The sequence below is a fragment of the Dreissena polymorpha genome, chromosome 10 (genome assembly GCF_020536995.1).
Source record: "Dreissena polymorpha isolate Duluth1 chromosome 10, UMN_Dpol_1.0, whole genome shotgun sequence".
Lineage (NCBI taxonomy): Eukaryota > Metazoa > Mollusca > Bivalvia > Myida > Dreissenidae > Dreissena > Dreissena polymorpha.
Genome location: NC_068364.1, coordinates 55,852,909 through 56,141,266, shown reverse-complemented (window position 1 = coordinate 56,141,266; position 288,358 = coordinate 55,852,909). Strand labels below are relative to the sequence as shown.

General features: G+C 35.7%; 4 protein-coding genes, 2 long non-coding RNA genes and 17 other non-coding genes across 25 annotated transcripts; 16 read left to right on the top strand and 7 right to left on the bottom strand.

Annotated features, from left to right (window-relative positions):
* Positions 1-15,794: 15,794 nt before the first annotated feature.
* Positions 15,795-17,488, bottom strand: LOC127847663 (uncharacterized). The gene is made up of 3 exons (XR_008034106.1): positions 17,226-17,488; positions 16,770-16,837; positions 15,795-15,942 (listed from the first exon to the last, which is right to left on the bottom strand). It is a non-coding gene; the product is annotated as an uncharacterized LOC127847663 (long non-coding RNA).
* Positions 17,489-47,756: 30,268 nt separating this feature from the next.
* Positions 47,757-51,139, top strand: LOC127847662 (uncharacterized). Its single transcript, XR_008034105.1, has 3 exons — positions 47,757-48,736; positions 49,991-50,173; positions 50,551-51,139. It is a non-coding gene; the product is annotated as an uncharacterized LOC127847662 (long non-coding RNA).
* A 32,641-nt stretch (positions 51,140-83,780) lies between these two features.
* On the bottom strand, positions 83,781-87,958 carry LOC127849140 (zinc finger BED domain-containing protein 4-like). The gene is made up of 5 exons (XM_052381860.1): positions 87,453-87,958; positions 86,950-87,061; positions 86,543-86,720; positions 86,127-86,263; positions 83,781-85,539 (listed from the first exon to the last, which is right to left on the bottom strand). The coding sequence occupies exons 1-5, from the start codon at positions 87,695-87,697 to the stop codon at positions 85,222-85,224; spliced, it is 990 nt and encodes a 329-aa protein (XP_052237820.1). The 5' UTR covers positions 87,698-87,958; the 3' UTR covers positions 83,781-85,221.
* A 26,909-nt stretch (positions 87,959-114,867) lies between these two features.
* LOC127847658 (uncharacterized) lies at positions 114,868-253,827 on the bottom strand. Its single transcript, XM_052379713.1, is given in 45 exon segments — positions 114,868-116,235; positions 117,861-118,484; positions 119,704-119,859; positions 120,255-120,449; positions 121,984-123,345; positions 125,067-125,087; positions 126,029-126,149; positions 126,721-126,868; positions 127,465-127,638; positions 127,908-128,162; positions 129,563-129,590; positions 129,592-129,850; positions 133,082-133,202; positions 134,180-134,278; positions 134,522-134,693; positions 135,764-135,951; positions 138,241-138,357; positions 138,916-139,091; positions 141,981-142,422; positions 142,424-142,661; positions 143,561-143,651; positions 144,203-144,329; positions 145,035-145,214; positions 146,699-146,912; positions 147,515-147,775; positions 148,296-148,478; positions 149,719-149,877; positions 151,175-151,306; positions 152,531-152,793; positions 166,919-167,100; positions 188,093-188,222; positions 188,832-188,947; positions 189,698-189,862; positions 190,912-191,038; positions 192,022-192,639; positions 196,214-196,855; positions 197,256-197,423; positions 199,166-199,404; positions 199,669-199,903; positions 200,961-201,587; positions 206,565-206,710; positions 209,298-209,351; positions 209,681-209,969; positions 210,389-210,604; positions 252,739-253,827. Coding segments are annotated over 45 exon segments (11,433 nt in total). The 5' UTR covers positions 253,463-253,827; the 3' UTR covers positions 114,868-115,986.
* Trnas-gcu (transfer RNA serine (anticodon GCU)) lies at positions 145,557-145,638 on the bottom strand. The gene has a single exon. It is a non-coding gene; the product is annotated as a tRNA-Ser (tRNA).
* On the bottom strand, positions 145,862-145,943 carry Trnas-gcu (transfer RNA serine (anticodon GCU)). The gene has a single exon. It is a non-coding gene; the product is annotated as a tRNA-Ser (tRNA).
* Trnas-gcu (transfer RNA serine (anticodon GCU)) lies at positions 168,433-168,514 on the top strand. The gene has a single exon. It is a non-coding gene; the product is annotated as a tRNA-Ser (tRNA).
* Trnas-gcu (transfer RNA serine (anticodon GCU)) lies at positions 168,593-168,674 on the top strand. The gene has a single exon. It is a non-coding gene; the product is annotated as a tRNA-Ser (tRNA).
* On the top strand, positions 169,118-169,199 carry Trnas-gcu (transfer RNA serine (anticodon GCU)). Its single transcript has one exon. It is a non-coding gene; the product is annotated as a tRNA-Ser (tRNA).
* Positions 170,321-170,402, top strand: Trnas-gcu (transfer RNA serine (anticodon GCU)). The gene has a single exon. It is a non-coding gene; the product is annotated as a tRNA-Ser (tRNA).
* Positions 173,412-173,493, top strand: Trnas-gcu (transfer RNA serine (anticodon GCU)). Its single transcript has one exon. It is a non-coding gene; the product is annotated as a tRNA-Ser (tRNA).
* Trnas-gcu (transfer RNA serine (anticodon GCU)) lies at positions 173,937-174,018 on the top strand. Its single transcript has one exon. It is a non-coding gene; the product is annotated as a tRNA-Ser (tRNA).
* Positions 175,166-175,247, top strand: Trnas-gcu (transfer RNA serine (anticodon GCU)). Its single transcript has one exon. It is a non-coding gene; the product is annotated as a tRNA-Ser (tRNA).
* Trnas-gcu (transfer RNA serine (anticodon GCU)) lies at positions 178,257-178,338 on the top strand. The gene has a single exon. It is a non-coding gene; the product is annotated as a tRNA-Ser (tRNA).
* Trnas-gcu (transfer RNA serine (anticodon GCU)) lies at positions 178,781-178,862 on the top strand. The gene has a single exon. It is a non-coding gene; the product is annotated as a tRNA-Ser (tRNA).
* Positions 180,905-180,986, top strand: Trnas-gcu (transfer RNA serine (anticodon GCU)). Its single transcript has one exon. It is a non-coding gene; the product is annotated as a tRNA-Ser (tRNA).
* On the top strand, positions 182,403-182,484 carry Trnas-gcu (transfer RNA serine (anticodon GCU)). The gene has a single exon. It is a non-coding gene; the product is annotated as a tRNA-Ser (tRNA).
* Positions 183,067-183,148, top strand: Trnas-gcu (transfer RNA serine (anticodon GCU)). The gene has a single exon. It is a non-coding gene; the product is annotated as a tRNA-Ser (tRNA).
* Trnas-gcu (transfer RNA serine (anticodon GCU)) lies at positions 184,679-184,760 on the top strand. Its single transcript has one exon. It is a non-coding gene; the product is annotated as a tRNA-Ser (tRNA).
* Trnas-gcu (transfer RNA serine (anticodon GCU)) lies at positions 186,176-186,257 on the top strand. Its single transcript has one exon. It is a non-coding gene; the product is annotated as a tRNA-Ser (tRNA).
* Positions 187,036-187,117, top strand: Trnas-gcu (transfer RNA serine (anticodon GCU)). The gene has a single exon. It is a non-coding gene; the product is annotated as a tRNA-Ser (tRNA).
* Positions 253,828-265,469: 11,642 nt separating the features above from the next.
* On the bottom strand, positions 265,470-270,846 carry LOC127847651 (semaphorin-5B-like). The gene is made up of 8 exons (XM_052379701.1): positions 270,152-270,846; positions 269,365-269,700; positions 269,093-269,260; positions 268,517-268,696; positions 268,077-268,268; positions 267,376-267,525; positions 267,116-267,149; positions 265,470-266,592 (listed from the first exon to the last, which is right to left on the bottom strand). Exons 1-8 carry the CDS (start codon positions 270,201-270,203, stop codon positions 266,202-266,204), a joined length of 1,503 nt encoding a protein of 500 aa, XP_052235661.1. The 5' UTR covers positions 270,204-270,846; the 3' UTR covers positions 265,470-266,201.
* Positions 270,847-278,675: 7,829 nt separating this feature from the next.
* Positions 278,676-288,124, bottom strand: LOC127847652 (A disintegrin and metalloproteinase with thrombospondin motifs adt-1-like). Of its 3 annotated transcripts, none has more exons than XM_052379703.1 (10): positions 288,043-288,124; positions 287,647-287,691; positions 286,970-287,049; positions 286,024-286,092; positions 285,616-285,745; positions 285,314-285,436; positions 284,812-284,982; positions 281,405-281,581; positions 281,030-281,191; positions 278,676-279,477 (listed from the first exon to the last, which is right to left on the bottom strand). In XM_052379703.1, the coding sequence occupies exons 1-10, from the start codon at positions 288,056-288,058 to the stop codon at positions 279,068-279,070; spliced, it is 1,383 nt and encodes a 460-aa protein (XP_052235663.1). In that variant the 5' UTR covers positions 288,059-288,124; the 3' UTR covers positions 278,676-279,067. The 3 variants fall into 3 exon arrangements, with proteins under 3 accessions (XP_052235663.1, XP_052235662.1, XP_052235664.1); XM_052379702.1 differs by having other exon boundaries at positions 287,647-287,706; positions 288,043-288,083; XM_052379704.1 differs by lacking the exon at positions 288,043-288,124 and having other exon boundaries at positions 286,024-286,219.
* Positions 288,125-288,358: the final 234 nt, after the last annotated feature.

Here is a 288,358-nt window from a genome sequence, read left to right as displayed (position 1 = left end):
GGTTAAAAAGTTGTATGATTAATATATTTAGATGGCCAATTCCAGACACTTAGCTGCTAACAAAGCGAACAAGTAATTGCACAATTGTATCCGTCTTTTTAAAGTACCGGTACGTCATATTTTGTGCTATTTTTTCAAACTAATATTGCCGCCCTTTGTGTACCATCAAACAACATGATGAACTTCAGAAGTTTGCATACATTCTCTAAATTTCATTATATCTTTGAAGTTGTTTAACTCGCAGGTGGGTAGCGTGTGGCTATGATATTAATTAGTGAAAATATCATTTTGAATGATAAATAATCATATTATAACGGAAAATTAACTTTTCTGAAAAAAATTTATTTAACTATCAAATATATATATAACAAGGTATGCAACTCAAAATCAGCCCAAAACGGGGTGCATCGCTTTGAACAGCCATATCTTCATCAATTGTGCAGCGATTTTCACGATCTTGGTCTTATTCAACGCAGAAATGAATTTCCTTTCTGGAAATGTATATGTCTTGCAATATTTTTATAAATGCTGGGTCAATTTTTAAGAAATAACACGATACACAACTCGCATGACCCAGTTGACAGTGATCATGCTGTCTTTAAGACTGAAATCTTCACGGAGTAAAGGGCAACTTCCCTACAAAGTTCATGTAGTTCGATACCATAATTCAATAAAACGTATGAAAAAACATTATTACCGATTTTGTCGTTACATTCTGCGTCAAGACTAACTGTCCAGCGCCGTTTGAAACCTTTGTTTACAAACATTTTAATTAACTGACATTTTAAACATACGAGTGATTTCATTGGTCGAATGCGGAGGTGTGTCTTTACAACTGGAGATTTCATTCATAAAGAATGCATGATCACTGTCAACTGGGTCATGCGTGTTGTGTATCGTGTTATTTCTTAAAAGTTGACCCAGCATTTGTAAAAATATTGCAAGACATATACATTTCCGGAAAGGAAATTCATTTCTGCGTTTAATAAGACCAAGATCGTGAAAATCGCTGCACAATTGATGAAGATATGGCTGTTCAAAGCGATGTACCCCGTTTTGGGCTGATTTTGAGTTGCATACCTTGTTATATATATATTTGATAGTGAAATATTTTTTTTTCAGAAAAGTTAATTTTTCGTTATAATATGATTATTTATCATTCAAAATGATGTTTTCACTAAATAATATCATAGCCACACGCTAACCACCTGTGGTTTAACTTAGTGTAATACATGTACACCTTTCTTGAAGGCAATCGCGAGCAAATGGCCTGTTTTTAGATTTAAAGTAGCAACAATCGATGATCGATATCGTTTCGTACGAAACTTGCACAGTGTTATCGTCAGTGTAGCGTTTTTTTTTTTTTCACAAATAGTTTAATTGTAAAAATAGACATGCGTCGCATACGCCGATTCCCCATGCAGCAAATATTTTGATAAATACAAATCCACTATATATTCTTCAGTGGACAAAACGACAAAAAGCCATAACTTAGCAGAAACTGGTCGCAGTCAAAACTGTTCTCTTTACGATCACAGTCGGTCATTATAATCTTTAATTGTAAAAGTTTGAGCGAGATTCATCCATTATTAAATTTGGAGTTGCCGTGTTTGTTTTTTTTAAAACATACGAAGGGCCATAATTCTTGCCGATTTTGTTTTCTTAACGATCGTCTCCTCATTAAGGTTATTTAAAATTGAAATTTTTAGCAAACTCAAAAATATTGTAAAACTGAAGTTGAAAACACACAATTTTGAGACTATGCATTTGGAAATGAATGTTTTGTAGAAAATCCTTCCTTTATGACCATCTACACACAAAGGTCATGTGATCGTGAAAGTTAAACCAGGATCCATTCAATAGTTTTACCCATTTATGCGTCGTGGACTCTCACATCCTTCAAAATTGGATCAATTTATTTCCAAAATAAGGGATATCTAGCATAATTTCTATATTTAGAACATTTGTTACAGAAATTCCTTTAAGCAAACAGCGCAGACCCAGATGAGACGCCGCATCATGCGGCGTCTTACCTGGGTCTACGCTGTTTGCCAAGGCCTTTTTTTCTAGACGCTAGGCATAAATGGGTTATAATGCATTGAAAACACAATCGTCAGGGGACTATATATTCTACAGTGGAAAATGGGCCCTAAATCTGCCAAAACACAATGATAGCTAAAATAGTTTTATTTGCGATGATCTACAGATTTATGTAATCCAGCTCTTTACTTATAAAATGAACCTGTCGTTGAAAACTCTAAATGTTGGCACTAACGGGTACATATTCTAGGGGAAAACAGACACAGCGCTAAACTTATTGCGATCATTTCAACATTCAGGTAATTTATCTGTGAACGTTTCAGCAAGATCCTTTCAGAATTTAAAGAGGAATTGCAAACACGAAATTTAGGACTATGTTAGAGTTGAAAACAAAAATGGAAAAAGAGCCATAGTTCTGCCAACACTTTTCGCAGCACAAATTCGTATTTAAATGATATTCTAAACATTAAGGTCATTAAACTGTAGACGTTTTAACCAGATCCATCCGGTAGACAAAGGGGAGTTTAAAAGTCCATAGCTGAAAAGCAAAGAGCCATAATTCAATAAAACATTTTTTTAAATTTTGTTTTGCCCTACGATAAACAAAAGCCACATCTCTTAGACTAACTACCAAATGTTCTGACATCACCGTTAATCATTTCTTGGAAGAAAACTTCATTCAGCGATCATGTAAATGGAAACAAATGACATCACTTCATTCTTGTCAAGCCTATCACGATCAGAGAATGGCTACCAGTTTTCTACCGTTTTTGTGCACAGTTAATACACGTTCAGAAAGGGCTACCGGTTGTGTGCACAGTTTATACACGTTCATAGGTGGCTACCTGTTTTGTTCAACGGTTACACACGTTCAGAGGTGTCTACCGGTTTTGTGCACCTGTAATACGCATTATAAGTGGTTACTGGTCTAGTGTTCCGATAATAAACGTTTTTTATTAATTGGCTTCTGGTTCAGTGCACCGGCGACACCACGGGATAGACATAGCAGTTACTATTGAACATGTTTACAGCATGTTTTTTCTCTCGCATTTGTGCTTTAGCCAACAGAATCAAATCAATATACCTTTAACGCCGCAAGTGGTAAGAAATTTGTTTCAGCTTTAACGACAAATAAAAAAAGCACAGTTTAATAGAAATAATCGTACATCCTTAAATGTAATGACTATCGTACATTATTAAATGAAATATATGAAGTGTGGAAAATATCATCTTAGGTAGAGATGTACATCCTTGTTCAAACGAAGTGATAAAATTATATGTTAAGGAAACTTACGACTCCACAGGCTGTTGCTGTGATAATAGATATTTGTAACTCGAGTGTTATGTCGGTGAAAACCCATTTCTCTGACAATGGCACCTATCCGTGTATATTATGATACTGCACAGTCTTAATGAGAATCAAATTCATATATTCGTATTAAGTATACAACCGTAATACCTTCATGACTTCCTAGTGTTTGATATGCCGTCATCTTTTTTTGAAACCACTTTGGGGTGGATCCCAGTTATATTTTGGATAGCCTGACCGGGATATGTATTCGAATTCTGCATTACCAAACGAACGCACGAAATAATCAGGGCATTTGAGGTATTGAGTGTTTGAATACACTTAGGCAATTATGTATCCGTCAGTGGCACTGTCACTCACTGTTTGCATATTTATCGCATGCACATCAGCGTGCTCGACATCTCGTGTATGCAGCAAAGATAAGGCGAACTGTAGAACTCGAGACCCAAATGGAATAGTTCTTAGTGAAAATATAAGCGAAGTTGTTTTGCACGATCTTAGTGCATCGTTACCTACAGAGAACACATTTTCTGGAAACAAACAATGGTCAAAGATAGAAACTCTGGAGATATGGGCGGTTGACGGTGAATCTCTAGGCAGTCGTGTTTTCACGGGACTGTCCGGTCTTACCTACCTTGGCTATCACAATGAGTACATGGTCAATATGGTAAATGATGCATTTTATGGCTTGGACAATCTTAAAGAATTGAACTTTCCAATGAACATTCGTCTTCGGATAAGCACCTTCTCGAGCAGCATGAAGTCTGCGTACCTTCCGAAATTGAATAAATTAAGCATTACTGTCATGGCTTCGTATTACTTCACCAGTGCCGAAGATGCGCAATATGTTTTTTTGAAAGCATAGCTGGTCGCGACAAGAGGAATATAACGCATCTGGACATGTCTAACGTAAGCTTTTGAGTGTTTCATTTTAAAGATATCATGCGTAACGGACTGATTCCGTCCGTGAGATTTATTTGAGAAATACTTCATTTCAAAACATTCGCGGATTTGAGGACGTCAGAGAGCCCTGTAGCAGTTCGAAGATAATTGACTTCAGTGATGCGAAACTTCCGAACGATGTGCGCGTTATGAATATTGGTAAATTAATGTCACTATTTTCCTGCGATTTCTCAGCGTTTTTCTTAAACGTGGAAGAGCTGTATATGAACGGCTTAGGCCAAAACCTGAGGACTCCGCCAATGCAAGATGAACACGATTGTAACTTGATGTCATGTCAGTATAGAATAACAAAAAATCAGCCTAGAAAATAATTTGATCAAACGGTTGAACTACACAGTAAAACTTCACAATGACACCCAGAAAACGATAGAATGGATAAGTCTAGCTGGAAACATTCTCGATTTCATATCCCCTCATTTTCTATCGCCATCTACGAATCTTAAATATTTGGATATGTCTAGTAACCAGCATCACAAGATGCAAGAACATTACGAGGATCTGTTTGAACTACTAATTCAGAACAATACCATGCTTAAAGTTTTGAAATTGAACAAAAACGGTATTGCTTGCATCCCCTTAAACATGTTTTAAAATAATACTGAACTAGAAGTACTGGATCTTTCTCACAATAATCTGTCTTCGCCAGACTTCAACATCGGTCGGTTGACAAATCTTACAATGTTGAATTTAGCCTACAACGCGATATCTTCCATAGATGCAAAAACAAAGGATACGATGGAGCAACTAGCAGCAGGTACCGACGCGCACATGCTTCGAATAGACCTGTCCAATATGCCGTACATTTCCTCGTGTGATGATAAGCACATGGAAACGATCAAATGGATTCACAGAAATCTCGACACGTTTATTACGAGCCCCCGAGAAGAAAATATGTGTACATTACAAGATGAACGGTTGTACATTTTCCAAAATGCTTTGGAAAAGACAAAATCTTACTGTCGTGTACAAAAAGTAAAGCGCGATCTCGCAATTTCTCTTCCAATAGTGTGCGTTTTTCTGCTTATTGGACTAGTAGTATTCTTAAAGATCCAAGGTATTAGGCGAAGGAAACAGGAGAGACAGAATCTTCTGTCTCAAATTGAAGTTGGCGACTTTTCAAAGAAGTTTGTTGCGTTTCTGTCATTTAGCTCCGATTGCCGAGTTGGTCGTGAACACAATCTTACCGAGACTGAATTCAGAGCTACAGCTGAAGACGGGAACGAGTCGTGTTTTGGTGTGCTTCGGCGATCGCAATTTTAGGCCCGGATATGCTCTTGGTGAGGAGATAATACGTTGTATTGAAGACTCCGCAGTTACCATTAGAGCAGTGTCTAAAAACTTCTGCCAAAAAGAATGGTGCAGGAAAGAAGTGCAGGAAACTGACGATCAAAATAAACCAACAGTATTGCTGTTTTTGGAAAGGGTTGAGCCTGATGAGATGGGACAAGTTCTCCGGAAGTTGTTTAGCAGGTACGCGCATGCGTCGTGGATTTCAGATTCAAATGGCGGTCATATTGAGCCTGACTGGTCTATATTATGCGACGCGCTGTTGGATTTGACAGCGGAGAAAACAACGTTAAAACTGAAATGGCTAAATTGGTTTTGAATGGATAAGTCTATCTGAAAACTTTCTCGAATTTATATCCCCTCAGTTTCTTTCGCCCTCAATAAATCTTCAATATTTAGATTTATATAGTAACCACCTTCACAAGATGCAAGAACATAACGAAGATCAGTTTGAAGTCCTTAAAAAGGAAAATACTAAGCGCAAAGTTTTAAAATTTGGGAAAAACGGTATTACTCGAATCTCATTCAACATGTTTGTAGCAAATTCAACATAAGAAGTACTGGATCTTTCTCACAATAATATACGTTCGCTAGATATCGACATTGGAAAGTTGGCAAATCTTAAAGTGTTGAACTTATCTAACAACGAGATATCATCAGTGGTCGCACAAACAAAGGATACGATAGAAAAAATAGCAGCCGCGACAAAGCCACAAACATTTCGAATAGACCTGTCCAATATGCCGTACATTTGCTCGTGTGATGATGACCACATGGAAACGATCCAGTGGATTCACAGAAATATTGACACGTTTATTGCGAGTCCCCGAGAAGAATATGTGTACATTACAAGGGGAACGGTTGTACATTTTCTAAAATGCGTAAGAAAAGACCAATGATTATTGTCGATTGCAAAACTTAGAGCGCAATCTCGCCATTTCTCTTCCAATAGTGTGCGATTGTTTGCTTATTGGACTCGTTATATTTGTCAAAATCCAAGGTTTTAGACAAAAGCAACGGGAGAGAAAAAATATTCGGTCTCAGAATTATCTGGGGGAGTTTCCAGAGAAATTTGTAGCGTTCTTGCTATTTAGCTCCGAAGATGCCGAGTTGGTCGTGGACACCATCTTACCGAGACTGAATTCAGAGCTACAGCAGCAGACGAAGACAGGAACTAGTCGTGTTTTAGTGAGCTCCGGGGATCGCCATTTCAGGCCCGAATATGCGCTTGGTGAGGAGATAATACGGTGTATTGAAGACTCGTCGGTTATTATTCTAGCGGTGTCTAAACACTTCTGCCAAAAGGAATGGTGCAGGAAAGAAGTGCAGGACAATTACGATCAAAATAAACCAATAGTACTGCTGTTTTTGGAAAAAGTTGAGCCTGACGAGATGGGCAAAGTTCTCTTGAAGTTGTTTAGCAGGTACGCGCATGCGTCGTGGATTTCAGATTCAAATGGCGGTCATATTGACCCTGACTGGTCTATATTATGTGATGCTCTTTTGGATTTGACTGTAAATAAATCGGACAACAAAACATTGAAATGGCTCGAACTTCATTGGTGTAGTATCTAAAATAATAATTGTTAGAGCTCTAAATAAAAAAGGCAGGAAACAATAAAAAAATACAAAGCTTTATTTGTTTCCTTCATTTAAGTACATGATTCGATCATGAATATATTTCAAAATTTTATTTGATTTGTTGATTATTCTGGAAAAATACACTGTAATGTGTTTAACAATACTGTACTGATTTTGCATGTTATATTAAGGATCGTTAATAACCGATTTGGACTTTCCTTTCCATATGTTATAGAAGACAGGTTAATACAAACGATTTGATATTGTATGCTTATTCGTACACGCACAAACAGAGTCTTAATAAGTTAACGAAAATATACATTTAGGTAAAATATTTACTTTCTTCTACTAACCTCTCCAAAACTATAAAGACATATATGCTGGTCGGCCAAATCATTTTTTTCTGCTCAGTGTGTTTTACTTAACAGTAAGTTATTTCTAACTTTAATAAATATGTTTAATTGTATCGGGTTCGTTTGCAAACAAGTTCTCCCACTAATATACTATGCGTATAGTGATAATACACGTTAAAAGATCATAATAATATGTTCAATTTATTTGTATATTCACTATTGTAGACAAGAAGCTTTGTTGTAGCCGTTATTGCTGAAATAAATTTTGTTGTTGTATATAAGTTTGATGTTTAAAATAAGGGTGTTGATATTGTGCAAAGTATCGCTTTTTTGTTGAAATCTTATATGAATGAATTTAATGAATTAATTTGTTCCTAAATTGTTCCGTAAACAATTCATATTATATGTTTAAAACAAATTATTTGATTAGTTAATAGTTCTCATAATTTGATGAGAAATAATTAATATCCGTGTTAAAGTGACACTTATCATATAGCACCGTGGATTATTTGTTTCATTATTTTATTAACAGCAGTCAGTATCAGTATTAAAGTGATATTCAACATATACTACAATGTATTATTTGTCTCTGTATTTTATTGACAAAAGTCATTATGAATGTTAAAGGGAAATATCTTATGTGATAAATCAGTAAAATTTCTGTTAACCACTTCACTTAAATTATTGTCATAACTATTATCATTCATGTTATTACCCGTGTGTATTTTGTTTTTGCATTTGACTAAAACGCAATTGAATGCTTAAGAGCTAATAAATGTGTTGTTGTCGTTGTTCTAATATACGCTTTTAGACTGATGTTGATTGTTTTTTTTCACACTTTTGCCAAATGTAATACATTTTCAATAACTATTTTCATGTAGAGCAAGTAGGAGTGATTTCTAACATTTTATAAAATGCACAATTACAGGTTACAGAGCGCTGTTTTGGTAGCGCGACGTACTTAATAATTTGTATGTATGTAAACTGTAAATAATCAGGTCATGCCAGATATGGAGTTAAGGCCGCGGATTTCAATATTCCGAGACATTATAACCGGTGCATTTTCTCTTAAGTGTTATAATACAATCAGGACAGCAGACCCAAGGCGAAAGGGTTATGGGGCGAACTGATATTTTGTTTACTGTTAAACGTAAACTTTTGCTAATCTGATCGATGAACAATATTTCTACCTTGGGGTCAATGTAAACTCTGTGGTCAAGGGTAAACTTATAGCACTTTTTTGTCAAAATAAGTTTTATCCTTGCTACTTTTTACCTTAATCATACATAAGGATTTTTTTACAAATCATTTGGCACTAATTTCCACATTTATGAATCGTGATGTCGCTCGCGAGAAGCAGTTGACAACCATCAATGGTAATACCAAACTTAGAGGCCAAATGTTAGAATACTACAGCTGTTTTATTCACAAATAAAGCTTGCTTGCCCGATAATTTCAACATAATTGGTATGATTTTGAAATAACGTGTCATATGACAGTTTTTTGTCGCCCAAGAACCACATCGCCAACTTAAAGGTAATATTTTGAGATAAGTTGAAATGCTTTATTGATTGTCAATGCTCTATATTTGTATCAGAGCACAGGTGGTAAGCGTGTGGCTATGATATTAATATATGAAAACATCATTTTGAATGATAAATAATCATATTATAACGAACAAGAAATATCTTTAAAAAAGATATACGGCGTAAATAGTTTAATGAATGAGATCAAGGATAGCGAATGTCTTTTTCTGTGCAGTTCTTAGCTGCATCACACGCAGTACGGGATGTTACGGGGAGTTTTCGCGGCTTATTTTACATTATAACATATTGCTGGTCATAAACCTATAGATACAAAACAGAAAACCAAAAGAAGAATGGAAGTGAAATTTAAACATATGAGTCAACCGGCCACACGAGAACAAACCTGTTTTAGTGGTATGTGGGGCTTTGCTATTTGATTCGATTATTAACAGTATCGAGAATCATCGTGCTCATGCTTAAAGTGATATTATGGGCATTTTGCACTGTTGAATTGAGCTGAAAAGAATTAACAGGTCAAAATAGTTAGTTAAAATGTGGTTACTGATCAATTATCTGCAACTCACCTTGCTACCAGTTGTTTATAAAAATATATTTTATATTCGATATTCTTACGTGACCCACCCAGTCCTGTAAGCCGAAATAATCCGTAAAACAATATTGTGTCTTTGTGTCGTATGAACAAATCTGCACTAAAACTAAATTTAGGTTCAACTCGTAAACGCATGATCAGTTGTCAAACGAAAGTACGGTTAATATTCAAATGCATTATTTTTCTCTTTCTGGTATATTGTTTTAGTATGTTGATGCTGCATTAATTACTATAAGTGTATATGAAGTAGAAACATCAAAAATAATCAACAATTGCGATAGACACCTATAAACTGTTACATGCTCATAATATCACTTTAGTACATTAGGCAATATGGTGGAATAATTATTGTTAAATTTATTAAAAATAATATTTATCATTGTATTGTTGAAAACACATTAAGAATCTATTATTGACATACCATAATTATATTGCTGAATATCTTCTTTTAACATATTTCTGGTCTAAAGAAAATTCCAGGTAACCTAGTTCACGGATAGCGTCTTTATTATATAACGATTATTTTACTGACCGCGAACTCCGGTGATGACCTGTATATAAACTCTGAATGTCCGCGACTTGACCCGAAACCTCGCGGGTTGAAATGCAATTCTTTAAAGTGAGGCCTCGCTTCCACTGCTCTTTATACTTTTACATGTTAACATGTTGACAGGAATATGGAAGTAAGTACTAAATATGAGAACATAGCCTTTTAAATATAAAGGCTTTTGCGCTGGTATTACTCTGAAAATAAAAGGTGTACGCACAAACTGTATTGATGTCGAGAATTGAGTGTAAAACTGTTCTATCTATTAAGCCTTTTCATTAGAGATAAAAGTGTTTCATACAGTAAAACAGTGGTACAAAGACGCGGATATGTTTCCAATGTTCTGGTGGTATACTCAAATCAGCCAATGGAATAAATGAAGTGTATTCATTCGTACCTAGCCGCGGGAAATTTTATTTAAATTTTATTGGACACTTACAAAGGTCAAGTCAGGGTGAAAAGCTGGCTTGTGCAGCTTACGCCGAAAAATAAACTTTTCTGAAAAAAATAATTCACTATCAAATATATATATATAACAAGGTATCCAACTCAAAATCACCCGAAAACAGGGTGCATCGCTTTGAACAGCCATAACTTCATCAATTGTGCAACGATTGTCATAAACCCGGTCTAATTCAACGCAGAAATGAATTTCCTTTCTGGAAATGTACATATCTTGTAATATATTTCACAAATGCTGGGTCAAATTTTATGAAATAACACGATACACAACTCGCGTGACCTACTTGTATACTGACCTGGCAATAAGAGCGGAAACTGGTTATTTATCACCGTGATAGGTCGTGTATTTAGTTTTGTGATACATTATGCCATTTTCCCAAATCTGTGAGCACACAAGTTTAATAGATCTGAATCACGTTTTATGTTCATGCTTATGGTATAAGCTCGAAAAAAATTTGATGTGAAAATTTGCTCCCAAACATTTATTTAAAAAAAAAATTTAATAAAATAACACGGCCCTAAATGCCAAGGCATTTATATTTGCTGTGTTTGTATAATATATTATCATTTATTTTATTTGAAATTCCTTTAAAGATTTCACATATATGTTTTAGCTTAACCTTACGTCGCCATTTCAGGCAATATTTAAATAGGACTACATCGTTGCATGATATTGAAAAAAATGTGATCGTCATTCAAAACCGGACGTTAAATTAACTCGTGTACAATAAAAGGTACGTATATAATGTCTATAAGTTTTATTCGTTTTGAGCGCTGCTGGTTTCTCCTTTCATATTCATCACGTTGTAAGGTGTGCACTTGGTAAATAGATGGATAGGGTTGCATTCAATACAAGTCTGCGTCTAACAGTTTTTTCCTTAGTCTAACGTCAACCACACCATTGTCGAATGCTTGTGGGCAATTTCAAATATGGCGGACAAATAGCTTCTTTAATATTGAAACACATTATAAAATTATCCCGCGATACTTAGTAGGCATGTCTGTAAATTATTTTAAATATATATAAATAAACAATATATATTGTTATATTGCAAGAATCTAATATTTAAAAATAATTAAAATAATTGTTATAGCAAGCGACAACATAAACTCAATTTAATGTGTAGGCCCTGGAGTCATGTAGTTTAAACGCTATGATTACTTCGATGAAAAGCGATGCACACACTCTATTATTGTACCAATTGCATTGATAATTTATATCAATAAATGAATGTACATTTTTAAATACATTGTACATAATGGAGTGTTATTTTTCATATAAGCATTCGCTCATTTTTCCTTATGACGATGTCGCTGTGATTTTGCTAAACTGTGAAGAAACCTTTGTAGCCGTTTTATGTCACTATACAAACGCCTTTGTGAGCGATATTAAACACAACTAAACCATAAAGAAGAAACCAATACACCCAGACAGTAAAGCCTGTATCTTAAGGCCCGGTCACACCGAGGTAACGGACGAGAAACGGACATAAAATCATTTTATCCGTTCGTGTCCGTTCTTATCGGTTTAATGTCCGTTTTATATCCGGCGAATCCGCTCATTGCTCGGCGATGTCCGGTGACATCCGTTCCGTCCGTTGGGAAGTTTTGAGCATGTTCAAAATTTTCCACCGGATAAAACGGACAGACATCTCCGTTTGATGTGCGGTCTTCATACGTTAGTTTACGGTTTGTTCGGAACTCGTGCGTTACACCTCCTGAACGTATCCGGTTTATGTCCGTTAATGTCCGGTTGTCCTGGTCCTAACGCATGTTCAACAGATAATAACGGACAGCTAACGTATACAAAAGTGCGAAAACTGTGGCGGAACAAAACTGTTGACATTCATTTAACCGTAATTAACATGTGGGTTGAAGTATCATTTCATTTTGGTACGCCTTGTGAGAAGGACATGTTCAATGGAGTATCGTGCTCGCATTCAATTAAAGTGTCAAGCCACCCTCGTGCAGGCCCAGATTGGCCTTTTGGATGCTAATCTGGCTATGCATCGTCTTGCTCAAAAGAGAGCAAGGAGACGGAGGCAGCGCAGATGGTGAATCAGGGCTAGGCTGGGTTCCAAGCGGAGGCGTCAGTTCGGTCTGTATGACCAACTTATGGTCGAACTACGACGAGAGGACCAACGTGCATTCATCAACATCATGAGAATGCCACCCGAGATGTTCGATGAGATTCTCGCACGAGTGGGCCCAAGGATAACGAAACAGCGCAACAACTACAGACGTCCAATTTAACTGAGGATGAAGCTAACAATTGCGCTGCGGCATCTTGTTTGTGGTTCAAAGTACCGTGATATGCGATTCGGCTGGAGGGTACCCCACAACACTGTTTCTCTTCTTGTGCCAGAAGTAAGTACTGCTTAATTTACTATAGTGCTAAAATTAATTTTAAAAGGCTTCTGTTAGTCATTTTAATATATTTATATATTTTAATGTCGACTTATATCATTATTTTATATGAATTGCATTGTGTTTAGTTATTGGTATAGGATAAAGGGCAAATAGATGAGTGCGCGCACTACAACTCTAATATCCTAAATTGTATAATACCATTAGTACTGTCGTGTGCGCATATATTGAAATGCGCACAGTTATATGCACCGTTTACAAGTAGTATATTTTTAACGAATCATCCACTCGCTAAAAGTCATGGATTATCTACTGTGTCATACACTTATAATTCACGCTAGCTCATCATACTGTTACCTTTTACACGTCATGTTTGTAGAGCAGTCATAGATGAGTATGCTGACGTGGTGATGCCGTTGCCACCAACAGCTGCCGATTGGACGCGAATAGCTGACGGCTTGTTGCTATTGATGGCAAACATATTGCCTGCAAATGTCTACCAAGATCCGGGTCAACGTATTTTAACTACAAGAAGTACTTCTCCGTTGTCCTGCTACCTCTGGTGGATTCTGACTACAAGTTCGCCTGGGCTGACCGTGGTGCTGCATCCGATGCACAGTTGTGGAACTAGTCAGACCTGAAGGCAACAGCTGATAACGGAGACATTGACCTGCACGAACCTGAAGCTTTGCCACATGATACTGAGGATGTACCCTACGTTTTCATCGGAAAGAAAATATAAAAGTGTTCGACCGGCCAAGATTGATTGATTGATTTATTTTAATTTTGGCTTAAGTGTACATAAACATTCATGATAAAGAAACAAACAAGCATATGCATTAAAACAAAGCAAGTAAATTGTTGACACTTTAAAATATAAATAAAGCATGACATAAAATGACCGTTTTGTGTACGTTGGTGTTCGGTACTTTTCCGCTTCTCTCACGTTGGGAGAACGTTTTTTCCGGTACTAATGCGTTACACTGCCGTTTTATACGGTAGAAGTTCGCTACTTGCACGGTAATATCCGTAAGCCGACCGTTAATTATCCGGTACATATCCGTTAAACGTACGTTTTTTTCCTTTAGATCACCGATTCTTGTGCGGTCATTGTGTGTTTCCTACGCTTCACACACCGATTGCGAGCGTCTTGAGCGGCAGAGCAGGTAAATTTTATCACCGGATAACCAAAATCTGCATATTTTGTCCGTTTTCTCCCCGTTACATATTCGTCAGTCGGTCTGACCCGGTCTTTATACACTGCAGCATACAAATGGTCTTCACAGAACGTCAATTGTTAACTTGTTGAAATTATCCCTAGATAACATTACATTATGACTTGGTTAATCACAGACCGTTTTTTACTGTATATTAAACTAAAGAACGGGTATCAACGAAGATTTTTTACATGTGCTTGCAATTTAGTGCAATCGTGACTCGTGAGCGTTGATAGTATTGAACGCAGTGTTCGGTAAGCTCGATTGGCGTATATGAGTATTTAAATATGTTTCGGTCCCGGGAAGACTACAACAAGAGGTCAACGCTTATTTCGAATATTTATTAAGCAGTTAGCAGTTTGCAACAGTTTGCATAATAAATGTAAACAATATGCATGTATATAGATAAATAAAATGTAACCAAGACATAGAGTCGAAATTTTCTTTCTATAATAATCGATATTCATTTATAAGTATTAATAAGAAGACAGTTTTAAAACCACATCGGATATTATAAATGTACAGAAAATAACTGATGTTAATATTTAAGTTTACCACGTACAAATAAACACCATTTAAAATCTCATGGTCAAAATAGACGTTGAATTCGATAATTAGCTTATTTTTTAGAGGTATCATCAATTCATGTAACGGCTTACTATCGCTAATGGATACAAAAGAAACCAACTGGGATATATTATGAATAAATTAACAGAAAGCGTGAAGCGTCTATTAACACAATATTGAGAACAAAATCAGTGTATCACTATAATTACAACACGTTACAAAAACACTTAAACAATACTCCATAATCTTAATATTACTGGGAATTCATTCAAAACTAATCTAAGTCGCATGTACCGAAAACATGTTTAATTTTGGGAGTTTTTAAAGCATACAGAGAATTTCAGTTAAATTTAAAAATAACACTGTGTTTTACATATTGAACAACAGTTTTAATAGAACTCAACTCAAATTAAGGAAAGCATGAAATCAAAATCAGTATGGACTGAAATATAGCAAAGTGTTCTGTTTCATTTATACAACTGTTAAGACATGAAACCCTGAATTGGAAAATACTGCTGCAAATAACATAAATCAAGCTTTTGTATAGCATTTTAATTTGCATTACATAACACATGTTAAATTTTGAGGGACGAACATATTCTGGTTTTTTTTTATATCAAAGTGGTAAAAGGTGCGTCATGGTTACAACAAATGTTGTATTATTAAACATTTTTGAAAATACAACAACACGTTACTTTTAAAGTGTCATTGTGCTGAATACTTCAATTTGATGTTCACCTAAAATTGTACATTTTTACCCATTTGAGGTCTAAGAATGAAGGATTCAAACGACAATTAATTTGGAAACCGACGCGAGCAAATATAATTATGATTTAATTCAACTGTCCTTGAATATACGTTCACTTTGAGAGCTGACGATCTTCTTTATCTTTGTGCGCACCACCTGCAACATGATCAACTTCTGGGCGAGGAACTTGTCGCCAAGGGCAACGATGGTGCCTTGTCACGTGACATGGTGACGTACAAGATGTCCACGCCGCAGTTGAACACGCTTATCTCCGTGCCGTTCTTCACGCGCCAGAGGCGGATCATGCCCTCAGCGTAACCGGAAACCACGATCTCGTTGTCGCTTGAGATGGCCGTGCACCAAACCTGCGGATGTATTAAATGATCCCAGATTAAATATGATAGTGTCTCCATTGTGGCATACCTACACAGTCATATTGCTCAACTTGTCAATGCATATCTACGAACAAGATCTAGTTAACAATGCAAGCTTGAAAACCAGTATTCCATAAGGTTCTTCTTTAAATAATACCCGTGGTTTAAAATTGTTTCTTTGGTGTCAGTTGTGTTCGTCAAGAAGCTGTGTTTATGAATCATAAATCTTAAATAGTTTCACGTTCAGTAACACAAGCGGCAGGTTTTCTTATGAATTGTCAATTAATAATACATATTGAAATGAAAAAGGCGCCACTTTAAATAATTAAAAGCATTGGCGGTGATTAACCGAAAATGTAAAACGGCGAAAGATATATTGAGCAATTTCGTAGAAGGAAAGAAGTTTTTCTACAGTATTTATTTACTGGTGCAAAGAAATTCAACAGTACGCAATTTCTTTACTGATTTTCATGACATTGTGTCTGATATTAACTTTGATTCATTTGTACATGATTCAAATGCTGTTTACATCTAAACGTGATATAAATATGTATCAAACTATTTTGCAATGTGTTAAGGTGATGCAAAACAATTCCCTGGGTTGCAAATTAAGCAAGAAAACAACAGACTTTAAACGGTATACCTGACCCAAAAATATTGGAACTTTGTTCATAAAGAAATCCACATTAAGTATATTATATAATGATAAAATATTTGAAAACAACAACACTTAAAATCTAAAACCAGTCCAACAAATTAGAGTACAGAGCAAGAAACGGATATCCACTTGTGAGCTAAATCAACTGTGCTATACATACTTGTATCATAGTACAGGAAAACAATAGGTAGACATCATGCTCGCAATGAAGTTGCAGAAAATGTTAATCTGAAAACGACCAAACGAACACAATCCATATTAAAATTAATTGTATTCTATGTTAAAATATGCATGTCCGTCAATTACAAATTATGTGCAATGTATCTTATGGAGCTTGTTTAAAATTGCATAATAAGAGTACGAATTGAATCTTCTAAAAACAAACCTATTTAACCAATGATGGGTAATACTAAAAATACTTATCCAAGTAACATGTATCATATTATAAAACCATATGTTACTGATTTATTCATGCACTTGTAGACTTATTAAAAATGTATAAACATAATTTATTGACATGAACATCAATCACGAAATGTTTATTTTGTGTGTTTTAATAGGCATTTCTAAATCAGTCGTCTTAACCTTAAACTGATAAATTTTGCAAACATCTTACTTTTACCGTGTTCACCATACATGGAGCTTTCTGAAAATATAAATAAGTCAATGCTGTCCTACACCCCGTTTTGACCAAAAATCTCAGAACAGTCCACATATAAAAAAAATGCATGTAAAGCAAAGCCATAACGTGTCCTTTCTATTTCAGCGAAGAACGAAGAACATCTGTAACGGTTATATCCGCCAATATCCCACCTTTAGTACTATAGACAGCCACCTGCTTTGTGAGAGGTTCTGCAGATGTGAGCATTTCTACAAACACAGAATCAAACAGAAGTAACAATGAAAGCATTATTTAGTTGGGTGTGTCTTTCAGTTTCAGTTTAAATTGTCATTATGTATAGACATGCCCGCCTAAAATCTTCCTGGTTATGGAGATCACTGATTGTTAATAACTAGTGGTTAAAGTCTGCATTCTCGACTTTGTATTGAACCTAAAAAACAATGTACAATACATCCAACTCCAGACTGAATGTTAAATATCAAAAGTGATTTCTTAAAGAGGCCATAACAAAATTTCCAACTAAAAGTGGACAATTTCAAGCTTAAATGTTGTTAAATAAATGTTGGTCTTCAGACTGAAATCTGCAAATGAAATTAAAAATGCCTTCACAAAAAAGAGAAAACTAGTGTGTCGATAATAAACGACTTTGTGACGATGCTGAAACAGCATCGTCTAAGGTATGATAACCATCAAAAAATTCTTCACGATGGCGACCTATGTAAAAGACCGAGCCAGTCCGATTGAGATAACTCGATTTTTCTAATCGAAATACCTCGACCTCGTTGATTTTTATTGATAACATTCTCCTAGCAGAGTTGTCGTTCGTGTTTCAACATTCAACAATGGCCGCCCCCATGAGAGTCTCGAGTCAAAACTTTCTTACTGCATAAATTGGCTTGTTTCGCTATTTAGAAGCTGTCATATAATATATGAATTATTTATTCACTAAATCTCCGCTAATGACAACAATGGATGGAATTCGAAGGATATATTCGATGTGAATGGATCACTTTCTACAACAATGGCTTCGCCCATGAGAGACTTGATAACACTCGTGGCAAAACTTTCTTACAGCTTAAATCGGCTTGTTTCGCTATTTAGTAATGCAACAATAAATGGAATTCGAAGGATATATTCAATGTGAATGAAGCACTTTCTGGATCTCGACAGCTTGACAAGGCAAAACTGGCATACTGATGATACTGGTATTTTTAGTTATCAATTTAAGTCACATTTTGCTTTATAAATTTTGTTCGAGCATTTTGCGACTTATTGAATGGCTATGATACCCGATATCAACATGTCATATGGGATTTGCATATCACCAAGCTGTCCTGAAATACAACATTGATTACAAACTCTTTACTCAAATTACTGGTTTATATGAATTCCTTCTTCTTTCTTTAAGTAGTTGGTATCATTATAGTCCAAATAATTAGACGTAATTTACCGTTTAGTTCATGTATATCGACCTCATATTTATAGGACTAGATATTATGTTAAAGGGGCCTTTTCACAGATTTTGACATGTTTAGAAGTTAGTCATTAAATGCTTTATATTGATAAATGTAAACATTGGATCTTAAAAGCTCCAGTTAAAAATCCAGAATAAAATTCTTTTAAAAAAAGTAGTCCGCAGCACGGCACGAACCAGTGACCCCCTTAGTCCTGGAGTAAAAACGCATTAGCCTGCTCGACTATTCTGCCAAGTATAAATGGTTGACGTATTTTATACCTAATATAAGCAATCTTCGTAGTTTCACACAATTAAACAATAACAACATAACTCTCCAAATTATTCAATCGTTTCGCGTTGCAACGCTTTATAGTTTTTAAATCGTTAAAAGATGCATATAATGGCTATATTAGACCATGGTAAATGTTCAGTAATACTGTTTCCTAAAAATAGCATAACTAAAACGAAAATTTGCGAATCCGATACAACTTTTTTCAATTTTTGTCAATTTACCAAAACGTGAAAAGATCCCTTTAAAGTTAAATGAACTGTACCCCAGTAAAAGAGACATTAAGGCGATTGTGGCCAGTTTAGATCCAGTTCAGCCTGCAGTTGCTTAAAAGCTGTTTGCTTAAGAGCGGTACAATGACAAATAGTTTAATTGGATACTGATTTGACTGCCCTTTTCCTGTGACCTGGCTAATTAATTTCAGAAGCCTGGTAACAGTTTAACGTTGATGTTACCAATGTGTCAGACCAGGGCTATGGATTTTGAAATCTAGGGCATGCATGGTCAGAAGATGTCATTTAAGATTATACATTTTTTCAAACACATACAAATGCATACAAATATAAATAGTAAAATGCACTAAGTCAGAAGGCATTTGACTTCGGCTGGTGCCTTGGTACACCAGGTGTTTCGGTTGCAATAGTTTGATGGACTCATTAGTTGGATGTGTAGTTACATTATTTACAGTATATCAAACAGTATTATTATGCCCCCTTCGAAGAAGAGAGGGTATATTGTTTTGCACATGTCGGTCCGTATGTCCGTATGTCAGTCCACCAGATGGTTTCCGGACAATAATATCTCAGGTGAACGACTTTGGGCCTTTCAGGCCCTCTTGTTTGATCATCTTACCATTTGAAGAAAAGATATCATTGCACAGATGTCTTTTACTTTTAGAATGTGTTTTGCTGCATTTCTTATGTGGCTTGTTCGGGGTATATTGTTTAGCACATGTCGGTCAGTCCGTCAGTCGGTCCGTCCACCAGATGGTTTCCGGATGATAACTCAAGAACGCTTAGGCCTAGGATCATGAAACTTCATAGGTACATTGATCAAGACTGGCATATGAACCCTATTGATTTTCAGGTCACTAGATAAAAGGGTAAGGTCACAGTGACTAAAATGCTTAGGCCTAGGATCATGAAACTTCATAGGTACATTGATCATGACTGGCATATGATCTCTATTGATGTTCAGGTCATTAGGTCAAAGGTCAAGGTCACAGTGAGTCAAAACAGATTAATGATTTCCTGATGATAACTCAAGAATGCTTTCGTCTAGGATCATGAATTTCATAGGTACATTGATCATGACTTGCAGATTACCCCTATTGATGTTTAGGTCACTCTGTCAAAGGTCAAGGTCAAAGTGACTCAAAACAGTAAAATAGTATCCGGATGATAACTCAACAATGCTTACGCCTAGGACCATTAAACTTCATAGGTACATTGATCATGACTGGTATATAACCCTTATTGATTTTCAGGTCACTTGGTCAAAGGTCAAGGTCACAGTGACTCATAACAGTAAAATGGTTTCCTGATGATAACTCACGAATAGTAAGGCCTAGGATCATGAAACTTCATAGGGAAATTGATCATGACTGGCAGATGATCCCTATTGATTTTCAGGTCACTAGGTCAAAGGTCAAGGTCACAGTGACAAAAATGTATTCACACAATGGCTACCACTACAACTGACAGCCCATATGGGGGGCATGCATGTTTTACAAACAGCCCTTGTTTGTCTTATGTTGGTAAATGTTCATCTCGGTCAATTCTAGGTTAAGTTTGAAAGTAGGTCATATGTGGTCCAAACTAGGTCAACAAACCAAATCACAGAAAAGTTTAGTGAACACTCCAGAGGTCACATTTTCTTCCAGATCTTCATGAAAATTGGACAGAATGTTATCTCGATGAAATAAAGTTTCAGTTTGAAAGTTGGTAGTTTGTCAAAAACTAGGTCATTAGGTCAAAATAAAGAAAACTTCCTTTACCTTTCTACAGGTCACATTATCTTCCTGATTTTAATGAAAATTGCTTACAATGTCCATCTTAATCAAATCAAAAGCTGAATTTGCAAGTTGGTCATGTGCAGGCTAAAGCTAGGTTACAACTTAGTCAAATCATACACAAGTTTTTGACACTATATAGAAGGAGTTTTGGGTGAGCAATACAGGGCTATCTTGTTTTAGAACAGCCTGTAGTAAGAAAGGGAAGGTATTGTATTTGTTTCAAAAGTAATATTTTATTGTTATTTGAAGTAACTGAGCAATTATATGATGTGAAAGTTGTGGTTATTTTGCTCACTTGTTATGATGTGACAAGGTGAGCTTTTGTTATCACTCTTTGTCTGTTGTATTTTATCCAAAGTTTATTGTGAACACATAAGATATCATTTTACAATGTATAAACTTGGGTGTCACATTTTTGCCAGATTCTAATGAAACTAGTCACCTCTATGTCATTTTGGGTTTCATATTCTATCAAAAATTAGGGCACTATGTCAAATATAAGAAAAGGTCTGTTAATACTTTAGTGGGCACATTCTCTCTCTGATCCACTTGTTAATTGGTTAGAACATTATTTTAAATGATTTCAAAGTCAAGCTTGAAAGTAGCATACTAGTATTCAACATTTAGGTCACAAGGTCTAGTCTCAGTGATTAACAGGTCACGTTCCAAAGTGGGTCATGTGCTTCCAAGCATTTGATCAATAACTAAAATCATTAAAATCTATGTTAACACTTACATTTTTTACCTGATCTTTATGGCAGTTGATCAGAATGTTCAAATAAATAAAAGTAGGAACTCGGTAACAAGGCTCAACTAGATCGGATAGACGCAAATAGTTTATTCATACTCACAATGCCTTTTTTTTCTAGATCTTCATGAAAAATTAGTTAACACCACTAGGAAACAATCAGTTTCAGGTGAGCCACATTGTGCTGTTAAAGCTATCTATGTAAAGTATAGATTGTTACAAAACCTTGTTTATCAATAAAAATAAATGAAAAAAATGGCTTTCTAAAAGTTGTAGTCTTGGATGATATATTCCTCAACTTATAATCTACGACAATCTTTTCAGAAGAAAAACAAAATTTGACTATTATTATACTCCAACATACTGTGATTGGGGGCTAGCACAGGAATTCTCAATTATGTTCCTCGAAAAATAATGGGTTAGCATATTGTTGCTGTTTTATCCAGTTGTCAGGACCATTACTCCCAAAAGAATTGTAAGTTCAAATATGAGATATTTTGTTAATAAATCTCGTTGAAAGGAGTGCAGTGTCCAAGAACGAAAACGATTGCATAACATTCATTAACTATTGACCTGCGGATAAATGACAAGCAATAAAAATTACACATTTGCGGTGATGTAGATTAACTTAAATGGATGCATATTTATTTTATGCTTTCCGGTGAAATACACTGAAATATTAGTGAAATAAACTGGTATTTCACTGTTTTAAAAAGTGAAAAATAACAGTGAAAATATCGATATTTTTCGCTGTTTTTCTGGGAAAATCGATATTCCACCGAATCCAACAAATATCCTCTATATATCCATCCTCTTCAAAAGCATCGTCAAACCAGGACTTTCAGTACTTTGATTTTATTAAGTGCACCGGTGACACCACGGGATTGGCAGAGTAGTTACTATTGAAAATGTTAACAGCATGTTCGTTCTCTCGCATGTGTGCTTTCGCCAACAGCATCAAATCAGTATACCTTTAACGCCGCAAGTGATAAGAAGTTTGTTTCAGCTTTAACGACAAATAAATAAAGCACAGTTTAGTTGAAATGAGTGTACATCATTAAATGGAATGACTATCGTACATTATTGAATGAAAGATATAAGTTGTGGAAAATATCATCTTAGGTAGAGAGGTTCATCCTTGCTCAAACGAAATGATCAAATTATATGCTAAGGATGCAAAAGGAAACTTACGACTCCACAGGCAGTTGCTGTGATTTTTGAAATCACTTTAGGGTGGATCCCAGTTATATTCTTGATAGCGTTACCGGGATTTATATTCGAATTCTGCATTACCAAACGAACGCACGGAATAATCAGGGCATTGGAGGTATTTAGTGTTTGAATACACTTAAGCAATTATGTATCCGTCAGTGGCACTGTTACTCACTGTTTGTATGTTTATCGCATGCTCATTAGAGTGCTCGACATCTTGTGTATGCATCAAAGATAAGGCGACCTGTAGAACACCAGACCCAAATGGAATAGTTCTTAGTGAAAATATTAGCGAAGTGGTTTTGAACGATCTTAGTGCATCGTTACTTACCGAGAACACATTTTCTGGAAACAAACAATGGTCAAAGATAGAAACTCTGGAAATATGGGCGGTTGACGGCGAATCTCTCGGAAGTCGTGTTTTCACGGGACTGTCCGGTCTTACCTACCTTGGCTATCACAATGAGTACATGGTCAATATGGTAAATGATACATTTTATGGCTTGGAAAATCTTGAAGTATTGAACTTTTCCATGAACATTCGTCTTCGGATACGCATCTTTTCGAGCACCATGAATTTCGCTTACCTTCCGAAATTGAATAAATTAAGCCTTACTGGCATGGCTTCGTTTTACTTCACCAGTGCCGAAGATGCGTATGACTATTTTTTTCAAAGCATAGCTGGTCGCGAAAAGAGAAATATAACGCATCTGGACATTTCTAACGTAAGCTTTGGAGTGTTTCATTTTTATAAATTCATGGTTAACGGACTCTGTGATTCTGTCCGTGAGATTTATTTGAGAACTGCTACACTACAAAACATTCGAGGATTTGAGAACGTCAAAAAGCCCTGTAGCAGTTTGAAGGTACTTGACTTCAGTGATGCGAAACTTCCGAATGATGTACGCAATTTAAATATTGCTAAATTAATGTCACTTTTTCCCTGCCAATTCACAGCTTTTTTCTTTAACGTGGAAGAGCTGTATATGAACGGCTTAGGCAAGTACCTGATGACTCCGCCATTGCAAGGTGACGGCGATGTTAACTTGACGTCATGCCCGTATAGAATAAAAAAAGTCAGCCTAGAAAATAATTTGATTAAACGGTTGACCTACACAGTAAGACTTCACAATGACACCCAGAAAACGGTGGAATGGATAAGTCTAGCTGGAAACATTCTCGAATTCATATCCCCTCAGTTTCTATCGCCATCGATAAATCTTCAATATTTAGATTTATCTAGTAACCACCTTCACAAGATGCAAGAACATTACGAAGATCAGTTCGAACTCCTTATAAAAGAAAATACGAAGCTTAAAGTTTTAAAATTGGGGAAAAACGGTATTACACGAATCCCATTCAACATGTTTCTAACAAATTCAAAATTACAAGTACTGGATCTTTCTCACAATAATATTTCTTTGCTAGATTTCGACATGGGAAAGTTGGCAAATCTTAAAGTGTTCAATTTATCTTACAACGCGATATCATCAATAGACGCACAAACAAGGGATACGATAGAAAAAATAAGAACAGCGACAAAGCCGCAAACGCTTCGAGTAGATCTGTCCAATATGCCGTACATTTGCTCGTGTGATGATAACCACATGGAAACGATCCAGTGGATTCACAGAAATCTCGACACGTTTATAACAAGTCCCCGAGAAGACTATATGTGTACATTACAAGGTGAACGGTTGAACATTTTCCAAAATGCGTTGGAAAAGACCAATGATTACTGTCGATTGCAAAACTTAAAGCGCAATCTCGCCATTTCTCTTCCAATAGTGTGCGTTTTTGTGCTTATTGGACTCATTATATTTGTCAAAATCCAAGGTTTTAGACAAAGGCAACGGGAGAGAAAAAATATTCGGTCTCAGATTGAACTGGGAGAGTTTCCAAAGAAATTTGTTGCGTTCCTGTCATTTAGCTCGGAAGATGCCGAGTTGGTCGTTGACACGATCTTACCGAGACTGAATTCAGAGCTACAGCGGAAGACAAAGACAGGAACTAGTCGTGTTTTAGTGAGCTCAGGTGATCGCCATTTTAGGCCCGGATATGCGCTTGGTGAGGAGATAATACGGTGTATTGAAGACTCAGCAGTTATTATTCTAGCGGTGTCTAAACAATTCTGCCGAAAGCAATGGTGCAGGAAAGAAGTGCAGGAAACTTACGATCAAAATAAACCAATAGTACTGCTGTTTTTGGAAAAAGTTGAGCCGGACGAGATGGGCAAAGTTCTCTTGAAGTTGTTTAGCAGGTATGCGCATGCGTCGTGGATTTCAGATTCAAATGGCGGTCATATTGAGCCTGACTGGTCTATATTATGTGATGCTCTTTTGGATTTGACTGTAAATAAATCGGACAACAAAACATTGAAATGTCTTGAACTTAATTGGTGTAGTAGCTAAAATAATAATTGTTAGCGCTCTAAATAAAGAAAGACAGGAAACAATAAGAAAATACAAAGCTTTATTTGTTTCCTTCAATACAGGATTCGATCATGAATATATTTCAAAATTGTATTTGATTTGTTGATTATTCTGGATAAATACACTGTAATGTGTTTAACAATACTGTACTGATTTTGCATGTTATATTAAGGATCGTTAATAACCGATTTGAACTTTACTGTCCATATGTTATAGAGGACATGTTAATACAAACGTTTTGATATTGTATGCTTATTCGTACACGCACACACACAGTTTTAATTATTAAACGAACAAATACCTTTAGGTAAAATATTTACTTGATTCTACTAACATCTCCAAAAGTACAAAGGCATATATGTTGGTCGGCCAAACCATTTGTTTTCTGTTCAATGTGTATTACTTAACATCGGTTATTTCTAACTTTAATAAATATGTTTAATTGTATCGGGTTCGTTTGCAAACATATTCTCCCACTAATATACTTTGCGTATAGAGATAATAAACGTTAAACGATCATAATAATATGTTCAATTCATTTGTATATTCACTATTGTAGACAAGAAGCTTTGTTGTAGCCGTAATTGCTGAAATAAATTGTGTTGTTGTTGTTGTTGTATATAAGTGTGATGTTTAAAATAAGGGTGTTGATATTGTGCAAAGTATCGGTCGTTGTGTTAAAATCTTATATGAATGAATTTAATGAATTAATTTATTCCTAAATTGTTCCGTAAACAATTAACATTTTATGTATAGAAACAAATTATTTAATTAGTTATTAGTTTTTTCCCCCATAATTTGATGAGAAATAATTAATATCCATGTTAAAGTGACACTTCATATATAGCACAGTTGATTATTTGTTTCATTATTACGCCCCCCTTCGAAGAAGAGGGGGTATATTGTTTTGTACATGTCGGTCGGTCGGTCGGTCCGTCCGCCCGTCCGTCCGTCGGTCCGTCCACCAGATGGTTTCCAGATGATTACTCAAGAACGCTTACGCCTAGGATCATGAAACTTAAAAGTTACATTGATCATGACTGGCAGATGACCCCTATTAATTTTCAGGTCACTAGGTCAAAGGTCAAGGTCACAGTGACTCGAAACAATAAAATGGTTTCCGGATGATAACTCAAGAACGCTTACGCCTAGGATCATGAAACTTCATAGGTACATTTATCATAACTGGCAGATGATCGCTATTGATTTTCAGGTCACTAGGTCAAAGGTCAAGGTCACATTGACTCGAAATAGTAAAATGGTTACCGGATAATAACTCAAGAATGCTTACGCCTAGGATCATAAAACTTCATAGGTACATTGATCATGACTGACAGATGACCCCTATTAATTTTCAGGTCACTATGTCAAAGGTCAAGGTCACAGTGACTTAAAACCGTAAAATGGTGTCTTGATGATAACTCAAGAATAATTAGGCCTAGGATCATGAAACTTCATAGGTACATTGATCATGACTGGCAGATGACCCCTATTGATTTTCAGGTCACTCGGTCAAGGTCACAGTGACAAAAAACGTATTCACACAACGGCTGCCACTACAACTGACAGCCCATATGGGAGGCATGCATGTTTTACAAACAGCCCTTATTTTATTAACAGCAGTCAGTATCTATATTAAAGTGATATTCAATATATACTACAGTGTATTATTTGACTCTGTATTTTAATGACAAAAGTTTATGAATGTTAAAGGGAAATATCTTATGTGATAAATCAGTAAAATCTCTGTTAACCACTTCACTTACATTATTGTCATAACTACTATCATTCAGGTCATTACCCATGTGTATTTTGTTTTTGCATTTGACTAAAAAAGCAATTGAATGCTTAAGAGCTAATATATTTGTGATTTTCATGTAGAGCAAGTAGGAGTGATTACTAACATTTCATAACATGCACGCTTACAGGTTACATAGCGCTTTTTTATTTTTGGTAGCGCGACGTTCTTAATATTTTGTAAATGTATAAAACTGTAAATAATCAGGTCATGCCAGATGGAGTTAAGGCCGCGGATTTTAATATTCGGAGACATTATAACCGGTGCATTTTTTATTAAATGGTATAATACCATCAGGGCAGCGGACCCAAGGCGAAAGGGATATGGGGCGAACTGATTTTTTGTTTACAGTTAAACGTAAACTTTTGCTAATCTGATCGATGAACAATATTTCTACCTTGGGGTCAATGTGAAACGCAATGGTCAAAGGTAAACATAAAGCACTTTTTTGTCAAAATACGGCATAAGCTCGAATAATACTTGATGTGAACATTTTCTCCCAAACAGCCATTTAGAAAAAAGAAAATATAATAAAATAACACGGCCCTTAATGTTAAGGCATTTATATTTGCTGTGTTTGTATAATATATTATCATATATTGAAATACCTTTAAAGATTTCACAGATATGCTTTAAGCTAAGCCTAACGTCGACATTTCAGGCATTTTTTTAAGAACGACTACATCGTTTGATGATATTGAAAAATTGTGATCGTCATTTAAAACCGGACCTTAAATTAACTCGTGTACAATAAAAGGTACGTATATAATGTCTATAAGTTGTATTCGTTTAAAGCGCTGCTGGTTTCTCCTTGCATATTCAACACGTTGTAATGTGTGCACTTTGTAAATAGATAGATAGGGTTGCATTCAATACAAGTCTGCGTCTAACAGTTGTTTTCCTTAATCTGACGTCAACCACACCATTGCCGAATGTTTGTGGGCAATTTCAAATATGGCGGACAAAAGTTTCTTTAATATTGAAACCCATTTTAGAATGAACCCGCGATACAAAGAAGGCAGACCTGTAAATATTTTATATATATATATATATATATATAGATATAGAGAGAGAGAGAGATATAGAGATATAGAGAGAGAGATAGAGAGAGAGAGAGATTTAGATTTAGGGACTAGAGATAGAGTGGTTAGAGAGAGAGATATAGAGAGAGAGAGATAGAGATATATATATATATATATATATAGGTATATATATATATATATATATATATATCTATATATATATAGATATATAGATATATATATATATATATATATATATATATATATGTATATATATATATATATATTGTTATATTGCAATACTCTAACATTTAAAAATGTTTTAAATAATTGTGATAGCAAGCGAAAACATAAACTCAATTAAATGTGTAGGCCCTGGAGTCATGTAGTTTAAACGCTATGATAATTTTTTAAAGCATCGATGAAAAGCGATACACACACTCTATTATTGTACCAATTGCAATGATAATTTATATCAATAAATGAATGTACATATTTTAATAAATTTTACATAATGGAGTGTTATTTTTCATATTTTAAGCATTCGCTCATTTTTCCTTATGACGCTGTCGCTGTGATTTTGCTAAATTATGAAAAATCCTTTGTAGCCGTTTTATGTCACTATACAAACGCCTATGTGAGCGATATTAAACTCAACTAAACCATAAAGAAGAAACCAATACACCCATACAGTAAAGCCTGTATCTTATACACAGCAGCATACTAATGGTCTTCACAGAACGTCAATTGCTAACTTGCTGAAATTATCCATAGATAACATTACGTTATGACTCGGTTAATCACAGGCCTTTGTTTACTTATATTAAACTAAAGAACGGGTATCAACGAAGCTTTTGTACATGTGCTTGCAATTAAGTGCAATCGTGATCGTGGATAGTATCGAACGCAGTGTTCGGTAAGCTCGATTGGCGAACATGAGTTGTTTTAAGTATTTTTTGGTGCCGGGTACACTACAGCAAGAGGGCAACGCTTTTTTCGAATATTTGTTAAGCAGTTAGCAGTTTACAACAGTTTGCATAATAATTGCGAACAATACATATATATAGTTAAATAAAATGTAAACCAAGACATGGAGTCTAATATTTTTTTCTATAAAGATAATGGATATTCATTTATAAGTATTAATAAGAAGACAGTTTTAAAACCACATCGGATATTATAAATGTACAGAAAATAACTGATGTTAATATAAAAGTTTACCACGAGCAAATAAACACCATTTAAAATCGAATGGTCAAAATAGACGTTGAATTCGATTATTAGCTTATTTTTTGGAGGTATCATCAATTCATGTAACGGCTATCTATCGCTAATGGATACAAAAGAAATCAACTGGGATATATGATGAATACATTAACAGAAAGCGTGAATTGCCTATTGACACAATATTGAGAATTAAACCCGTCTATCATTACAATAACAACACGTTACCAAAAAACTTTAACAGTTCCCCATTATCTTAATATTACTGGGAATTCATCGAATTCGAATCTATGTTCAAAGTCACGAAAACATCTTTAATTGTTTTGTGTTTCTCAAGCATTCAAAGAATTTAAGTTGCACAAAAAATAACGCTGCGTTTTAAATAATTAACATAACTTCATAAGTTTTAATTGTACTGACCTCAATTTACGGAAAGCATACACTCAAGATCAGTATGGACCGAGAATTAACAACGTGTTTTGTTTCATCTATACAACTGTTAAGACATGAAATCCTGAATTGGAAAATACTGCTGCAAATAACATAAATCAAGCTTTTGTTTAGATTTTCTAAATTACAGTTTGCATTACATAACAGATGTACTAAAGATCACACAAACACGCATATTGCTAAATGAGAAGCGTTTGTATTTTATTTTGAGGGACGAACATTTTGTGTGTTTTTTATCAAAATGGTAAACTATTACCTCATGGTTACAAAAAAATGATGTATTTTTTAACATTAAAACCGTAAATGAATACATGTATGCCCATTTTAGTTCCAAGATTCAAGATTCAAACAACAATTTGTTTGAAAACCGACGCGATTAAATATAATTATGATTTAATTTAACTGTCCCTTGAATATTCGTGCACTTAAAAAGCTGACGATCTTCTGTATCTTCGTGCGCACCATCTGCAACATGATCAACTTCCGGGCGAGGAACTTGTCGCCAAGAGCAACGATGGTGCCCTTGTCACGTGACATGGTGACGTAAAGATGTCCACGCCGCAGTTGAACACGCACATCTCCGTGCCAGAAGCGGATCGTGCCGTCAGCGGAACCGGAAACCACGATCTCGTTGTCGCTTGAGATGGCCGTGCACTAAACCTGTGGATGTATTAAATGATCCCAGATTAAATATGATATGTTCTCCATTTTGGCATACCTACACAGTCATATTGCTTAAATTGTCAACACATATCTACGAACAAGATCCAGTTTACAACTCGAGCTTGAAAACCAGTATTTAAAAAGGTTCTTTTTTAAATAATACCCGTGGTTCAGATATGTTTCTTTGGTGTAAGGTTTCTGCGTTAAGAAGCTTTATTTATGAATAAAAAATATATAATAAATGTCACGTTCAGTAACAAAAGCGGTAGGTTTTCTTATGAATTGTCAATTAATAAAACATATTGAAATGAAGAAGGCGCCACTTTAAATAATAAAAAGCTGTGGCGGTGAATAACCGAATATGTAAAACGGCGAAAGATTTATTGCGCAATTTCGTAGAAGGAAGGAAGTTTTTCTACAAAATGTATTTACTGGTGCAAAGAAAATTAACAGTACGCAATATCTTTATTTATTTTCATGACATTGTGTATGATATTAACTTTGATTTATTTGTGCATTATTGAAAGGTTGTTAACATCTAGACGTGATATAAATAATGATAACACTATTTTGGAATGTGTTAAGTTGATGCAAAACAAATCCCTGGGTTGCAAATTAAACAAGAAAACAGCAGACTTAACAAGGCAACAAGGTTACCCAAAAAAGGCTTTCCAACTCTAAGCATTAAACAAATCTTGGAACGTTGCTTATAAAGAAATCCACATTAAGTTTATAATATAATAAGCAATAAAATATTTTAAAACAACAACAACAACAACACTTAAAAGCAAAAACCAGTCCAACAAAGTAGAGCACAGATAAAAAAAACTGATATCAACTTGGGAGCTAAATAAACTGCGCTATACAAGCTTCAATCATAGTACAGGAAAACAATAGGTACGCACTATGCTCGCAATGGAGTTGTAGAACATGTTAATATGAAAACGACCTAACGAACATAATCCACATTGAAATTAATTGCTTCAGAATGCATGTCATTTTGACCCGTTCATCTCGTCGAAGACTTGACCCACATTCAATATTGGTCTTGATATTGCCTCAACACACGTTCTAACTAAGATTTATTAAGGTTGAGTAATAAATTTTGATTTTGGACTCGCGTGACCCAATTAAAAATGTAAGAAAATGTCCTTCAATATTGATACATGTATTTCGCTCCAACGATGTAAAAGTTTGTCTAAGATTTGATTGCATGACCTTGTTCTGGATTCAATTGACACAGATTCAAAAATGACGAAGTGCTCTTGGTTATTTGTTGTGGTCAGTCAATGTCCAGCCTTCGTCGTGCGCAGGTGAAGAAATTAACGCCACCGAACCCATCCATACACACAAACAAATCTAACAAGAAAAGGCTCTCAACGGAAAAAGAAATACCTTACATAAATCCATAAAAAATTGCAAAAACACATTTAAACCCCATTGCCTGTAACTCAATCGCATAGAAAGCATAATGTTTACTGAGATATGTCCGTTTCCAAAATTTGAACCCAAACTTTCGCTGATTGAGTTCGATCGCAACCGGACACCATATTTAAAACCCCTGTGCGATCTTGAATGTAACAAATTAAGTACATGTGTACAACAAATGCAAAATATCTCATCCGTATGGCCATGCAGGGTCTGTACGGGTCGCTCCGTGTGCATGTCCCACACTTTCAGTGTGCCGTCAGCAGAACCGAAAACCAGGTAGCGGCCGTCTTCCGATAGCGCGGGCATAACGAAGGCCCCAAATGACTAGGTCACCATTACGCAGGCCCGTCACGGCTTCGGCTTTTGGTAATACGGCGGTGACTTCCGGATTTGCGTCTAATTTCAACATGGCGGGTTCACTAATGTTGTAGATGGTTAGAGTCATGCTAAAGGTCATGAACTCGGCGTTACTGTCAAATGAATTGGGGAAAACAGCAACGATGTACCGTTTTTAGATTTGTTAAGATGTGAACTATAATTATTATTGTCAACCGGTTAGCCGTATCGCATCTCCTTGATCATTTGGTTACACATCAAGTCCCACGCGATAATTGACGCGGCGTCACCGAATTTGTCCGTACGTCCGAATTACACTTTTTATCCTGTCACTTTGTTGTAAATGTAACGTAACGTTATTTGCCGCGCCGCGCTTAAGTGTATTACGTTCCTGACGTCACGCCATATTTGTTGTTGTTTATATACGTCATTGTTTATATTTGAATCTGAAGTAAAAGGAAGAACCTGAACACACAACGCTTTGTACCTTTATTATCCCACACGATCGCGATATTGGTGCCGTTACAAAAAATGAATCTACAGAGAATACAGATACAGAGAGAGGGTCACCGCCGTTTCATTGAGAAATATTTGGAGAAAATCGAACAATCTAAGGAGAACGATTCATTGACCGATTTTTACGCTATTCTCAACGCTATTGAAGCGAAAGTCACGATTCTAGAGACACTGAATGAGAAAATACTTTCACAGACGGAGATAGAGGGATTGGAAGAAGAAATCTTTCAAACAGACACGTATTTAGCGGAACTGGATATCCAGCTGTATCGCTAACAAGCTTTCCGAGATCAACAGGAGAAGAGAGCAGCCCCGCATACTACCGATCTACCACGAGATGACCAGAGAAATTCAAGTAATCAGCAGCGCAACAGCAATGGTTTGAACCCAGACGCTTCTTCTTTCTTTCCCGACAGAACTGTGACGCCAGGAAGTGTGGCGGCGAACTCTAACAGCCTGGCTCCCGGCGATGTTGTACTGAAGATAGGAAACGTGAACGCCACGAACATCCGCCACAACGAAGCCCAGGAGGTGGTCTGCGGGTCCACAAACATCCTGCAACTCACAATCAAGAAAGGTCCCGGAAAAAGCGCCTCTATGTCACCCACGCCCATCGGGTCCGGTCAGTTTTCGACCCCTCTGGAGCAACGTGATAAATACTCTACACTTCCAGATTATCGTATCGAAACTGGGTACCAAGCACTTAATAATGTATCTAGTGGATATAATAACGGCCAAGAAAGTAGTGCCTATGACATGCGTCAGTTGGAACAAACTCCGCCAATGTCTGGGCAACAATCACAACAGAATAAGTACCCTTATAAGTTGACATCTGGTATTCAGTTACAGTTGAATCCACCAACTCAAATTGATATACGAAATGACAACAGCTACAACCAAAGAGGAGATTATAACGATGGTGGTAGTTACAGTCAGCCAATGTCGCATGTGCAATATACGAACGGAAATAGGACTGAGTCTCCGTATCAAAGGCAAACATGGGTAGGTTCTAATCGTCAATTTCCTTATTCAGGTCACCCTCAAAGTTATTTTAAAAAACCTACTCCATTTTCTCCCAGTTGTGCAGATAACTTCACCGACAACAGCCCACAGCATCAACGTGCTCAAAGGCAGACGTCGTCCGGAAGACAGCCAGTTGGTAATGTGTACGACGCGACAATTAGCCCTGGCTTTCAGTCCTGCTCTTACATGTCGGACGAACCTCCGCCTACCCCACCCCCACCTGACCTATCAACCGACTCGTTCCTTCAAGCGTTCCGCAGATTTGCCAGCCGGAAGTCGTTGCCCACGGTGATGGTATTACACAATGCTACGACTTATATTGCTGCTTCCAATCACCTTAAGAGGCTATTCAACTACCAAGTCGTGCAAGAAGAACTCAGCAGAAATGGAACAGAGTCGCGATTTATTCCCAAACGTACAACGTGCAAACTCTAACCATTAGAGACAGTCAATGATATTGAATAGAAACCATTTAAGTATTGAAAGTTAAACGCGCAATTGTGATTGAAATACTGAAATAAACAGCTGAGTGTAAATGTAATTGAAATACGAGAGACAGTTAAGAAATTGTTATTTAGAAACTGAGTGATAAACATATGATATTCATTTCAAATTAACGTGTATACTCGTGATCAAATTAGTGTTTCTGCAATCTTACGATTGTCACGAATGATTCAGGATTTCATAAGTAATGATACATATTCTCCTCTGATTGTTAATAATTGTCACTTCGCGGCCCACAGAATGTTGTAAATGTAACGTAACGTTATTTGCCGCGCCGCGCTTTAGTGTATTACGTCCCTGACGTCACGCCATATTTGTTGTTGTTTATATACGTCATTGTTTATATTTAAATCTGAAGTAAAAGGAAGAACCTGAACACACAACGCTTTGTACCTTTATTATCCCACACGATCGCGATACACTTGCCTTTAAATCAGCCCGATAACCAGGTAACCTTATATTCCAAAAGATATTAGGCTAGATGACCACGTGACCTCGAATATTCGTCAGTTGCTATCCGCGCATGCGCATGCATTTACTATTTTCTATAAATAAAATATACTTTTTTCTAATAATAAAATACCAAATACATGTCAAAAACATTATTATTTAAAACAGCATTATTTCGTCTTTGTGTATTGAATTTATTACGAGTAGCTCGATTTCTGTGTGTTTTAACAAGATGGAAGCTAGCCTAAGCGCTTTGCCTGACGTGACGTCACAATGTTTTTTTCGCGCGTGATGTTTACCATATTACATATTTAAACACAAAATACTCGAAAACTAGATATTTAAGAAACACTTCAACGAATGTTGTAAATGTGACAGGATAAATAGAATAATAGGTTGGTGACGTAGATGGAGAATGGTTATCTGGCTCGTCGGAGGATCTTATCGGGTTCGCCTTCGGCTCACCCGATAAATTCCTCCGACTTGCCAGATAACCATTCTCCATCTACGTCACCAACCTATTATTCGCTATGTCGCTTCCGCTCATGGGACATATCGCCGAGCAGTATTCTCCTTCCGCCATGGATAACGTTCTCCCGGTAATGAAGTCCCAGATCTGGATGTTAAAAATTACAAATGAACAAATGATAAATGAATAATCGTTATATTTCATGGATAACGCCATGGATAACGTTATATTATTTACACAAACATCATCCCAGATATAGCACAATTGCATAAACGTATTATAAAGCCTACTATACAAACAATTACCACACCCACCACCTCATGTTGCCTATGTACCCTCTTGCATAACCCAAAGTTCTGCCAAATCTTATCGCAGCACAAATTCGTATTTACATGATCATCTGCACATCAAAGTCATAAAACTGTGGACGTTTTCACTAGATCATTACAGTAGACAAAAAGGAGTTTAAACATGAGCAATAGAAGATTATATATTTTGTGGCGTCAAAAACAAAGAGCCATAATTCAATAAAAACTATTTTTATTTTGTTTTGTCATAAAACAAACAAAAGCCAAATCACTTAGACTTACTACCTAATATTCTGACATAACTGTAAAACATTTCTTGAAAGAAAACGCCATTTTGTGATCATGTAAATAAAAACATTTTACATCGCAAACTTCTTGCCAAGACAATCACGTTCATAGGTGGCTACCGCTTGTGTGCACCATTAATACACGTTCAGTAAGGGCTACCGGTTGTATGCACAGATTATACACGTTCAGAAGGGACTACCGGATGTGTGAACAGTTAATACACGTTCAGAAGGGGCTACCGGTTGTGTGCACAGTTAATACACGTTCGGAAGGGGCTACCGTTTGTATGCAGCGTCAATACACGTTCAGAAGGGGCAACCGGTTGTGTGCACATTTAATACACGTTCAGAAGAGGCTACCGGTTGTATGCACAGTAAATACACGTTCAGAATGGGCTACCGGTTGTATGCACAGTTAATACACGTTCAGAAGGGGCTACCGGTTGTGTGCACAGTTAATACATGTTCAGAAGGGGCTACCAGTTGTGGGCCCAGTTAATACACGTTCAGAAGTCGTTACCGGTTGTTTGCACACTTAATACACGTTCAGAAGGGGCTACCGGTTGTATGCACAGTTAATAGACGTTCGCAAGGGGCAACCGGTTGTGTGCACAGTTAATACACGTTCAGCAGGGGCTACCGGTTGTGTTCACAGTTAATACACGTTCAGAAGGGGCTACCGGTTGTGTGCACAGTTAATCTACCGGTTGTGTGCACAGTTAATACACGTTCAGAAGGGGCTACCGGTTGTGTTCACAGTTAATACACGTTTAGAAGGGGCTACCGGTTGTGTGCACAGTTAATCTACCGGTGGTGTGCACAGTTAATACACGTTCAGTAGGGGCTTCTAGTTGTGTGCACAGTTAATGCACGTTCAGAAGGGGTTACCGGTTGTGTTCACAGTTAATACACGTTCAGAAGGGGCTACCGGTTGTGTGCACAGTTAACACACGTTTAGAAGGGGCTACCGGTTGTATGCACATTTATACACGGTAAGGAGGGGCTTACGGTTGTGTGCACAGTTAATACACGTTCAGAAGTGGCTACCGGTTGTGTGCACAGTTAATACACGTTCAGAAGAGGCTACCGGTTGTGTGCCCAGTTTATACACGTTCAGAAGGGGCTACCGGTTGTGTGCACAGTTAACACACGCGCAGAAGGTGCTACCGGTTGTGTTCACAGTTAATACACGTTCAGAAGGGGCTACCGGTTTTGTGCACAGTTAATACACGTTAAAAAGGGGCTACCGATTTGTACACAGTTAATACACGTTCAGATGGGGCTACCGGTTGTGTGCACAGTTAATACACGTTTAGAAGGGGCTACCGGTTGTGTGCACATTTAACGCACGTTCAGAAGGGGCTACCTGTTTTGTGCACAGTTAATACACGTTCAGAAGGCTACCGGTTGTGTGCACAGTTAATACACGTTGAGAAGGGGCTACCGGTTGTGTGCACAGTTGATACACGTTCAGAGGTGACTACCGGTTGTGTGCACAGTCAATACACGTTCAGAAGGGGCTACCGGTTGTGTTCACAATTAATAAACGTTCAGAAGGGGATACCGGTTGTGTGCAAAGTTGATACACGTTCAGAAGGGGCTACCGGTTGTGTGCACAGTTAATACACGTTCAAAAGGGGCTACCGTTGTGTGCACAGTTGATACACGTTCAAAAGGGGCTACCAGTTGTGTGCACAGTTAACACACGTTTAGAAGGGGTTACCGGTTTTGTGCACATTTATACACGTTCAGAAGGGGCTACCGGTTGTGTGCACAGTTAATACACGTTCAGAAGGGGCTACCGGTTTTGTGCACAGTTAATACACGTTAAAAAGTGGCTACCGATTACGTACACAGTTAATACACGTTCAGATGGGGCTATCGGTTGTGTGCACAGTTAAAACACGTTCAGAAGGGGCTACCGGTTGTATGCACAGTTAATACACGTTCAGAAGGGGCTATCGGTTGTGTACACAGTTTATACAAGTTCATATGTGGCTTCCTGTTTTGTGCAACGTTAACACACGTTCAGACGTGGCTACCTGTTTTGTGCACAGTGTATACACGTTCAGAAGGGGCTACCGGTTTTGTGCACAGTTTATACACGTTCATATATGGCTTCCTGTTTTGTGCAACGGTAACACAAGTTCAGACGTGGCTACCTGTTATGTGCACCGGAAATAATCACTATATAAAGTGGTTAATGGTCTAGTGTTCCGATAATAAACGTTATTTATTAAGTGGCTACTGGTTCAGTGCACCGATGACACCACGTGATAGGCAGAGTAGTTAATATTAAACATGTCTACAGCATGTTCGTTCTCTCGTATGTGTGCTTTCAACAGCCCAAATCAGTATTTATCCTACAGCTAAATGATTTTATAGAACAAATACGACTCATTAAGAAAAGATAATTTTTTCTCCACGGATATTTTTAGATAAGGTTTATCCCACATATATTTTTAGAACATGTACAAAGGGGCTACTTTTTTGGCATATCACCCCTGATTGCGTCATTCAGGTCATTGGGTACGCAGTCGTTTAACGAGTTAATGGGTGTGTGTGTTTACGATGGATTATTATAATCTGAAATATGATGAATTTGAATAACAGTGTTGGGATATAAAACTGGAATGAAACTGATGAGACTGCATTTTCGATTTCGTTAAAATGTCGAATGTACTCGAATAACGCGATTTTTTTGTTGAACAATTGATGGATTAAATTTAAAAAAAGTGTCAGTGAATTGTTCTTTTAACTTTTCGAATTAAATCGATGTTGAATTCAAAGGGTAATTTCTTTTATGAATAGGTCGTTCCTTTGTCAGTCAATCAAAGAATGTCGATCCACAAAGAATTGCCGCTTACATCCAGTGCATTAAAATGGAAAACATGGATGGCGATGAAGAAATGTGTCCAGAATTTAAACTCGTCCTGGAAGCAAATTAAACTTCACGAAAATAAACATTGTTATTACACAACTTTGTGTTCGGTAAGTAGAACAGTAACCAGTAGATATTTTACTTTTTTATGTCAGTAAGTAAAAAAGTGTGTAAAAATAAGAGTTGTTTATATACTAAAATAACAATATCGGCTGCTATAAATGCTGAATCATGCTTCACGTAGTGTCTACACATTTGGTAAATTTCAAAATGGCAGCCATTTGTGTTTATGGTATTTTACAGTGGTGAAACAAGGATCGTAGTTTGAACACAACCGTCTGTGTTCTACTTGAGTGTGTAACATTTGGAACGCTGACTAAATTAGAATCGAGGCGTACAGCGATATTTTGTCGCGTTACTCTTCTTTTGCGTGGAATTTTCACGGACTATTCTCTATAACTTCAACGCCGCAAGTGATATGAAGTTTGTTTCAGCTTAAACGACAAATAAATAAAGCACAGTAAAGTGGAAACGATCTATAAACGATTGTATATCTTTACATTATTGGGAGATTGGAGGACAACCGATTGCCGGACAACGACTACCCGGTGAAATCCTGTAAGACCAAACAAGAAATCTTACATGCTTATTTCTAAGCTAAATTTTACTATTTTGTATATCCAGATTTCACCAAGCAGTTTCGTTGTTCGACATCCAATTGACCTAAAAAGAACATAAAACATTATACCATTGCAAAAACATTTATTCACTGAATATTTAACATTTAATTTTGACTAGCTTTCTTGTTCCCCGGTTTGAACTTGTGACCATGGTTCCCGTACTCATCGTGTTGATCACAACTTCGATTCAACAGGTCGTCGAGCAAATTGTGCCTTTTAGGACAACCTAACAGCAAACAGTTAAAGCCACAAAGGCTTACTTTAAAATAATATGCCCAACTGAGGCTAACTTAAAAAAATATTCCCCACTGAGGCTTACTTGAAATAATATTCCCAACTAAGGCTAACTTAAAATGATATGCCCAACTGAGGCTAACTTCAAATTCAAATATATCACAAAAAGGCTAACTTCAAATATACGGCAACTGAATTTCAATTATTCAAATTAGACCAAAATTAGCTAAATTGCATAGTTTAATCCGTGGCTGACCCTGGAGAGCAGGCATCGATGCCAATTAAAACTTTAATAATATCAACTTAAGCATAAAAAAGTAATGTTGTAAGGTCGCTGTCTGATCCGTGTATATTATGATGCCGCCCTGCCTTTGTCATTTTATCAATGTACCTGTTAGTGGTGAATCCCAGTTATATTCTAAATAGCCTCATACCATTCTGTACATTGGAGCTTGACTGCGGTATATATTTGAATTCTGCATTACCAAACGAACGCACGGAATAATCAGGGAATATGATGTATTTAGTGTTTAAATAGTAAGTTAGTATGTATTATACAGTGGCACTGACAGTTACTGTTTGCATGTTTAGTGCATGCTCATCAGCTTGTTCAACATCTTGTGTATGCATCAAAGATCGGGCGACGTGTAGAACACCGGACCCCAGTGGACTAGTTCTCAGTGAACATATTCGCGAAGTGGTCTTGCACGATGTAATTGCATCGCTTCTTACCAACACCACATTTTCATCCAACCCACAATGGTCGCAGATAAAAAGTCTGGAAATATGGGCGGTTGAAGGCCAAACTCTCGGCAGTCGTGTTTTCACAGGACTTTCTGATCTTAACTACCTTGGATATCACAATGAGTACATGCGATACATGGGGAAAGATACATTTTATGGTTTGGAAAGTGATAAAGAACTGGACTTTTCCAGGAACATTCGTGTTATAATAGAGGACTTCTCAAGCAGCTTGAAATCGGATCACCTTCCGCGATTGAAAACATTAACACTTACTGGCATAAGTTTTACTACAGCTTCGATGCGAAAGGCGATTTTTTTCGAAGCATCGCTGGTCACGACAAAAAGAGGAATACAACGTACCTGGTTATTTTAAACGTAAGCTTTTGGGAGTTTAATGTCCAAGCTTTCGTGCAGAGCGGACTTTGTGATTCCGTCTATGAGCTTTATTTGAGGCATGCTACACTGCAAAACATTCCCGGATTGCTGATCACTGAGCCTTGTATCAGTTTGAAGATAATTGATGTCAGTTATTTAATTCACTACTATAGTAGTGGGGCCATATTGTGTTTGCCCTGTCTGTTGGTTGGTCTGTTGGTTGGTCTGTTGGTTGGTTGGTTTGCGCCAACTTTAACATTTTGCAATAACTTTTGCTATATTGAATATAGCAACTTGATATTTGGCATGCATGTGTATCTCATGGAGCTGCACATTTTGAGTGGTGAAAGGTCAAGGTCATCTTTCAAGGTCATTCTTCAAGGTCAGAGGTCAAATATATGTGGCCAAAATCGCTCATTTTATAATTTCTTTTGCAATATTGAAGATAGCAACTTGATATTTGGCATGCATGTGTATCTTATAGAGCTGCACATTTTGAGTGGTGAAACGTCAAGGTCAAGGTCATCCTTCAAGGTCAGAGGTCAAATATATGTGGCCCAAATCGCTTATTTTATTATTACTTTTGAAATATTGAAGATAGCAACTTGATATTTGGCATGCATGTGTATCTCATGGAGTTGCACAATTTGAGTGGTGAAAGGTCAAGGTCATGGTCATTCTTCAAGGTCAGAGGTCCAATATATGTGGCCCAAATCGCTTATTTTATGAATACTTTTGCAATATTGAAGATAGCAACTTGATATTTGGCATGCTTGTGTATCTCATGGAGCTGCACATGTTGAGTGGTTAAAGGTCATGTTATACTTCAAGGTCAAATATATGGGTCAAAACTGCTCATGTAATGTCACTTCTGCAATATTGAAGCTAGCAATTTTATATTTGAAATGCATGTGTTTCTCATGGAGCTGCACATTTTGAGTGGTGAAGGGTCAATGTCAAGGTCATCCTTCAAGGCCAAACGTCATATAGGGGGACATTGTGTTTCACAAACGCATCTTGTTTTATAATGCTATCTGCATATTAGAAAATTATTTCGTCAATACGCAGGAGCTGTATATGAAGGGCTTATCCAAGTACATGATTACTCCATCATTACCAGATATCATAGATTATCTTAGTCATGTGTGAACAGAATGAGGAAATTGAGCCTAGAAAATAATTTGATCATACTGTTGAATAACTCTGTAAATCTTCACCAATACACCAAGAAAACGGTGGAATGGCTGAGTCTATCTGGAAACGTTATCAAATACATATCCCCACGATTCCTTTCGCGATCTGTGAATCTTCAATATTTAGATTTATCGGGTGATCATCTTCACAAGATGCAAGAAAATTACGAAGATCAGTTTGAACTACTTATACAGAACAATACTAAGCTGAAAGTTTTGAAATTGAACAAAAACGGTATTTCTCGCATACACGTTAACATGTTTTTAAGTAACTCAGAATTAGAAGTACTGGATCTTTCTAACAATAATCTGTCTTCGCTAAACTTCAACATCGGCCGGTTGACAAATATTAAAGAGTTAAATTTATCCTTCAACGCGATATCTTCCATAGATTTACAAACAATGGATACGATTGATCAACTAGCAGCAGCTACGAACTCGCACAAGCTTCGAATAGACCTGTCCAATATGCCGTACATTTGCTCGTGTGATGATGACCACATGGAAACGATCCAGTGGATTCACAAAAATCGCGACACGTTTATTGCGAGTCCCCGAGAAGACTATATGTGTAAATTACAAGATGAATGGTTGTACATTTTCCAAAATGCGTTGGAAAAGACAAATGATACTGTCGATTGCAAAACTTAAAGCGCAATCTCGCCATTTCTCGTCCAATAGTGTGCATTTTTCTGCTTATTGGACTCGTTATATTTTACAAAATCCAAGGATTTAGACAAAAGCAACGGGAGAGAAAAAATATTCGGTCTCAGATTGAACTGGGAGAGTTTCCAAAGAAATTTGTAGCGTGCCTGTCATTAAGCTCGAAAGATGCCGAGTTGGTCGTGGACACCATCTTACCGAGACTAAATTCAGAGCTACAGCGGAAGACAAAGACAGAAACTAATAGTATTTTAGTGAGCTCAGGCGATCGCCATTTTAGGCACGGATATGCGCTCGGTGAGGAGATAATACGGTGTATTGAAGACTCGGCAGTTATTATTCTAGCGGTGTCTAAACACTTCTGCCAAAAGGAATGGTGCAGGAAAGAAGTGCAGGGAACTTACGATCAAAATAAAGCAATAGTACTGCTGTTTTTGGAAAAAGTTGAGCCAGACGAGATGGGCAAAGTTCTCCGGAAGTTGTTTAGCAGGTACGCGCATGCGTCGTGGATTTCAGATTCAAATGGCGGTCATATTGAGCCTGACTGGTCTATATTATGTGATGTCCTTTTTGATTTGACTGTAAATAAATCGGACAACAAAAAATTGAAATGGCTCGAACTTAATTGGTGTGGTATCTAAAATAATAATTGTTAGAGTTCTAAATTAAGAAAGGCAGGAAACAAGAACAAAATACAGAGCTTTATTTGTTTCCTTCATTTACAGGATTCGATCATGAATATATTTCAAAATTGTATTTGAGTTGATGATTATTCTGGATAAATATACTGTAATGTGTTAAAAAATACTGCACTGATTGTGCATGTTATATTAAGGATCGTTAATAACCGATTTGGACTTTCCTTTCCATATGTAATCGAGGACAGGTTAATACAAACGTTTTGATATTGTATGCTTATTCGTACACGCACATACAGGGTTTTAATGAGTTAACGAAAATATAATTTTAGGTAAAATATTTACTTGCTTCTACTAACATCTCTGCAAGTACAAAGGCATATTTGTAAGTCGACCAAACCATTTGTTTCTGTTCAGTGTGTTTTACTTAACATCAGCTATTTCTAACTTTCATAAATATCTTTAATTGTATCGGGTTCGTTTGCAAACATGTTCTCCCACTAATACACTATGCGTATAGTATAGCAAACGCATCGATCCTAATATTATGATACCGCCCCTACCTTTATGAGAAACAAGTTCATATATCGTATTACATATACAACCGTCATACCTTCATGACTTCCTGGTGTTTGATATGTCTTCATTTTTTTCAATGTACCACTTTGTGGTGAATCCCAGTTATATTCTGAATAGCCTCATACCATTCTGTACATTGGAGCTTGACTGCGGTATATATTTGAATTCTGCATTACCAAACGAACGCACGGAATAATCAGGGAATATTAGGTATTTAGTGTTTAAATACACTTAAGTATGTATTATACAGTGGCTCTGACAGTTACTGTTTGCATGTTTAGTGCATGCTCATCAGCGTGTTCAACATATTGTGTATGCATCAAAGATCGGGCGACGTGTAGAACACCGGACCCCAGTGGACTAGTTCTCAGTGAACATATTCGCGAAGTGGTCTTGCACGATGTAAATGCATGGCTTCTTACCAACACCACATTTTCATCCAACCCACAATGGTCGCAGATAAAAAGTCTGGAAATATGGGTGGTTAAAGGCCAACATCTCGGCAGTCGTATTTTCACAGGACTTTCTGATCTTAACTATCTTGGATATCACAATGAGTACATGCGAGACATGGGGAACGATGCATTTTATGGTTTGGAAAATGTTAAAGAACTGGACTTTTCCAGGAACATTGGTGTTTGGATAGAGGACTTCTCAAGCAGCTTGAAATCGGATCACCTTCCGCGATTGAAAACATTAACACTTACTGGCATAAATTCGTGTCAGTACAGCTGCGTTGCGAAAGACGATGTTTTTCGAAGCATCGTTGGTCACGACATAAAGAGGAATATAACGTACCTGGATATTTCAAACGTTAGCTTTTGGGAGTTTGATGTCGAAGCTTTCGTGCAGAGCGGACTTTGTGATTCCGTCCATGAGCTTTATTTGAGGCATGCTACACTGAAAATGAATCCCGATGCCATGATCTTTAAGTCTTGTCGCAGTTTGAAGATACTTGACCTCAGTTATTCAAAACTTCCGAATTTTCGGCTCTCGGGCACGCACAGGCATACATTTTGGTGGTTATTACGTTCGTATTTCATCAATACGCAGGAGCTGTATATGAACGGCGTCTTCAAGTACATGCTGACTCCAACATTGCCAGAATACTTAAAAGGTGACTTCTTTTTATTTCTGGGCACAAATAGGAAGATCAGCATAGAAAATAATTTGAATATACTGTTGAATAACTCTGAATCACACGCGTACCCGGAAACGGTGGAATGGATTAGTCTATCTGGAAACGTTATCGAACACATATCTCAACGATTCCTATCGCGATTCGTGAATCTTGAATATTTAGATTTATCTAGTAACTATCTTCACAAGATGTAAGTACATTACGAAGATCAGTTTGAACTCCTTATAGAGGAAAATACTAAACTTAAAGTTTTAAAATTGGAGAAAAACGGTATTACTAGAATCCCGTTCAATATGTTTGCAACAAATTCAAAATTAGAAGTGCTGGATCTTTCTCACAATAATATTACTTCGCTAGACTTCAACATCGGCCGGTTGACAAATCTTAAAGTGTTGAATTTGTCCTACAACGCGCTATCTTACATAGATGCACAAGCCAGGGATACGATGGAGCAACTAGCAGCAGCTACGAACTCACACAAGCTTCAAATACACTTGTCCAATATGCCGTTCATTTGCTCGTGTGATGATGACCACATGAAAACGATCCAATGGATTCACAAAAATCGCGACACGTTTATTACGAGTCCCCGAGAAGACTATATGTGTACATTTCAAGGTGAACGGTTGTACATTTTCCAAAATGCGTTGGAAAAGACCAATGATTACTGTCGATTGCAAAACTTAAAGCGCAATCTCGCTATTTCCGTTCCAATAGTGTGCGTATTTGTGCTTATTGGACTCGTTATATTTTTCAAAATCCAAGGTTTTAGACAAAGGCAACGGGAGAGAAAAAATATTCGGTCTCAGATTGAACTGGGGGAGTTTCCAAAGAAATTTGTAGCGTTCCTGTCATTTAGCTCCGAAGATGCCGAGTTGGTCGTGGACACCATCTTACCGAGACTGAATGCAGAACTACAGCGGCAGACGAAGACAGGAACTAGTCGTGTTTTAGTGTGCTCAGGCGATCGCCATTTTAGGCCGGGACATGCGCTTGGTGAGGAGATAATACGGTGCATTGAAGACTCGGCAGTTATTATTCTAGCGGTGTCTAAACACTTCTGCCAAAAGGAATGGTGCAGGAAAGAAATGCAGGAAACTTACGATCAAAATAAACCAATTGTACTGCTATTTTTGGAAAAAGTTGAGCCAGACGAGATGGGCAAAGTTCTCCGGATGTTGTTTAGCAGGTTCGCGCATGCGTCGTGGATTTCAGATTCAAATGGCGGTCATATTGAGCCTGACTGGTCTATATTATGTTATGCTCTTTTAGATTTGACTGTAAATAAATCGGACAACAAAACATTGAAATGGCTCGAACTTAATTGGTGTAGAAGCTAAAATAATAATTGCTAGAGCTCTTAATAAAGAACGGCAGGAAGCAATAAAAAACACTTTTTTTGTTTCCTTCATTTAAATACAGGATTCGACTTCGATAAATGCACTGTATTGTGTTTAACAATATTGTGCTGAGTGTGCCTGTTATATTAAGGATCGTTAATAAACGATTTGGACTTTCCTTTCCATATGTTATAGAGGAAAGGTTAATACAAACGTTTTGATATTGTATGTTTATTCGTACACGCACATACAGAGTTGTAATTATTAAATGAAAATATACTTTAAGGTAAAATATTAACTTGCTTCTACTAACATCTAAAAAAAAGACATATATGTTGGTCGGCCAAATCATTTGTTTCTGTTCAGTGTGTTTAACTTGCATCAGATATTTCTAACCTTAATAAATATGTTTAATTGAATCGGGTTCGTTTTCGAACATATTCTACCACTAATATACTTTGCGTATAGATATAATACACGTTAAACGATCATAATAATATGTTCAATTCATTTGTATATTCACTATTGTAGACAAGAAGCTTTGTTGTAATCTTTATTGCTGAAATAAATTGTGTTGTTGTTGTTGTTTGTGTATATAAGTGTTTAAAATAAGAGTGTTGATATTGTGCAAAGTATCGCTCGTTTTGTTTAAATCTTATATAAATAAAATTAATGAATTAATTTGTTCCTAAATTGTTCCATTAACAATTCACATTATATGCATAAAAACAAATTATTTTATTAGGTAAACAAATCCCCCATTATTTGATGAGAAAAAATTAATATCTATGGTAAAGTGACACATCTTACGTAGCACGTAATTTTATTAACAGCAGTCAGTATCAATATTAAAGTGAGATTATTTAGATAGTTCTGTGTATTATTTGTCTCTGTATTTTATTGACAAAAGTCATTATGAATGTTAAAGGGAAATATCTTATGTGATAAATCAGTAAATTCTTTGTTAACTTCTTCTCTAACAATATTGTCATAACTATTATCATTCATGACATTACCCGTGTGTATTTTGTTTTTTCATTTGACTAAATAGCAATTGAATGCTTAAGAGCTAATAAATGTGTTGTTTTCGTTGTTCTAATATAATCTTTTAGACTGATGTTGATTGTTTTGTTTTCACACTATTACCAAATTTAATACATTTTCAATAGCTATTTTCATGTAGAGCAAATAGAAGTGAATACTTACATTTTATAACATGCGAGCTTACAGGTTACAGAGCGCTTGGTTATTTTTGGTAGCGCGACGTTCTTAATATTTTGTATACATGTGTATAGGTAAACTGTAAATAATCAGGTCATGCCAGATGGAGTTAAGGCCGCGGATTTCAATATTACGAGACTTTATAACCGGTGCATTTTTTCTTACATGTTATATAGAGAATATATGGTTGGTGACTTTTGATATCATGTGATATAAGACGAGTCTGATATGGCGTAGGAAAAGGCGAGGCTTGCCGAGCCTTTTCACACGCCATATCGGACGAGTCTTATATCACATGATATCAAAAGTCACCAACCATATATTCTATTTATTATGCCACATTTTAAAGTAAATAAGAAAATATTCACAAAACAAACAAAAACAAACAACCGCTAAATTCATTGATAAATATGCAAATTAGTAGCAACCTGATTACATCCGCTAGCGTCTATGCATATATATTTACACATAAAAAAATAGTTCGAAAGTAAGCAACAATCAATCAAATTTAAACGCACATAATACAAAAACTAAAGCGAGAAATCGAAACTTAAAAGAACAATTTCTGCACTAAAAACACAATACCAATATTTTTTTACAATAACACATTCGACATGTACTTCCAAGAGTACACACCAACCGCTATTTTCAAAGCGAATGTGTAGAGTGAAAATTTCAAACAATAAATACAATAATCAAATGGAACGGGATTTTAACGTAGTGTGCAATTTGGAAGTAATAAGAGTGATTTATTTTTCAACTTGTCCATCTCCGTAATATACGTTTAGTTGTGAGATGTTCACAGTTTTCCCCAAAAAACAGGCCTTCACGTGCGAAATCAAAGTGGGTGGAGAACGTGTATTTCGAGTCGCTGGAACTTCATAATGAAGCTGCTTTTGTGCAATATTCAGCGACGTTACCAGCTGTGTGTTAGACGAAACGAAAATGCTTTGGTTTTGCACCGTGTTTTGAGACTGTCAGGGTGACATGATGGATTAATTGCTGTTTGACTGACAATAAATGAACATGTTTGTGTTTGGAGATAGCCAAGGTTAATATCTTCACAATTGGGAAATCCCAACATAAGTTGACTGCCAGTTTGACCACTGATCTACATAATATCAGTGGGAGAGCATGCTGAATCCCGCAGCTTCTGCACCATATGTTTCCTGTCCGAATAGTTGGTAAGTTTCATTGTTATGTATGCATGCTTAAACACACATGTTTCATTATTTGTGCCATTTTTTTACACCCATTCTCATGCTGATGAACCAATGATCAGTGCCAGTTGTTCTACTGTCGCGAACTGTTTATTCAAAATTGTGGAAAAATGAGTTGCGCACTGTTCGAAATTGTGAAAAAATGAGACACGCACTGTACCAAAATTTGAAAAAATGAGTCGCGCACTGTTCAAAATTGTGGGAAACATTAGTTGCCCACTGCCACTGTTCATTATGATTTCAAAATTGTGGAAAAATGAGTCGCACACTTTTCATAAATTAAATTTTGAAAAAATGAGGCACACGCTGTACAAAATTTGTAAAATGAGTTGCTCACTGTTCAAATTTTTGCAAAAAAATAAGCATGCACTGTTCATTCAAAATTGTGGAAAAATGAGTTGCGCACTGTTCAAAATTGTGAAAAAATCATGTCACGCGCTGTACAAAATTTGGAATAATCATTTGCGCACTGTTCAAAAATGGGGGACAATTTTGTGGGGCACTGTTCATTCAAGATTACAAAAAAATAAGTCACAAACTCTTCAAATTGTGAAAACACATGAGTTGCGCATTGTTCAAAATTTGTAAAAATGAGTCGCGCACTGTTCAAAATTTGGAAAAAAAAGGAGTCGCGCACTGTTTATTCAACATGGTGGAAAAATGAGTCGCGCACTGTTCACAATTTTAAAAAATGAGTTGCACACTGTTCAAAATTGTGAAAAAATTGAGTCACGCACTGTTCATAAAAAAATTCACTGTTGAAAACTGTGAACAAATGAGTTGCGTGCTGTGCAACTTTTTTGAAAACATGTGTCGAAAACTGTTCAAAATTGTGTCGCCCACAGATCAACATTGTGACAAAATGAGTTGCAAACTTTTTTTAAATTGTGAAAATTTGAGTCCCGAACTTCTTTAAATTGTGAAAATTTTAGTCGCAAATTTCTCAAATAAGAAAACAAACACATATTCCCTTAATAAGCAAAAATAGCCCCGAGTCCATAATAAAAATATTTTAAGTTAAAAGAAATTCTTAATTATTTTAATATAAAGTGGAGTTTATACATTTTCATTTTGTATTAATAATATTGTGTCTATTAAAGTTGTAATTTGTTCAAGTTGTGCCATAAAAATGTTATTAAAACACTATTTTGAAATGTTATCTCCTGTTGGATTTGTTTTATTTTATTATAATATGAAATGTTTTTCTTTTAATGGCAGAAAGTTGCGACCACACATTCCATGGGTGATGATATCTACCAAAATTCTTGGCGGCACAGTTCTACCCTCGTCAGTTGCACTTGTCCGAGTCTTTCTCTGCCTCTCAACCAACTCGAGATATTCCCCCCCAACTGCATCCCGGCACAGCTTCACATCAACCCATCTAATTAATTTGTCGGAAAGGTAATACTTTTTTGTCGACAAATTTATTTTTGAGAGTATTTATGTAATTGTTTTATCTGAACATGTTATAAATCTATATGTCACTATATTTATAAAGTTTCAATTTTAATACAAATTATATATCTGGATTTTTATTTTTAACCCTTTGCATGCTGGAAAATTTGTCGTCTGCTAAAATGTCGTCTGCTGAATTTGTAAAATAAGCATTTTCTTCATTTTTTTCAAAGATAACTATCAGAATAGCAAAGTTTGGATCATCTGGATCCAAACTGTTTGCAAAGGACTTCAAAATTCGGTTCCAGCACTTAAAGGGTTAAAGCAGTTATGCAATGAATGTTTGATGATGTTTTTTCTTCTAAAGGAATCTTTATTTTCAGGTTGACCACACAAATTTCCTGTTTGGTTGTGGAGATAGAATCTTTTTTTTTTGTGAAAGTTTGATTTCAGACACTTAAAAATTGAAATTGTCATGTATTATTAGGCATGGCAGGCATTAGCAAAACATCTCAATCAAGTATTAATTATTTTACTTTGTCAATGTTAATTCATTGTGTATGCTATTCACCTGTTTGCCTTGCTTTTTATAAGAATGACACAAAAAAGGAAAGCATTTGTAAAGTATTAGTTAATTTTTTTTATATAATCTTAGACGAGATGTTTAGTGAATATTTGTCATAAATTCTTCTTTAACTTGATCAAATCTGTCATATTTTATTTAAAACGTGTTAAGTATATTTGTGTTACGTTTTAAATGTTTATCATTACTGTTTTAAATTGTGTTCATCTGCAGCCAATGAATGGTAGGCTAGCGGTGCACATTTGTATTTGTTTAATTTTTTTCCATTGATTAATGCTCATTTAATTTATATTTCCCTATAGATATATACTTAATAAAGTGTTAGTTTTGTTTAAAAAACAACTTATTGTTTATTAATGTTCTAACTTCTGAATAAAATATGAATCGCTGTTTGTTTCCATTTAAATCAAAGAAGCGACATACCACGCCTACAAAAAAGTAGTTCTCAGAATGGGCGGGGCTAAAACATGGAACGCTAAAAAAAATCATTGAGTAAACCAAATATGGGCGGAGTTTTAAAACGGATATTGATAGGCGGAGCTTAAAACTGTTATCGGATGGGTATCCGATAACACTTTAAAATATCATGTCAGCGTCTCCAACGTAAATGCGCTGTCGTGGCATAATAAAATACAATCAGGGCAGCGGACCCATTGCGAAAGGGATATGGGGCGAACTGTTTTTTGTTTACATTTAACGTAAACGTTTGCTAATCTGATCGATGAACAATATTTCTACCGTGGGGTCAATGTAAAACGCTATTGTCAAAGATAAACATAAAGCACTTTTTTGTCAAAATACGGTTTATCCTTGCTACCTTTTACCTTGATCATGCATTAGTATTTTTTACAAATCATTTTACACTAATTTCCACATCTATGAATCGTTATGTCGCGCGCGAGAAGCATTTGACAACCATCAATGTCAAGGACAAACTTAGAAGCCAAATATCAGAATACAGTAGTTGTTTTATTCACAAATAAAGCTTGCCCGCCCGATAATCTTGACATTATTGGTATGATTTTGAAATAACGTGTCATATGCCAGTTTTTGTTGCACAAAAACCATAACGCCAACTTTAAGATCATATTTGGAGATAATAAGTTGAAATGCTTTATTGCTTGTAAATGCTCTATTTTTCTATCAAAGCGTAAAGTGGTTATTTATCCCTGTGATAGGTCGTGCATTTAGTTTTGTGATACATCATGTCATTTTCCCAAATGTGTGAGCACACAAGTGAAATAGATCTGAATCACGTTTTATGGTCATACTCATGGTATAAGCTCGAACAATACTTGATGTGAAAATTTGCTCCCAAACAGCTATTAAGGAAAAGAAAATAGAACAAAATAACACGACCCTTTATGTTAAGACATTTATATGTGGTGTGTTTGTATTATATAATATAATTTGTTTTATTTGAAATTCCTTAAAGATTTCACATATATATTTTACCGGACTTAAAATTAACTCGTGTACAATAAAAGTTACGCATATAATGTCTATAGGTTTTATTCGTTTTGAGCGCTGCTGGTTTCTCCTTTCATCTTCATCACGTTGTAATGTGTGCTTTATGTTAATAGATGAATAGGGTTGCATTCAATACAAGTCTGCGTCTAACAGTTTTTTCCTTATTCTGACGTCAACCACACCATTGTTGAAAACGTGTGGGCGATTTCAAATATGGCGGACAAATAGTTTCTTTAATATTGAAACACATATAAAATTAGCCCGCGATACTAAGAATGCAGACCTGTTAAATATTTTAAATACATATAAATAAACAAGATATATTGTTCTATTGCAAGAATCTAACATTTTAACATGTTTCAAATAATTTGTATAGCACGCGAAAACATAAACTCAATTAAATGTGCGTGCCCTAGAGTTCAAACCCTGGACATGTAGTTTAAACGCTATATATAATAACGTTTTTTTTAAATCATCGATGAAAAGTGTTACACACAATGTATTATTGTACCAAGTGCATTGGTAATTATATCAATAAATGAATGTATATTTTTTAATAAATTTTGCATTATTGAGTTTTATTTGATATATTTAAATATAAGCATTCGCTCCTTTTTCCCTTATGAAGATGCCGTTGTGACTTTGCTAAACTGTGAACTGGCACTATACACATGGGTTTGTGAGCGATTTAAAACAAAAATAAACCATAAAGAAGATACCAAGAAACTCAGACAGTGAAGCCTGTATCTTATATCCAACTGCATCCTAATGGCCTTCCTAGAAGAACGTGAATTGCTAACTTGTTGAAATTATCCCTATATTAAGTTACGTTATAACACAATACAGTGTTAAAGCGGTGCTACCGTAGATTTGGTTAATTACAGGCCTTTTTACTGTATATTAAACTAAAGAACGGGTATCAACGAAGCTTTTTTACATGTGCTTGCAATTAAGTGCCATCGTGAGCGTTGATAGTATTTAACGCAGTGTTTGATACGCTCGATTGGCGAATATGAGTATTTTTAAAATATTTAACGGCCCCGGGCACACTACAGCAAGAGGGCAACGTTTATTTCGAAGTTTTATTAAGCAGTTATCAGTTTGCAACAGTTGGAATAATAAATGTGAACAATACACATGTATATAGATCAATAAAATGTAAACGCAAGACATAGAGTCTAACATTTTTTTCTTAACAAAATGGATATTCACTTATAAGTATATATAAGACGACAGTTTTACAACCACATAGGATATTATAAATGTACAGAAAAAACTGATGTACATATCAAAGGTTACCATGTGCCAATATAAAACACCAATGAAAATCGAATGGTAAATATTGACGTTGAATTTTATCATAAGCGTATTTTTAAGGGTATCATTCATTCATGTTATTAAGAGACAGTACATTTAACGGCTTTCCATCACTTATACATGCAAAATAAAGCAGCTGGAATATATATAATGAATAAATTATCAGAAAGCGTGACGAGACTATAAACACAATATTGAAAACTAAACCAGAATATCACTATAATTACAACACGTTACCAAAAGACTTTAACAACTCCCCATTTATTAATATTACTAGGCTTCCATAGAATACGAATCTCAGACGCAATTAACGAAAACATCTTTAATGTTTGGAGTTTTTATAAAGCATACAGAGAATTAGAGTTACATGTGAAATTAACACTGTGTTTTATATATTAAACAAAAGTTATAATAGTACTCAACTCAAATTAAGGAAAGCATAAATCAGTATGGACAGAGTTCTGTTTCATTTATACAACTGTTAAGAAATGAAACGCTGAATTGGAAGATACTGGTGCAAATAACATAAATCAAGCTTTTGTATAGCATTTGTAAATTTCAGTTTGCATTACATAATACAAGTACTAAATATCACACACACAAGTGAATTGCTAAATGAGAAGCGTTTGTACGTAAAGCTATATATTTTGAGGGACGAACCTTTTGGATTTTTTTTTTATCAAAATGGTAAAAAAATACCTCATGGTAACAACAAATGTTGTATTTAAACAACAACGTTTCTATAAAGGTTTCATCGTTTTGAATACTACAATTTGATATTCACCTAAAATTGTTCATTTATGTCCAATTTAGGTCCAAGATTCAAGATTCAAACGACAATTTGTTTGGAAACCGACGCGAGCAACTATAATTTTCATTTCATTCAACCGTCCCTTGAATATACGTGCACTTTAAGAGCTGACGTTCTTCTTTATCTTTGTGCGCACCACCTGCAACATGATCAACTTCCGGGCGAGGAACTGGTCGCCAATGGCAACGATGGTGTCCTTGTCAAGTGACATGGTGACGTAGAAGATGTCCACGCCGCAATTGAATACGCACATCTCCGTGCCGTTCTTCGCGAGCCAGAGGCGAATCGTTCCGTCACACGGTGCCTATAAAGCTCGACCCAGTTAACATTTTTAATGAGGTATTTTTAAATATGTCACCATTTTTAATGTGATCAAGTGGAGAGCCCGCTCATTCATGAGAGTTTTCTATAGTTATCATGGTCTTTTTAAACAAATAGGTATTTTTTCAGTAAAGTGCAACCGCGCATTTGTGATATAAGTCCCCACACTTATTTGTTTAAAAAGATCATGATACTTATAGACAACTCTTACTTATGAGCGGGCTCTCCACTTTATCCCATTAAAATGGTGAAATATTAAACAAGAGATTCTAAAAATGTTAACTGGGTCGCGCGTTATTCTCCCAACACAGATTCGAAAAAGTCACGTGGTATAGGCATCGTGGTCAGCGGAACCGGAAACCACGATATCGTTGTCGCTTGAGATGGCCATGCACCAAACCTTTATTAAACGATCCCATAGTAAATATGATAGTGTTTCTATTATGGCATACCCGGACATTCATATTGCTTAAATTGTCAATGCACATCTACGAACAAGATCTTGTTCTATTAAATTGCCTAGGTCAATGCAAGCTTGAAAACCAATATTTGAATAAGGTTCTTTTTTAATAATACCCGTGGTTAGATATGTTTGTTTGGTGTAATGTGTCTGCACCAGGAAGCTGTGGTAATGAATCATAAATCTTAAATAGTGTCACGTTCAGTAACAAAAGTGGCAGGTGTTTTAAGGAATTGCCAATGAATAATACATAGTAAAGTGAAGGAAGAGACACTTTAAAAAATTAAAAGCATTGGCGGTGAATAACAGCAAATGTGAAACGGCGAAAGATGTATTACGCAATTTCGTTGTAGGAAGGTCGTTTTTCAACAACGTTTATTTACTGGCTAAAGAAAATTGACAGTTCGCATTTTTTCATGATATTAAACTTGATTCATTTATACATTATTGAAAGCCTGTTTACATCAATACGTGATATAAATAATTATTAAACTATTTTGCAATGTGTTAAGTTGATGAAAAAAACAAATTCCTGGGTTGCACATTAAGCAAGAAAACAGCAGTATTCAAAAGGCATACGTGACCCAAAAATGGATTTCCAACTCTCAGCATTTTATAACATCTTGGAACTTTGTATTATATAGGAACCCACACAACGTTAATAATATAATAAACTTAAAAAAAACAACAACAAACAAACTTAAAAGAAATACCAGTCCAACAAATAAAAGCACAGAGCAAAGAACGGATATTCCCTTGGGATTTAAATCAACTGCGCTATACACGCTTGCATCATAGTACAGGAAAACAATAGGTAGGCACAATGCTCACTATGAAGTTGTAGAAAATGTTAATATGAAAACGACCAAACGAACACAACACATATTGAAATTAATTGTTTCACAATGCATGTCCTTTCGGCCCGCTAATCTCGTTGAAGACTTGGCACGGATTCAAATTGGTCTTGATATTGTATTCAAACCATGTTTTGGTTAGGTTGAGTAATAAATGTGAAATTCAGAGTGTACTATGTGTTTTTTATTAGTTAGATTTTGGACACGCGTGACCCAATTAGAAAAGTAAGAAAGTGTCCTTCAAGATTGATATATATATTGCGCTTCCATCATTGTTATAAGATTTATTCCCATGATTTACGTTTGGATGCAATTGCAAGAAATATAAAAAAGACCTTGATATTGTCGAAAATAAAAATTCTGACAAATTTCCATCAATATTTAGTCAAAATTTGACCTTGTTACCTATCGTTGACGAAGTGCTCTTGGTGATTTCTTGTGGTCAATCAATGTCCAGTCGTCGTGCACAGGGGAGGAAATAAGCGAAACCGAACCCATCCATACAAACACACAAAAAATCAGACAAGAAAATGCTCTCAATGGAAAAAGGAATACCTTTTATAAATCCATAAAACAATTACAAAAACATATTGAAAACCTATTGCTTGTAGCCCAAGCGCAAATAAGCATAATGTTTACTGAGATAAGTCAGTTTCCAATATTTAAAACTCACACTTGCGCTGATTGCATTTACTATCCCAACGCGATCTTGAATGTAAAAAATAAAGTACAACAAATGCAAAATACCTCATCCGTATGGCCTTGCATGGTCTGCACGGGTCGCTCCGTGTGCTTGTCCAACACTTTTAGTGTGCCGTCAGCAGAACCGGAAACCAGGTAGCGGCTGTCTTCCGACAGCGCTACGCGCTTGACATCTCTCGTGTGCGCATGCGCCCCGCCAATTCCGATGAGTTGCCGGCTTGGCTAGGCATTACGAATGCTCCAAATGACTAGGTTACCGTTGCGCAGGCCCGTCATAGCTTTGTCTTTTGGTAATATGGCGGTGACTTCCGGATTTGCGTCTAATTTCAACATAGCGGGTTCACTTATGTTGCAGCTGATTAGAGTCATGTCAAAAGTCATGAACTCGGCGTTATTGTCAACTGAATTGATGAAACCAGCATGGATGTACCGGTCGTTTTAAGATTTGTTAAGATATAAAATATAATTATTATTGCCAACCGGTGCGTCGTTTCGCATATCCTTGATCATTTGGTTACCCATCAAGTCCCACGAGATAATTGACGTGGCGTCACCGGATTTGTCCGTACGTCCGAATAACACTTCGTCGCTGTCGCTCATGCGAAATTTCGCCGAGCAGTATTTTCCTTCCGCCATGGATAACGTTCTCCCGGTAATGAAGTCCCAGATCTGGATGTTAAAAAATACAAATGAACAAATAATAAATGAATAATCGTTATATTTCATGGATAACGCCATGGATAACGTTATATTATTTACACAAACATCATCCCAGACATAGCACAATTGCATAAACGTTTTATAAAGCCTACTATACAAACAATTACAACACCCGCCACCTCATTTCGCCTATTTACCCTCTAGCATGAGCCACAGATCTGCCAAAACTTATCGCAGCACAAATACGTATTTAAACGATCATCCAAACATTAAGGTAAGAAAACTGTGGAATTTTTCACCATATCATTCCAGTAGACAAAGAGGAGTTTAAAACAAGAGCAAAACAGGATTATATATTTTATGACGAAAAATCAAAGAGCCATAATTCAATAAAAACTAGTTTTGATTTTGTTTTGTCATAATACAATCAAAAGCCACATCACTAAGACTTATTCCGAATATTCTGAAGAAAACGTCATTCAGCGATCATGTAAAGGAAAACATTTCACATCGCCAAATTCTTGCTAAGACAATCACGTTCAGAGGTGGCTCCCGGATGCGTGTTTAGTTTATACACGTTCAGAGATGGCTACCGTTTTTGTGCACCGGTAATAGGCACTATATGTGGTTACTGGTCTAGTGTTCCGATAATAAACGTTTTTGACGATGCTGGAACAGCATCGTCTAAGGTATGATAACCATCAAAAAAATCTTCACACTAACGACCTATGTAAAAGACCGAGTCAGTCCGATTGAGATAACTCGATTTTTCTAATCTAGATACCTCGACCTCGTTGATTTTCATTGATAACATTCTCCTAGCAGAGTTGTCGTTCGTGTTTCAACATTCAACAATGGCCGTCGCCATGAGAGTCTCGAGTCAAAACTGTCTTAGCTATTTAGAAGCTGTCATTTATAATATATGAATTATTTAGTCACTAATTCTCCGCTAATGACAACAATGGATGGAATTCGAAGGATATATTCGATGTGAATGGATCACTTTCTACAACAATGGCTTCGTCCATGAGAGACTTGATAACACTCGTGTCAAAACTTTCTTACAGCTTAAATCGGCTTGTTTCGCTATTTAGTAATGCAATAATAAATGGAATTCGAAGGATATATTCAATGTGAATGAAGCACTTTCTGGATCTCGACAGCTTGACAAGGCAAAACTGGCATACTGATGATACTGGTATTTTTAGATATCAATTTAAGTCACATTTTGCTTTATAAATTTTGTTCGAGCATTTTGCGACTTATTGAATGGCTATGATGCCCGATATTAACATGTCATATGGGATTTGCATATCACCAAGCTGTCCTGAAGTTCAACATTGATTACAAACTCTTTACTCAAATTACTGGTTTGTATGAATTATTTCTTCTTTCTATTTAAGACGTTGATATCATTATAGTCCAAATAATTTGACGTAATTTACCGTTTAGTCCATGTATATCGACCTCATATTTATAGAAATAGATATTATGTTAAAGGGGCCTTTTCACAGATTTTGACATGTTTTGAAGTTAGTCATTAAATGCTTTATATTGATAAATGTAAACATTGGATCTTAAAAGCTCCAGTTAAAAATCCAGAATAAAATTCTTTAAAAAAAAGTAGTCCGCAGCAGGGCTCGAACCAGTGACCCCCTTAGTCCTGGAGTAAAAACGCATTAGCCTGCTCGACTATTCTGCCAAGTATAAATGGTTGACGTATTTTATACCTAATATAAGCAATCTTCGTAGTTTCACACAATTAAACAACAACAACATAACTCTCCAAATTATTCAATCGTTTCGCGTTGCAACGCTTTATAATTTTCAAATCATTAAAAGATGCATATAATGGCTATATTAGACCATGGTAAATGTTAAGTAATACTGTTTCCTAAAAATAACATAACTAAAACGAAAATATGCGAATCCGATACAACTTTTTTCAATTTTTGTCAATTTACCAAAACGTGAAAAGATTTAAAGTTTAATGAACTGTATCCCAGTAACAAAGACATTAAGGCGATTGTGGCCAGTTTAGATCCAGTTCAGCCTGCAGTTGCTTGAAAGCTGTTTGCTTAAGAGCGGTACAATGACAAATAGTTTAACTGGATACTGATTAGACTGCCCTTTACCTGTCACCTGGCTAATTAAATTCAGAAGCCTGGTAACAGTTTAACGTTACTGTTACCAATGTGTCAGACCAGGGCCTGGATTTTGAAATCTAGGACATGCATGGTCAGAAGATGTCATTTAAGATTATACATTTTTTGTCAAACACATACAAATGCATACAAATATAAATAGTAAAATGCACTAAGTCAGAAGGCATTTGACTTCGGCTGGTGTCTTGGCACACCAGGTGTTTCGGTTGCAATAGTTTGATGGACTCACTACTTGGATGTGTAGTTACATTATTTACAGTATATCAAACAGTATTTAGCATGAGCCAATGTTTTTTTTCAAACATAAATAATTGATGTAAAATGCTTGAAGGAATAATATTTAAGGTTTAAGAAGGCATGTTCTTTTTATTTTAAAGGATATCTTTGAAAATTATATTTTTTATGATGTTTTTGGCAACAAGGGGTAACGCATTTAAAAAAATGTAATTAATTTTCTGACAAAAAACTGGTACCATGAGTAGCATGAAACAATATTTTTTTTAAACATTTGAAATTGATGAAAAATGATTGCATAAATAATATCTAGGGTCTAATAAAGCATTTTATATTTTATTTTAATAGGTTACTCTGAAAATTCTATTTTTCATGATTTTTGTTTTGCAACAAGATGAAATTTAAAAAATGTTACTGGATTTATAGACCAAAACTGGTTCTATGATAATACTATGATGTACTTCGCAAAAACATTAATATTTTTTTTGTATATTCTTGAAAATGTATTTCCCCTATTCACTAAAAATAACACTTTAGATCAGAAATTTCATATATAATGATGTTTACTTTTATTTTCAAGAAGCATAATGCCTCTTTTTAGTTGTATTCAGCCACAAGTTCTTGTCAGCCACTTAAGGGTTATATGTTGCCTTTCTTTTACTAAATGCAAAATAATTCTACACTTTGAGACATTCATAAAATATTTTATGTCTTTACAACACCGACAGGCTAATAAATTTATATTAAGTACTTCCATACTAACAGGACCATTCTAGGCGGGAAACCTATCAACCTTGATTTGTTCGCATCTTCCTATCAATCTGTTATATGTGTTATGACTCATTTGTTCGGAGAACATTTAATGTTTGTTATAACTTTTAAATAATTCGATTTTAAAGTGATATTGTTATTGACCGATAAACCAACATACTGATTAAAAGGGAATATTTTATTTATTATTTGCATTTTATCTTACATGAGAAATATTTGCCAAAATGTTTTTCAAACTATAGAAAAAACTATATAAAATTAATAATTGACGACGTTTATAAAAAAAACATTTATGAAATGGAAGTTTAAATATAAAAATAAATAATGCAAGTTTTATCAGATATTCGTAATAATTCCCAATATAATTGAGTGTCTGAGCACTGTGGATGAATGAATATATCGGATAAAACGAACACTTGTCTACACTTGAATTATGTTTTATTTTTCAATATTGTATGCACTTAAGTTTAGCCTTAATGCGTTTTTATAAGCATTTATAGACAGTGTTCCTCCCCAAAATCAAGGAATTATTACTTGTCATTCATTTGTGTAATGGTATACAATAATTTTGTGGTAGAATATTTGAGAAAAACATTAAAAACGAAACTTATCAGTGATGAAATTTTCCATATGGTTATGGAAATTACCGATCGTCGGTTTCGAAAAACAATACGTCAAGGTTTCCAAAAATATTATGGTTGTGCCCAAAGATTTTGGTGTTAATGAACATTACTGGTATATATTTAAATAATTTCGATTCTCATTTGATTAATAGGTATTTTCAAGGCTGATAAACTTGAAATATGCAAGCTATTCTTTTGTTTTGCATATGTCTGTCGATACATCTGTACAATCGGTAATTTCCGTAACCACTCGTTAAATTGTAGTAGACACAAGTTTAAATAAAAAAAGATATGTTTTACACTAATATTCTACCTCTTTCTTGCTAAAAACTAATGCATGAATGATTTAAAAGTAATATTGCATCGTTTTCAGCCAGGAACACTGTCTATGACCGCGAAAAAAAAAACTTTTTGATTTACGATATTTACTTTATAAATAGCTTGCATGCGGCATGGCATTGCATGTTCCGCAATATAAATATCTCGACTTTATTTATTGGATGATTTCGGACTGTTTCATCCAATCAGAAAACAGCTTTTAAACGTAATTTAGACCCATGTTTAGCGAGATCATTAAGTACCACTTTTTATACACTGCCAAATTGTGACATAACAAGTTGCCTCCCTTGTTGGTTCATGCTACTGTATTATTATGCCCCCCTTTCAAGAAGAGAGGGTATATTGTTTTGCACATGTCGGTCCGTATGTCCTTCCACCAGAGGGTTTCCGGATGATAACTCAAGAATGCTTATGCCTAGGATCATGAAACTAAATAGGTACATTTATCATGACTCGCATATGACCCATATTGATTTTGAGTTTACTAGGTCAAAGAGCAAGGTCACGGTGACCCGAAATAGTAAAATGGTTTCCTGATGATAACTCAAGAACGCTTATGCCTAGGATCATGAAACTTCATGTGTACATTGATCATGTCTCGCAGATGACCACTATTGATTTTGAGGTCACTAGGTCAAAGGTCAACGTCACGGTGACCCGAAATAGTAAAACGGTTTCCGGACGATAACTAATGAACGCTTATGCCTAGAATCATGAAACTTCACAAGTTCATTGATCATGACTCGCTGATGAACCCTATTGATTTTCAGGTCACTAGGTCAGAGGTCAAGGTCACGGTGACCCGAAATAGTAAAATGGTTTCCGGATGATAACTCAAGAACGCTTATGCCTAGGATCATCAAACGTCATAGATACATTGATCATGACTCGCAGATGATCCATATTGAATTTCAGGTTACTAGGTCAAAGGTCAAGGTCACTTTGACCCGAAATAGTAAAATGGTTTCCACATGATAACTCAACAACGTTTATGCCTAGGACCATGGAGCTTCATAGGTACATTGATCAAGACTCGCAGATGACCACTAATTATTTTCAGGTCAACAGGTCAAAGGTCAAGGTCACAGTGACTCAACTTTGAAAAATGGTTTCCGGATGATAACTCAAGAATGTTTACGCCTTTAATCATGAAACTTCTTAGGTACATTGATCATGACTCGCAGATGACCCCTATTGACTTTCAGGTCACTAGGTCAAAGGTCAAGGTCACGGTGACTTGACACAGTAAAATGGTTTCCGGATGATAACACAAGAAAGCTTACGCCTACGATCATGAAACTTCAGAGGTACATTGAGCATGATTCGCAGATGACCCCTATTGATTTTCAGGTCACAAGGTCAAAGGTCAAGGTCTCAGTGCCAAAAACCGTATTCACACAATAGCTGCCACTACAACTGACAGCCCATATGGGGGGAATGCATGTTTTACAAACAGCCCTTGTTTCAAAAATGTTTTCATGTAGTATACTTATATTGATATTTACAAAATTGATGCATATGACTGATAGACTTTACTGAAATCATTTTAATTATACTGAAATCATGACAGTGAATGAATTCTGATAATTATTTAATATATTTTGCTTGATACAATCATGTTCATCTATATCAAAAGAGATCATACTGTCACTTCAGTGATGAATTTCAGTAAATAAAATTTAATCCAAAATATAAGTAACTCCTATATCTCTCCCGCAGCGCGCACACCTAAACATCCTGCTGTGTACCTATTCAGATCCAGATAAAAAGATATGATACTTAATTATGTGTCATATTGTTCAGACGGGATGATTTTACCTCTGTTGTATCAATGTATTGTTTTACTTCTTTAATTAGTGTGTTTAAAGATATATAAACATAACTCCAGGGTCTTTGCTTCAGGCAATGAATATTTCATATCCTGATCTCTTTTTCTAATGGATATTTTAACTAGTTCCTACATTCAATACAGTACAATATATGTTAAGTAGTATCTGTACACATTGGTAGATTAAATTTGTACATCAAATATTATTTTTTAATTGTTTTAAAAAGATATAGTTCAAATGTTCATACTAAGATTTATTTAGAACCTTAGTCATGTCAAGGAGATCTAGAGTCCGTGGTCATGTGGTACTTAAACATTTTTAAATATAACCACTTTTATATTGAGTCCTGACCAGATCTCAAATGCATATCCCTTTTCTCTGTCACCCTGGTCATCTCCTATCAAAATGGCAAATTATATGCAGAACCGTTCTTTATACACAATTGTTAAATGAAAAAATTGACATCCTTTTCACATGGAAATCATCAGTCCTTAATTGACCTGGCTATAGTAGTCAGATTATGAGAAGCTCAATTAGTCTATTTATGTCATATGCTTTGTGTATTGTAAACATACACACAATATTGCAGGAACATGATAGCAATAAATAATAACAAAGCCATCCATACTATAAAGGTCAATGGCAAAGCCGGTGAGAAAAATTTGAACGCATTGAGTGTAATCACACAACGTGCTCATGGTGAGCTTTTGTGATCGTTTAAATTCCAATCTTCATAAAATTTGGCCAGAATATAATTCTCAATGATATCTTGGATCAGTTCGAAAATGTTTACAAATGGTTGAAAAACATGGCTGCCAGGGGGAAGGGCATTTTTCCTTATATTGCTATAGTAAAACATTGTTAACACTCGAGAGGTCACATTTGATTTTCCGATCTTCATGAATTTTGGTCACAATATTTGTCCCAATATTATCTTGTTATCTCAGGTGAACGACTTTGGGCCTTTTAGGCCCTCTTGTTTTTTCATCTTACCATTTGAAGAAAAGATATCATTGACTTTTACTTTTAGAATGTGTTATGCTGCATTTCTTATGTGGCTTGTTCGGGGTATATTGTTTAGCACATGTCGGTCAGTCCGTCAGTCGGTCCGTCCACCAGATAGTTTCCGGATGATAACTCAAGAACGTTTAGGCATAGGATCTTGAAACTTCATATGTACATTAATCATGACTGGCAGATGAACCCTATTGATTTTCAGGTCACTAGATAAAGGGGTAAGGTCACAGTGACTAGAATGCTTAGGCCTAGGATCATGAAACCACATAGGTACATTGATCATGATTGGCATTTGAGCCCTATTGATGTTCAGGTCATTAGGTCAAAGGTCAAGGTCACAGTGAGTCAAAACAGTTTAATGATTTCCGGATGATAACTCAAGAACGCTTACGTCTAGGATCATGAAACTTCATAGGTACATAAGGTCACTAGGTCAAAGGACAAGGTCAAAGTGACTTTAAACATTAAAATAGTATCCGGATGATAACTCAAAAATGCTTACGCCTAGGACATTTAAACTTCATAGGTACATTGATCATGACTGTTATATAACCCTTATTGAGTTTTAGGTCACTTGGTCATAGGTCAAGGTCACAGTGACTCATAACAGTAAAAAGGTTTCCTGATGATAACTCAAGAATAGTAAGGTCTTGGATCATGAAACTTCATAGGTAAATTGATCATGACTGGCAGATGATCCCTATTGATTTTCAGGTCACTAGGTTAAAGGTCAAGGTCACAGTGACAAAAAGTGTATTCACACAATGGCTACCACTACAACTGAGAGCCAATATGGGGGGGCATGCATTTTTTATAAAACAGCCCTTGTTTGTCTTATGTTGGTAAATGTTCATCTCTGTCAATTCAAGGTTAAGTTTGAAAGAAGGTCATATTTGGTCCAAACAAGGTCAACAAACCAAATCACAGAAAAGGTTAGTGTACACTCCAGAGATCACATTTTCTTCCAGATCTTCATGAAAATTGGACAGAATGTTATCTCGATGAAATTAAGTTTCAGTTTGAAAGTTGGTAGTTTGTCAAAAACTAGGTCATTAGGTCAAAATATAGAAAACTTTCTTGACCTTTCTACAGGTCACATTATCTTCCTGATTTTCATGAAAATTGCTTACAATGTCATTCTTAATCAAATCAAAGGCTGAATTTGCAAGTTGGTCATGTGCAGGCTAAAGCTAGGATACAACTTAGTCAAATCATACACAAGTTTTTAACACTATAGAAGGAGTTTTGGGTGAGCGATACATGGCTATCTTGTTTTAGAACAGCCTGTAGTAAGAAAGGGAAGGAATTGTATTTGTTTCAAAAGTAACATTTTATTGTTATTTGAAGTAACTGAGCAATTATATGATGTCATAGTTTTGGTTATTTTGCTCACTTGTAATGATGTGACAAGGTGAGCTTTTGTTATCACTCTTTGTCTGTTGTATTTTATCCAAAGTTTATTGTGAACAAATAAGATATAATTTTTAAATGTTTAAATTTGAGTGTCACCTCTTTGCCAGATTCTTATGAAACTAGTCACCTCTATGTCATTTTGGGTTTCATATTCTATCAAAAATTAGGGCACTAGGTCAAATATAAGAAAAGGTCTGTAAAAACTTTAGTGGTCACATTCTCTCTCTGATCCACTTGTAAATTGGTTAGAACATTATTTTAAATGATTTCAAAGTAAAGTTTGAAAGTAGCATATTCAACATTTAGGTCACAAGGTCTAGTCTCATTGATTAACAGGTCACGTTCAAAAGTGGGTCATGTGCTTCCAAGCATTTGATCAATAACTAAAATCATTAAAATCTATGTTAACACTTACATTTTTTACCTGATCTTCATGGCAGTTGATCCGAATGTTCAAATAAATAAAAGTAGGAACTCGGTAACAAGGTTCAACTAGATCGGAGAGACGCAAATAGTTTGTTCATACTCACAATGCCTTTTTTTCTAGATCTTCATGAAAAAATAGTTAACACTACTGGGAAACAATCAGTTTCAGGTAAGCCACATTGTGCTGTTAAAGCTATCTATGTATAGTATAGATTGTTACAAAACCTTGTTAATCAATAAAAATAAATGAAAAAAATGGCTTTCTAAAAGTTGTAGTCTTGGATGATATATTCCTCAACTTATAATCTACGACAATCTTCTGAGAAGAAAAACAAAATGTGTCTATTATTATACCCCAACATACTGTGATTGGGGACTAGCACAGGAATTCTCAATTATGTTCCTCGAAAAATAATGGGTTAGCATATTGTTGCTGTTTTATCCAGTTGTCTGGACCATTACTCCCAAAAGAATTGTAAGTTCAAATATAAGATATTTAGGTAAATAAATCTCATTTAAGGGAGTGCAGTGTCCAAGAACGAAAACGATTGCACCACAACCATTAACTATTAACCTGCGGATAAATGACAAGCAATACAAATTACACAATTGCAGTGATTAACTTAAATGGATGCTTATTTAGTTTATGCTTTCCGGTGATTTAAACAGAAATATCAGTGAAATAAACTGGTATTTCACTGTTTTAAACAGTGAAAAATAACAGTGAAAATATCGATATTTTTCGCTGTTTTTTCTGGGAAAATCGATATTCCACCGAATCCAACAAATATCCTCTATACATGTATATCCATCCTCTTCAAAAGCATCGTCAAACCAGTACTTTCAGTACTTTGATTTAATAATACCCGTGGTTTAGATATGTTTGTTTTGTGTAAAGTGTCTGCGCCAGGTAGCTGTGGTAATGAGTCATAAATCTTAAATAGTGTCACTTTCAGTAACAAAAGTGGCAGTTTTTTTATGAATTGCCAATGAATAATACATAATGAAATAGAGAAGGCGTAACTTTAAATAATTAACAGCAGTGGCGGTGAATAACCTTAAATGTAAAACAGCAAAGGATGTATTGCGTAATTTCGTAGTGGGAATGATGTTTTTCTGTAACATTCATTTACTGGTGCAAAAAAAATACGCAATTTCTTTATTTATTTTCATGACATTATGTCTGATATAAGCTTTGATTCATTTGTACATTATTAAAAGGGTGTTTACTTCTAGACATGATATAATTAAGGATTAAATTATTTTGCAATGTGTTTAGTTGATGCAAAACAAATCCCTTGGTTGCAAATTAAGCAAGAAAACAGCAGACTTTAAAAGGCATACGTGACCCAAAAAATGATTTCAAACTCTAAACATTTAAAAACAATCTTTAAACGACGTTATAAAGAAATCCACATTTGTAAATAATACAATAAACAATAAAATATTTGAAAAACAACAACAACAACAATACAGCTTAAAAGCAAAAACCAGGCCAACAAAATAGAGCACAGAGCGAAAAAACGGATATCCAATGGAATACTAAATCAACTGCTCTATACACGCTTGCATCATAGTACAGGTAAACAATAGGTGGACATCAGGCTCAGAATGAAGTTGCAGAAAATATGTGTAAATATGAAAACGGCCTAACGAACACAATCAAAATTTAAATTAATTGTTTCAAAGTGCATGCCCTTTTGCCCCGCTCATCTCGTCAAATATTTGACCCAGATTCAATATTGGTCTTGATATTGTCTCAACACACGTTCGAACTACGTTTTATATAGATTTAGCAACACATGTGTTATTCAGAGTGTACTATGTTTTGTTTTATTAATTAGATTTTGGCCTCGCGTGACCCAATTAAAAATGTAGGGAAATGTACTTCAATATTGATATATGTATTTGGCTTCCAGATTAATAACAACGTTTTTATAACATTTATTCTCATGACCAAGTTTTTGGATGCAATTGACACCGATTTAAACAGGACCTTGTTATTATCGAAAATGAACATTCTGACAATGTCCATCAATATTTAGTCATAATTTGATCTTGTGACCTATTGTTGACGACGTGCTCTTGGTTATTTATTGTGGTCAGTAAATTTCCAGCCTTCGTTTTACACACACACACATCTGACAAAAAAAAGGCACTCAAAGGAAAAAGGAATACTTTACATAAATCCAATTTAACAACTTCAAAAACACAATTGAAACCTTTTTCTTATAGGTCAATCGCATAAAATAAGGTTTACTGAGACAAGTCCAATATTAAGAACTCATACTTACACTGATTGAGCTCGATCGCTAGCCTTAAACCACATTTACTACCCCAGTGCGATCTTGAATGTAACAAATAAAAGTACAACAAATGCAAAATACCTCATCCGTATGGCCTTTCAGGGTCTGTACGGGTCGCTCGGTGTGCACGTCCCTCACTTTTAGTGTGTCGTTAGCAGAACCGGTTACCAGGTACGGGCCGTCTTCCGAAAGCGCAACGCACCTCTCTCGTGTGCGCATGCGCACCGCCTATTCCGAGGAGCTGCTGGCTTGTCTGGACTTTACGAATGCCCCAAATGACTAGGTCACCGTTATGCAGGATCGTCACGGCTTCGTCGTTTGGTAATATGGCGGTGGATTCCAGATTTGCGTCTAATTTCAACATGACGGGTTCACTAATGTTGTAGCTGGTTAAAGTCATGTCAAAGGTCATGAACTTGGCGTTCTTGTCAAATGAATCGGTGAAACCAGCCACGATGTACCGGTCGTTTTTGGATTTGTTAAGATATGAAATATAACCATTATTGCCAACCGGTGCGTCGTATCGCATCTACTTGATCATTTGATTACCCGTCACGTCACACGCGATAATTTACATGGCGTCACCGAATTGGTCCGTACTTCCAAATATCACTTTGTCGCTTTCGCTCATGGGGCAGAACGCCAAACAGTATTCTTCCTCCGCCATGGATAACGGTCTCCCGGTCATAAAGTCCCAGATCTGGATGTTAAAAAAATTCAAATGAACAAATTATAAATGAATAATCGTTATATTACATACACAACCATCATCCCAGACATAGCACAATGGCATACACGTATTATAAAGCCTACTAAACAAACAACTACCACACCGCCACCTCATTTTGCCTATTTACCCTCTAGCACGAGCCAAAGTACTTCCAAACCTTGTAGCAGCACAAATTCGTATTTAAACCATCATATAAACATTAAGGTCATAAAACTGTTGACGTTTTTACCAGATCATTCCAGTAGACAAAGAGGAATTTACAACATGAGCAATAGAGGATTATATATTTTATGGCGTCAAAAACAAAGAGCCATAATTAAATAAAACAATTTTTGATTTTATTTTGTCATAAAGCAAACAAAAGCCACATCACTTAGACTTACTACCTAATATTCGGACATCACTGTTAAACATTTCATGGAAGAAAACGTCAGCGATCATGTAAATGAAAACATTTGACATCGCCAAATGCTTGCCAAGACAATCACGTTCATAGGTGGCTACCGATTGTGTGCACAGATAATACACGTTCTGAAGTGGCTACCGGTTGTGTGTGCACAGTTAATATACGTTCAGAAGGGGCTACCGGTTGTGTGTACAGTTAATACACGTTCTGAAGGGGCTATCGGTTGTGTGCACAGTTAATACACGTTCAGAAGGGGCTACCGGTTTTGTGCACAGTTAATACCCGTTCAGAAGGGGCTACCGGTTTTGTGCACAGTTAATACATGTTCAGAAGGGGCTATCGGTTGTGTGCACAGTTAATAAACGTTCAGAAGGAGCAACCGGTTTTGTGCACAGTTAATACACGTTCAGAAGGTGCTACCGGTTGTGTGCATAGTTAATACACGTTCAGAATGGGCTACCGGTTGTGTGCACAGTTAATATACGTTCAGAAGGGGCTACCGGTTGTGTGCACAGTTAATACACGTCCAGAAGGGGCTACCGGTTGTGCGCACAGTTAATACACGTTCAGAAGGGGCTACCGATTTTGTGCACAGTTAATACACGTTCAGAAGGGGCTACCGGTTGTGTGCACAGTTTATACACGTTCATAGATGGCTACCTGTTTTGTGCAACCGTAACACACGTTCATATGTGGCTACCGGTTTGTGCACAGTTAATACACGTTCAGAATGGGCTACCGGTTTTGTGCACAGTTAATACACGTCCAGAAGGGGATACCGGTCATATTACAGTTAATACACGTTCAGAAGGTGCTACCGGTTGTGTGCACTTTTAATACACGTTCAAAAGAGGCTACCGGTTGTGTGCACAGTTAATACACGTTCAGAAGGGGCTACCTGTTTTTGAACAGTTAACACACGTTCAGAGATGGGTACCGGTTGTGGACACAGTTTATACACGTTCAGAAGGGGCTACCGGTTGTGTGCACAGTTAATACACGTTCAGAAGGGGCTACCGGTTGTGTGCACAGTTAATACACGTTCAGAAGGGGCTGTCGGTTTTGTGCATAGTTAATACACGTTCAGAGGTGTCTACCGGTTGTGTGCACCGGTAATAAGCATTATAAGTGGTTACTGGTCAAGTGTTCCGATAATAAACGTGTTTTATAAAGTGGGTACCGCTTCAGTGCACCGGTGACACCCCGTGATAGGCAGAGTAGTTACTATTGAAAATTTTAGTATAACTGTAACGCCGCAAGTGATGCGAAGTTCGTTTCAGCTTAACAGACAAATAAATAAAGCACAGTTCAATAGAAATGATCGTACATCCTTAAATGTAATGACTATCGTACATTATTAAATGAAAGATATTAGTTGTGGAAAATATCATCTTAGGCAGAGATGTACATCCTTGTTCAAACGAAGTGATCAAATTATATGCTAAGGATGTACATGTACAAGGAAACATACGACTCCGCAGGCTGTTGCTGTGATAATAGATATTTGTAACTCGAGTGTTATGTCGGTGAAAACCCATCTCTCCGGAACTGATCCGTGTATATTATGATACCGCCCTGCCTTTGTTAGAACTTATTAATCAAGTTCATACATCCGTATTAAGTACACAACCGTCCTACCTTCATGACTTATGGGTGTTTGATATGTCTTTATTTTTACATCCGTATTAAGTACACAACCGTCCTACCTTCATGACTTTTTTAAATATACCACTTGGGGGTGAATCCCAGTTATATTCTTAATAGCCTTATACCATTCTGTACATTGGAGCTTGACAGGGGAATATATTTGAATTCTACGTTACAAAACAAACGCACGGAATAATCAGGAAATTGGAGGTATTTAGTGTTTGAATACACTTAAGCAATTATGTATCCGTCAGTGTCACTGTTACTCTCTGTTTGCATGTTTATCGCATGCTCATCAGCGTGCTCGACAACGTGTGTATGCATCAAAGATAAGGCGGCCTGTAGAACACCAGACCCAAATGGAATAGTTCTTAGTGAAAATATAAGCGAAGTGGTTTTGCACGATCTTAGTGCATCGTTACTTACAGAGAACACATTTTCTGGAAACAAACAATGGTAAAAGATAGAAACTCTGGAGATATGGGCGGTTGACGGCGAATCTCTCGGAAGTCGTGTTTTCACAGGACTGTCCGGTCTTACCTACCTTGGCTATCACAATGAGTACATGGTCAATAGGGTAAATGATACATTTTATGGCTTGGAAAATCTTAAAGATTTGGACTTTTCCATGAACATTCGTCTTCGGATAAGCACCTTTTCGAGCAGCATGAAATTGGCTTACCTTCCGAAATTGAATAAATTAAGACTTACTGGCATGGCTTCGTTTTACTTCAGCAATTCCGAAGATGCGCAAGACGCTTTTTAGAAAGCATAGCTGGTCGCAACAAAAGGAATATAACGCATCTGGACATGTCTAACGTAAGCATAGGAGTGTTTCATTTTAAAGATATGCTTAACGGACTCTGTGATTCTGTCCGTGAGATTTTTTTGAGAAATACTTCATTTCAATACGTTCGCGGATTTGAGGACATCAGAGAGCCCTGTAGCAGTTTGAAGTTAATTGACATCAGTGATTCGAAACTTACCAATGATGTGCGCGATTTAAATATTGCTAAATTACTGTCACTATTTCCATGCGACTTCTCAGCGTTTTTCTTTAACGTGGAAGAGCTGTATATGAACGGCATAGGCAAGTACCTCCGCCATTGCAAGATGACCGCGATGGAAACTTGATGTCATGCCCGTATAGAATTTAAAAAATCGGCCTAGAAAATAATTTGATCAAACAGTTGAACTACACAGTAAAATTTCACAATGACACCCAGAAAACGGTGGAATGGATAAGTCTAGCTAGAAACATTCTCGAATTCATATCCCCTCAGTTTCTATCGCCATCGATAAATCTTCAATATTTAGATTTATCTAGTAACCACCTTCACAAGATGCAAGAACATTACGAAGATCAGTTTGAACTCCTTATAAAAGAAAATACTGAACTTAAAGTTTTAAAATTGAGGAAAAACGGTATTACACGAATCCCATTCAACATGTTTCTAACAAATTCAAAATTACAAGTACTGGATCTTTCTCACAATAATATTTCTTCGCTAGATTTCGACATGGGAAAGTTGGCAAATCTTTCAAGTGTTCAACTTATCTTACAACGCGATATCATCAATAGACGCACAAACAAGGGATACGATAGAAAAAATAAAAACAGCGACAAAGCCGCAAACTCTTCGAATAGATCTGTCCAATATGCCGTACATTTGCTCGTGTGATGATAACCACATGGAAACGATCAAGTGGATTCACAGAAATCTCGACACGTTTATAACAAGTCCCCGAGAAGACTATATGTGTACATTACAAGGTGAACGGTTGAACATTTTCCAAAATGCGTTGGAAAAGACCAATGATTACTGTCGATTGCAAAACTTAAAGCGCAATCTCGCCATTTCTCTCCCAATAGTGTGCGTTTTTGTGCTTATTGGACTCGTTATATTTGTCAAAATCCAAGGTTTTAAACAAAGGCAACGGGAGAGAAAAAATATTCGGTCTCAGATTGAACTGGGAGAGTTACCAAAGAAATTTGTTGCGTTCCTGTCATTTAGCTCGGAAGATGCCGAGTTGGTCGTGGACACCATCTTACCGAGACTGAATTCAGAGCTACGGCGGAAGACAAAGACTGGAACTAGTCGTGTTTTAGTGAGCTCAGGTGATCGCCATTTTAGGCCCGGATATGCGCTTGGTGAGGAGATAATACAGTGTATTTAAGACTCAGCAGTAATTATTCTAGCGGTGTCTAAACAATTCTGCCAAAAGGAATGGTGCAGGAAATAAGTGCAGGAAACTTACGATCAAAGTAAACCAATAGTACTGCTGTTTTTGGAAAGAGTTGAGCCGGACGAGATGGGCAAAGTTCCCTTGAAGTTGTTTAGCAGGTATGCTCATGCGTCGTGGATTTCAGATTCAAATGGCAGTCATATTGAGCCTGACTGGTCTATATTATGTGATGCTCTTTTGGATTTGACTGTAAATAAATCGGACAACAAAACATTGAAATGTCTTGAACTTAATTGGTGTAATAGCTAAAATAATAGTTGTTAGAGCTCTCAATAAAGAAAGACAGGAAACAATAAGAAAATACAAAGCTTTATTTTTTTTCCTTCAATACAGGATTCGATCATGAATATATTTCAAAATTTTATTTGATTTGTTGATTATTCTGGATAAATACACTGTAATGTGTTTAACAATACTCTACTGATTGTGCATGTTATATTAAGGATCGTTAATAACCGATTTGAACTTTACTGTCCATGTTATAGAGGACATGTTAATACAAACGTTTTTATATTGTATGCTTATCCGTACACACACACACACAGTTTTAATTATTAAACAAACAAATACCTTTAGGTAAAATATTTACCTGATTCTACTAACATCTCCAAAAGTACAAAGGCATATATGTTGGTCGGCCAAACCATTTGTTTTCTGTTCAATGTGTATTACTTAACATCGGTTATTTCTAACTTTAATAAATATGTTTAATTGTTTCGGGTTCGTTTGCGAACATATTCTCCCACTAATATACTATGCGTATAGTGATAATACACGTGAAACGATCATAATAATATGTTCAATTCATTTGTATATTCACTAGTGTAGACAAGAAGCTTTGTTGTAATCTTTATTGTGTTGTTGTTGTTGTTGTTGTTTTTGTATATAAGTGTGATGTTTAAAATAAGGGTGTTGAAATTGTGCAAAGTATCGCTCGTTGTGTTAAAATCTTATATGAATGAATTAAATGAATTAATTTATTCCTAAATTGTTCCGTAAACAATTAACATTATACGTATAGAAACAAATTATTTAATTAGTTATTAGTTTTTTCCCCCATAATTTGATGGGAAATAATTAATATCCATGTTTAAGTGACACTTCACATATAGCACAGTGAATTATTTGTTTCATTATTATGCCCCCCTTCGAAGAAAAGAGGGTATATTGTTTTGTACATGTCGGTCGGTCGGTCGGTCCGTCCGTCCGTCGGTCCGTCCACCAGATGGTTTCCGGATGATAACTCAAGAACGCTTACGCCTAGGATCATGAAACTTCATAGGTACATTGATCATGACTGGCAGATGACCCCTATTGATTTTCAGGTAACTAGGTCAAAGATCAAGGTCACGGTGACCCGAAATAATAATAATTTTCGGTCCCGGAAAGACTAAAGCAAGAGGTCAACGCTAATTTCGAATATTTATTAAGCAGTTAGCAGTTTGCATAATAAATGTGAACAATATACATGTATATAGATAAATAAAATGCAACCAAGACATAGAGTCGAACTTTTTTTCTATAAAAATGTATATTCATTTATAAGTATTAATAAGAAGACAGTTTTAAAACCACATGGATATTATAAATGTACAGAAAATATCTGATGTTAATGTTCGGTAAGCTTGATTGGCGTATATGAGTTTTTAAATATGTTTCGGTCCCGGGAAGACTACAGCAAGAGGTCAACGCTTATTTCGAATATTTATGAAGCAGTTAGCAGTTTGCAACAGTTTGCATAATAAATGTGAACACTATGCATGTACATAGATAAATAAAATGTAAACAGGAAACAGAGTCGAAATTTTCTTTCTCTAATAATGGATATTCATTTAAAACTATTAATACGAAGACAGTTTTAATACCACATCGGATATTATAAATGTACAGAAAATAACTGACGTTAATATTAAAGTTTACTACGTACTCTCTTATTTGATGAGAAATAATTAATATCCATGTTTAAGTGACACTTCATATATAGCACAGTGGATTATTTGTTTCATTATTATGCCCCCCTTCGAAGAAGAGGGGGTATATTGTTTTGTACATGTCGGTCGGTCGGTCGGTCCGTCCGTCCGTCGGTCCGTCCACCAGATGGTTTCCGGATGATAACTCAAGAACGCTTACGCCTAGGATCATGAAACTTCATAGGTACATTGATCATGACTGGCAGATGACCACTATTGATTTTCAGGTCACTAGGCCAAAGGTCAAGGTCACAGTGACTCGAAATAGTAAAATGGTTTCCGGATGATAACTCAAGAATGCATAGGCCTTAGATCATGAAACTTTATAGGTACATTGATCATGACAGGCAGATGACCCCTATTGATTTTCAGGTCACTAGGTCAAAGGTCAAGGTCACAGTGACTCGAAACAATAAAATGGTTTCCGGATGATAACTAAAGAACGCTTACGCCTAGGATCATGAAACTTCAAAGGTACATTGATCATAACTGGCAGATGATCCTTATTGATTTTCAGGTTACTAGATCAAAGGTCAAGGTCACAGTGACTCGAAAAAGTTAAATGGTTACCGGATGATAACTCAAGAATGCTTACGCCTATGATCATAAAACTTCATGGGTACATTGATCATGACTGGCAGATGACCCCTAATAATTTTCAGGTCACTAGATCAAAGGTCAAGGTCACAGTGACTTGAAACAGTAAAATTGTGCCCTGATGATAACTCAAGAATAATTAGGCCTAGGATCACGAAACTTTATAGGTACATTGATCATGACTGGCAGATGACCCCTATTGATTTTCGGGTCACTCGGTCAAGGCCACAGTGACAAAAAACGTATTCACACAATGGCTGCCACTACAACTGACAGCCCATATGGGGGGCATGCATGTTTTACAAACAGCCCTTGTTTTATTAACAGCAGTCAGTATCTATATTAAAGTGATATTCAATATATACTATAGTGTATTATTTGTCTCTGTATTTTATTGACAAAAGTCATTATGAATATTAAAGGGAAATATCTTCTGTGATTAATCAGTAAATTCTTTGTTAACTTCTTCTCTTAAATTATTGTCATAACTATTATCATTCATGTCATTGCCCATGTGTATTTTGTTTTTGCAATTGACTAAAAAAGCAATTGAATGCTTAAGTGCTAATATATTTGTGATGTTCATGTAGAGCATGTAGGAGTGATTACTAACATTTCATAACATGCACGCTTACAGGTTGCATAGCGCTTTTTTATTTTTGGTAGCGCGACGTTCTTAATATTTTGTAAATGTATAAAACTGTAAATAATCAGGTCATGCCAGATGGAGTTTAGGCCGCGGATTTTAATATTCAGAGACATTATAACCGGTGCATTTTTTATTAAATGTTATAATACAATCAAGGCAGCGGACCCAAGGCGAAAGGGATATGGTGCGAACTGATTTTTTGTATACAGTTAAACGTAAACTTTTGCTAATCTGATCGATGAACAATATTTCTACCTTGGGGTCAATGTGAAACGCAATGGTCAAAGGTAAACATAAAGCACTTTTTTTGTCAAAATACGGTATAAGCTCGAATAATACTTGATGTGAACTTTTTCTCCCAAACAGCAATTTAGAAAAAAGAAAATATAATAAAATAACACGGCCCTTAATGTTAAGGCATTTATATTTGCTGTGTTTGTATAATATATTATCATATATTGAAATATCTTTAAAGATTTAACAGATATGCTTTAAGCTAAGCCTTACGTCGACATTTCATGCATTTTTTAAGAACGACTACATCGTTAGATGATATTGAAAAATTGTGATCGTCATTTAAAACCGGACCTAAAATTAACTCGTGTACAATAAAAGTTACGTATATAATGTCTATAAGTTGTATTCGTTTAAAGCGCTGCTGGTTTCTCCTTTCATATTCAACACGTTGTAATGTGTGCACTTTGTAAATAGATAGATAGGGTTGCATTCAATACAAGTCTGCGTCTAACAGTTTTTTTCCTTAATCTGACGGGCAATTTCAAATATGGCGGACAAAAAGTTTCTTTAATATTGAAACACAGTTTTAAATTAACCCGCGATACTAACAAGGCAGACCTGTAAATATTTTAAATATTTATATATAAACAATATGTATTGTTATATTGCAATACTCTAACATTTAAAAATGTTGAAAATAATTGTTATAGCAAGCGAAAACATAAACATAAATTAAATGTGTAGGCCCTAGAGTCATGTAGTTCAAACGCTATGATGATTTTTTTAAATCATCGATGAAAAGCGATACACACACTCTATTATTGTACCAATTGCATTGATAATTTATATCAATAAATGAATGTTCATTTTTAAATAAATTTTACATAATGGAGTGTTATTTTTTATATAAGCATTTGCTCATTTTTCCTTATGACGCTGTCGCTGTGATTTTGCTAAACTATGAAGAATCCTTTGTAGCCATTTTATGTCACTATACAAACGCCTATGTGAGCGATATTAAACACAACTAAACCATAAAGAAGAAACCAAAACACCCAGACAGTAAAGCCTGTATCTTATACACAGCAGCATACAAATGGTCTTCACAGAACGTCAATTGCTAACTTGTTGAAATTATCCCTTTATTAAATTACGTTACGACTGGGTTAATCACAGGCCTTTGTTTACTGTATATTAAACTAAAGAACGGGTATCAACGAAGCTTTTGTACATGTGCTTGAAATTAAGTGCAATCGTGAGCGTGAATAGTATCGAACGCAGTGTTCGGTAAGCTCGATTGGCGAACATGAGTTGTTTTAAGTATTTTTCGGTCCCGGGTAAACTACAGCAAGAGGGCAACGCTTTTTTCGAATATTTGTTAAGCAGTTAGCATTTTAAACAGTTTGCAGAATAATTGTGAACAATACATATATATAGTTAAATAAAATGTATACCAAGACATGGAGTCTAATACTTTTTTCTATAAAGATAATGGATATTCATTTATAAGTATTAATAAGAAGACAGTTTTAAAACCACATCGGATAATATAAATGTACAGAAAATAACTGATGTTAATATAAAAGTTTACCACGAGCAAATAAACACCATTTAAAACCGAATGGTGAAAATAGACGTTGAATTCGATTATTAGCTTATATTTTGGATCAATTCATGTAACGGCTAACTATCGCTAATGGATACAAAAGAAATCAACTGGGATATATTATGAATACATTAACAGAAAGCGTGAGGCGCCTATTGACACAATATTGAGAACTAAACCCGTTTATCATTAAAATAACAACACGATACCAAAAAACTTAAACAGTTCCCCATTATCTTAATATTACTGGGAATTCAACGAATTCGAATCTATGTTCAAAGTTACGAAAACATCTTTAATTGTTGCTTTTTTTTCAAGCATACAGAGAATTTAAGTTGCACAAAAAATAACGCTGCGTTTTAAATAATTAACATAACTTCATAAGTTTTAATTGTACTCAACTCATTTTACGGAAAGCATACAATCAAGATCAGTATGGACCTAGAATTAACAACGTGTTTTGTTTCATTTATACAACTGTTAAGACATGAAATCCTGAATTGGAAAATACTGCTGCAAATAACATCAATCAAGCTTTTGTTTAGCCTTTCTAAATTACAGTTTGTATTACATAACAGATGTACTAAAGATCACACAAACAAGCATATTGCTAAATAAGAAGCGTTTGTATTTTATTTTGAGGGACGAACATTTTGTGTTTTTTTTTATCAAAATGGTAAACAATTACCTCATGGTTTTAAACATTAAAAACGTAAATGAATACATGTATGCCCATTTTAGTTAAAAGATTCAAGATTCAAACAACAATTTGTTTGAAAACCGACGCAATCAAATATAATTATGATTTAATTTAACTGTCCCTTGAATATCCGTGCACTTAAAGAGCTGACGATTATCTTCGTGCGCACCACCTGCAACATGATCAACTTCCGGGCGAGGAACTTGTCGCCAAGAGCAACGATGGTGCCCTTGTCACGTGACATGGTGACGTAAAGATGTCCACGCCGCAGTTGAACACGCACATCTCCGTGCCAGAAGCGGATCGTGCCGTCAGCGGAACCGAAAACCACGATCTCGATGTCGCTTGAGATGGCCGTGCACTAAACCTGTGGATGTATTAAATGATCCCAGATTAAATATGATTTGTTCTCCATTTTGGCATACCTACACACTCATATTGCTTCAATTGTCACCTCATATCTACGAACAAGATCCAGTTTGCATCTCAAGCTTGAAAACCAGTATTTAAAAAGGTTATTTTTTAAATAATACCCGTGGTTTAGATATGTTTCTTTGGTGTAAGGTTTCTGCGTTAAGAAGCTTTATTTATGAATAAAAAATATATAATAAGTGTCACGTTCAGTAACAAAAGCGGTAGGTTTTCTTATGAATTGTAAATTAATAATACATATTGAAACGAAGAAGGTGCCACTTTAAATAATAATCAAAGTACTGACAGTACTGGTGTGACGATGCTTTTGAAGAGGATGGATATATAAGCATCCATTTAAGTTAATCTACATCACCACAATTGTGTAATTTTTATTGCTTGTCATTCATCCGCAAGTCAATAGTTTAATGGTCGTGGTGCAATAGTTTTCGTTCTTGGACACTGCACTCTCCTTCAATGAGATTTATTTACCTGAAAGTCGCATATTTGAACCTACAATTATTCTTTTGGGAGTAATGGTCTAGACAACCAATGGATAAAACACAACAATATGCTAACCCATAATTTTTCTAGGAACATAATTAACAATTCAGGATGCGACGCTAAGAGAATTCCTGTGCTAGCCCCGAATAAAATTATGTTGGCGTAAAATAATAGTTAATTTTGTTTTTCTTCTCAGTCATAGATTATAAGCTGAGGAATATATCATCCAACACTACTACTTTTAGAAAGCCATTTTTTTCATTTATTTTTATTGATAAACAAGGTTTTGTAACAAACTATACTATACATATATGGCTTTAACAGCCCAATGTGGCTCACCTGAAACTAATTGTTTCCTGGTGATGTAAACGATTTTTTCATGAAGATCTGGAAAAAAATATGGCATTGTGAGTATGAACAAACTATTTGCTTCGATCCGATCTAGTTGAGCCTTGTTACCGAGTTCCTACTTAATTTATTTGCACATTCTGATGAACTGTCATGAAGATTAGGAAAAAAATGTAAGGTAAGTGTTAACATAGATTTTTAATGATTTTAGTTATTGATCAAAATGCTTGGAAGCACATGACCCACTTTGGAACGTGACCTGTTTATCACTGAGACTAGACCTTGTGACCTAGATTTTGAATATGCCACTTTCAAGCTTGACTTTGAAATCATTTAAAATAATATTGTAACCAATTTACAACTGGATCAGAGAATGTGACCACTAAAGTTTTAACAGACCTTTTCTTATATATCACCAAGTGCCCTATTTTTGACAGATTATGAAACCTAAATGACATAGAGGTGATTAAGTTTCATAAGAATATGGCAAAGACGTGACACCCGAATGTAAACATTGTAAAATTATATCATCGTATGTGTTCACAATAAACTTTGGATAAAATACAACAGACAAAGAGTGATAACAAAAGCTCACCTCGTCACATCGTGACAGGTGAGCAAAATAACCAAAACTATGACATCATAAAATTGCTCAGTAACTTCCAATAACAATAAAATGTCACTCTTGAAACAAATACAATACTTTCCCTTTCTTACTACAGGCTGTTCTAAAACAAGAAAGCCCTGTATCGCTCACCCAAAACTCCTTCTAAAGTATCAAAAACTTGTGTTACAGTATGATTTGACTAAGTTGTAACCTAGCTTTAGCCTGCATATGACCATCTTCCAAACTCAGCTTTTGATTTGATTAAGATGGACATAGTAACCGATTTTCATGAAAATAAGGAAGATAATGTGACCTGTAGAAAGCTAAAGAAATTTTTGTATAATTTGACCTAATGAACTAGTTTTTGACAAACTACCAACTTTCAAACTGAACCTTTATTTCATCGAGATAACATTCCGTCCAATTTTCATGAAGATCTGGAAGAAAATGTGACCTCTGGAATGTTCACCAACCTTTTCTGTGATTTTGTCTGTTTGGACCACATATGACCTACTTTCAAACTTAACCTAGAATTGACTGAGATGAACATTTACCAACATAAGACAAACAAGAACATCGCATAACGGGTGCCACGCTCGGCTGCGAAAGCTTGTCAGAATTATTTGTTTTAGAGGTCACAGTGACCTTGACCTTTGACCTAGTGACCCAACAAGAAATGTGTTCGTCAGAAACACAATGCCCCCTACTGCGCCGCTTTGAAATAAAATTTCTATTTATCATTTGGCATGCATAGAAATCATCTCCCTTTAAAGCGTATTACTTCCCTTGGATTTTGTCCAATCAAACCAGGGGGGGGGTCTGTAGGTCTGTAGACAGTCAAAAATGACCAAGTCAGACATCACTGACAACCAAGGCCTGTGGTTTATCAAAGAGATCATAGCCAGAGGTCATCATGTATCTTTGGACATAAGTCCACTGGTATTTTATGAAAACTAGCATTCACAAATTAGAACAGGTAAGAAATGATAATTATATCATTTAAAAAAAATCACAAATCAATCATTTGAGTTATAAATAATCAAAATAATAAATCTGTACAGTAACTGTGAAAAGAACTTAAATTCTTGGTTAGGAAATATATAATATGAGATTTATAATTATATAAATTACTTCCCTTGAAAAAAATTGTCTCTAACAAATCTCTATTTTTAGTAGCAAATAATTAAAAGCTACTACCGTGACTGTAGATTCACCACTTAAAATGTGCAGCGTCATGAGATACACATGCATGCCAAATATCAAGTTGCTATGTTCAATATTGAATAATCATCTCCCTTTAAAGCTTAGTACTTCCCTTGGATTTGTATTTTTGACCTTAGACCTTGAAGAATGACCTTTACCTTGACCTTTTACCACGATGTGTTTGTCAGAAACACAATGCCGCATACTGCGCCGCTTTGATTTATTTAACGAAAATATTTACGTTGGCAGGTCAGATAATTATGTCCATTGAAAGCTTATTACTTCCCTTGGATTTGTGTTTTCGACCCTAGACCTTGAAGGATGATGTTCACCTTGAAATTTTACCACTCAAAATATGCAGCTCCATGAGATACACATGCATGCCAAATATCAAGTTGCTATCTTCAATATTTAAAAAGTTATTGCCAAAGTAAAGGTTTTAGCACGACGCCTACGGCGGACGGCGGACGACGAGCTGGCTATGACAATAGCTCGGGTTTTCTCCGAAAACAGCCGGGCTAAAAATGAGACCTCTACAGAATAGATGCCACTTTCGGCTGCGGGTGCAATTTTGAATAAACGATTGCTTGTCTTTTTTTATGAGGTCACAGTGACCCTGACCTTTGACCTAGTGACCAAAAATTGGTGTGGCATCTAGAACTCAGCAATGTGCAGCTACATATGAAGTTTCAAGTTGTAGGTTGAAGAACTTTGATTTTAGAGCCGATGTTAAAAACCTTAAATGGTAAGGACAGCTTGCGACAAGCTGGCTATGACAATACCTCGGGTTTTCTCCGAAAAATGGTCGAGCTAAAAATACTTATGTGACCTCTATAGTATAAACAGACATATGTGACCTCTTGAGTATAAACAGACTTTTCCTGTAAGTTTGCGTACCGACCTTAACAGATTTTCTGTATGATTTGACCTAGTGACCTAGTTTTTGACTGCACATAACCCAACTTCATAATTGGACAGGATCCTAGAGACCTAGTTTTTGACCCCAGATGACCCATAAATGAACTTGTCCGAGATTTCGTACTGTTACATCGTGACCAAATTTTATTGACTTTGTGTCAAAATTTTGACCCCTAAGTGTTTACAGTATACAGAAGACAACGCATCATAATGGACAACTGATACAGGGCGATCAAAATAGCTCTCCTTGAGCACTTCGAGCTCAGATGAGCAAAAAAATATATAGGTACATTTTACTTCATAACAATGGAAGTACTATAGGATAAAAATGGCACAAAATGCTCTTATTTTCACAGTCTTAAAATAAGACTAAGGCTTATAAATCAGACTGATATGCCACTTGATAGTAAGTGTAGTCTATCATACTGTTATCACAAAAATGACTAGATGTTAAATATTGTAAATATTATATTTCTGAAAGTGGCATGTCTCATATAATTCTCTAAATAAAGACTTCAAAATGGCCATCATTGAATGGAAATTAAATAAGCATCTGCTCCTGGAATCTCATATTGTTGACATGGACCAATGTGAATGCATCATATGTAAATAAGGATAAATGGGCAAATATATGCGCAAAATATCTCTTTACCGGGGGCATAATGCATGATAAAGGAAGCAATTAGTTTGTAGGCATGACTTGGTCCTGACAGAAGGTAGAACTTTTTATACAAAAAACGTAGGTTTTACAAGGAAACTGAAACAATACCCTGAATACTGTTATATACAGCTGATCCACTTCTACATTAGGGATGTTTGTAAAACATGCATGCTCCCCATATGGGCTGTCAGTTGTAGGGGCAGCCATTGTGTGAATACGTTTTATGTCAATGTGACCTTGACCTTTGACCTGAAAATCTATAGGGGTCATCTGCCAGTCATGATGAACGATGCAATGTACCTTTGAAGTTTCATGATCCTAGGCCTAAGTATTCTTGAGTTATCACCCGGAAACCATTTTGTTGTTTCGAGTCATTGTGACCTTGACCTTTGACCTAGTGACCTGAAAATCAATAGGGGTCATCTGCCAGCCATGATCAATGTACCTATGAAGTTTCATGATCCTAGGTCTAAGCATTCTTGAGTATTATCCGGAAACCATTTCGACTGTTTCGAGTCACCATGTCCTTGACCTTTGACCTATTTGCCTGAAAATTAATAGGGGTCATCTGCAAGTCATGATCAATTTACCTGTGAAGTTCCATGATCCTAGGCGTAAGCATTCTTGAATTATCATTCGGAAACCATTTTACTATTTAGAGTAACCATGACCTTGACCTTTGACCTATTGACCTGAAAATCAATAGGGGTCATCTAACAGTCATGATCAATGTACCTATGAAGTTTCATGATCATAGGCCTAAGCATTCTTGAGTCTCTTTTATGTTTTAACAGAAAATCTAGTTTAAGCCGAAAGTGTCGTTCCTGATAAGCCTGTTCAGACAGCACAGGCTTATCCGGGACGACAATTTACGCACATGCATTATACCCAGTTTTCTCAGAACAAGACACAAATAAACAAAAAATCTGCAATATGACTAGATTAAAGATGAACATTGTTAACGAATTCTTGAATCAAAATTCAAAATGTACACAATACTGAAAGTAAACACATATTAAATCTAAGTGTTCAGATTATCACATCAATAAATTGAATTGTTACAAAGTCATTCTGTCCCCCCGGGTGCTTCTGAAGCACTCAAAGTTGGTTTAGCTTTAACCTTTTTAACTTTAAGGTTCTTCGTAAGGAAGACAAGTTTATCTACATTTTCTGGCAACAGACAAGCCCTTCAGACCGATACAAGGTATCCTGTAGTAGAAAATACTCTTTCACTAGCCACAGATGTTCCTTGGATGATCAACTATGAACAGGCAACTCTAGCTAGAATAGGATATTTGTCAGACCTTGCCCCCTACCAGTCTATTGGATTCCCTTTCAGTTTCGCCCTTGATTCTTTCAGATAACAGTTCAGCTCTAATTTAACTTTATCAGCAGCAGAAGACTCTTCTTTAGTAATGAACACATCAAACAAACGTCCTAGAGCACTTGTTGGTTTTTTGTCATTATCTGCCTCTGGGGTGTCTTCAACAACAATAGCTGGCTCTTGCTCCTTGTAGTTGTTGTTGTCATCAGATTGCTCCTCATCATTCAGGACGTTCAACTGAGGGGGCTGGTCACTGTCATCAGCTGTGGCCTTAGCTTCCTCCTGTGTGACAGCTGTTTGTCTCATCTGAAATAAATAAAATTTACAACAAATTTTACATTCTGATGATTTTATGCCACATAATCCTTATGTGCTAATGTGTAAATCTGTTATCTCTGTGATACATATGTTTTATATCAAAAGGCTCTAATTTCTCATTAGTTGAATCTATATAGAATTATTACATACATTTCCTTATTACATCAGTTGTGTTTTAATGAATAAATGTTTTATTTCTTTTTCAGCTTTTATATGCATGTTGAACTATTTTCCTATGTAATACAAAGTTGGTTGTTAAAAGCTTTAACCAGCCTATGTTTATTGTTAAAAGACTTGCCAACACAAACATATTGAATTGCATTGGTTTTGAGCTTTACATAGTTAAATAAAATAAGCTTATATCCTTAGTTCCTTACAATATTAACCTGATCCATGACCCTTAAGAATAAAAAATAATGATAAAGTGTTCATAATTCCAGTAAATTTAAACAGATGTTAAACAAATACATTCAGCTTTTCTATTTTCATAAATTAAGGGATCAGGTAATACTGTAAGGCAATATTATAGGAGTTTACAAATTATATTGCAAATTATAAATACAAAGGAAGATTACCAATCCCATCCGAAGAGCAATGGTAGACATTTTGTTTTTGATGGCTGCCAGCGCATCAGTTATGTTCTGATCAGTGATGAACTGGATATCCCTGAATCTTGGGTCAACAAGGCTGCACTCTACCAGAAATAATTCTACTTCATTGTACCTTAAAATAATAAAATAAATTTAAATTTGAATTTATAAAAAACATGTTGCGAACTATGTCAAGGTTCTAAAATAAGACTCTTAAATATGTAATAGTAATACTAGTTAATAGTAGTTATAATCGGATAAATTTTCGACCATAATACTACAATGTTTGGAAAGTAAATAATTCAGTCATTTGCTTGATTCAGAAATATGCTCAAACTGTGCAGTGAAACACACTGCCTTCATTTCAACCGATTAAAAAACTAAGTCAAGTTAAAAATTACCGTGTTTGCAGATCATGGCTGCGAGCATGGCAGCCTTGACTCTTGAGATGGTTTCACTGTCCAAATCATGCGCTGTCACATGCAGAGTCAGCAGCTTCTTGTAGTTGAATATAAGAGAGACTGTCAGATACTTCTCACCACACAGAACTGTTGCAGCTGTCTTGAATGGCTCAAGGAGCTAAATTATAAAATTAATTTTTGAGAAATAAAAATAGGAAAGTTAAAATATATACCTTGTTGGCAGTCTTTAGGTAGGATAATAATTATGTTATTAATTTATTTTCATTTTTAATAATAATAAAACTCTTAATAAAAAATACTAGTAATCAAAATGGCAAATGGAGGCACACTGATAAAGTACTTAGGCATTCATCAAATATATAACTATAAAATAGATTCATGAATACCTTAATCAGCTGATCTATAAACTCCCCATCATCTTCAGTAAGCGGGGGTTCCTTGATTTTCAGGTCACGCAATTTCATAGTGGCATCCACAGCAGTTCTCTGGCCAGCGAATCTATAATATGTAAAAAAATGTAAATTAAAAGATATTCAGGACGAGAACAACTCTTCACAAGTGAAGGAACCATAAAGAAACTTCTTCTCAACTATTTCAATTATTTTCTTGTACCTAAAACAATCAATTTATGTGCAACATATAAATGTTGAGTCAGTTGTCGCCACTATAACTCTTAATTACTAAAATTCATGTTTTATTTGATAGAAAAGGTAAAACAAAGCAAACCAAAGTGCTTCCTGACAGACATTTAGGTTAAATATAAAATTCATTTAATAAAAATCTGAAGAACATGATATAAATATTATGTACTTTTTGTAATATTTGATAACTAATACTTATTTTTGTGATTTACCTTGATATCATTTTGAGACTTTATCATCTTGCCTACCTTTCTAACATGTCAAAGGTGCTATTCCATCGTGTGTCGACATCTTGAATGAGCCGGAGGGGTTTCATTCCAAGGGCTGTGGCTATAGCAGCGAGCCGTGCTGCTGCGGTACTGCTTCGATGGAAGAATCCTACAATCCGCCTTACTTTTTTCAACAAATTGGAAACAGTTTCATTTTTGAGCCCCTTGTGAACTGTCAAATTAAAGACGTGAGCAAGACAACGCACATGCTGCAAACCACACATTTGTACTGCATTAACAATTTTGGCTGCATTGTCTGTTGTGATGGCAGGATTTTGACCTTTTTTACTAGGTTCCACTCTACTATAGCCGAGTTAAGAACAGCACTCAAGTTTTCAGCTGTGTGACTTACATCTAGGTGTCTTGTTTGCAGAACAAAACTTTTCATTTCATAATCTTTTGAAACTGTATGGGCAGTTATTGTGACATAGCTTTGTGTAGCCCGGCTAGTCCAACCGTCAGTAGTTAAGCTAACTGCTTCTTCATCCTGGATTTCAGCCATCATTTCTTGTCTCACTTCACTGTACAAGTTAGGAATCATGGTTTCTGCAAAGTATTTCTTGCTAGGAATAGGGTATTTGGGGTCGATACATGCAATCATATGACAAAATCCAGGGTCGTCAACAATACTAAATGCCATGAAAACAGCTCGCGAAATCTTTGTATAGATCCCAGATTTAACACTGTACTGCTCAGTAGTTGAAGCAAGTCTAACAAAATCTGTTATTTTCATTTGTGTTTTTTGTTTCTTGGATTTGGAGGGAGATGAGTAAGTTGCTTTGCTTGATGACGCCTCATTATCTTTACGTTTGCCGTTGTCATGCTTGTCAGATTTTAGTATGTTAAGTGACCCGAATCGACGCTGCCCTAATGCGACGCATTTTTTGTTTTGCCTCTGTTTGATACATAAGCGAGTCGCTGCGAAATCCGTTGACGTCATACAATAGCACATGGTACTCTACGCACAATTTACTATAGTTATTGTGTGTTATGTGGAAAATAGCGGGTTAAAAGGTAAGATATGGTTGATCGGTTTGCAATTGATGGATTTTTATGTATTTTACTTAATGCAAAACTTTTGAACACTTTACACCCAATTGTCTTTGTTAATAAGACCGTGGGATAATTCATCGGTTTCGTCTGCAAAAGTTCACTATTTCATTCATAAGTCACGTGACTGCCATTTGACAAAACATCGTATAAATAGATTTATTTTCACTATGAAAAAGGTGTACGCGTAAACTTTGATTTGAAGTCCGGATATGTTTTTGGTTATGCTGTAATACAATTTTAACTATATGTAGAAAGTGCTTATGTTGGTAATTGCATAATATGTTTATTACTAATTTTCATTTAATTAATTATAAGTGCAGGTTCCACAAAAGAAGTACAGGTTATATTCACATATCTTCCATAAACACAGCTTATGACAGGGTCGCTGACACAGGCCCCTATTAAAACCACTGCCAGACAGTATGGCATCACACAATTAAAAATCTTAATTGATTTAATTAATTTCAGTTTCATATTACTTTTACAGCAATTATAAATTTAAGTACAAAAACCATGAGTTAATATTTTATTCATTCAGTCTCCACATGAGTGATATTTACATTGAAATCATGTAACCAATCAGATGCGTCGTTTTAGGGCACTCTCAACAGATATGGCCGCCGTTACATAGACATTGGTCATTTCGTTTTTAAACGAATTTTTGTTGATAACGCAATCAATTGAATTTAAAATGTGTAAATAAAAGGTACATGTGTAATGAAATAACAAAATTACTTACATAGATCCCTATATTGAGCAACAACACTTCAACAAACTGCTTGTATGAGTCGAAACTGGGCACTCGAGAATAAGTGTGGAAGTCTCGTTTCTATGTGTTTGTTTAAATTAGAGGTTGTTCCTGTTCTGTAAACCAGTGAAACCCTACAAACTTTACAAATGGCATTTGCCTTATCAAGATCCGTTGAATTGCTTTGCTAAAAAAAACGAAATACTTCCAAACGGAAGACTTCAATTGCTTCGGAGCATCGTGGATTGTTTTCTGCACAAATGATACGCCACTAGACTGTGTTTGACCATAATTTTGTCAAAAAGTAGCGATAATCATGATGAACTACATACCAGTCAGCCTTTAAACAAAAAGAAACAATTTAAAGAAAAGTATTAAGGCGAAAGACACAATTACCGCAAAGGAAAGGTTAAACTCAACTAAGATCCGGATTCGAAACCGATTTTACCAATTACGATTAGATCCGCGAATCCTCGTTTGGATCCGTGAATCTCGGATATTTCGGATATCCGGTGATGCACTACTATCAAGTTTCATGATCTAAACCGTAAGCATTCTTGAGTTATTATCCGGAAACCATTTTACTATTTTAGAGTCACTCTGACCTTGACCTTTGACCTAGTGACCTGAAAATCAATAGGGGTCATCTGCCGGTCATGATCAATCTACCTATGAAGTTTCATGATCCAAGGCCTAAGCGTTCTTGAGTTATCATTCGGAAACCATTTAACTATTTCGAGTCACTGTGACCTTGACCTTTGACCTAGTGAACTGAAAATCAATTAGGGTCATCTGCCGGTCATGATCAATCTACCTATGAAGTTTCATGAGCCTAGGCTTAAGCGGTCTTGAATCATCATCCGGAAACCATTTTACTATTTCAAGTCACTGTGACCTTGACCTTTGATCTAGTGACCTGAAAATCAATAGGGGTCATCTGCCAGCCATGATCAATCTATCTATGAAGTTTCATGATCCTAGGCCTAAGCTTTCTTGAGTTATCATCCGGAAACATTCTGGTGGAAAGACCGACCGACCGACCGACATGAGCACAACAATTTACACCCTCTTCTTCAAAGGGGGAGGGGGGGGGGCATACAAGTTTATGAAAATCAAGCAAGTCAGGGAATTTTTTTCAAATGACTGTGAAAGTGAAATTTCCATGTGAAAATGATTTCAATTTTTTTTCTTAAGTACTTTATTCAACCATTGCATATAATGAACTGTTCTGCATATAATTTGCCATTTTGAAAGGAGATAACCAGGGTGACAGAGAAAAGGGATATACATTTGAGATCTGGTCAGGGCTCCATATAAAAGTGGTTATATTTAAAAATGTTTAAATACCGCTTGACTTAGGTTCTTAATTCATCTAGTATGAACATTTGAACTATATCTTTTTAACACTAACAAATAATATTTGATGTACAAATTTAATCTACCAATGTGACAGATACTACTTAACATATACATGTATTTGACTGTATTGAATGGAGTAACTAGCTTACATATCCATTTGAAAAAGAGATCAGGAGATGAAATATTCATTGCCTGAAGCACCGACCCTGGAGCTATGTTTATATATCTTTAAACACACTGATTAAAGAAGTAAAACAATACATTGATAAAACAGAGGGAAAATCATCCCCTCTAAACAATATGATACATAATTATGTATTATATTTTTTATCTGGATCTGGATAGGTACACAGCAGGATATTTAGGGGTGCGCGCTGCGGGAGAGATATGGGAGTGACTTATATTTTGGATTTCATTTAATTCACTGAAATTCATCACTGAAGTTACCGTATGATCTCATTTGATGTAGATGTACATGATTGTATCAAGCAACATATATTAAATTATTATCAGTATTAATTCACTGTCATGATTTCAGTATCATTTTAATGATTTCAGTCTAGTCTATCAGTATCATTCATATGCATCAATTTTGTAAATATCAATATAAGTACATTGTATACTAGATGCAAACATATTTGAAATAATACAGTTTGATATACTGTATATAATGTAACTACACATCCAAGCAGTGAGTTCATCAAACCATTGCAATCGAAACAGCTGATGTGCCAAGGCACCAGCAGAAAAGTCGAACGCCTTCTGACTTAGTGCATTTTACTATTTATAACATCTACATTAGTTACAGATACATGTTTACATTTGTATGTGTTTGGAAAAATGTATAATCTTAAATGACATCTTCTGACAATGCATTTCCTAGATTACAAAATCAAGGCCCTGGTCTGACACATTGGTACGTTAACGTTAAACTGTTACCAGGCTTCTGAATTTAATTTTTATTGAACTATGCAAGGAAATCTTATTTGGGGTGTAGCCTATCGTTTGCTCCACGCACAACTATCGTAACTCCACTTTTTTCAGAAAATGACTTTTCTGAATTGTTCATAGTATTTAAATGTTCTACATATACTGTAACATTACTAGCACTATATTTCCAATCTTTATCGTTGAAATGGTGATAGTGCAGAAATATCGTAACTCAAAACTAGCTTTTTTTTCCCAACAAGACTATCGTTACTTGAGTTACGATAGTTTTGCATACAAAAATGCATCACATTATGATAATTATTTCATGCAAAACTATCGTAACTTGAGTTTTCAGGGCAAATTTTACATTGAAATTTGTTAAAACTTAGTACTTGGAATGTTTTTATTTTATTTTAAGCATGGTTATAGTTAAGGTTTCCCACATTAGTAAAAAAAGTGCATTTTATATCCTTTTGTTGATTTTTTTCTGTTTTCTGTTCAGCACATCATTGCAACTTAGATTCTACATCCATCATTATTGTTGATAATGTGTTTTTTTGCCTAGACCTTAACCATGTTTTCTCCTTGAGCTTTTCTTAGAGCCATTAAAATGTTGGAGAGATTTCCTGCCAGTAGGCCAAAATTGCCAAAATTGAATAACTGAATATTTCCAATTTTTAACAAATACCTAAACTACCGGTAAGCGAAATAAACAACTTTATAATTTATAATGTCTTCAAAAGAGTTAAATAATAAAGTGAAAAACTGTTTGAAAATCTTTGTTGTGTAGTAATTAGAATAAAGGATATAGCAATTTGGGAAATCTACTTTTTCTGTAGATTTTTTCATTCACCATGTAGACACATTTTTAGTTTTACAGCTCATATGAGTAAATGTGTCGGTATGGGTTTTTAGCTTAGTGTAAATTAGGGTTATATTGTAGAAATGTCAACATCGAAGCATAATTTAGTTTTATTGCCAGTTTACAAAACAAAAGAAAAGGTATTAAATACAATATATTAATTTGCAAATTAAAATCCGCATTAAAATAACAAGGAAAATGCAACATAAAGATTCTTAAGCGATGTATTATGTTGATAGGCCAACACTGTCATACATCTTTGACAAGATTGTTACCTAGGTTTGTACCCATTGAAATGTATGTGGATTTAAGGATTCAGAGAATTTTTAGGAAAAACATCAGCCATATAAATTATTACCGGTACTATTAAAAAACGATTGTTTTCAACTATGGAAAATTAATTTAAGGGGCCTTTTCACAGATTTTGGCATGTATAAAAGTTTGTCATTAAATGCTTTATATTGATAAATGTAAACATTGGATCTAAAAATCTCTAGCAAAAAAGAAGAATATAATTGAATTAAGAAAAAACAGGTAACACTTAACAGGGCTCAAACCACTGACCCCTTGAAATTCAAATGCAAAGGCAGACAAGGGGATAGGGAAGCGAACATAATGGGTAGTCCAAGGAAAACTAAGGTTGTGGTCGTTAGGAACAGTGAACATGAGGTCAGTAGATAATGGCATAGTTAATTTGAGGTACATAGACAGGCAATAGAATATTAAAGTTGATGTCAGTAGTTTGGTGAATAAATATAGGATCTGGCACGAGTTGTCATATCATACCATATTTGATTAAACGAGTTCAGGAATTTTGTTAGTAAGCGAGCCTTTGGCGAGCTTACTAACGAATTTCCTGGACTAGTTTAATAAAATATGGTATGATTTAACAACGAGTGTCAGATCTTTTTTATCACATGCTTTTAAATGAGCAAATAAAATAAAGATTTACGCAAACATAAATGATAAATCCCGAATGTTGTTTACATTTCGTGACGTCATTTGACGCATTGCAGCAAAATAACAAAATGCGATTGGTCAATAAACGAAAACTAAGCCAATGAAAACGTTTTAAAATGTTGTATTACACATGTGTAATATAAAAAAATATGTAATGGTTGTATTACATGAGAAACAGGGTATAGCATGTGATAAAGGGATATAAGTTGGTGATGGGGAATAGTGAGGTGCATATAGAAAGGGATACGAAGAGTATTGTTGAGGTTGGTAGTCTAGGGAATAGTAAGGCGAGAAGTCTAGGGAATAGTGAAATTGTGGTCATTAGAATAAGGAATATTGAGGCAGCTATTTAAAAGAAAAAAGAAGTTGAGGTTGATAGTCAATGGAATTGATAATTGTCAACAGAATAGTGGAGTTGAGGTCAAAAGTTAAGTGAGGCAACTAATGTATAGAATACTAGTAGTATAGTTGAGGTCAGTTATCTTGGGAACAGTGAAGTTGAGGTCAGTTGTTTAGGGAACAGTGAAGTTGAGGTCAGTTGACTAGGAAAAAGTGAAGTTAAGGTCAGTTGTCTAGGGAATAGTGAAGTTGAGGTCAGTTGTCTAGTGAAAAGTGAAGTTGGGGTCAGTTGTCTAGGGATTAGTGAAGTTGATGTTAGTTGTCTATGGAATATGAAGTTGAGGTCAGTTGTATAGGGAATAGTGAAGTTGAGGTCAGTTGTATAGGGAATAGTCAAATTAGGGTCAGTTGTTTAGGGAATAGGGAGGCAGCTTGTCAATGGAATATTGATGTTGGAGTTAGTTGCCTAGGGAATAGTGAAGTTGAGGTCAGTTGTCTAGCGTATAATCAAGTTGAGATCAGTAATCTAAGCAATGGTGAGAAAAATAGACAAAATAGGTTGATAGTCGAGGAAAGGTGTGTCATGTTTTCTAAGGAATAGTAAAGTTGAATAGACTTCCCTGGAAAACTTCTATGACTGTAAGGCATGTTTATAAAATACATTTGTATATTTAACAAAGCGGGAAAAGGTACATTGATTTCGATTTAAAGGGACCTTTTCACAGATATAGGCATGTATTGAAGTTTTTCTTAAATGCTTTATATTGATAAATGTAAACATTGGATCTTAAAAGCTCCAGTAAAAAAAGACAAGAATACAATCAAAGAAAGAAAGAAACAAGTAACCCTCTACTGGGCTCGAACCACGTCTGACCCCTGGAGTAAAAATCTATCAGACTAAAAGTCTATTGCTAAGACCACTTGGCTATCCGTGCTTACACAATGAGTGATGTATTTTATACTAAATATTAGCAATCTTCGTATCATGACAAAATATAACGACAGCAACAGAACTCTCCAAATTATTCAATCGTTTTGTGTTGCAACGCTTTATAATTTTCAGGTTTTTAAAGAAGTCGAAAGATGCATGGATATTTTAGAGCATGATAAATGTTCAGTATTACTGTTTCCTCACAAATATCATAATTACAATGAAAGTTTGCGAATCTAAAACAATTTTATTTAATTATGTCAATTTACCGCAACGTGAAAAGGCCATTTTAAACCATAAACATGGACATCAGTTATCCAAATCAATTTAAGTATCAGTTTTGTTATGAAAGTGAGGAATTTACTGTAACTATATGTACCTTTACACAATAAAGAGACATACCAAGACCCAGCACAATATTCTAATGAGGGATAATTTGATTACTTTAAGCAAGTAAAAATAGAGACACCATAGGTCTTTGTGCAGACTACCTTTTTAAAAGGGTGCGCCATTGATTTTTTCTACTTATGCCTCATCAGTAGGGTAACAGTCTCTTCATATACAGGTGTTAACTGGCCATTTGATAATTTTCATATTTGTATTTGATTTAATGACCGTCTCTGATAATTTCTTAAAACGCTGTCACTTTGGATTACACTCCAATTCCAATCCATCAAAAATTTAGTTAAATTTACAATATAAAGAAGTGAAACTCCAGCTGCTGGAGCAGTATTGAATTTTCATTAAAAACAATTAGTTGGTCCTTTATTTAAGGCAAGTGACCGATTGCCCAAACAGTACAAAACAGCACAATACAGCACAATACAAACCAACATAAACACAAAATATGAATAAAGCTGGGGTCACCGCCTTGGAACGGTCAATGCAAAGCATTGGGGGTTTAAACCTGGTTATAGAGCGCTCAACCTCACACTTGGTCCAGCAATATTCAAAATACATTTAAGTGTAAATAAAATTTAACGTCATAGCATTGTAACTCAAATTAAACAATAATAAAAGGGAATTAAAACGCATTCAATTTAATTACTATTTAATTACTCAATTGCATTGAAGATACAAGAGTAACAGAATTACAACTTTTTGACGAACGATCAAATAAAACTATTAACAATTGTCAACTACATTCCTTCTTTATAGAAAAGATTTGAGAATATAGAATCATATAGTTAATATCTCAGATAATCATCGCGCAAATAGAGGAAGAAGCAGCAATAATGGGTGTAAAAATTCCATATTACATAGCTTGGTTGTTTATGTGACTGCTAAACAAATTAAAAATAATTAAATCAAACAAGAAACGCCTATCAGAGAGAAAATATAAATAAAATGCATTATCATTATAACCATCAATTATTATGATAATAGTCTTGACAATATTAATATTAATTAATAATAATTATTCTGGATTTTAGTTTAACTAAATATGTATATTTTAAAATACATCCCATTTTTTGTTTTAGATTTCTGTGCATATATAAAGATTATTATGTTTTAGAAATACATATGAAAAATAAATTAATACTATTACAAGTATTCTAATTCAACACCAACTAAAAGAGAGCTGAATATTTAATTACTGATAAATTTCCAAAATATTTCCATAGTTTCTTTATTTGTATTAATTGTTAAGTTAAAAACAATGATAACAACAATCAATATTGTTTATATATTTTGTTTTATACTGTTCAAGAGTTATTGAATAAAGTTTCAAAATATTATGTTTCTGTTTAGATTTTCCTGAACTTACTGTAAGTCTGGCCATTAGAAATGATTATAAAAGTTGCCAAAATTAAAGCAGACAAATCTTTTCAATTTATAGCAGCTGAAAACTTCAACAACAAAAAATACGATAGTTTTGCAACTAAAAATTACTTCCATTTTTATGGTATTTGGCATGCAAAGGTATCGTAACTTAAGTTACGATACTTTGTCGTGAAAAATTCACCCAAAAAAATTAGCATTTTCCCTGCAAAAGTATCGTAACTAAAAAAAAGGTAAAGATATAAAAAAATATAAAAGTTAATTTAGATTTAACTATCTCATATTTAAAAGATTGTTATTTTGTACTCACATTAAGGAACTTCTGTCTTTTAGAAAAGAATTGAGAAAAATAAAACGTTTTTTTCTTCTCCTGTAAAATTTTCAAAAAGTGAGTTACAATAGTCTTGTGTGGAGTCCACGATATCTGGATTTAGGTGATCTTCAAAAGTACATTTCCACTTTAGCTCTGTCACAAGAGTTCTGGTAAAATTCAAGTCACATATTTAAATCTAGGCCATGTCAAACTCAGTGTCAAAGACAAACGAAAGATGCGTTCATTAATTATTGTCCCATTGTTTACTACTGCTGTAAGGTTTTGTATAATATAACTGATGACTATCATGTGAGAGAAAATTGGCATTATCTTAGTATATTATGTTAAGCAGCCATTTAGATAACAAAATTGGCTAGTTTTCAATGTCGCTTCTGGGGATCAAACCCGCAGCGCAACCTCCGGCAATCAAAGTCGACACTCTACCACTAGGCTTTTAGGAAGATTCTGAAATTTTTCGATCCCTCGAGAGCAACCATACCAAAAATGAAGTCAAATATTGCCGACTGGGTTTTAATGAGTCGGTTCATGAGAGAAAATTGAAAGTGCAACATCTCTCACGCCCCATAGTATCGCCTTAAGTAATATTAAATTCTCAACACGAAAGTGCTGGAGTCATTGATCCCGAGGTACCAGAAAAAGGGAGTCTAATAAGTATTCAATTAAACTATTTGTTATTGTCAGAAAACCGCTCTTAAGCAAACAGCTTTCAAGCAACTGCAGGCTGATCTGGATCCAAACTGGCCAAAATCGCCTTAATGTCTCTTTTACTGTGATTCAGTTCATTTAACTTTAACATGATATCTACTCCTATAAATATGAGGTCGATATACATGGACTAAACGGTAGATAACGTCTAATTATTTGGACTAAAATGATATCAAGTACTTAAATAGAAAGAAGAAAGAATACAAACCAGTAATTTGAGTAAAGAGTTTGTAATCACTGTTGAATTTCAGGACAATTTGGTGATCTGCAAATCCCATATGATATGTTGATATCGGGTATCATAGCCATTCAATAAGTCTCAAAATGCTCGAACAAAATTGATAAAGCAAAATGTGACTTAAATTGATAACTAAAAATACCACTATCATCAGTATGCCAGTTTTGCCCTGTCACTGTCAAGCTGTCAAGATCCAGAAAGTGCTTCATTCACATCGTATATATCCTTCAAATTCCATCCATTGTTGCATTAGCGTAATTTAGTGAATAAATAACTTATATATCCTAAATGACAGTTTCTAAATAGCGAAACGATTAATGCTGTAAGAAAGTTTTGACACGAGTGTCATCATTCTCTCATGGGCGCGGCAAGTGTTTTAGAAAGTGCTTCATTCACATCGAATATACAGGGATTTCAAAAGCTTTTATAAACCAGGAGTAAATGACCCCTGGACTGACATTTTGAGGAGTCAAATTGAAAAATGTTGGGGTCAATTTTGAAGCGCGTTGTGTTTTTGTCTGTATTATTCAATTTTTAGATAAAATGTGCTATAAGAGCAACACAATATCTTAAAAGGTTATACTGCTTTATTAAATAAACATAATACTTAACACAACATAATGATTATTTAATGAATTGGTACATTAAAATCTACTTCCTTATAACACATTTAAGTCTTTAAACACATTTAAGTAATTTAAGATATGTACCGGAAGCACCTTTTCATCACATATTTATAGTCATTATATTATCATCATCTCTATGATAGCTCTTCGAACAAAACACAATCTAAATGCATGGAACATCTATATCTGTTATCCTAATACTATACATGTCCGAAATATTTACACTTAAGAATGCCTTACCTATAGTAGTTTTACTTTAATAATCAAATTTTTTCTTGTTGTTATCTGGTATAACAAACCTTATCAAATGTTTGTTATATCCAGTTGATGCTTTCTCCATTACTGAATCACCATTACTTGAATCGCAATTTGAATCGCCAGCTTTGAATTGAACGCGGGTTCAATGTTACGTTCCATCCATTGTTGTCATTAGCGGAGATTTAGTGAATAAATAACTCATATATCCTAAATGACAGCTTCTAAATAGTGAAACAAGCCGATTTAGGCTGTAAGAAAGTTTTGACGCAAGAGTCATCATTCTCTAATGGGCGCGGCCATCTTTGAATGTTGAAACACGAACGACAACTCTGCTAGGGGAATGTTATCAACTAAAATCAGCGAGGTCGAGGTATTCCGATTAGAAAAAACTGCGCTATCTCAATCGGACTGGCTCGGTCTTTTACATAGCTTGCCATTGTGAAGAATTTTTTCATGGTATGTTAACCTTGACGATGCTGCTGAAAGCAGCAGCGTCAAAAAGCAGTGGCGGTGAATAACTGAAAAATGTAAAACGGCGAAAGATTTATTGCGCAATTTCGTAGAAGGAAGGAAGTTTTTCTACAGCATGTATTTACTGGTGCAAAGAAAATTAACAGAACGCAATATATTTATTTATTTTCATGACATTATGTGTGATATTAACTTTGATTTATTTGTGCATTATTGAAAGGTTGTTAACATCTAGACGTGATATAAATAATGATAACACTATTTTGGAATGTATTAAGTTGATGCAAAACAAATCACTGGGTTGCAAATTAAACAAGAAAACAGCAGACTTAACAAGGCATACGTTACCCAAAAGAGGATTTCCAACTCTAAGCATTAAAAAAATCTTGCAATGTTGTTTATAAAGAAATCCACATTAAGTTTATAATATAATAAACAATAAAATATTTGAAAACAACAACAACAACACTTAAAAGCAAAAACCAGTCCAACAAAATAGAGCACAGAGCAAAAAACTGATATCAACTTGGGAGCTAAATCAACTGCGCTATACATGCTTGAATCATAGTACAGGAAAACAATAGGTACGCACTATGCTCGCAATGGAGTTGTAGAACATGTTAATATGAAAACGACCTAACGAACATAATTCATATTGAAATTAATTGCTTCAGAATGCATGTCATTTTGCCCCGCTCATCTCGTCGAAGACTTGACCCAGATTCAATATTGGTCTTGCTATTGCCTCAACACACGTTCTAACTAAGATTTATTAAGGTTGAGTAATACATTTTGATTTTGGACTCGCTTGACCCAATTAAAAATGTAGGAAAACGTCCTTCAATATTGATACATGTTTTTCGCTCCAACGATGTAAAAGTTTTTCTAAGATTTGATGGCATGACCTTGTTCTGGATGCAATTGACATAGATTCAAAAATGACGAAGTGCTCTTGGTTATTTGTTGTGGTCAGTCAATGTCCAGCCTTCATCGTGCGCAGGTGAAGAAGTTAACGCAACCGAACCCATCCATACACACAAACAAATCTAACAAGAAAAGGCTCTCAACGGAAAAAGAAATACCTTACATAAATCCATAAAACAATTTCAAAAACACATTTAAACCCTATTGCCTGTAGCTCAATCGCATAGAAAGCATAATGTTTACTGAGATATGTCCGTTTCCAAAATTTGAACCCAAACTTTTGCTGATTGAGTTCGATCGCAACCGGACACCACATTTAAAACCCAAGTGCGATCTTGAATGTAACAAATAAAGTACATGTGTACAACAAATGCAAAATACCTAATCCGTATGGCCTTGCAGGGTCTGTACGGGTCGCTCCGTGTGCATGTCCCACACTTTCAGTGTGCCGTCAGCAAAACCGAATACCAGGTAGCGGCCGTCTTCCGACAGCGCGACGCACGTGACCCTATGCGCACTGCCGCTTCCGAGGAGCTGCTGGCTTGGCTGGGCATTCCGAAGGCCCCAAATGACTAGGTCACCATTACGCATGCCCGTCACGGCTTCGGCTTTTGGTAATATGGCGGTGACTTCCGGATTTGCGTCTTCCTCCGACTTGCCAGATAACCAGTCGCTCATGGGACATATCGTCGCGCAGTATTCTCCTTCCGCCATGGATAACGTTCTCCCGGTAATGAAGTCCCAGATCTGGATGTTAAAAAATACAAATGAATAAATGATAAATGAATAATCGTTATATTTCATGGATAACGCCATGGATAAAGTTATATTATTTACACAAACTTCATCCCAGACATAGCACAATTGCATAAACGTATTATAAAGCCTACCGGTTTTTTGCACAGTTAATGCACGTTCAGAGGTGGCTACCGATTACGTACAAAGTTAATACACGTTCAGAAGGGGCTACCGGTTGTGTGCACAGTTAATACACGTTCAGAGGGGGCTACCGGTTGAATGGACAGTTAATACACGTTCAGAAGGGGCTACCGGTTGTATGCACAAGTAATACACGTTCAGAAGGAGCTATCGGTTGTGTGCACAGTTTATACACGTTCAGAAGGGGCTACCGGTTTTACGAACATTAATACACGTTCAGGAGGGTCTACCTGTTTTGTGCACAGTTAAAACACGTTCAGAAGGGGCTACCGGTTGTGTGCACAGTTAACACACGTTCAGAAGGGGCTACCGTTTGTGTTCACAGTTAATACACGTTCAGAAGGGGCTACGGGTTTTGTGCACAGTTAATACACGTTAAAAAGGGGCTACCGATTACGTACAAAGTTAATACACGTTCAGATGGGGCTACCGATTGTGTGCACAGTTAATACACGTTGAGAAGCGGCTACCGGTTGTGTGCACAGTTAATACACGTTCAAAAGGGGCTTCCTGTTTTGTGCACAGTTAATACACGTTCAGAAAGGGCTACCGGTTGTGTGCACAGTTAATACACGTTGAGAAGGGGCTACCGGTTGTGTGCACAGTTGATACAAGTTCAGAGGTGACTGCCGGTTGTGTGCACAGTTAATACACGTTCAGAAGGGGCTACCGGTTGTGTTCACAGTTAATATACGTTCAGAAGGGGATACCGGTTGTGTGCACAGTTGATACACGTTCAGAAGGGGCTACCGGTTGTGTGCACCGTTAATACACGTTCAGAAGGGGCTACCGGTTGTGTGCCGAGTTGAAACACGTTCAGAAGGGGCTACCGTTTGTATGCAGAGTTGATAGACGTTCAGAAGGGGCTACCGGTTGTATGCACAGTTGATACACGTTCAGAAGGGGCTATCGGTTGTGTGCACAGTAAATACACCTTCAGAAGGGGCTACCGGTTGTGTGCACAGTTGATACACGTTCAGATGGGGCTACCGGTTGTGTGCACAGTTGATACACGTTCGGAAGGGGCTACCGGTTGTGTGCACAGTTAATACACGTTCAAAAGGGGCTACCGGTTTTGTGCACAGTTAATACACGTTAAAAAGTGGCTGCCGATTACGTACACAGTTAATACACGTTCATATGGGGCTACCGGTTGTGTTCACAGTTAAAACACGTTCAGAAGGGGCTACCGGTTGTATGCACAGTAAATATACGTTCAGAAGGGGCTATCGGTTGTGTACACAATTTATACAATTTCATAAGTGGCTTCCTGTTTTGTGCAACGTTAACACACGTTTAGACGTGACTACCTGTTTTGTGCACAGTGTATACACGTTCAGAAGGGGCTACCGGTTTTGTGCACAGTTTATACACGTTCATATGTGGCTTCCTGTTTTGTGCAACGGTAACACGCGTTTAGACGTGGCTACCTGTTCTGTGCACCGGTAATAAGCACTATATAAAGTGGTTAATGGTCTAGTGTTCCGATAATAAACGTTATTTCTTTAGTGGCTACTGGTTCAGTGCACCGGTGACACCACGGGATAGGCAGAGTAGTTAATATTAAACATGTCTACAGCATGTTCGTTCTCTCGCATGTGTGATTTCAACAGCCCAAATCAGTATTTATCCTACAGCTAAATGATTTTATAGAACAAATACGACTCATAAAGAAAAGAGAATTTTTTCTCCACGGATATTTTTAGATAAGGTTTATCCCACATATATTTTTAGAACATGTACATAGGGGCTACTTTTTTGGCATTTCACCCCTGATTGCGTCATTCAGGTCATTGGGTTTGCAGTCGTTTAACAAGTTCACGAGTGTGTGTGTTTACGATGGATTATTATAATCTGAAAAATGATGAATTTGAATAACAGTGTTGGGATATAAAACTGGAATGAAACTGATGAGACTGCATTTTCGATTTCGTTAAAATGTCGAATGTACTCAAATAACGCGATTTTTTTGTTGAACAATTGATGGATTAAATTTAAGAAAAGCGTCAGTGAATTGTTCTTTTATCTTTTCGAATAAAATCGATGTTGAATTCAAAGGGTAATTTCTTTGATGAATAAGTCGTTCCTTTGTCAGTCGATCAAAGAATGTCGATCCACAAAGAATTGCCGCTTACATCCAGTGCATTAAAATGGAAAAGATGGATGGCGATGAAGAAATGTGTCCAGAATTTTAACTCGTCCTGGAAGCAAATTAAACTTTTCCAAAAATAAACATTGTTATTACACAACTTTGTGTTCGGTAAGTAGAACAGTAACCAATAGATATTTTACTTTTTTATGTCAGTAAGTAAAAAAGTGTGTAAATAGAAGAGTTGTTTATATACTAAAATAACAATATCGGCGGCTATAAATGCTGAATCATGCTTCACGTAATGTCTACACATTTGGTAAATTTCAAAATGGCAGCCATTTGTGTTTATGGTATTTTACAGTGGTGAAACAAGAATCGTAGTTTGAACACAACCGTCTGTGTTCTACTTGAGTATGTAACATTTGGAACGCTGATTAAATTAGAATCGAGGCGTATAGCGATATTTTGTCGCGTTACTCTTCTTTTGCGTGGAATTTTCACGGACTATTTCGAGTTCCGTAAACGGAAAAGATCACAATATTTCTACGCAATGTTATATTCAGTTAATTTAATGTGTTTATGCTTTTATTTTATCAATTAAAGACTATTATTTTGATTGCATCAGGAATATATAAAATAAAAAAATAATGTTGGATAAATAGAATACTATGTTAGTGTGATTGTGTACTTAAATTTATCCCACTTGTCTCAGAAAGGCTTTCAAGGCTCGGCTAGCCTCGCCATGTAAACCTTTTTTCACTCGTAGGCTTAACTTAAGTACACAATCACACTAACATAGTATTCTCTATACCTTCAACGCCGCAAGCGATATGAAGTTTGTGTCAGCTTAAATGACAAATAAATAAAGCACAGTAAAGTGGAAACGATCTATAAACGATTGTATATCTTTACATTATTGTGAGATTGGAGAAAAAAACGAATGCCGGACAACGACTACCCGGTGAAATCCTGTAATACCAAACAAGATATCTTGCATGCTTATTTCTAAGCTAAATTTTACTATTTTGTATATCCAGATTTCACCAAGCAGTTTCGTTGTTCGACATCCAATTGACCTAAAAAGCACATAAAACATTATACCATTGCAAAAACATTTATTCACTGAATATTTAACATTTAATTTTGACTAGCTTTCTTGTTCCCCGGTTTGGACTTGTGGCCATGGTTTTCATACTCATCGTGTTGATCACAACTTCGATTCAACAGGTCGTCGAGCAAATTGTGCCTTTTAGGACAACCTACCAGCAAACAGTTAAAGCCACAAAGGCTAACTTTAAAATAATATGCCCAACTGAGGCTAACTTAAAAAAATATGCCCAACTGAGGCTTACTTGAAATAATATGCCTAACTGAGGCTAACTTAAAATAATATGCCCAACTGAGGCTAACTTCAAATTAAAAAGTGTCACAAAAACTTACTTGAAAATAATATGCCCAACTTAGGCTAACTTCAAATATAAAACTATCACAAAAAGGCTAACTTCAAATATACGGCAACTGAATTTTAATTATTAAAATTAAACCAAAATTAGCTAAATTACATAGTTTAATCCGTGGCTGACCCTGGGAAGCAGGCATCAATGCCAATTTAATCTATTAGAATATCAACTTAAGTATAACAAAGTAATATTGTGAGGTCGCTGTCCGCCATAGAGCGCAAAGAGTTTGCAAACTCGGTGCTTTCACAGCCAAACGAAATAGAAATGATAATTATCTTTTGGTGACAGCGAACCTAAACTGATACTGTTTGCCGGATGAGTACGGGAATCATTTAACTGTCCAGAGATTTACTCAAAACATTTTGAGGTCCCTTTTTGAACGCATGCAATGCACCCGCTATCTGCTCAATAAAGACAGAATTCCCAAGGGAGGATAGGTGTACTCCGTCTGCAGAGTTCATAGCGACAAGATCATCTGAATAACGCCACGAACTGCGTGAAAAAATTTGGGACCACACATTTTACACTTGAAACTGAAAGCATCATTTATGAAGTTAATAATGACATCTATAAGAGAACGAATGTTTTTTAAATCCAGACGACCCAAGTCATTACCACCGCAGTGTAATATGATAAAATCTGGTGTCTCGGCAACTTTCTTCAATGCCTTTAATTTGCTGGCAACGTCCAACAGTGACATTTTCATCCAACCCATCCCTGCCACATAATGTCTGCGTCTGTTAAAACCCAGATTTACACCTTCCGGCCTCTGTCTCGCCGCTACAAAAGCTTGCTTGACTATGGATAAACCAAGGATCCACACTTTGATTGTACCTAGGAATACTTTGTTCTAGTTACATCAACGCCCTTACTATAACAAAATATGTAACGACACGCTGAAGCTTGAAAAAAAAATGTTTATGACAATTGCGGTAATGTATAAACGGATTCAGGCTTAAGATAAACCCGATACGCCTCTGAACGCCATCTACCAGCTTTCTTGATAGTTTCAACATCACAACCTGCCATTGCCGCAGAAGTTGCTGCCCCTATTCTAAAGGAATGCGATGTAAACTTGCCATAATCCAGCTGCAAACAGCCCAAAGCTTTTTTAAGAATGGCTGAAAATTGGTATCTCGTTAAGGGATTTACATCTAAATGACAGAAGAATGGCCCACTAATAAGTGGGCGTCTTTTCAGGAACCCCGAAATGTTGTTTACCGCACATATTTCTGTTGAAGTGGATTTGTTTATCTTTAAAATTGTCCCTGAACCATATTGATCTGTTTTAGAAAACCTAATAGCAAGTTGGATTATGCCATCTTTCTCATTAACCAGAACATGATTGTGAAATAACCATTGAAAGAGAATTGTTTTGATGTGACGGCAATTTCGCCTACCTTAAGAAAGCCGAAAAAAGCAAGGCTATATGCCGCAGCGAACAAGTGACTCCCATACATATTAGTACATACTATAGGCAAAACTGATCTGTTTCAATATATGCGTGGTTATTGGGAATCTAGACCCTCTCCCAACCGAAGATCTCTTTAAACCTTCCAAAGCCTTCTCAATGACATAATGCCTGGAAACATCTGAAACGCCCCTTATTTTACATTAAAAACTGACCGCTTTCACGTACAAACAAGCTGTGGAGTGGGGCAAACCCATCAATGATAACTAAGAAATAAACCTGACAATATGCTCTAAAGTTTGGGGCAAAATCATTGTAAATTATATTTGTTTCTGAAGTTTTCAAATTGTTGAAAACCATTGTTGTAAGCTTCCGTTGTATTATCTGCAAATGCCACCTTTAACAATCGCTCAGACTCAGACTGGATATCAGAGAGTGGAAACGTGCTGGTATCTGGCATGGATCCTGGTGTGCATCTGGACATAACTTCCGGAACCTGTCCCATTACTTGCGAGAAATAGAATCGGCTATATAATTCACATGAGTAGAAATATGCAAAGACTTAACTACGATACCAAATTCCATAGCTAACATAACAAATGCCCTCACTAGCTGCATAAGCCTCTTTGACTTTGATGTTTGCTTATTGATAACCATAACCAAAGCTTATTTATGCGGAGTAAAACTTTCATATGCTGTAACTTTCTAGCCCATAGGCACAGGCTAAGAATCACATGGACCATTTCTTAAAAATGTGATATCTTTCATAACCGAACCCCATTGTTTAGGCCAGGGAAAAAATGACCATTCTCCATTGAAAAAGCAGCCACATCCAAGATTAATAGAACCTGTACTGTCTGCGAATAATTGTATAACACTGCTGTCTTACCATGAGTCCTGAGGAATATGTGTTACACCATTAAATTTTTCTAAAAGAATTAACCACATATTTAAATCGAGCTTAATTGCCTCTGTCATACGTAATGTATGATGTGGATGTTTTGCACTGACCATTGCATCATAGCACCTACGCAGGAAACTCCGCCCTGCCCTTATAGCTTGACAGAAAAATGAAAAATTTCCAACCAACGACTGAAATTCCCGTAATGTAACCTTCCTTGTCTGAAGTACCTGCATTATAGCTACCCGCAACTCCTCGACCTTAAGCAATGGTATCCGAATGATCATGTTAACAGAATCCAGCTCTAATCCTTAAAATATCAACCTCTTACATGGACCGACTGATTTCTCCTCAGCAATATGAACTCCCAGCAAGCTACACACCTGTGCGAATGTACCAACCAGATCATTACAATGTCCCGTATTGTCAGCCCCCGCAAAAATAAAGTCATTTAAATAATGCTCAAATGAATCCCTTTTTACACAATAAGTAACTAACCACTGCAACAATGTAGCAAACTTCTCAAACAGTGCACAAGATACTCTGCAACCCATAGGCAAACATTTATCTATGCAAATGTTGCCATCATTATCCTTCAAGCCTAACGAACAGAAATCGTCTTGACAAATAGGTAACAGCCGAAATGCTGATTTGGTGTCACGTTTGGCCATTTCGGTGTTAAAACCAAGCTTAGAAATCGTATCTGCCACTGTATCAAATTAGGTATAATTCACACTACTAAAATCATCACTTATGCCATCATTAACACTACCTCCTTTTGGAGAAGACAAATGTGTAATAAGCCGCCATGATCCATCAGATTTCGGAACGAAGCCAACAGGCGAAATTTAAAAAAAAGTATTGGAGAATACTTAAACGGACCTGCAAATCTACCAGCTGCCACCTCACTGTTTATTTTTTGCTTTAAAATATTTGAACGCAAATGTGCAGACTTCAAATTGCATGCATCTGTTGAAACACTTGGCCCATTAAACCCAATACGAAAGCCTTTCAAAAATCCCTCTTTAAGTATTCCAGCATCTTGTAAATTTGTATATATGTTCAAGTATGAAATAAGCACATCAGTATTTATCGGTGATTTTCCCAGACTTATATCAATAGTTTCGCATAAGGGTGTCTTGGTCTGAAACCCGGTCTAAATTCAGCAAAACGCGGGCCCTGGGGAGCAGGGACCCTGCCTGTCAAGAATCCTTTATTTCCTTGAACCTGCACTCCGCTGAAAGCAGACATACACATATTAAAAGGATGATTACCACTACATCTAAGACAACTATGCCTATATGGACAAGGATCCCTAACACACCTACTGTAATTAAAGTCATAACATTTCCTGATCATGACTCTTTCTGCACCTAACCAATGCATAGAAGAACCTACATATAGCAACCATAGCTCATAATCAATTTTATCAAAGCGGGTACCTGCAGGATCAACCGCAAGGTGAAAACAAAACTGCTGGTCATAGGCTTTCCAACCCAGCCCCGCATGCATCCTTGCCGCAGTCCTAATTGTACTCATGTACTTGAGTAACTCCTGCGTCCTGTGAGGATGTGCTGTTCAGAAGATACTAGCATATACTAGAAATGCGTCTGATCACGCTTCAATTGTATTTATTGATTTTGAAGTGGTTTGATAGCCAACATCCCAGCTTGACTGAGGTTCAAACCATGCACCTGTTCCCCTGGTTGAGGCTATAATAGTGAAGCCATATCCCTACTATTTTACATAAGGCGGTGTTAAACTAACTCCGATCAAAATATCTATAATTGTTTACAGAGCAAAGCATAACAGGACAGACCGTACTCCAATATCGAACGGTGGTTATCGATTAATGATTACCGCTATTATATTAATTGACATCTGTTAAGGAAGTAAAATAAACTAACGACTCTGTATGCTGTTGCTGTGATAATAGAAATATGTTACTCGAGTGCTGTGTGGTGAATCCCAGTTATATTCTGAATAGCCTCACACATTGGAGCTTGACTGCGGTATATATTTGAATTCTGCATTACCAAACGAACGCACGGAATAATCAGGGAATAGGAGGTATTTAGTGTTTGAATACACTTAAGTTAGTATGTATTATCCAGTGGCAATTACAGTTATTGTTTGCATGTTTAGTGCATGCTCATCAGCGTGTTCAACATCTTGTGTATGCATCAAAGATCGGGCGACGTGTAGAACACCGGACCCCCGTGGACTAGTTCTCAGTGAACATATTCGCGAAGTGGTTTTGCACGATGTAATTGCATCGCTTCTTACCAACAACACATTTTCATCCAACCCACAATGGTCGCAGATAGAAAGTCTGGAAATATGGGCGGTTGAAGGCCAATCTCTCGGCAATCGTGTTTTCACAGGACTTTCTGATCTTAACTACCTTGGATATCACAATGAGTACATGCGATACATGGAGAAAGATACATTTTATGGTTTGGAAAATGTTACAGAACTGGACTTTTCCAGGAACATTCGTGTTAGGATAGAGAACGTCACAAGCAGCTTGAAATCGGATCACCTTCCGCGATTGAAAACATTAACACTTACTGGCATAAATTCGTTTTACTACAGCTTCGATGCGAAAGACGATTTTTTTCGAAGCATCGCTGGTCACGACAAAAAGAGGAATATAACGTACCTGGATATTTCAAACGTAAGCTTTTGGGAGTTTAATGTCCAAGCTTTCGTGCAGAGCGGACTTTGTGATTCCGTCCATGAGCTTTATTTGAGGCATGATACACTGCAAATCATTCCCGGAATGCTGATCACTGAGCCTTGTATCAGTTTGAAGATAATTGATCTCAGTTATTCAAAACTTCCGAACGTCGGGCCCTTTTTTTATAATGCTATGTGCATATTAGAAAATTATTTCGTCAATGTGCAGGAGCTGTATATGAACGGCTTATCCAAGTACATGATGACTCCATCATTGCCAGATAACCTAGATGATGACATCTTGTCATGTGTGTACAGAATGAGGAAATTGAGCCTAGAAAATAATTTGATCAAACTGTTGAAATACTCTGTAAAACTTCACCAAGATACCCAGAAAACGGTGGAATGGCTGAGTCTATCTGGAAACGTTATCGAATACATATACCCACGATTCCTATCGCCATCTGTGAATCTTCAATATTTAGATTTATCGGGTAATCACCTTCACAAGATGCAAGAAAATTACGAAGATCAGTTTGAACTACTTTTACAGAACAATACTAAGCTGAAAGTTTTGAAATTGAACAAAAACGGTATTTCTCGCATACCCGTTAACATGTTTTTTAGTAACTCAGAATTAGAAGTACTGGATCTTTCTAACAATAATCTGTCTTCGCTAAACTTCAACATCGGCCGGTTGACAAATCTTAAAGAGTTAAATTTATCCTTCAACGCGATATCTTCCATAGATTTACAAACAATGGATACGATTGATCAACTAGCAGCAGCTACGAACTCGCACAAGCTTCGAATAGACCTGTCCAATATGCCGTACATTTGCTCGTGTGATGATTACCACATGGAAACGATCCAATGGATTCACAAAAATCGCGACACGTTTATTGCGAGTCCCCGAGAAGACTATATGTGTACATTACAAGATGAATGGTTGTACATTTTCCAAAATGCGTTGGAAAAGACAAATGATTACTGTCGATTGCAAAACTTAAAGCGCAATCTCGCCATTTCTCTTCCAATAGTTAGCGTTTGTCTTCTTATTGGACTCGTTATATTTGTCAAAATCAAAGGTTTTAGACAAAGGCAACGGGAGAGAAAAAATATTCGGTCTCAGATTGAACTAGGAGTGTTTCCAAAGAAATTTGTAGCGTTCCTGTCATTTAGCTCCGAAGATGCCGAGTTGGTCGTGGAAACCATCTTACCGAGACTGAATTCTGAGCTACAGCGGAAGACGACGACAGGAACAAGTCGTGTTTTAGTGTGCTCCGGTGATCGCCATTTTAGGCCAGGATATGCGCTTGGTGAGGAGATAATAAGGTGTATTGAAGACTCGGCAGTTATTATTCTAGCGGTGTCTAAACAATTCTGCCAAAAGGAATGGTGCAGGAAAGAAGTGCAGGAAACTTACGATCAAAATAAACCAATTGTACTGCTGTTTTTGGAAAAAGTTGAGCCGGACGAGATGGGCAAAGTTCTCCGGAAGTTGTTTAGCAGATACGCGCATGCGTCGTGGATTTCAGATTCAAATGGCGGTCATATTGAGCCTGACTGGTCTATATTATGTGATGCTCTTTTGGATTTGACTGTTAATAAATCGGACAACAAAACATTGAAATGGCTCGATCTTAATTGGTTTAGTAGCTAAAATGATAATTGTTAGAGCTCTAAATTAAGAAAGGCAGGAAACAATAACAAATACAAAGCTGTATTTGTTTCCTTCATTTAAATACAGGATTCGATCATGAATATATTTCAAAATTATTTTGATTTGTTGACAATTTTGGATAAATACACTGTAATGTGTTTAACAATACTGTACTGATTGTGCATGTTATATTAAGGATCTTTAATAACCGATTTTGACTTTCCATTTCATATGTTATAGAGGACAGGTTAATACAAACGTTTTGATAATGTATGCTTATTCGTACACGCACATACAGAGTTTTAATTATTAAACGAAAATATACTTTTAGGTAAAATAATAACATCTCCAAAAGTACAAAGGCAAATATGTTGGTCGGCCAAAAAATTTGTTTCTGTTCAGCGTGTTTTACTTAACATAAGTTATTCCTAACTTTAATGAAAATGTTTAATTGTATCGGGTTTGTTTGCGAACATGTTCTCCAAGTAATATGCTAGGCGTATAGTGATAATAAACGTTAAACGATCATAATAATATGTTCAATTCATTTGTATATTCACTATTGTAGACAAGAAGCTTTGTTGTAATCTTTATTGCTGAAATAAATTGTGTTGTTGTTGTTGTTGTAAACAAGTGTGAAGTTTAAAATAAGGGTGTTGATATTGTGCAAAGTATCGCTTGTTTTATTTAAATCTTATATGAATGAATTTGATGAATTAATTTGTTCTTAAATTGTTCCGTAACCAATTCACATTATATGTATAGAAACAAATAATTATTTTATTAGTTAATAGTTGCTCCCCCATAATTTGATGATAAATAAGTAATATCCGTGTTAAAGTGACACCAAGTATATAGCACAGTGGATTATTTGATTCATTATTTTATTAACAGCACTCGGTATCTATATTAAAGTGATGTTCTTGATATACTACAGTGTATTATTTGTCTCTGTATTTTATTGACAAAAGTCATTATGAATGTTAAAGGGACATATCTTATGTGATTAATCAGTAAAATCTATGTAAACCACTTCACTTACATTATTGTCATAACTATTACCCATGTGTATTTTGTTTTTGCATTTGACTAAAAAGCAATTGAATGCTCAAGAGCTAATACATTTGTTGTTTTCGTTGTTCTAATATACTCTTTAAGACTGATATTGATTGTTTTGTTTTCTCACTTTTACTTACATGTTCAATAACTATGTTCATGCAGAGCAAATAGGAGTGACTACTTACTTTTCATAACATGCGAGCTTACAGGTTACAGAGCGCTTGTTTATTTTTTGGTAGCGCGACGTGCTTAATATTGTGTATATATGTAAACTGTAAAAAAAACAGGTCATGCTAGATGGAATTAAGGCCGCGGATTTCAATATTCCGAGACGTTATACCCGGTGCATTTTTAGCTCGGCTGTTTTCGGAGAAAACCCGAGGCATTGTCATAGCCAGCTCGTCGTCCGTCGTCCGGCGTCGTGGTAAAACCTTTACATTGGCTTTAAAGTCAAAGTTCTTCCACCTACAACTTTGAAACATCATATGTAGCTGCACATTAATGAGTTAAACACGCCACACCCATTTTTGGGTTACTACGTCAAAGGTCAAGGTCACTGACCTCTAAAAAATATTTTGACATGCTTTCATTTATTGAAAACTGCACCTGCAGCCGAGCGTTGACACCCGCTATGTGGCGCTCTTGTCTCTTAAATTTTATAATACAATCAGGGCAGCGGACCAAAGGCGAAAGGGAAATGCGGCGAACTGATGTTTTTTTTACAGTTAACGTAACATTTGCTTATCTGATCGGTGAACATATTTCTACCTTGGAGTCAATGTAAAACGCTAAGGTCAAAGGTAAAAATAAAGCAATTGTTTGTTAAAATACGGTTTATCCTTGCTACTTTTTACCTTGATCATGCATTATAATTTTTTACAAATCATTTTACACACATTTCAACATTTATGAATCGTGATGTCGCGCGCGAGAAGAATTTGACAACCATCAATGTCAAGGTCAAACTTAGAGGCCAAATATCAGTAGTTGTTTTATACAAATAAAGCTTGCTCGCCCGATAATGTTTACATAATTGGTATGAGTTTGAAATAGCGGGTCATATGACAGTTTTTGTTGCACAAAAACCAAACGCCAACTTATAGATCATATTTGGAGATACTAAGTTGAAATGCTTTATTGATTGTCAATGCTCTATTTTTCTATCAAAGCGGAATATGGTTATTTATCACTGTGATAGGTCGTGTATTTTGTTTTATGATACATCATGTCTATACCCCAAATCTGTGAGCACACAAGTTTAATACATATGAATCACGTTTCATGTTCATGCTTATGGTATAAGCTGGAACAATACTTGATGTGAAAATTTGCTCCGAAACAGCTATTTAGAAAAAAGATAATATGATAAAATAACACGGCCCTTAATGTTAAGGCATTTATATTTGCAATGTTTGTATAAAATAATATCATGTATTTTATTTGAAAATCATTTAAAGATTTCACAGATATGTTTTAAACTAAGCCTTACTTCGTAATTTTAGGCAATATGTACGACTACATTGTTGCACGATATTGAAAAAGTGTGATTGTCATTTTAAACCGGACTTAAAATTAACACGTGTACAATAAAAGGTACGTATATAATGTCTATAGGTGTTATTCGTTTTGAGCGCTGCTTGTTTCTCCTTTCATATTCATCACGTTGTAATGTGTGCTTTATGTTAATAGATGAATAGGGTTGCATTCAATACAAATCTTCGTCTAACAGTTTGTTCCTTATTTTGACGTCAACCACACCATTGTTGAATACGTGTGGGCAATTTCAAATATGGCGGACAAATAGTTTCTTTAATATTGAAACACATTTTTAAATGATCCCGCGATACCAAGTAGGCATGTCTGTACATTATTTTAAATAATATATAAATAAACAAGAACTATTGTTACATTGCAAGACTCTAACATTTAAAAATGTTTCAAATAATTTGTGTAGCAAGCGAAAACATAAACTCAATTAAATGTGCGTGCCCTAGAGTTCAAACCCTGTACAAGTAGTATAAAAGCTATAACGATATTTTTTAAATCATAGATGAAAAACGTTACACACAAATTATTATTGGACCAATTGCATTGATAATTATATGAATAAATGAATGTGTATTTTTTAAATAAAATTTACATTATTGAGTGTTATTTTTCGTATTTTAATATACGCATTTGCTCATTTTTTCCTTATGACGATGTTCTTGTGATTTTACGAAATTGTGAAGAAGTCTATGCAGCCGTTTTATGGCACTATACACATGAGTGAGCGATTTAAAACAAAACTATACCATAAAGAAGATACCAAGAAACTCAGACAGTAAAGCCTGTATCTTAAACCCAACTGCATACTAATGGCCTTCCCAGAAGAACGTGAATTGCTAACTTGTTGAAATTATCCCTATATTAAGTTACGTTATAACACAATACATTGTTAAAGCGGTGCTACCGTAGATTTGATTAATCCCAGGCATTTTTACTGTATATTAAAGTAAAGAACGGGTACCAACGAGGCTTTTTACATCTGCTTTTAATAATGTGCAATCGTGAACGGGACAATTATGTGCAATCGTGAGCGGGATAAGTTTTGCACGCAGTGTTTGGTACGCTCGATAGGCGAATTCGATTATTTTTGGGTTCCGGGTACACTACAGCGAGTGGCCAACGCTTATTTCGGATATTTATTAAGCAGTTAGCAGTTTGCAACAGTATGCATAATAAATGTGAACAATGCACATGTATATAGATCAATACATTGTAAACCAATACATAGAGTCTAAAAACAAATTCTATAAAAAAAATGGATATTCATTTATAAGTATTTATAAGAAGACAGTTTTAAAACCACATCGGATATTATAACTGTACAGAAAATAACTGATGTTAATATCAAAGTTTACCATGTACAAATAAACACCAATGAAAATCGAATGGTCAAAATAGACGTTGAATTTGATACTAAGCGTATTTTTTGGAGGTATCATCAATTCATGTAACGGCTAACTATCGCTAATGCATACAAAATAAACCAACTGGGATATATAATGAATAAATTAACAGACAGCGTGAAGCGGCTATTAACACAATATTAAGAACTAAACCAGTTTATTACTATTACTATAATTACAACACGTTACCAAACCACTTTAACAATTCCCCATTATCTTAATATTACTGGGAATTCGTCGAATTCGAATTTATTTACTAAGTAACGAAAACATCTTAAATTTTGGAAGTTTTTAAAAGCACACAGAAAATTTCAGTGAAAAAATGTAAAACTAACACTGCGTTTTACACATTAAACAAAGTTTTAATTGTACTCAACTCAATATAAGGAAAGCATACAATCAAGATCAGTATGGACCGAGAAATAACAACGTGTTATATTTCATTTATACAACTGTTAAGACATGAAACCCTGAATTGGAAAATACTGCTGCAAATAACATTAATCAAGCTTTTGCATAGCAATTCTCAATTTCAGTTTGCATTACATAACATGTGTACTAAAGATCACACCAACAAGCATATTGCTAAATGATAAGCGTTTGTACTTAAAGTTTTATTTTGAGGGACGAACTTTTTGTGTGTTTTTATCAAAATGGTAAAAAATTATCTCATGGTTACAACAAATAGTGTATTTTTCAACATTAAAAAACGTAAATGTATACATTTATGCCCATTTTAGATCCAAGATTCAAGATTCAAACGACAATTTGTTTGAAAACCGACGCTAGGAAATATAATGATGATTTAATTCAACTGTCCCTTGAATATACGTGTACTTTAAGAGCTGACGATCTTCTTGATCTTTGTGCGCACCACCTGCAACATGATCAACTTCCGGGCGAGGAACTTGTCGCCAAGGGCAACGATAGTGCCCTTGTCACGTGACATGGTGACGTAGAAGATGTCCACGCCACAGTTGAACACGCACATCTCCGTGCCGTTCTTCACGCGCCAGAGGCGGATCGTGCCGTCAGCGGAACCGGAAACCACGATCTCGTTGTCGCTTGAGATGGCCGTGCACCAAACCTGCGGATGTATTAAATAATCCCAGATAAAATATGATAGTGTCTCCATTGTGGCATTCCTACACAGTCATATTGCTTAAATTGTCAATGCATATCTACGAATAAGATCTAGTTAACAATGCAATTGAAAACCAGCATTTAATAAGGTTCTTTTTTAAATAATACTCGTGGTTTAAATATGTTTCTTTGGTGTCAGGTGTCGGCGTCAAGAATCTTGAATAGTGTCCCGTTCAGTAACAAAAGCGGTAGGTTTTCTTAAGAATTGTCAATGAATTATACATAATGAAATAGAGAAGGCGTAACTTTACATAATTAACAGCAGTGGCGGTGAATAACCGAATATGTAAAACGGCGAAAGATGTATTGCGCAATTTCGTAGTAGGAAGGAAGTTTGTCTGCAACATTTATTTACTGGTGCAAAGAAATTTAACAGTACGCAATTTCTTGACTGATTTTCATGACATTATGTCTGATATTAACTTTGATTCATTTTTACATGATTAAAATTCTGTTTACATCTAGACGTGGTTTTGCAATGTGTTAAGGTGACGCAAAACAATTCCCTGGGTTGCAAATTAAGCAAGAAAACAGCAGACTTGAAACGGTATACCTGACCCAAAAATCTTGAAACTTTGTTCATAAAGAAATCCACATTAAGTATATATTATAATCATAAAATATTTGAAAACAACAAAACTTAAAAACTAAAACCAGTTCAACAAATTAGAGCACAGAGCAAGAAACGGATATCCACTTAGGAGCTAAATCAACTGCGCTATACAAGAGTTAGGCACCATAATCGCAATGAAGTTGTAGAAAATGTTAATATGAAAACGACCAAACGGACACAATCCATATTGAAATTAATTGTTTCAGAATGCATATCCTTTTGCCTCGCTCATCTCGTCGAAGACTTGACACAGATTCAATACTGGTCTTTGCATTGTCTCAACACACGTTTGAACCATGTTTTATTTAGATTGAGTAGTAAATGTGTTATTCACAGTGTACTATGTTGTTTTTTATTAGTAAGATTTTGAACTCGCGTGACCCAAATGTAAGAAAATGTCCTTCAAATTGATATACATGTATGTATTTCGCTGCAGAATTATAAAAAAGGTTTTCTAAGATTTGATTGCGTGACCTTGTTTTTGGATGCAATTGACACAGATTCAAACATGACCTAGATATTGACGATATAAACATTCTGACAAGTTTCCATCAATATTGAATCAAAATTTGACCTTGTGACCTTGTGTTAACGAAGTGCTTTTGGTGATTTTTTTTGGTCAATCCATGTCTAGCCTTCGCCTTCGTAAGCAGGTATGGAAATTCACGCAACCGAACCCATCCATACACACACACAAATCCGACAAGAAAAGGCTCTCAACGGAAAAGGTATACCTTACATAAATCCCATTCAATTACAAAACACATTTAAAACCTATTGCTTGTAGCTCAATCGCATAGAAAGCATAATGTTAACTGAGATTAGTCCGTTTCCTGTATATTCATACATAAGAACTCATATTTGCGATGATTGAGTTCGATCGCAACCGGACACCACATTTACTACCCCAGCACGGTCTCGAATGTAACACATAAAGTACAACACATGCAAAATACCTCATCCGTATGGCCTTGCAGGGTCTGTACGGGTCGCTCTGTGTTCATGTCCCAGACTTTCAGTGTGCCGTCAGCAGAACCGGAAACCAGGTAGCGGCCGTCTTCCGACAGCGCGACGCACTTGACCTCTCTCGTGTGCGCATGCGCACCGCCACTTCCGAGGAGCTGCCGGCTTGGTTGGGCATTACGAATGCCCCAAATAACTAGGTCACCGTTACGCAGGCCCGTCACGGCTTCGTCTTTTGGTAATATGGCGGTGACTTCCGGATTTGCGTCTAATTTCAACATGGCGGGTTCACTAATGTTGTAGCTGGTTAGAGTCATGTCAAAGGTCATGAACTCGGCGTTATTGTCAAATGAATTGGTGAAACCAGCAACGATGTACCGGTCGTTTTTAGATTTGTTAAGATATGAAATATAATCATTATTGCCAACCGGTGCGTCGTATCGCATCTCCTTGATCATTTGGTTACCCATCAAGTCCCACGCGATAATTGACGTGGCGTCACCGAATTTGTCCGTACGTCCGAATAACACTTTGTCGCTGTCGCTCATGGGGCAGATCGCCGAACAGTATTCGCCTTCCGCCATGGATAACGGTCTCCCGGTCATGAAGTCCCAGATCTGGATGTTAAAAATATAAATGAACAAATGGTAAATGAATAATCGTTATACTATGTACACAACAATCACCCCAGGTAAAGCACACTCTACAGATGGCTTAACCGTATTATAAAGCCTACTACACCTACAACTATCACACCCGCTTCCTCATTATGCCTATATACCCTCCAGCATGCCACCTTCAAATCCTTTACCTTCTTCCAACACTTCTTTATGCCGCCACCGACCCACAACCCCAAATATCCTACACCCTAACAAGCAACTTCACCCATTAATTAGTAGGGCTAAATTGGTCGTTGCAGGTGTATTACTTAAAAGTACCCAGGTTACTCTTCAGTATACTTCAATATACCCCGGGTACGAAGAATACGCATATAGGCTTCCGACCTTATTATGGGATCCTTTTAAGCATATTTTCCAAACCCCATGTGCTTTTTAGTATACATAAGAGTACCCGGGTTCTTTTAAGAAGTGCCTGAGCCGACAATGGCCTATCAAGCATCAGTATGTGTACCCTTATCACTTATACCACATCTAGTTAACCGACAGCTTCAAGCACTAAACACATGCCCACCCTAACATTGGTGGTGAAATAATTTCTACGACCCTTACCACATACCTCTGAATCAAACTGGGGAAATCTCAGTTACTGACCCTGTATGTACACTTCTCAGTACTAATCAGCTAAACTAATATGCTCGGACAGGTAAAGCATAAAATTAACCGTGAAACAGTAATGGTTGTTTACACGACAAAAGCACCCAAACGAAACTTACATTAGTTCAACCCTATTTATTTCAGCTTGATTGCATCTAAAGCTCTATTAACCCATTTATACTCAGTGGACTCTCCCATCCTTCTAAATTGGATCAATTTATTTCCAAAATGAGGGGTGTAAAGTATATGTATTTCTATATTTAGAATATTTCATAAAGAAATTCATTTAAGCAAACAGCGCAGACCCAGATGAGACGCCGCATCATGCGGCGTCTCATCTGGGTCTACGCTGTTTGCAAAGTCCTTTTTCCAGGACGCTCGGCATAAATGGGTTAAACTTGTGCAAACGCTCACGAGTCCGTTTCTTCCGCCATAGAACCAGTACCAGGTGTCTGAGGGGGAGATCTAAATAATGCTTCACACTGGGAATCGAACACGTGACCTCCCGGTCGCTAAGCGGACACGGTATCCACTACGCCATGGCAACCTCTCTCCACATTACCTGCAATGTATGGTTAACCACGCCCTTTCGACACGAATACTCGTTGATCTCCATATCCGCGTGCACAGCGCCCACTAGCAGGCGGTCCCCGCACACCAGGTGGAGGTGCGTGGAGCCAATCGTGTCCCCTTTCATGATGTTCTGGAGCTCGCCGTTCTGAAAGGACACCCGAGTTCGCGTTCATGAGCCATTATTGCAAAATAGAGGCCGTTATATACCACCAACTTGTTGAGCGTTAATGAGTGATAAGTACAAAATGGACGAAGACGATTAATATCCCATTTTAAATCACTGTGCATTGATTTTTTTAATCAAAATGTTTTTTTATTGAAGCTAATATGTGCAAGCAAATTATCAAGTAAAACATTTAAACTGCATATACCATAAAACTGTTCTTTTTATTAACAACGTGTAATAATTCAACGAGCGTAATATATACTTGTATGGTAGAACATGAAGATATGTTATGTTGCTGTTAACTTAACCATCGAAAAAAATCGAATACATGTATTTTAAAACGACATTTATTGCTGTTCTAACGTCATCATTACCTGCATATCCCAAACCTGGGGTGGCCCGAGGCTACTTCCGGTTACGACGTTCCTACCATCGCTCGTCATCAGGCAGCAGTCGACCCTCACCTCGTCGGCGGCAGCTCCCGGTGTGACGGCGCCCCCGGATGCCATACCGCTGGACATCACGTACTGGCCTTGCTTATTGATCGTGACCGTCTTTAGGTTTTGAACCTGAAAAGCGGACAGCGTATGGTAACTAGTTGAAACAAGAATCGGCGTTCCTTATCTGGATAAAAAATATTTTGCTTTTACCTCTGCACAAATGCGATTTATCTCGAAAATTGAAAAAGAAATTCAAGCAAAAGCAACAACAAGATGGCTATTATGGCAATAAAAGCTCAGCTGATATCAATTTACACCAATTTTCGAACACTTTATCTGATGACCTATTTTTGAACAAAATACATTTTGACCAAGTTTCATGTTGGGTAAAAATGTGGCTTCTAGGGTGTAAACATTTTCGTAATAAAATTTCACCCAGTGATTTAGTTTTAAGGTTTTTTTTATATCATATGTGTAAAATATAATACTAGCACGTGCCAGAAAAATTAAAGAAGCTAATATTGATTTTTTTGTAAAGACCTGAAATAACCAAGATATTATTCTGGAACTGTTATTGCCTAGAATTAATTGATCGCAAAAATCTATATCAGTGTTCAATGTACATAAAGAAAATCTGTAATACCCATTAAATCTTACCTCTATGTCGATCTCAATATACAATAACATTGATCTTTCCTTCGAACCATTTGTCTTTCATTTGACATTCGTGACAATATAATTTAACTTAAAAAAAGGCATGCCAGTAAGGTAACTATCAAATCATACAATACCAAGCTAGTCTCCCTTTAACATGATTTCAATATGTATAATGATTATGGAAAATGAAAGTGACTATTACTTTTTAATTTCGATGTCAGCATAGTTAAAAACGTAGGTAAAAGAAATGCGACATCGACTGTTAAAGCGAGGCAAAACTTTGATCCATAATTATCATTAATTACATTCTCAAAAGTATTATATATATAGAAATATAAGTATCTGTAGGTAGTATGCATGGTTATGCAATTCAATACACATACAATCAAGTCCTTGTATATATGACAAAAGGCTCTTATGACAAGGACACATTTCGTCCAACAAGAAAACAGACTTTTGAGGATTGTATTATTTAAGAACATACATTTTATACATGAAATTGACATTTTACACCACGAAGATGCTATATAAGTACCATGTGCGACATACGTTTTTACAAGCAAAGATCAGATAAAAAGAGGAAGAAAAGGGGAGGATAAGATTTCCAATCAAAGCAAAACTAAACTTTCCTCAGTAAAAATATAAGCATGTACTTATTTATCTCTTGCACAAAAATATAGCGGTAGATACGAACATCAGGCTTTGGGTAAGATATTCAAACAAGAAAAAATCAGGAGGAAATATAATTGCCAGGGTAGATAAGTTTGAACTTCATTCCAGAGTTACATTGCAGGATGAGTGACAAGAGGTATAAGGTAGATCCGGCGTCATTCTAATAATGAACTACATTCACGTCTTTGAAGCAGAGAGGTTCTAATTATGACCAGACAATATCATGTGTGAGTTTAAGTTCACAGTCCAGTTTGAACTTGTAAGCTGCATTACATGTAGAACGATGCAGCGCCCCAGGGAGGTCGACAGAGATACGCTCATGCTTTCTGGGTACCTGGTAGGTGTCCGCCTCACCGGCGTCTCCCGTCAGCGCATGCGCGGCGGCCCACCTGTCTTCCGGCACATCCATACCTGCGAGCAGTTCATGAACGCTTGTATTGAGTTCGGCATCAAGATTCCTACCGTTGTCGGTCGTATCGATAATTGTTACTTGAAACGCTTTTTGATCCCTCGTTTCATTAACGCAACTGTATGCCGTTTCTGACAGTTCGATGCGTTCGGTTTGGAAATGAGACGTTCCCGATTCCTTGATGGCTGTATTTCCGGTTTTCTTGATGAGGGAAGGTGTCGTGAAAGAAATCACGTTTTCCGAACGCTCAATTTGATTTCCACCCAAATAAGCGTCCGTTCCCACAGCGCCATGCGAGTCCTCAAAATCAATATCGATATCAGCGAACTGCTCTAAATTCTTCAGAGTGTCGTTGAATGCAATGCGCGTTTCTTGGAGCTCGCTGACAGTATCTGCTGTACGGTCGCCCTTGAGCTGGGCCGTGCATGTCACTGTGTATCCGCCGAACTCGGTCCTACTGCTGGATTCGGACGTCATGTTTGTCATTTCAAAATCGGTTTTCGACGAGACCGTGTGCGATTTCTCAGTCTTCAATGTTTTATCGACTTTCGCGTAAATGTTGTCTGCAAAGTTCGACTTGAAATCCTCCAAACTCAAGTCCAGAATGTTTTTTTCAAACTGGTGTGCAAACGGTCTGTCATCCAAATCGCTGTCAACCGACCCCAACTGGATTTCCGACGTGATTGTCGCCGTTGATTCGTATAGGTCGTCTCTCGAATGTTCGTCGCGTTTTCTCGATTTTGATGACGTCATTTCAGATGACGTCATTGAGTTTATGTTGGTTTCGGACGAACAGCTTTCTAGGCGTTCATATCCGTTTCTTGATACCGTCGTTTTAATGTTCGATGGGACTTGCAAAGACGTTCTTCTAGTAGTATTCGCGTTCTTGGTCGTTATTTGCAATGTTTCCTTGTCCTTCGGCATTTCAAAATATGATTTATTGCTATACATAGCGAACGGTGCAGGTCCTGTGTGTATCTGTACTTTTGATGTGACGTCACCTTCTACTGTTGTATTCCCATTCGCTCTACTATCATTTAGAAGAGACTGGTTTATTTTTGAACGGACCATCAGCAACTGAGGCGAGTGTTCAACAATAATATCTTCGGACCGGTCAACAAACCCTTGGTCACGAGATGGTGCTAGCGCCGCGCAGTAGATATCAGAACGAGGCGAGATTGACTGGTTCTTACCGGAAGTCATGATAATATTTAGAACAGAAGTGTATGTGTCGGTTTTTGGTGGAACGACTGTTATCAACCTTGTACTGTACGCAGAGTTTGCCACCTAAATGACGAAATACAATTTAATGATATAAAGCAAGAATCGTTTGCGGTGCTATGGTTACTTTAACCGTGTTCTCCACTTTTAATGAGAGCGCCACACACCAAGCTTATTTTTGCATGCAAAAATAATTATACAGAAAATTGATTTTTTTTTTTACTGAAATATAGATATTTCTAGTAACAATATCTGGTTGGTTAGTAGGCAAAATGTTAAAACAACTAAGAGTTTGGAGTTAGCAAAGGGTACATTATCTAGGAACAAAACATAATCGAACATAAGACGAAAAGTGTGAAATACATTTTTGGAAACACACTTTTATGTTTTCAGTGCAAAATGTGCTTAATAAAGATATTTTTTAAACTTTTTTTATAAATCAATAAATGAAATAAAAATAAATGTAACAATAAAGTTAATCTGCAACATGGAAAATAAGCAAAAACCAAGCTAACTAAAAACAGATGCCCAAAAGTCCGCATGTTTGGACACAGGCGAATCCACAATATGAGTCGCGTTCTGAGGAAACAGGGCATAATGCATGCGCGTAAAGAATTGTCCCAGATTAGCATGTGCAGTCTGCACAGGCAAATCAGGGACGACACTTTCTCCCTTAATTGGATTTTTGCTAAGAATAGACTTCATTTAACGAAACATGTACAAACGGAAAGCATCGTACCTGATTAGCCTGTGCTGACTGCACAGGCTAATCTAAGACAACACTTTACGCACATGCATTATGCCCAGTTTTCTCAGAACGCGGCTCATATATTCTACAGCGGACACAGAGTCAAAACTTGTCGCAATAAGAACCCCTTCCATAACGATAATCAACACATTCAGCTGAGACATTTCGACACATTTCCACCAAGCAGTTATATGAGCTGAACACATATACACTAATTGAACTATATTTTCGATAGTGGAAAAGCAGTCTATAGGCCATAATTCTGCTAAATCTAGTCGCAGCAAACGCTCCTTTATTAATTGTAATCTATACATCATTCAACGTTGAAAGTGTGATCCTGATCCATCAAGAAGTTCCAGAGAAGTTGAACACACAAAGTTTTAATAAACATTCCATACTGGAGAACAAACGGTCATTATCTGCCAAAAATCTGTCGACTTTAAAATTCCTTGAGTAACGTGCATTTACGAATAAAAGAATTTAACTGTGAACGTTTGAGCGAGATACATCTTGTAGTTAAACAGGAATTCAAAACACAACCTCCATGACGTATTTATGGACGGACGGACAAGTGAACGTCTTGACTCTTCAATACCCACTCCACGCGGGCATAAATGAGTCGCGTTCTGAGAAAACTGGGCATAATGCATGCGCGTAAAGTGTCGTCCCAGATTAGCCTGTGCAGTCCGCACAGGCTAATCAGCGACGACACTTTCCGCCTAAAATGGATTTTTGCTTAAATGAGACTTCATTTCAACGAAAAATGTAATAAAAGCGGAAAGTGTCTTCCCTGATATGCCTGTGCGAACTGCACAGGCTAATCTGGGACGACATTTTACGCACCTGCATTATGCCCATTTTTCTTAGAACAAGCCTCAAGTAAAAACAACAAAATAGAAGCTAACTACTTGTTTAAGCATGCACATAAAAGTTCTCATATCCCCATTTGAACCATGCGTATTGCAAGTGAATTAAAATATAATTGGGAAATATACTTTATAAAGCCTTTTCCGCACCTAACTGCGTACTACTGCCTTACCTTTAAACTTGTGAGTGTTTTCTAGATAATAATAGGATACATACATAACAGCCTCATATATATGTGTAGCGATTATATGTGTAGTTATTTCCATTACAAAGCTTCTGTCTGTGTATAAAAAGTTAACAAGCATAACGTTACAATAACGTGTTTATTATTAACGCAGATTATTTTGAAAGGCGAAATAATACTAGTATAAAAAATGTTGAAACTATACGAATGTTTTATCAGAAATTCCATTAAAAATAAATGTGCATAATGTCAGTTACAGTTCCACCGGGGCGCGTATTCACCAACCGATTCTTAGACTTAAGAATAAAGAATAGACTTGGAACCAAGAAAAATGTGTTCAGTGTTTGAATATATACAGGCCTCCACTGGTGATTATGTCATTTACAAAATGTTCTATATGAAGAATAATATAGATAGAGATGTTTACTGCAGAGTTTGACTCAAAATTAAAGAAATTCTGGAATATTCTAAGTTAAAGAATTTTGTTCATTCTTAGACTTAAGTCCAAGAATTGTTTGGTGAATATGGGCCCTGGTACGTCCAACAACGTAATAAAATGTTTTTGTTTTGTTTAACGTATCCCTTTATTAAGATAATCGGATATTTGGTAATTGCTTACCGAAAAGTTGATATTATTTCAAACAAATGAAATACGCTTGTTTCTGTTTTGCTGTGTTATTAATCATCTGATAAAATTGAGTTTACATGTTGTCATTTTAATAAGAAGTATAGCCGGTTTAATTGAAAAAAAATCCTTCTTAAAATGATATTGAATAGTATTTCTTTTATAAAACAATGCACCACCTCGAAAACTCAAACACGTGTAAATGCAATACACATACAATAAAACGACAGATATCACGCACCAACTCACAATCAATCTGCCTACGTAATCAAAGGACTGCAAGCTGTACACAGGTTCGCGACGATACAGTTATTATACTCCTTACCTGGTAATTGTAGTGCGTGTTCAGGGTGGACGAGGAGTAGGAATTACCGGAAGTGAGCGTACCGGCAACAGGCATGTCGTAATCGGGAATGCCGTCACCGGAAGACTGAGATAGGTACTGGCTGCAACCGGAAATAACACATGAATTAGGTTTACATATATTGTATGTTATATATTATTTTCTGAAAATTACTTTTTCCTGTTATACTTTGTTCAGTTTTTACGCTACGTCTTTGTAGGGCATGAATAACATTACTGAAGTTTGGCATACATTTAGATAATGGTGTTGGGCATTGATGCCATTTTATATAGTGCTTTGTACTCAATAATGAAAATAAGCGAATATGCGGTTCTATTTGCAAGATTAATGATTCCAGATCAATTGTCAGCTTTTAATTGTATTTAAACAAACTCAGGTTTTGCATGAAAATACATTTCAAATTACGATAACTGTGACTGTCATATATTCCTTTGTATTATCATGGTTGGGTTAAATTAACTAACGATAAAAGTTTCGCATAATTGACGATCACCAACATTTATCATCGGTTTATTTAAGTAGTGCTTTTCCTTTTCTTGGAATCGTTAACAAATTAGTCATAAATGTCCACTTGCTGTGACCTAAAAATTCCTTCGTTACTCTAATTCGTCGTAAGACATTTATATGAAAGGTCAATGAATCATAAGCCGTACCCTGTATAGCCTCGGTCCATTGTCCCTCCGCCACTCCCGTATGACTGCATCGTATTAGACTGGTAGTTGGAAGAGTATGCCGACGACGACATGTTCCGTCGGGCAGCCGTCGGTGATCCTATTGCTGTCCCCTTGTTCGAGAAAGTACCTGAAATAGTGCGCTTTTGAAGATCACCGAAACCTGATTTAACCCGACAACTTCATTAGACAATAGTTCAATAAATCGAGGCTACCGTACTTGTTAAATGCGCACCATCATGGTGAAAGAGGAACGACGATAACAAAATGAACGAAAACGACAGACTGGTGTTGAACGCATCAATATTCGTAAACTATTTTAATACAAAAAACGATTGCAATAAGACGCCAGTCTGGGTTTGAAGGCATCATTTTTCAACAACTTTGACTTACAATATAGCTACATGATCAGCTGTTTTCACGGATATTAGTTACCCCTGTCAAGTATTAGTTGAATAATATGTGTCTCTCAGATGGAAAAGCTGTCTCGAAATAAAACACATATCCAGCTAAAGATAAACACTGCACAAGCGACAGCGTTCACAACCTTGAGCTAAGAACACAAACGCACCTTAGAAATAGGTAGGTTTTATACCGTATTTTGCACTACTAGACACTGTGATGCTGAACCTGTTTAAAATTTGCATTAGAACAAAGTGCATATACAAAGACCTTGTTTTGAAACTTATTATCAATTTGGTGTTCAATATTGTACACGATTCGTACCTGTTGCGCGCAGTGTTGATGCATCAACCGCGTCCGCGCCTCCTCCGACGGCACTTACGCCCGCGCCACCGCCGCCCGCGCTACCGCCGCCGACTGTGGTGGATGTGGACTGGAAGTATGACGTGTACGTGGAGCTTCCCCCGCCGGCACCGCCACCGGCACCGCCCGCTCCCACTAAACACAGAGAAAGGTCGAAGTCATAACAGTCATAAATATCATAATGCATGGTGTAAAACAGTTTCATCTTGACAGTTAACTTATCCCCAATATCATTATAAAAAAGCAACAGTTGCATCTTTGGCATTCATAACAATAATGTCGTCGTAGATAACTTCAATACTCAATCATCACATTATTTTCGAATATATTAACACTTTACCGTCACTTGATTATCTACTGCAACAATTGGGTTCATTTCTCTATATGATTGCAAGAACACTTACCGCCGGAAGCACTCCCGTTGACGACCGTAACCTTGGACAACGCCCCGTTGGCTCCAGCTGCGGAAAGTCCAGACCCCCCACCGGCGCCAGCGCTCGCCGCTTGCACTGCGCCCAAATTAGATGCCGCGCGAGGGGATGAGATTGTCATTCCAGCACCACCGCCGCCTGCCCCGGCCCCCGGACTAAGACATGTCGGGACCCCGGGCTTCAGTTTGTAGAGCGCCCACATTAGACTTGTCAGAAAAGCCATTGTACCTAGAATGTCATTATAATGATAGTAAAACGGTGAGGAATGTAATGATTATGATGATGATTATTATCAATTAAAAAAAATATGATAATAATAACAAGACTATTGCCAAGCAATATAGTCCCCTACCGGCTCCACCATTGTCAGAAATTCCACCATTGTCAGATTTGTTTGTTATTTGTTGCCATAGCAACCAAAATTTTTGACGTAGGAACAAAATGAAATAACATGCACAACGTCCATATTGCCATCTATCCATGTTTCAAGTGTCATGAAAAAATATTAAGAACTTTAAAAGTTATCGCAGAATCCAGAAAACCACCATTTTCAGCAGTATTTCTAGTCTATTTGTTGCAATAGCAACCATAATTTTTGACGTAGGAACAAAATGAAACGACGTGCATAATGTCCATATTGCCATCTATCCATGTTTCAAGTTTCATGAAAATATATTAAGAACTTTTAAACATATCGCAGGATCTAGAAAAGTGTGACTGAATGGCAGACTGACAGACTGACAGACAGACAGACAGACAGACAGACAGACAGACAGACAGACAGAGCGCAAACCATAAGTCCCCTCCGGGGAAACCGGTAGGGGACAATAACAAGCTAATTCGTTGAATAAATAACCCAGCCAAACACATGTTGTTGATGATGGGTGCAAATCTCTTGATAAACGGTATAATCCTAAAAAATAATTCAGTGTATGGTTATTGTTTTGATGCATTGCTATTTTCCTCATTGATATTTATACACCCATGAAGTTTCATGTTGCAATTTGTAGTGTTTCTAAGATAAATCGCTGTAAAGTTAAATGATACAAAAACAACAAATGGTTATATCTCTTATATAGTTTCTGAGTTATAGCCCTGGCAAATTTGTGACAGACGAATGGAAGAAATGACGGACGGGCGGAATGACGGACAGACGGACAAAACCAATTCTATTTCCCTCCGCCTTTGTCGAGGGATAATAATAATAAGTAGTATTAATAATATTAGTATATAATATTTATTATTATCATCTATTATTTATAATAATAATAATAGTAGTAGTAGTAGTAGTAGTAGTAGTAGTAGTAGTAGTAGTAGTAGTAGTAGTAGTAGTAGCAGTAGTAGTAGTAGTAGTAGTAGTAGTAGTACTAGTAGTAGTAGTAGTAGTAGTAGTAGTAGTAGTAGTAGTAGTAGTAGTAGTAGTAGTAGTAGTAGTAGTAGTAGTAGTAGTAGTAGTAGTAGTAGTAGTAGTAGTAGTAGTAGTAGTAGTAGTAGTAGTAGTAGTAGTAGTAGTAGTATTTTTAACTGGGAAACAATCGTTTATATTACACATCTTACCTTGCAAATAAATACTCAGCTTCTATCTGTTTTACACATCAAGAGCGAACTTAAACCGTTTCAAAACTTACCTAAAACTGTGCCGACAACGGCCCCCGCTCTCGCCCCGCCCATCATGCCAGCCGGTCCAACTTGAGCCGCAGCAACTGCGCCCGGAATCCTGTATGCTTGGTCCCACCAGATCGATACCGGTAATGGGCGGCAGAACACCCCCCGCTCCGCCAATGCTAGGGATTTCCGGGACAATGCCGCCGGAACCACCGATTCCTGGCCCAATAACGCCACCGCCGCCAATATCGGTCGGTATGGTAACACCGGGCGGGATGACTAAATCAGGTGGCGCTGGTGTAGTTTTTCCACTAAAATCGATTAAATGGACATTTTTGTTAGTTTTTGCTGATAAAATACACGAGGAGCTGGTGCTTTAGATAAACGGTATTATTGGCGTCAAGAGAGACAAAGAGTGAAGAACAGAGATGGCATTAGGAAAATACATCGCTTATGGTTGTTACAGCAACGTTGAACAAAGATGGATTGCAATATTCGACCAACATTCAATACAAAATAAATCTGAAGGAATTAAATATATCATTCTATCATAAAACATTATCGATAATACATAGGGTTTTTGTGGAACGACACATAAGTGTAAGGGCGAAAATATATATTCACAAACAAACAAGTTCTATCAAGGGCGATATAACACAGATTAAGTCAGTTATGACAAAACAACCAACACAATACAAAGGAGCCCCGCTCTGTAACAAAGGTTGTTAACCCTTTGCATGCTGGGTAATTTGTCGTCTGCTAAAATGTCGTCTGCTGGCTGAATTTCTAAAATTAGCATTTTCTTCGATTTTTTTCAAAGAATACTATCAGAATAGCAAACAGTTTGGATCCTGATGAAACGCCACGTTTTGTGGCGTCTCATCTGGATCCAAACTGTTTGCAAAAACCTTCAATATCCGGTTTCAGCTCTCAAAGGGTTAAATTAATGTGCGAAATGTGTCGTTCCAGATTACCATATGCTGTCAACACAGGCTAATAAGGGACGTCACTTTTCGCTTTAAAGCCTCTTCTTAACAAAAAAAACAGATTAAGCAGAAAGTGTCGTCCCATATTAGCCTGTGCGGACTGCATCATGTATAAGAAGCCTCATAGCCATACGCTTCAATGTTTTGTTTCGTTCAAATTTGGGTCCGGTAGGGATACCCATTCCCAATGGAAACAAGAGGGCCAAGATGGCCCTAGTTCGCTCACCTGAGAGAAGTCGGTTCATTCAATCTTTACCAAACGTCAAACTTGACCTAGATATTGTCCAGACAATCATCCTGGTCAAGTTTCATCATTATTGAACCAAAACTCTGGCATATGGAGTGTTTTTGTTTTTGTAAGATTTGACCTGGTGACCTATATATTGAGTTGACCTCCCTTACCAAACATCAAACTTTGCTTACAAAAATAAATATTATGACCAAGATTCATAAAATCTGAAACAAAATTGTGATCTCTAGAGTGTTTACAGGGATTTTGTATAATATAATGAAAATTTGGACAATCTAAGGGCAATAATTATGGCATTAATTATGTGATATATAAAACCAATCTTTTCACCAAGTTTCATGATGATTGGACAAAAAATGTGACTTCTAGAGTGTTCACAAGCTCTTTTTATTATGTTTAAATATAAGAAAACTGCCCCCCTCCCCCCCCCCCCGGCAGCCATGTTATTCAACTGACCGGAACCATTTTTGGACTCAACTCTCATAACAAGGACACCAATGTTCTGACCAACTTTCATGAAAATTGTGCCAAAAATGTGACTTCTAGAGTGTTCACATGATTTCACTATATACATATAGAGAAAAATGCCCCGCCCACTGGCGGCCATGTTTTTTCATCGATCTGGACCATTTTAGAACTCGTCCAAGCAATCAATAATGTTTTGACCAACTTTCACGATGATTGGGCAAAAATTGTGACTTCTAGAGTGTTTACAAGGTTTCTCTGTAGCCAAATAAGGAAAACTGGCCGCCATATTTTTCAACGGACGGAAACCACTTTTGAACTCAACCAACATATCATTAAGACAAACATTTTGACAAAGTATCATGAAGATTGGGCATGAAATGTGACTTCTACAGTGTTTACAAGTTTTTTCCTTTTTTTTTGACCTAGTGACCTAGTTTTTGACCCGGCACGACCCAGTTTCGAACTCGACCGAAATTTCATTAAAACGAAGCTTCTGACCAAGTTTCATGAAGATCGGACAATAAATATGGCCTCTAGAGTGCTTACGAACAAATGTGGACGGACGGACAGACGAAGGACAAAGACCGGTCACAAAAGCTCATCTGAGCAATCAGGTGAGCTAAAAAGCATATATTTTTCCCAAATGGGACCCAACAATTCCAAATGACAGGTTTCCAAAAAAGAATATATTTTTAATAAGTCTACAAATGTAAATTATTTCCAAAATCCAGCTCTATAACTTGAACATTAGAAAATATAATACTGAAATAACTTTAACTATCAATTTAAATCTATTTGTAACCATAAAATCAACAACATTAATTTCCCAATTTTAGGCAAGAGTACACGATATTTCCCAATCCAAAGGGACCCGGTCCCATTCCCAACAGGTGGGGAAAAAACACTGCACTTACCCGCCGGTAAGCAGGAAGGGTTTCAACACTTACCCGCCGGTAAGCAGGAAGGGTTTCAACACTTACCCGCCGGTAAGCAGGAAGGGTTTCAACACTTACCCGCCGGTAAGCAGGAAGGGTTTCCACACTTACCCGCCGGTAAGCAGGAAGGGTTTCCACACTTACCCGCCGGTAAGCAGGAATGGTTTCAACACTTACCCGCCGGTAAGCAGGAAGGGTTTCAACACTTACCCGCCGGTAAGCAGGAAGGGTTTCCACACTTACCCGCCGGTAAGCAGGAAGGGTTCCAACACTTACCCGCCGGTAAGCAGGAAGGGTTCCAACACTTACCCGCCGGTAAGCAGGAAGGGTTTCAACACTTACCCGCCGGTAAGCAGGAAGGGTTTCCACACTTACCCGCCGGTAAGCAGGAAGGGTTTTCACACTTACCCGCCAGTAGACAGGAAGGGTTTCAACACTTACCCGCCGGTAAACAGGAAGGGTTTCCACACTTACCCGCCGGTAAGCAGGAAGGGTTCCAACACTTACCCGCCGGTAAGCAGGAAGGGTTCCAACACTTACCCGCCGGTAAGCAGGAAGGGTTTCAACACTTACCCGCCGGTAAGCAGGAATGGTTTCAACACTTACCCGCCGGTAAGCAGGCATGGTTTCAACACTTACCCGCCGGTAAGCAGGAAGGGTTTCAACACTTACCCGCCGGTAAGCAGGAAGAGTTTCAACACTTACCCGCCGGTAAGCAGGAAGGGTTTCCACACTTACCCGCCGGTAAGCAGGAAGAGTTTCAACACTTACCCGCCGGTAAGCAGGAAGGGTTTCAACACTTACCCGCCGGTAAGCAGGAAGGGTTTCAACACTTACCCGCCGGTAAGCAGGAAGGGTTTCAACACTTACCCGCCGGTAAGCAGGAAGGGTTTCAACACTTACCCGCCGGTAAGCAGGAAGGGTTTTACCAGCACGACGTCTCCCTTGATCTGTACGAGCTTGCCGTGTAGTTGGGTCTTGGAGAGAAGCAGGTCTAACCAGCGATGGCCGTTGTAGTAGGCACCTGAGCAAATATGGCGTACGCGGATGAGAGAATATGAGTCGCGTTCTGAGAAAACTGGGCTTAATGCATGTGCAAAAAGTGTCGTCCCAGATTAGCCTGTGCAGTCCGCACAGGCTAATCAGGGACGACACTTTCCGCTTTTAAGGTATTTTTATTTAAATGAAGTCCCTTCTTAGCAAAAATCCAATTTAGACGGAAGGTGTTGTCCCTGATTAGCCTGTGCGAACGGCACATGGTAATCTGGGACGACACTTTACGCACATGCATTATGCCCAGTTTTATCAGAACGCGGCTCATATAGTAACAATCGTATTTTTAAAGTTAAGTTTGTTGGATTATATTGGTCAGATCTTATATTTTTACCACATATTGAACTTTACCTGCAACAAGATTTGCCAGAATAATGTCCCAATGCAGTTGGCACCTGCGCAGATGTAAGTTTAGATCTATTTATTTTAGCTGGACTACATCGAAAACCGAACTCTATATGTAATGCTCGCGAGTCCGTTTCTTGGATAGATGTTAATTTAGACCTTTTTATTTCAGCTCGATTACATCGAAAGCCCAATGCTTATTGAAATGCTCACGAGTCCGTGTCTTAGGTATAAATTAGTTTTTCGGTATTTATTTATTTCAGCTCGATTGCATCGAAAGCCGAATGCTTAACGAACTGCTCACGAGCCCATTTCCTGGGTAGAACCAGTACTTGGTTGTTTGTTTTTTTTTTTGTTGTTGTTTTTCTTTGGAGGGGGTCTAAAGAATGCTCCGACAGTAGGGATCGAAACCATGACCTCCCCTCCCGGACGCTTAGCCAAACGAACCCCGGGGTAGGGAATATAAATAAAAAGTACCCAGGAATATGCCCGGGTACCTCGTACCGTAATTCCGTAGCTTAGGTATACTGTTATATACTTAAGAGTACCCGGTGTACTTTTAACTAGCGCCTGAGTCGGAAATTGAGTGTAATTGTTGTTTACCTCCGATGATGCCGTAGTAGTTACGGATGATAGCGCCACTCGAGTCAGTCCGTCCGCCCAGCATCACGCGGTGCACCCGTTTGAACAGTGACAGTACACCTTAAAGACGTCAAATGTGACGAAAAACTAGGAATATATAACCACAAGAGAAAACGTATTAAAGCAAGATCGCATTACAAATCTAATAATGTAGAAAAATATCTTATAATTGTCCCTTCAGTTTTCAAGAATACTTAATGGTACATGACAGGCGAATATGTGCATTAAACGACTACCGGTAAACCATTTTACGCGACACCGATGCACGCACACACGCGCGCGCACACAGACGGGCGCACATACCTGTGTTCACGGCAATCTTTGTGGGCAGCTGGTTGACCTGTAGGGTGCTGTTACTTCCGGTTCGGATGTAGCGCACCACGTGATACTGGCCGTCGTTGAAGAGACGCGAGTCTTCCACTAGCCTCACTAGACCAGTTCCGGTGTTCGACTCCGCTATGATGTGGCCGTTTTCCTAAAAAAATACAGAGAAAATCATAAACCAAGAAATCAAAACACAACAAGCACAGAGAAGTCTTCGAACAAAGTCCCAAAACAAATTTACGTTATTAAATTTAACGCCATAATCATAAAGACTCCAAATAACATATATGGCCATCATTATTTACCGGCTTAAAGGGATCTTTTCACGTTTTGGTAAATTGACAAAATTGAAAAAAGTTGTTTCAGATTCGCAAATTTTCGGTTTAGTTATGATATTTGTGAGGAAACAGTATAACTGAACATTTGCCATGGTCTAATATAGCCATTATGTGCATCTTTTGACGATTTAAAAACCTAAAAATTATAAAGCGTTGCAACGCGAAACGATTGAATAATTTGAAGAGTTCTGTTGTTGTCGTTTAAATTTGTGAAACTACGAAGATTGCTTATATAACGTATAAAATACGTATCTTATGTATGCTTGGCAGGATAGCTCAGTTGGCCAATGCGTTTTTACTTCAGGATTCCGGGGGTACTGGTTCGAGCGCTGCTGCGGGCTACTTTTTTTTCTTTTTTAAATTTTATTTTTGATCTTTTACTGGAGATTTTAAAATTTAATGTGTACATTTATAAATATAAAGCATTTATTGACAAACTTCAAAACATGCCAAAATCTGTGAAAAGGCCCCTTTAAAACAACGACGTTACGTTCTGATACGCCAATGTGAACTCAAACTCAAAGCGGTTTATTTAAAAGGCCGCTTAACAACTGTAGCTATTATTATTATTATTATTATTATTATTATTATTATTATTATTATATGAGCCGCGTTCTGAGAAAACTGAGCTTAATGCATGTGGGTAAAGTGTCGTCCCAGATTAGCTTGTGAAGTCCGCACAGGCTAATCAGGGACCACACTTTCCGCTTTTATGGTATTTTTAGTTTCAAGTAAGTCCCTCCTTACCAAAAATCAATTTTAGGCGGAAAGTGGCGACCCTGATTAGCCTGCGCGGACTACACAGGCTAATCTGGGATGACACTTTACGCACATGCGTTAAGCCCAGTTTTCTCAGAACGCGTCTCATGTTTTCTCAACACACCAGTCGTATCTCGATGTACTCGTTGCTGTCCAGGCCGCTCTCTATCCGGTACAGGACGCCGTCGCGCTCCAGGGTCATAAAACCGAACGCCAGCATGTCCTCGTTAGAGTTCAGTTGCCTCTCCAGAGGAAACTCGTACAGCACGATGCCGCTCCCGCCATTTTTGCCGAAGTAATAACCGGTCGGGACTGCGGATTAAAAACAAACATACTTTTTTTTCCGAAATAAAAACAGATCGGTCTGCGATTTTAATAATATCGCACTACTTTTTCCGAAGCAATAACCGATCGGGTCTGCGGCTTAAACAAGGAAAGTGCAAGGGTCGAAGGACGATCATTCAGATGAAATCATTTTTAAAATTAGCCGATTAGGTTTTAAAACTATTAATACTATAAATTGAAGACAGAAGAATACATGCAATTAACATATATTAATTTTTCTACTGATAAAGTCGAATTCTAGTTTGCAAAAGTCACTTGTTGTTCATGCTTTTAAAAGTATATCACTACGTGTATGGATAAAAAACTTTAACGGATTTTTTTTAATTAAAATAAAATGTGGTGTAATATCACGTGCGCTTATCCACTCATAAAAGCGATAAATACCATGATCTTGTGCACGTTCTTAGTAAAACAATATGCCCTTGAAAGCCAGGACGAGCTATCAGCAGGGTATTGCACATACATACTAGGCCGGCCGACGATGCAAGTGTTTCAAGAAACGTAATTAATTTATTTTGTTTAAAGTCTTAAAGAACGGTGATTGTGAACATTGACTTTGATTGTAAGTCAAATGGAAAATTGACTTTTACACATGTTAACAAAACTCGCGGTTATCTTAATACAACTATAATACAAGAGCTGTTTGTAAAACATGCATGCCCCCCATATGGGCTCTCCGTTGTAGTGACAGCCATTGTGTGAATATGTTTTTTTTTGTCACTGTTACCTTGACCTTTGACCAAGTGACCTGAAAATCAATAGGGGTCATCTGCCAGTCATGATCAATGTACCTATGAAGTTTCATGATCCTAGCCATAAGCCTCCTTGAGTTATTATCCGGAAACCATTTTACTATTTCGGGTCACCGTGACCTTGACCTTTGACCTAGTGACCTGAAAATCAATAGGGGTCATCTGCGAGTCATGATCAATCTACCTATCAAGTTTCATGATCCTAGGAATAAGCGTTCTTCAGTTATCATCCGGAAACCATTTTACTATTTCGGGTCACCTTGAACCTGACCTTTGACCTAGTGACCTCAAAATCGATAGGGTTCATCTGCGAGTCATGATCAATGTACCTATGAAGTTTCATGATCATAGGCATAAGCGTTATTGAGTTATCATCCGGAAACCATTTTACTATTTCGGGTCACCATGACCTTGACCTAGTTACCTCAAAATCAGTAGGGTCATCTGCGAGTCATGATCAATGTACCTATGAAGTTTTATGATCGTAGCCATTAGCGTTCTTGAGTTATCATCCGGAAACCATTTTACTTATTCAGGTAACCGTGACCTTGACCTTTGATATAGTGACCTGAAAATCAATAGGGGTCAACTGCGAGTCATGATAAATCTACTTATCAAGTTTCATGATCCTAGGCATAAGCGTTCTTGAGTTATCATCCGGAAACCATTTTACTATTTCGGGTCACCGTGACCTTGACCTTTGACCTTGTGACCTGAAAATCAATAGGGGTCATATGCGAGTCATGAATAATGTACCGATGAAGTTTCATGATCCTAGGCCTAAGCGTTCTTGAGTAATCATCCGGAAACCATTTTACTATTTCGGGTCACCGTGACCTTGACCTTTGACCTAGTGACCTGAAAATCAATAGGGGTCATCTGCCAGCGATTATCAATCTAACAATGAAGTTTCATGATCCTAGGCATAAGCGTTCTTGAGTTATCATCCGGAAACCATTTTACTATTTCGGGTCACTGTGACCTTGACCTTTGACTTAGTGACCTGAAAATCAATAGGGGTCATCTGCGAGTCATGATCAATCTACCAATCAAGTTTCATGATCCTAAGCCTAAGCGTTCTTGAGTTATTATCCGGAAACCATTTTACTATTTCGGGTCACTGTGACCTTGACCTTTGACCTAGTGACCTGAAAATCAATAGGGGTCATCTGCGAGTCATTATCAATCTACCTATCAAGATTCATGATCCTAGGCCTAAGCGTTCTTGAGTTATCATCCGGAAACCATTTTACTATTTCGGGTCACCGTGACCTTTGACCTAGTGACCTCAAAATCAATGGGTGTCATCTGCGAGTCATGATCAATGTACCTATGAAGTTTCATGATCCTAGGCCCAAGCGTTCTTGAGTTATCATCCGGAAACCACCTGGTGGACGGACCGACAGACCGACCGACCGACAGACCGACATGTGCAAAGCAATATACAATATACAATAAGCAATATACCCCCTCTTTTTCGAAAGGGGGCATAATAAAGACTCACAGTCCGTGCAAGGAACGCCGACATAGCCGGTCATATTGCAGTCGCAGTAGTAGTCATTGGCACGTGGCACGCACATCCCCATGGCGCAAGCGTTTGGCGCGCAGGCAACATTTAGATCTGAGATATAATGAAATTGTGGTAAGAATAAAAAAAACGGAAAATTAATCATCATCACCCTCATCATCATCATCATTTTGATCATAAAAAAATATAATCATCCTCAACAACATCACCGATGTTATCATCATCATTATCGTTATCATCATCATCATCATCATCATCATCATCATCATCATCATCATCATCATCATCATCATCATCATCATCATCATGATCATCATCATCATCATGATCATCATCATCATCATCATCATCATCATCATCATCATCGTTTCATCATCATCATCATCATCATCATCATCATCATCATCATCATCATCATCATCATAAATGTCAATATCCTCATCGCGATCATTATAATCAAGGTTATAATCATCAACGTCATCAGCAACATAGTCGCTAACATTATAATCAACATTATAATCAAAATTTCATTATCATCATCACCATCAATCCCAGCTTTGTCATAATCCCACCTACCATCACGATTCACATTTGCAGCGACAATTCTAAGGTTCAACGCATTAAAAATAACACACGATGCATTCGACCTACCGCGGCACCCGTCAATAATCTTGGATTTGTCCGTGGCATAGTTCATTAGGTCCGGAACAGCGCCGTTCAGGTCAACGGAGGCGAGACAGCCGCGGAATCCCTTCCTCGACTCGATCAGACTAGCAACTTCCGGTCGCGAGAACATCGCCTGTGGCAGACCGCCGATGTACAGCGTCCTACATTGGTAACATTGAAAATGTGAATATTGTTATGTAGGTCTTAAATGCTAACATAAATTTAGGTCACTGTATTATTGTCAAGATGTGCTGAAGTGCCTAGGTTTTAAATATCATATTTCATTTGTTGTATATATATCATACTATAATTCATATAAAACAGTATTAAAACATAGTATTTATGAAAGATCGTTTACATCGGAAGCATTACGCTGACTTTGTCGAGTCAATTTTCCTGGGTAGACCCAGTACTTGGAGTATGCAGAGAACAGCGATAAGGTCGGCACAGTAAATTGAGGTCGATCGGGATGGTCAGAGGGTGTAATCACGTGATAGTCAAGATGGCGACGTCCATGCCGAGGCAGGTATGTTTCGCCGTTGTATACCCTTTATTACTTGTATTGATTTTTTAAATGCCGCTCACTTTCCAGCTATATCAGAAAGACAGTTACTGGCGTTAATTTCGTAAAAATATTCGCTCGATATCTCGACTTAGCTCGCTGCGAAATTTCTTAGCGGGGTGACCTTATTATCGCTCCACTATGAAAATTTGTGGGGAGTAAAGTCGAGATATAAAGCGAATTTTAATACGAAATAAACGCTTATCGACTTTTTCGGCGTAAGCTGTATTAAGCCAGCTTTTCACCCTGACTTGACCTTTGTAAGTGTCCAATAATACTCAAATAAAATTTCCCGCGGCTAGGTACGAATGAATACACTTCATTTATTCCATTGGCTGATTTGAGTATAACACCAGAACATTGGAAACATATCCGCGTCTTTGAAACACTGTTTTACTGCATGAAACAATTTTATCTCTAATGAAAAGGCTCAATAGATAGAACAGTTTTACAATCAATTTTCGACATAAATACAGTTTGTGCGTTGACCTTTTATTTTCAGAGAATTACCAGCGCAAAAGCGTTTATACTAAAGGCTATGTTGTCATATTTAGTACTTACTTGCATTGCATTTCAACCCGCGAGGTTTCGGGTCAATTCGCGGCCATTTGTGAAAGTCAGAGTTTATATACAGTTCATCACCGGAGTTCGCAGAAGGGGTTGCGATCATTGTGTTACACCGGTCTTACTGACAATAACGTAGTGACTGAAATGCATTGCATTCCAATCCGCAAGGTATCAAAGGTCAGTTTGCGGTCAGTAGCAGAAATCTTTATATAAACGCCGTCTCGTAAACTTTGTGCACTTGAAGTCTGTTTTGATCAGAAAGATACTAAATAATGATATTCGGCGATATTATTGTGGTATGTCAATCATGGATTTTTAATATGGTTTCAACATTTGCATGATAATGACCAATTTAGATAAAATTAATTAGAAATATTTATCCATTTAGACCAGTTTATTAAGCATGAGCACAATAATTCGCTATACTATAATTATGCAATTAAATAAGATTCGAGTATTGCCAGCTGACCTATATGCACTCGTTTATTTTCATGTTTCTTGTGTTTTTCTATTCTGTAAATATAGATATCTGAGTAATAATATCACATAAAGCAAAATAAGCCACGAAATCTGGTGCAACACCCCGTAATTGATTTGCTTATGATGTAGCTAAGAACTGCGCAGAAAAAAGGCATCCGCTACTTTTTATCTCATAGAGATAACTTTTGATCGTTCATAAACATCGACCACAATCAACGCCGTATATCTTTTTTTAAAGATATTTCTTGTTACTGATATGACTGGAAATTGAGCGTCGTTTAAAAATAAAACACAAGTTATAAAGGGTATAAAACGGCGAAATATAACTGTCTCGGCATGAGCGTCGCCATCTTGACAATCACGTGATTACCCCCTCTGATAGTGAGAACAAACATTCCTTTGAACGCCGTATGGTGCGATTTCAAGTACTTATTAAAACCGGGCAACAATCTCTCGACTTTTTTTAGAAATAAATGGCATCAGAGTAAAAAATCACATTCAAACCATTGTTACTTTTACAAACAAAAGTGTTATTATTATGACAATCCGACACGTATTTGTCCAACATAATGCATGTGAATTGTAATACGAACATAATTAATGTACTTTTCATTTCAGTGCACAAATTGTGAGCAAACATAATAAAGCAATGTCGAGAAATTTAGACCTAAATCTAAATCCACGAAGCTCCTATTAAACAACCTTTAGCTGTCTCTAGTTACATTGCTCTGGATTTAATGTTAATATTTAAATCTGTAAAAGACAAAGAAATAATGCTTAAACGACTAGTATTAAAACCATTTTATAAGACGAACACTTTGCCTTCCAATTATAATATGTGATCATTAATATAAACTTCCGATTTCCCGCAATATCTTTGGGAGTAGAAGCCCTTTTGTGTGTCAACAAAATATTCGTTTAAAGGTAAAAAAAACGAGTAAAGGTTTCAGATCTATTGAAAGTCTATAAAGATAACATAATCACATCTTTGGTCGACGTTTAACCTGATCTCTGGCACATAAGTCGCCCTTAAACTCTTTCAGTGCGGGAACCGAATTTTGAAGGCCTTTGCAAACAGTTTGGATCCAGATGAGACGCCACGTTATGTGGCGTCTCATCTGGATCCAAACTGTTTGCTATTATGATAGTATTCTTTGAAAAAAATCGAAGAAAATGCTAATTTTAGAAATTCAGCAGACGACATTTTAGCAGAAGACAAATTACCCAGCATGCAAAGGGTTAACATTTGGCGCAGTATGCCGCCACGACACATTTGCTTCTCTTCCTCACCCATTTCAACATCTGGGCGGAGAAGAGCAAGCGTGGGAATATTAATCTTTGCTCAGAAAAACCCAGTGGTCTGAGCGGGATTCAAACGGGATCTCCTCATTTCTAGACCAGCAGCCTACCATAAAACACTGTCCCTATACAATTAACTCACCCGGCAAGACTGAGTGAGCCGCTAGTGGACACCTGCACGTTCTCTCCGTCCACCCGCACCGTGAACTGACTGCGTTCATTGAGCGCCACCTGCACTGTGTGCCACATGTTGTCGTTGAGCTGCCCCGTGGGAACCACTGTGAACTGGTTCCGGCCGCCAATGTTGTACGCCAGGCGGAGCTGTCCGTTGCTCATCTCCACAGCGATCGCGTCGCTTCCACTTCCGCTGTTGTACAATATTAACCCGTTGGATTCTCGCGTCTTGAACTTGAAGAGAATTTTCATGGTCCTTGTGGAGGGAATCGACGGAAGCTGGAAATATGTTTCGCTGCTAGTGACCGTAATTGGTTTGTATGTCAGCAACGGAAGTTTATCAACCGGCTCGATAAACCACTGCATATTCGAATTCGTGCTCTGTGATCGCATGAGGTTGAATATCTCCTTATCGTCGTAGATGAAATTCTGCATGTAACCGATATAGTTGTTCGCGCCACGGAAGCTCGCCCTTGTTTCCTAGGGAACCGAACATGATCCGGTCGATGTAGAGCTTATAATTTTCGCCGCCCATGACGCCGGTCATTTTGTCCTCGTCGTCAACCCACACCTGAACGTCGTCCGCCCGCCGACGTATGTACAGAGTGTGCCAGAAATAGTCGTTCAGATTCTTTCCGGTGAAGAATTGCTGAAATATACGTAACAAAACATGTTCCTGTACAGCTGTTAAGGTCAATTCCAGTGGAGAATGTCTAAAAATACGTAATAAAACATGTTCCATTATTGTTAATATACAAGTTCATACTGTCTGAAATATACTATCACAATATACCATATTTGACCGTTTTTTTTCTGTGGGTCCTGCTGCGAATACCTCTATGTGTGGACCGTTTTGTTTATCAAACATAATTGTAGGTTATTAAGTATTCGACACAAGAAAAATTGAAAGACATATCTGAAAGCTAAATTGCGCTAAAACCTTATGACCGCCCGCAACAAAAACGTGCGACAGTCCCAGTTGTGTTGGAATGTTACTACTAGTAGACTATATTTAAACAGAAACAAGGTTCTATGGCACTGTAGACCCAGAAATATCAGCAATCGTAGAATTACTTCGATGTATGGAATCAGTCGGTGGTGGTGACATAACGGTAAATAAATAAACGATAATGCGACAAACAATTTTGATTTTAAGATAAATTAATGCATATGTGTGTAGCGCAAAATCTATTACGCTGTATTCGTGATAGAATACTTCATTTGTGTTGTTTTACTGCGAGTTTTATTTTTGTTCAACTTTTTTACGCGACACGCGGGCTCGTCACAATATTTCAGCAAAAGAATGCTGAACGGTCGGTCACTGTCGCTACTAGCAATACAATATCGTACCTCCGCCTGGCGACCGGCAGAGCATGGACTCAATAATACTGTGGAAGCTTTCTAAAGATCTTCCCAAAAGTCGCCAAGGGCTCGTTATACCCGGGAAACGGACACTAAGGCGTTTCATTAAGTCGCATGCTTTTGATACAATCGAGCTTCAATAAATAAGTTACAACTAAAAGTAAAGAAACTAAAACAAGGTCGTACCTTCACAATCCCGTCCACTTTTATAGTGACCTTGGCCCTGCCGTCGACCAGCTCGGCCTGAATGTAGTCGTCCTTGTTGTCAGCTTCCGTCCTGAACACGAGTATATACAAAAGTCTCATAAGAATACAGGGTAGCTCCTGGCCAAAATGCGCGGGTGCGCAGGCAGTCAAAATAGACATATATGGTAAAAGTAAGCTTTTGTTTAAAACCGAACTCAGGTTTTCATAATCCTGAATTTTACTTCTAGATTATGCATTCAATATAACAAGTAACACCTCTTTCACTTAAATAATATTTCAATACACTGCGAAAACCACACAGAATGTTTGACACAAGTGTCGCTTGACAAATGTATTTACGAATATAATTTATTTTATCCCCGATCAGGGTGAACGTTTAATGCATGTACGTTCCGCTCAGGCATATCAGGGACGTCACTCACCGCTTTTATGGAATTTTTTGTTACAAGGAAGTCTCTTCTAAACGAAAATCAAGTCTATGCCGAAAGTGTCGTCTCGGATTAACATGTTCACACTATACAGGTATACTCGGAATGACACATTACACACTTGCTTTAAGGCCCTTTTTTCCAAAAGTGAGATTAATATATTTCATACACATTGCTCCCCAAGAATACTCACCGGAATAGCAAGGTGTCGCGTAGTGGCGTGTAGAAGCGCACGGAGAGGTCGTTGGTATGGGTCACCTCCCGGTTAACGAAGTTGAACGCGCTCCAGTTACTTCCGTCCCAACCCGCGATCACCGCGTCTGCAATAGGGTCATGAAACGAGTGCGGACAATGGTGTAATGAGAAGAGTGCGAACAATGGGGTTGTTGAAACGAATGCGGTCATTAGCGTAATGAAACGAGTGCAGACGATGAAGTACTGAATTTAGTGCGGACAATGTGGTAATGAAACGAGTTTGGGTACTGAGGTAAATGAAACGAGTGCGGACAATGTGGTAATGAAACGAGTGCGGACAATGGGGTAACGAAACGAGTGCAGACGATGGGGTAACGAAACGAGTGCGGACAATGTGGTAATGAAAATAGTGTGGGTACTGAGGTCAATGAAACAAGTGCGGACAAAGGATTTATGGTAGTAGTCCGGTAATTAAAATAAAACAACCTCGATCTGGGAAACTCGTACTAAACGCATTTGCGTAAATTATCTTCCAAGATAATAATCTACAGTCCCTAAAGGCTAATCAGGGACGACATTTTTCACGTTTATAGAAGTCTCCTCTTAACGAAAATCCACTCAAGGCATAAAAAGTCGTCCCAGATTCGTCCCTGAATCTAGGACGACACTTTACGCACATATATTAAGCTAAGGCTAAAATGGAAAGAGATAGGGCCTGTTTAAGGCTTCAAAATTCATAGAACAACGTTGAGGAGATTCGAAAACAAATACCACCAGGCTAATCATGCACTTGTTATTATAAAAACAACTTCACTTAGAAGCGGATTTACTTGCGTTGCAGTTCTGTCCGGTGTATGGCGTGTTCGCGCAGTCGCAGACGTATCCGTTCATCCGGTCCCTGCAGAATCCGTAAGCGCAGGGCTGAGATTGACAGGAACGCGACATGGGGCTGCAGCCGAATTCGATCCCCACAAGGCGCTGCGTGTTGATGACCCGATGAAGGTCGATGCCTTAAATCAACAGATTGTTAAACCGATATTAATTTCCTAACTGTTTTATCCGTACAACGTTCTTTTGAATTTAGTATTGACTTGTTCACCAATCTAAAATAATAACTAATTCACGTGTCTTTCGATGATCTTCCGGTTAATGTTGATACCTGTTGATAAGTAAGTATTACAGACTGATGAGCAAGAGAGCACATATTTCTTAGGAACGGTATACGGCTAACAAAACAATGTGCTTAGTAACCAGTCAAGGTCATTGCATGAAAAAGGCTGATGGATTGAACTTTATATCATGTGATGATTTTCGTGTTGCCATTAATATATGACTTACAAAAAGAAATCATTCGACGAGAATGAGATTCGAACTCACGCGGGGAGACCCCAATGCATTAGCAGTTCATCGCCTTAACCACTCGGCCACCTCGTCTGATTCGATCTATTGAATGTGTGACATTTACATTAATGTGTACAAATATATTATATAGTATATTTTAAAAGTAATATGTTAAATATATTAAAATTGACGAAGATGAGATTCGAACCCTATTGCATTAACCACTCGGCCACCTCGACTGATTGGATCCAATGAAATTAAGAAGTTTACATGTCTAAGAGTAGTATGTAAATGTAGTATTAAATAAAAAGTAACTCGACGAGGATGAGATTCGAACTCACGCGGGGAGACCCCAATGCATTAGCAGTGCATCGCCTTAACCACTCGGCCACCTCGTCGCATACAATCAGCGAAGCATTATCACACATTTATACAATAGAGCTGATTCTTCTATTACAGCTCATATCGACTGCGTTTACAAGTCAGCTGTCGATAACATATGGCGTTGCTGTTGCTGTGTCAAATTTCAAGAAATAACACGATACGCATGTAATCCGATAAAGACCTAAGCGATCCGATAATGGCTGAATCAGTTTACCATGAAATTCGCGCTGTAAACAAATAATATTTTTTCGGAAATTTAAAACCGCTGGCATGTTTCAATAGGAAAGACATGTGTCTATCTAGATTTAATGGTTTAATTACTGAATGCATGGTGTTTACGTTGAAATGAGACTCGAAGCCCTTAGCTATCCGTTATACACCAATCGACTGTACAGCTATTTCACAAGCAACTAGTACAGATCTTATAATTGTACGTTCCGGCAGTTTACTTATAAGTTAAACTATACATTGTTTAACTGTAAGTGTACGTTCGAAAGTTTGTCGTTCGGGAATTACAAGTTAAGTGTTTGTACACATGACAATAGGTTTTCTTCACGATTATACGATAGTTAAAAGTTACGAAACTACCGAGTCGCTATGTTGATGAAAATCAACGAACCAGCCGTGTGGCACCTTATCTGACTGCCCATCTTTTTTTTATTCAGGAATTCTTAAACACATACTGGCGGAATGGACGGACAAAGCGGAGAGTATATGCTCATGTTTCTGTAAGCTGCTAATAAGAGCCCATTACAGGCCGACGACTTACCGACACCGTTTATCACGAGCGACTCGAAGCAGCCTTTAAATCCCTCTCGAGAGTATAAGGGCCAAGGGGCCGACTCGAAGTTGTCATACCCGCCAAAGAACGTTTTGAAGAAGTACATTCGCTGGAGCTCTTCCGGTGAAACGGTGTCGACGAACTGACGTCCGTCCAGCGTCAACGTCACGGTTCTAACATTCCGGTCGACACGCATCGTAACCTGCAAATTGGTATTTCGGTAAAATTCGAAAGTAATTGAACACAAAGAATCGCGACCATCATTATCAGCAGCACCATCATCATCATCATCATAATCATCATCATCAATCATTATCATCATCATCGTCGTTGTCGTCGTCATCATCATCATCATCATCATCATCATCATCATCATCATCATCATCATCATCATCATCACCATCACCATCATCATCATCATCATCATCATCACCAACATCGTATCATCATCATCATCATCATCATCATCATCATCATCATCATCATCATCCTCAACAACAATAACATCATTATAATCATAATCATCACCATCATCATTATTATCGTCCATTATTATCATTATTATCGACATCGTCGTTGTCGTCATTTTTTTCTCTTTATCTTCATCATTTGCATCATCATGAGCAGGAAGCAGCAGCTGCAGTATCGATAACGTCGTCGCCTGCATCCTTCTTCTCCTCATCATCATCGCCATCCCCTTTAGTATCATAATAATATGCTTTAACGGCGACGCACATGTACCGCACGACAGCGCTGAACTTCTGAAACAAAACATATTTTAAAAAATACCGTTAAGAAACTGACCTCGTGCCATTCACCGTCATCAACGCGACTGTCCGAGAACATGTTCCGGCTAGTAGCGCTGCCAAAGTCGGCCACAAAGTACAGGATCCCGTCAAACACCTCTATAGCAAAGAACTGAACCGCCGAGCCGTGTCCCATAACGAGAAGACCACGTGGTTCTAGCGTTCGGAACCGAAAGCTCATGGAGCCGCCAGTGCGCATGTCCAAGGCGTCTGTGACGAGCAACATGGAGTTTCCGGACTTGAAAGTGACTGGGGTTGGCTGAAAGCAGTGGTAAGAATTAGACGTGCATCATACTTACGTTTATCCAGTTGCCACTTATTGTAAAACCGACTTTCCGATTGTGTTTTTTTTTTCGAGCGGGATTTCTCTCGTTTGACAATCTTTAATATGTGTGTGTGTAATTCATGTTACATATTGGGAAGTTCACGTGCGACAAGTCTCATATTCTCTGAGCGTAAAATACGATACAATTCCGAAAGTATTTACACTATTTCGGTTTTTCAATGTTTTTGATGGAATGAAAATTAGTGTTCATCCTTATCGTGCAGAAACATTGAATTTTACATAGGTGCAAATTTCCACTCGAGATTTCACATAATATAAGAACAATTTAAGTAAAGATTTCCCAAAAATCTTTTTTGAATGCCGAACCAGATGTCATCTCCCGAAGAAGCGTTTAAAGACCAATCGATATGTCAGCTACTACCGCCACATTATAAAATTGGGGACATCACTCGCCAGTACGCTAGGTGGCAACCTGATTCTTGTAAAATCATACCAATAGACTGACCTGTCTTGGGGGCGGAGTGACAGGAGAGGGCCTCGTGGTGCTCCAAGTCCAGTTGCCAATGTTCCATTGGTTTTTGTCGTAGACGTCGATGTCGCCGGTGGAGTCCCCCACGTACTGCAGGAAACTCACGATCAACTCTTTGTTACTTCTGATCACCTTCTTCGCCTCAACCTTTAAACAAATTAACCCATAACCACATAGATTGCATTTTCACGCATTTCTAGTTCAATAGAAAGTTGAATTGAATTTAAGACCTCTCGTACTAGATTCAAATTGTTAAGAACTTAACTCCAAACCTTAGATACTGATGAGCAGCAAACAGCATAAAACCTGAACAGACTGTGAGTTACTCGCAGGCTGTTCTGGTTTTATACTGTTTGCACATTGCCATTTCCACGTTGGCTCCCAGTGGAAGGAGTTAAACAAAATGAGCATCTCTCTGATATAACGGGGTTAAATGGATGTGCGTTAAGATTCGTCCCAGATTACCCTTGAATCAGGGACGACACTTTTCGCATCAATGGTACATTTCATTCAAATAAAGTATCTTCTTTGCGCGCATGCATTAAGACCGGTTTTCTCAGAACGAGGTTGAATATATTCTTGAACAGTTGTATAATGTTGAAAAACATCCGGGCGATTCTTTTCACTTACTTTTTCTAACGACCCCTTACTCTCTTCCCGTAAATAAAACAAAGCATGCATCTGTGTCTTTATTTTCAGCTAAGGTGGAAAATATCTATAATGAATACGTCCTCATCAGACCCTTGTAACCGCCTCATAACCAACACGGACAATCATGAAGAACACTTATCCGTGGTTATATTTGAAAATAAAGAGCAAGTACCTCGGTTAATCATAAATAATAATGAATGAGACTAAATTTTAGATCGAAATAAAAGTGCACGGACTTTGAGAGAAGTATGTCCATGAATATGTGTTAGAGGCATTTTCCGAGTTGTTTCCCTTTTATGTATACACTGTTACTATAATGTTTGGTGTAAAAATTGCGACCATCAAACAGTCAAACTTAAACCAATGATTCAATATTGGCGCTGTCTCGATACCTTGGCAATCTCCAAAAAAAATCTTTGGATGGCGATACTATTTACGCGACATATTTTTCACATCTTCTTCAAAATAAACATGAAAATCTCTTTCTTCACAGATCAAGTACAGTTTTATTAATCGAATTTTCTGTGAAATATTTCTTCTCTGAACATTGCGCACGTTCTTGTCTGTGAGAAATAATTATGGTTTGTGACAAAAATAAAGAATTCAAATATTACGGATATTAATTCTTTTTGGGGCTAGTACCGCAAATAATCGAAATAAAACGATCGAAACATTAATTTCATAAGTACCATATAGAATTTTAAAATATTTGCGAATAAGTCCAAAAATTACTTACATCAACAAGAGCACCGTCGAAGTTCGTATCGACCAATCCGGTGTCGACTCGGGTGTTGTTACTTCCGCCTAAGTATAGAGTAGCACCGGAAGTTAGGAACTGAACGTCGGTGTAAGCCGTCACTTGTGTGGCCAGCTGCTCGTCGATATAGAACTTGAGCTGCAAACAGACATTAACGATGATGAAGTTGATGGCGGATGGTGTTGATGCTGTTGGTTGCAGTGATGCTGCAGCTGCTGCTAATGATGGTAACTATGGTGGTAAAGAGGATAGTGCCCTTGTTGCTGTTGGTGATAATTTTACTGATAATAATGATTATAATAATAATTAAAAAATATATACACTCTCGAGTGTGTATATGTGTGTTCTAACATTTGAAACAAGTCCGGTGATAAATATGAAGCGAGTTGTAAACTACTGACGTTTACGACCATCGATTGAATTATGTTAACAGAAGAAAAAATAAACTAACGGCAGCTTTTTCTCAGGTCACTACCGCCCCTCTTGGATCCTACAGGTTTCGCTTTATTACTCTAGCCATTTTTCAAAGCCTGTGATAACAGCAGGGTAGGTAAACCTTAAGAATATAGTTGTTTTAAACCATGGGAAAATACTGCAATATAAATCGCATTCATGTCTCAAGACGCCGAACCAGACACCACCAGCATGACACTTCGAAAGAGGCCATAAGCACATCCTATTCAAGAACTTGTTTCCCAACGATGCGAACACCTAACTATGAAGTTTCATCTTGATACTTCTTCCGACAAAATGTTCATTAAGGTATATACAAAGGCAATAACAGTAAACATATGGAAGCAAGATTTTATTTACGTGTACACTGCTCTTTTCTTCAATAATATGCATCTCCCCACTTTTGTAATGTTTAAGGATGTTAGAAATCGCATATCCACGCCGTCATGTCATGGGGAACAATGCATACAGATTCAAATGTACTACGGACAGACGAACAGACAGACCGTTAGATATCCATGGTAATTCCTTTATGCCAAATTCGCTTCGTTTTGGGATTTCAACGTGAGAGATAAATGGCTGTTCTGTTCTTGTGTATGGTTTCTAGATTTGTTTTGTTTTGGGAACTCTGCCAAGTAATATCATCGCATCGGAAGAGTTTCCATAATGTGCATACATGCATGTTAATGTATTTAATATTCTTTGTCAATCCAAATGGAATAATTATAAAAAACATATCTTACAATCCAGTCATGTCAAATACACGCATATTTTATTAACAGTCCCAAATATGTTTTATAAGATAGCTGTTTCATTCCTTTCTAACAAACATTATCGTCGTCGTTATGCTGCTAATGAACAAAATAAATCGTTAAGGTAAAACTAAAACGTTCTTTTTTATGGTTAGATCACTTAACAATAAACCGCTTTAAATACCGTCAACATTTTGAATGTTTTACTGCGCGCCGATCACGTGACTAACCTGTCGTCCGTTTTTGTCTACCCGGATCTTGTGCCACTTGAAGTCGCCTAGCACGCGGGAGTCCGGATGTTGAATGCGCACCTGCTGTGGGTTTCCCCTTCCGTCGTCTATGACGAAGAACAAGGTGCCGCTCTGACACGATACAAAGAACCGAGTGGAATTGGTACATTAATGACGACGTTTTGAACTTAAAATTCAATGATATGGAACTTTTAAAGGCAGAGTTAATAAAGTTACGAAGGTCCATCCTTTTATGTGTGGAATGTTATGTGTGAAATGTTATGTGTGATATGTTATGTGTGAAATGTTATGTGTGGAATGTTATGTGTGAAATTTTATGTGTGAAATGTTATGTGTGAAATGTTATGCGTGCTTTTTTGTGTGGTGGTTATGTAAGAAATGTAATGTGGTGTAAATTACAGCGCTTCGCTCACAGATATTCATTTTTTGATGTTTTGTTTTTGTTTCAAAATCAAACATGGGTTAAGTCTTTTTTGCAGTAAATACCCAACAAAAGAGAAAACTGGATAACAACCAAGCTATGTGTCAAGCACTTATACAACATCGTGATTTTCTTCTTAAAGAACTTAAGTAAGACATTTTTCCAAACTCTCTGATCTTTTTTGAGCAACGATTTCTGTTAAGGATTTCTTCGTGGAATTCCACAACGGAAATCACATGGAGCCATGCCAGATCAATTCCATAATTCGGTAGATATGTGTTATTGAGAGTCTGTACTAATATTCAAAAGCTTCAAAAAATAGGATTCCATTCTGCACATGGGTCTTAATTGCGATCATATCACTAGAGCATAGCCGTGCGTTTCTTCTGTTCTCTCAAAAAAACCGGCCTGTCGCTTAACACATTACTTTCACATATGCAGTGACACTTGAGTTTTCATTGTTCATTCATATTTAAAACAATATTTAAATTTTAAACACGGATTGCTGTTGGGATGGGCTCAGTATTGATACAAGCTCATTGTGGGAAAAGTGCAGAATTTGTTAAGTTCCAAGCATAGCTGTGTTATTGTTTACCGCCATGGGACAACTTCGCTAAACAGAAATTTAATGGTTTCAGAATTATAGTAAAAACGGGGTTTATTTGCTAGGTTACTGTTGACCGATGTGGAACGTAACCGCCGCTAGGAATTTGATATGTTCCGGGCGTTACTACATTTCACGGTCAAGCGATAGGTGACGTCACCGCTGAAATATGATTGGTTCCGAGCATTCAATGCTACCGTCAACCAATAAGGGTCGTAGCCGCATCTGACCTTTAGCAGTTTCCTTACTGAGCTATGTCACCATTCAAAGAAAGGGAACGTAATAGCTGCGAAGAGTAAGAGTGGTGTACCTTGAGGCTAAAATGCATCTTCCGGCCGCCGGTTCCCTTCCAGATCCAGATTAGTCCGTCCGCTGTCTGTGTTATGAACTCCATCGAGAAAGTCTCGTTGTCGGCCGGGGTGAGAATCTCGTCCATCAGCTGGCTGAAGTCGTACTGGACGTAGGACTTTCCGTAGAAACGGATGATCTTTGACGTGGATGTAACCGACGTAAGCCGGGTACCGGCGTTAAACTGTTGCCCATTTCCGGTCTGTGGGGCCGTCGTGATGAACACTAGAAATACATGGAAATTAAGCGTATTGTGAAATACGGTACAGTAAAGTGAATATTGATTTTATTGATTTTTCTCGTGAGATTGTTTCTCGTCCTGAAAATGAAAGGACACTTGATATTCGAAAGATTATCTTTAAAGGGACATTTTCACGGATGTTGGCATTTATTGAAGTTTGTCATGAAATTCTTTATATTGATAAATGTAAACGATGGATCTTAAAAGCTACATTAAAACAAGAATAAAATTAAAGAAAGAAAAAAAGTAACCCTCATCTGGGCTCGAACCACTGACCCCTGGAGTAAAAGGATATCGATTAGACCAATCGGCCATCCGTGCTCATACAATGAATGATGTAGTTTATACTTTATATAAGCAATCCTCGTAGTATCACACAATATAACGACAACAAAAGACTCTCCAAATTATTCAATCGTTTCGCGTTGCTACACTGTATAATTTTCAGGTTTTTAAATTCGTCAAAAGATGCATATAATGGATATTTTAGAGCATGGTAAATGTTTAGCATTACTTTTTCCTCACAAATATCATAACTACAACGAACATTTGCGAATCTGCATTATTTATTTTTTTAATTTGGTCAATTTACCATAACGTGAAAAGGCCCCTTTAAGGTCGATCTTACAACTGAATTGAGACAAAAATGTACAGCACATCACAGTAAAACGAGCTGATCTGACTGTGTAGGCCTTGATTATAATATATGGCCTAAAAGAATGTGAAAGAATGTGTTCTTGCCTGCACACGTAACTTTTACAACTGGTTAAATGAAAGATCATTATAAGCGAATATCAAAAGCCCCATATTATTTATCAACAGCGATTATAGTCCTCAACAAAGACATACATTGTCATTGCGTGTGCATGTAAAGTACATCGAAAATGATAATTGCGATAGTTCTAACAAATATGACAGTTCTTTCAAATACCTACTACATAACAACGCCAGCCATTTAATGTAATGGACGAATAATGCTGTGGTTGCGTAAAATTTTCAGACTTTCTAGTTCACCGTTACTACGAGGATAAGCTTCAGATTTCTGCTTTAATTGCCCGCACACTGTTTGAGTATGTATATCCGTCATTCATCATGCACACAATCATCCTCAGCAAATATTTGAACTGTTTCCAAGATCACAAGATGTTGGCAGAGAGATAGTAAGAAACTTCCTCCCCCCCCCCGGCATATTCCTGTATACGATTTGTAAAATAAAGGTATACCTACGTATACACGGGTTTCGAACAGGTAGAAGGAGTAAAAGAATAAAAGTTAGTGGTAGAAACAGAAAAAAACAACAGTGTATTGAATATAAGTATGTAAATAATATGATAATTTATTACCTAAGATTTTGTCACAAAGGGTGTTGCTGATATATTGGAATATGTTTGTAACTGATCCATTTGTTGTTGTTGTTTCATTCAAAAAAAATATTTACCCGTTTTTGTTTTAAAATTTCACTAAACCTCAATAGCGATGTTTTATTGTGTAAAATTGGTTTAGACCTATTACAGTCATAGGACGCTTTTACCACGTACAAAACCTTTACGACGAAACTAAATTTGAAAACAATCATCATGATGCCGTTTTCAAATAGCAAATTACGTGCATGTGCAGCTTTTAGTGGCATTTTACTTTTTTTTGATAATCGGTAACGTTATGCAAAAGTAAGACTTTAAATTGTGCTGTCACTTTTGTATATTTGTCTTAAAGGTAAGTATCATTGCATCCCGGGCAAGCTTCATCATCTCTGTTGTACCTAGCGTGTATGAATCATGCCGCCAGCAGGAGTGAAACGATTAATCACCCTTTTGTACCTGGCCGCTTAATGCCGCCGCTTAATGCCGTTTCAAAAAAGAAGCAGGCTTTGCCTTAGCCGCGGGCCGCGGTCATTTGTCACAGTGGAGTACACCGAGGTCCAGTATCAGACGACAGATCGTAAAGCCAACGCCCGAGAAAAAGGCACAGCGAAATTTCACGTGAAGGGTCGCGTATCCACTTTGCTTTAATCATACCATTATGTTTGAACCTTAACCCATTTATGCCTAGTGGACTCTCCCATCTTTTTAAATTTGATCAATTTATTTCCAAAATTAGGGATGTCTAGTATATTTATTTCTATATTTAGAATATTTCTTACAGAAATTCCTGTATGCAAACAGCGTAGACCCTGATGAGACACCGCATCATGCGGCGTCTCATCTGGGTCTACGCTGTTTGCCAAGGCCTTTTTTCTAGACGCTAGGCATTAATGAGTTAAGTGTATACCTTATATAATAACAAACAAATGAGGAAACATAATTATTGATTTTATTTTGTTATATACATGTTTTTTATGAATTTTGGTTTGTATTACGTTATATAATGTAGTATTTTAATATTATATTATTAATTGTGTTTTCCTAAAATGTTTTTTGTTATGCAAGCTTTGTATATTAATAGCCGTGTTCTAGACCTAAGCAAAATAAAAAAAATCCTGACAAAAGTTAACTTGCTGCCGGAAATAAATTTAACCCATGTATGCCTTGTGGACTCTCCCATCCTTCTAAATTTGATCAATTTATTTTCAAAATTAGGCATGTCTAGTATATTTATTTCTTTATTTAGAATATTTCTTACAGAAATTCATTAAAGCAAACAGCGCAGACCCTGATGAGACGCCGCATCTTGCGGCGTCTCATCTGGGTCTACGCAGTTTGCCAAGGCCTTTTTCTATACGCTAGGCATAAATGGCTTAACTTGAATCACTGCGCCTCTTACACAGAAAACATATAAACGTTATCGAGAAATTATTTGTGAACCCGCCTTAGTATGCAAGCTTTGTAAGCAAGTTATGTCAAATACTTCACGCTATTTATGAAGATGTCACTAAACCAGAGCTAATTGTTTCATTTACAAACAAGGTGATCTTAGATCGCATAATGTCATTTCACCCTGGGGTCATACATTGTCACTTAACGCGACAAGATATGTATCTTAACTACTTGTATTTCATGTATTTGAGATCTTTATTCAGTATGCAAATTGTTACTTGTGTAATTTATCGTATACTAAAAATAAAAGAGATTTATTAAGCAATTACAAAAATAAACTGATAGTGGTTTTATGATGTAAAGAAAGTGGTATTGATGAATATTCTACATTACTATAATGTATTTAAATAAAGCGGGACGGTGGTGGTGGCGGGGAGGGGGGATGGGCTTCCGTTTTCATGCCCTAGCATTTAAACCTTTGTGCCTCATCCCCCTTCCGTGTGTTTTCCCATCCATTTTAAACATGTCTTACTCTTTTGTGCCCCTCTTGTCATACGTCAACGTTCTCGTAAATACAGACATACTCAACTGGTTTGTATATACTATTGACGATTTTGCAGATTGAAATTACTTGAAATTTACATTAAATCATTTCCAATAAAAAGCATACCACGCAGAATATACGTTCAATGAATGATTGACTATCTGTACTTTAGTGAATATATTTAGATGTATAAAACCTACAAAATCATTTTTATAAGCATAATAATATAATGTGCCAGTCTGTCAGTAACGATCGGTTATTGCAACGGTTAAACGTCAGTTTTCTACTGACCAAAAAGGAGATTTATTTTAAGAACGGAACGTAGCGTCTATGTTGAAACTATATGACATTAATACTTTTTCGTCTCTTTTAACTAAGCATTTTTCATCGGATGCATCAAAAATGGTACATTGCATATGGTCAACAATATTATATGGTCAACAATATTATATGGTCAACAATATTATATGGTCAACAATATTATTTTAATTTGTGAAATGTGAGTATCACCACATTGCGGTTCACAAAAACGTAATAAATGTCCAGTAAATAAAGCATGGGTCTAACCTCAAGTTTTTTAGAATGCACTTGACGACCTGTGCAATGGGTGGGGCATGGCAAATCGCAATACAAGTGTAAAGACTTTTTTTTAAAGATAACGTGTCTGCACTAAGTTGATAGAACACGAAGTTCATATTTGGCTCCTGGCAAACATTAGCGTGAAATAACGTCGTTTTAACATGATTACATTTAAAACAGACAGCAAATTTTCTTTTGGGGGCGTAAAATGTTGTTTGTTCCCACAAACCCGGCCGAGTATTATGTATGTGCCGACCCTAAACGTTAAAAGGGTTTCAGGTTGAAAATAAGATCACGTTTTGTCTTATTTCAGTCTTTTTTTAATCGCTCAATTAACCATTTCGTTTGCGATCGTGATTCATTATTTTGATACTATGTGGAAATTTACAACAAATTTTGACGCTTTGGAAGAGACTTCTCTTTAAAAAAAAAATCTGTAAAACGGTAAATTGTTGTCCCTGGTTAGCCTGCACATGTTAATCTGGTATGATTATTTAATCTCAGTGTTCTCCGAGTTCTCATACACAAAAAACTAATCTTTAAGTGTCCGTATTGTCTTATCATAATCGGGATCATGTCGAATACAATAGATTGTAAGTTAACATAACTTTGTGATGAATGAAGACAGCGCTTCTGTGTAAAATACCAGTGCAAAAATCATGTATTTAATACTAAATGAAAAACAGGCCAAGCTCTTCTTGCTACAAACGATCATCGATACTGAGCTACTTTTAATACCGTATTCAATCAGGGTCAATGGGACTTATCTATCATCGCGAACACTGTGCATGAACGGATTATCGTATCGTAAGATCAATCTGGGAGATTTGTAGATTGTGGGTGCAGACATGGCTGTGTCGGTAAACAAAACAAGCAACAGATGTGCTAGCTCGACATGGCTGTGTCGGTAAACAAAACAAGCAACAGATGTGCTAGCTATAAACCACGTGCAGCTTCGGCGGGGGCGAGTTGATCCTTCTTAACCCATTTATGCCCAGTGGACTCTCTCATCCTTTTAAATTGGATCAATTTATTTCCAAAATTAGGGATGTCTATTATATTTATTTCTATATTTAGAATATAACTTACTTCAATTCCTTTAAGCAAACAGCGTAGACCCAGATGAGACGCCGCATCATGCGGCGTCTCATCTGTGTCTACGCTGTTTGCATTGTCCTTTTTATCAGGACGCTAGGCATGAATGGGTTAATATTGAGTGTTTAAGTGCAGTGGTTTTTAACGGAGTATACACTATGAAACATGGGCGACCTTGTAGGAGTGTACATCGATTCCTACTCTTTCATCGGACAGAATTCATCATATAACTTTAAAATCTCAGTAACGTTATAACTTTTAAGTGTTAACAATTGTTACTTTGCAATCGTTGATGTAGACGATTTTCTATATAACGTTGTAAATCGGCTAATAAAAAACCAATTGAATTCTGGTGCGAAAGAAATACGCCACTAAGTCGAAAATAGATTTACTCGCGACAGAAATGTTTCCTGGTCGGTAAAGAACGTTATTAAAATTTAAAAAAAAAACTTATTCTAAATTCACGTGTCATATTTGACAACGAAATTTTGCGAAGGTATGACATCTAAATGTTACTTTGATGTGCTACTGTCTGAAGCACCAGTGACCACTGTAGATGGGTAGATTAAAATAACTGTGTTCTCTGTCTAAAGTAGGATCAGCCAGTGATATATTAGGTAAGGGGTCTCTTTCATACAATACGTGTCCACTACAACTGCTTACAAAACATATCTATATTTCATATACAGCCGCACACAATAAGCCTACGAAACTGAATCATAAATTGCATCTTAAAATACAGGTTTACAAAGCAATAACATATTGCAAATGTCGATCAAATTTGTTTTTTTTTATAAAGGAACACACAATAAGCCCTTTCTCGACAAGCTATTACTGACGATTATCGTGTTTGAGGTTTATTGCATACAAGCAAAATTGCGACTTCTTATCGATCAAAGCTAGTTAAATATATAGAGTAGCACAATAAGCCTATACTCAACACGTGTTGCATGCCAGCAGCCAGTAGTGAACAGGAATGCAAGTTAAAATGGTACGTTTGTGTGAGTACAGTTGGTGGCAAGAAAAACTGTACGTATTTCACCTCGGTATTTACAAAGATATCGAGCCAGGCAGTTCACGCCAGGTACTCTACAGTAAAAAGGCCATTAATATTTTATCAATGAATAGCATTGCTTGTTCAGCCTGTCGTATCAAGTTTGCAACGTAACTGAGATGGAAAATATTTATGTAAATGCTTCAAGAAATCCGATTTAACAGTAAGTTATATTTCGTATCCTCGATGTGGGTGAAACTCATTGAATTGAAAAGTTGTAATGTGTCAGAGAATTTAGCTGACGAGTCATTTTGTTGCCAATTTTGGAGTTAATACAATACATCACTAAAGGCCCCCTGGTGCAAAAAGGTACTATGTGACATTGAAATTAGAAGGCACGTGGTACATTTTAGCACTAATGGGGCGAAATAGTGTTGTTTATACAACATTCGGTTACATACATCTTATTTGCGTTGTTATATGGGAATAAATGTAGTCCGCGTAAGTCGTATATGGCGTATTTGATAAATATATTTATAAAAAAAACTGTCATTATACTATTTTGCTTTACTCTGTTTTTTAAGCGACTGGACATTATTATATTCCTTCGCGCAGAAGAGCTACTTAGTGCCGTCCCAAAAGTCCATATAGTAATAATATTTCGTATTCAAGAAAATTAACAATGTTCATTGATTACAGTGATTGCAAAAACCAAATAGGTAATAACTAACCACGACATGAGGGATTGACAGTGGTAGTCGTACCCATTATTGAACGCCTCGTTGCCGATTCGTCTCGTGATTAAAAACGACCAAAACGTATAAATAATTAAAATCTAAAATCAACCATGCAACAACGATTTGTTGTAAGCGTTTTACGGTTGCGACGAGGTAATGGCGCGTGAAAAATGTGTCTCCATATCGCATTTTACTTTTGAGAAGTGTTTTCAACAAATATGTATTGTTGCTTACTGTTTTGGATACCATCCCAGCTATGTGCGCCCACGTTTGGTTATGCAACCATAAACTCGTTTTTATCAAGTTATAATGCTACATTATGAATAAGAATGCATTACATACTGAACACTCGTACCGTTACAAAATGAAAAATCTATATTTCTGAATAAAACATTCACAAATTAAACATGTTGAGTCATTTAATGCGAGAATGTGGTTTTAAATTTTTATGTACCTCCGTGTTCAAATCCCTAAACGCAGTTAAATCCCTTTACTCCGTAGAACATAAACTCAGAAAAAAAGCGTGTCGGCTACAAGTGGGTGGTTAAGATATTTTTATTACAAAAGCAGAACGTAAATTTGTTTACCAGATAAACGCTATATGCATTAACAAAAGCACAAACAGACATCTTGAGAGAGACCCCAGTATTTAAAGGCAAATCAAGAATCATAAATGTCTCACTCTGGAAAATAGTGGCTTAATACATGTGCGTAAAGTATCGTCCCTGATTAGCCTGTGCTGTGAGCATAGGCTGATCAGGGACGACACTTTCCGCTTAATCGGCATTTCCCATAAGAAACGAATAATTCCATAAATGCGAAGTGTCATCTCTGATTAGCCTGTGCGGACTGCAGGACGGGGGGCATATAATTAGAAACATCTTTCATCTAATAGGCAATAATTGATAAGGTACCTCTGTGATTCGATACGTTAGACTCGGTTAAGGATAATCTGAATCTGTTACGGATGCATTTTCATTTATAGACTACATACGTACAAAGATTCTGACGACAGAATTTATAAAATGACATTTATACATATGTACTGTATGTACAAATATTAATGATTATATAGATTTTTAAGAACGCAAATGTGACAGCAGTTTATATATATTCTTAATTAGTAACAATTGTCTGTATTTTGTGAAGTATACATTTGATTTTTTACCAACAGCTCAGCTAATTAGTATTAGTATCTCAGAATTATACATGTTCCATTCAATGAAAACATCAAACCAGTTAACATGCCATCATGGTTGTTCATTTTAAATCAGTCATATACGCTGATATGAGTCAGATACGGTATTAATGTAATATATACAGCCGCACGATGATGCATTCTCGAATGGATTCATTATCACCCGCGTATCACTGATGCTGCTTGTACGACTGATAAGCCCCGCGTGTAATGGGAAACAGCTTCTGACGGGCGCTCGCGAGCCATACTACCCACCATTCCACACTTTCTCACTGTGTTACATGCCACACTTTTCACACAAAATAATGGCAGCATGGCAGATACACGCTTATTCAAGCAATATTTTGTTTTTTAAGTTACTAGTTCACACTAACTTGCCGTGTTATCGACATAATATACAGAAAACATAATACACAACAATTCTACTTTTTTTCTCATAATATATGAGATATATGAGACAGTAGGACCACTAATTTTTAGATCCATTCATGTTGATATGTATTTGTGGACAGTTCACGATCACAGATGGGTAAAAGGTGATTTTGTTTTGGTAGTAACTGATTATAATACTATATGGGGTTTATAACAGTGACTTATCTACTCGTCAGATTTGTAAAATATATTTTAGGGCACATCTGATACACGGAATATTCGGTCTACAAAATAGTTTTGTCAGATATATATTAGCTTTAATAGAAGGGCAGGCAGGGGTAATAGTAAGCGGAGAGGCAACGACAACGATTTATGTGTCGCTGAAAAGCATGTTGTGTATCAAAACATTTACACAGCTTAAAATATGCGGCAATTTCAATAATTTTAATTTTGGTCGACTGAAAAACACAATTTACAGAAAAAAACTTATCGCGATTCGATACATAAACGATGACTTTCCGATATTTTGACATTATCTTATTTTCTTTTACGATCCTCTTCGCCATTTCGTTTTTACTAACATGTCATGTCAAATATTGATTTGTAACATATCAGTATCAGTAAACGAAATTATAAAACAGGTGTTTATTATTTAAATTACTCACCGACAGGTAATATAAACCAGACCAAATTCATTCTTGCATATTTCTGTAACCAGGACGTTAAACTCCAAAGTGAAAGCAAAACATAAGAAGTCACAAATTAAACAAAATATAATTGATAAACTTCTATAACACAAGTCACAAACACCGACAAAAAGGCACGGTTTTCACTTAAATTGAATGCATTCCGCACAGTGCAAACCTCTAAAGGATGGAATTCTTTACCACAAGTCGGCAATTAAAGTAACTATAAGCCGAGTGCACAGCGTCAACCACTTGATATATTTTAACTCCACAACAGCTACCGTGAATGTACACTAACACTGCTTAAGCAGTTCGGTTATGTAATAGAAATGATTTCCTTGTAGTCGGCGTATACTGCACGCATTGATTGTTTCTTACACACGATTTATCATCTACCGATTCCAACACAGTATGGTACACCTGATAACTTTGCAGATAGAATCCAGGTGATTCATAGAACCGACACCGAAAGATAACACAAAATAAGCACTCCTCCGAAATAAACCTTCCCCCACCGAAATTCTTAATCGATTTAACCGGCTGAGCAAATCGTTTGATTAACAGGTCTCTAACGTTTGTGATCGTTTCACTTCTCGTATTTGTCGTTCGGCTGTAAAGCGCAACGAAACGCTTCACTGAACGTGCTTTTTGTACTGTTGTATACCACTGCTGTATAATTTATCGTAGGCGATACGTTTATGTCACTGGGAATGTACTTAAACCGCAGTTACTTCATTCACTGTGGTATAAAGTGGCGTTACGTTTCAATTTTCCATGCGAAACAAATTAACATTGACAATGTGCATACAAATATTGGTGATACAATACGCTTTGACAGTCAACGCACAAGAATTCAAATATTGAAATCACTAAACAAAGTCCGGAAAAATGCGTATTATTGTGTATCAACATAAATAAAATAAACAAGGAGTAAATAGATCTAGTAAATTTCCAAAGCGTTATAAAAGTAAACTGAATATTAATCGGAACAGTCAGATATTTTGGTTTATATTACATTCCGGTTCATGGTTAAGAGAAACAGGCGATTGAAATGTATGTTTTTAAATGTAGCTCTACATGTAACGTTGGTGGTAGGGCCTCTTTAACAAACACAAAATATGTCGTTTGCGGTTAAGCAGGAAACAACACACTCACAATATACCAGTTAGATATAGAAAACGTTAAATACAAAGTTAACCCATTTATGCCTAATGGACTCTCCCATTAGGAAGGTCTAGTATATTTATTTCTATATGTAGAATATTTCTTACAGAAATTCCTTTCAGCAAACAGCGCAGACCCTGATGAGACGCCGCATCATGCGGCGTCTGATCTGGGTCTACGCTGTTTGCCAATGCCTTTTTTCTAGGCGCTAGGCATAAATGGGTTAAAGTAAAACGACGCATCAAATATAAGTGAATATGTTTCTGCTTATAACTAAAGCAGTTTAATCGTTATTTGCGGTTAGAGCGATGAGTCGGGTATGTATTTACATTTTATCACCTGTTATCATATCACATGTGATTTAAAGATCGTATCGTTCACTCAGACTCTAATAAATACGTAGCATTATGTCCTAAGGACATAGTTTGAGTGGAGTTTACACATTCTATTTCATACATTTCGAATAGCAAACAGTTTTAAAATACTATTTAATTAGCACTTGGCGCGTCCATGCAAAGACGCCATGAGAATTCAGAAGAATGATACACAATAAACACAACTACCCTTACTTTATAAATGGAATCGCCCAGATTAATAATGACCCCGTAATTTCCAAAAATATGCACCGCGGAAGCACAGGTACGGCACGTGCAGGTAAAACGGAATTCCAGAAGCCTGGTTACCAAGCAGCGATTTTGGAGCGCTCATTCACCTCTGTTCGGCTGCCTAACAATAGTTTGGCTTAAATGGTGCCTACCGTGTTACGGGTCCATTCTGTGCAAATGTTGTTCTTCTTGTAAATGTCTACTTTAAAGTGTTATTTTGCGCATCTTTCACTTTTGAATAGAGCTGAAAAGAATTAGCAGGTCAAAAAAGTAAGTTTAAAAGTGATAAGTGACCAAGTATCTGCAACTCATCTTGGTACCAGATGTTTATAAAAAATATATATTTATATAATATTTGATATTTTACAAGACTGTCCAAGTCCTCTAAGCCGAGCGAATCTGTTTTCATATTAGGATCGGAGTTAGTGTTCGTGTGCCGTATGAACGAATCTGCAACTAAAACTAAATTAAGATTCACATCGTACATGCATGATCAGTTGTCAAACGAACGTACGGTTGATATTCAAATGCATTATTTTTCTCTTTCCGTTATATTGTTTTAGTATATTGGTGCTATATTAACAAATATAAGTGTATATGAAATGAAAACACCAAAAATAAACAACGGTTGCGATAGACACTTATAAACATAGAATATACTGTTAGATGCGCATAATATCACTTTAAATTGAAACTACATTGACAAATGCAAAACCACATACGTAAACGTTTAGTTTGTTGCAAATTTGCGCACTTGGAGCCGTGGGAGCCCTGCAAGTTGGTCACTAGAATGACTACATGTTTAATTTTGTTTCCTCATTAAACACATACAACTGACAGCGTTTGCTTTAAATTGTTGTGGTGAGGAACGTAATGAACACAAACACAAAATTTACGTATCTTTACAAAGTTTATCGCTTCTTCTTCAAGTATATAAAAATATCATGATGCTTAGTAATGTAATACTTGTTCATTTCAAGGACAGGATAGCTTATATTTATGATTGTTTATGATTTAGTTGTTTTTACCATACCTACAAGAAATACACAAATTATACAATGATTTTTCTATGGATAAAGTCTCAACAGCTCTGCACGTATGTATCAATAAACATACGTATCAGTTTAATGGAAACCCAAGTCACCATATGACCTGTGTAAATATCAAATATTTGATATTGTGTTAATACAACCTAGGGTACCTAATGGTCACAAAGCCATGAATTGTCCTATAAGGAAATTCATGAAATGTTATAAAAAGTAATACAGCGATGCTATAAAAATGGGTCAATCATTAGCATTCAACAACGTACAAACAGTTGAATGCGTACGTAATTGGTGTCTTTACAAATGTGACTTATAAATCAAAGTGCCGCCCAAAACAGAATACATTAAGGCGCATTACGCCTTAAAGGCGTAGCGAAGTTATGTCAAAGTGGAGCGTTAATTAGCGTAGACGCTGCTAACATCACCACAGGGCACCGTGCGGTCATTAACTGAAACCTTGCGAACAACCTATGTAACACTGTGGTGTTAAAAGGACTTAAGATGACAACAACGACTGTACGTGAAGTTTGTAGAAACATAGTGGAAAATGAACCTTTATCTATATCTTTTTTTAAAGAGAACTATAACAGGATGTACATTACTCTGTATAATTACTCAATCTCTGTATAAAATTAGTTTCATATCTGTAATCCTATTTATTTTAGCTCGATTACATAGAAAGCCTAAGGCTTATTTGAAACGCTCTCCTGGGACTTTGTGTCTATGGGGGAAAACTAAAAAACGCTCACACAGTGGGGGTCGAACGCATGACCTCCCGATCGTTATGCGGACACCATATCCACTACACCACTGTTACCTTCACTTATATATTTAACCCATTTATGCCCAGTGGACTCTCCCATCTTTCTAAATTGGATCAATTTATTTCCAAAATTAGGGGTGTCTGGTATACGTATTTCTATATTTAGAATATTTTTTTACAGAAATTTACTAAGCAAACAGCGCAGACCCAGATGAGACGCCGCATTATGCGGCGTGTCATCTGGGTCTACGCTGTTTGCAATGTCCTTTTTTCAGGACGCTAGGCATAAATGGGTTAATAGAACTTCATCCCTTTCTGATTGTCGTATATTGACAAAGAATGTATTCACTATATAAAAATAAGCGAATTCGCACTCCTAGTTAAGACAGATTTTAACAATATCGTTTTCTATTTTATTCGAAATCAGTTTAAAAAGGCGTTTGTAAAGCTCGATCTTCACTTGTTTTTTTTTATGTCGGTGTGACGTCAAGGTTGCCACTACTTCCAATCCGGTGGATTGGAAAATTCGTTTTTACTGATATAGCGTATACAGCGGGATTGCACGATTTTGTCAAATATTTATGAATTTATATAAAATGTGTAAAAAAAACTTATTATACATATATTTCAATATAAATTAAAATAAAAGTTTAGAAGAACATGTGTCTAAAAATGCGAAATAAGCCAGGTATTTAATTCTGAAATCGAATTTTAGTTTTACGGATCATTTTAATTTCCTGCAACGACATTTATTCATACGACACACGAACACTCACTCCGATCCTAATAAAAAGACGAATGCTTTGGTAATTGTAGGAAAATATGTACGAAATCTCTTCGTCACAATCGGCTCGCGGCGCTTATATGTCTTTTCTGCATTTTATGAAATTCGTCTTCAATGCATATTTTTTTCTCGCCATTTTTGTGTTATTGTATCATATTTTTATCAATAAATTACAATTTAACACATATAAAAATCGTGCAGTCCCGCTTTAAATATTAAGAGTTAATGTGTTAGAATTTGTCTATGGAGATATCGAATTCAAATCCCAGGGCCGGCGTTATTGTCCTGTAATTGATAAGTATGAAAGACTATGTAACATATCAATTATATTTTTAAGTTAAAAACTTAATGAAAATTAAAAAAAAATGTTATTTTTGTGGAAATTCATTTTGAAGAAAATTTCCTAAAAAAGCACTGCAGGTAAACGAATATTTAATTGTAAACATGTAATTAAAGACGGTAATACCCGAAATTGACACGTTCTCTGTTAAATTAATTTCTGATGTGAATAATGCGTCACACTGTTTTATTTAGATGGAAACAAGAGACATTAAAAGTAATAATACAATTTTATTGAATGCAAAGGCAAAAAGGTATTAAAATGCAAGTAGATCATAATACTTTCAAAAAAGTTTAATTCTCATACTAACCTGTTATAGACCAATCGAAATCGTCGGCCTTAAAGGACGACAGGGGACTCCAATTATCGTAAATATGAGAAAAGTATGATTTGTGAAAAATACGATAATGCAGAGGTAAATGAATAGCAATATCGGAATCGAGACTAACCTGAGCGAGAGTCGTCGGAACTGAATGGTGGAGCCAACGTGCCTATTACGGGCTGTGACGTCACAGTACCATCCAGACCGGAAGTGATCCCGGGGAGGCCGATGTTAATGGTGTTTTTCGACATGAGGACGTCCCTACGTATGTTCCATACCTCGATGAACTCCACGGCCGTGTCTGCGTACCTGGAGACGTAATGAAGAGTGATGTACAAAGTTAGAACTATGATTCAAACGGGCGGACAGACCGACAGACAGACAAACAGACAGACAAACAGACACATTGATCAAGCTTTATACACAAAATCATTATTTTGTTATAGTTTTAAAGTGCATAATATGTAAGACAATTGGTACATACACATGTAGTTAGTGATATGTTTATGAATTTATTTCATTTCATATCAAATAGAACACATTGTTTGTCGCAATAGGAATAAGTGCCTTATTCCTATTTTACCCGTACATATATTTATAAACTAAAGGAGAGTTGACCAGTTATGGATCTGTTTTTTAATTGTCAGTACTATAGCATGGCTGCACGATGCAGGGGGACTATATTTCAATGGTCCGTATTAGCATATGTAGCATATGGCTGCTCGTTACAATGAGTCTATTTTACAGTGGTCAGTTCTAGCGAACTACAATCAAATGAGTTCAAAACTCGTCCTCGTCGGATTACTTTTAAAAAAAAATCTCAAAATTTGCTTTGTATTTTAATGTTAAGAATTCCATGACAAATAACAATCGATGCGACATAGTGGTGTAGGCGATGGACTGCTTATCAATTCGGTTCCCCGTTTGAGTTCGAATTTCATCCTCGTTAAAATTCAATCGATATAACAGAACAGGTGGCTATGTGTTTAAGGCGATGCAATGCGAGTTAATTGGGGTCTCCCGTTTCGATTTTGATATTCATTATCGTTGATTGTTCTTTTCAAAACATGGTATGCATTACTTTTGTTTTACATAAATTGCGAACATGTGAAGAATTCACACGTATATAAATTGATATGGGCACACCATGCCGTCAAGTACCAGCAGTCATTTACGGTTGAGTTTTAAATCTTAATTGAAGTAATAAATAAACTTTATCTATATTAATCTTTATTTAAGAGACAAAACGATCGTAATCATAATGATACGTTGTGTGCTTCTTGTTTGGTTCATTGATAATGTTTTGAAGGGAAATGATCGCGTATCGGAACTCGTCTAAGTAATGTGCTTGCTTGTCTCCCTTGACATCATATTTTATCATTACCTATCATAATCTGTTAGTATGCAAGCCGTATGTAGTACACAGATGACACGTTTATAAAAAGTCTGAAGAAATAGTAAATATAGTCAGAATCACAGTAACATGAAGTACGTCATAAACTCAATAAAAACTTAAATAAAAGTATCAAATGAAGTGAATTCGAAACCAAATGGAATATTACTTGTCATTAAATTTGACACACAATGACAAAATGATACGCTAAAAATAAGTTCAATAATCATCGCTGTACATTTCAGGTAGACGAGGTGGCCGAGTGGTTAAGGCGATGCACTGCTAATGCATTGGGGTCTCCCCGCGTGAGTTCGAATCTCATCCTCGTCGAGATATTTTTTAATTAATGCTACATTTACATATTTGTACATATGAATGTAAATGACTTAAATTAATTGGATGCACTCAGACGAGGTGGCCGAGTGGTTAAGGCGATGAACTGCTAATGCATTGGGGTCTCCCCGCGTGAGTTCGAATCTCATCCTCGTCGAGTCAGTTTTAAAGCATTTTTTTTTCTAAATATTATTTGTAATGTTAGTGCAGGAAATCTCATTGGAATATTACAGACGAGGTAATCCATAAGGGTTTCCGCGCGCGAATTCGAATCGCATCTGCGTCGAAAAACGCTTTCAACAGTTTTTCTACACATTTGTTTCTAATGCCAATACCTTAAAACTATAGTAAAGGAGGCGTCAGAGTGGTTAAGACTGCTTATCAATTGGCGTATCATCGCGTAAATTTGAATCTCATGCTCTGCGCTTAGCTTTTAAACATTTTGAATCAACATTCTTTGAAACGCTTGTTTGCAGAAGTAAGAGGCATACGTTGGAGAATTTTAAAACAGACGTAACCTTGTGATTTAATTTGGGAAATGCAATGACAAAATGATCTTATTAAAATAAGATAAACTATCAATGTTTTGTACTACAAGTAGACGAGGTGGCCGAGTGGTTAAGGCGATGCACTGCTAATGCATTGGGGTCTCCCCGCGTGAGTTCGAATCTCATCCTCGTCGAGTTACTTTTAAAGTATTATTTTTAAAATTATTTTAAATGTTAGTGCAGTGAATCTCATTGGAATATTACAGACGAGGTGATAAGGCCGATGGACCGATACTTCATTAGGGTCTCAACGCGTGAATTTGAATCTCATCGTCGTCGAAAAGCGCATTTAACAGTTATTTTCTACACAATTGTTTCTGATGTCAATACCTTAAAATTTAACTGATGTCAATACCTTAAAATTTAACTGATGTCAATACATTAAAATTTAACTGATGTCAATACCTTAAAATTTAACTGATGTCAATACCTTAAAATTTAACTGATGTCAATACCTTAAATTTAACTGATGTCAATACCTTAAAATTTAACAAAGTAAAGTAAAGGAGGCGGCAGAGTGGTTAAAGGGGCCTTTTCACGTTTCGGTAAATTAACAAAATTGAAAAAGTTGTTTCAGATTGGCAAATTTTCGTTTTAGTTATGATATTTGTGAGGAAACAGTATTACTGAATATTTACCATGCTCTAAAATAGCCATTATATGCATCTTTTGACGATTTAAAAACCCGAAAATTATAAAGCGTTTCAATGCGAAACGAATTGATAATTTGGAGAGTTCTGTTGTTATCGTTATATTTTGTGAAACTACGAAGATTGCTTATAAAAAGAATAAAATACATCGGACACTGTATTCGGAAGAATGGCCGAGTGGTCTAAGTGGTAGACTTTTTACTCCAGGACTCGAGGGTCAGTGGTTCGAGCCCTGCTGAGTGTTACTTTTTTTCTTTAAAAAATATTTTTGGTTTTGTACTGGAGCTTTTTAGATCCAATGTTTACATTTATCAATATAAAGCAGTTAATGACAAACTTCAATAAATGCTAAATTCTGTGAAAAGGCCCCCTTAAGGCTGATTATCGATTGGAGATCCGCTGCGTAAATTTCAATCTCATCCTCTTCGTTTAGCTTTTAAACATTTGAAATCAACATTTGCTTGAAACGCTTGTTTGTAGAAGTTAGATGCAGACGTTGGAGACTTTTAAAACAGATTATAACCTTGTAATTCAATTTGGGAAACGCAATGACAAAATGATATTTTTAACATAAGATAAACTATCAATGTTTTGTACTACAAGTAGACGAGGTGGCCGAGTGGTTAAGGCGATGCACTGCTAATGCATTGGGGTCTCCCCGCGTGAGTTCGAATCTCATCCTCGTCGAGTTATCTTAAAGCATTATTTCAACATATTATTTTAAATGTCAATGCGTATACGCTAGTTGGACTAATACAGACGAAGTGGCCAAGTGGTTAAGGCGATGGATTACTATTTCATCGGGGTCTCCCCGCGTTGAGACTGATTCTCATCCTCGTCGGAAAACGTGTGAAACTTTGTATCTACACATTTGTTGCAAATGAAATACCTAAAAGTTTAACGAAAAATAGAATTTGAGATGGCCGAGCGGTTAAGGCGATGGGCTGACTTTATTGTAGTCTAGCCTCGTTAGTTTAAATCTGACACTCTGTTTTAAACAGTTTATTCGACTGATTTGTTGTAGATGTTTAATCTGAAAAGCCGATTAAGACTCGAAATCAACGAACATTTCGTACACTATTAAAAAAGTAAACACATAAAAAATCAGTGTTCCTTATAGCAATAGACAACATTTCAACGCTAGATGTGATCTGGTAACATAGATTTAACGTGATACAAAATGCTCGTTTTTATTTGAGTGTGTGAAATGTTGTCTATTGCTATAAGGAACAATGATTATGGATGTGTTAACTTTATTTTACGAAATATTTTTGGAAATATTCGTGTTTTTTAGTACTTATGTGACTTTAAACGTTAGATGCAGTCATATAGACGCGGTGGCCGAGTGCTTAGTGGCCGAGTGCTTAAAGCGATTGATTGCTTATCCAGTTTTGTATCCCCGCATGAATTCGGATCACATCCTCGTCGATTTATTTTTGAAACATTTTATGATAACATTTGGGTTAATTGTAAATGCCTGAAATATCTTTTAATATGAAATATCGACGTGGCCGAGTGGTTTAGGGGATGCACGGATAATTCATCGGTGCCCCGTGTGAGTCCGAATGTCATCTTCGCAGTTTTATTTGGTCTACATTTTATTACACATTCCTTTTACAAGATATGCCGGTCGAGGTGGCCGAGTTGTCAAGACTTTTAACTGCTTATCAATTAGGGTCTCCCTGCTTGATTTGTATTTCCTCCTCGTCCATTTATATATGAAACATTTATAACATTTGTTTTATATGTTAATGCATAAACATTCTTAATGGTAAGAAAAAGAGGTTGCCGAGTGGTACATTGACAAAATTAAAACAAAGTTGCTTCAGATTCGCAATTTTCGTTCCAGTTATGATATTTGTGAGGAAACAGTAATACTGAACATTAACCCTGCTAAAAATATCAATTATATGCATCTTTTGACGATTTAAAAACCTGAAAATTATAAAGCGTTGCGGCGCAAAACGATGGGACAATTTGGAGAGTTCTGTTGTTATTGTTGTATTTTATTTTGTGATACTACGAAGATTGCTTATATACAGTACAAAATTCACCAATATTTGTTAGAGGACAGGTGGCCGAGTGGTCTAAGCGATATACATTTACTCCGAGGGTTAATGCTTCGAACCCAGTTGAGGGTTACTTTTTTATTTCTTTAATTTTATTCTTGTTTTTTTTTGTATTGTAGCTTTTAGATCCAATGTTTACATTTATCAATTTAAATCATTGAATGACAAACTTCAATATCTGCGAAAATCTGTTAAAATGCCTCTTTAAGGGAACGGAAGACTGGTCGATATAGAGCACTACGTGTTAGTTTGAATCCTCGGCGATTCATTTCTAAAACTATGAATTTTACAAATTTGTTATGTATGTAATGGATTTATATGTAATGACACATCACAGCGAGGTGGCTGAGTAGTTTAGGCGATGCACTGCTAATTCATAAGGTTTCTCCGCTTGGGTTTGAATCTCATCCTCGTCTAAATTCAAGCGATATAACAAAAAAGGTGGCTGGGTGGTTTAGGCGATATAATTCGAATTCACAAGGGGGTCCCCTCGCGATTTTGAATTTCATTAATGTCGATTTTTATGTTCAAACATGGTATGCATTACTTATTTTAATGCGAACATATGAAGAATACATTACGAATGTATATTGATATAAACACATTCTGCATTCAAATACCAGCACGTATTTACGGTAGAATTTCAAAACGCCATGATAGTTATAAAGAAATTATATCGATTGAATACTTCATTTTAGGAATAATACGATCCTAATTTAAATTATACGTTTTGTGCTTCTTGTTACGCTCCTTGAGAATGTTTTGAAGGGAAAACACCGCTTAGTAGCACTCGTCTACTCAATGTGTTTGCTTGTCTCCCTTTATGTTTACATTAAAACCGTATTTCATCAACAGTCATGAAATTAAGCATGTTTGCATGATTTACACAGTTAAAGTCAAATAAATACTCAAAATAAACTAATATTTCGTAAAATATATCGTAAAATAAAGTTAACCAATATAAAATAAGTGTTCCTTATAGCAATAGCAAAATTTTCAACGCTAAATGTGGTCTAGAAACTTATGATTTAACAATATTCAGAATGCTCCTTTTTATTTTGTGTGTTACAATATATTATTCCATGTAAACTTCCGGCGATGATATCCGAACATTTACGAGCGAACGCGAGATTGGTTCCGGGCAGCTCATGAGAGCTACGTTGTGCTTCCGACGCTGCTGGTGAATGTTCGGATATCGTCGCGGGAAATTCACATGGAGTATAGTGTGATACAAAAAATAAAAACGAGCATTTTGTATCTCGTTAAATGTTTGTTACCTAACCACATCTAGCGTTGACATTTTGGCTATTTCTATTAGGAATACTGGTTTTTAATGGATTGAATTTATTTTTCGAAATATTTTTATAAATATTCGTTGATTTTGAGTGTTAACGTAGCTTTTAAAGATGGCACGTATACAATACAGAATTCTCAACAAGACTTAAGAAAGAGTAAATATAGACCAAAGCATAGTAACATGAAGTAGACCGTCATTAACTTAATGAAAGAGTCACGAATTAAGTAAATTCGAATCCAAATAATATATATCTTGTCATTCATCTTGAAAAACAAAATGATCAAATGATACTATTGAAATAAGTTCAGCGATCGACTGATAAAGCAGGTCGACGAGGTGGCCGAGTGGTTAAGGCGATGCACTGCTAATGCATTGGGGTCTCCCCGCGTGAGTTCGAATCTCATCCTCGTCGAGTCAGTTTTAAAGCATTTTTTTTTCTAAATATTATTTGTAATGTTTGTGCAGGAAATCTCATTGGAATATTACAGACGAGGTAATCCATAAGGGTTTCCGCGCGCGAATTTGAATCGCATCTGCGTCGAAAAACGCTTTCAACAGTTTTTCTACACATTTGTTTCTAATGCCAATACCTTAAAACTATAGTAAAGGAGGCGTCAGAGTGGTTAAGACTGCTTATCAATTGGCGTATCATCGCGTAAATTTGAATCTCATGCTCTGCGCTTAGCTTTTAAACATTTTGAATCAACATTCTTTGAAACGCTTGTTTGTAGAAGTAAGAGGCATACGTTGGAGACTTTTAAAACAGACGTAACCTTGTGATTTAATTTGGGAAATGCAATGACAAAATGATCTTATTAAAATAAGATAAACTATCAATGTTTTGTACTACAAGTAGACGAGGTGGCCGAGTGGTTAAGGCGATGCACTGCTAATGCATTGGGGTCTCCCCGCGTGAGTTCGAATCTCATCCTCGTCGAGTTACTTTTAAAGTATTATTTTTAAAATTATTTTAAATGTTAGTGCAGTGAATCTCATTGGAATATTACAGACGAGGTGATTAGGGCGATGGACCGATACTTCATTAGGGTCTCAACGCGTGAATTTGAATCTCATCGTCGTCGAAAAGCGCATTTAACAGTTTTTTTCTACACAATTGTTTCTGATGTCAATACCTTAAAATTTAACTGATATCAATACCTTAAAATTTAACTGATGTCAATACATTAAAATTTAACTGATGTCAATACCTTAAAATTTAACTGATGTCAATACCTTAAAATTTAACTGATGTCAATACCTTAAAATTTAACTGATGCCAATACCTTAAATTTAATTGATGTCAATACCTTAAAATTTAACAAAGTAAAGTAAAGGAGGCGGCAGAGTGGTTAAAGGGGCCTTTTCACGTTTGGGTAAATTAACAAAATTGAAAAAGTTGTTTCAGATTGGCAAATTTTCGTTTTAGTTATGATATTTGTGAGGAAACAGTATTACTGAATATTTACCATGCTCTAAAATAGCCATTATATGCATCTTTTGACGATTTAAAAACCCGAAAATTATAAAGCGTTGCAATGCGAAACGAATGGATAATTTGGAGAGTTCTGTTGTTATCGTTATATTTTGTGAAACTACGAAGATTGCTTATAAAAAGAATAAAATACATCGGACACTGTATTCGGAAGAATGGCCGAGTGGTCTAAGTGGTAGACTTTTTACTCCAGGACTCGAGGGTCAGTGGTTCGAGCCCTGCTGAGGGTTACTTTTTTTCTTACAAAAAATATTTTTGGTTTTGTACTGGAGCTTTTTAGATCCAATGTTTACATTTATCAATATAAAGCAGTTAATGACAAACTTCAATAAATGCTAAATTCTGTGAAAAGGCCCCCTTAAGGCTGATTATCGATTGGAGATCCGCTGCGTAAATTTCAATCTCATCCTCTTCGTTTAGCTTTTAAACATTTGAAATCAACATTTGCTTGAAACGCTTGTTTGTAGAAGTTAGATGCAGACGTTGGAGACTTTTAAAACAGATTATAACCTTGTAATTCAATTTGGGAAACGCAATGACAAAATGATATTTTTAACATAAGATAAACTATCAATGTTTTGTACTACAAGTAGACGAGGTGGCCGAGTGGTTAAGGCGATGCACTGCTAATGCATTGGGGTCTCCCCGCGTGAGTTCGAATCTCATCCTCGTCGAGTTATTATAAAGCATTATTTCATCATATTATTTTAAATGTCAATGCGTATACGCTAATTGGACTAATACAGACGACGTGGCCAAGTGTTTAAGGCGATGGACTACTATTTCATCGGGGTCTCCCCGCGTTGAGATAGATCTCATCCTCGTCGGAAAACGTGTGAAACTTTGTATCTACACATTTGTTGCAAATGAAATACCTAAAAGTTTAACGAAAAATAGAATTTGAGATGGCCGAGCGGTTAAGGCGATGGGCTGACTTTATTGTAGTCTAGCCTCGTTAGTTTAAATCTGACACTCTGTTTTAAACAGTTTATTCGACTGATTTGTTGTAGATGTTTAATCTGAAAAGCCGATTAAGACTCGAAATCAACGAACATTTTGTACACTATTAAAAAAGTAAACACATAAAAAATCAGTGTTCCTTATAGCAATAGACAACATTTCAACGCTAGATGTGATCTGGTAACATAGATTTAACGTGATACAAAATGCTCGTTTTTATTTGAGTGTGTGAAATGTTGTCTATTGCTATAAGGAACAATGATTATGGATGTGTTAACTTTATTTTACGAAATATTTTTGGAAATATTCGTGTTTTTTAGTACTTATGTGACTTTAAACGTTAGATGCAGTCATATAGACGCGGTGGCCGAGTGCTTAGTGGCCGAGTGCTTAAAGCGATTGATTGCTTATCCAGTTTTGTATCCCCGCATGAATTCGGATCACATCCTCGTCGATTTATTTTTGAAACATTTTATGATAACATTTGGGTTAATTGTAAATGCCTGAAATATCTTTTAATATGAAATATCGACGTGGCCGAGTGGTTTAGGGGATGCACGGATAATTCATCGGTGCCCCGTGTGAGTCCGAATGTCATCTTCGCAGTTTTATTTGGTCTACATTTTATTACACATTCCTTTTACAAGATATGCCGGTCGAGGTGGCCGAGTTGTCAAGACTTTTAACTGCTTATCAATTAGGGTCTCCCTGCTTGATTTGTATTTCCTCCTCGTCCATTTATATATGAAACATTTATAACATTTGTTTTATATGTTAATGCATAAACATTCTTAATGGTAAGAAAAAGAGGTTGCCGAGTGGTACATTGACAAAATTAAAACAAAGTTGCTTCAGATTCGCAATTTTCGTTCCAGTTATGATATTTGTGAGGAAACAGTAATACTGAACATTAACCCTGCTAAAAATATCAATTATATGCATCTTTTGACGATTTAAAAACCTGAAAATTATAAAGCGTTGCGGCGCAAAACGATGGGACAATTTGGAGAGTTCTGTTGTTATTGTTGTATTTTATTTTGTGATACTACGAAGATTGCTTATATACAGTACAAAATTCACCAATATTTGTTAGAGGACAGGTGGCCGAGTGGTCTAAGCGATATACATTTACTCCGAGGGTTAATGCTTCGAACCCAGTTGAGGGTTACTTTTTTATTTCTTTAATTTTATTCTTGTTTTTTTTTTGTATTGTAGCTTTTAGATCCAATGTTTACATTTATCAATTTAAATCATTGAATGACAAACTTCAATATCTGCGAAAATCTGTTAAAATGCCTCTTTAAGGGAACGGAAGACTGGTCGATATAGAGCACTACGTGTTAGTTTGAATCCTCGGCGATTCATTTCTAAAACTATGAATTTTACAAAATTGTTATGTATGTAATGGATTTATATGTAATGACACATCACAGCGAGGTGGCTGAGTAGTTTAGGCGATGCACTGCTAATTCATAAGGTTTCTCCGCTTGGGTTTGAATCTCATCCTCGTCTAAATTCAAGCGATATAACAAAAAAGGTGGCTGGGTGGTTTAGGCGATATAATTCGAATTCACAAGGGGGTCCCCTCGCGATTTTGAATTTCATTAATGTCGATTTTTATGTTCAAACATGGTATGCATTACTTATTTTAATGCGAACATATGAAGAATACATTACGAATGTACATTGATATAAACACATTCTGCATTCAAATACCAGCACGTATTTACGGTAGAATTTCAAAACGCCATGATAGTTATAAAGAAATTATATCGATTGAATACTTCATTTTAGGAATAATACGATCCTAATTTAAATTATACGTTTTGTGCTTCTTGTTACGCTCCTTGAGAATGTTTTGAAGGGAAAACACCGCTTAGTAGCACTCGTCTACTCAATGTGTTTGCTTGTCTCCCTTTATGTTTACATTAAAACCGTATTTCATCAACAGTCATGAAATTAAGCATGTTTGCATGATTTACACAGTTAAAGTCAAATAAATACTCAAAATAAACTAATATTTCGTAAAATATATCGTAAAATAAAGTTAACCAATATAAAATAAGTGTTCCTTATAGCAATAGCAAAATTTTCAACGCTAAATGTGGTCTAGAAACTTATGATTTAACAATATTCAGAATGCTCCTTTTTATTTTGTGTGTTACAATATATTATTCCATGTAAACTTCCGGCGATGATATCCGAACATTTACGAGCGAACGCGAGATTGGTTCCGGGCAGCTCATGAGAGCTACGTTGTGCTTCCGACGCTGCTGGTGAATGTTCGGATATCGTCGCGGGAAATTCACATGGAGTATTGTGTGATACAAAAAATAAAAACGAGCATTTTGTATCTCGTTAAATGTTTGTTACCTAACCACATCTAGCGTTGACATTTTGGCTATTTCTATTAGGAATACTGGTTTTTAATGGATTGAATTTATTTTTCGAAATATTTTTATAAATATTCGTTGATTTTGAGTGTTAACGTAGCTTTTAAAGATGGCACGTATACAATACAGAATTCTCAACAAGACTTAAGAAAGAGTAAATATAGACCAAAGCATAGTAACATGAAGTAGACCGTCATTAACTTAATGAAAGAGTCACGAATTAAGTAAATTCGAATCCAAATAATATATATCTTGTCATTCATCTTGAAAAACAAAATGATCAAATGATACTATTGAAATAAGTTCAGCGATCGACTGATAAAGCAGGTCGACGAGGTGGCCGAGTGGTTAAGGCGATGCACTGCTAATGCATTGGGGTCTCCCCGCGTGAGTTCGAATCTCATCCTCGTCGAGATATTTTTAAAGCATTTTTTTTCTAAATATTATTTGTAATGTTAGTGCAGGAAATCTCATTGGAATATTACAGACGAGGTAATCCATAAGGGTTTCCGCGCGCGAATTTGAATCGCATCTGCGTCGAAAAACGCTTTCAACAGTTTTTCTACACATTTGTTTCTAATGCCAATACCTTAAAACTATAGTAAAGGAGGCGTCAGAGTGGTTAAGACTGCTTATCAATTGGCGTATCATCGCGTAAATTTGAATCTCATGCTCTGCGCTTAGCTTTTAAACATTTTGAATCAACATTCTTTGAAACGCTTGTTTGCAGAAGTAAGAGGCATACGTTGGAGACTTTTAAAACAGACGTAACCTTGTGATTTAATTTGGGAAATGCAATGACAAAATGATCTTATTAAAATAAGATAAACTATCAATGTTTTGTACTACAAGTAGACGAGGTGGCCGAGTGGTTAAGGCGATGCACTGCTAATGCATTGGGGTCTCCCCGCGTGAGTTCGAATCTCATCCTCGTCGTGATATTTTTTAAGCATTATTTCTACATTCTTTTTTTTAATGTTCATGCTTGGAAGCTAATTGGACTAAACAGATGAGTTGGGCGAGTCGTTAAGGCGATGGACTTCGAATCCATTGAGGTCCACCCGCGTGAGTTTGAATCTCCCCCTCGTCGAAATACGTTCCAAGCAATTTTTGTACTCATTGGTTTCAAATGTTAAAGGGATCTTTTCACGCTTTGGTAAATTGACAAACTTGAAAAAAGTTGTTTCAGATTCACAAATTTTCGTTTTAGTTATGATATTTGTGAGGAAACAGTAATACTGAACATTTACCATGGTCTAATATAGCCATTATATTCATCTTTTGACGATTTTAAAACCTAAAAATTATAAAGCGTTGCAACGCGAAACGATTGAATAATTTGGAGAGTTCTGTTTTTGTCGTTAAATTTTGTGAAACAACGAAGATTGCTTATATAAGGTATAAAATACGTCCAATGTGTGTACTCGGCGGAAATGCTCAGTAGGCTAAAGCGTTTTTACTTCAGGACTCTGGCAGGACTCCAGGGGTCACTGGTTCGAAACCTGCTCCGTGCAATGTTCTTTTCCTTTTTTTAATTTTATTCTTGATTTTTTACTGAAGCTTTTACAATCCAATGTTTACATTTATCAATATAAAGCATTTAATGAATAAGTGAAAAAATGCCAAAATCTGTGAAAAGGCCCCTTTTAGACCTTAAAATTTAACACAACATAGAATACGAGATGGCCGAGTGGTTAAGTCGATTGCTGAATCTATAGGCGTCTCGCCGCGTGAGTTTGAATCTGGCCATCTTCGTTCAGTTTTAAAACATTTTATTCGTTTAATATTAACAAATGTTGTATACTTGTATTATAAGATTTTCAAATCTTTCAATCAGACGAGGCGGCAGAGTGGTTAAGGCGATAGGATACAAATCCATTCAGGTACAACCGCGTGCGCTTTTTATATCTCCTCCTCGTCGATTTAGTTTTATATATATTGTTTCCAATGCGAATGTATAACATTTCATGGATTTAATAAACGGGGTGGCCGAGTGGTTAATGTGATTGTGAACCAGACAATTTGTTTCTCGCCTTTCGATTTCGAATCTCATTCTCATCGATAATATTTTCAAAACATTTTATTTATAATGTTTGATTCAAATACGTGCGACCATTTGAATAATTCACATAGAGATGTGTATAGATATGGACGCAACATGTGATCAAATACAAGCACTGTTTTCCGGTAGTTTCAAATCAACATGAATAAACACTTTATCGATTGAATACTTTATTTTAGGAACAAACGATCGAAATGTAAATGAAATGATACGTTTTATGCTTCTTGTTTCATTATGTGATAAATTCTATTGAAGGGAAACAATCGCTTACGAGGGTTCGTCTACATAACACATTTGGGCCGTACTCTGTGAAAAGGGGTTTGAATGCATGTGCGTAAAGTGTCGTCCCCGATTAGCCTGTGCAGTCCGCACAGGCTAATCAGGGATGACATTTTCCGCTTTTATGATTTTTTTTCGTTTAAAGAAAGTCTATTCTTAGCAAAAATCCAGTATAGGCGGAAAGTGTCGTCCCTGGTTAGCCTGTACCATTTCGGTATACTTAATTTTAGAAACAAAACGTCGCAATTTAATGATACGTTTTGTGTTCCGTGTATCGTTACTTAAAAATGTTTCGACGGGAAACACTCGCTTATAAGAACTCGTCTAAATAATGTGTTTATTCTTCCTTGATACATTAACACCAGTTTTTATCATCAGATATCAAAATCTGTTTGTATGAATGATACAGAAATCCGATGAAGACGTATACAATACTGAATGCAAAACAAGACTGCAGAAATTGTAAATATAGACAGAATCAAAGTAACATGAAGTACGGTAAAAAAACAACGTAAAGACTCTAATTAAGTAAAGTCGATACTAAATGGAATATAAATTGTCATTCAATTTGACAAAAACAGTGGCCAAATGATATGAATTAAATAGCTTCACCAATCAACGCAGTATACTTCAGCAAGACGTGGTGGCCGAGTGGTTAAGGCGATGCACTGCTAATGCATTGGGATCTCTCCGCGTGAGTTCGAATCTCATCCTCGTCGGATTATTTTTATGCATTATTTCTATATATTATTTTAAATGTAAATGCATAGATGCTAATTCAACGTTTACAGATTAGTTTGGCGATCGACTTCGAACTCATTGGGGTCTTTCAGCGTGAGTTTGAATCTCCACTTCGTCGAAAAACGTTCCAAACATTTTTTTCGACTGATTGGTTTCAAATGTTAAGACCTTAAAATTAAACAAAATATAGAAGACGAGATTGCCGAGTGTTTAAGGCAATTGGCTGAATAGATTTGCGTCTCGCCGCTTGAGCTTGAATCTGATTATCATCGTTCACTTTTAAAACATTTTATTCGTTTAATATACACAAATGTTTTATACTTATTCTAAGATATTCAATGCTTTCAATCAGACGAGACGGCAGAGTGATTAAGGCGATATGATCCAAATTCATTCGGGTACAACCGCGTGCGTTTTTATTTCATCCTCGTCGCTTATGTTATATATTTTTTTTACACGGAACATTTGTTTCCAATGCAAATGTATAACATTTCATGGATCGAACAAAGGGGGTGGCCGAGTGGTAAATGTAATAGTGAACCAGACAACGGGGGTTTTCCCTCGAGATTTCGAATCTTATTCTCGTCAATTTATATTGTTTAATGCGACTTTTTGAAGGATTTAAACAGGTATGTATATAAATGGACGCAACATGTGTTCAAATACCAGCACTGTTTTGCGGTAGTTTCAAATCAAGACGAATAAAAACTTTATCGATTGAATACTTTATTTTAGGAAAAATCGATCGAATTTTAAATCAAACGCGACGTTTTGTGCTTTTTGTTTTGTTCCGTGATGTGATAAATTTTATTGAAGTGAAACAATCACTTATGAGGGTTCGTGTACATAATATATGTGTTTGTCTCGCGTGGTGCACTATGGCCATTTTTCACCATCAGTCATGGTATCATAATCTTAGTATATTAATGACGTTTACCGTTCACAGATGGCAGGTATCAAAACAGAATGTTTAACAAGACTAAAGAAATAGTAAATATAAACAAAGTTACATGAAATACGGTCTTAAACTCAATAAAAAAACTAGAAGTGTCAAATGAAGTAAGCGATTGTGAAAACCTGAAATCATATACAAATTGAATCACATACTTTATTTGTATTGCCATGTTCTTACTCAGAACGAATTTTTACGTGAAACTACAAACATTGTGAACTATCGACCTATGTGATTTAAATGCATGATGCCTGAATCCTTTGAGCATACTGTAGATATATACCATTTTATGTGTGCTTCATTCTTTCTTATTTGATAAAATAGTTTGCCCATTTTCGAGAGGTTTAAAAAAGGTGCTAACCTTGTCATTAAATTTGTACAACAAAATGATAAACTGATAATATTGAACTAAGCTCAACGATCCACTACTGCACATCAAGTAGACGAGGTGGCCGAGTGGTTAAGGCGATGCACTGCTAATGCATTGGGGTCTCCCCGCGTGAGTTCGAATCTCATCCTCGTCGGTTTAATTTTAAGAATTATTTCTACATATTATTTTAAATGTTAATGCATAGAAGCTAATACGACTATAAAAGATGAATTTGGCGATCGACTTCGAACTCATTGGGGACCACCCGCGTAAGTTTGAATCCCCTCCTCGTCGAAAAACGTTCCAAACATTTGTTTTGTCTACGCATTGGTTTCAAATTGTAAGACCTTTAAATTAAACAAAATATAGAATACGAGATGGCCGAGTGGTTAAGGCGATTGTCTGAATGCATTGGCGTCTCGCCGCGTTAGTTAGAATCTGACCCTCTTTGTTCAGTTTAAAAACATTTTATTCGTTTAATATACACAAATGTTTTATACTGTTATTCTCAGATTTTCAATGCTTTCAATAAGACGAGGCGGCCGAGTGGTTAAGGCGATAGGATACAAATCCATTCGGGAACAACCGCGTACGTTTTTATCTCATCCTTATAATTATATATTTTTTACACGGAGCATCTGTTGCAAATGCGAATGTATATCATTTCATTTGGAAAACACAATGATAAAATGATACTATTGAATTAAGTTCAACGATCAACTTATGGCAAACAGTAGACGAGGTGGCCGAGTGGTTAACGCGATGCACTGCTAATGCATTTGGGTCTCCCCGCGTGAGTTCGAATCTCATCCTCGTCGTGATATTTTTTAAGCATTATTTCTACCTTCTCTTTGTTTAATGTTCATGCTTGGAAGCTAATTGGACTAAACAGATGAGTTGGGCGAGTCGTTAAGGCGATGGACTTCGAATCCATTGAGGTCCACCCGCGTGAGTTTGAATCTCCTCCTCGTCGAAATACGTTCCAAGCAATTTTTGTACTCATTGGTTTCAAATGTTAAGACCTTAAAATTTAACACAACATAGAATACGAGATGGCCGAGTGGTTAAGTCGATTGGCTGAATCTATAGGCGTCTCGCTGCGTGAGTTTGAATCTGGCCATCTTCGTTCAGTTTTAAAACATTTTATTCGTTTAATATTAACAAATGTTGTATACTTGTATTATAAGATTTTCAAATCTTTCAATCAGACGAGGCGTCAGAGTGGTTAAGGCGATAGGATACAAATCCATTCAGGTACAACCGCGTGCGCTTTTTATATCTCCTCCTCGTCGATTTAGTTTTATATATATTGTTTCCAATGCGAATGTATAACATTTCATGGATTTAATAAACGGGGTGGCCGAGTGGTTAATGTGATTGTGAACCAGACAATTTGGTTCTCGCCTCTCGATTTCGAATCTCATTCTCATCGATAATATTTTCAAAACATTTTATTTATAATGTTTGATTCAAATACGTGCGACCATTTGAATAATTCACATAGAGATGTGTATAGATATGGACGCAACATGTGATCAAATACAAGCACTGTTTTCCGGTAGTTTCAAATCAACATGAATAAACACTTTATCGATTGAATACTTTATTTTAGGAACAAACGATCGAAATGTAAATGAAATGGTACGTTTTATGCTTCTTGTTTCATTATGTGATAAATTCTATTGAAGAGAAACAATCGCTTACGAGGGTTCGTCTACATAACACATTTGGGCCGTACTCTGTGAAAAGGGGTTTGAATGCATGTGCGTAAAGTGTCGTCCCCGATTAGCCTGTGCAGTCCGAACAGGCTAATCAGGGATGACATTTTCCGCTTTTATGATTTTTTTCGTTTAAAGAAAGTCTATTCTTAGCAAAAATCCAGTTTAGGCGGAAAGTGTCGTCCCTGGTTAGCCTGTACCATTTCGGTATACTTAATTTTAGAAACAAAACGTCGCAATTTAATGATACGTTTTGTGTTCCGTGTATCGTTACTTAAAAATGTTTCGACGGGAAACACTCGCTTATAAGAACTCGTCTAAATAATGTGTTTATTCTTCCTTGATACATTAACACCAGTTTTTATCATCAGATATCAAAATCTGTTTGTATGAATGATACAGAAATCCGATGAAGACGTATACAATACTGAATTCAAAACAAGACTGCAGAAATTGTAAATTTAGACAGAATCAAAGTAACATGAAGTACGGTAAATAAACAACGTAAAGACTCAAATGAAGTAAAGTCGATACTAAATGGAATATAAATTGTTATTCAATTTGACAAAAACAGTGGCCAAATGATATGAATTAAATAGCTTCACCAATCAACGCAATATACTTCAGCAAGACGTGGTGGCCGAGTGGTTAAGGTTATGCACTGCTAATGCATTGGGATCTCTCCGCGTGAGTTCGAATCTCATCCTCGTCGGATTATTTTTATGCATTATTTCTATACATTATTTTTAATGTAAATGCATAGATGCTAATTCAACGTTTACAGATTAGTTTGGCGATCGACTTCGAACTCATTGGGGTCTTTCCGCGTGAGTTTGAATCTCCACTTCGTCGAAAAACGTTCCAAACATTTTTTTCGACTGATTGGTTTCAAATGTTAAGACCTTAAAATTAAACAAAATATAGAAGACGAGATTGCCGAGTGTTTAAGGCAATTGGCTGAATAGATTTGCGTCTCGCCGCTTGAGCTTGAATCTGATTATCATCGTTCACTTTTAAAACATTTTATTCGTTTAATATACACAAATGTTTTATACTTATTCTAAGATATTCAATGCTTTCAATAAGACGAGGCGGCAGAGTGATTAAGGCGATATGATCCAAATCCATTCGGGTACAACCGCGTGCGTTTTTATTTCATCCTCGTCGCTTATGTTATATATTTTTTTTACACGGAACATTTGTTTCCAATGCAAATGTATTACATTTCATGGATCGAACAAAGGGGGTGGCCGAGTGGTAAATGTAATAGTGAACCAGACAACGGAGGTTTCCCCTCGAGATTTCGAATCTTATTCTCGTCGATTTATATTGTTTAATGCGACTTTTTGAAGGATTTAAACAGGTATGTATATTAATGGACGCAACATGTGTTCAAATACCAGCACTGTTTTGCGGTAGTTTCAAATTAAGACGAATAAAAACTTTATCGATTGAATACTTTATTTTAGGAAAAATCGATCGAATTTTAAATCAAACGCGACGTTTTGTGCTTTTTGTTTTGTTCCGTGATGTGATAAATTTTATTGAAGTGAAACAATCACTTATGAGGGTTCGTGTACATAATATATGTGTTTGTCTCGCGTGGTGCACTATGGCCATTTTTCACCATCAGTCATGGTATCATAATCTTAGTATATTAATGACGTTTACCGTTCACAGATGGCAATTATCAAAACAGAATGTTTAACAAGACTAAAGAAATAGTAAATATAAACAAAGTTACATGAAATACGGTCTTAAACTCAATAAAAAACTCGAAGTGTCAAATGAAGTAAGCGATTGTGAAAACCTGAAATCATATACAAATTGAATCACATACTTTATTTGTATTGCCATGTTCTTACTCAGAACGAATTTTTACGTGAAACTACAAACATTGTGAACTATAGACCTATGTGATTTAAATGCATGATGCCTGAATCCTTTGAGCATACTGTAGATATATCCCATTTGATGTGTGCTTCATTCTTTCTTATTTGATAAAATAGTTTGCGCATTTTCAAGAGGTTTAAAAAAGGTGCTAACCTTGTCATTAAATTTGGACAACAAAATGATAATCTGATAATATTGAACTAAGCTCAACGATCCACTACCGCACATCAAGTAGACGAGGTGGCCGAGTGGTTAAGGCGATGCACTGCTAATGCATTGGGGTCTCCCCGCGTGAGTTCGAATCTCATCCTCGTCGTGATATTTTTCATTAATAATCAATTTATATATGTGTACATATACATGTAAATGTCACAAATTCAACGGATGAAATCAGACGAGTTGGCCGAGTGGTTAAGGCGATGCATGTGAGTTTTAATCTGACCCTCTTCGTTTAGTTGTTAAACATTTTACTCGCTTTTTCGACTCATTTGTGTTATAGGTGAAGTCTGAAACGTTAAGAGCAATCATATAGACGTGGTGGCCGAGTGGTTAAGGCGATGGAATGCTAAACCATTTTGGAATACCCGCGTGAATTTGAATCACATACTCGTCGATTTATTTTGAAAACATTTTATTATAACATTTGATTTTAAATGTCAATGATTAAAAATAATTTAAAATGTATTGAAATGCGGCGGTCGATGTGGCCGAGTGGCTAAGACAATTCATTTCTGAAACAATTAATTGTACTTAGTTGCTATGTATGTTATGATACATACTAGTAATAGGCGTGGTTGCCGAGTGGTCAAGGCTAATGTCTGCTAATCCATCGAGGTTTCCCCGCGTGAGTTAGAATCTCATTCTCGTCGTGTTCTTTTAAAACATGGTATTATTTACATTTGTTTTAAACTTTTATTCACAGTAGCTCAGATCAATCAAGCAGACGAGGTGGCCGAGTGATTACGGCGATGGACTGCTTATTCGTTTGTTAGTTTGAGTCTTATCCTCGTAGATAAACGATCAACATACATGTATATTATAATCTGTTCAATTGTTCTAAATATTTATACTTTAACTCTAAATAAACGATATCAGACGAGGTGGCCGAGTGGTTAAGGCGATGCACTGCTAATGCATTGGGGTCTCCCCGCGTGAGTTCGAATCTCATCCTCGTCGAGTTATTTTTTTCCAAATATTTAATACTACCGTTCGCCGAATGGTTTAGGCGAACAAGTAATCCATTGGGTTCTCCCCGCGCGGGTTCGTTTCACACCCTCGTCGATTAACGTTTGACTCGTTTAAAATTTGTTTCAACTATGAATAACATAAATTTATGGTTTAAAAATGCCTCTCCGTTGTAATTCCAATGCAAATAAGCTCCAAATCGGTGTTTATATACACTTGTATCTTTTGTTTGCTTTTAATTTGAATCAAAATCTTAGGTTTCTATTATTAACATTCACTTGTATTTTGTGTGATTATGTCAGCAGGGTTAGGAGTGAGGTTTAACAAACATTTTACTCGGTTTAACCCCCTTCACCGATTGCTTTGAATTAACCGTTATACGTCGGTGTCCCAAGATTTAATAGTTTATGTGTCGTTTTGGTTTTACAGTATTGTTCTATATTATGTTGTCTCTAGTGTTGCAATATTTCTATTTTAATAATAAGCCTCGCTCTGTGAACATACGGTTTAACCCATTTATGTCTAGTGGACTCTCCCGTCCTTCTAAGTTGGATCAATTTATTTCCAAACTTAGGGATGTCTAGTATATTTATTTATATATTTAGAATATTTCTTAAATAAATTCCTGTAAGCAAACAGCGCAGACCCTGATGAGACGCCGCATCATGCGGCGTCTCATCTGGGTCTACGCTGTTTGCCAAGGCCTTTTTTTGAGTCGCTAGGCATAAATGGGTTAATGCATGTAATAACAGTGTCGTTTCGGATTAGGCTGTACAGTCCGCACAGGCTAATCAGGGACGACTCTGCTGTTATTGTATTTTTCGTTGAATGGAAGACTGTTCCTGACAAAAATCCCGTTTAGACGGAATGTGTCGGACTGCACTGGCAAATCTGGGACGACACTTTACGCACATGCATTAAGCCCCATTTTCACAGAGCGAGGTTCAATTAAATTCTCCGGCTTACCTGTCGGTCTTCATATCAGACATGGCTCGCCCGAACAGCGTGTTACGGTCGTAGTCGTACACGGGGTCAATGTCCGTGCCGTGGGTCTTGTGCGCAGCCACCTCGCGCTGGTTGGCTAGCAACGTCAGACCTGACCGGAAACGGAAGTAGACAGTAGAAGTGAACGGTAGGGTCATGCATACAGCGTTTGATTTTTGTATATTGATACCATCAGTGCATTGAATACGAACAACATTCAGATATTCGTAAGCGTAGTATACTTGTGAATTATAGAAGTGTAAACATACGAGGGCGCTTGTTAACATAACAATGGTGATTAGGACGATTACGATCGACACTGATGTAATACTGATGACGATGATAACGATGATGACGATCCATATTAAAAAGAGATAAAACTTATTATTTATTCCCTAAAATTCGTCATCAAAAATGCATAATAAAAATCGGTTAGACAAACTATAATAATCGCAACAACTCCAAAATCATCGTGATGGTGCAGTTATCTGTAGATTTGTGTACACCGTTTGTTGTTTGGTTGTTATAACAGGCCACACTATCATTTTTTGCGCTATCGAACTAAAACTCGGCTAAACTAAGGTACGTATCATATCAAAGACTTATAAAATACATGTATTTTATAGGTCTCTGATCATATGTACAATAACCTTTGTATTGGCAAACGACAATATCTCTGAGCCTCATGTCGCAGAGGCGCCAGTGTCTCTCCGTCCATTACCTATTTCCGGGTGCCAAGATACGTCTACGGTCTGCCACTCCCCCGCCTTGAACCCTGGAGCCGCCACCGTCCACGACTTCCGGCCTGCCCGCACCGTTGCGTACAATCGACCATCTCTGAAACAGAGATGTAAAGAATCAATATAGACTGTTCAGTTATAAAGCACACAAACCGTCATACAATGTGGGGTACTCGGGTAGAACTAGTGTTTTATTAAGTAGTTAGGTAAGCAAATTCATATAACTTGTTTTTAACAAAATTACTCACAAGTAATTTCGCTTTAACAGTGATTAAACACTCACTAGGATTATGTTATTTTATTTCGAGCCCCATTGAATACACTTCAAAATTAGGACATGACAAATTCATTAAAATAGTTCGATAGCTGTGTTTATTTTTCTAACCCCAAACGCCTTCAGAGTTCAGTTTGACGTAAATAATTGTATGCGATAATATCATGAACATACGATCGCGTGTTTACTACTAAATATATTAAGTTATTGTATTTCAACTGAAAATAATATTGGGTTTATTGCAAATTATATTAGATCTATTAAGTCAATGCGATGTCATTTGCAAAGAATGAAAGTATGAGTGGAAACAAAAATGAAGATGAAATAAGGAATGTATGAAGGATAATTTTTATTATTAAATGAACAAAACGGGCATTTTCCATGAACTTTTTAAGCGAATTATTTTCCGGCGCTAAGCAAAAACTGTTTTATCTACGTGTAGAAAACGGAAATGAGCACTGATTTTTACAACCGAGAACACACAAATGGGCAAACTATGAAATTTTATGTAAAAACGAAGAGGATGACTGTTGAATTTACCTGTAAAACATGGAGAGGGGCAGTTATGTTTACCTGTAGAAGACTGACAGAGGGTAGCTGTCAAGGAAGTACATGTTGTTGGTGAGACGCTCCGGTTTGGTGGCGAAGCGCAGTGTGAAACCATGGCGACAGTTGTCAAGGTCACCGTTGCACGTGAGATTTTCGCCCATGTCGATGAACTGACGAGTGCCATTAAGCCTGAAAATCAAGATGAACTTTACAATCAAATATCTTGATCTTGTATTTGCTTGATTGCAGCGATATACACTGGATTATTTTTAAGCCCATTATAAATTTAGTCAAACAAAATAAATTAAAACCCAATAAATTATGTTAGCATAATACTTTATTTGGACTCAATATTATAATACTACTTATTTTTAATCAAATAATCGTACATTAGAACAGATATTGATTCAAAATAATAGGCGTTTTTGCCGAAAGGCAAACGCGATAGACCGGGTATCCATTGTATTCTTCCCGCGTCAGTTAAAATCTCATCTTCGTCCAGTTGTTAAATGTTCAATTATTTATATTTATTAACACAACTTCATACTGATTTAGTATTTGTATTTATCAATATTATGTGTATATAGCGTTTCAGCTAAGGATTTAGCGGGAACACAACATGCTTAGGAGCAAGGAGATCTTTTTACATGAAAAATCGTAAAATGGTATAGTTTGTATACATTGCAAATGACTTAACCTATGTATGCCTAGCGTCTAGGAAAAAGGCATTGGCAAACAGCGTAGACCCAGATGAGACGCCGCATGATGCGGCGTCTCATCAGGGTCTGCGCTGTTTGTTTAAAGGAATTTCTGTAAGAAATATTTAAAATATAGAAATAAATAAACTAGACTTTGGAAATAAATTTATCCAATTATAAAGGATGGGAGAGTCCACTAGGCATAAATGGATTAAAGCTGCTGTTTCCACTTAAAAACGTGTATGCAATCATTCAACATGCATTCCATGAAATATGTTGCTCGTTGACAACTATTTTTTTTTTAAGTAAAAGCCACTTTATACTGTTTCGTCCATATAGAGACGTCCATAGCCAATAATAACACATTTATATGTGTCTGTATTTACAAGAACAGGACAAAAGTGCGACGTTTTTAAAAAGGATTGGGTATGGAAAAAGGAATGGATGGTACATGGTATAAGATGGTAAGGATAAACAATAGAGGGAAACCACCCTAACGCCGCCATTCCGCCCAACCCCGCCATTTTTAGTTTAACACACCTCACTGCTTGTGCCTTCAGCCCTTGAACCAACGTAGCGCCACCCTTCAGGCTGATTCTCCTTCCGGTCTGCGACAAGACGCCGCTAGGGGGCATCTTGCTGAACTGGATTATCTCCTGTACAGGCCCTGTTTAGAAGAGTTATGGGGCTTTGTCAGTACTAATGAACTTGTGTTAGGTTAATATTTTATACACGATTTTCTTTTAATATTTCGATTTGTTTTAGCGAAGTGATTGCGAGTGTCTATACCTGTTAATGGAATTTAAATCACTGACAATAGTTAAAGCGGAGTGATGTTACAGATATGCATAACAGATACATGACTTCTGTTGGTTTTATATAAGATTGAATTCTTCTTTTGTTAGTGCTGTCACACATCAACTGTCCTAACTGCACAAGTAAAATGTTACTTCTACTTATATGTGTCGCGTTCTAAGAAAACTGGACAAAATGCATGTGCGAAAAGTGTCGTTCCAGATTAGCGTGTGCAGTCCACACAGGCTAATCAGGGACGACACTTTCCGCTTTTATGACATTTTTCGTTTAAATGAAGTCTCTTATTAGCAAAAATCAAATTTAAGCGGAAAGTGTCGTCCCTGATTAGCCTGTGCGGACTGCACAGGCTAATCTGGGACGATACTTTACGCACGTTCATTTAGCCAAGTTTTTTCAGAACGCGACTCATATGTATACAATACAAAGAAAAGAGTCTGTCGTGTATGTGATTTCCATATAATACAATCGCTGTAAAGAGAAATAATATGCAATGGTTTATACAAATATTCAGTGTTCCTCATTTCAGTGATGATATTAAGAACAAGCCCATCGACAATATCGAAATAACGTAAATGACGAACTTCGTGCGAAAGTGGGTTTTATGCAATTTGCGGCCAGCTGAGCTCCCGTCAAGCCCGCAAAGTCGCGCAGTGTGCACAGTCTGGTCTGGAGCTACCATGTTCGCTTATGAGACCAAGAAACCTGAAGCGGACAGCGCAGTGTCTGATTCACCCGCGCTTACGCACAGTTTGGTGTGGAGCTACGCTGGTAGCATATGACATAAGACCAATTTCCGCATGACTCGGGTCAAATCCGAATACAAATCTTAAAAACCTTGGTATAATCCTCTCAGCTTTAATGCATCAAGACTGGCGTGCCAAAATTGTACTTCATCCGCCATCATCTCAGCAGTGCCGGCGACGGTACTGTCCGAGGACTTCCCAATGTACACATTTCCGGTTCCCGACGCATCGTTCATGTTAACGTCGAATGGCGCACTGTTTCTGCTTATCAGTTTGCCGTCAAGATATATTTCTAATCCAGAGTCGCGTTCCCATGACAACACGATGTTATTCCAGGTGTTAACATTTAATTTATCTGAGGTCACGTTCCATACTTTCCCTTCAGAATGAAATTCAGCAATTAATTTCCCCTTCTTCAAGTATAACGAATACGTCGGTCCCGCCAAAAAGTACTGGTCGCTTTTCAAACTTTCCGGCTTCAGAAGCATTGAAATCGTCAACCCGTGATTGCATAGGTCTATGTTCGCAAAGCACTTGTCCATATGGTTCCCTAAATCGACGTAGTCGCCTTGTCCCCGCAAAGAGACCGCGTTGCCGACGGGACCGGGTACCAAACTGGATCCTCGTTCTAGAGTGACACGATAACGAGGGTGATACACGGTGTCGTTCAATGCCGTTTCCATGGAGAATGACTCATAACCCACGTGATCTGTGATGGATATATAACACATGTTGGTCGTCGTAACAGCACTGAATAACTGACATATATTTTACAGTTTCAGTTAATAACTAAATACCCACGACATTATGAACATGTAACCTGTTCTGATGAGCACGAATCGTTATTAAAGCGTTTCAACTGGCGATCACGGAGAAGACAGTTTTGATAAATGAGACATCTTTACTGTCGGGTATTTTGTACATGTATATTATAAAACTAACTTAAGTCTCGGCATGAGATTTTATAAGTTACTTAAAAAAAAAGACGCCATGAAATTGCATAAATATAATTGCAGAAAGAAGAATAAATGCAGTTTTTATACACATGTATAGTAAAGAGAAAGGCGAACAGAAAGGAAAGAGTAGCTCACCTAACGTAAGTCAAGTCATTCATCCATGAAAACTGAAAACTGAAAGAAGGTCAAGGGCAATATAAATCATACTACAAAAGCTCAGTTGATACTTAATAGTATAGTTATCGGATATATCCTATTACATAACACATATTTCGTTGATTCTTGAAGTTTGGAATGTGGCGAATTAAACATATGGGTGGTCGTGTTGGGCATCCTAACGGTTACACAACACATACCGGTACTATGTATGCGCAATATTTTTAAGAACTAGCAGCGTAGAGAAATTGCCATATATCAGATTGGTAAACGTATATATTTTAAGTTGTAACTTTAAAACACCATTCTAATAAGATATTAAACAAGAAACCGTCGGAGACGGATGATGCTCCACAAAGTTTTTTTGTCACAATATTGCACTATATATTCAGATAAAAGGAAACGTCTTGAGGGCACAGAAGTTGGGGGGACAAGAATTTTTTAATAGAAATTTTCAAAGGGCCATAACTATGTGAAAAATCATCCGACCAGAACCCGCTGATAATATGCACATCTCCTCTTGGTAGTGAAGCTTCTCATAAAGTTTCATTGAATTCCGGTCATTAGTTGCTGAGAAATAGCCCGGACAAAAATTGTACACGGACGGACGGACACACGGATACACGGACGGACAGACGAAGCGGCGACTATATGCTCCCCCCAAAATAAATTTGGGGGAGCATAAAAAATCTAATTATGTGTACACACGAAATCGTTAATAATTAAATAAAGTAAATATCCTCAGCAATTTGTGAATGAATGTGCTATTTTTTTGCATAATTGAACTGATACTGCACATCATATTTTAATGCTTTATCATGTTATAACGGGTTGGTCATCAAGTTTTGCAGATATTAAAAATACATTTAACCATGCGTTACGTTAGTAAGCACAACATTGAACTATATGATGTTCTTTTCTAAACTGTACAATTGTTCATCAGATAATGTTGAACTTTGTTTAACAAAATTCTCTTGCGGTCTATTGCTTGCGCATCCATGGCTGCTTTAATAGTTTCTTTTACGTTTGGAAACAAAATTGAATAGTAAACACAAATCAAGTTAAATGAATTAAACAGACAGAATGTGTATTTTATGATGTTACAACTGAGCCGCGACTTCGTGCGGTTTAATGGCACTCTATCATGAAATGAGTCGTGTTCTGAGAAACTGGGCATAATGCATGTGCGTAAAGGGTCGTCCCAGATTAGCCTGTGCAGTCCGCAAAGGCTAATCAGGGACGACTCTTTCCGCCTAAATTGGATTGTTGCTAAAAAGAGACTTCATTTAAACGAAAAATGTCATAAAAGCGGAAAGTGTCGTCCATGATTAGTCTGTGCGGACTGCACAGGCTAATCTGGGACGACACTGTACGCATATGCATTATACCCAGTTTTCTCAGACCACGACTCAATTAATCAGAAACAATGCGTATTGTATGATGTTACAACTAAGCCGTGACTTCCTGCGGTTGAATGACACGTTATTATGAAATGATACTTGGCTAGGCAAAGTAAGAAGAGAACTTCTCGTGCTTCATAAGTTAATAAACAACATGCATCGTTCAAAAACGCATATAGAAATACATTGTAAACTAACTAGTATCATATATCTTATCTAACGACAAGTTTACGTTATTGCTTAAGTTATACGCTAACAAATAGGCGTTTGTAGTAATGGACAAGTTATGTGAACATTACTAACAAAATGCATAAACTTAATGAAATAGGCAACCGTGTTCTTGCTTATAAATAACATTCATGATTGCAGGAAAACAGTGTTTAATGTAAATATTCCCCGTCATGCTTCATAAGACGGATTTATGATAACGAAATCTTCCTCCTTATTTCATAATCAGTGCCAAAAATGACCAGGGCAAAGCTGATAAAAAGCATGTATTAGTAAAAACAACAACAAATGGTTAAAGTTTGAAGATAATTTTAAATTGCGTTACTTCATGGAATAGCTTAAATATAATTAGCTTATTAGTTTGAATTGGTTTATATGTTTGCTGATATATGTCAGGTTAACAAAACAACCCTGGTTTGCTTCAACTTATTGACACATTGTACACAACAGGGTTCAGACATATGCTGATATTGTTTTAGCTTATAAAGCCTAATACCCTCCCTATTTCGAGAAATAATAAGACAGTAACTCGTTATTTATACGCAATTTAGTTTGGAACTGTCTGTCGTGACATGCGTTGAGGTTGTTAATATAATATACAATAACAAGCAAGCATATAAAAGCTACTAACTAAGCTGGTAACTAACCAGAACGGTGTCTATGCAGACAACATTTGCACAATTCACGTTTCCATGTAACAATAGCCTTAAACTTCTAACATAAAACTGCCACTAAACCATGCGACTCGTGCTCTTAAAACTTCAAAACAGATTACATGAACAAAATCAGTGTACGAGTATATGTGACATAACAAACAAAACTTTATGTGCATAATTACAAATACAATACTACTGATTATAATTTAATGATACTGTGCAAAGGGGTTTAAAGCATGTGCGTAGGGTCGTCTCAGATTAGCACAGGCTTATCAGGGACGACACTTCTCGCCTAAGCCTGAATTTTGCTAAGAAGAGACTTTCTTGAAACGAAAAATATAAAAGCGGAAAGTGTCGTCCCTGATTAGCCTGTACAGACTTCATTGGCTAATCTGGGAAGAAACTTTACACCCCTTTTTCACAGAAACGGACCAATTGTATGATACTGTGCAATGGTTAAATCTTAATGCAAAATGATCAACCATATTCGCACAAAATAGGTTAAGTATATGATGAAATCAAATAACGATAGACAACTTAATTTACACGCCATCATTAATGTTATCATCAAGAATATGTTTTTTTAAAAGATAATTGTATTGTTGATAAAATATTGGATTAAATCATACGCGTAAATATTTGAACGACATTGCCAATACCAACTATCAAAAAGGCATCGCATATTCGATTAACATCATATGCTGTCTTTGAGATTGATTCCAAATTTTAATAAGCGCGCACAGAATTAACACATTTTACTAAAACGAATGCTGTTATCACTGTGCCAAGTTTCCTTGGTGACATTTTTCGTGAGTAAGTATTTAAGTATGGTACCCTCATGACCCCAAAAAAGCAGTGCGAGAACCAATCAATCATGCTTTACTTACCGCGAAGAAGGTGATTAAATGCGATCAGATAGCTTCTCCTGGCATACCACACTTCCAGCTCGTCTATAGCCATGTTCCCATAGCTATAACTTTGACCTCTGACATCGGTTGGATTCGGTCGGCCAACGTAAAAATGGCTGTCGTCAGATCTCGAGGTTTCCGGTATAACGCGGGAGTCCGCGTGATATTGCTGATCGTAGTCTATAAACAGATCCATTCCGAAATCCGGGTGCCACGAGAGTTCAAAGAAATGCCATTCCTTTTCTGATACGTTCGGTATTCCTAATCTCCACGAATGTTGCATGTGGTTTATGGTGAAATAGATGAGCCCCTGGTTGCTAAATATCTGAACACCATCCTTTCCAGTTGATAGAATGTACATGTTGTAATTGTACCTTTCTATGTTAAGCCAAAAGAAAATTGAAATCCCAAACTTACAATGGTCAAGATTGCCCAAGCAAACGTCATTGTTTGTACCGATATCAACATATTGTTGGTTGCCGTCAAGCTTGAGCGCACTTTTTACAACGCCGTTTTCTAGCAATGGATATCCGTAAAGCATAATGCGTAAGGACGCCTGTTCAAGACGTCTTCCACCGTCAACTATAGAATCCATACTGATGACAAAATGGTCCGGCTTGCCTGTAATATAATTGCACTAAACTAACTCATACCAATTCACATTTTGTCGCGTGTTGATTATAATTATCACACATCAACTGTATTAAAAACATGTATGTTTTTATTGCCATCGAAACATTGAATAATTATTGAACTATTGAGAACATTTTAGCCTCATGTTAAAGGATTTAAAAATCAAGAATACCGACTAGTTAATTTGACGTGTTACCCAATCGTGTTTTGTTTAAATATTATTTTTTGTGGTTTGTGTATCGACATATTTCCTACAGATACTATGTCACTTTCTTTGAACAAAATTCTAGCCGAGGATAACGAAACATTAACTCATGATAATGCTATTGGGCTTTCATTTTTCTATTAATATTCACTAATGTATTATGTAAATATGGTAGTAACCTACCCCTCTGAATGTATCCGAATGACATAAGATAGTCACGTGACCCTTCCCAGAGTTCCATCTCATCAAATATGGCGGCGCCATAAACGCTCTTGTTTCGACCAGCGTTGTCAATGCCAAGCAGGAATGTATTTGATCGGGGTTGCGTGGAATCAGGTGTTGATGTTTTCTCTGTTTATAATATAGAAGATAGTGTTAGATTTAAAATTAAAATGGTTATTAATCTGACTATGTTTTTCCGGGTTTATTATGTGACATATAACGTCAACTCATCTAAAGTCGCGACTACCGTAGATTCACGGATTTTGTTTTTGTCATGTATCCGGTAGCGAGATTTGTTTCTTCATACGCAAGCAAAAAAAATGTAAATGAATGTTTATTCTTGAACGCCTAAAGATTTTCGGTTAAAATAGGCGAACAGTGTAAAAAAGTAAATAAGCATAAAAACTATATTTTCTTAACGCCAATAATACCCGATCATAGATTTAAATGCATTATTTAAATTCAGATTTCATGATGTTTTTTATCATCTTCTGTTGTTGTAAGACACCCATACATGGTAGTGTTACGCTACGATCTTAAATGAGGCAAAAACAAGTTTAATCTTGCGTTTCTGAGAACTTGAAAATTAAGCTGTTTTTTTTGTTTCTTTTAGGAAGAAGACGACATAAACTGTAGAATATTAACCTTACGTCTTTGGTCTTGGTAGGAGCTAAATTGACGAAACAGTATTCCTCGTGTTGATAACATTGAGTCATGTCTAAAAGTAAAGAAGACCAAACGTGTTGATAACCACATGTGTTATTAATGTGGATGGGAAAGGTATATGAAATTATTCTCGGTTTGATAAATACGCTATAGTATGGTTGAATACGTGTTATTTAGAAGAGAGATTATGGTAATGGTTTAGCGCGTATAATGCACGGGTTTTGTGTGCATGTTTTAGCGCGAAAGCGCACGAGTTTTTCGTTTTGGGGTATATATGATTTGCACATCTATTAAGACGCCATTCGAGGGTTGTTTTTGACAGGCAAAGTTATGGAGCAAGAAAACGAAAGGGTGATATAATAATAAGATGTAATATATGCAAAACACAAACATGTTTCGAAAAAAGTTTACAAGACAAGTCTCTATAGCTGTTTCATAGATGAATAGAATATATATTTCCGTAATGTATCGATTTTTGATGTTACATTCTTAATTCACAATTGGAATACCTGAATAGTTTAAAGATATGTTCTCATAAATTTTCATCCGCTTATTATCATACCACCTCATATATCGCACACAACCATCGTGCTGAATTATATTCGAAAGTCCTGTCAAATACAAGCACTCACTCCTATTTTGTCTTTGGTTTATCATTTGTTTGATAATGATAATGATGATGATATGGGTTATAAAGATGATGAGATTTTAATAGTATTTTGAGAATAGAGAATAATAAATTTACTCATAACTATGAGTAAAATTTGTTTAAACACGTCACCCAGTTTTATATTTACAGGTGACCATTGTCAACCTGCAGTGTCCTCGGTTTAAAGCCAAACCGTGACACTCATTGGTTATGGAAGTGTGGCTTTCATTTATGAAATATTAGCACCGGAAACCAAAGTTAACGTTTCAGTTTATTTGACCTAATTGATTTGGCATGATTGCTCTTCCTTACCAGGAATTGTTGTACGACGTCATACCCGCGAATCAAAAGTAAAAACAAAATGGCCGAATCCTGATGTAGCTTGATGTAGCTTTATATGTAACTTTTGTATATGCCAACTTATGTGCAACTAAATAATTTTTTTGTGGCTACATTTGATCGCGCAAAGCAAAGTCCGATTCCATAAATTCATTAACAAGACGAATTAGCTGAAGCATGCATCGGTAAAGATCTTTGTATGATTAAATATCGCTACCATCTGCATTGACGTCCCTAGCAATCATTTTCCCGTCCAAATATAGCGTCAGGCCGTCCTCCAAAGACCACGTGACCTCTAAATAATACCACGTGTCGGGCGTCACTGATGATGTAATCAACTTCCATAACTGCGTTGACGTCTCCGCCGTGACCATCAACTTCCGGTTTGCGACTGAGATCTCGATCCCGTTTATTGCGGATGATATGTATACCATTTTGTCTTCCATTTTCTCAAGACTAAAATCATATGAATGGTCTATTGTATAGAAACGAGTAATTTACAAGAAATTTCGGAAATGTAATGCATGTATTTTAACATATGGTCAAGAAATAGAGGCAAACATCACAAATATTTTGGTAATTATGTTCAATTTTAGTAAAAATATTTTGTAAGCAAACGGATTCGAAAACGGTCCACACTAAAACACAATGCATGATAATTATTGATAATATCTTATATTGATTTAGTGTTGTTTGAAATAAGTTTCTAGCAAATCTCACTTTATCCAAAGTGACAACAGCATCCCATGATGACACAAATCCAGATCGCTAAGGCAACCGTCCGCTGCACGAAAATCGATAGTCTGACGTAGACCGTTAATTCGGACGGCCTTTCCGATTTTGCCCGGAATTAGGACCACTCCATCGCTCGTTCTGATTGGTTCTAACCGGTTTTTGTTCTCTATGACACCGCTGGCGATGGCTTCAAATCCGTAAAATTCGTTCTTTGGTTTTCCTGGAGCATATATATGTTTATATTGAATAATTAATGTACGTTAAACAAAAAAATTCAATCGCGCATACGTATGTTGAATATGTGGAAATGATCGATAGTTCATAACCAACTCATATTGTGACAACCTATTTGTGTACATAGTACATATACGTATTAGTGTTCTCAATATATGAACCAGGTGCTGAAACACCTTTTGATTGAATATTAAGTACCACAGAAAGCATGTGATCAATTAATCGCATATTGTACGATATTTGATCACAGATGCTCACTTTTGATCTTTATAGAGATTTAAAGAATATGAAGAGTGACAAATGATAGAGCGAGAGAGAATGTCTCCACATTTATGCATACTCTCGAAAGACATTCGTGTGTGTTTATTTGTTTGAACGGACGATGCTTACGATGTTTATTTGTTAAAAATAGCCATTAGTTTTTAAGTAATATTGACTTGGTGTATAAGAACACTACAGGTGGCTAAAAGATTCCTATCTTCTTTGTTTTATACCACAATCGCCTTCCTTAATATGGAGGAAACGCTGTAGGACTTACAACTAGTTCATGAAACGGTTGTTATTAGTTTTAAAGGGCATCTAAGATAACAGATTGTTAACTTCAGACACAAGATAAATTATTGTTTAAAGAATTGTTATCGTCAAACATTTTCAAGCATTCAAGTATTCGAGCAAACAAATATGTGAATAATTAACACATATAATAAAGGGTGCACACTTACACGTGACACAAATAACTTGATCCAAAATTTAACTTACCGTTAAAGTTATGCGCAACCAGGCAAAGGAACGTTAACCTTTTCCCCATCAGAAGCAAAGTGAAAATGGCTTTTGCAACCAGCATAAAACGAGAACAGCCTGCGAGTGTCTCGCATTCTTTTCAGGTTTTATGCTGTTTGCTGTCCATCAGTTACTAATAATTGGAAATGAAGCCTTTAAAACTTGAATCTAGTAAGAAATATCTTTAATTAAATTAACTTTCTGGGGGACTACACATACGTCAAAATATGTATCTAAGTGGTAAAGTGTAAAATACAGCCTACCTCGGGCTATGTAATCCAGGCCCAGAAGTCTCTGTCTGTCCCCGTTGTACAGATGAAGGTCATCAACCGTGGCGGCGGCGTACCTCTCGTTGTACATGACTGTGTTCGCACGACCGATGTAGAAATTGTTGTATTTACTGGAATATGCGACGCGAGGAGAACTCGCATCCTGTTTAACCGCCATTTTCTGATTGACATAGACCTCCAGACCGGACGTTGGGTTCCACGTGATTTCCAGGAAGTACCACGAGCTCGTTTGAAGGTTTGCAACTGACGCATTCCAGAGTCGATCGCCGCTTTGAACAGTTACATACAGACGCTTTTCCAACGTGAAAATCGAGAACCCGGCTGTACCTGATGCCATAACGTAGGCATTGTTTTCCATTTTCGCGAATTTGATCCAAAACACAACGGTAAATCCGTACATACAGACCGTCGTGTTTCCCAAACAAGTGTCCTTAAAATCCACAAACTCGATGTATTCGCCTGCACCTGGTATTTGGATCGCGTTTCCGATCATTCCCGGGACTTGCCGAAGTCGCCCTCGAGTGTTCGGCTCAAAATCGGTCGTTACTAAGTGACCCTCAGTCAAGTTATCCATGGGAATGTGAAATGAATATATTGGTCCTGCAATAAATCAATATTTAATGAAATGGCAAATACTAAAAATAAAAAGTAAAAACGTTTCAAGCTTGATTGGAACAGCCCCTGATGATATTAACCCATTTATGCTTAGTAAACTCTCCCATCCTTTTAAATTGGATCAATTTATTTCCAAAATTAGGGATGTCAAGTATGTTTATTTCTATATTTAGAATATTTCATAAAGGAATTCCTTTAAGCAAACGTCCTTTTTTCAGGACGCTAGGCATAAATGGGTTAAAAAAATTGAAAACAACAAAAGCAACAACACCAACATCTTCAACAACAAAAGTAACGCAATATGTTTATATTTTTAAGATACTATGTGATAATCTAATTCAATAACCGCGTTAAATGACACGAGTTTATAGGTGTTTGTAGTGTTGTTACGTTTGCCCGTCGACATAGGTATTTTAATGTCAGCGCTGGTGATGTTTTACACTTATTTTTCATAATAGGAATTGTAGTTAATACGGGAAAAAGCCCGCGAAGCGGGCGTTGACCGTTCATACATATGGAAATTAAGACATAAAATTACATAAGAATACCACATAGGGATGGGTTCCAAAAAAAATTGCCACGCGACATATATTTTCGCGATGCTATTTATGACCTTCAACAAATAAAAAAACACTTTGAAATATGCTAAATTACATGTAAATACATACCTCAGGAAAAATCATATCAATGACATCATAATTGTGTAGCGAATCGCACTAAATATTCTCGCATTACTTGTTTTTCTTCGCAACCGTTCCAGAATAACGGCATTACTCAATTATCGCCCCTAAATACTCATCTTCAGTGGGTATAAGCCGAAGACTGGTTCACTACATATAGTGACAGTCTTTACCAAACACAATTTTCGTGAACATAACCCGTCTTAAATATATTGCCGAATATCAGATTTCTGTCGAATTTATTTGCTTTGATCTTTTCAATAGCTTATTGTTATTATTATCCTGACTAATCACAAACGCTTGTTAAAAAAATATTTGTTTTAAGCATTATAGTTGGCATCTCTATTCTTCCAGTATTCTCGCGGTATTTCAACTACACCCTACTGTTTATTTGTCAGAATTCGTGACGCATTTTCCATTCGCTCTCAGAAAGAAGTTTTACGTGTGATCATGAGCAATAGTCTGGTTAGTTGTCGTTGTTATCCATCAGAGACACATTTATTCACAAAATTTTAAGATCTTCCGATCTAACTTTTTAGTCTTTTAGCTTTAATTTTAAACGTATTTACACCTCGTCTGCTCGCACTTTACCGATATTCCGAAAGGTTACATATCACTATAATAAGTTTAGGCCTAAAACCACAAAATCCGATACCGTTGGATTTTCGTACCACAATCTTACGTAAAAATTCTTTCAGATTCGAAATCAACAAAAAACATTTATAAATTGTCTGCATTATTGATCAAATTTTAAGATATTTGTTGGTTTTCCGTTTTTAGAAGCTATTCTGCCAAGGCAAGAGCTGGGCATCACACAATCCATTGTATCCATCTAAACTGACAGTTTTGGTTTGCAGAAATAAAAAAAGGAGGGATTCCTGAACTATCAAAATTTTCAAGCTAAACACACAGTTATTATCTGTGGTGATCTTTATTGGTTCTGTTGGTTTACTTGGATGAAACATGTGTGAACTTTTATAGAACTTTGAAAAGTCTATATCTGTCTATCTATAAACAAAAATCAGCTATGGTATAATAAGATCAGATGTGCAAACAATGTCAAAGGCTTGTTAAATTAACAATTTGAAGGCAATTATGCTGAAAAAATATGAAAGTTCCCATGCAAATTTAGTCTATATATTGACAAGTGTCTGCCAATAAATTTCAAACTAGTAATACAAAACTTACCACAAGTATGTAAAAGCACCTGTTGTGATCAATTTTAGTAAGATAGTGTAATTCTTAACAGTAGCAAATAGCTTGTTTAGTAAATGCCTAATGCAATTAATATGATTTCCTTTCTATTGTGTAATTAATAAATTGTTGTTACTTGTAAATCCATGATAATTGTTTTATGGCTAGTACAAAACCAGCATTGTTAATTTTGTAAAAGGTAATAAAATAACACCACTTTGTAATTTCATATACGTAAATATTCTTGTACTGTAGGTTGATGACAGTGTTTTAGTATTACTTATTTTGTAACTATTATTTTATGTGCAAATAAATGATGTGAAGTGTTTTGTATCTCCACACAATACCACATACCTTTTTATATGTGTACTGTGTTATGTGTTATTTGAATGTTAAAATAAAAAAATATGGATGATTTAACATGATGCATTCTAATATATGCATTCAAATTGAAACGATAGAGCTAAGTGTATGCAGTTTAGACTGTGATTTAAGAATTGCTACAAAATGGCTAGTTTTTTTTTGTGGCGACAAAATTTAAACTATTCAACAATAGTTTGCGAAAGAAAATTAGAAACCTGCAAGATACCTGTATTTATGAAATATTTAAATTGCGAAACAAGTATGTTGTTATGCTGTTACACATAATTATACATTGATAATAAATAAGAAGACAATTGGCGTTGTTAACGTTTCCCAATAGTAGAAATCATTCTTCTGATGAAGTCAGTGGTATACAGACGAAAGCTCCAGGCATGGCTTTCAATACGTAGTGTGTGTTATTTGACAGTCTAAAACTTATTGGATTAAAAAAAAATCCTGTCAAATTTGTCAATCAAAATTGATTTGACACATCACATGAATTTGATTATGTTAAATCAGTGTACTGTATGCTAAATGCAACTGCTTTAGCAAGCTGTCAAGTTGAATTGAGACATTTGATGAAACAAGCTGTTTCCTGGGTAGGACCATTACTTAGTGTCTATATGGCGTACCATGACGTCGAAAGTCTACAAGACCTTCTAGGTAGAACGAGAAATGTACTTCGACGTACAATTTTCACCGACCCTTGAGTGTTAGCCAATAAGAAGACACCTTACATCTGTTGCTTTTAGAGATATTTGGCATTGAACATTATTATTATTATTATTTATACCAAATTATGCAACTATCGACCGCTTACGCATAGATATTGTGCGTATTTATTAAACATTATTATTATTATAATTTATACCAAATTATGCGACTATCGACTGCTAACTCATAGATATTGTGCGTATTTATTGACCTGGCGTGACGGAATTAACCTCTGACTTATGCAAGTTATGGTTATCACAAAATACGACCAACGGGGAGGTTATTATACATTATTTATCCCGTGAATTTTTGGTAACTGTTTGGTTACCGTTGGGGAATTTCCTACACAGTAATGCGCTGGACGGTCGTGATACTCCGCCCCGCATGATCAAAAAATACTCACAATATGCTGAATAGTTTTAAAAAGGTAACAATTGAATCTTCTTCAAATTTATATATAATCTATTTCAATACTTGAAACTTCTATGTTTTTTTTTGCCATTCTGATATTTTTATTCATTTTGTCCTCAATTAAAAAAGAGATTTTAAACATTTATTATGAATAAATCTGAAGGAAAAGCGGCTCAAGAGACAAGTTTTTTATTGGCTGTTCAGAAAATGTGTACGTCGAAGTACAAAAATGTATGTCGAAGTACAAATTTTACTTTGACGTACAAATATATACTTCGAAGTGTATTTTATATGTGAATGTCGACGTACAATTATTGTACTTCGACTTACATTTCTCTTTTTACCTTGTAGGTCTTCTTGACTTTCAACCCAAATGTTACGCCATAGTTTATCTTTAGGGTTATCTTAAAAATGCACCCACTTAAGGGATCAATACAGAGACCCCCCAGTGACTAAGCCAGTTAGCAGACGCCCCATCCACTATACCACAGCCACCGAACCAGCTTAAAATTCCTGTGGCTAGAAAAAAAAGATGCTAGATCTTTAAGCTAGGAACATGTCACTCGTTTTAAGATTGATTTTTTTGGATGCATTACTTAATTATTGCAACAATTATAATATTTTGAACACAATCATGTCCATATATTTATTAAAAATACATGGTTATCAAAAAACTTAAAAAGCTTTTGCCCGTAAATTAGGTAGCACCCATAATCATATTAATAAATTCGAAGTCAATGAAGATGAGCACAGAATTAAAGTAATTTAGTATGTCATGACAAATGTCATCGATCCAAACAATTTATACAATACGCATATTAAGCTCAAATAAAATAATTGTCAACATCAAAAACGACATAACATAGTCACTAAGGAGATGACATGCTAAATAAACAAACACTGTTTAATACACACAGAAGAGAAAAATATGGACGCCGTAAAGATCTTGTTCTGCTATTTTTACAGCTAAAGACGTTTATTTTCGTTGGTGATTTTCCTTTGTACTGATTATGGTAATATAAATAAATAAATAATTCTGATGTAGCATGATCAAATCTTATTTGAAGATGTTCTTTTTTTACAAATAACTTCAAACAGACGTGGAATATGGTTCCCGGTTACCTCACCACTGGTTTGTCAAGTTTTTAAATGTTTTTATTATTTCATGAACATCAATACATCTATCAGTGATATTGGACTTAAAATGTGGTTTTTGAATTAAACAAAAAATGGAAAAGAGCATTGCTTCACTATAAACTTTGAAACCATCAGGTCGCCGTGGCGTAGTGGATATGGTGTCCGCCTAGCGACCGGGAGGTCATGGGTTGGATCCCCACTGTGGAAGCGTTCTTTAGATCTTCACCATAGACACCAAGTACTGGTTCTAGGCCCAGGAAACGGACTCAAGAGCGTTTCAAATAAGCCTTAGGCTTTTTATAAAATCGAGCTAAAATAAATAGGTTTAAACTAAAACCATAAATAATGAAATAATGGTTTGAACGGCATGGGTTGTACAAAAATTATGCTCGGAACTAGTCCAATATATGCGCTGAGCTTGAATATTTAAGTACATACACTTAAAGCTGAACGTTTTGTTTACCATTTTCCCTGAGTTGCTTCTCTGACAGTTCTGTTGCCCAGAACTGGAATTCGTCCACTGTGATGGCGCCAACAGCACGTGACCGCGAGACGTTATTTGATTGGCAAATAATGAAGTCATCCACCGATGGTGTACGTTTTGATGATCTGCAATATATTAATTTGCCGAATTTGTTTAATGATCATATATTGATAAGTATGAAACAAATATAGGAACGATAAGAAGTAAGAAAGATGTTCACGTGAAAAATGCTCGTTATTTTGATTTATGCAGTAATACATTGTAAACCGAGCTCCAAATGCATTGCATACCCCGTTCCATTGCGATCAACACAGCTTATATCATGCTTTTATGTTTGAAAAAAACTGGTCTTGTATGTATTGTGTTGAATTGGCAATTGCCATATATAAAAGACCAGTGGACAAGAATTTCTCTCTCTATGATTCCTGAGTTGTAACCTTCCTTCAGAAATCTATATAGTTAACCACCGATAGTCATTCTGTGACCTCTACAATCAGGTTTCCCCAAGAAATCATTGAATGGATGTCTGGTCGCCGTGGTGTAGTGGATATGGTGCCCTCCCCCTCCCTAGCAACCAGGAGGTCATGGGTTTGATCCCGAATGTACTAGCGTTCTTTAGATCACCCCCATAGACACCAAGTACTGGTTCTAGTCCCAGTAAATAGACTCGGGAATGTTTCAAATAAGCCTTAGGTTTTCGATGCAATCGAGCAAACATAAATAGGTTTAGACTAATGGATGATGGGTCTAGACGGGCTGGTATTGAGAGGAGTCTCCCAAGCAGTGTCGTTTATTAACTTCTTTTTAAAGTTCAGACTGTAAACAAAAGTATCATCAATCCAATATACAATGTCAACTATATGTAGTGTTTCCCTTTCATGTTATTTTATTGCAAAGGTTTTCATATTATTTTTGCTAGATCCAGTTATTTTGAGTGAGTCCTTACAATAGCTTGACTTAGATGAAGTAAGACGCCAATTTGTTTAGTTGTCGTCGCGCGATGTTAATTTACAGGTATAGGAACTTCAGCCGGGAGACTATATATTTGGATATTTATAAAATAACTTATTTATATAGCTCTCTGTCCGTGCGTTTATCAAACAGTGTACCTCTTTGATAGTTTTTTGTTTGTTTAGTATGTTAACTAAACGTGTTTTTGAAACTTTTTACGATTCCATCATTTTATTAGTAATTGCATTGACAAACAAAAACGTTTCGAATCTGCATTCAACATGCTTTTGTGTTTCTTTTTGTTAAATTAAGTTAGTTATCGCAGACGTCTTAGTTTGAATAGTAATATGGGGAATTAAGCAAAATGATACAAAACTCAACCTCGAATACTAAAAATCGCGCGGGTTTTGTTGGAACTTCAAAGAAGAAAGTTGGTTCCTAAACTATCAAGCAATACATGCTGAACGAAAATACATAGCAAGGAGTAGGAAAGTAACAATCCATCCTTTTGGGAGAAGTGTTGTAAAGTTGTCCTTTAAAATATCAACTACTTTGATATATAAATCATTTTTATTTTGCTTGATGATTGATTGAAATGTCTTAGTCAAAAATGCAAATAATACATTATTTAGGAATCATCATCAAGCATTATTATTTCATCACTAACAGTCATTTATATTAAAAAAAATAATGACAACATGCACATGAGTTGTAAAGCCATTGAAGACATCATACCATGAAACAAGAGCAGAACTTGTATAGAACGTGTATATGCCTTGTTGAGAGTATGATAAACAAGATTTCATGCAAAAGTAATTTATTAGTATGTGACGATGCCAGTAAAGTGCATTTGATCTTTTTTAATGATGACGTCATATCATACTTACGTTAACGTCAACGCTTCCGGACGTCATTTCAAACTTACGTTAACGTCAACGCTTCAGGACGTCATATCAAACTTACGTTAACGTCAACGCTTCAGGACGTCATATCATACTTACGTTAACGTCAACGCTTCAGGACGTCATATCATACTTACGTTAACGTCAACGCCTCAGGACGTCATATCATACTTACGTTAACGTCAACGCTTCTAGACGTCATATCAAACTTACGTTAACGTCAACGCTTCAGGACGTCATATCATACTTACGTTAACGTCAGCGCTTCAGGACGTCATATCATACTTACGTTAACGTCAACGCTTCAGGACGTCATATTATACTTACGTTGACGTCAACGTTTCAGGACGTCATATCATAATTACGTTAACGTCAACGCTTCAGGACGTCATATCATACTTACGTTAACGTCAACGCTCCAGGTCGTCATATCATACTTACGTTAACGTCAACGCTTCAAGACGTCATATCATACTTACGTTAACGTCAACGCTTCAGGACGTCATATCATACTTACGTTAACGTCAACGCCTCAGGACGTCATATCATACTTACGTTAACGTCAACGCTTCTAGACGTCATATCATACTTACGTTTACGTCAACGCTTCAGGACGTCATATCATACTTACGTTAACGTCAGCGCTTCAGGACGTCATATCATACTTACGTTAACGTCAACGCTTCAGGACGTCATATTATACTTACGTTGACGTCAACGTTTCAGGACGTCATATCATACTTACGTTAACGTCAACGCTTCAGGACGTCATATCATACTTACGTTAACGTCAACGCTCCAGGACGTCATATCATACTTACGTTAACGTCAACGCTTCAAGACGTCATATCATACTTACGTTAACGTCAACGCTTCAGGACGTTGCCCATACACAGTCCCGTTAAGAGGATACCTTTATTGCCAAGAAATGAAGTTGTGGGTGTCAATTAATTTGGAAAAACAGTTACCACTTGCAAATGTTGACACCTTATCATAGTGCATTGACCGTCATTATTGAACACATAAAGATATGTTTGAAAGTGATTGCCAAACAGATAAACGTAGAGCTAATTTGAATGGCTTTAAGATTTTCCCATAGAATTAAATAAACAACTCCAGAAAAAAAGCGAACGTTTGGTTAGAATATCACGAAAAAAAACTTGTCAACAACCAAACAAATTAAACAAACATATTAAACGTTGTGTATATTAAAAATGGTAGGGTGGGAGCTTTTAAACTTACCTAACTGTGTACATGCTTTCATATGCCGCTTTGCGACCATTGATGTACAAAGTGAGACCTTTGTCTTGTCGCCATGTTGCCGTCACGTGATACCATTTTTGCGCAAAAACGTTGTTAGCTGTCACGCGCCACTCATTGCCGGTTTTCATGCGGAACACCCATTCCATTCGGCCGTGTTCGTACATCATTGCCACACCGTGCGAGTCTTGTCTCTCCCCGCCATTGGATAAGAAAACACTCTGGCCACTTCCGAGACGGTCTATTTTGAGCCACATCGAGAGCGTATACCCTGAAAGAAAAGAGCATGCTTTCATAACTCAATCTAATTATTTATAGTAGTTCTCGTTTTAAATTGCTAAATGATAATTCTCAGTTGTCAGGTGACAATTGTTGAATGCTTACTGTTAGCAATAATCTGTTTATTTTTGGCGATTGTAATTTTTAGCGCGAACACATATGCTTGATACAAAGACTTCAGATGTTCCAAAATTTTGAAAATAATTCATACCGACAATTAAACTTTGAAATCTATATTTAACTTATAACATATGTCAATATTCAATAATGATGATTAAACGCAAATATGTGTTTGAAAGTTACGTGCGAATGTTTAAACAAAACGCACGTACCCAATACTTAATCTAATTGTCCCTTTGATAATAATACAAGATAAAATATATAAAATTAGATTGTGAGTAATGCTTATACCTTTCGGACACATGCTGAGGTCGCCAAAGCATTCTTGTCGGTGACCTGGCCCGGTGACCTTGACAGCCTCAAGATCGCAGTCTATTTTTAGCGCGTTGTTCACTGGGCCGCGAACCAGTTGAGGACTTCCGAGCACCTGCGCATCCAGACCGGAAGGGTTGTCCACACTGGTTCCCGTGATCTTATCCATTGGAAGCCGATAGTAAGTGTCATGGTCTGAATAAAAGGAAATAAATGTTTGTATTCAGGTATGCGGATCAACTGGGTCTTGTTCTGAGAAAATTGTGCTTAATGAATGTGTGTAAAGTGTCGTCCAAGATTAGCATGTGCAGTCCGCACAGGCTAATCAGGGACGACACTTTCCGCTTTTATGGTATTTTTTGTTTCAAGGAAGTCCCTCTATCGAAAATCGAGTTTAGGCGGAAAGTGTCGTCCCTGATTAGCACATGCTAATCTGGGATGACACTTTACGCACATGCATTTAGCCCAGTTTTCTCAGAACGCGACTCAAATACTTGACTTCATCCGCCTAATCGCCAAAAAATAACGTCGAAGCGAAGTGCATGAAACAAAATCTGATACATAACTATAAGGCATTATTTTATAGATACCAGTATGTAAGATCGGAATGATTATTGCAACTTTTTTGTTAATGAAAAAGAGAACATCATTTAAATCATATTTGAATCATAAAATGGCCAGCTGCTCATCTTGTTTAACCCATTCATGCCTAGCGTCCTGAAAAAAGGACATTGCAAACAGCGTAGACCCAGATGAGACGCCGCATCATGCGGCGTCTCATCTGGGTCTCCGCTGTTTGCTTAAAGGGATTTCAGTAAGAAATATTCTAAATATAGAAATAAATATACTAGACATCCCTAATTTTGGAAATAAATTGATCCAATTTACAAGGATGGAAGAGTCCACTGGGCATAAATGGGTTAATAATTATTACCATGTGAATGAGTGATGTTATAATACCTTAAAGGGATCTTTTCACGTTTTGGTAAATTGACAAAATTGAAAAAAGTTGTTTAAGATTCGCAAATTTTCGTTTTAGTTATGATATTTGTGAGGAAACAGTAATACTGAACATTTACCATGGTCTAATAGAGCCATTATATGCATCTTTTGACGATTTTAAAACCTAAAAATTATAAAGCGTTGCAACGCGAAACGATTGAATAATTTGGAGAGTTCTGTTTTTGTCGTTAAATTTTGTGAAACTACGAAGATTGCTTATATAAGGTATAAAATACGTTAAGGATGTGTACTCGGCGGAATAGCTCAGTAGGCTAAAGCATTTTTACTTCAGGACTCTGGCAGGACTCCAGGGGTCACTGGTTCGAAACCTGGTCCGGGCAATGTTCTTTTCCTTTTTTAAATTTTATTCTTGATTTTTTACTGGAGCTTTTACGATCCAATGTTTACATTTATCGATATAAAGCATTTAATGAATAAGTTAAAAAATGCCAAAATCTGTGAAAAGGCCCCTTTAAAGTGCGTGCATCGGTGAACACTTGAGAAAGTTAGAGGAAATGGGAGGCAATTCGTCTTGCTAGTCTACATAGGTAGGAACGCGTAAGTTCCCTTTTGTTTGCGATTTAAAATATAGAAAGCCTTCACGAAACCCGGAATTTTTACATGTCAGTAAAAATAATTATCTTAAAGCATTTATCTTATGTGTCTCCATGCAGACTTTCTTTTTTAGGCCAACATATACATTACTTACAGGAATTATATTGTCAATATAATTCCTGTAAGCCATGTATACTTGTGTGTGTGTGTAAGCCATGTCTAATTGTGTGTGTGTGTGTTCTTTTTTTATCCATGATTCACTAGTAAACATATACTTAGAGTACATGTATATGAATATTGGTAGGTTTAATGAAACAGTTTACAAATCTCTTCTACTTTAATTATATGATATAATGTGTCTGCAGAGCAGTGGTTCAAAAACGATGGATATTAGTTTTAAATTAAATCGATTGCATTTTTTCTTTGACTTTGTTCGTTTTGTTTTCTTTACAAGCATCCGTCATACTGCTTTCATTTAAATTATCAATTATAACCGATTTTTTTACCAATAATGACAGATATTTTGTATTCATAATAAATCATTACAATAAGTATTCACATTTAACAACCACAGGCAGCTGCTTAGAATGTAGGAATGATGCGGGTGGCCAATTATTTCAAGCCAATGATGCACATAAATTATCCGAAATACATATATTACCCGAATAAACCTGTGGAATTTAGTGCAATCAAAGAGTTTCTTCTAACGCTAGAGGAACTGTATCTACTTAATTAATATCATTGGGCCATGTAAGCTATGGAACTGTTAGAATTTGTTTTAAATGTGAACGTACAATTTATAAAGGATACTTTTAGAGGATGTCTACCCAAAATTTAAATGTTCAACATGCTTAAGCTAACGACCAGCATTTTTTTTAAAGTTTTTAAAACGGCAAAAAATAGTTATTGTAAATGTTCGGGGTAAATTAAAACTAGTAATTTTTACATGTACAGTTGTCTTATTCATTAGACAATGGACAAGCGACTACCTTTATGCCCTATGTATATACACGAATTATTAATACTTTGAATGAACTGGTATTTACGCACAAATCCACAATAAAGTAATCGAACAAAATTGCGAATGATGATATTATGAGATTCGTATTTTAAAGAGTCATTGTATATAATTATCACAAAAATACATAACAGTTTATCTCGACGAAGAAAAGCGAACAACGCTCGAACAAACCGTTACAAAAAGGACAAAAAGGGAAGCTGCAAAATTGCAATAAATTATGTTTATATTTCCCAGATTATATGATCCATTCACATACGATAAACAGATCTTCTCTCGATAAAACAGACCAGCGGTATTTAATGGGCAATTTCACCTTTCACCGGTCCGTAAAATTATCCAGGCATCTGAAAGAAATTTCCCCGTATCTCCATCCCAAGAAATGACCACCAGGCCAGAGTCAGTCAGCGCCTAAGATGGGATTCTCGTGAAATATATGGGCCGTGCTCTGTGAAAGGGGGGCTTACTGCATGTGCGTAAAGTGTCGTCCCAGATTAGGCTGTGCAGTCCGCACAGGCTAATCAGGGACGACACTTTCCGTTTTATGATATTTTTCGTTTAAAGAAAGTCTCTTATAAGCTAAAATCATGTTTAGGCGGAAAGTGTCGTCCCAAATTAGCCTCTGCAGTCCGCACAGGCTAATCATTGACGACACTTTCCGCCTAAACTTGATGTACACTTTAGGTACATCAGAACGCGGCTCATATGAACTATTTGGTATTGTATCCCTATATACTTTATCCCTATATATTTTATCCCTATATACTTTATTTCCTCGCCGGAAGGAAGTATGTTTTAGTTACTCTTTGGTTGGTCTATAAAATGCAGGTAGACGCTAAGTTTGTGGAGCAAACAACTTCCACATTTCGCAACCAATTATTGACAATAAAACGTTAAGAATGGTATCACAATCATGTATACATTTGCAATACACTTTTGCATGCCCAATCATTCTTTAATACATTTTGTCTTGAACAAAGCTGATAAACGAGTGGGTTGGTATTTCTTACGTTTGTGGCAATCTCTTAATTACATTTTGTATAAAAAAGACAATAGGAAAGAAAACTCTAGCAACAAAACTAAAGCCATCTAGATATATGACAACAATAAGTTATCAAAAGGTTATAAGTTTTTTTCATCGGAACAAGTATACGGACACGAGTGATAATATCATCATAATACGTCAACATCAACAGATGTTGTTTTTTTTAGTTCTTAACCCATTTATGCCTAATGGACTCTCATCCTTCTAAATTTGATCAATTTATTTCCAAAATTAGGGATGTCTAGTATATGTATTTCTATATTTAGAATATTTCTTACAGAAATTCCTTTAAGCAAACAGCGCAGACCCTGATGAGAAGCCGCACCATGCGGCGTCTCATCTGGATCTTCGCAGTTTGCCATGGCCTTTTTTCTAGACGCTAGGCATAAATGTGTTAATGACAATTTCAAACTCAAATAAAGGAGTCTTTAAAATTGTTATTCATTATAGTTGGTGTCATAGAGAGAGCAGAGAGAATCCGCCATTGTTCAAAAATGAATTCTTTTTCAATGTTATAAACAATATTTCCCGTATAATTATGACATTCCGGTTAATATAAGATCATCTGGTTCAACGTGCGTATTAAGCTGACGATTGATACAGCCATCGCGTATGTATTCAACACGTACACTTGGTCGTAATATTTCACATGGGGATGTCTTCGGTTATCGCATGACCACGATTCACGAAAACCATCCTACCTGCATTGTGCGTACAATTAGGCTGGACTTGCTAGGTAAACCGAGATCATCCGTTGAACAATGATTTAAATCGCTTATCCGAGAGGCCAGATAGCAGGGTCATCTTAGCCAATTCTCCGGACGCTAATAGCATCAGATACGAGCCAGGTGGCGATAGTTACAGAACCCTGCAGTGGTATTCCAGTTGATGGAAAACAGACATGGAAGGGTGTGTGGTACCAAGGATGCAGGGTCTGGTCTAATAATCGATCTTATGTCAAGTTTATGCTATAACACGTTCTTAACGCTGAACTAAGCAACTTATATTGAAATATTAGTATACATGTAACTGAAATGAAGGCAATATATATCTGACCATAAACTTATTGAAACTATTGAGATGGATCATTCAGTTCTGTTTTTGACCTTTGTATTGAAATGACAATTCCTTTACAAACTTAACTTCTGATTTGCAATTTATAATTATTTATATAAAATTATGTTAAGAAATAGTGTCAATTTTGTCTTGATTGAAATCTTTATAGAAATTATACGTTATTTGCAACGGTCATGAACGGTGTAAGATTGGTTTTAAACAATTATATTGTTAGCTCATTTAACGTAAACGTGAATGCTAAGTGTGAAACCCTAGCTCATACAATGTCAACCAAATTCATGTCCTTGAACAAACATACGCCGATTAGGCAGAATAGGGTTGTTTGTTCTTCTCCCTCAAATAATGACATGTAGGACGACACAAAATTGTTTACGACACAAAACTTAGTTTCCACTTTTATCGGATGCTCGTGACACAATGCATCTTTCTAATGTCATTCTTTGTGGTTGATGGTTAAGTTAATGTTGCGATTATGATCGCTTGTAACAACAACTGATCGAAAACTGTATCTAGAATACATTTGGGCCGTGCTCTGTGAAAAGGGGTTTAATGCATGTGCGTAAAGTGTCGTCCCAGATTAGCCTGTGCAGTCCGCACAGGTTAATCAGGGACGACACTTTCCACCTTAACTAGATTTTTGCTAAGAAATGACTTTCTTTAAAAAGAAGATATCATAAAAGCGGAAAGTGTCGTCCCACATTAGCATGTGCTTACTGCACAGGCTAGGCTGGGATGACACTTTACGGACATGCATTAAACCCCTTTTTACAAAGCACAGTCAGCATGAAAAATATATCGGGTGAGAATAAAGAAACTACTTTTCTACACATGATGACTTCTTGCTTATAAGACAAGAAAGTATGCCGTTCTTGACGTACATGAAACTCGCCGTGGCGTAATGGACATGTCCGACAAGCAATCGGGAGGTCACGTGTTCGATCCTCACTCGGGGAGCATTCTGTAGATTTCCCCCAAAGACACCAAGTACTGGTTATAGGCTCAGGAAACGGACTCGAGAGCGTTTCTATGAGCCCGATGCTTAAAATAGGTTTCAACTAAGAAAGTATGTCTTTTGTGACAACAGTAAATAGTGATTTATACAGTTTTTAGACTACACACATACAAATTTTGCATTCAGGCATATGCGTTATAATTGGAACAGGTGGGTATGATCTAACCATGTTGGTATCAATTTAATTTATATTATGTATTTATGTTAATGTTTGAAATGTGGATGGTTTAATAAGAATTTGTATTTATTTATATATATTTTATCTTATAAAATGACCCATCAGTCGCATATTGTTTTCTGCAACTGTTGTGACATATGCGTTCATAATTGATTTCTATTAGTGAAAAAAAGTTGTGTTTAAACATAGAGCAATACACATTAAAATGCATGGTGGCGTAAACATAAGTCGGATGTCATAAAGTTACTGTTGGTGTACCTACATTTTGGTTCACCTACTTTTGACACTCACAACATAGATAGAAAACGTTACCGCTTATAATATGTTATACAAAATGCGGCTCTGGAAAGCTAACAATGCAGTTCAAAATAAGCCATACCTCAATCTATTTAAATCTGTAATTATTCAGGCTCGTTTGTTTGAGAAAACTTTCATGAAGATGGTAGACATGCTTATTCTACACTTTAGGACTAATATCGATGTCGAAGAATTCATGTTGATACATTAACGATCTTAATGAAGTGCACACGGGCACGAACAGTGAAATTTATCCAGCATTTACAACTCAAACCACTTATCTAAAGTAAAATGATTACCGTACTTCAATAATGTTTTGTCTTACATGCAGACGTTATGGCAGAAACAGTTTATTGCCTATAAGTAATAAGCTGACAGGACATGTTATGACGCAACACTTGAACATATAAGCATTTCCGCTGAAAAGTGGATAAATGTTGAAAGCTGTGATTTTCAAAAATGAGACTCGCTGGAATAAATGGTTGAAATGCATAAGCGAAAAGTGTTATCCCATATTAGCTAGTTAAAGTGTTATCCCATATTAGCTAGTTAAAGTGTTATCCCATATTAGCTAGTTAAAGTGTTATCCCAGATTAGCTAGATAAAGTGTTATCCCATATTAGCTAGTTAAAGATTGCATAGGCTTATCATGCACGACACTTTACGTTTTTTAAATATTTGTTTTAAGCATGTCTATTTTTAACGAAAATCCAGTCCAGGCGGATAGTGCCGGCAAAGGCAAATCTGGGGTGACACTTTAAGTACATGCTATCAGCTCCGTTTCCGAGATAATCATTAACACACACACACACAAACGTTCATCAAAGTTTGAATCCAAATTGCTCCAATTAATGAACAATACACAATCGAAATACTCATCGAACATAAAATAATGTTTAAGTAATTAACTAATTGCGATAACGCATCATCAATTTGTCAACTAATACCATACTTTACTGATTTTTTTTGTTGAACTGTGTAAGTCCGCGTTTATGAAAATAATGTTTTTTTTAAAACTTCAATCATGTAACACTCGTTCTGTGAAAACTGGGCTAAATGCATTTGCGTTAAGTGTCGTCCCAGATTAGCATGCGTATTATGCATTTGCTTATCCGGGCGACATTTCGTGTGTATGTAGTCTTTTCATAACTAAAATGCAGGCATGTATAAAGCCCATTTTTCAAAGAACGGGGCTTATAATGTGAGTTATCATGAGTTCTTTAACCCATTTATGCCCAGTGCACTCTCCCATCCTTTTAAATTGGATCAATTTATTTCCAAAATTAGGGATGTCAAGTATGTTTATTTCTATATTTAGAATATTTCATAAAGGAATTCCTTTAAGCAAACAGCGCAGACCCAGATGAGACGCCGCATTATGCGGCGTCTCATCTGGGTCTACGCTGTTTGCAATGTCCTTTTTTCAGGACGCTAGGCATAAATGGGTTAATAAAGCAAGCGTTTAAAGGAGAGTTCTGAGCTTTCAACCAATGGGGATTTTGCAAGAGACCATTTGTTGACTAATCCATGACTTTGGATTAGTGTGCACTGATATGTTTGTATTCATATGAAAGGACTAAAAATAAAAGTGTTTTTCAAGTGCAATTAATTGAATCAGAATGTGTGTAAACGTTATAAATTGGCCTTTTGACATTTTTTTTTCAAAAAGAAACAAATTACACAGTTATGCTACGAACAAAGCCTCGGATCACGCTACCATTCTTAATTTTGAATGCATATGCTGATATTTTGCGCGTACGTTTCTCCAAAGTCGAACGCTTTGCTTTTTATCGCGCTTGGAATCTCGACCAAGGAAATGTAGAACGTTAAAACAGCAAAAAAGATTGGTCGACCTTTAATATTCCATGTAAAGTACAATTTGCGTAGATAACTTGCTACCAAAGTTCAACATTTTGTTAACGCGTTTTATCACAAAACAGTTTTTATTTCTTTGCCAATTAACATCAATCATAAAACGTTGGCTACCAAGATCTTTAGCATCACTGGCAGTTACATTGCCAATTAATTTCGAGGTCAATGCAGAACACACCCGCTATTTTATACCTGTAATTCGTGGAATAGCCCAATTATAATCAGTGCTTATATATTGAAACCCAGCACTAGTGTTTTCTAAAACACATGTGAAATCTTTAATAAGAAAATATGAATATCATAAAAGTTAATTAACTTCCAACATTATGTTTTTGAAAATGTATTCTACGCCACAAGAGAGTACTTCAAATTCTGTTAAATGCACTTTTAATAACTAAAGTTTTTAAGTCGACGTTCATTAATTGCAATTGAAATTTTCAATTTACTGATGAATGACTTTTCGCACATAATTGCATTTACACCCCGACGTGCGATGTTAATAATAACACAGACGCGTTCTTAGTTACATAAATAAAAATATCCATAAAAATTTGACATTCATACAGAATTATAACATGTATTTAATCTTGATTTCTATTGTTTTTGCCATATATACATTCAGTATACACTGAAATGAATTCTTTTGAAAATTAGAAATACAGCTATAAAGAATATATAACTGGAATTTAAGGCATTGTTTTACTAATTCGTTGAGAGTTAAACCTATCTATACAATATCGAGAAAATTCAATATAAGCAGACACGATTTAGATGGCCATATAAAATATAAGCGATTTACTTTTTTATTGCCATTTTGGTATACGCCCTTTTTCAAGTAAATAGCAGAAAAAACGTATGGGCATATCGAAACCACATTCACAGACAATACGACATGTTAGCGTACTATTTGGAACGTGCCCCACTTATATTTTACGTCGACGACGAAACTTAAAAATATGAAGGAATTTCAGAATCAGTAACCAATAAAAGTTGAAATGTATGTCTGTAAATCTAATTGATAATAGACTAAACATGCACGGACGTTGCACGAACATATGGTTCACATTGCGCTGTGTTATATTCATGAGAAATACGTTAGATTGTAACAAAGTTTGCATTTGCAAGGAAACCAGATAATCAGCATAGATTCGCGGATGAACAGGATCACGCCATCTTTTATGTTTGTAATGTGTACTGTATTGAGTATTAAAAAAGTATAAACAAACATGTATGATTTTTTATGTGTTACGTTACGCGCTAAACCAGCCATCTAACACACATGTATGAACTTACAAAAGGATTCACCTTTTAACTATTTTGTACACTTATGGCTTATACAAATCGTCTTTATGATACATAAAGTGCAAATATACAAAGATAATTGTTAAAACCATATTTCATAAGATATATAAAGTGTATTGCATTGGTTTTGCATTGCAGTTCGTTTAATACACGTGTGCAGCATATTGAAGCAAAATATACAAAGATAATTGTTAAAACCATATTTCATAAGATATATAAAGTGTATTGCATTGGTTTTGCATTGTAGTTCGTTTAATACACGTGTGCAGCATATTGAAGCATGTTAACGCAATCTGATAAATGGATATGCTGTCGACCGTTAGTTTAAACTTTGAAACACATTGCATTTTGTATGGATTATCCTACGTTGTCATATAATTAATTTTACATGATACCATTAAGATAATACCTTTGATGTTGGTAGGTTCATGAAAAGCTTCCTCAGATATGTTTAATTACTGGAAGTTTGTTTTGGGGTGCTCAGAAGTGGCTTGGATGAATCTCGCAGCACGTGCTAACAGCTACGCCAGTGCTTATGAAGTTAATGAAGAGCGCGTGTGCTTTGGCCTGCTTGTTTAATGTTACATTAACAAAGTTTTCAAACAAACTGATTAAAGGATGTTGCTGAGGTTTGGTTTATAATAGAAATCTATCTTCAGAACCTGAATGCAATTACTCAAAAGATGTTCTTCATTGAATAATAATGCCATCGTGTGTACAGGTACAAGTGAATTTGAAATAGCGAATAGCAAAGGAATAGAGTTTGTTGTGTTTATACTGAAATGTATGGTGCTTTTATGTTGTATGTCAATACTTGTTTTGGGAACTGAGTAAAATAATTGTCCGCTAATTTACATGAGGTACCAAAATGACCAAATGACTTTAATTCAAGGGGGCTTGTGTTCCAAATTAAATAACAAACAATCGCATGATGCGGCGCCTCATCAGGGTCTGCGCTGTTTGCTTCAAGGAATTTATGTAAGAAATATTTTAAATATAGAAATAAATATACTAGACATCCCTTATTTTGGAAATAAATTGATCCAATTTAGAAGGACGGGAGAGTCCACTAGGCACAAATGGGTTAATTAAGTTAATGTTTTTTAATCCCACTTAACATTCACTATAAAACTATAAGCACCTGTGTAACTTGAAACGAGAAATCATGGGCATTTCTAAGAGCACCGGAAACAGCTGTGATTTCAGGTTCATCAACATCTCTTTATACGAATGTCTAATACACCTGATATCGAAGTACAGCTGAACTATTTAGCAGACATCTGGTAAAATATGCCTTTAATTATTAAATGTACTGCATTCATTGGCGAATGGCGTGGTTTTATCAATTACGTCTTATGATAGATGGGCTCGATTTAATGCAGTACATTGGCCAATGGCCATAAACGCAAAGATATTACAATAATTGTGACAAATACACATCCCAAATCCACGCATTCAATATAACTCGAGTTGTGAATGAAAATTGCTTATGATTTTAACAAGACACACAAATGGAATAGTGAGATATACTGTTCAGATCCCAACAATGTAGTAGTTTAATGATATCAATGCAAATGTTATTAAACATATGTCTATGATTTGCTTTTTTGTAAGGTATTACAATCTTTGAAACCCAACTGCATTGTATACATATAGCATCTGCAAAACTCTGCATTGAAAGCAAAGAAAACTACGTTTTAATATTGTGTAATGTTTCATAAGTTAGAATAAATGATCAATTGGCTTCTCACCTAAGATTTGTGTTTTTTATGACACAGAACATTCATGCTGCATTTTTTCTTTTGGGGGGGGGGTATATTGAAGCTGATGTGCACTTTATTTCCTTTTATGTCAATACAATTTCATTGCATTTTCGTCTATCAATATTTCATCTACTGAGATGGCTAAAAGTTACAATTTGAAAAAAAAACAACAACCTGAGTCACTGCAAAACAAAAGAACAATAAAGTTATTTGAATTGCTTTGTGGAAAATAACTTAAAAAACATACGATATTTAAAACATTCTATTAAAAAAAAAATACATCTAAAACCGCAATACAATACTATTAGATTATTTAACAGCGTTGTGTACAAAACAAAACTGTTATAAATGTTAACTAATACCCAACTGACAGAATATATCAATCGAGCCGATAGTCGATTTACATGAAAGTATGATAGCTGTGTACGAGTCCAAATATATCTTAGAATGTATGGCCTTCAACGTTGAAAAACACCAGATGCAGAAATGGCAATCAATCGCCCTTCTTACACAATGCATTATGAATACAAATATTTATAGTTTTTTTAATAAAGATATTCCCAAAAAAATCTAAACGTGCACAAGTTTTCTATAGATTTACGATTCATATCAAGTTTCAGTAACTGAAATATAAAAATTAATTTCCCGATGATACTTACATTAGCAGCTACGTTTGCTGGTCATGAGCAAACACTTGCCTCAGTTATATCTGAGAATTCGGTAGCTGCCGATCTATATGTATCTTGAGTAGTTAGGGATAAACATCATAAATCATGCTTTATGCTATTATGGTTTTTCTAGATTAAAAAAATCACAATTATTTATAAATAAATAATAAAAGTGAATAACAAAAACGCGAATAATTAATTATTTTCGTGTGAAAATGTCTAAGTGCTTCAATTTATTTAATTATTTTTGTTGTCTGAAAAGACGGACCGTTTGAATTTCATTTCCAATGCGACTATTCCAGTGCTTTGTCTTTCATTTACATAAGTCTCTATCCACTATTTTTGTGTGAAATGACCGCTTAAACTTTGTACTAAAAGTTCTCTATTACAATTACTGAACAGTCAAGTCTTACATTGGCACTGTTAACATTCCAACGATACAAATATAACTTTACTTTATGACTGATCTTCAACAAAATAACATTAAAAAAACATAATGATTATTATACATTTAAATGGAATTAATCAAATATGAACTGGTAAAACTCGTGTAACTGGTATCGTAAAAGACAGGGAGTTTTTATTTTATTTTAGGAGAAGCATATGATTATCCTGATTAAGGGTGATTTCCATCGCCACATGATTTGTTCGAAATACATCTGGGGTGGTATTCCAGAAACATCTTAAGTCATTTCTTAAATATTTTCACTTAAGTTAAAAATTACAATGTTTTGTATTTTTTTACTCAATAAAGACATGCATGTTTTTTTGGTATTCCTCAAATAACATTGACACAATGATGTTATTTTGATGTAATTTTCAATGCCTAACTATTGCAGTATGAAATAAAACACTTAAGAAAAATTCCCAATTTAAGGATAAAAATAAAATTTAACTTAAGATGCTTCTGGAATACCACCCCAGATCTGTTTCTCAGCTACATGTATCTGGTTAACAAGCGATGAACGACGGACAAAACAACTCGATCATTAAAGCTCACAATTAGCAAGTAGTGCCCAGGTGAGCTAAAACAGTTTGTCTGGTTGAATCTTCATTACGATATTGATAACATGACGATCAATTATATGGTCAATTGTCGTTTGATGGATGTAACAGTTGAGTGAGGTTTTACCTATTCTAATGAGTCATTTAGTATCAGAGGCGATGTTACTAGCGACCCGTAATGTATGAATAATGAGATACACGGCTGCTTCCTACGGACCCGGTAGGGGTGAAACAGCATAACACGGTCCATTATAAATTTACAATTCTGTATATATCGTGCGGGTTCAGTAAGTAGTCGAGTCATGAAGGTAAGTAAAATCATGACTTTGCCACACTGTTTTCAGCAACGCAATCGTGTTTTCATCCATGAAGTGAGTTCACTGAACTGACTTGATACTTACAACAACTGGTCATGTATGGAAAAAAACAGGGTGTATACGTGACATGGTTTGGCAAATAAAAAGAGACTATTCTGTACGGGGTAAGATAATCAAGTTCTTTGACTTTAACTACGTTTCATTCAATAATCCAATTAAATCAAAACGCGAAGTTTAAATCACACAGTACTAGGCATGTTTAAGGTCATAAAGGGTAACAGTGTGAAGACATCAATTGTTTTGGTTTCATGTGAAAATGTGGGGTAAACATCATGCGTATGATTTTCTTAATGCATCTTTTCTTTCTTTAACAAACTGGTCTACAATTGAATGCTAAAGCAATTGACATAAAGATCAACATGCCTATAATATTGCATAATGTCCTGAAAATAAATAAAATGATCCTATTGCGTCTTTCGATTGACACTGGAAAGCATTTTGTTTGAAGGATTTTTCAACAATTGTTTTATTAATTGTGTAACTGGTTAAGGGCCAAGGTTCCAACCATGTTGTTTAACCAATAAAAAACAAGCAACATTTCTTACATAATTCGATATAGTGTAAGACATTATTACAGATTAACCATAATGGAATGTAGAGTGAAAAAGATAAAAGTCCAATTGAATAATTCGTTATGGTATATTGTGTTGCAACTATCTTAAAATATAACTATGCATAGTCTTCACCCTTAAATGAATGTGTTCTATATATTTCCACATGTTGTCTTAGGATAAATAAATAATTCCAATATTAGATGTTTATACCGTTAAATTTTGTGCACACATTTTAGGAGCAATCAATAATTCCAGCAAATGACATTAGATGTTTATATCGTTAAATGACTAGCAAACATTGGCAGCGACGCTATCTGGGCATGAGCAAACAATATTATTGATAGATCTAGATCTGTAATAATTACGTATGTAAATGAGTCAGTATAACCATTTTGTTTGCTAGAGATTAAAATTAAGGAATAAATAAATCTCTATGATTAAAAAACTAAATCATTAATTCAGTTATTGTTATAATTATTAATATCAACTTGTTTTTCTTGTTTGACAATCTGTTAAACATATGCTTTTTTTCCCCACAAAATAAACTTACTGATTAATACATAAAGCACTGATAAATTAGACTAGCTGACGATTAAAATACGAGATAGAAACTCTATGCTTTGAACTAACTTATTTGAAATTTGCAATATTAAATACTACGTTTGAACATTGTACGTATGCCATTAGAAAGGTCTGGAATTAAACAAGGGTGGTTTTTACTCATCCTCGACCACATGTATAATTTATTGATATATTTCAGTTTATCCATCATCACAAAAATGTACCCGTTTAAAAATAACATACAAAGGTGTTTTAAATACATTGCAAAACACATGATACCACAGGCAATCGTTTGATAACCGAAAAGTAATGAAAACTAAACATGGTTGACTTACATGCATGTTTAAGTGTCAATTTAAGTATGAATTGCACATGTATGTCATGCACATTGGAAATTGCATACACATCGACAACGACTTTTCGTAAGTCAGAAATAAAACAAACAGGTAACATGTGTTTTGGCGCTGACAAGATGTAGTAATTGCGCAATTCATCTTATATATCGTATTATTACAGAAGAGTGCGATTCGTCAAGTATCAGAATAAAAACATATGAGAACGGTCAAATCGGTCTAAACCAGACCAATGTAACAGTCTTTCATGTCCAATTTATTGATTTAACGTTGCACCAACAACTATAATACGAAAAATTGTTATATATTTTTGTAAGTTTGTACAACGCTCATCACTTTGCAATTTACACTTTAATATAATACTGTATACTTGATTCACGTTAATTTGAACACGTCCTGAATAGTCTACCGCCGTTTGTATCACCTAACAATTGCAAATCGGAATTACGTACTCAGCCAATGCGATATTGTTTGCATTCTTTGTATTTGTTCCAGTCATAAAATCATTGCAACACTTTTTTCCGAATTGGAAAAAAACAAATTGTATGAGGGCAAAAATGCTCTAAAGAACCTCATTATCTACTAAAAGGCTTATCTTCTGATGAAAATGAAGATGACTTAATAAATATCAAAAAACAACACCACTAGTTTTATATAATTCTGTTTCCGTTATTTTAGTGCTGAAAATACAAAATACGGATATTCGACAACGCGGACATCATTTGCATAAATGATATACTTTTAAGGAACTTACGAAAAGAAAAACACCAATCAATAACGCAACGTACTAATACATATAAAATGAGATATTAATATATATATTTATTGCAATATTTTTTTTCTTCACTTGCCTTTAGAAAGTAGAACGTTTACGAAGCAAAGTAACAATTGAAGACTCATCTAAGAATTTTTTTACGGGTATTTGATCCTGAAATGGTGTACTTAACTGAGAACATACACGTAAATAATGTTTACGAGCAAACTTCGACAGGTAATCATGTTCTCGATGGAAACAAGGAATTTCGATTGCTTTACCTGTTCACCGATTGCATAGAATCTGCAAGGTCATGCAGTGCATACAAGTGTATGTTTTGTACATACTGAGTCATTTTATGTAAATGTATAAATAATACAGCTCTGGGAGTTACCACTAGGACAGAAACGTATATAACGGTAACGCTTGTAAAGACAATAATATTTGTTTTCTTATCTTTGGAATTAAATAAATTAAATTTGTTGTTGAATTTTATTGATCTGGATCAGTTATTTAGCCTTTTATTGACATGTGCACATTAGTACAGTTTAAACGTATATATCACATGCGATACTTTTGATTATGTTTTGTTCTTTTGCCTAACACGCGATCAGATTAGGGCAGGGTTTTTTGCATGCCCGATTACTTTACGTGTTGCATATACGAGGCTATAGGTCGAGTAGATTCTGGCATGAATGTTAGTCTAGTTTTTTGGATATAATACTAGTAAATAACCATTCCAGAATAATGTCATTCATAATATACTATTAGTATTTTTACATAAGTCGGTTTGTTTGCTAACTGCAAAGTACACTATATTTTTAGACCGCAAATCTGGACTTCAGATTCCGAAATAGACTTCTACGTTATTAACCGAAATGAGATTTCCTGTATTCAAAATGTGAAATATGCAGTACGAACACATGCGTTGAAAGCGAGTTATTTTTATGAATAAAACCATTTCTTTTAGAATCATCCGAATCAAAGATTGCACCTGACATTAACGTATCTGCAAGGAACAAAATATCGAAAAGGCGGATAACGAGGCCACGTTTGAAACTTGTTTGTTGTTTGCATATTTTAAACCCGAGGAATGCACTTTATAAACAGTAGTCGGAGAAGGATTATATTGCAGTTATATGTTGGTGGAATTTTACGTCTGAAGTGTGTGAGCACTGAAATATTCCGTTCATGGTTTCTTTTATGAGGCTAACACGTGTGTTTGTTATAATTTATATAACATCATGTCGCTACATCCTAAGATATGTTGCCTCTCAGAAAGTAAACAGCATCACACATTGTGATACTTATTAAATGAACTATGTAGCACTGCAAATAATGACCTGTGTTCGTAAATTAAGTGCTCTTTAATAACCCGAAGCGCGTCTATTTTATTATATGCTACCGTTGAATGTTATCTTTTCTGTGAGACAGCTTTTGTAACTACTGACTACCATAACATATCAATGGTGGGTTGAACCTAATCTATGAACACATCAGCACACTAATTTTGAAAGCTCCACGGTAAACCACATAGACAACAAGCGAAATAATTAACAAAAAAATGCCTTATCATTTTATACGTGGTTTATTTTTGATAATTTTTGAGTGCAATCAACGATGCGTGTTGATGTTTTGTGCTTTCTTAAACTTTGTGTAAATTAGCAAAAAAGATATTTCAGTAAGATTCTGAGAACCTCTGGTATTTGTCATTTTAAAGAACGTACGGGTTCGTCTATACTGTTAACAATGGGACTACGCGGATATAAAAAAAATAATAAAATAAGGTTATAATAAAGTAAATATATATTTGTAACAAATTAATTTTCGTAAATCGAAAATCTAAATATTTAAATGATTTAAATAGACCGATGCAAAATATGTGAAAGTAATGCAAAACAAATAACAACAACCTGTTTAGGCTTTGCATGAATTATTGATCATGAAAAAGTATAAGCATGATGGACGATCAAATAACCTTGGTAAAGTACGATAGTTCTATCGGCGTTAAACTGTTAGAGGCTTATAGCTTCCTAGACTTCCTAGTTTAGAGCCATATTTTGTTATAATTGAGTCGATATAGGTAATATGCGAAGCAAAGTGGTGATTACGAAATAATGTGCATGAATAATTATTCGTATTTTTATTCTTATAAAAAGGAGCACTTACAACTGACAGTTGTGAACTGTGATATTGTTATATGAGGATCGTTCTAGTTATACGTTGTTTAATGTATGGGCATAAAATGTCGTCCCAGATTAGTCCGTGCAGTCCGCAAATGCTAACCAGGAACGACACTTTCCGCGTTTTTACAAATATTTTTAGAGGAAGTCTATTGTGAACGAAAATTCAGTCCAGTCCAGGCGGACAATGTTGACACTGATTAGAATTGTGCGGACTGCCTGGGACGACACTTAACGCACATGCATTAAGCCTCGTTTCCCTATAGGGAGGCTTAAATGTTCATTTAGACTTAGACTTATATTAAAAACGTGTGAAGAAAGTTCTTTGTCAGAAGCAAGGATAAAAATTTCCATTTAAAACATAAGACAATCACTTTATTTTTGCCATTTCGGATACGATGTATTAGTATTATTAAAATCACATAAAAATAGAATAAAAAATATGTATCAACTATTTGTATAATACGTGTATGATAAGATGTATGAGCATAACGTAAGTTAATTATCGGTAACATCAAATTTACCACGAATGTCTTTCAGTCGAATGCTGATGATGTAATTACTCCTGCACAGTTTTCATAATAGCTTTAACATGCATGGACATTGCACGAACACATGGTTCACACAATAGCGTATTATATTCATTAGAAATCAGAATGTAACACATTTTACATTTGCCAGGAAGTCCTACAATACTGAACATGGGTACGCTGATTTATATGTTCAAATCATGTTTTGTTTTTCTACTGTGGACATGATGGGTGATGAAAAAGTAAAAACATACATGTGAATTTTTAAATGTGTTATGTTCAATCGCACAATCATTTAACACGCATGCTTGAACTTCAATTACTGCGGTTGGTCAATAAGTACACTGAAACACTGTTCACAAAAATAACAGAATGGCACACACATGCAATTAAAATGCAAACGCCACATTTATATCATTTAGCAAATAAAAATAAAATAAAAACGGTTTGTTTCATAGCTATGCATACAATTATTTAAATATTAACTTGAAAGACGTGTGTTACTTGTAACGTGAAAGCCAGGCAGTTTTCACAGAACCGGAAGCATGAACTGTTAATGGGTCATTGAAATCGCCCTACGCCTGTCCGGTACACCTGCTTTCGAAATACATCTGATCTGTATCGCAGATATCTGGCACAAAACGCTCAATTAATTTATATCTGGATACTTAATGATACCCATGACTATATAGTTGATGATTACTTGATAGCTTCAACATAGAGAAGGATTTAATTGAGCAAAGTTTATTAATTACATTTTTGAAAGATACCGATAAATTCAGATTACACTCAAGAACATTAAATTTACCTGAAAGTGTGGCAATACAAAATGGCATAATGCTTAAAGCGTTACCACAAACTATTCATGTTGCAATGTTCCTTACTATCAAAATATAACTCTCACTATGGCCAGCCGTGTCTTAATGCTATGATCGAAATCTTCAATATTGTAATTACTACAAAATAAGAGCCATGTTCACGGATTCGTTTTATTTATTTTAATATATTTATGCACACAGCACATCATGGTACGTTGTTTTCAATTGCAATACAGTCTTTCGCAGTACATGCATAATAACATTGCAGTATCCGCGACTATTTGTTTCATTTATGAGAATTCTTTAACCATAACGGACCAACAACTCTATCATGAGGGACACAATACATGTTTCTTATGCATTGACACATTAATGTTATGAGCAAGTTTCACGGTGAGTGGGTAAAAACATGTCACTTCTAGACTGTAAGAATTGATCCAAATACGGAAAATTGCTCCGCCTAATAGCAGCTATGTTTTCAATGGACAAAAACCATAACTCACTCATCATTGGACAATAAATTATGGTCTGTAATTAGTTCAGAAGCATTTCATTTAATTTGTTCTTATGGCCTAGTTTTTGCATCCATTAAATACAGCTTCGAACTGGGCAATACTATTTTTGGGAACAAATAGTGACCCAGATTTTAATCCGAAATGATCCAGTTTCGAAGTCGCCGAAATATTTTGGTACAAATGTTCTGACCAAATTTCATGCAGCTGATCAATATGTTCTCTAGAGTGTTCTCACGCTTTCTCTGCGATATGACGTAGTGACCTAGATTTTTACTCCTAACAGACCCAGTTTCAAACTCGGCCGAAATATACGGACCAAATTTTCATGAAGATAGGGCCCTAAATGTTTCATCTTTAGTGTTCTCACTCTTATTTTTTGAATTTGACATATTGACTGAGCGTTTGATCCCAGGTGATTCAGTTTCGAACTCTGCTGTGAAATCATAAGGATAAATGTTTTAAGAAGTTCGGGCAATACATTCGACTTCGAGATTGTTCACAAAGCAAATAATTATGTCTCACGAAGCACAACGCACAACGTACAAAGAACGACAGGCAAACCGGCCATCACAAAAGCTCGCCACGCTGTTCTGAGGTGAGCTAAACAGTTTTCCAGATTTCATCCTCATAACAAAAGTGATAAAATGTCGAACGATTACATGGTCAATGGTAGTTTGAAGAGTGTAACAGTTGATTGAGGTATTGCAGATTTTAATGAACTGTCAGTGGCGATGTTTCTAGCGATCGTTAATGCATAAATCATTCGTACCACGGCTTCTTACTGACCAAATATGGTGTGACACAGCGTAGCACGAGCCCAATGTAAATTTAAAGCGCTGTATAGTCGTGAAACGAATGTTTCTAACGAGGTCATACTTTTCTCCGCATTTCAGAAAAAGCATGACTTAACTAAGCTATACAATATTTAAAAACGACATCTTGTTTATATGCGTGAAGTCAGCTTATGTAACTGATTGAAAAAAATCCCCTAGGGCCAAATATGAACATAGACACGGTCTCGAAGTGACCCAGATAGGCCCATGCGCAGCGACTATTCTGTACGAGTGATATAAACTTATTTATATAACTCACGAAAAGTTTGTCGCAATATGAAAATCCAGTGCGTTTACATGTTACAATATTGTACTTAAAATTATGATTGTCATCAGGACGGAGTGTTAAAAAACCACATACTAATAGGCAGCGTATCGTTCATTAGGGTCACAGTGTGATAACATTCAGTGTTTGGATTTTATAGGAAAATGTTGGGCTAACATGCGCAGGATTTTCTTACCGTACCTGTTCTGCCTTTCATAATCTGGTCTACAATTAAATATAATAACATATTACAGGAAAAAACAACCTCTAATCAGTCGAATTGTAACAAAAATATATTAATTGACATTTTTGTATTTTCATTGACGATACAAAAAGCATTTATTCTACCAATATGTGTATGTGTAACATGTTATGGTCCTAGCTTAAAATAACGTTTGGCTTTGGTGTTGCTTTCCATTTAAGTGAAAATGTATACGTATTTAGCCTCTTGCCTTAATAAAAGCAAAAATAAACTAAATGTTTCTGGGGTTTCGTTATTACAGAGCTGAGAAGTTTAAGAATCTATTACATATGAACCATATTGCAATGTCGAATAAAATTAATGAACGAACAGGAAATAGTATGCTCTAGTTCATTGTCTACAACTTACTTGAAATGTTACTAGGCGTAACCGCACCTTTAACTAAATGCATTCTTAATATTTCTACGGGTACGTAAGTTGTCTCAGACATATGTAAGATCATAAAAGGATTCCAGCAAATATCATTAGGCGTATTTACCGTTAAATGACTTGCAAACATTGGCAGCGATGCTTGCTGGGCATGAGCAAACAATTGCTCTGGTTACTTCTGAGTTATTGATAGCTTCAAATCTGTAATAATTATGTACGTATCTAGGGCAGCACGAGTAGAATCTGCTGATTTATGGAATAATATAATTATGTTTGCGAGAGATTAACGTTAAGGATTTAATACAATGTCTATGATTAACAAATAATCATAAATGTATTTATTGGTATAGTAATTATGAAACTAAACTTATTTTTTTTTATCGCTGTGTTGATCATCTGACAATAGCATGCTATTTTGTTCTGCAAAATAAGCTTACCGCTGACTAGAAATAGCACCGATTAATAAGAATAGCTGACGATTAAAATACGGAAAAGAAACTCCATCCTGTGGACAAACTTGTCTGAAATTTCCAACATTAGACACTACATTTGAAAATCGTTCGCACGTCAATAGAAAAGTCCGGATTTTGACAAGGTCACAAGGGTTGTCTTTACTCTTCCTCGAACACAAAACTCACGAACAAAGGTGTTTGTATACATTACTTAACATATGATATGCACAGGCGATAGTTTGATAAATTAAAATTAATGTAAATATGATTGCTCTACATGTATGTGAAAGTGTACATTTAAGTTGTTCATTGTGCAAGTGTGTTTTTGACATTTGGTCAGCTCATTAACATATTCAACGGCTTTTTCTCAGTAAGAGAGTTTTGCGAAAAATACAAAAAGGTCAGGATGCTTCTTGGCGCCGAAACCTGATTTATTTTCTTAATACAGAAGTGTGTGATTCGTCACGTATCTGAATCATAAGCATAAAATAGCGGTCAATGCGATGTGAAACAGACCTATGTAACAGTATATTATGTATTGTGTATTAAGTTAACCTTTGAACTACAAAAAATAACACGAAACATTATTAAAGAATTTTCAACTAGTGCAACGCAAAGCACGTTGCAATTAACACTACAATTCTTTATATTTTTGTCGCGTTATTTGGAACATTTTCTGAATAGTCAACCGCAGTATTTATAATTGAATAGTTGCCATTTGGAATTACGAATTCAGCCAATTTTAACTTAAAGACAAGATCAACATGATTGTGTTCCCAATATTTGAATTTGTTCAAGAAATATTCACATTTCCACACCTTTTTTCCGAATAGTAAAACAGCATGAATTAGAGTGAAAATGCCCTTAAAGGGGCCTTTTCACAGATTTTGGCATGTTTTGAAGTTTGTCATTACATGCTTTATATTGATAAATGTTAACATTAAATTTTAAAAGCTACATTAAAAAATCAAAAATAAAATTTAAAAAAGGAAAGAAAAAGTAGCCCTCAACAATGCTCGAACCAGTGACCCCCGGAATCCTGAAGTAAAAACGCATTAGCCAACTGAGCTATCCTGCCAATCATAAATAGCAGGCGTATTTTATACATTTTATATGCAATCTTAGTAATTTCACAAATTTAAACGACAACATCAGAAAATCTCCAAATTATTTAATCGTTTCGCGTTGCAACGCTTTATAAATTTTAGGTTTTTAAATCGTCAAAAGATGCATATAATTGCTATATTAGGCCATGACAAATGTTCAGTAATACTGTTTCCTCACAAATATCATAACAAAACCGAAAATTTGCGAATCTGAAACAATTTTTTCAATTTTGACAATTTACCAAACCGTGAAAAGATCCCTTTAACAATCTAATTACCTACCCAGTAAAAGTCTTCTAATGATATTCATTACTACTTTCGAAAAACAACAACAACAACACTTGTTTACATCGAAAATCAGTGTTAATAAAAATACATATGAAAATGCGGTAACGAAAACCTCACAACGTGTTTGCATTAAAAAATAAATTTTACTAACACGAAAGGTACGAAAAGTAGAATCGTAATCAGTATCGGTCGATTAAAAGTATACAAGACATGCGCCAGTAAATATAATAGAAGATATGTTAATACATAAAACTTCGTTCTAAGGAAACATCCTGACATATAGTAAAAACTTACAACATCAGTTAAATAATGTTTACGAGGAGATTTTCGACATGTAATCGTTTCCTCGATGGAAAGATGGAATTTTGATTGCTTTTCCTTTTCACCGATATCATAAATCTGCAATATCATTCAGTGCGTGCAGTGCATGCTAATGCATTTTACGCACTTAATAAGTCAATTTATGTACATATAGAATAATACAGCCCGGTGAGTCACCACTTGGACAGAAACTTACAGTACGCTGGTAAGGAGATTTAATGTTTTTTCTCCTTGCTTTGGATTGTATTCCGTTATTTAACGGCGAATAACACTGATTGGTATTGCTAATGCAATCACATAAGCGCACGTTAGTGTAATTTATGATAGTACATGTATGTTACATGTGATTTTGTTAAATGCGTCTTGCTGTTGTGCCAAACACGCGTTCAGAGTATGATCTGGGTTTTCCGCATACCTGATTATTAAACATTATTTTTTACATGGCAATAGGTCGATTAGATTCCGGTGTGAATGTTAGCAATTATTGCTTATTTATTTGGAAATAATACAAGCTAATGACGAGTCAATAATAAAGTCTAGACACTTTGAATCGTGAATGATACACATTACATACTGTTGGTATTTTAACACGGGACGGTTTGAATGCAAACTTTGTTGGCATTTTCACACGGGACGGCTTGTATGCATAACTGCAAAGTATGAGTTAACAATTTTAAACAATATATTTTTTCAAAATCATGACTAACGATCCCAAACTATGCTTCTGTGCCATAGATCGGGAATCAGGCGAGTTTTATTGAAACTTTGAAATATCCCGAATAAACAGATTGCGTTTAATTCACCTGTTGAAAAAAATAACATAAGACATATGCACGTCACGAAGCTAGTTATTTGTAAGATTAGAACCGGATTTTAATTTTTTAAACCATTAGAATCAAAGATTGCGCGTGACGTTGACATATCTGCCAGTAACAAGATATCGAAATAGGCTGATTGCGAGGCCACTTTTGGAACCTGTTTGTTGTTTGATGTCTATATTGACAGAAGTCAGAGATGGATTCGATTGAAGTTGGCGGGTTCTTAAGTTTGAAGCGTTTAATCACTCAAAATACTGCTTATGGTTTGTTTATTAGACTTTTACTGACATTAGCATTTTTAAACGCTTGTTGCTTTAATAAATGTTTTAACGGCATGACATTGTCAGTACTGACAAAAGGAATGGGGAAATATGTGTTGATGACAAATGTTTGATATTGCGTACAATAATTATTTAAAATTAAATTGAATTATATTCTTGGATTACATACACCGTAGATTATCTAAATATCAACGGTCAACAAATATAACGTCCAACAGACATTCACTTAGAGATCGTTTTAGATGAAGAAGCTCTACATGTGTTGATATATACATCTAGGTTTTGACAATTCTACCTCAAAATGATTGTAATAACTACATTATATTAATTAGGAGGGCGAACTTTGTAGATTCCAATATTGAACATTGAAAAGAAAATAGAGCAAGTTCAGACATTCAAATAGTACATTTGAATCATGCGGTCTGTTGTTATGAATTGGTTGGCCTCAGAGTTGTATTTCATTTGAAATACTGTGCGTGCAATGAAAGACTAAATTATTGTTCAGTATATGTGCTTTATCAGTGTCAATATATGTTGCATGTTTCTTTAAGGAGTATACAACGATACAACTTTACAAACCAATCTGTGTAAACATTAATACATTTAAACGGAGATAACCAATATTTCCTCCTTTAAGGAACGAGAGCGCCGATGGCGTTGAAAGCATAGTTGCAAGATACAGGGAAGTTGCTGCTGAAGTAAATGTTTAGGTCAAAATATACTAAATAGTTTCCTTATATGGTTCAATGTAAAAGCGACAAATTTGAGCGAAAATAAATACAACATTTTGCACATAGAGACCCCCATAACCATACCTTTTCTTGACGGGCATTCTTAGCTGAATCGATTTAAGCAATAAAAAAGATATGTCATGTTCGAACCAAACAAGAATTCGACTCAAATCAAAATCGACTGTTTTTGCACCTTCTTTTTTCGACCGTTTTCTAGTGGATTGTAACCTTTTGCAGTACCATTTTTTACTTTAATCTCTAACTTTATCTTATTTCAGGTATTTAATAGTGAACACCTATGCTTACCCTATCAATATCTCCAAACGATAAAATCAGAACAACAGTCTAAAGTGTAAAACATGCCTTCGAGGAAAATATGATGATTTGTTTAGACAGGGACCTATACAGTATATTTAGAAAGTAAAGACCTTCATGACTAGAGGTCACATAACCCCAAACCGGAACTCATGTTTTTAGGGTTACATGCAGTCAGTTTGATACTTAGCACACATTGTTGAATGCATGCTGCTTAGGATTTGTAAAATACATTGCAAATGGCTTGTTTTGGTATAAACTTGAAGGTATATTTGTAAGATATAAGAACATAAGCAATTTTATTGCTCTACTTTTTGTGTTGATGGTTCCCGGCTTTGAAAGTAGGTCATACTATTTGAGCCCAAAATGGTTGTCTGCACAGCTGTCAAAACCGGTTTGCCTATTCTAAGGTTAATATTTTGAGTTAGCACGCATAGAATGTAATGACATGCATTTGTCAAAAGATTATGCATTTATCTTTCCAATGATGTATGATGATATAGTGGGTATGCGCTTGATCATGGTAAAACTTGATATCGAACTTCAACTATTTTATATGTAATATAGAAGGAAATTAATTGCGCATGCGTAACCTCGATTATTCATGACTCGATTATTTAGTTTATTGTAAACTTAACAATTTCTGACATCACTAGTCGCCTCCCTTGTTGGTTCATGCTACCAAAATGTTCTATTTTTAAAAACGGGAATTCCAAATCGTGACGAATGTAAATGGTTACAAAATGGCATAACTACATTGTGTCACACCGGTCTTACTGACCTGTGTGAATGCGCGCTAAGCATTGTGGGTCACGGACTTTTTTCCATCATGGCGTTGGTAAAAATAATAAACACGGAAGTGAAAAATGGTAATTAATTATTATCAAAAACAGGCCCCATCAAACCGGGCCAGCTGTAATATATATATTTGGATGCAGTGTGTGCTTCAAAAGGAGCCACTTTTCATGTCAGTCTATTGTTTGTTAGAATCACTAAACACGTAACTTAGACTAACTAAACACGTTGCAAGACGGTATCTTCGAAATAGTAAATAAATCTAAATCATAAATAAATATTTATAATTGAATACCTGCTGTGAACATTACACGGAATCTTACATGTAGGCCTAATGTGTGAGAGGATTAATCGGGGATAAAATAAAATGGAGTTCGAAGGATCTAACATTTTGAGGAGGATGTCATGGTATCTTGGACATTTGGCACTTTCATATATTTATTTAGTAGATACTGAAAATGCTGAATGTGCTAATTGCAACATCAAAGACGAGCAGATGAGATTTTTACAGCTTTATTTTTCTTGACATAATATTGTATGTTTTCCATTTAATTTATATGCCAGTGTTTTTTTCACCATTTTGGGAATGGGGCCGGGTACCTTTAAAGTGGGAAATAACATGTTCTTTTGAGTAAATTTGGGAGATTGATATTGTTGCTTTTATGATTAATAATACTTTTGTAATAATAGTGATTTCACTATTTATATATATTTTAAGGTTCAACTTCTATAGCTTGACTTTGAGATAATTTACATGTTTATATAATTATTAAAATATTTTTTTTGTGTGTGTAAACCTTCCATTGGGAATTTTTAGGTTCCATTTGGGAAAAATATATACTTTTTTCCATAGGGAATGGGTCCTCTTACAGGACCCAAATTTGAATGATAAAAAACAATGTATGCTCAATTTTAGCTCGGCTGTTTTCGGGGAAAACCCTAGGTATTGTCATAGACAGCTCGTCGTCAGACGTCCGCGTCATGCTAAAACCTTTACATCGGCTATAAAATCAAAGTGCTTCCACCTATAACCTTGAAACTTCATATGTAAATGCACCTTGATTATTTCTACACTCCACACCCATTTTGGGGTCACTATATATATATATATATATATATATATATATATATATATATATATATATATATATATATATATATATATATATATATATATATATATATATAAGGTCAAAGATCACTTACCTATAAAAAAAAAACATTTCATTTATTCAAAACTGCACCGCAGCCTAGCTTGGCACCAATAATGTGGTGCTCTTGTTTATATATTATTTTAAAAATGTATTAATAACCAGAATAGTTGATGCATGTATGAATAAAAAGATACAGCCATGAACAGTGTGTTTTAATTTTTAATAAATATGCTTTGATTGCGTATATGCAAAACAATGAAGTCCATAAATTGTTTAATGATTTTTAAAATGTTGAATGTCACACCTTACGTACCAGTCTGTTTATGTACCGACACTTTATGTACCACTATCTGAAACTTTATTTACCATATTTATAATATATAGAGATAACTAAGTTAAAATGAATGTGTGTTATTGATGAAATGTATTTTGTGTGATAGTATTTATGAATCTAGACTTATATATTGGCCATAGATTTTATTTTTTGTCACATTGTCTAAGTGTCACTGGGTGTCTTAGTGTAATTTATTAGCCCAAGTACATGTAGTACTTAATAAATGATTTATTAGTCTTACCTGAAATTGAAGTAAATTATAAAAAATTCATCTTATTCTGACTAAGGATTATAAAGTCTAAAATGTTTGTATTATATTGTATAATTGAAATGTGATACTTTGAAGAGAAGAGAGAATGACCTTAATGTTCAAACTGTAAAAAGATCAAATTATTTCCTTCTTTAGACTTTAATCATGTTCAGAGAATGACCTTAATTCATTAGGACTGCTATGAATGAATGGACAATAACACCTATATTTTATGTAGGTGGTACGTAAAGTTTCAAAGTACCGGTAGTACATAAAAGGTCTGGTACATGTACATAAGGTGTTACACCCTAAACTGTTCATGGTATCAGTGTTTCAATAATTTAGTGTTTCTTATTATGTATTGGTTCGGTTGTTTTGTTTCAATTTCAAATTTGCATTTATTTTAAAGCATTTTCAGTCATTTTGTGAATTCATGTTTTTTTGTAATAAGGTGAATTATGTTGCACATGGCGTCAAATATTAATTCATTGTTGCTGTGGTGTAGAGAATGTTGTCTGCTGGGCGTGGGTTCGATCCATACTCTGGGAGAGTTCTCATTATCGTCTCCATGGACAACAAGTACTGGTGTACCAAGTAGTAGTAGTAGTAGTAGTGGTGGTGGTGGTTGCGGTGGTGGTGGTGGTGGTAGTAATAGTAGTAGTAGTAGTAGTAGCAGCAGTAGTAGTAGTAGTAGTAGTAGTAGTAGTAGTAGTAGTAGTAGTAGTAGTAGTAGTAGTAGTAGTAGTAGTAGTAGTAGTAGTAGTAGTAGAAGTAGTAGTAGCAGTAGCAGCAGCAGCAGCATAGTAGTAGTAGTATAGTAGTAGAAGTAATAATCCCCCCCACACCCCACAATAAATTTATAATGGTTTGATTTAAGTATAATCTTGGTTTATTATCAAAATGATTATTTTGCTTATGTAATATTATGTAATTAACTTTTTTTTATGAAGCAGCTTGTTTGTTGTTTTCTTTGGATTTTTCATTCATTATTTTTGTTAAACTGTTTAAGGATTGTATGTAAATCATTAGTAAGTGCACGTTTGTGTACTAGAGGAATACTAGAGGAATACATGGGATATTCTCAAAATCTTACAAATGTTGTTTTTAATATAATTAAATAGGACCAATTGATGAATTAATTCAGTTTGAGTAAACTTGGGCTGGGTTGTGGAACTATCGTTATTTGTTGTTTTTAATCCAATTAAATATGGTACTATGTAACTGTCAAAAAAAATATGCATTCATACGCATATAATCCAATTATTGGAATGTCACTGATATTTTCAATTTTACTAGTAGCTAATTAAGACTAATTAAAACAGAATTTGACTTTCCTTGCAAAGTATTTCATTATTAATAATATAATAATATAATAAGCTAATGTAATCAAAACATATTGATATTTTAATAATTTAACTCAATGATATTAATATTACTTAAACTTGCCCCAAAAAACTAGGGCAGGTAGATAGGAAGGATTGTTTTTGGAAAATCAACAGTGTTGTCAGTGTAAAATATTTGTAAAGCTTCTTCAACTTCAGTTTTACATTTTATGACCTGCAACATATTCTATGCTACTTTATTATACTATGGTAAGTCATTCAAGTGTTATTTATTTTCAACTATATAATGTGCTTATCTCATATAATTAATTACTACCCCATTTAAAGATGACACCTAATCTAAATTCATTAATTCAATAGTTATAATTGTTTTATTGTAACATACTATTCCACTAAAAATGACCATCATAGAACATCAATGCTGTGCTTTTACTAAATTGTTCATTGATCTAAATTCTTTGAAGAAAAAATCTATCAGGCACTTATAAAAAATTATATAATTAGGGTGTCAAAATTTAACAAACTGAACAAGTCAATTTGAACTTCTCTTGACATGCAAATGGAGCCACAAGAAATATCAAACTGTTCCAATACTAATCGGCAATATAGCTATGACATTTGTCTATTCAAAACATGCATCAGACACACCTTCTGAAACTTTTTAAGCGGTTTTAAAAACGCCATTTCATTGCAGACTTTCGTCAATAAAGGATACATGTTGTTATACAACCGAAAGTGAAAGTACAGTTTAAAAAAGTGAATAAAGAGCGAAATTGTTGAAAACTAACGAAAATTTTAATTGATACTAACGACCATAAGACTGAACAAAGTAATACTTAACTTTTTAATCATAACACGAATGTTTACTTATAAAGCAACTTCTTCATTCATCCGCGAACTTCTTTGTGTCGTAGTCATAAATGCCTCCAAATGGAGGTGTGCGATGCGTCTAAGTATAGAGGTGACAATAACGTTGTGACGACACCATCTATGTATAGTATTGATATAACTATGAAAATAAATACGTAGAATTACATTAATTCACGCATACCATTATGCAACCATCCGTTTTCTTTTCCGATTTGATATATTTACGGCATTCCATTTAATATTTTACAGACACAACACTCGTCCAGAATTTGCGCGAATCCATTAAATTCGATGCCACATTTAAACCGTTAGCTCTACTCGTCACGTTAATTTCTGGCTCAAAGTAAATAACTTTAATTTCAATTAACACATCTCTATTACTTTCAAACTCTACTTCATTAAATCCATAGAAAGGCAGGTCAGAATCAATGTCATAAATCAGAAAACATTCATCGTACTCCGCTATTTTTTTTACACCTTTACAAAGAATGAAAGTGCTTTATGCCCCACTTCCTGTTGAGAATATGTTAATTTCTATTTATAATTAACCAATGAAATTCTACATATCCTTAAACCAGGGCCTAATGAATTTGACCTCTCCCAGAACAGTAAACAAAGGAAATACAAAGTAGGTGTGAGATCACTTTCAACCAGAACAGAATTGTTTAACGAACGAAATTTTGTTTTAGTTTCTTAGAGGGTTTTTTCTCGTAAAACGGTCTTAGAAAAATTCACTCAAAACGGTGTCAGCAATATTCTTGGAAGAAAGCGTTAGAAAAACGTTTCTAAATAAAAAAAGTTACCATTTACTATATTAAATAGATATTTCGTCTGATTTTTGATCAGGTAAGGCTTCATAATGGTCAACCGTTCCATGTCGGAACTGTAGCTCTAACATAAGCATAGTTGCGTAACCGCAACTATGCTAAAACATAATCTTTCAGTACTAATTGGTTATTTCCTACTTCATTTTTGGCATGTTAATAAGAATAGAGTGCACGAATAGAGCATCTAGCAACCAAGACTGCAACGTTACTAGTGTTGCAGTTTTAAATATTTGCTTCTTTATTAGTGATTCTTTTACTATTTTGCATCTAAAATATTTTTATAGCAATAATGATTTTCTTCACTTTTTTAGGTATTATTCATTAATACTGGTATCAATATTTTACTACATAAAACATGTATGTAAACTCAGGTACACCTACAACACTAATTACCAGGTCAGTTCTGGATAATTGCTTATCGATGGGGGATCATTGTTTATCAATGGGTATCTGACACTTAAAGTAACCGAGGATTCAGGGTAACCGAGGATTCAGGTTAACCGAGGATTCAGGTTAACCGAGGATTCAGGTTAACCTGAGAGTTCGGGTAGGGGGTGAAGTATATAAACCTGAAGTTATATTGAAGAGGGAGATTTTTGGAAAGGATGTTTTTGTTGTTTTTGGAGCTTTTAGAATGTATCTAAACTTAACATATTTTTGACGTGGTGTATATATTTTAAATGTCTAATGTTTGACTTCTGTGGGAAATGCTGAATTAAAATGTGCGTATATTATGTAAATAAACTGTAGTTGTAGAAACAAATGACTTATTTAATTTCTACTAGCTCGGCTAGTGTACAAGTGACATGGAAATTTGTCCAAATGGACTGGTGGCAGCATCCATAAATAAGACCACAGGTTCTTGACTAAATTAAAATTTAGTTAAGATAATGTGTGCAAGGTTAAACTTTGATTGCTACCGTCGACGAAGTTTAAATTTTGCGACACTACAATGTCTGTTTTTGATCAACTGCAGTTCACGCTTCTGTATGTGTCATGGCCACGAAATGTTGCCTTATATAAAGCTACCAGTATTGCACATTGTAATATGTGTCGTGCTCTGTGAAAAGGGGGTTTTATGCATGTGCGCAAAGTGTCGTCAGATGATCCTGTTCAGTCCGCACACTTTACGCTGTTATGATATTTTTTGTTTAAAGAAAGTCTCTTCTTAGCAAAACTCTACTTGAGGCGGAAACTTTACGCACATGCTTTAAACCCCTTTTTCACAGAGAACGGATCATGTATATTTATTATACAATAAAACTTCGAATTACGGTATGCGTTCTTAAATAAAGTGCTCTTAAATAACCAGAAGCGCGTGGATTATCTGCTAAAGATGACGATTAAATCTTTTCGGGGGGGGGGGGGGCAGCTATTTTTACTACTGAATAGCTCATCATATCAACGGTGGGTTGAACCTAATCTCTTGAAACCTCAGCACACTCTAAGTTGGAGAGCTCCGCAGTCAACCATACAGACAATAAACGAATTAATCTCAAAGAAAATGCTTTATCATTTTGTACGTGTTTTATATTTGATGTTGTACACAGGTGCGTTTTGAAGTATATTTTCTGAAACTTCGTGTAAATAAGCAATTCTAATTACGATTAAAGTTAGATAATGAGAATTGCTCTTTGTCGTAGTCTTCAACAAAATAAAGGTTCATGTTTAATGTGAACATGGAGGTAACATTATTACAAATTATACAGCTATTAGGAAGCAAATGGAATAAAGTGTTACGAAATTAAATGTTGTTAATAAAGTCAATATACATAACTATGTCAACAATTTACGAACGCTATTTTAATCTCATCATTTATATTTGTTATCAAAAAATGATATGGCACTATACGCATTTTTAAATTAAGCGCCTCAATGCTTAAATGTACTTACTAAAGCGTTGGATTTGAGGTATTCATAAATAATAGGTATTATTAAAATGTCTTCTCGTGAGAATTAAAACTTATGGAAAATAGTGTTCATGTATACATTTGTTTGATGGAAACACAAATCAACAAAAAAGAAAATCTACATATGATTTTTAAAATAAATAGCTCTTATTCAAGATTATACCTTCGACATTTCTTTTACAATTACCGCGGAAAGTTTAAATGGACGCTACAAAATAACACAATATTTAAAACATACATTTCATCAACACGCGGACGATGCAAGTAAAACATTAAGCTAAATAACAAAAACAGATACAACGGTATCATTTTCATAGCTAAACATTCCATTACTTGTATTGTACACTGAAAAGACCTGTCACTTGTAACGTTAATCCCTGACAGTTTTTAAGAGAACCTGAAACGAACTGTTTAAGGGTCAATGGCATGGCCCTACGCCTGTCCGGTACACCTGGTTTCGAAAAAAAATCTGATTTGTTTCGCAGATATCTGGCAAACGACGCTCAATTAATTTATCTTTGGATACTTGATGATATCGGTACTAACTCTTAACCCATTTATGCATAGTGGACTCTCCCATCCTTCTAAATTGGATCAATTTATTTACAAAATTAGGGATGTCTAGTATATTTATATATTTAGAATATTTCTTACAGAACAAAATTCTTTAAGCAAACAGCGCAGACCCTGATGAGACGCATCATGCGGCGTCTCATCTGAGTCTACGCTGTTTGCAAAGGCCTTTTATCAAGACGCTAGGCATAAATGGGTTAAAAGTAATCAGTTGAAAGAAGCCATATACAGATTGCTTTCTCGAGCAACGTTAACGAATATAATTGTATGGCAGCCACCAAAAACAAAAACACCACACCACATCTTAACAAATAACAATGACCTGCAAACTTGAATCTGACAATATGAAATGAACAAATGCTTCAAGTGTTATCACAAACTTTTTATGTTGTGTCTTTCTATCAAAGCTAACTCTTATGATTGTGTTCTCGTATAGTATAATCGCTTAAGTATGATATAAATATAAATATGAGCCAAGTTCACACATGTTACTTAATATTATTACATGTTTCTGAGTTCGATAGACAAAAAGCTTCAATATATTTTGGTATTACTTTCACTTCAATACAGTCATGTTCAAAACATACAGAATTTACATATAATTTAATTATATATCCGATGATATGTATAGGCATATATTGTAATTCTTAAAGCATAACGGACGTAAAACTGAACATGAAGGCCAAACGCTTTAATGGGCTCACCTGAGACAACACGGAACTTAACTGTTCTGAGCCTGTTGTGTTCACAATGTTAAATAAAATACGTATAAGGAAAACGAGACCAACACCTCGGAGTCGTTTTTTTTATATTTCGATCCCATGTTGCCTGTAAAGTGTTCAAAAAGGTTTTCTTTAATCGATACACATGTTCTAATCAAGTTTCATGAAGATATGGCTGTAGATGGGGCTTTTAGATGTTTCACAAGTTTTTTTTTTAAATCGAACCTAGTGACCTAGTTTTTTTTATCACAATTGATTTACCTTTGATCTCGCCGAAATATGATTGGGAAACATGTCCTGACTCTGTTTCATGACGACTGGATATTTACTGTTGCTTCTAGTGTGTTCATATATACTTATTATTTTTCACGACCGTGTTACAACTAATAGACCCAAATTGACAAAGTTTCGAACTCGGTCGAGATTTAATTTGCACAAGTGTAACTACCAAGTTTCATGAACCTTGGGAAGATGATCAAGCTTCAAGCGCGGTCGAGCTATCACCTGCACACTTTTCTGACCGAGTGTCACGACATTTGGGATATAAGTGTGACCTTTAGATTGTTCACACGTTTTTTTTCCTCTATTTTGACATAGTTTCCTAGTGTTTGAACCCATGTTATCCAGTTTCGAACTGATATATCATTGTTACAAATGCTCTGACCGCGTGTTGGTCGGTCTCAAAGCAATTCTTGAAGACTCTTAACGCACAACCCACAACTTGCAAAATAATCAAAGCGCTGAAAGCACTGAATTTGTTCGTTGTTGTATAATCTTAACCGCAACTCAGTTTTCAAAATTATGTTATAGCTTTTTATATCGCAAGTTTGAAATGATCACAACCCATTCAAATTTATAAAGAGTGTGTCTTAATACGCAGGTCGAGATGTGTGGTTTTTGTTTCAAATCATTGATACAGCGAATCAGTGTGCACAGGCTAATCTTATTTGACATGCATTAATCACCAGAGAAGTAGTATAAAAGGGCCACAAACTCACAAAATGTCTACGTTTCAGTTGTACACTGGTGTGTAAACAGCAGAAAACAAAAATGATTATTTTCATAATATTTAAGTTTGTGTTTAATATTTTCCAATGAAATTTGGCATACATATACTTTAGTATACAAACAATATGTATGTGTAATTTGGTGGTTGAAAGTTATATAGATATTGACTTACAGAAAAAGTTTGTTATTGTCTGCTTGAAATTCAAATTTCCCTGTAAATGCTAAGCACCACCCACTTGAAAGGTTATGAACTTCTCTCAGCCAGTAGCTAGCGAATGACTCAAATCAAGTTTACATGTAAATACAGATTCAACACTATACAAAATGCTGTCTGCTCAAACACGTGTTTATATTAATAAACACTCTAATGTTAGCAGCAAATCACTGGAAGATAAACCCAGCCTACTAGTTAATGTTGGTTAATATTTTACCACCGCAAAATCAAGCAAGTGAGATCCGGCTTTTAAGCCCTGTTTTCCCTGAAAGCAGCCAATATGTACAGATTTCAATGATATACACTAGACTGGCCAACGTTGTCTTACTACAAGTTGTTAAATACACTCTATGTGCTGTATCAGTGAGAACAGGTAGATGCGGTGATTAAAGCAGACGCTTTTAGCATAATCGTCTGCTAAAGTTTATTGGAGTTATCCACACAGGCAGTCACGAGTTACGGTTCCTGCCGTACCTAAGCCCATACTGATCTATACTGATTTGCAAAATTGCGTCTGCATTATTTGTGAGCTTCACTCACAAATAAAAAACGACGAACAAAAGACAATCACAAGCATTCACCATGGATCGCTGAATGGTCGATCGATATTTAAATAAGAATCTGATTGACAGTTGGTGAGATATCAATTGTCATTAGTAAAGATAGTTAAAAAGCACGCAACACTAGGCAGCTTTCCAGAAATTAGAGTTCGCAGTATGGAAACATTAATTGAGTTGGTTTTATGGGAAAATTTTGGGCAAACATTCGTAGGAATTTCTTAACGTACCTTTTCTTTCTTTCATAATCTGGTCTACAATTAAATATAACATCATATCACATGAATATCAACTTGTTTATCATTCAAAGTGTCACCAAAATATATAAATCGACCTTTTCTGTTTTTCAATAGATGATAAAAAACACATGTATTTTAGTTATGTGTGTTTGTTTAACTCGTAAAGGCCCGAGCTTTAAATGATGTTTGTGTTTGGTGTTGTGTTCCATTAATATGCAAATGGTTAGGTAATTATTCACTTTCCTGAAATTAAAAAAAAAACAACGGAATTGTCTCCGATAATGTTTCTAGAGTTTAATAGCAGTAAGGGTTTCGAACCTATTAAATATGTCTAATGAAATTGATGCAGTTCAGAATTTGTTCTTGTTTTGTGTGTTAGACTTTCTTGAAATAAATTCATGTATAGCCCCGCACTTAATGAATTTATTTTTAAAATTTCGACGGGTTCTTAAGTACCGGTAGTCTCTCGCACGTTGAGGATGGTCGATACAAGATACCAGCAAATTACACGAGGCGTATTTACCGTGAAATGACCTGCAAACATTGGCAGCGACGCTTGCTGGGCATGCACAAACAATTTCTCTGGTTACCTCTGAGTTATGGTTAGCTTCAGATCTATAATCATTACGTATGTACATAGGGCAACATGAGTAATATCTGGTGTTAAAAGAAAGAAATCGTTATGTTTGTTACTGATTAATGATCGGGAATTAATGCAATATCTCTGATACACTTATATATAATCACACATGTATTTATTTATTTAATTTGTGTTATCTAAGTGTTTGGTAATATGCTGAAAGTATGATTTTTGTTAAAATAAAATTACTGATAACTTGAACTAGTCCTGATAAGTACCGCTAAGTAAGAATAGCTTATGGTGAAAAATATGAGATAGTTACCCCAAGCTGTTTACACATTTCTTCGAGATTTGCAATAATAAACAAAGAGAATACTAATAATTATGTTAGTGTGATTGTGTATTTAAATTTATCCCATGAGTGAAGAAATGTTTACATGGCGAGGCTTGCCGAGCCTTGTAAGCCTTTCTGAGACGATTGGGATACATTTTAGTACACAATCACACTAACATAGTATTCTCTATGTTTATTATTGCAAATCTCGAAGAAATGTGTAAAAATAGCACATAGTAATATGAGCTTCCTCTTTACATGACTAGGTGTGGAATAAACGTAAATGTGGATTTACCTTATCTTTTCTGTAAGGGTCCTATTATGTTCTATACAATCATTTAGCTGTAGTATAAAATACATTTGAACATCGTACGTACGCCGAGAGACAGATCACTATAATAATAATACATACAGGTTACGATGTTTCTTGGCGCTGCCAAGATGTAGTAATTGCGCAATAAACCTTACGTATTATCTTATTACAGGAGTGCGAGCTCCGCCAAGTATCGGAATCATAAACATTTGAGAGCTGTCAAAGCGCGATCGGCTTTATGTTACAGTCAATTATGTCTAGTATATTAGCATAACCTTTGAACTACAACAATAACACGAAATATCGCTATAGTATTGTCAATTAGGGCAACGCACAGCACGTTGCAATTGAAACTGTCATACTTTATACTCAACTCACGTTATTTGGAACATTTCCGTTATAGTTAACCAACGTATTTGTCACCTCACGATTGCCGATTGGAATAACGAATCAGCCAAATTTTAACCTCAAGACAAGATTAATGCGAGTGTGTTTGCAATGTTTGTATATGTTCCAGTAAAAACAAAATTGTTACACTATATTTCAGAATCGTAAAAACAACAGAGCTAATATGTTCTAAATAATATTTTTTCATATCGAGTAAAAGGCTAGATATCTAATACAAATGTAGAAGACTTATAAAAACACACACGTGTTTATATTAAATTGTGTTTTCGTTATAATGTTGCTTCAGTGTACATTAAAATCATAACGTAAATGAGGTAACTTCAATTGCATGAATGGTGTATTCTTTATATGGGAAGAGTAAAGGCCTTAATCGGTATATACTGGCTGCAAAAACGACATGTTTCAATTAATATAATAGAATGCTTTATTAATAATATAGTTAATATTTTATTTTGTTTTTGTTATGACATGCCTTCCGAAAATATAACATTTCCGAAACCAATTACTCATCTCAGACTCATCTGAAAAAGTTCTAACGATTATTTGAGCTTAGCAAAAAAAATCTTGTCATGGAGTACTAAACTAAGAATATACATTTAAATAATGTTATACATAATGTTAACGAGCAAACTTCGACAGGTAATCATGTCCTCGATGCGAAGGATTTTTGATCGTTTTACCTGTTAATTGATTGCATAGAATCTTCAAAGTCATGCAGTGCATGCCACTGTGTGTTTCGTTAATACTTAATCATTGTTGCAAAAATAGAAATCATACATTCCCAGACACTAGGACGGAAACTTATATAACGCTTGTAGAAACACTATTTGAGTAATCTTCACTTTTACATGTAATTTCGTTTTTTTACGTTTGATTGTATTTATCCGGATTTAGTATTTTACCATTGTATCGGCATTTGTCATTTAGTGCAGTTTATAATATATTTAACATGCGATTCTCTAAAATATGTCTGTTTTGTGCCAAACACGCGTTCAGAGCAGGATTTTGGTTTTCTGCATACTCGAATATAATACGTGATGTACATACGTGGCAATAGGTCGAATAGATTCAGGTGTGAATGTTAGCAATTATTGCCTATTTATTTGGATATAATACTAGTTCATGACAACGCGATCATAATGTGAGTCTCTCAGGATCGAGAATGCCATACATAACACACCATTAGTATTTTCACATAAGCAGTTGGTTTGCGAACTGCAAAGTATGAGTTAACAATTTGAACACTATATTTACACACCGTAAATCTGGACTAAAGGTTTAAAATATTCTCATAGGTTATAAAGCAGTTATCATAATTCCTTAATAAAAACTTGAAATATCAAGAATGAACAGTAAACGTTTGATGCAGCTGTTGTTAAAAGGAACGTCTAACAAAACAAACATAAAGAAAGATATTTATAAGAATTTAACCGGATTTTGTATATTTGAATTATTAGAATCAAAGATTGCACTTGACGTTGACATATCAGCCAGGAACAAACTATCGTGATAGACGGATTGTGAGGCAAAGTTTCAAATCTGTTTTGTTTTTTGTTGTCTATGTTGAATTCGAAGAATGCATTTTATAAACAGTAGTCGGAGATATTTGCGATTGCATTCGCATGTCGGCGGGCTCTTATGTCTGAAGCGTGCTATCACTGAAATATTCTGTGAATGGTTTGTAAGGCTTATATTGACTAAAGAATTCTTAAAGGTTTGTTGCTATGTATAACGTTTTAACGTCATGACACCGACAGTAATGACGATAAGAATAACTAAAGGTGTTATCGAAAGATGTTTGATATAGATCTACCATTTCAACATAAAATGATTAACATTCCAATAAGTTATATTATCGGAAAAAATACATCATACTTCGTAATAATCGAAGGTAGACACGCATAATCCTTACATATACAACAACTCATGTATTGTTTTATATCAAGAAGCTCTAAATGTGTTGATACATACACATATATTTTGAGAATTCCATATTGTGATGCTTATTAAATGAATTAAATTACACTTCGAATTAAAGTCTCTAAACTAACCCGAAGCGTGTGTATTTTATTATCTGCTACCGTTGTATGTTATCTTTTCTGCGAGACTGCATTTGTAACTACTGAATAGCTTATCTTATCAACGATGGGCTGAACCTAATCTCTGTAAACCTCATCACACTAATTTGGATAGCTCCACGGTAATCCATACAGACAAGCAACACAATCATTTCAAAGAAAATGCGTTATCATCATATTCGTGGTTTATGTTTTGATGTAGTACACTCAGTGAAGTATTTAGAATTTTGAAAACTTCTTGTAAATAAGCAAAACAAAAAAAAACAGCAACAACGTAAGATTCTAAGAATGTCTGGCTTTTGTATTCTTAAACAAAATACATGGTCTTGTAAAATGCATATAGTGGGACTGCTCCTATATAAGCTGTACAGCTCGAACGCACTTAATGGAATGAGGAATTGCACTAAATTTAAATTTAATTCTGCGATGAGTTGTTTAGAGATTCTTACATTGAAAATGCATTGTTTATTTAAACTGCATGCATACTAATTAACATTACCAGCTTAAGTGAGACTTACATACGCAATGTACATTATTAACAACGCAATTTATTAAATTTCAATATTTATGTTCAGTATTTAAGCTGATTACTTCTTAATTTCATAAATGTATATCAAGATACGTGTGGCACTTTTCAACGTACTTAAGATCAATAAGATAAATAAATTTAGTTAGTAATTTTATTTTCAAGTATTTCTTTATACAACACAATGCGATAAACGTTGTAGTATAAAGCATACTATAAAGTGTTTTTTTAACTGTTCTGTTTACACTAGTATTAAACGTACCGGAATACAAGTGAATGTAAAACTAAATCTTTGACCGAATAAGCTTTACCCATGATTCGTGACCATAGTGCACATACTTATGTATCAGCGCATTTTTAAAAACATCCAAATATCTAACTTTTTATGTGGTGCGATACAATTTGTATGTTTAGCATATGCACAATCAGAATGTCTGGGCGTTAACTGTTTTATTTCAAAGACAAAATTATAAGCATGATTGACGGACCATCTATCACTGCCATGGAAAGAAGGGTCTCTCCGCGAAACACTCTTAGGTTAAAGGCTAATAACTTCCTAGTCTAAATCAAGTTCTAAAACGATTTACTGTTTCGCTTGAAACTATTATCGCAAGGCTATAATAGGTAAAGCAGAGTGATTATTTGAGAAGCGTTCTGAGAAAACGGGGCTTAATGTGTGTGTGTAAACTGTCATCACAGATTAGCCTGTGCAGTGCGCACATGCTAATCAGGGACGACACTTGCCGCTTTTATGGTTTTTTCGTTTAAAGGAAGTCTCTTCTACACGAAAATCTAGTTAAGGCGGAAAGTGTCGTACCTGATTAGCTTGTGCGGACTGCACAGGCTAATCTGGGATGACACTTTACGCACATGCATTAAATCCAATTTTCTCAGAACGCGACTCATTTCGTTAGAAGAAGTGTTCACTGAAATAATAATGAGTAAGAGCTAATGATAGTTTGTTACAAATAATTTCATACGTCAAAGTTGTACGAAAGATACGTTCATATCATCATTTATATTTGTTTTCCTGAACAAGATGGAGCAATAGCAACTCTTTATTAAATGGCTCATGGCATTATTTAAACAAATATATATGTTATACACATGTTATACTAATGAACACTAATATGTGGAAACAGTTTTAATTGGTCATAAACACAATATACGCATCATTTTAAGAAATCAATTTGGGGGCCACAATTCAAGAGGTCACTTTTTTCATTTACCGGCGTTTTTTTGCAAGGTAATTTTTGTTTTATTTTCTTAAGCTTAGATTAAACCTATTTATTTTAGCTCGATTGCATAGAAAGCCTTAGGCTTATTTGAAACGTTTTCGAGTCCGTTTCCTGGGACTAGAACCCGTACTTGGTGTCTATGGGTGTTTATTTCCTTTTTTGACCACATAACGATATGTAACTTTTTTTAAACGTGTTCAAAATAATATTTATGTGGCATCTTAATGAAACACAAAATGTTATTCTTTAATTATATGGCTTATGGAAAAACCATAAACAAAATTCACTTACGATGTTTCTGATATACTAAATGTTACATACATAATAAGACACATGTATATAATGTATTTGCGCCGCGTTCTGTGAAAACTGGGCTTTATACATATCGGTAAATTTCCGCCTTAACTGGATTTTCGCTTTTCAGACACTTCCTTTCATACGAAAATGAAACAAAGGCGGAAATAGTCGTGCCTTATAAGCTTGTTTGGACTGCACAGGCTAATATGGGACGACACTTTACGCACATCTATTGAGCCCCTTTTTTTCCAGACAGCGTCTCATGCATTACTTGCTTACCATGTTCGCAGCTGAAACCCTGGCACTGGCAGCCGTGTCGCTCGTCCCCGCTGATACAAAGACACGCGCCACAGTTGTTAGTGACGTCACACGCTTCCTGCGGTTCACGTGATAAAGAAATGCCCTCGATCATCCGCACGCGCTGGGGCTGACACGTGCAGTTCTCGTAAATGACGTTACGTACTTCACCCACAAACCGTGTCTCGAAGAACGCGGACGTCAGCGAAAGCTTGCTCAGGCGGGATATGTTGGCGTATGTCTGCGGAAGTCCTCCAAAGAACACGTAATTATTAGTGCTGACGTCGCCAAAGTTGAAATCCGACCCGAAGGCAACTCGACTATCATGGAAATGATCCACGTAAAATAACGTCTCCATACGGTTACGTCGTACCTCCACTCTGTGCCAATTAAAATCGCCTATACGTTGCCCGACGATTATCTCGATCGGGTTGTCTTTTCCGTCGACGAAGTTCATGCGCAGTCGGACACTTCCGTTCACGATCATTATTTCCAGGAAATCATTAACGCCGTTATCGTCTGTGTACATGAGCAGCGCTGAAGGAAACCGGGTCCGGAACTCGAAACTGATCGAAGCGTTTTTGCAGGCGTTCCATTTCGGGAATCGGGCGTAGGTGTTTGAACTTTGAAGAAAGTTTAGGGCCCACGTTACGTCAAGAATTAGGAATGTGATGATCAGAATAAGCGTGAAAGTTTTTGACGTCATTGTCAAAAATGTATCGGCCGTAAAAACCGTTATAATGTTTATAATATTTGATGACTTAATGTTAACTATTAGCACTCCAACAATCATTCGAACACTCGCGTACTTTTATATCCATGTTGTTAAAATTAAACTCCACATCGTCACATGTAACTGTCAAAATTTAATAATAAATACGAATCCAAATCAAATGTTTTCAAACAGAAACTATTGTTTTATTGTGTTTATGTGTAAGATAATGAAATGGATGTGAAAAAAACTCCGCTAAAGGATATACAAGGTTTTGTAGTATTGATTTATATTCCACATTCACCCTTGATACGAGCGATAATGAAAAATAGCAACAAATATCCGAAATAATGCACACCAATATTTTCGGAGTTGATGTCAGCGACTTATAAATGCCCGAACAGTACTAACTAAAACCAGTATTTACAAATTATTTTAGGAATTCACTGCTCTTCAAAACATCTTCGAACCCTTATTTGTGCACTTCCCCAGTTTCCCCTAATCAGTACTTCGAGAGTCAATAGAGGCACTGTGTAGCTCACAGAGATATTATTCAGATTTAACAACCATTAAGATGTTTGGTCAAGTATTATAAATGCTTTCACTCATAGCTATGCGACTACTCACGAAATGTACTAGTCAATTTGAGCAAGAATATTGTAATGACGCAAATAAAATCCGGCGAATGTATATTCTTATACCTAAATGTTATGTTTCATTACACTTTTAGTTAAATTTTTATCTTCGATCTTTATAATTTTGCCATACATGTATGATTTATAATTATACGATTATGTCATCACCTATGTTTGAATTAATGGGCGAAAAACATAAGTTTTGAATATCAAGTACACATATAAATTAAAAACTTATAACATTCCTTAAAATTGTGAAGATAAACTTATTATTTTTAAGAACGATATTTACACGTCTCGTGTGCCACTAGCATGTTGTGCACGATCAAAAGTCATCTAGATAAAACACTTGACGTATTATTAATATTCGAGTTATGTAGTAAATACCTTTACACAACTTAAGTATCGTCGCAAATAATCGAATTCCAACATGCAAAACCAGTAAATAGATATATCTTACACATAACGCATAACCGGCTAGACTTCAGAATATATTAAGAATTGTGAATTAATCCCGCATACACCAGCTTTAACATTTTAATAATCCCGAATATACCGGGTCTATTTATGCTACAAACATACTAAATCTTCTTAAAACACAAAACACAACAAAACAACATTAGCACCCCACGACTTCGATTCCAAAATCCCCAAAACGCACAAATTATCCTGCTATATTATTTCACAGAGAGGTACTCGGAGGATTTTTCTGATTTTTTATCTGACACTTACAGAACATTACTCAGTAACAAGCGTGCAGTTAAAGTTATCATCCAAGAATTCCGGCAATTATATTTTGACAGTTTTACCCCCATTTTCTGAATGATCTACTGTTCATTAAGAAGAAGAGGTACGCTAGAATGGTTTTGTGATGTACACATACTGTGGCGTAGCTCGTAAGCAGGCGTGTTGCCTGTTGGGGCTTGGTATCGATGGAAGCTGTAGTTAACCCATTAATGCCTAGCGTCTACAAAAAGGCCTAGGCAAACAGCGTAGATCTAGATGAGACACCGCATGATGCGGCGTCTCATCTGGGTCTACGCTGTTTGCATACAGGAATTTTGCAAGAAATATTCTAAATATAGAAATACATTTACTAGACATCCCTAATTTTGGAAATAAATTGATCCAATTTAGAAGGATGGGAGAGTCCACTAGGCATAAATGGCATTTTATAAGAACAATTCTGTGCGTGCGATTGGCAATTGGAGATCGAACTTCGAGTACTGAGCTGGTGCGAATATCGTAGAAAACTCTGCCATCGAACTTTCGAAGTTCAAACAATTGTGAATCAGTGAATAATATTCCGGAATATAAACTATTTAAGTTTTCATATAAACATGCATGTCACACACAATGCATAAGTTTTAATTTTTACAAAGCGAAATCTTGTAAAATGATCCTGCTGTCTTACATAAGTTTAGTTTCCTTTCAGTGGGTCCGTCCGTGTTGCAAAATACGTCATTTCTAGAGATTTTCTGGAAGTGGATTTAACCAAGCCATGTAATTTAATTTCTCCGAATATATTTTAAGAAAATCCATTAGGATGCACCTGTATTTTCATGCACATTCCTTGCAACCGGAAAGCGTTAACACCGTTTCATATCAAAGAATAAGTCTCTCGCCGACAACAAGTAATTGACAAAAAACAGGAACATAAGGAACACGAGTATCGGTAATGCGTACAACAGACGTAAAAACAAATGTAATCATGGTGTTTAATATAAGCTTCTTATAGACGTACATATTGATAAACGTGTACTTTATCATATGCGAACAAATAAAGATACAGTCGAAGGTTTTTCTCTTTAAAGGGGCATTTTCACAGATTTTGGCAGATATTGAAGTTTGTCATCTAATGCTTTATATTGATAATTGTAAACATTGGATCTAAAAAACTCCAGTAAAAACAAAAAAGAATAAAATTGAAGAAAGAAAAAAAGAAAAGTATCCCTCAACTTTTGGGCTCGAACTACTGACCCCCGGAGTAAAAGTCTATCGCTTAGACCACTCGGCCACCCGTGCTCATACCATGAATGACGTATTTTATACTTTATATAAGCAATCCTAGTAATGTCACAAAATATAACGAAAACGACAGAACTCTCCAATTTTTTCAATCGTTTCGCGTTGCAACGCTTTATAATTTTCAGGTTTTTAAATCGTCAAAAGATGCATATAATGGATATTTTTGAGCATGGTAAATGTTCAGTATTAATGTTTCCTCACAAATATCATAACTACAACGAAAATTTGCGAATCTAAAACATTTTTTTTAAATTTTGTAAATTAACCAAAACGTGAAAAAGCCCCTTAAAAGCAACCTTTCCAATAATTTCATTTATTTGTCGAAGTGTTTCCAGGTTCTTATCACAGGTGGGTAGCGTGTGGCTATGATATTAATTAGTGAAAACATCATTTTGAATGATAAATAATCATATTATAACGAAAAATTACCTTTTCTGAAAAAAAATATTTCACTATCAAATATATATATAACAAGGTATGCAACTCAAAATCAGCCCAAAACGGGGTGCATCGCTTTGAACAACCATATCTTCATCAATTGTGCAGCGATTTTCACGATCTCGGTCTTATTCAACGCAGAAATGAATTTCCTTTCTGGAAATGTAATGTCTTGCAATATTTTTACAAATGCTGGGTCAACTTTTCAGAAATAACACGATACACAACTCGCATGACCCAGTTGACAGTGATCATGCTGTCTTTAAGACTGAAATCTTCACGGAGTAAAGGGCAACTTCCCTACAAAGTTCATGTAGTTCGATACCATAATTCAATAAAACGTATGAAAAAACATTATTACCGTTCTTGTCGATACATTCTGCATCAAGACTAACTGTCCAGCGCCGTTTGAAACCTTTGTTTACATACATTTCATCTAACTGACATTTTAAACATACGAGTGATTTCATTGGTCCAATGCGGAGGTGTGTCTTTACAACTGGAGATTTCATTCATAAAGACAGCATGATCACTGTCAACTGGGTCATGCGTGTTGTGTATCGTGTTATTTCTTAAAAGTTGACCCAGCATTTGTAAAAATATTGCAAGACATATACATTTCCAGAAAGGAAATTCATTTCTGCGTTGAATAAGACCGAGATCGTGAAAATCGTTGCACAATTGATGAAGATATGGTTGTTCAAAGCGATGCACCCCGTTTTGGGCTGATATTGAGTTGCATACCTTGTTATATATATATTTGATAGTGAAATATTTTTTTTCAGAAAAGGTAATTTTTCGTTATAATATGATTATTTATCATTCAAAATGATGTTTTCACTAATTAATATCATAGCCACACGCTACCCACCTGTGGTTCTTATGTTTGTTTCTTTGGTTTTGTTTGAATGTTCGATGCTTATTCGACCTTCGTACATACGAATCATATAAAAAATATCCCTTCTGTGTAATATAGCATTTTAAAACTATATAATCAATCAATCGTTATTTCGAAGTATTTGAATACAGTCATGAAGATTGTGAAATAAGTGTAATTTTGACAGTATTTATAGTTCAACGTCAGGAACTATATAGATAAAAAATAGATTGTCCGTAGTTTTTTTTACAACGATATCAACCATGAGAGCAACATAAATTTAAAACTCTTTCTGGAAAACTGGGTTTACAACATGTGTGTTAAGTGAACACCTTTCGTCTTTATAGTGTTCTTCGTTTTTAGAAAGTTCCTCATAAAAGAAAGTACAGTTCCGGCGGTAAATGTCGTCCCTGATTAGCATGTGCGGATGGACAGGCTAATCTGAGATAATACTGTGCACATGCATTTGGCCCAAAATTTTCCCAGATTGAAACTAAGTTAGTTCAAAACGAAATATGTGTCTTATAATTTTAGAATCAAACTAAAGGTTCTTTAAGCATTGGTTCTTAAAATCGTGTTTTAATAATCGACGAACAACTGTTGGCATATATTAAAATATTTCATCTTTAATACAGTTTTTATGCACATCCTTTCGCGGATAGAAACGTTCTTTAACAATCATTTTCATTTTGATAATTTATTTTTGAAAAATTAAATTTTCAGTTACAAAGTTTTACCCAGTATAGCGTAATTTATTCACAATATGTTTTACACGGCGTTACATAATTCAATCCTAACATCATCATAAATTAAATAAGTACAGACGTCTACAACATGTTAACTTATTTTATAATATTTGAGTATATCAATATCACATCTATTTTGCAACCAGTACATTATTTGTTCACTCACAATTTGCTAAATTGTTATCCACTTAAGAAACTTGCTTCACTCGTTTTAATTTAAAGAACGTTTTAAACAAACACTTTCTGGTATTAAAGTTTATATTGAATGACATGTTAAACTGCTGTTTCCTCCGCATTCATCCATTAGAGATATATTCATGTGAAAGAAGACATACTCTCCTTATGATTTACTGCTTTCTTATGTTTATTAGATATGAACAGTTTGGGTGTTGATGAATTTATAGCTCATGTGTATTTTGTGAAACATTTCTCGGCGAATAATGACACAAGTTGCCTCTCTTGCGGTAAAACTACTGGTGGCAACGCGTTTGTCTCCCTTTAAGTTAATCCTGCTTAATATTTGTGTATGTTATCGTGTATCCTTGGTGTTTACGAACACCTGGCATGATATTGGCTCGCCCAATATAAATATTACATCAAAATTTAGGCATTAAACATTTAATAATGTAAACACTAACACTTGTATTCTTGAAACTTTCTCTGACACGCGATGCATATGATACAAATTTATAAGTGAATTTGCGTTCACTTTGGTTGGAGTCATAACACGTACAACATTTATAAGTCACTGAATATAAAAAGACGTTATTCGACAATATTGTTCGTGATCCATATAGCATATTTACATATTCCTGCTACGCTGTATCATGGGCAAAACGTACACGTGATCAACAATCGTTCTTTCACGAAATATTTTTTTCTACGGTTTCAACATCAGTCGATTAATTTCACGCGAATACGAAATCATGTATCAATTATAATGTCCATAGTTCATATACACATTTCAATTCAGTGCACATATTCGTACATCAAACGCTGCATTGTGTTTGTATCTCAAAATTTTCATTTTGCCAACAAGGTTTGACACTCAGATAAAATCAGCGCGAAGTGTACATGTGTTACTTGCATTATATACTACTGCAAAAAGTGATATGCCTCTACTGTCATTTGATATATAGACATTTGTTCAAAAAGATTGAGAAAATGCAATTGAAGCCGAATTGTAACGCTGTTCGTTCGACATGGACTGTGTATAGTTACATGTTAATGTTATATGTAATTTAAACGTGAATTTTACTTTTGCCTTTTGTGACGTGGAAGCTACAATTTTAACCCATTTATGCCTAGTGGACTCTCCCATCCTTCTAAATTGGATCAATTTATTTCCAAAATTAGGGACTTCTAGTATATTTATTTCTATATTTATAATATTTCTTACAGAAATTCCTTTAAGCAAACAGCGCAGACCCAGATGAGACGCCGCATCATGCGGCGTCTCATCTGGGTCTACGCTGTTTGCCAATACCTTTTTCTAGACGCTAGGCATAAATGGGTTAATTCAGCCTGAGAACACACGAAAATCATATTTAAAAAAAACGTAACACATGATCAAATAGTGGCATTTTTACTGTATAAGTATACAGCAAACACTTATACACGCCATCTACAAAATACTCTTCTTTCATTGGCTGTTTGACGTCACATGCTGACCCCGTATATTCTATATGGTGTCAGTAGACTATATGGGGCAGACTGTATGGGGAAGTAGAAACTATATGGGGCAGTAGAAACATTCAAATTTGTTAATTTGATGAGATGAGATGAGACGGAAAGTAGTTGACATGATATAATAGTTATAGGGTGAGTTACTGACCATACGGGATATACGGTTCCGTGGAAAACCATATCGGGGCTCGACCGATATGGTTTTCCACAGAACCGTATATCCCGTATCGGGTCAGTAACTAACCCTGTAACTATTAATATTCAACAACAACAAAATGCGGTAATGTTAATATTCAAAACAATAATCAATGATGATGCAATGGACACATACAACACTCATTTAATCACATTTGCGTCTTAACAAAAACAACAACAACAACAACAACCCACATTATCATTTAGAATTGTGTAACCGTAACATTTAACAAAAACAGCAACAACAAGACAGCATATAGCATGTTAGGCGTCACATACACATTTATTTACACCACCGCGTAAACACCACTTTTGCATATTTTACATAATGCTTGAATTTGTGTTTGTACAACAGCATCGCTTTCAAGCCACGCGCTAAATACGTGGAATATCGCATAAACCGCTGTCGGAAGTTATATAACTTGAAAATTGATTGATATGAGCACATATGGGCCGTGAAAAGAAGGTTTAATGCATGTGCTCATAGTGTCGTCCCAGATTAGCCTGTGCAGTCCGCACAGGCTAGTCAGGAACGACATTTTTCACATGTATTGGATTTTTCGTTTTAAGGAAGACCATTCTTGACCAACATCCAGATCAGGCGGAAAGTGTCGTCCCTGATTATCAATAAAAAACATTGAATGACAAACGTCAATACATGCCAAAATACATGCAGAAAAATGTAAAGGTCCCTTTAAAGAGGCCTTTTCACAGATTTTGGCATGTATTGAAGTTTGTAATTAAATGCTTTATATTGAAAAATGTAAACATTAGATCTAAAAAGCTCAAGTAAAATATCAAGAATAAAATTTAAAGAAAGAAAAAAAGTAACCCTCAACAGGGCTCGCACCACTTTCTCATGGAGTCCCGGAGTAAATATCTACCACTTAGACAACAAGGACATCCGTGCTCATACAATGAATGATGTATTATATACTTTATATAAGCAAGCCTCGTAGTTTCACAGAATATAACAACAATAACAGAACTCTCCAAATTATTCAATCGTTTTGCGTTGCAACGCTTTATAATTTATTTATTTTTCAATCGTCATAAGATGCATATAATGGCTGTTTTAGAGCATGTTAAATGTTCGGTATTACTGTTTCCTTGCAAATATCATAACTAAAACGAAAAATTGCGAATTTGAAACAACATTTTTTTTTAATTTTGTAAATTCACCAAAACGTGAAAAGGCCCCTTTAAAAAACACCATTGGGAATTACGGACTACAGACCCTGCTTGTCGAACAATGACAACGAGTGCATTCTCCAGGCACTTTATGAATTCACACACTCCACTCCATCAGTGTGCACCTGCATTAGCCCATACAGGTATGCTCTCTATTAAAATCATAGAGCTTATTCATTAGCAAATATGTTTTTTTTCGATAATTTATACCTGGCAATTCAAGACACTAAAAAGGGTCTGAAACAACTTGTCGATATTTTTCACTGTTCTCTGTATTGACTGTATTATCTTAGTATGTGCATGTACATATGTATAGTTAGTACATTGTACCGGCACCAATATCATCATTATTTGGACGTCATTTGCTTTGCATAACGTCATACAATTCATATTATTCATTATCATAATCCATAAAACCACTTTAAATTTAAACCACAGTACGTACGCTTAAAATAATTGAATGTAAGTAAACTGTGCCGGTTTCGGTAAAGAATTGGTAACTGGTCAATTGCGCAAAAGAATTATAACAAGAATTATTGTAACGGCATGGTAAAGGTGTATGAAAATTCCTGCTTTCTTGAAGAATTTATTGTAAAGGCATTCGATCTTTTTACGTATATAACTTCCGGGTTGTAACAATTCATTTGATCAATTGCCTAACAATATGCATTTGTTAATTGGCTTCACCGACTTGTGCAAAATATAACTTATATCTCAAATGGTTTGATTATTGCGAGGACAAATGGTTGCCTGCGTTGTTTTTTTCAAGTGTTATGCTTGCTAGTGTGCCGTTATAAAAATGTGCTATCTTTCCCCTTGAAACTGATAAGGTCAGTCATCAAGAACTTTCTTTTTCAGAAACTCAAACGCATTACATTTAAACGCCTATTTCCGCTTATTTATGGTTTCAAAGTAAGGCACGGACATGTTTACAACTTGGCAAACAGTTCGAACTATTATGGGAAAGGTCATGGCCGTACTATAAAATTGAATTACCTTTACCAGAAAGTATTGTTTTTGTAACAATTATATAATATAATATTATGACAGGCTGGAAAAGAATTAAGTTTATTAGGATAGTGTCATTATGTACTTATATCCTTTAGGCACCTGGTCGATTTTTGCAGCGAAACGATGTAGCGTATTGAAACGTATACAATTTTTCTCTTCTCAGAACCGGGGCTTTTTTTAAAGGTAACACCAACAACGTTGTCAAACGTGAACGTTTTTCACAATTTTAAATATTGTAATGGATTTTCACGTTTTTTAAAATACATTTTACGGTTCACAGCGAAAATCGGGCCTAAAATACGCTTTTACCCGTCACAGTTGTTTATCGTCTAGCAATAATCTTCTTAAATACGTTATAATTTGTTTTAGAAAGGGATGCCCCATAGCGGTTTCTACCGTAGATTTACGCTTTTATACAACTGAAAAATGAAGTGCACGATAATACTAAGAAGAACTGTAACGTATTTTTTACGAACTTTGCCAATAGCAAATAACCCTCTGTAACGTATAAAAACGTATTTTTGAAAATATCAATACAGATCAATAAACAATATTACACATGATCCGTTGTATGAGTTGATCTTTTTTGCCAAAACGTTGTCATATAAACATTCGAAATGCAGAACTTTCTTAAGTTTTTACCACAAACATGACAGAAAATCATTGTTCTCAAAATACCACTCATGTGCTTTTGTAAGATGAATTTTGAGCATTTAAATATTTATGATTTTAACTCTCAATTATTAACCATAATTGGTCGAAACTATATATAGAGAATAACAGGTCAGTATCCCATCGTTTTGTAATATATCAGGCGTGGCTTAGAATAATATAATTGCGAGGCTTGCTTAGCCGTTATTTTATTTGCGCCGAGCCTGATATATTACAAAACGATGGGACAGTAACCTGTTTTTCTGTTTATCATACCACATTTTCCAAAAAATCTGCAAAACAATCAATTTTTTATATTTTAAATGTACGGTTCCCCGCTGATTGTGCTGATCCAGCTTTTACACGTTGACATACATGTAGCAACGGCGTTCGAAAAGACGACACGAATAATCGCTTATTTTTAAAATCATAGCTCTATAGAGAAAAAAAGTTGTTTGCACTACGAATGGGAAGAGTACACCCGCTTTAATTATAAACGTCTTGAGTTGGAGATCAGGAATGGACTGCAGCAACAAATTTAATCGAAGAACACACTGCACCCACAGGCAGCAGTATCATAAATTTGCCCCCCCCCCCGGACCCTACCCCCCCCCCCCCCCCGAGCTTACCCCAGGGGTTCCAGATTGTTAATTGTACACCCATTGTGTATGTTTTGACTTTTCAACAACGAATATTGACTAAAATACACAGTTTGAAAAAAAAAACTCGTATAGGTATAATATATACACGTGTATATATAATACCTATACCAGAGTTATTTTTTCAAACTATGTATTTTTGTCAATATTCGTTGTTGAAAAGTCAAACCATACACAATAGGTGTACATTTAACAATCTGGAACCCCTAGGGTAAACTCGGGGGGGAAGGGGTAGGGTCCCGGGTGGGGGGGGGGGCAAATTTATGATACTGCTGCCTGTGACTTCACCGAATAGTTTGGAGACGCCATTTTGGAGATGTGTATTGAAATTGACATTTTGATGATGGTGTCAATATTGACATAAGCGTGTTAAATCGTTTGTTTAAATAGTTGAAGATTAGAATACAGTTATAATTTGTCTTGACTTTCTGTGCAACACTTGCGAGTGCAATGACTATATCGATATTTAAGATGTATTGCCTCATTGATGACGTCATTTAACTTCCGTAGTGCGGACTGTGGTTATTTTCTAAAAATAAACGTTTTTGTGATTTATGACTTTAAACTAGATAAATATGTACGTTCTTGGTATCAAATTGTTTGTTTTGTTGATCCTGATTAATGTTGATAGAAATTGTTGACTTTATTGCAAATCCCACGTAACTCCAAACATTGGCTGATATAAGAACTTCCTGTTGACCATGATATAATCAAATATATCAGGCAACGTTATATCAGGCAGATATCAATGCGGTGGTATGATAAAATAGTCCTTAATCAAGGTGTCGGGGAAGGTTGTTTTTTACCATGACCATTGGCAGTTTTGTTTATCTTACATATCTGTAACATAATGACACGTACAAGTAAAGAATCGATATACCTTCTCTTTTTGCCTTTAAAAAATACTTTTATTTACAGCATATTGTTTTCAGACAAATTCCTTTATTTAAATAGAAATACTTCCATGCATAACGCTTTATACTGAATGTTTACATGCATAATAATACACGTGTCCACATATGACTCGCAAAACTAGCCTAAACTTCTAAAGCATATATTGTTTGTGACATACTGTTTGATTTGAATATAGAGTTACAATATTCCAAAGCTAAAAAAAATCACATTTACAATACTTTTTTACATAATGCCTAGTTTTTTTCTCGGGCATTTGTATACATTACATATAATATTAAACTATATAATTGTTAAACTCATACAAAATTGTGTTACACAACATTGCATAATACAGTGTAATACATGTATGTGAATATTGATGTAAGTATATGTCATTAAATTCGCACAATAACATCAGTTGTTTTAAGTGGATTAAAACAGCTCGTACGAGTGGAGATTAGAGATATCGTCAAACAGGATGAACGTTGCAAACTGCTTTCCATGATGATAAATAATATACCAAAACACTCGATGTAAACAATGACTAATAATGCTCATTTCCTATGACGTACTTTTTAAGTGTGTTTATTTATGTTTCTGTAGGTCATCTTTCAAAAAGCGTTTGTATGACATGACGTTTTATGACGATTGTGAAATACATGTATTTAAAAACAAAATTGAACTGAGATACCATTTGAATCAAAACATATACAAATGTTATAACAAACTGTAATCCACATAATTATGCTTTGATTGAAACCATGTTGCTATGGTCATTGCATGAACACTCTTACAGACAACACGTTTAATTTAGACATTGATCTTTGACTGATTAGCAAAAGGAACTTGATTTGTGGCAGTGAATAAGCGCTCTGACTTTTTAGAAACACAGGTCAGACTCGAAGATTCATCCATTCATTAAGATGTTTATCAAGTTAAATTGAGTACATCAAGATTTTTTCAATCAAACTCACATACAAACACAGCACAGAACAGAACAGTTTTTTTTAGTAAATAAAGGACTCCGGCCCATAAAACATAACACAATAATATAATATATTATAATTTCAAAGTTGTGTCGTATGTTTCTATAAATATAATATCATACATAAGTGTCTATCGCCTGTAAAAGATTAATTTCCTAATGGTGTTATCATATTCGAAGACAGGGTAAACATCAGTCCCATGTACTTGTAATAAGATGTTGTTTAACCTGTTGTCCACTTAAATACCAACGTTCGCAATATTTTAAGACACAATCTGTTCGAAACACGATGATTGCGATTTTATTTAAACTAACTTCCATTTCAGTACTTTCGCAATATATATCTATTACATTTACTTGTTGTTGTAACTTTTGAACAGTTTCTGCACAGTTTGCTGTATCATCTGCTAACATTAAACATAATATATCAGGTATTTGGTTATTTATATATATTTATATATTGGTTATTATAATCAATTAATAAATCGAAGATAGTTGAACTTGTTATGTCTCCCTGACTGGTATCAATGTTGCTGGGAAATGAGATTCCCACGCCCCCTTCCTAAGAAATTAAACTTTACACATGAATGTAAGTTATTGTATTTTTAATTGAGATACCTGGGTAATTTCCGGGAACGGTAATCGAGCCGGGTTTATGGATTGGGCATGTAACACTAGTTGCCCATGTTTGTGGGAATACACAAGCTTCAAATATGGTGTTAAATACACAATAAGACCTATACAGGTTTCTTGAACCATTTCGTTTTCGGTTTCATGTAACCGATACTGTCCAGCGACACGTGTCGACTTTCAAACCTTGTCGTCGTCTTAGGTGCTTCTGTGGAAGTCGTAAGATTGGATCCAATTTCCGAAACATGTGCGACTTCGTTGTTTTCTGGCACCTGGTCGAGAATTATCGACTGCGTCCCGCTGTTGTACGTTATGTTTTTGTACTGAGTCGCATAAGACCCGGATGGCGATTGTGGCAGTGGCACGTATATTGACTCAGCACGTGAATGACTAGACGTTTCCGATTTTAAATCAATAACGTCATCTTCGTCAATCTCCGCGTATGTGTGAACACCACTGATTGACGATTCCTTTCGTTGGTCTGGATTATTCTTCTTTCTAAAATTTCAAAGCAAGCGGTGATTGTTTAATGTCAAAGCGGTATCACAAGATTGAATTTTTTTTTGTGTGTGTTCTATTCAAAGGCGACAAATTGATTTAAAATGACGCTTTAATCCTTGACTTTGGGCTAGCATTAAAACCTGCTGCAAAAGCCGCAAGAAAGTACCGAACCGAAGCCGCGTGTTTGTTGGCCGTGCAATGGTGGCAATTAAATGATCTTAGTAAAAAACTCAGCGGCTGGATTTATTTGTTAACTCTGACAACTTTAGCCACTGTTACTCACACACATACTTCAATCCTATATAAACGCTCGTGTATATCATTTTAAAAGACTTGCCCATAAAACGTAGCTCACATTTTACATTTTAATTCAGATTTATCGCTATTATTTTTAGACCGTTTAAGGACCTTATATTTAGAGATTAACATATTGCTAAGAAAACGCAGAAGTTTAATATTTTTTCTAATGACACGATACAATTCATTAATCTTTAGAGAGAAGAAAAACACACACACTTACTTGTTCTTTACGTTTGTGTGCTTTGTTCCCGTCTCTGTAACAATAAAATAAAACCGATATAAAGCACTATGTTTATCCATATTGGAACTTTTAAATTGTGCTCTGCTTAAACGGATGCCATTGACTTTATTAGGAAAACATTTTAACATCAAACGAACTCGCATCTGAATTTCGAAATCATGTTTCTGGAATAAATGTATTTCAAATTATCTACGATCCTCCCCCGCCATCGGATTCAATTAAACGCCCGTTTTTCTTACCCCTTGTCTTTTTGCATTTTAATTTGAAGAGCAGAATCACGACGACAATGACCAAGATAAGTATCACAATCCCGGCGACGAGGCCCACAATCATTGACAAAGGGATCGTCACTGTGATTGTTTTGTCCTGTTTCGCATGGTCCTGCAGACCTTTAGTTAAATAAAAAATCATGTTATTTGTATTTAATTGCAATCGTTATTTGATTTATAAAGGAAAAACAATTATCTGAATAAAAATAAATTGAGTCGTGTTCTGAAAAAAACTGGGCATAATGCATGTGCGTAAAGTGTCGTCGCAGATAAGCCTGTGCAGGCCGCACAGGCTAATCCGGGACGACACTTTCAGGCTTAATTGGATTTTTGCTAAGAAGAGACTTCATTTAAACGAAAAATGTCATAAAAGCGGAAAGTGTCGTCCCTGATAAGCCTGTGCGGACTGCACATGCTAATCTGGGACGACACTTTACGCACAAGCCTCATGCCCAGTTTTCTCAGAACGCGGCCCAATTATATTAACAATTTGAACAACGAAGCCACTCGATAGGAATTCCTTAAAATGTTCATCCTCACATTAATTCGATGTATTAAATGTGATTTCAAGAAAATGTATAAACTGACTGTAACATTAAGATTGAATTTGAATCAAACATACAAAAGATACACTTTTAAGATTTTTATCCGAAACTATTTATTAAATTTACCGCTGCATTCGGCTATTTGACAGGCCCGAGTTTCGACCGCATCGCCCACGCATTGGGTGTTGGGTAGTAACTGACTGCTTTCGCTCAGACAAGAGCGTGACCTTGACTGCTGACCTTCTGCACATGTGCGACTGCACTGTGTCCATGGCGACCAATATCCCCAATGTGTGTTTGGAGTCAACGTAATTGTGTCTGCAACACGAGAGAAATGAGATTGTATTGGACAATGAAAGAAAATTAGTACCACTTCAACAGCAGAAAAAGAATGCTCGTCTACAACAGAAACGCAACCTTCCACATAGCTAAAACCCAAAACCACAATCATTACCATCGCCACCACCACCCAAACGTGCGTTGACGCCACGTCCACCACTACACATTTAACCAATACAATTAAACCTGCCTTCGAGATACACCTGCCTTGCATCAAAACTACTCACCAGTTCTTGAATTTGGACAGTTTTCAGGTTGGCATTGTTCTGTCTCGTATGAGCCTGTCGTTCTTAGTGGACACTGGACTCGTTGACCGTTATCGTCGAGGCAGTACCTGTGACGCATACGTTGACTGTGCTCGCACGAGCACTCGCCCCACACGCTCCATGTAGACCACGTGATACTGTCTAAGTTACCAAGGAAGACATTATTAATGTAAGGGACGTACAGGAGATACATTCAGTTTTCAGTATTGGTCCATATAGTTTGCTTAATAATGGATACTGGGTACTGGGAATAATAAACTTTTCCAAATATGAAGCCAGTGGCGAATACCAATATAGGTATAGGGTTTTCTTACATTAGCGACTATCAAGCCAGGAGCGAAAAGACCTAGTTGGGTATTGAATATTAGAACTAGCCGGAAAAGGGTCATATATCTAACATGGAATTGGGAATTCGAACTAGAAGACTACGAACTAGACCCAACGATTTTAAGCACAATCTCTTCTCTCCATGTTTAGTCTGGCATATTGTTTTTTACTCATGGAAAACATTATTTACGTACTTTACGTGTACCATACCTGTGTGTGCCCCACATTTCCCGTGGTCTGTGCATGTCGCCATCTCCTGGCCGGTACCCCCAACACAGACGCCATTTCCGGAACACTGTCTCGTGCGGGTCCGAAAGCACGAACCATTGCACGTGGACCACGACACCCACTCTAGCCAGACCCCGGTATTGAGCGACTCTAAAAACCAAATAATAACAGATTATTTTCTGCTTTGGTTGGTATTCTTACCATTATATGGCCTTGAAATGAACAGGCAATTAAATAAGGATGATGAAGCTTACCTTCAAAAGACGGTATTTTCGCACTTGTCACTGTAACATGGAAACCAAGCAAACACTCTCGCGCCTGAGGTCCTCGGATCATGTAAATCCCAGCGTCCAGGGTTTTATTTATTTTGTGGACACCAAGAACCACCGTTCCGTCTTCGTTGGCTTTGCACGTTGCTCGAAACCGATACGTTTCGCTTATATTACACTGGGACGTATTTTGAACTGATACTATCTCGAGGTGTTGAGGGTTAAGAAAATTGTATCGTCTGCATGATTGAAATGACGGTAAATCAAACCTGACGACTGACCCCTCTATTGCACTGATGTTTGTGGAAGCCACTTTTCTGCCTGCAATAAAAATCCCGCCTCGTTCTACCTAAATCCACACGATTGAAGTATTGGACATGCATGATTAATTTGAATATTCCGTTTTGGTGTTTTTTTTTGTTTTAACAGTGTCCAGACAATTTCAAATAAAATGGTATGGTACATGTCAATAGTCAGTCTGGTGAGAAATCTAATCAGGAATTATTTCTGAAATAATTTTAAGTATTTCATCATTTAGCTTTTAATAAATATGATAAAGTGTTGAATGACCTATGAATATTAAATCGAATACGGTGTAAATTCGTCACTCTGTCCACTGGCGAAATAGACGAAAATTAATGCCAGACAAATAATAATGATTTCACATAAAGCTGATAATCAAAATGCGTGTAAACAACCCACTTGAATGTTTTTGTGATATATATGGCGTATTGACGTTTAGGAGATATATAAGAATATCAACATGACTTACCGTTTATAAGACACGTTATGAACACAATCCGGATATAATGATTGGCATACATTATCTTGTTGCTGTTCCAGGTCGAAAACAAACGTTCATTAGTAGCAATTTGTTTTTGTATTTCACAAGTTAAATCAGAATTCTTGTTATTTTAGTTCTATTGTGTTACAGGAAAACCCCAATGTACGCGAGTTAACCTAATATTAAACTGTTTTAGATTCAATCATCCTCAATTGAGAAAACCATCTCGCAGATAAATTATGAATGTATTCAGTATTCTTACATTAATTTAGATGATCAATGTTTGTTTAAATAAACTTGACCAAGATAAATTTGAATTATAAAAAATATTTCATATGGTCAATTAAGTCTCAGAAGTTTCACATATACAAGTTCAACAGTTATTAGTTTCGCACAAATGTATTAAACAGCGTATGTTTCGCATACATATGTTCAACACTTATTAATTGAACTTACTTATGTTTTACAGTTTTTTAATTCACTTACAAATGCTAAACAGTTATAACGTTAACACACACGCGTTTATAGTTATTAGCTTAACAAACACAAGTTAAACAATTATTAATACAATTATCTTTTCATAAACTTGGTCTTGCATTTTCATTTAATGATTACAGTAATGCTATTTTAAACACAAAAGTATCTTTCTCCAACAATTTTGAACACATACATTCACTCGTGAAATTCTCTGCTCGAAACACAAGCATATGACGATTTAAAAAACAACTCGCTCACACACATAAACAAGTTGTTCTAACTTCTTGACCTATAGCAATAGCCGTTGAAAATATGACTAAGATCCGGACTTACTAGTATTTACAAACGTGACTAGTTGATCGTCGTATACTGATAAATGTCACACGCCAATTAAAAGGATATAGTCGTAATGTATTGTGTTTTTTTAATAAATAGGTTTCATATTAACAATTAATATATATCATTGACAAATGTCGGTTTTCGCACATGACCGAGGTTGATTTAATACTCACTAATCAACAGCGTGTATGTGATTCATTGAGTTAAATGTATAGACCCGAATGCGCTGCATGTCGCTATTTACACGTTGACATTACATATATTTATTTCCGGTGACAAAGTGAGTGTTCTTTAAACGAAACACATTTCTTAGAACGCTAACATGCAAATAATTCGTCTCAAATATAAAACTCTTAAACTTAAATCACACATTATAATAAATAGAACCAAAATAACAATTTTTCTTAATTGAAGATAGTTTTAATTATTTCTTTTTTTAAATTTAAAAGTGACATTTGTATACATAATTATTTCAACTTCCAAAATACATTAGTGCTTAGCTCATTTGCAAGAATATCGTTACACAAACATTACACAATGGCGTAATAATATGTAAGCATTGGTGAAACACCATGTAATTAAATGAAGAACAAATAATTATTTGTTTATGTGGCTCTCAAACAGTTGGTCCTACTGCAGATTTAAGAGGCTGCACTGTAGAAATAAAGGATGTAAGCTACCAATGACTTCCGATGTTGATACATAGTAATCGATAGCCTATGCACAATGTTAACAATCAGTAGTTTACGAAAGTATTCTTAATTTCCGATTTCTTTACTTATACAGTATCGATACTTTGTGTATACATAATGTTGTTACATGACAAAGAACTGACTGACAAAATGATCCGCCATATCAAAATTGCAAATATTCAGTACACTCTAATACTTCAGATATTTAGAAAAAAAGATAATAATAGGTATATAAAGGAACAGAGTTTTATAGAGGAAAAAGAAAGGGAGTTTGCGCTGAAGTTTGACATTTTATTTCAAATTTTACCCTGACTTTCAAGGTTGAAATCTTCCACTTGGCACAACGGCCTGTCAATTGAATTTTTTATTTAAATATTTGTCTTTGCATTGGAAGTGTGAGCCCAGACACGCTGTAATTGACACACACGATTACGTGCTCGTTGTGACACGTGGCACCAAATTTTCTTGATCATCTATTTATTCTTGCGAGCAACTAACTGTACATAAACTAAGTGTATAGAATTTTCCCAAACTGCAGTCCAATGCAGAAGCTATGTTCAGGCTTTTTATTGATAATTAATGTATCTATTTGTCCTTTAAAAATGCATTTTGAATACAGAATATAGACATCCGTTAAACCAGCAGGAGAGATAATTATTGCTAAGGCTGAACACATCTGTTTTGCGTGTTACACTGTTTAAACGCGACAACAGCGGTAAGTTATTATAAAACCTTTAAAACTTAATGACGTGCAGACCGACAAACACGAACAAACTCGAGAACGGAACAATTTTGTTCAAATATTTACCCGTCCTCTATCTACGTGTGGACGGAATGATATGTCTATTACAAACTATGTCTAGTGATTTAAATTGAATTATGTTTTGTTTTTCACCAAAAATATTAATGAACATAATGATTATGGGATGGCTATCTTGTCTTGTGTACACGAAAGAATAAAAAGTAAAACAGGGTGCAATCCAAACACATAATGAGAATTTATCATTAGTCAAGCAGTATTTATGAATAATAATAATAATAATAATAATAATAATAATAATAATAATAATAATATATAATAATAAAAATAATAATAATAATAATAATAATAATAATAATAATAATAATACAGTATACATTTATATAAAGACCTGTATCATTTAAGATCTTCATATGAATTTACTCAGATTACATTTAATTTTTTGGTTATAAAGCCCAGTACGTGCGTTATTATGTATGCATACTATTCCAGAAAGAAGAACACATTAGGTTTTTAATACTGATATTAAGCCATATTTGAACGTCTTCCATAACTTGCACAACTTGACGAGCAGTTATGTGGTGTTTTGAGCGACACACAATCCCATTCTTAAATATCTTTTGATTTACAATTGACTGGGTCGATATGCATATGACTTACAATTGAACTATTTGATTTATATAATAATAATAATAATAATAATAATAATAATAAAAAAAAATAAAAATAAAAATAATAATAATAATAATAATAATAATAATAATAATAATAATAATAATAATAATAATAATAATAATAATAATAATAATATATAACAATAATTAATAATAATAATAATAATAATAATAATAATAATAATAATAATAATAATAATAATAATAATAAATCTACTACTACTACTAATTATTATTATTGTTATTATTATTATTATTATTATTATTATTATTATTATTATTATTATTATTATTATTATTCATAAATACTGCTGGACTAATGATAAATTCTCATTATGTTTTTGGATTGCACCCTGTTTTACTCTGTATTCTTTCGTGTACACTTCGATTGATTTTAGTTTAAATGTCGAGATCTCATTATACAGAATGAGCATATTTACGTGGACCGGGCGCCGTTTGTTACATATGTTTAAATAATTATTTTCAACCCGAAATGTTTTCGCATTGAGTCACGTTCAGTGCATAACACAGTGCTTTTAAGAAACCTTCCTATCAATTTCAACTAAATACATTTCGTGCTAGTTACTATCTACATTTTGTAGATAAAGATTCAATTATAATCATGACACAAAAAGAAAAAATACACAGTTTGTTTCAGCTCTAAAGTGTCTATTGGTGGGATAAATAAGTGTTAACTTATTTTGCGATCAATTGTGTCTTTTATCGCAATTCTCCACAAAGGAATTAATTAATAGTTTTCAATATGATCAATGTTGTTAAGCTGCATTTTCTACAATTAGCGTACTAAAATTGACATAAAATGTGTCTGCTTCCTGATTCTTGTTCAAACAAATCTGATTTTAGTCATCTACACATAAAAACGAAAAAATCGGAAAGGAAAACCACAGGAGATTCTAACATTCTTAACATTGAGTGTATGAACATTTCTACATTTTGAATAAGTCTGGGAACGTTTATGTTGTACAGTCCTTTAGATACAAAATGATTCAGGTTGTTACCTTCCAAAAACATGTTCATGTTTATTGTTAAAGATAACGACGTTGATACGTTAAAAATACATAAATACTAATCAACTAGTTTCAGAAACGTTGGCGGTGGAAAGGCCACGTCCTTTGCATGCCTAAATCTAATACGACTTGGCAATCTTTCCCCAATAAATCTTGGCAAGGTATATTAAGTCCATAACAATGTTTTGCGCACTTATTACTTAAACAGTCTTCAAGGTTGAAAATCAGACTTAAAGACACGTTTAGCGTTTATTAGTAACACGACTTTAATTAAACTCTTATGTGGAGAAGCATGTGTACATGTTAAACGTTTATTTAGGAACGCATTTCTGTGGAATAAACCGTATTAAAGCATTCGCTAATGCTCGAAGTAAATATCGATTATCAGTTATGTGTAATAATATACAAAATCCTGGACAACATAATTGCATTTAAAAATAATAACACAACATATTTGTTTCTTTACAGGAAAACAATATAAACGCCTATCATTATAAATGCATATGTGTAGCTGAAGTCATTACTATCATTTAAATAAACATTCGCTTTGTAAAAAAACCGCGAATTTTATGGTGCGAAAACAAATATTTTGATAGGAACTAGCAATCAAATATTTCAATGGTAAGTCATATACTCGACACATCGAACTCGTCAATTGTTAGTCAAAAGATATTTAAGACTGGCATTGTGTGTCGCTCAAGTTGTGAAAGTGATGGAAGACGTTAAAATATGGCTTAAGATCAGTTTTAAAAACCCAATGCGCTCTTCTTTCTGGAATAGTATGCATACATGATAACGCACGTACTGGGCTTTATAACCAACACATTAAATGTAATTTTAGTCATTCATACTAAGATCTTAAATAATACAGGTCTTTATATACATGTATACTGTGTTTATCGATAAACAATTTTATTTTTGTTGTTTTCCAATGTGCATATGTTTCTTAGAAACTCGAGCTTTTAACTGGAATATTCAAGTGTGCCGTTTTTCCCATACAATTCCAATAAATTGTATCTGTATCTTTTATTCAAATTATAGTTCTCCGTCTAACACATAAGTTCAACTTATGGTTTACTGCCCGAAGAGTGAAATGGACTTTGAATGTGGTATTGTGCTTTACCTTCATCATAACAACGCCATATTTATACGGAATCGAGCTTACTAGTTCTACGCGAACAGGTGTATTTGTTCTGACAGTGTGTTTTGTCGAAAGTTTGGTTGCGTGTGTATACGTCGGGAACAACTTTTAATTGTTGCCTGCAACATTGTCATCATAATTGGCATAGCTAGGACAATAAAAGGACGGGTGGAAATGACAGATAATCAAGACACCGTAGACACTGCAGCAATGGAAATAAACAAGGACATTAATTGCAATCTCATATGTGTTCATATATCTTCATATCCCATTTATATTGGCCTAAATGTGTTTGCAAATGTATCTTGATCACAGATTTACGACACCAAAGCACTCGTAACTAAAACAATATTATTTGTACAAGAATTAAGCGTTTATATGTACTCGATTTCAGATTTGGATTTTTTTGTTAACATTATGTCGTAAGGAAGGTTTCGTGTTGCGGTAATGTTTTGCAGACATAGAAATTAAGCTGAACGGCCTATTGTTTTAACATCAGAAGCACAAATTTCAGGATTGCAAATTGCAAAACACAGCATTTTTCCTGCATACATACTGGAAACGTACGTCTGTTGTGGATGTAGTTGTATACATGTGTTCTGGCTACAGACAATAAGTCCATACACGTCGCTTATTATAATTGAATATTGGTTTATGAACCGAACTGACAGAAAAGTACGTAACGTTTATTGCGACTTCTCATAGTTCGTTTTTTTTTATTGAAAAAATAATGCGATAAAGGTAATCTAATTTAAGCTAACCGATACCTTTTTGGTATTTACATCAAAATATTTAATACTTGCACATAATGATAATTTTCAATAGTAAACAATAACAGTTATCAACAAAGTCGAGAAAAAATTGTGAGGGTGAATATAAAGTACACCATTTGTATTCATGAGCAAAATATTTTGACACTTGTTCGTAATTTCATTTCATCGTTCCTCAAAATGTTGTAAGTCTGTTTCTCTGGTCTTCTTCCTCCCACTGAGTAATTAAATGGTAATTACCGTAATTGCTCTATGTTTTCGTACACTTTAAAATAATTATTTTTATTCGTGTCCGAAATCTTAGATACGAAAAATATTCTCAAAATACAGGTGTCCGAAAACTTAGAGTCGAAAATTGAATTGTTCGAAAATAGCGTTCATTGTATCAACGACTACCGGTCATAGCACGCGCTTGTAAAATACCATATAGAATAAATTACAGTAATGTTTGCATTGCATTTTAAATATTTTAATGCTCAATTTATTTGACAGAAAGTTACTACCAGGTTGTACTTTGGCCAACGAGTTCAAAGAAGAGCATGTGATGTACCGAAACTCGCTAGTATGAACCTGAAATTAACGCAATAAAAAAGCAAACTATGAATTCTTTGTTTGTTCGTTTCCGATAGTTGTTGTCTTACACCTTCTATTGGTCGTAAAGCTTGCAATAGGGTGCACCACACTTTGAAGCGTTAATTATTTGTCACAGCTATTTTACTGAGAATTGGCAATACCATTGCGGTAGATAATTGAACTTGTTAATTGGCACTACCACTGATAATTGTCATAACGCTTATGCTATCGGGCGAAATCAATGTTTAATACCGGTTTACAAGGTTATTTACTCAATAATGCAAATGTAATGGTCCGTTGCCCTCAGGCATGCAACTGCCACGTTTTAGGATGTTAATCCGGTTGTGAAACCCCATGATCGAAGTGTCATTAGATATCGAAAACAGGACCGAAATTTGGTAAAATAGCGCTGTAAAATATACTGTCCGAAAACTTAGAGATATTAATTATGGACGAAAACTCGTGTGTCCGAAAATAAGAGTCACGAAAAATTATTATTTTGCTAAAAAGGGGTGTCCGAAAACTTAGAGTGTCCGAAAACATAGAGTATTTACGGTAAATTGAATGCATTTGAGTTTCCCTAATTATTGTTTACTTTGAGTTACAATTCTATGAGGTTAAATTTTATTTACACTTACATGTATCATGAATACTGCTGGGCCAAGTGTGAGGTTGAGCGCTCTTAAACCGGTTTAAAACCCCAGTGCTATGCATTGACCGTTCCAAGGCGGTGGCCCCAGCTTTATTGTTCTATGCGTGTATGTTGTTTCGTATTGTGCTGTTTCAAACTGTTTTGTAAATTGGTCTGCGCAAGGGATGTAACAGGTTAAGCCCATGGTTCGTTATTAAGGATAAACGAGCAAATATTCTCACCGGACCCATGCATTGCAGAGTTAAGTCTTCTTTATTTAAAAAATGAGGTTCTGTTCGGGCGTTAGGTTATATGTGAAAGAATCATACAGGTCTAGTCATTCGGTTGACCATGTTGTGGTAGCACCATCGAAGCTGCCTACTCGTTGAGATCCGACCCACTTATATGGTGAGTGTCCACCTCACAATAATGCACCAGAAGACAATTATTCCGTTTGTACTCTTTAATTTTAAGAGCGTACGGCATGTTGAAAACATTGATAATTCGAGATATGACCTTAGCTGTTGGTAGTCAAATAATGATGATGATTACGGTGATAATGATGTTTGAGGTTGTGCTGGTTATGGTACGTGATGTAAATGTTTTCAAATCATAACATGTGGGACACCTACTTTTATTTCATTATTCTCGTTCTGGGCAGACACATGTGACACATTTAACACGTGTGATTTTAATATAACACATACGGGTAAGATATGGGTTACATATTCGAACAGTGACATATTCAATGGGCTTAGTAATCCTGCGTTTGAGAACATAGACGTCCTGCATAATATCGCGCATTTGTGTTTCAACGCTCTAACGCGATTTCCGTAACCCATTTATGCCTAGTTGACTCTCCCATCCTTCCAAATTGGATCAATTTATTTCTAAAATTAGGGATGTCTATATTTAGAATATTTCTTACAGAAATTCCTTGAAGCAAACAGCGCAGACCCTGATGAGACTCCGCATCATGCGGCGTCTCATCTGGGTCTACGCCGTTTGACAAGGCCTTTTTTGGACGCTAGGCATAAATGGGTAAAAAACTGCTCTTGATTGAAATAATTCAATCATTTTTGAGAACAATATATATTACAATATATATGACTTGCACTCCGATTCTGTTTATCGAATGGCGTCATGTTTTTACGGTTGAAATATAAACCGTGCTGTTGGAAAACCGTTTTTGATGCATATACGTAAAGTATCTTCCTAGAGTAACCGTATAGTCTAATCGGGGACGAAATTTTCTGCGTAAATGGATTTTTGTTCAGAAGCGACTCAGTTTAAATGAAAACTGCTATAAAGTGTCGTCCCTGATTTGTGAAAACTGCTATAAAGTGTAAAGTGTCGTCCCTGATTTGCAGATCGCGACTCGTGTATTTTTAAGCTCCGAACAAATCATGGTATGTACAAATACGGAATTATAAAGTTGTGCTCAGCACTTTATTCAACTGAGTATACAATAAAGCGAAACATTCATGTTGTCCACGAACGTTTAATTGCCCTTCTTTAATGTAAATAAAGTAAAGTAAAAAGAAAAATCAGCGTATAAGAAATTTAAGTGACAATTTCATTCAATTCTATATTCAATATAATACAAATTAAATGTATGCAACGAGCTTCACGCAAGCGTTGGCCATTTACTTGTCGAAAGTGGCTTCTATTATATTTAAATCCACTAAGTGAGTGTCCCAAACTGAAAATTTAGTCTACACAGCATTACACGTAGACTTTTTAAGTATAATAAATGATTCAGACGCGTTTTTTTTCAAGTGCAATTTACATAAGGTAAAACTCTTAGTTATTGTATCATCTAAATTTCTTGAGTAAGCGCCCCCGTAAAAAAGGTCCAGATATTAGAATCTTCATACAAGGTTGTTGAATCGGACTGTACGATCATATGCACCCATACGTGCTCATTTTTGCTCAGCTCTACGTGTGTTGATGCGGAGCCGCAACTTGTACCTGGTCCATTCCGATAACTTGTCATAATACGAGTTGTGTTGTTCATAGAAGCGTCCCCTTTCATAATAGAATAGTTTGCATATTTATTTGCGTAAGTGCAGATCTGTGCAGCAAATGAGTAAATGCCGTCCACTGGAGCTGTAAAATGTCCAGTGCTTGAACTGTATGCATTTCCTTCGTTGAGAACGATTGTTGGAAACGCACCAACATTATTCGCAATAGTGTTGACCCCATGCGCGATGAATGCCACAGTTGTACCTGCAATATGGTCGTTATATAAATATGTTGCAAAATCTACATAATAACAAGATTAGAAGTTGTGCTTTATAATCTTACTCGTATAACCACATGACTCAGAAATGTGCATGTGCTTTTGTTTATAAAACAATAATAAAATATTAAGAGTTTCTTTAAGTTTGTGTTTGCCACAAGGTGAGAAAATTGTGCGACCTTTCTTGGACTCAAACCCAGAACACCCCGTTGTCAGGGCGAGTGCTGTCCCGACTGACCTAATCGGGTGCCACTCAACTTCTCCCCTTACGTGACAAATTTCATACCGTGACATTTGCATTCAAATAAGTTATTATATCAGAGATAATACACGTAAGCTATGTTCTCATTAGTATACAATTTAAAAAATAAATTGATTTATTTTTAGAAGCGCTCATATATAGAAATTTTAAAATGCACTGTCCTAATAGCTAACTCCTTACAACGGTTAAAATATGAGATGCTTCGGTTTAGTTTATGGCACCATACGTTGAAATTGCTGCGTAAAAAGGTGTTTTAATTTCATTATAATTAATATTTATTAAATCTAATTGATATGATATTGGTAACACTGAGGCAAATATTCAATACACGTTGGCGAAACGAATCAATCGCCGGAACTGTTGAAGTCCCGTTGATTACAAACAATAAGTTAAAAAATGATAGAAGTATAAAACGTATAGGACATTAGATCCAGTAAGAGCAACTATATTCCTTTGGATGATGCTTACACATGATATCCTCAACAATTCCAAGATATATCATTGCATGGCAAAAACTATACATTAATAAAATAAATACATTTTATTATACTTTATAACTTCTGGCATCAGTATCGGAATGAAAAAAAAATAGTCGAAATTAACACATTAAAACTCACACCCAAACTACTTCGTACATGTTAAGCAGTAATTTTCACCAATAGTCGTTTAGTTAAAAATATTTCGTTATGTTATTATACTTTTAAAGTGATGCTCGATTGATTGCATGTGATAAGCATAATATAATTTAGATTCCAAAGTATGTTGTGGCCTCATTTTTTTGTTTTACTCATCATATATGACGAAGCAGCTTTAAATGTGGTAAATATTAATCATACCCAGGTATTAAACTCATTTCTCATATTGGCGACACATTTTAATGCACACTCATGACGCCGCTATCTTGAATTTGTAACATTTTTGTAAACAACTATGTTTTTTTTTCATTTTTGAATATGGAGAGGTTGCACATTTCTCGCAACTTTGAATCATAGCGTTACCAGATCTGAATAATTATGTTATAGTCTTTTGAAAGAAGTCACGCTTATGCGATGTGTTCCAACTATTATTCTTATGGTGTATTCCTTTAAGATTTGATTTAAAATTGTGTTCCAGGGAAATTACGCTGTGTTCCACAAGCATTCACAATATTTCAATACCCATCAGTAATTTGTATCCATTTCCAATGCAGAAGATTTAATCAATACGTCATAAATTGCTTATTAATTTTAACATCAACAGCCTTCTAAAATAAACAACAAATATTATTTGAAACCCACATGGTCTGTTTACACACACAGCAAACGCCTCCGTGTTTCCGTCACAGGCCTTCCCGTAGGCAGAGGGACTTGGGTTGGTACAGGTTCGGTTCCGAAGCTTCAGACCCACTCCACATGTGACTGAACAGCCCTGATAAGAACCCCAGCTGGACCAGCCACCATCTTCGAAATATTTGGAAAACTTTAGTTTTTTTTACTGGCTATCGATCGTTACACTTTTGCAAACACCGTTTTCAAAAAGGTCATATATGTGTGCATGAAGCATAATTGAAACTAATTATATGAATGTTGTCACATTTAAAAGCAAATTAGTTTGAGTATTGTTCTAAACGGTAGATAGCAATTGTAAATTTGATTAAAGAGACGAACACTTACTTCTGGTATAACAAGGGTCTGTAAGACAAACTGTATATTGACTTGGATTTCCGACACAATAGTCTCCAGACCGGTCTGGTTTAGGATTGGTGCACGTTCTTGTCCTCTCCCTTAGACCCACGTCACATGTGACAGAGCAACCTAACCACGCGGACCATTCCGACCAGTTGCCGTGCACTAAAGCGTAGACAGAGAGAGATCAGTCGTATTTGTTTCAGATCCTTAAGATGTTGATAGAATCTAACGAAATCGTATAGTAGTTAAGATTCAAATAACCCTTCAGATACAAAATAATCTTTAGCGTCCAATCAAACTGCCATTTCGGGAACAATACTTGTAGACGGTAGTTGCTTAATCTGCTTCTTTTTTCCAAATGATCTTTGGGAATAAATCATGTACGAGTCATCTTAAATGTCTAGCATTCACGTTAGTTTTGTACTTAGATTTATATTCTTTCTACCATTTTTTTAAAAGTCATAACATACAATGGCTCTTTTTCAACATGTGAAATCATGAGATGCAGTCAGCAATTCCGCGGATATTATAATGACATAAATTTGCAGACGGTTTTAAAGCGCTTTTAGAGATACTTTCGTTTTATCCATTGTAAACACCTTCCTTGAATGATCAAGTGTAGGTTTACATAAAATATATTTATTTAGTTATTGACTTAAAGTATAGCATACATGCACAACTAACGAGCAAATATATAAAACTATATTGACTATTAAAAGACATTTCAATTAATGTTTTCTTTGAAATAACGCAGGATTTCTTTCGGTAAAAAAATCAAACAATAAAAAAATAATGAACTAAATATAATTTTGACGTTTGTCTTATAGCCCACATTCTACTATGCTTAAACGTGTATTCAAACTTTAGTACAGCACATTATCCAGTCAACTGCTTACTAAGCAATATGGATTTTTATCGAAACTCAAAGTGATAACGACTTTCAAGATGATTTAAATACGTTTGTTGCGAGCATATTGTATTTCCCGGACATGATATCATATATGTGTTTTGTATGTTTTAACTATTAACTCATATCTATCGATAAAGTTTCTCATTTTTAGTTCGTCTAAAGATAATGTGATCATGTGAAAAAATCACACAAAAACTTAAGTGTCTAGCTTTGTTTTGTTTCATTTTGAGATTTATGCTGCACCCACGATAACATTAAAACTGCATTAAAATTGCTAAATTTCTACATGTGTACTAATAACTAGTAAAACATAAAACTTGCAACGTTTCACAATTGTGTAAGCGTTTGTGCACATAATCGATATTATATGCAACAAACTTCACAAATATAATACATTACAGTACATATATGTTTAAACAATAGTTATTTAAATAAAACCTCTGCGGCCTATTCAATCTTTACAACAACTTTATTGTACAGCCACGTATTTGAGATTCAAAAAAGTTCCTAATAATAGAATTTGGTCAATCTTCTAAAATATATTTGTCTGCATGGACTCATAATGAAAGAAATTGCTTTTATGTGCATACTATATTTTAGCAAATAAAAAGATCATTGTTTAGAGTTATCAAACATTTTTTTATCTGAAACGACATTCCTTTAAAAAAAATCGGCAAAAGGGGCCTTTTCACGTTTGGGTAAACTGACAAAGTTGAAAAAAGTTGTTTCAGATTCGCAAATTTTAGTTATGATATTTGTGAGGAAACAGTATGACTGAACATTAGCCATGCTCTAACATAGCAATTATATGCATTTTTTTACGATTTAAAAACTTGAAAATTATTAAGCGTTGCAACGCTAAACCAATTAATAATTTGGAGAGTTCTGTTGTTGTCGTTATATTTTGTGAAACTACGAAGATTGCTTATATTAAGTATAAAATACGACTGACATTTTATCTGGAAGGATGGCCGAGTGGTATTAGTGGTAGAAATTTTCTCTAGGACTCCAGGGGTCAGTGGTTTGAGCCCTGCTGAGGGTTACCTTTTTTTCTTTTTAAAATTGTATTCTTGATATTTTAAATTTTTTTTTACTGGAGCTTTTGAGATCCATTGTTTACTTTTATCAATATAAAGCATTTAATGACAAACTTTAAAACATGCGAAATCTGTGAAAAGGCCCCTTTAACACTTCGGGGTTGTCCTTGAAAACAAGCAAAAGTAGTTGCACATCAAAATATCATAATAACAGACTATGTATGGTTATATGGTTGACATCTCCTCGATGTATTTATATTTTCAAGGCATGTTTAAGGGACCTTTTCACGTTTTGGTAAATTGAACAAAATTTAAAATATTTGTTTCATATTCGCAAATTTTTGTAGAAGTTTTGATATTTGTTAGGAAACAGTAATAGTGAACATTTACCATGCTCTAAATTATCCATTTTATGCATCATGTGACGATTTAAACACCTGAAAATTATAAAGCGTTGCAATGAGAAATGATTGAATAATTGGGAGAGTTCGGTTGTTGCTATATATTCTTAACACTACAAGGATTGCTTATATAAATAATAAAATACATTAATCATTGTATGGGCACGGATGGCCGATTGGTCTAAGCATTAGACTTTTACTCGAGGAGTCAGTGGTTCGAGCCCAGTTGATGGTTATGTTTTTCTTTCTTTAATTTTATTCGTGTTTTTTTCTGGAGCCTTTTAGATCCAATGTGTACATTTATCAATATTAAGCGCTTAATGACAAACTTCAATATTTGCCAAAACCTGTGAAAAGTTCCTTTTAAAGGGACTTGTTCAAAGATTATTGAAATGATTGAGTTACTTTGAATGATTTTGTTGTTTATGACAATTTTGTTACGTAGCGTCAAGTCCTTAAATCAAGTATAGCATATTTGGATATAGCAGTCAGGATGGCCGAGTGGTGAATGTTAAGGTCGTATTATCCAAGTCTTTTTATCCACTGGGGATAAAACCTGATCTTTTTCTTTTCTTATTAAGTCTTTAATTCTTTTATTATATTAGAAACGCTTCAGTTCATTGGTTTTCATCTTGCAGTTTTAAGGCATTTACTGACACACTTAAAAAAATACCCCATTCTGACAAACCCTTTAAGCTGCCTCTATAATTGTAAGCTACAGAGTCGTCTAATAAATAAATGTATTAAGGTAACAAATACCGATATTTTTGCAAATGCATTGGAGTAATTTCACTGATAATGACTATCGTCTTAAACGTTATTACGATATGTGTTCATTAATATTTGTTGGTAATAACTATTAAGTATCGGCGAATTGAAGCAAGAAGCATTTTAATTAGTGCAAAATGACCCTCCAGATAATACAACAGTCCAGCTTTTGATATTTATGGTAAATGTTTCATAATTATATATATATATGGCTTACTATAATTTACTATGAACATTCAGGATACCCATATTAAATTATAAGAACTTAACCCAAACCTGGACAGAGCTGGTTAGAGCATAATTTAGTTTGAACAGCTGGTCCACTGCAGTTGAGTCCGCCATTACTTGGGGACGGGTTTGTACAGCTGCGTGCTCGTGTCTGAGTTCCGTTTTCACAGCTGACACTACATGAAGCCCAGGTCCCCCATTCTGCCCAATTGCCATCCACTGTAAAACAACGTTATTACGGCGGTAGTGTTTGTATTGTTATTAACACCTTTAACAACAACAAATGGAAATATAAATGTAAACATCTGTTACATTGACAAATATTAATATGTTTGTGACTAAATCAAGTATACGGAATATCAAATTTGGAATATAATTTATAGTATCAATATGTGATCTATATCATCTATTATCTATTTCATCTTTACATTATATTTATAATCTATATACATGTAGTACCTATATCATTTATATATTATCACAAACAAAAAGAAATGTAAATATAAAAATATACAACTGTTACATAAACAAACATTATTTTTTTACTTACCGAGCTGGCACAATCCACAGAACTTTGGGCAAGTCGTTTTAACATGATGCACGTCAGCACATACGTTAAAAAGGGAGTTCAGCCGAGCACAGTCCAGTGTGGGATCGTCAACGCACGCCGATGCTGAGATTGAAAACAGGATTTCGATAATACGCGAATGGTGGTCACGTATATTTTCAAAGTATGGGATATTCGTCTACGTACACTGTTTTACGAAATTTGTTATGTAAAAATATATTGTTTGTGAAACTTTAAACTTCGACTGATTTTGAATGACTTAATGCTATCAGTTGTTTACTCACGCTTTCTGTGAGCACATAATTGGTCATTGCAGCTGCTCGTGCTGCAACACTCGTGGCAGGCGTAATGCTGTCTTCTCTGGATGGAACGACCGATGATTGCACCAGTGTCTACACCAGATGAGCTGCACAACTACATTTTTGTCACAAAATTAAAAATGCATTAATTATCAAATATACGGAAATTTAATTTAGCATACGCTTCACTCCAATATGTGTCATAAATACATACTATATTATTAAAAAGATCGTCAACTCGTGCGACAAGCACTTAATAAGGGCAGGATGTAAATAACAATATGTTTCGGGTGGTACATTTATTGAATATAATAATAAATAAATGAGACTGAAATATTCCAATAATACAATTCATTTTTTATTAAAGAAAAAAACAACATTTTTAAAAAGTACCTGATTGTTTTGGCACCCCATGTTGTACCGTTCATTGTTGCTATCGTGGACAGTTTGCAAAAAGCAGGATTGGTGAAATAAAACAATCTGGCATCCAGAACAGTATAATCACTGATCACAATTCATATACACGCAATCTTCAGCTTATTTAGACAACACACATGAATACATTTGTCTCTCCACCAATCTAATTTTACTAACAAATAATCTATATGTGTTATCTTTATACACGAGTCTATTAGAGAATAGAACTACATCCCAGTTTAAACCAAACTGTTTAGGAAAACCCATAACGACACAGTGAACAACATCCAAAACGTATTTATGAATTCATAAATACGCAGTCCTTAACAACGTATCAATGATTTAAGAGCTTTTGTGAATAGTTGATAATATTCTAAATTTAACTGGTATAAGAAATATTCTTTTATATATGACATTAAGGTAGAAATTTCAGTACAGCATTATTTTCTACCGGAAGCCTTTTGGAAAGCTAAGAGTCCATACACAGTTGTGTTATATCAGTGTATCTTAGTAAGGATTTTTTCTCGAACGAAATAATATAACACAAATCAATTACAAATCACAAATTGCTTATTATTGTATTTAAATTATATCGCTTAGGAGGTATCACATATTGATCTAGTCATTTGTGTTATGGTGCTGTTTTTTTCTACATAATTTAGCTTTCAATCATCGTGAAAAGACAATTAATCAACATGTCGGACAAGCTTTCAATCTTTAACGTGTTATCCATTTATCAACATTTGTATTGTTGCTTCAAATACATTTTTGACCCACCCTTAAACAGGAACAATCTGTAGACGCCAAATGAATATCTTTTAGATAATGATCATGAACCCATGTAAACTTTTACCCTTAAAAAAACAATAACGGGACAATATAAAGTATGTCTATCTAACTGTCATCATCGTTAAGCACCAACCTGGCCATTTGAGCATTGACTTGTGTTAGTACACGCATGTGGGTCACCTATGTTTTGACAGTTGAAACATTCCAGGCATTCTGAAATAAATTATAGACGTCACCATGTAGCGTTGAATTATACGCCTTTATTTAAATGATATATAAAAGTGAATTCTGACTGGCACATGTGGTTTTATCACATGCCATACCATGTTTCCCAAGTAATATAACCATTACGAATATTTTTATCTTACACATGTGTAATATACTTTTTAATCGTTTTCATTGGCTTATGTTCGTTCGAATGACCAAAGGCATTTTGTTTAATTGCTGAAATGACGTTGCAGCGTCAAATGACGTCACGAAATTTAAACAACATTCGGGATATATCATTATGTTTGCGTAAATATTTATTTAATTTGCTCATGTAAAAGCATGTGATAAAAAAGATCTGACACTCGTTGTCATTTCATTCCATATTTTGTTAACTCATCCAGGAAATTCGTTAGTAAGCTCGCCAAAGGCTCGCTTACTTACAAAATTCCTGAACTCGTTTAATAAAATATGGTATGATATGACAAATCCTTCCAGATCCTTTATATATCAGATATATGTTATTTATTTGTTTAAAAAACAACTTTAATAGTATGTTCGAATATTTCAGAAGTATTTTATTCATTTGACAATTTAACCTACCAGATAACTCTGCGGTTAACAGCACCCCAACAAAAATCACACAACCTGAAAAATGCGAACCTTTAACTGGCACATTAAAATGTCTTATCAATACTGTTAGATCTAAAATTCAATGCACAAACAATACATCATTTTAAACTTTGCCTATTATTAGTGACACAAGTATGTGCACTGATAGATCAGCTATCCAAAGAAAAGTATGAGATGGTAAACCGACCGCCATGGAATTATTGAAAACTGTTGAAAGCGAAACTTCCATCGATACGAACACACAAACAATTAAACTATATGTCATATAATGTTTATCAGTTTAATATTTCGAATTAAATCAAGAAGATATTTATTAAGAAGGTTGATACGATTTATTCTTATAAATAATTATAAGCATGAACTTACCAATATGCATGGTCATTCGTCGTTAAAATGTTTAATATTGTGACTTGTACGGCGCCTTATTTATAGCTGAACGACATGTAAACCCCCCAACTTTTATGACCTCGCCATAAGTGTAACTGATACGGTAACCAAATTTAGCCACGCAGATTATAACTTGATCTAGAATATCTTGGTCGATTTTTGTTCAGCACGCCATGAACTAAACAGGCAACAGTACGTTTGACAAATGAAATAAACCCCAGCAAAATTCGAAATAAATTGTGGGATCGTAATGTTGTGAGATTGCGTTTTTGTTTTCATAGTCTCCAAAATTCTG

Bases quoted from the DNA above. Each gene is read 5' to 3' on its own strand.
- LOC127847652 (XM_052379702.1), bottom strand. The intron at 284,983-285,313 runs GTAAGTAAAAAA...GTTGTTTTACAG, and splicing joins CTGTGGATTGTGCCAGCTCG to TGGATGGCAATTGGGCAGAA. The intron at 281,582-284,811 runs GTTTGGGTTAAG...TCTACGCTTTAG, and splicing joins CTCTAACCAGCTCTGTCCAG to TGCACGGCAACTGGTCGGAA.
- LOC127847651 (XM_052379701.1), bottom strand. From the start codon at position 270,203: ATGTATGCCAATCATTATATCCGGATTGTGTTCATAACGTGTCTTATA. The intron at 269,261-269,364 runs GTAAGCTTCATC...TTTGGTTTTTAG, and splicing joins GAAAATACCGTCTTTTGAAG to AGTCGCTCAATACCGGGGTC. The intron at 267,150-267,375 runs GTAAGAAAAACG...TTATTGTTACAG, and splicing joins AAAATGCAAAAAGACAAGGG to AGACGGGAACAAAGCACACA.
- LOC127849140 (XM_052381860.1), bottom strand. From the start codon at position 87,697: ATGTGTGGTTTGCAGCATGTGCGTTGTCTTGCTCACGTCTTTAATTTG. The intron at 87,062-87,452 runs GTAGGCAAGATG...TACATATTATAG, and splicing joins ACCTTTGACATGTTAGAAAG to ATTCGCTGGCCAGAGAACTG. The intron at 86,264-86,542 runs GTAATTTTTAAC...GGTACAATGAAG, and splicing joins AGCCATGATCTGCAAACACG to TAGAATTATTTCTGGTAGAG.